This window comes from Pecten maximus, chromosome 11 (genome assembly GCF_902652985.1).
Source record: "Pecten maximus chromosome 11, xPecMax1.1, whole genome shotgun sequence".
Classification (NCBI taxonomy): domain Eukaryota; kingdom Metazoa; phylum Mollusca; class Bivalvia; order Pectinida; family Pectinidae; genus Pecten; species Pecten maximus.
Window position 1 is genome coordinate 18040760 of NC_047025.1, and position 262750 is coordinate 18303509.

At 37.9% G+C, this 262750-nt stretch overlaps 2 protein-coding genes across 2 annotated transcripts; both read left to right on the top strand.

Annotated features, from left to right (window-relative positions):
- Window positions 1–2433: 2433 nt before the first annotated feature.
- Window positions 2434–210351, top strand: LOC117337185. Its single transcript, XM_033898034.1, has 6 exons — window positions 2434–2507; window positions 33706–33770; window positions 108577–108656; window positions 156040–157794; window positions 169094–169129; window positions 209691–210351. Exons 4-5 carry the CDS (start codon window positions 156117–156119, stop codon window positions 169120–169122), a joined length of 1707 nt encoding a protein of 568 aa, XP_033753925.1. The 5' UTR covers window positions 2434–2507; window positions 33706–33770; window positions 108577–108656; window positions 156040–156116; the 3' UTR covers window positions 169123–169129; window positions 209691–210351.
- Window positions 210352–220741: 10390 nt separating this feature from the next.
- On the top strand, window positions 220742–223735 carry LOC117338385. Its single transcript, XM_033899726.1, has 2 exons — window positions 220742–221238; window positions 221323–223735. Exons 1-2 carry the CDS (start codon window positions 220785–220787, stop codon window positions 222477–222479), a joined length of 1611 nt encoding a protein of 536 aa, XP_033755617.1. The 5' UTR covers window positions 220742–220784; the 3' UTR covers window positions 222480–223735.
- The last annotated feature ends 39015 nt before the right edge of the window (window positions 223736–262750 follow it).

Below are 262750 nucleotides of genomic sequence, written 5' to 3' on the forward strand. Positions count from 1 at the left end.
ACTCTTGTTCTTTGTAAAACTGTATATATGATCGTGTCCATAATTATGTGTTTTAGCACTCATATGCCACCTGCACACACCCATTTGTACCAAATGATTTACACTGTGGTGTGAAAAACGACTGCGTCATGTATACCACAATAATTAATGCACCGTATTATCACCTACAAGGTACATCCCATGATCCAGTAATTATGATCCATCATAATTATCTCATCAAAGTCACACAATTACCAGTACAGGTATTGTGTCCAGGTGTTCCAATTAACCTGTATGGCAATATTGATAGCTGTCTTTATGGTCAACTTATGACTGACCACTATTTATGACCATATAGATGCGTTTTGTTAAATACACGATACTCATGGTTTTATCGCATAATCACTATTTATATCACCATCAATATCAATCTTTATTTCATATAATAAAAAATCTTAAATTGTCATACTAAATCTATTTTCATTTCACTGTAGTGGTCATCAAAAGAAACTGATAGGCTACAGATATTGTGGGTGTGTAAAGTAATAACACAACATGGATTCACAGCAGTAACTACTTGTTATTTGTTGGGAAGACACTATAGTTACTCAAATTGTTTATCTTCTGATTATTTTAGAACATATTTTCAATTTTCAATAATTGAATTCTTTGGTTTTTTGGACTTTTTTGTTTGTTTTTGTATTAAAGTTTGTTTATGTTTGTTTTTTCTTTAGGGGTAGGGTGGGTATGGGGTGGTTGTGTTGCTTTTTTATTGCTTTTCTCTCACATATTTTAATTTTGAAAGGATCTGAAATCTGGTATCACCAGAATTAGCTCGATCTCCACCAAACAACTAAATATATAAACACAGTTTCACCATACACTGTACTTGAATATACATACACCAATTCATAAGAATTTTCTGATATCTTGTTAAATTGCTACCTTTTTTAAATTTTCAAAATCAAATTCATTGTCACCTTCCATTGTCTTAAATTGTTCCCTAATTATTTTCCCATCATTTGTAATACTTATCCCTATTCTTGATCAGTTTAAACATTTTAATCTAAATCTGTATCAACTATCTTGACATTATTACACTGTAATCATTATCACTGAACAATACATATGTGTTCTGCTGCAAATTTCATTGGATTAATAATAATAAGATAGTAATTAAAAAATAATGAATAAATAAATAAAAAAAAAAAAAAACAGAAAAAAAAATGTAAATAATAAAAACAAAAATACAAAACTATAATAATGATCAAACTGTTTGAGTAAATTCATAGCTTTATCAACCAAAGATTTATTTATAACTAGATTAAGTACAATATACTAGTGCTCATTAGGATTCGGGGACCAATTACAGACTTACCTAACACCAAGTACGTTGCAACATAAAGGCTTGTGAAATAAGCACTGTATTATGTTACAATTTTCACAGTCGACTGGCACATGTGATATTTCACACCTCTAGGTGTAATGCTACAAGTGGTGTACGAGCCTATTCACAGCTTCACAGATGATCTTGATAACCTCCACAAGCACATGCATTTTTTGCTCTCAAATGCACGTGCGTATCTGATCAAAAGACATCATCCGTGTTATTGTGCAGTGCTGCATATCTGATAGACCTGCTCACTGAACCTTGAAAGTAGCTATAGATCGATAATCTAAAACTGTGACATGTATCAGTGCATCCCTCTTGTACCCATAAAATGTACCTGTGACCAGTTTCATTACAAAATACAACTACAAAACATTTCGCGTGTGTGCGAACGTACGCGTACTTATGTACGCATCTACGAGTTGTCTAAATTATCAAAAATATCATATCGATACAAAAAATACAAAATTTTCAAAATATACTAGACTTTTTAGAGCGATTCAACATAATTTCATTCATACGTACCTGTGGAAACTGAGTCCTACATTGTGCAACTGAAATTGAGGTCAAAAGTCATCATAGCGCATCTGACAGCATTATTTTAGGAAACAAAAAGTAGCGCCGATATGGGAGATGGAGATATGTCAGCTGTTGTTTTCTAGCCCACTGCCGACCACTCAGACATCACGCCAGCCAGGCTTCAATCTACCAATGGCGACTAATTACAAACTGATAATTAGTTGCTGGTAAAGCAGCGATATAGACAGTGTGGCCTAGGCCTAGTTGAACTTGGCCCCAAATACCCGCTCCATCTCGATCTGCGCGTGCTACTCTATCGAAAAAAACTAATTTCAACTTTCTCACCTCAAAAGCGTTTGCCAGTTTAAGCTATATTCGATTGGTCATGGCTCCCTTCTTCATCCCACAGATGCAATGGAAAAGAATGACTAAAAATAACGCAAAATGAAAAGTGGATATTTTTATTGTGCTAATTAATTATTCAAAAATTAATTGGAATGAGGTGCGCATGCTTCAATTAACAAGTTTGGCGGGTAATGCATTGTGGGTAATGCGGAAGCCATCACAGGCAGATAGCGAGAGCAGTGATTCACTTCGATATTTTATTCTTGGCGTGAAGGTGAGAGAAGGTCATGATTTAATATCGGGTGTAGTTAAATAGTATTTATGAAGTATACAAACGAATTCATTTAAAACCACCCAACAAAACCCATGCAGTATTATTTTCCGTGGAAGCAAAAAAAGATACACAAATGTATGCAGACGAAATGTGAACCGGAAGAGGAAATACCTTCAACTTTCACTTTGACCGGCATAACAAAACAATACGAAACAGTCATGTTTGAGAGATTTTTGAGGCATTAATTATTAGCTGAGCTATAAAAGATATTCAAATCTTATTCACGCCAAGATTCTTATGTCGTTGCATGATAATAGAAGGCAGAAATTGTGTTTAAATTGCCGAGTAACTGTTACTACTACGTACATGTACACTGACTAGATAATGAACACAAAGAGAAAACTACAGTTACACGACTAGACAGCAAAGCTATCGGGAAACATAAACAATGAGTTATAATGACCTGCATTATTAAATATAAAAATTCTAAAACAGATGGTTAAGACATATTATTGACCTACAGTTGAGTGTAAGCTAACCTTTACATCTCATCAGGTCCTGATCTAGACTATACTGACCAGTGCTCGAACGGGACCAGTGCTCGAACACTTTGTTTATTTTTGCTTCTCATTTCCTAAATCGTACTTTCCATCCGTTCTTTCCACATGAGTATTATGGGGTGTAACAGCACTTTCTTACCTCCGGTAGCGATAGCTCTCTATCAAGGACGATAATCCAAATTTGAGCAGACGACAATGGTCATCATATAGTGTACAATCAAATATCATCAAACAAACATCGTTTCCGGAAAGGTTAGCATTCATGGAAAAATCTGTATTTTGAAAGAATTATAGCAAAATACATAATTTAAAAGAAAAGTAATGATTCAAATGTAGATCTGACACAGTTTTGAAAAAAATATCAAAATGACGGACGAAGACAGATTCTGGGTTGGGTGCGACAGGTGCGACAGCAGGTACCACTACGATTGTCTACCGTCACTTGTCCCAACAAAGGTTGACCTTATAGCTTGATTGTCGACAGGTACCAATGGTTGTATACCAGATGTAGACAAGAGGAATAAGTTTTGACATTTCTAGCAAAATATAATAGGTATGGGACATCTTTACTCGTCAATGCTACTATGATCTGAATCGGAAGATATGTGCGCTGGTCCAAAATGTCAGCTCCCGCTGTGTTCCCATCTATTTTTATCCCACGGGATGTTTGATAATCTGAACAATATTTTTTTAAGAAAGGATGTATGTACATTACAATATAACCGACTTTACCACACAAAAAAACTGAAAACAAAAGTTTTATAGGGGTGTTCGAGCACTGGTCTGTACTTACGTAAATACCCGTCATTGCACAGGTGTCATGTGACCTGCTGCCAAAAATAAACCAACGTACAAAAGTCACGGTGATAGGCTTGAAATTACTAACGGTAAGTCTGTCCTGTATAATCACAATTAAACTTTAACTTTTCAATAGGTATTAGAAATAAAACAACAAAAAACTATGTTTTGTGTTCGAGCACTGGTCGGATGAGTCTAGTGCACTAGTAGTGCACTACGTTTAAACTAGTAGTGCACTATGTTTAAACTAGTAGTGCACTACGTTTAAACTAGTAGTGCACTACATTTAAACTAGTAGTGCACTACATTTAAACTACAGGTAAACTAGTAGTGCACTACACCCTAAGAGGTGATGAACAGCAAAACCCCCATACAGGTAATGGGCAGTACCCAAGGCTACCTGTGATTTTTACCTGTACTTTATATATAAGACTATCAGTAATGTTATATTTCAACCTTTCTATTCTTGTTAATTATACACTGTAACTAAGTTAAGAAAAATTTACTTTATAAACCCTTTAACTAAGTTAAATTGTTCAAGCCAATTAAGTTTCATTTATCTTTTGGTACTTTATATTTTGTATTGATTGATCAGTTATATATTTCACATGTTTAATTCCAGTAATTTTGTTTTCATCACATGAACGTATATAATAAAACATTTGAAAACAATTATCGTTACTTGAACATTTTCAATTTGATACATTTAATTTATATTGTAGTTTAATTTCGGATTAAATTAAGCAGCATATTCATAATTTCATTTTTAGCTCACCTGGTCCGAAGGACCAAGGTGAGCTTATGCCATACCGTGTCGTCCGTCCGTCCGTCCGTCCGTCCGTCCGTCCGTCGTCCGTCCGTCGTCCGTCCATCCGTCAACAATTTACTTATTTGACTTCTTCTTCATAACCGCTGATCGGAATTTCACCAAATTTGGTCAGAAGCATCCCTATGGGTAGGGGACTCAAAATTGTACAAATGATGGGGCTGACCCCCTGGGCGCCTCTAGGGCGGGGCCAAAAGGGGTCAATTTAGCTATTTTGATATAAACGACTTCTTCTCTGAAACCGAGCAATGGATATCGCTCATATTTGCTTGGTAGCATCACTATGGGGTGGGGATTCAAGATTGTACAAATGATGGGGCTGACCCCCTGGGGGCCTCTGGGGCGGGGCCAAATGAGGTCAATCAGGCTATATTGATATAAACGACTTCTTCTCTGAAACCGAGCATTGGATATCGCTCATATTTTCCTGGTAGCATCACTATGTGGTGGGGATTCAAAATTGTACAAATGATGGGGCTGACCCCCCAGGGGCCTGAGGGGCGGGGCCAAATGTGGTCAATTGGGCTCTATTGATATAAACGACTTCTTCTCTGAAACCGAGCAATTGATATCGCTCATATTTGCCTGGTAGCATCACTACTGAGTGGGGACTCAAAATTGTACAAATGGTGGGGCTGACCCCCCGGGGCGCTGAGGGGCGGGGCCAAACAGGGTCAATTTGGCTAAATTGATATAAACAACTTCTCCTCTGAAACTAAGCAATGGATATCTCACGTATTTGCCTTGTACATAGCACCTACTTTGGGTAGGAATTCAAAATTGTACAAATGGTGAGGCTAACCCCCTGGTGTCTTAGGGGCGGGGCCAAAAAGGGCCAGTTTGGCTAGATTGATATAAACGACGTCTCCTCTGAAACTAAGCGATGGATATCTCACATATTTGACTGGTAATATCCCCTTGGGGTAGGGATTCAAAATTGTACAAACGATAGGGCTGACCCCCCTGAGGGCTGAGGGGTGGGCCAATCTTTTTTTTACCTGTACAGTCACCTGAGATTTACCTGTGTTTTACAAATCATACAGTAGAATTGTATTTATTTTTTTCCAATTTCTTAGAACACACATACATGCATTCAACAAAATGAACAATAAAGTAATATAGAACATAGTTTTAAAAAATAATAACAAATATGTTATACTATGTAATAACAGAATTTGTTCATAAATGTACTTATATGTGCCACTTACAGTTCCATCATATTACTAAATACTTTTTGTTAACTAATTACTTGAAAAGTTTATTTCAGCAATCTCGGCACTAAGAAATCTATATATTAATTGATGTTATACACATAAACATCTTATAAGTACTAATCTCGGAAATACATATCAATATGATAAATGAACAATGCCTGTTCATATTCAAATGGAAATCATTAAATGTCTATAATAAAAAAGTAAAAACTTACATTAAAAAAAATCAAAATATCTTAGATAAAAATGTGCATAGAGAAAGTTAAATACGAATGGACACACATGTACCTCTCAACAAAGGCAATATAGGAAGCACCTACGGAAAAATAATCGACGATATTTTTACAACAAAAAAAAAAAAAAAAAAAGAACAAACCCCATTCATCAACTTTTGAAGTTTCTTTCTAATCAGTTTAAGGGCTTAGCAACTAATCCTGACCCGTCTGAAAATGACCAGCAGCATACTGATTTACACGTTAATATAAACTCTAGATCTATATTTTTGGAGCTTGACCGTGATATCAATCTGTGGATGAAACTAAAAGTGCTACAAAGCTTCTGAAACTGAACAAGGAACACGGCATTGACAGTCTTCAATATAACAACGAAGCTAGTGAAATTTTAATTCAAGCCTTGCTTACTATTTTTAATAATCTATTTGACTCCGGTGGAAATGGAGGCCTTTTACAAAATGCATTTTTTGACGGAAAGAAAATGGAAGTTTCCTCCCAATTGTGTGTACCCAGTATTATAATGTAATTAAGTACTGGTACAAGCTATTAAGTACTTAGACCTGCATTGATATATTAAAATGTATTATTGACAATGCACGACAAGATATGTTTACATTATTAGATAATTCCTCAAAATGTAATTTGTGTAGACATTTAGTCGATGATATATCACTACGTTATTTATATAAATATATACCAAAACGTAACATAATATTACTGAGTAGAATACCTTTATCAGCGCATACTCTGAATATTGAAACTCGTCGATATAAGTGAACGTATGTGTGGAGTTTGCAACTCTGGTGACATAGGAGATGAATATCACTCTTTGTAATTTGTCAAATTTTCAAGTCCTGTATTGAGAGGTAGTCAATAACATGCGACCACAGTAGTAATTAGTAGTTATTAAATGTGTACCTGGTTGTACAATAAAACATTCAAGTTTTGTGAAATTATATTTACACGTACGGTATATTGCTTTTTGTGCAGACTTTATGTAGCTGCATATATCATCATCAATAGAACAAAACTTTCTAAGGCCAGAAGGGGTCAATTTGCCTAAATTGATATAAACAACTTCTTCTCTGAAACTAAGCAATGGATATATATATCGCTCATATTCGCTTGGTAGCATCCCCTTGGGGTAGGGATTCAAAATTGTACAATTGGTGGGGCTGACCCCCGGGGGGCAGAGGGGCGAGGTCAAAAGGGATCAATTTGGCTAAATTGACATTTTTAGAATTACAATAAAAACAATGTTCATGTAACCATATAAAATGCATATGATATATATTGACATAGCAATACCAGTGGCAAATATGCTTAAGCATAGTTCTTGTTTCATATCTCATGAAACCAGGTGAGCGATACAGGCCCTCTGGGCCTCTTGTTTATATTATGCTTATTAAAACCTAATTCAGCCCATAATATATGTTGTACATTCTATGTGTATACATCCAATGCTTAAAGTCAGAAACCTGAACACATAAAGAAATTAATTAAACATTGATTTAACATGTAAAGAAAGAGATGCTTTGAATGAACTGGTAATTAAGAGATCATAACAGTTCTACATTTCAAATTTTTTTTTATAAAAGGTATATGTTACTTGTAATACACCTTCCATCTTCCTTTAATGAAATAGTTGAAATTTCTGTACATGTTCCTGTGTGCAGGTATCTAATACTTTGAAGATCTAACATATTGGATCTGATTCCAGGTACATGTATCAGTTAATGGTAACATCATGTCATTTTTGTTATGAAATACATATACTGGCAAACTTGGGGACGGGGAGGGCAACAGTTTTAAGTTTATATAACACACATACATGTTCATGTATCTGGAGCTGTACTTGTCATACAACACTTGAATTATACAACACTTGTATTTGTAATTTCATGATTTTCTTCTATAAAGTTACCTGCTAACAAATATATACACATGTGGATCATGTGGACCTTAAGCCAAAGTTTTTTTTTACAGTTCATGCTAACATGTTTTTTGCAATATTGTTTAAAAACGAAATTTTGGGATACATTTTGATCAGCATTTAAGTGTTTCCCTATTGCATTAAGAAAATGATTAATTGTTCTTTACCTTAAAATGTATAACTGATGGGGATTTAAAGAAAATCAGCATTTAAACATTTATTGAATATCTTTATTGTGAAGAAAAATGTATATAAAAATTAATTATTTTTTTATGTATGCAAAAAAAAAACCTATAAATTATTGAAAAAACATCGACAGGTTGATATTATATATGGGTAGTGTTAGATGCTAATTACAGGTAGGTAAGGCAGAGGAGCCTAGCACAGCATGCCTGTAAATGGACCCCTGGGTGGAGGGAGGGGGGTGATAATTGGGGACTTGACAAATCTATAGCCAGGTGTTAAAACAGGCACACCTTAAGACTGATCCTCATCTGATACATATATATAGGTAAGGTGTTATGGAGGTCCATAAGGTGATGGTAAGGTGGGGTTTGGGCCCTGGGGCCCAGGTGGCCATGACAACAGGCATGTCCTGAGAGTACCAATTATACATACAGGTACATGTACATAACTTGTTGTGTAGATATTATATATGTCTCTTACAGAACATAAATGAGAATATATGAAACTTCTGATTCTTGATTCTTGTTCTTGATTATGTACTATGAAATGATTTCATGGTTGAATTAACAGATATAAATGAAGTACAATGAAAACAATACGTTGAATTCAAAAATTATTTTTGTCTGATAAAATAATAAATATTAAAATATATGTACATATACAGTGTACTTGAGGAAAAAAATCTACAAACAGTCATCAAGGCCTAAGGTAGAATTAATCATTAATATAAAATGTATAATAATTACATCTAAAGATAATAAATGAAAAGCACCAAAATTTTGAAATCAAGAAGGTAAACCTTAATTTTACACTATAATGAAATCTTTAAAAAAATATATTAATGATAAAAAAACCCACTACAAATCAAATTGATAGAGTTTTCATTCCTCTTGTGCAATATATCATATAAGAATCGCAGCCAATTTGAATATACCTCGTAAATTATGAGATATATAGTGGTCAATTTACACAGGTCTGTATATGTAACAACTACCAGTGTAGCATGGTATTTTGAATCATGGTGAAATGACCCCGGGGTCAAAATACCATTATGGTGAAATGACCCTCTCCATTGATGTTCTCCATCTTCAACTATTCACCTATATTTCACTCTATAGTCAACCTACCCATCGAAATTTGTACTGTTTATAATGATACAATATTGTTTTAAGCAAAATATGTTAAATAATATACTGGGGGGGGTCACATAGGGGGGGGGGGGGGGGGTCATTTTACCAAAATGTTTTTTTGACCCCGGTGTCATATAAGATAAGTATCCCCCATAGGATTTGTATCCGGATACTAAAACTGGCCATAGGATTTGTATCCCCCCCATAGGAAAAGTATCCCCCCTATTCATATGAAACCTTATCTGTATATGTGTGTTCAATACAATGAATTTATATACTAGAAAGTATTAATGAACTCTTTTTTTGATAATTGGAGGATTAAAGGAGTTTTTAAGGTATTGGGAGAATGGACTGCAGGGGTGTATATTTATACACAGACTTATCTATTTAATCATGACATGTCAATTCAAGTGACAGCAAATATGATATATACAGTTTGCAGTGGTTCCCTGTTCACTTTTATATATGTATTCCTCTCTGCATACCTGGTGACTCTTACACTTAGGTGTATAAATGATTGTCATCAAAGACAATTAGGGAGGGGTGGTGAGCAGTCATGCATGGGGTCAGGGTGTGATGTACACACAATCAGCAGGATGGCCATGGACTTGACAGGTGTGAATTTAATGTGGATGATGTGTGTTGTGACAAGCATTAATTAAAAAAGTCTTAAACTTATAAATATTAGGATTTGGTTTGGTTTAAAGAAAATACCTCATAAAGTTTTAGGCTTATTTTTTTTATTTAAACATTTATTACTATTATAATATTGTCCATATTTCTGTAGTATTAATTATTATTATATATAATCTATAAATATAAGTTATTACCTAGTATTGTGTGATATAAATGAATATTTAATAATAGCTTAGATTTATTAAAGGTTATATATCTACATACCATTTTTTCCAATTTCCAGAAAGACATGGATTTTTACATCAATAATTAAAAAAAAAAAAATTAAGTTTTTGCTGGTTCGTTTAAATATGGTTTTCTCCATTTACAACTTGACAAGATCAATTGGATACATACAATATTAACAAAACAAAAATAATCTATCTTTTAACATAACTTTCTTTAACATAAATATGCTGATTTCTATAGCCATAGGATTTGTATCCCCCCTATACTTTTTCATTTCAGTTGATTTCTATAGCCGTAGGAATTGTATCCGCCATACTTTGTCATATAAGTTGATTTCTATAGCCATAGGAATTGTATCCCCCTACTTTATGTCAGTTAAGCTTATTTCTATAGCCGTAGGAATTGTATCCCCCCTATACTTTGTCATTTCAGTTGGTTTCTATAGCTGTAGGGTTTGTATCCCCCCCTACTTTATGTCATTTAAGCTGATTTCTATAGCCGTAGGAATTGTATCCCCCCTACTTTATGTCATTTAATCTGATTTCTATAGCTGTAGGAATTGTATCCCCCCTACTTTATGTCATTTAAGCTGATTTCTATAGCCGTAGGAATTGTATCCCCCCTACTTTGTGTCAGTTAAGCTTATTTCTATAGCCGTAGGATTTGTATCCCCCCTACTTTGTCATTTAATCTGATTTCTATAGCCATAGGATTTGTATCCCCCCTACTTTATGTCATTTAAGTTGATTTCTATAGCCGTAGGAATTGTATCCCCCTACTTTATGTCATATAAGTTGATTTCTATAGCCATAGGATTTGTATCCCCCCTACTTTATGTCATTTAATCTGATTTCTATAGCCGTAGGATTTGTATCCCCCCTACTTTATGTCATTTAATCTGATTTCTATAGCCGTAGGAATTGTATCCGCCATACTTTGTCATATAAGTTGATTTCTATAGCCGTAGGATTTGTATCCCCCCTACTTTATGTCATATAAGTTGATTTCTATAGCCATAGGAATTGTATCCCCCCTACTTTATGTCAGTTAAGCTTATTTCTATGGCCATAGGATTTGTATCCCCCCTACTTTATGTCAGTTAAGCTTATTTCTATAGCCGTAGGAATTGTATCCCCCCTATACTTTGTCATTTCAGTTGATTTCTATAGCTGTAGGATTTGTATCCCCCCCTACTTTATGTCATTTAAGTTTATTTCTATGGCCGTAGGAATTGTATCCCCCCTATACTTTGTCATTTCAGTTGATTTCTATAGCCGTAGGAATTGTATCCGCCATACTTTGTCATATAAGTTGATTTCTATAGCCGTAGGATTTGTATCCCCCCTACTTGATGTCATATAAGTTGATATCTATAGCTGTAGGAATTGTATCCCCCCTACTTTATGTCATTTAAGTTTATTTCTATGGCCGTAGGAATTGTATCCCCCCTATACTTTGTCATTTCAGTTGATTTCTATAGCTGTAGGATTTGTATCCCCCCTACTTTATGTCAGTTAAGCTTATTTCTATAGCCGTAGGAATTGTATCCCCCCTATACTTTGTCATTTCAGTTGGTTTCTATAGCTGTAGGATTTGTATCCCCCCCTACTTTATGTCATTTAAGCTGATTTCTATAGCCGTAGGAATTGTATCCCCCCTACTTGATGTCATATAAGTTGATTTCTATAGCCGTAGGATTTGTATCCCCCCTACTTTATGTCATTTAATCTGATTTCTATAGCCGTAGGAATTGTATCCGCCATACTTTGTCATATAAGTTGATTTCTATAGCCATAGGAATTGTATCCCCCCTACTTTATGTCAGTTAAGCTTATTTCTATAGCCGTAGGAATTGTATCCCCCCTATACTTTGTCATTTCAGTTTATTTCTATAGCCGTAGGATTTGTATCCCCCCTACTTGATGTCATATAAGTTGATATCTACTAGCTGTAGGATTTGTATCCCCCCTACTTTATGTCATTTAAGCTGATTTCTATAGCCGTAGGAATTGTATCCCCCCTACTTTATGTCATTTAAGCTGATTTTTATAGCCGTAGGAATTGTATCCCCCCTACTTTGTCATTTAATCTGATTTCTATAGCCGTAGGAATTGTATCCCCCATACTTTGTGTCAGTTAAGCTTATTTCTATAGCCGTAGGATTTGTATCCCCCCTACTTCATGTCATTTAATCTGATTTCTATAGCCATAGGATTTGTGTCATCCCCTACTTTATGTTAGACAAGAGGCCCAATGGGCCTAAACGGTCACCTGATGACAATGATATTACCATCGAGCTGTCATCCCATGCTAAAAAATTTGAACAAAGTTAGAATGAATTCCAATAGAAAAGAATGAATTCCAATAGAAATCAAACAAATGAAAGTCAAAATTGTGATTTCCTGATACAAGAGGCCCAATGGGCCTGTATCACTGACCTGGCTCTACAGCAAGTTTGCAGTTGATTGAGGTCATTTCTACATGCAGATACTATGCTGATAACCAATTTATTAAAATATCAGAGTAAAGTAGGTTTATTCATTTCAATAAATTTCTAGTCATTCATTCTAGCATACTATTGGCCTATTATCGGGTCTTGGTGACTCTTGGCTATAGCAAGATTTACAAATATTTCACCCCTGTGACCTTGAATGTAGGTCAATGTCATGCGTTTGAACAAACTTTGGTAGCCCTTCACCCCAGCATGCTACAGACAGGCCCAACCTCAAGTACCTGAGCCTCTTGGTGTTTGAGAAGAAGTTTTTGAAGATAATAGCCTATTTGACCCATCTGAAAGTCAATGTAATTAAGTTGAATAAACTTGGTAGCTCTTCACCCCAGCATGCTACAGGCCCAATATCAAGTCCCTGGGCCTCTTGGTTATTGAGAAGAAGTTGTTTGAAGATTATAGCCTATTTGACCCATGTGACCTTGAATGGAACTGTTTATTAGAGGCTAACTAAGATAACCCAGTAATATAGTGACCAGTTGCCATAGCAGCCATAATTTTGAGGAAATGAAAGTGGCATGCACATCTACACATGGTCTTCTATATTTGTGTGAAGTTTCATTGGAATCGGCCCATCGGTTTAGGAGGAGTTGTCCGGACAACATGTGTCGACAGACAGACGGACGGACGGACAACCTGATTCCAGTATACCCCCCTAACTTCGTTGCGGGGGTGTAATGAAACATGGTCTAACAATAACGGGTGGGGTGGGCATACTCATCTTTTATCAAAGTAACAAGATAGGTACAAACATGGTCTAACAGTAACGGGTGGGCATACTCATGTTCTATCAAAGTAACAAGATAGGTACAAACATGGTCTAACAGTAACGGTTGGGCATACTTATTTTCTATCAAAGTAACAAGATAGGTACAAACAAGGTCTAACACTAACGGGTGGGTAAACTCATGTTCTATCAAAGTAACAAGATAGCTAGTTTACATGTTTTGATAGTATTAGTATAACAAAAGGCAATATAGATAATATTATAGATAAAGATAACAAAATGTTATTTTTTGCACAACAAAAGATGTGACCCTTAGGTGGTTTCAGTATAGAATTATACATAGAATATTAGCAATATGAGTACTGTAAATCACTTACATTTCGCGTGGGATTTATTTTCGCGTTAATTCGTGAGGAGAGTCAAACGCGAATTCAAATCCCTCGCGAATATTTATATAAGAATGACAAGAATAAGTGGCGTCCATTTTTAATCTACCAGTCTTTAGTTGGTGAACAGACATCGCCATTAAAGTATATATCTAGAGTGTATTTTTATATAAACACCAAAATTTCACACACAAAAAACCTGCTGAACACTAATATTGTAGTTGAACTCGGACTACAATACCTTCTAGACGACGATTTAGTTCATTTAAGCGCAGAAGGTCCCATCCCGAAGATCCCGGATGGTCACCCGGAAGACGTCGTACTTTATTACCCGCGCTGTTGTTTATGTAAGCTTACATACATGTATGTCGTACTTCACATCACTTGATTCTACATGTTTGTTCACTGTTTCTGTAATTGGGACTGGCAAATTATCTTTGGTTACTATTTTTAGCTTATGGCATGGCGCGGCGTCCGTCCGTCAACTTTTCCTTTAAATCGCTACTAGTCCTAAACTACTCAGTGGATTTTGACCAAATTTGGTCAGAAGCATCCTTGGGTGAAGGGGAACCAATTTTGTATAAACGGTGGGTCTGGCCCCCCAGGGGCCTTAGGGGTGGGGCCCAATATGGGAAATATAGCAAATTCTTTAAAATCCTTCTTCTTCTGCAGGAATAAAGGGATTTGATCCATGTTTGGTCTGAAGCATCCTTGGGTGAAGGGGAACCAATTTTGTATAAACGGTTGGTCTGGCCCGCCAGGGGTCTGAGGTGCGGGGCCCAATAGGGGAAATAGAGATTAGTCTTTAAATTGCTACTATTCATAAAATTTTTAATGGATTTTAACCAGATTCTGTCAGGAACATCCTTGGGGGAAGGGGAACAGAGTTTGTATAAATTTTTACTCTGAACCCCCAGGGGCATTAGGGGCGGGGCCCAATAGGGAAAATAGGGGTTTATCCTTTAAATCGCTATTTATCATAAAGTTATGAATGGATTTGAACCAAATTTGGTCCGGAATATCCTTGGGGGAAGGGGGAAAGAGAGTTTATATAAATATTGACTCTGACCCCCAAGGGGCTTGAAGGGTGGGGCCAAATAGGGGAAATAGAGATCTGTCTTTATATCGCTACTAGTCATTAAGTTTTTAATGGATTTGAACCCAATTTGGTCAGAAACATCCTTGGTGAAAGGGGAACAGATTTTGCATAAATGGTTACTGTAACCCATCATCCCATAACTATGTATAGCATCGCTGGACATTAAGGGATATACACAATTCTTATGTAAAAATAGGCCCAAGGGTCTTTCCCCACCCTAAGGGAATTAGTCTCTTTAAACACAATTATGTTGTAAAAATAATCTGTAGGGTCTTTCAGTCCCTTAGAGAGTATGTGTATTAACAAATTGAACATGAACATTATTTTGACGTTTGGTCAAATCCAACCAGGTGAGGGATACAAGCCCCATGGGCCTCTTCTTTAAATTGGAGATCTGTGGCGTGGTCATGTCAGTTAAATAATGCAGAAAAACTATATATGAACGGGCATGACACTTGTATATAGCCTTAGAGGCGTATACAGGTACGGTACATACAATTCAGTATAGACAGACATCGATATCACATGACTTTTCTTGTACCGTCACATGACTCTCATCAACAAAATGGCTACCAACATGGAAATATCGCCAACCTGTTAACGTCATTCGTAAATTTAAAGTCATTTTGAGGTCAGAATTCGCAAAATTATATATCCGCGAAATTATATATCCACAAAGTATATAAGTCGGATGATGTGAGTTCGCGAAATTTAGTACTCGCGAAATATACCTAAGTGATTTACAGTATACCGCCGCAATACTGTTAGACCATGCTCGTGCCTATCTTGTTACTTACATAATGTTGGGGGGATACAAATCCTATGGCTATAGAAATAAGCTTAACTGACATAAAGTAGGGGGGATACAAATCCTACGGCTATATATAGAAATCAGTTTAACTGACATAAAGTAGGGGGGATACAATTCCTATGGCTATAGAAATCAGCTTAACCGACATAAAGTAGGGGGGATACAAATCCTATGGCTATAGAAATCAGCCTAAATGACATATAGTAGGGGGGATACAATTCCTACAGCTATAGAAATCAGCTTAAATGACATAAAGTAGGGGGGATACAAATCCTATGGCTATACAAATCAGCTTAAATGACATAAAGTAGGGGGGATACAATTCCTACAGCTATAGAAATCAGCTTATATGACATAAAGTAGGGGGGGATACAATTCCTATGGCTATAGAAATCAGATTAAATGACATAAAGTAGGGGGGATACAAATCCTACGGCTATAGAAATCAGCTTAAATGACATAAAGTAGGGGGATACAATTCCTATGGCTATAGAAATCAACTTAAATGACATAAAGTAGGGGGGATACAATTCCTATGGCTATAGAAATCAACTTAAATGACATAAAGTAGGGGGGATACAAATCCTACGGCTATAGAAATCAGTTTAACTGACATAAAGTAGGGGGGATACAATTCCTATGGCTATAGAAATCAGCTTAACCGACATAAAGTAGGGGGGATACAAATCCTATGGCTATAGAAATCAGCCTAAATGACATATAGTAGTGGGGATACAATTCCTACAGCTATAGAAATCAGCTTAAATGACATAAAGTACGGGGGATACAATTCCTATGGCTATAGAAATCAGCTTAACTGACATAAAGTAGGGGGGATACAAATCCTATGGCTATACAAATCAGCTTAAATGACATAAAGTAGGGGGGATACAATTCCTACAGCTATAGAAATCAGCTTAAATGACATAAAGTAGGGGGGGGATACAATTCCTATGGCTATAGAAATCAGTTTTACTGACAAAAAGTAGGGGGGATACAAATCCTATGGCTATAGAAATCAGCTTAACCGACATAAAGTAGGGGGGATACAATTCCTATGGCTATAAAAATCAGCCAAAATGACAAAGTAGGGGGGATACAAATCCTACAGCTATAGAAATCAGCCTAAATGACATAAAGTAGGGGGATACAATTCCCATGCCTATAGAAATCAACTTAAATGACAAAGTAGGGGGGATACAATTCCTACAGCTATAGAAATCAGTTTAACTGACATAAAGTAGGGGGGATACAATTCCTACAGCTATAGAAATCAGTTTAACTGACATAAAGTAGGGGGGATACAAATCCTATGGCTATAGAAATCAGATTAAATGACATAAAGTAGGGGGGATACAAATCCTACGGCTATAGAAATAAGCTTAACTGACACAAAGTAGGGGGGATACAATTCCTACGGCTATAGAAATCAGCTTAAATGACATAAAGTAGGGGGGATACAATTCCTACAGCTATAGAAATCAGCTTAAATGACATAAAGTAGGGGGATACAATTCCTACAGCTATAGAAATCAGCTTAAATGACATAAAGTAGGGGGGATACAATTCCTATGGCTATAGAAATCAGCTTAAATGACAAAGTAGGGGGGATACAATTCCTACAGCTATAGAAATCAGCTTAAATGACATAAAGTTGGGGGAATACAATTCCTATGGCTATAGAAATCAGTTTAACTGACATAAAGTAGGGGGGATACAATTCCTACAGCTATAGAAATCAGTTTAACTGACATAAAGTAGGGGGGATACAAATCCTATGGCTATAGAAATCAGATTAAATGACATAAAGTAGGGGGGATACAAATCCTACGGCTATAGAAATAAGCTTAACTGACACAAAGTAGGGGGGATACAATTCCTACGGCTATAGAAATCAGCTTAAATGACATAAAGTAGGGGGGATACAATTCCTACAGCTATAGAAATCAGCTTAAATGACATAAAGTAGGGGGATACAATTCCTACAGCTATAGAAATCAGCTTAAATGACATAAAGTAGGGGGGATACAATTCCTATGGCTATAGAAATCAGCTTAAATGACAAAGTAGGGGGGATACAATTCCTACAGCTATAGAAATCAGCTTAAATGACATAAAGTTGGGGGAATACAATTCCTATGGCTATAGAAATCAGTTTAACTGACATAAAGTTGGGGTGATACAAATCCTTATAAAATATTGATTAGGTTGAATATTAACTGTATGTATTCAGACACACTTATTCATTCACATACATGTTTATAAAATCTTTGTTCTAACTGATGATTGTCTGATTGAAAACAATAAACTAGTCCAGTTGAAGAAGACAGAAATCAGCTGTTAATGCAGTTTTTGATGATTTCTGTTCCTATCACCGACTTTTCAAGTATTTTTTTCTAGATAAATTCAACAGTCAGCACAATTTAACAAATAAAGTGTGCAATGTATGTTTAACTTTGATTCATTATTACATATGATGAAATTGTTGAGTATGATCCTAACGAACGAAGTAATACTTAAAGAAAAACTTGATAACACGTCTTTATCACTTTCATTGCATCTACATGTACATGTATATGCAATTCTTCAGACCATGAACATTTTTAACAGTTTTGGAGAGAACATATATTTGTGTCATTTGAAAATGTCCTAAATACATAATAACAAGTCAATTCTTTAATTCACTAGAAATGAAACTCAAAATTTAAAGTAATGATCACTTTAGTGATTTAAAATCACACATCTTTATACAGCACATAGATCATGATTCATTTCCTCTTTTCAGTGGGACCCAGAAGAAAATCTGTGATTTGGTTGATGAATTCAAAGTTCATGTTGGTTGTTTCAGGTTCTTTTTAAGAATGACTTAATGATATATTCTTTTACCCCACTGCAACATCTTCATAGGTGAACAGGTGATAGGTAATAATGATTAAAACAACACTGTGTCAACTATGACAGATATTCCCTGGGGCCATCTAACAGGTTTACCTTTCCCCAGGTGACACAGGGCAGACTTTATATTAAGTTTTAATTATTACTGCTTCAGTGACTATATCAGGGTTGATCAACAATTCAAATGATTTTTAACAGTTTGAAATAATTCATCAATTTTATTGAATAGTTAAAGAGAAAAAAAAATATGAAATTATATGATAATACTTTATTTTCCAACCTTTTAAAGCAGTTAAACGGTCAAAAAAACATTTTCAAAATTCTTACATTGTTACTTTATGATAAATTTTAGGGGGGGATACAATTCCTATGGGGGGGATACTTATCCTATGGCCATTTATTGTATCCGGATACTTATCCTATGGCCAAATATTGTACCCGGATACTAATCCTATGGCCTGTTTTAGTATCCGGGTACTTATCCTATGGGGGATACAAATCCCACATGACACCGGGATCAATTTACCATGGGGGTCAAAATACCATACTACACCGGTATCTAACACAGGTGTCCATTGGCACTGTCCATTACCTGTATAGGGGGATTTATGGTCACACCTGACTGGACGTAGTGCACTACTAGTTTACCTTTAGCTTAAATGAAGTGCACTACTAGTTTAAATGTAGTGCACTAGCACTACGAGTGCACTAGGGTGTAAAGGTTAGCTTACACTCAACTGTATGTTTTATGGTTTATGCAGGTATACAATGTATTATTTGATGAAAGGTTTATTTATGATTAAGGTAAGTTGGAGTAGCCATATCTAAAACCAGATCATATTAGCTGAGCCTTGTCCAAAATACATTTTTCACGGACGTACATCTAATTGTATATGCCAATTCACTAGCTTCTTGGATTCATATATACTTGAAAGATGTCAATCAAAACAGTTGCCTTTTCTCCTTTAAGCTCCTGAATATCTTTCATGATTCCCACACTGTGTGGAATATTCAATGATAATTCTAAAAACTACAAAAGTTTTGTTTATATGAAATGAAGATTAAATGAGTTTACAGTAAGCTTGCAGAAAGCCTCCAGTGTATTTTATTAGGATTTGGATCCCACACCAAACCCCATGTACATGTATTTGCTTGTTCAAACTGATAGAATATGATGAAATACTCATTAAAATAAACACACAATAAACAATAAGAAATTTAGATATACATGTGACTTTCTATGTTTTGTTAGGCTACAGCCTGTTAAATCTGGTCTGTTAATAACTATATATAGCTATCACAAAAAATTAAACTAGAATAAACATCAATGTTGTTGTAATTTCCTTATTTTAATGTTGCTGACACACATTTTCTCTAATTTCCAAATCAGTGGAGTATTTGTTATCAATTTCAGAAGAAAATCAAATGCTCATTTGTTATGTGTCATGTTCATACATTTTTGAACAAATGTAAATGTACGTATCTTTTGAAGCCTTTAGTATACAGTTCCACACGAGTTTGTGTCAGTGTACAGTAGTACATCAGTCTCTACCAGTGAGTGACCTTGTTAATCATTGCCAGATTTAATCATTATTTCATTTTGTTGCCTGACTTAACTGTCATAAATAAAATAAAATGGTTTTGATTCCTACACTGTCCCTTGAAATCGGACTTGGAAACTATATTTCACACAAGAGATCCTAAGGTTTGAGATTGTTTTTGGTCCATTTAAGGACACATGTATTATGATTAGTGGAAATTAGGAGAAGCCTTTTCTATACCTTGTGCACATTCATAACAATTACATGATCCATTACATTTTTCAATACCTTGTAAGGGGAGTGAACCTAGGACCTCTGTCCTAGTAGTCTTACACTCGATCAACAAATCAAACTAAACAAATTCATTCATAAACTATGATTAAAGTGAAATGATGATGATTCACTGTGACATAACCAGGTCACATGTTGATGACTTATACTGACATAACCAGGTCACATGTTGATGATTTACCCTGACATAACCAGGTCACATGTTGATGACTTATACTGACATAACCAGGTCACATGTTGATGACTTCCACTGACATAACTAGGTCACATGTTGATGACTTACCCTGACATAACCAGGTCACATGTTGATGACTTATACTGACATAACCAGGTCACATGTTGATGATTGACTCTGACATAACCAGGTCACATGTTGATGACTTCAACTGACATAACCAGGTCACATGTTGATGACTTGACTCTGACATAACCAGGTCACATGTTGATGACTTATACTGACATAACCAGGTCACATGTTGATGACTTATACTGACATAACCAGGTCACATGTTGATGACTTATACTGACATAACCAGGTCACATGTTGATGACTTATACTGACATAACCAGGTCACATGTTGATGACTTACCCTGACATAACCAGGTCACATGTTGATGATTGACTCTGACATAACCAGGTCACATGTTGATGACTTCAACTGACATAACCAGGTCACATGTTGATGACTTCAACTGACATAACCAGGTCACATGTTGATGATTGTACTGACATAATCAGGTCACATGTTGATGACTTACTCTGACATAACCAGGTCACATGTTGATGACTTACCCTGACATAACCAGGTCACATGTTGATGATTGACTCTGACATAACCAGGTCACATGTTGATGACTTACCCTGACATAACCAGGTCACATGTTGATGACTTACCCTGACATAACCAGGTCACATGTTGATGACTTACCCTGACATAACCAGGTCACATGTTGATGACTTATACTGACATAACCAGGTCACATGTTGATGACTTACCCTGACATAACCAGGTCACATGTTGATGACTTATACTGACATAACCAGGTCACATGTTGTTGATTGACTCTGACATAACTAGGTCACATGTTGATGACTTATACTGACATAACTAGGTCACATGTTGATGATTGACGCTGACATAACCAGGTCACATGTTGATGACTTATACTGACATAACCAGGTCACATGTTGATGATTGACTCTGACATAACCAGGTCACATGTTGTTGATTGACTCTGACATAACCAGGTCACATGTTGATGACTTATACTGACATAACCAGGTCACATGTTGATGACTTATACTGACATAGCTAGGTCACATGTTGATGATTGACTCTGATATAACCAGGTCACGTGTTGATGACTTATACTGACATAACCAGGTCACATGTTGATGATTGACTCTGCCATAACTAGGTCACATGTTGATGACTTACCCTGACATAACCAGGTCACATGTTGATGATTGACTCTGACATAACTAGGTCACATGTTGATGACTTACCCTGACATAACCAGGTCACATGTTGATTGACTCTGACATAACTAGGTCACATGTTGATGACTTACCCTGACATAACCAGGTCACATGTTGATGACTTACCCTGACATAACCAGGTCACATGTTGATGACTTACCCTGACATAACCAGGTCACATGTTGATGACTTACCCTGACATAACCAGGTCACATGTTGATGACTTATACTGACATAACCAGGTCACATGTTGATGATTGACTCTGACATAACTAGGTCACATGTTGATGACTTACCCTGACATAACCAGGTCACATGTTGATGACTTACCCTGACATAACCAGGTCACATGTTGATGACTTAGTCTGAAATATTCAGGCCATATATGTTGATGACCCTGACATAACCAGGTCACATGTTGGTGATTGACTCTGTCATAACTAGGTCACATGTTGATGATTGACTCTGACATAACCAGGTCACATGTTGATGACTTAGTCTGACATAACCAGGTCACATGTTGATGACTTACCCTGACATAACCAGGTCACATGTTGATGACTTATACTGACATAACCAGGTCACATGTTGATGACTTACCCTGACATAACCAGGTCACATGTTGATGACTTACCCTGACATAACCAGGTCACATGTTGATGACTTAGTCTGAAATATTCAGGCCATATATGTTGATGACCCTGACATAACCAGGTCACATGTTGATAACACTGACATAGCTAGGTCACATGTTGATGAATTAGACTGACATAAAAGTTAGAAGGCCACATGTTGTTGAATAAGCCTGACACAACCAGGTCACATGTTGATGATCTAACCTTTGAATTGCTGCATTTGATACCTTGGTGTATTAGATGTTGGTAGTGTTTTGGTCAAGGTTGAAGGGTCAAAGGGTCAAAGGGGGTGCTGACTATAGTTTTGAAATGTCTAATTTGGTTGTACATGTATTTAAGCTAAACAAGAACACATATCTTCAATCATTCCCCTTTCAGTCTACTCTGTAATTTTTCAATAGACTGTGGTCTTTATAGTGAGGTACTGTCATGTGAATTACTCCAGCTCAGATACATACAAAGTATTTAATTTCAGCTCAATTTTATTGTCATTGTAGACGGTTCATCTGAGTTTACTGGTTTTGATTATCAAGTCATTAGAGGGTACATCATTCCAAGTAAATTTGGTATTACTTAAAAAAAAAACTACAGCTTATTATTAATGCTAGGTCCAATAGTTTGGAATCCTTAAGTCTTTTATAGCAATAACAATTCCCACAGGGGAGACAACTCTTTAAATTAAGACTTCATCATAGCCTGTGAGAGATTTGCATAATTATTTTCAGTTCATTAAACAGTTAATTTTGTGGAGATTATTCAAAGTTAATTTTTTATGAACTGTAAGATTTGTAGGCATCTGATTTTAAAGAGAAAGGGACATAAACATCAAATAAACATCAGTAGAAATCCTATGTTAGGATCAGGTGAAGAGCTTAAATTTAATGTTTTAGTCCTCATCAGTTTTTTTAATTCTCACAGTGCTTTAAAATTTTAAATTCAAGGGAGATCACTGATTATGTTTAAAATAACTGTTAGAGACATCAGTGAAAAAGGTAATGTTTGATTCGTAAGGAGATTAAAATTATTATGTTTAGGAATTAGACTCATTTTAATCTGATCCATCTCTCCAAAAACACACAGACACTAGTTCAGCAGGTTTACATCAGGCTGAAGTGGGATTAGAGAAAATGTCTAAATCAAGGGTGGGTAGCATACCAAAATACATAAGTATTTCACTGCCAGTCAGGAGGGCCGGCTTAACCAATTGATAATAATAATAGGCCCCAATTACACGGGTCTGTTCTGAAATGGTAGACTGGAGTTTCTTTCCCAGGATTATTTCTTTTGGCGGGTTTTCTCATTAATAGGTATTTAATTCGTAGACACTAGAGATGGGCCGAACTGTCTCCACTCCAACTTACATCTAATTAGTGAAATTAAGTTATAAGAAAATTCACAAAGTGTTCTCGGTTCAGGAAAGTTTGGTTAATTACTAGTATTAATTTAACATAGCTTCTTTTCCAAAGATGTCTGATCATTTGATTAAACTTTGCTGCCACTGAGTCGATAAAATGAATGTGATGAGATAAATCTAATTAACTTGTGATGTAAATTTGGATTGTTTATTTGACATGCACTGTTAAATTCCAAAAGAACTTAATGGGATTTGGCCGCACTGGACTCTTGTTGTACTTTTGTGCTATACACTCTCTTAGAGCTACATGTACTGCTGGCTTTACATGTAAATTGAGAGGCAGTCATGGAATTTATTGCATTCAAACTTACAACCTGGTATGCTTTGTTGTCTACCGGGAATTAATGGTAGAATCTAGGTATTGTGTATTAGGGATACCTGTAGGATGATATAACCTGATATAACATATTAAAACTTCAGGCCTCCTGCGTTGTCTCATGATAATTGGAAAGCATATGGTGTAAATAATTGTAAAGTCTAAACAGACAAGCAGTATATTTCTTTCATCTGTAAAACTCAGACTCATTAACACGATATTTTAAAAATAAAAAGGAAATGTAGATCACACATATTTCCCCCAGGATTTAGGTGAGAAATACACATATGCTACCTGTACTTTGAAGAATAATTATCACATATTAAATATCAAGTCAAACGAGAGATAGTTGTCTTCAAGAAATAGATGCAATTCATTAGGGAATAATTCAATTGAGAAAAAAAATTAAAGCATAGTAGTTGAATTGAAAATAACTGTAATTAATGTGTTTACAAATCTGTAATGCTGTGGTATTCTGGTACAATTAGTCACCACATATCAACCCTGTCTACAGCTAGTCACCCCACCACATATCAACCTTGTCTACAGCTAGTTACCCCACCACATATCAACCCTGTCTACAACTAGTTACCCCACCACATATCAACCCTGTCTATAGCTAGTTACCCCACCACATATCAACCCTGTCTATAGCTAGTTACCCCACCACATATCAACCCTGTCTACAGCTAGTTACCCCACCACATATTAACCCTGTCTACAGCTAGTTACCCCACCACTTATCAACCCTGTCTACAGCTAGTCACCCCACCACATATCAACCCTGTCTACAGCTAGTTACCCCACCAAATGTCAACCCTGTCAACAGCTAGTTACCCCACCCCATATCAACCCTGTCTATAGCTAGTTACCCCACCACATATCAACCCTGTCTACAGCTAGTTACCCAACCACATATCAACCCTGTCTATAGCTAGTTACCCCACCACATATCAACCCTGTCTATAGCTAGTTACCCCATCACATATCAACCCTGTCTATAGCTAGTTACCCCACCACATATCAACCCTGTCTACAATTAGTTACCCCACCCCATATCAACCCTGTCTACAGCTAGTCACCCCACCACATATCAACCCTGTCTACAGCTAGTTACCCCACCACATATTAACCCTGTCTACAGCTAATCACCCCACCACATATCAACCCTGTCTACAGCTAGTCACCCCACCACATATCAACCCTGTCTACAACTAGTTACCCCACCACATATCAACCCTGTCTACAGCTAGTTACCCCACCACATATTAACCCTGTCTACAGCTAGTTACCCCACCACTTATCAACCCTGTCTACAGCTAGTCACCCCACCACATATCAACCCTGTCTACAGCTAGTTACCCCACCAAATGTCAACCCTGTCAACAGCTAGTTACCCCACCCCATATCAACCCTGTCTATAGCTAGTTACCCCACCACATATCAACCCTGTCTACAATTAGTTACCCAACCCCATATCAACCCTGTCTATAGCTAGTTACCCCACCACATATCAACCCTGTCTACAGCTAGTCACCCCACCACATATCAACCCTGTCTACAGCTAGTTACCCTACCACATACCAACCCTGTCTACAGCTAGTTACCCCACCACATATCAACCCTGTCTACAGCTAGTTACCCCACCACATATCAACCCTGTCTACAGCTAGTTACCCCACCACATATCAACCCTGTCTACAGCTAGTTACCCCACCACATATCAACCCTGTCTACAACTAGTTACCCCACCACATATCAACCCTGTCTAAAGCTAGTTACCCAACCACATATCAACCCTGTCTACAACTAGTTACCCCACCACATATCAACCCTGTCTACAACTAGTTACCCCACCACATATCAACCCTGTCTAAAGCTAGTTACCCAACCACATATCAACCCTGTCTACAGCTAGTTACCCCACCACATATTAACCCTGTCTACAGCTAGTTACCCCACCACATATCAACCCTGTCTACAGCTAGTTACCCCACCGCATATCAACCCTGTCTATAGCTAGTTACCCCACCACATATCAACCCTGTCTACAGCTAGTTACCCCACCACATATCAACCCTGTCTACAGCTAGTTACCCAACCACATATCAACCCTGTCTATAGCTAGTTACCCCACCACATATCAACCCTGTCTACAGTTAGTTACCCAACCACATATCAACCCTGTCTACAGCTATAGTCACCCCACCACATATCAACCCTGTCTACAGCTAGTTACCCCACCACATATCAACCCTGTCTACAGCTAGTTACCCCACCACATGTCAACCCTTATACAGCTAGTTACCCCACCACACATCAACCCTGTCTACAGCTAGTTACCCCACCAGATATTAACCCTGTCTACAGCTAGTTACCCAACCACATATCAACCCTGTCTATAGCTAGTCACCCCACCACTTATCAACCCTGTCTACAGCTAGTCACCCCACCACATATCAACCCTGTCTACAGCTAGTTACCCCACCAAATGTCAACCCTGTCAACAGCTAGTTACCCCACCCCATATCAACCCTGTCTATAGCTAGTTACCCCACCACATATCAACCCTGTCTACAGTTAGTTACCCCACCACATATCAACCCTGTCTTTAGCTAGTTACCCCACCACATATCAACCCTGTTTATAGCTAGTTACCCCACCACATATCAACCCTGTCTATAGCTAGTCACCCCACCCCATATCAACCCTGTCTATAGCTAGTTACCCCACCCCATATCAACCCTGTCTACAGCTAGTTACCCCACCACATATCAACCCTGTCTACAGCTAGTTACCCCACCACATATCAACCCTGTCTACAGCTAGTTACCCCACCACATATCAACCCTGTCTACAGCTAGTCACCCCACCACATATCAACCCTGTCTACAGCTAGTCACCCCACCACATATCAACCCTGTCTACAGCTAGTTACCCCACCACATATCAACCCTGTCTACAGCTAGTCACCCCACCACATATCAACCCTGTCTACAGCTAGTTACCCCACCACATATCAACCCTGTCTACAGCTAGTCACCCCACCCCATATCAACCCTGTCTACAGCTAGTTACCCCACCACATATCAACCCTGTCTACAATTAGTTACCCCACCACATGCAAACCCTGTCTACAATTAGTTACCCCACCACATGCAAACCCTGTCTACAGCTAGTTACCCCACCACATATCAACCCTGTCTACAGCTAGTCACCCCACCACATATCAACCCTGTCTACAGCTAGTTACCCCACCACATATCAACCCTGTCTACAGCTAGTTACCCCACCACATATCAACCCTGTCTACAGCTAGTCACCCCACCACATATCAACCCTGTCTACAGCTAGTCACCCCACCACATATCAACCCTGTCTACAGCTAGTCACCCCACCACATATCAACCCTGTCAACAGCTAGTTACCCCACCACATATCAACCCTGTCTACAGCTAGTTACCCCGCCACATATTTACCCTGTCTACAGCTAGTCACCCCACCAGATATCAACCCTGTCTACAGCTAGTTACCCCACCACATATTAACCCTGTCTACAGCTAATCACCCCACCACATATCAACCCTGTCTACAGCTAGTCACCCCACCCCATATCAACCCTGTCTACAGCTAGTTACCCCACCACATATCAACCTTGTCTACAGCTAGTTACCCCACCAAATATCAACCTTGTCTACAGCTAGTCACCCCACCACATATCAACCCTGTCTACAGCTAGTCACCCCACCACATATCAACCCTGTCTACAGCTAGTTACCCCACCCCATATCAACCCTGTCTACAGCTAGTCACCCCACCACATATCAACCCTGTCTACAGCTAGTTACCCAACCACATATCAACCCTGTCTATAGCTAGTTACCCCACCACATATCAACCCTGTCTACAGCTAGTTACCCCACCACATATCAACCCTGTCTATAGCTAGTTACCCCACCACATATCAACACTGTCTATAGCTAGTTACCCCACCACATATCAACCCTGTCTACACTCTGCCACTAGTAACACCAATACAGTAACCAAAATATAAGAACTAAATGTAAAAGTCCTGTTACATTTGTGGTGTTAATTGACCATGATAAGTCAATTTCCTCTGTAATATCGTATTGCTACTTCTATCTTTCCGTATCAGTCATTGTTATTTCAAATTGGGCAAAAAAAAAAAAAAAAAACACAGAACATTTAGCTGGAACTCTTCTTCTCTGGAGATAGAAATGGACCTATGGCACTGTCAACTTGAACCTCCTACCATACTCGCTAACCTCACTCAGCAGTATGTATAGGTACCCGAAATAAATCAAGGCAATCACATCATATAATTTCTATATTTATCCACTGTATGTTGAATGACATTTTTTACCATATTGTAATAATGATAATTGAATGACATATAGGTACATCTGTTCTGGACAGGGAGTGGTTGCCACGGAGTGTGAGGATATTTTAAGACATTATTATGGTGGCTGCTGTAAGTGATCTAACAAAAAATCAATATCTATACATGTATTATATGAAACAATATTGTCAGAACTAATTTATTCAGAAAGGAATTCCTTTGATTGCATTCTTTGTATTAGATCTACATTTGTACATCTGTGACACGTCTGTAGAGGAAAACACTGCCGTGTTAATAACTGGCTTCCACAGCATTCATCTAGTTGTATAACAATCAAAACCTCGATTTCAATAGAAACGAAAGTTGTTTTCACAGAAAATAATTGTATGCCTTAATCCTAAAATCATTACTGATTGATATATGTGACTGGTGTGGAGGAGTTAATGTATTAAGTACTTGGTGTAGAGACGGACATGAAGCTTTGTATATATTACAAAATCCATGACAGCTGCCTACAATTAACAAGTTTAGAGGGGACAACATATGGGGATAATCATTTGATGGAATTAATGTTGTGTGTGTGTAAATCAATATCACACCAGTAATCAATGTTCGCACTATAATGAATACGTGAAGTAACAAATGTTACAAACATTTTAATAGAAAATTGTTTGATGCAATATATCTGTGAATTCTAATGCTAATATGAATAGCAAAATTTAATTTACATCTCTTGCAATAAATTGTAGAAATATTCGGCTGGGAGGTTTACTGTAGAGGTTTTCTTCTGGCTATACGTCAGTAGTATATTACTGAAGGTGAAAATAAGTAATTAAAATTTTGCGTTTGAAGTCTGAAGAAATTTATTTAGGTGTTAATACTGTTATGGATAATACACATCCGAGTGTAAATTTCAAATAACGGACACGGGCGTGAAAGTATTCTGAGATTGTAAATAGTTTGGCAGCCGGGCAAAATGTGTATAATTAGCCAGACATAGCCTCGTCATTAATTAGCTTGAGATATTATAGTAAAAATCAATAAAGCTATCCCCGGGAGTTTATTGTTTATTGTGGCTGATTTTTCAGACAAAACAAAAAGCTATGGTTACCAACATGTAGATATATGTATAAACCAAGTTTAAGCATGCTGAGATAATTAGTCACTGGCTATATGTAGCTTACCTTACTATAAACCCTAAATTAGTTTTATTGTCAAGTCAGTAATGTGAGACCATGATTTATAAATATCTCATGGACAATTAGCCAATTAATCTCATCATGCAGGGTGTAAAATCATTGTTGTGCAAAGCAATATCTGATTTTGTTGAAGCGAGTATGGAATCTTCTTCATTACCATATTTGGTCTTGCAGTAAACAGTGGGGGCTATTTACCAGTATAATGACTTATGGTGAAAACTGTAGGAATATAATCAAGTAGGTCGTCAGCTGTGAAAAACACTGGAAACCAAATCTGTTCATCAAGGTTGTAATTGTTGAGGCTGATGATGATAACATGGAATCGGATGATTAAAGGATTGAAATTTTGATTTTCTGCGATTTTCATTATCCTAACATTAATATACGTGATAACATATATCTCCTATATCTATATGTGCTTTTGAAACAATGACATTTTCCAAGATGTTGTTCCTCTGTTAAAAATACCAAAGATTTATTGTAATTCAGATCCAGACATTTTCATTTTAATAGTTATAATAATTTGTTTCATCACTAGGAATATGAAGGAAAGAGATTTATATACTAATCTGTACAGTTATACTCCTACGTGATCCTTTCATACTGACCTGATACATATCATTGCACCTATGTTTCTGTATGTAAAGTAACATAGATCCTTAATGTTTCTTTATGTAATGTACACGTAACATACACCCTTAATATTTCTGTATGTAATGTATATAACATACATCCTTAATGATTCTGTATATAAGATAGCATACACCCTTAATGTTTTTGGTATGTAAGATAGCATACACCCTTAATGTTTCTGTATTTAACATAGCATACACCCTTAATGTTTCTGTATGTAAGATAGCATACACTCTTAGTGATTCTGTATGTAATGTACATATAACATACACCCTTTAATGATTCTGTATGTAAGGGAGCAATTATATCCTTAATGGTTTTTTTTTTTTTGCAAAACAGCGTATATCCTTAATGTTTCTGTATGTAAGAAAGCATACACCCTTAATGTTTCTGTATTTTAACATAGCATATACACCCTTAATGTTTCTGTTTGTAAGGGAGCATACACACTTAATGTTTCTGTATGTAAGGCAGCATACACACTTAATGTTTCTGTATGTAAGATAGCATACACACTTAATGTTTCTGTATGTAACATAGCATATACACCCTTAATGTTTCTGTTTGTAAGGGAGCATACACCCTTAATGTTTCTGTATGTAAGGGAGCATACACACTTAATGTTTCTGTATGTAAGGCAGCATACACACTTAATGTTTCTGTATGTAAGATAGCATACACCCTTAATGTTTTGTATGTAAGATAGCATACACCCTTAATGTTTCTGTATGTAACATAGCATATACACCCTTAATGTTTCTGTTTGTAAGGGAGCATACACACTTAATGTTTCTGTTTGTAAGGGAGCATACACACTTAATGTTTCTGTATGTAAGGCAGCATACACACTTAATGTTTCTGTATGTAAGATAGCATACACCCTTAATGTTTTGTATGTAAGATAGCATACACCCTTAATGTTTCTGTATGTAACATAGCATATACACCCTTAATGTTTCTGTATGTAACATAGCATATACACCCTTAATGTTTCTGTATGTAAGATAGTATACACTCTTAATGATTCTGTATGTAATGTACATATAACATGCACCCTTTAATGATTCTGTATGTAAGGGAGAATATATCCTTAATGTTTTTTTTTTTTTTTTTTTTGCAAAACAGCGTATATCCTTAATGTTTCGATCTGTATGTAAGATAGCATACACCCTTAATGTTTCTGTTTGTAAGGGAGCATACACCCTTAATGTTTCTGTATTTTAACATAGCATACACCCTTAATGTTTCTGTTTGTAAGGGAGCATACACCCTTAATGTTTCTGTATGTAGGGCAGCATACACACTTAATGTTTCTGTATGTAAGATAGCATACACCCTTAATGTTTTGTATGTAAGATAGCATACACCCTTAATGTATCTGTATGTAACATAGCATATACACCCTTAATGTTTCTGTATGTAACATAGCATATACACCCTTAATGTTTCTGTATGTAACATAGTGTACACTCTTAATGATTCTGTATGTAATGTACATATAACATGCACCTTTAATGATTCTGTATGTAAGGGAGCATATATCCTTAATGTTTTTTTTTTTTTTTTTTTTTTGCAAAACAGCGTATATCCTTAATGTTTCGATCTGTATGTAAGAAAGCATACACCCTTAATGTTTCTGTATTTTAACATAGCATACACCCTTAATGTTTCTGTTTGTAAGGGAGCATACACCCTTAATGTTTCTGTATGTAAGGCAGCATACACACTTAATGTTTCTGTATGTAAGATAGCATACACCCTTAATGTTTCTGTATGTAAGAAAGCATACACCCTTAATGTTTCTGTATTTTAACATAGCATACACCCTTAATGTTTCTGTATGTAAGGCAGCATGTACACTTAATGTTTCTGTATGTAAGATAGCATACACAAGCACTTGATGTTTCTGTATGTAAGATAGCATACACCCTTAATGTTTCTGTTTGTAAGGGAGCATACACCCTTAATGTTTCTGTATGTAGCATAGCATACACCCTTAATGTTTCTGTATTTAACATAGCATACGCACTTAATGTTTCTGTATTTAACATAGCATACACCCTTAATGTTTCTGTATTTAACATAGCATACACCCTTAATGTTTCTGTATTTAACATAGCATACACCCTTAATGTTTCTGTATGTAAGGCAGCATACACACTTAATGTTTTTGTATGTAAGGCAGCATACACCCTTAATGTTTTTGTATGTAAGGCAGCATATATCTTTATTATTCTGTAGTTACATGTAGCATATACCCTTAATGTTTCTGTTTGTAAGGTAGCATACATCTTTAATATGGTTCTGTATTTAAAGCTGAAAAGATTTGAACTGAATGCAAAATGTGAAGTGTAACATCACATAGAAACTCTATGCTAAAATCCTTTTATTTGAATTATGTAAATGTCATTTCAGGCCTAAAGTATGTCCCCATAATGGTTTTTGAAGTACTTGAATATTCCAGTTTTGAAGTTACATTACAAAATAGCAGTAAAAATTACCATGTCAATTAATTTATGGAAAAAATTCTGAAACAAAGTTAACAACTAGGCAGAATTAATTATTTTGTTTTTAAAACTATCTCTAGATATTCTGAATTGGAAACTAATCAAATTTGTAAAAACACAATCAAGAAATCCAGAGGGTTTAATCAGTAATAGCCTATAGAGCTGGAGATTGCATGTCACTAACGAATGAAGGGTGAGGTCATCTGGCATGGCTAATGAAGGTCAAAGTCAACAGGTAATTTACGTAATTTTTATGTGCAATTCTTGAAAACCAAGTGGGGTATTTTACACAGAAAAAAAGGATTTAATTGTCCTATTAGAGATAACATTTCAAATTCATTAATTTTTTTAAGGATAAGAGATGGTAGAAGTTTGAAATATTTAAATGGCCAGCTTAATTTGAGTGTGGTGGGTAATTAGTAGGAGTTGGAGGTACATGTTGAGTGGATATACATGGGTGTAATTAGGACAGAGACAGGACCACATTGCATGTTCAACGTGACCCATAGCATGTTACCGTATATTTATTTTCATTCTCTCTCCAAAAAACATGTTTTAGACACTCAAGTAAACAATTAGATTCAAACTCCACTCATTATTTACACAATAACATCAATAAAAGTGCCTAATTGCCTTTTCTGTTTTTTACAGATTTTTCATCCGGAGTCCGTCTTGTTGCCAGGGTGATTTCCATGAGGATTTACATAAAGTTCAGAGTATGTCTGCATGCTGTTTCACTTCACTTACACTTTACTGTGACATTTCTCTGAGGCTTAATTCATGAATACTTCTCTGTAACATGTATCAGATGATTGGTGAAATCATTTGAATTAAACTGTCTCTCTTGTGTGTGTATGTGCTTGACAAGGGCTACCTGAACCTGGGTTGGAAATAGTATTGTCCTTATAGGGCAAAGATTTAGAAAAACAAAAACAACGATGGGTGACATAAATGGTCGGGGAGACATTTAATGGTAACCAGGTTACTCAAAGTATCCATGTAGACTGCAGTCAGGGAGACAAATGGTAACCAGGTTATTTATTGTATCCATGTAGACTGCAGTCAGGGAGACAAATGGTAACCCAGGTTACTTATTGTATCCATGTAGACAGTATTTCCATGAGACTGCAAGTCAGAGTATGGTCTGCATTACTATTTTCCATTAGACACAGTTACGGTGGACAATTTCCAGGCTTATTCATTATATCCTGTAACAGCAGATAGGTGAAATCCATTTGATTATATTCTTCTGTGAGCAGTCGGGACAATGGTACACCTGGTTACTATATTGTCCTTATAGGCAAGATTTAGAGACAAAAACCAGTATTTTGAATCCATGGTCGGGGAGACAAATGGTAACCAGGTTACTTAAATATCCATGTAGACATGCAGTCAGGGAGACAAATGGTAACCAGGTTATTTATTTATCCATGTAGACTGCAGTCAGGAGACAATGGTAACCGTATATGGTAACCATGTAACTGTAACAATTAGTTATTATATCCATGTAGACAGCAGTCAGGGAGACAAATGGTAACCAGGTTACTCATTGTATCCATGTAGACTGCAGTCAGGGAGACAAATGGTAACCAGGTTACTCATTGTATCCATGTAGACAGCAGTCAGGGAGACAAATGGTAACCAGGTTACTTATTGTATCCATGTAGACTGCAGTCAGGGAGACAAATGGTAACCAGGTTACTCAAAGTATCCATGTAGACTGCAGTCAGGGAGACAAATGGTAACCAGGTTACTCATTGTATCCATGTAGACAGCAGTCAGGGAGACAAATGGTAACCAGGTTACTCATTGTATCCATGTAGACAGCAGTCAGGGAGACAAATGGTAACCAGGTTACTCAAAGTATCCATGTAGACTGCAGTCAGGGAGACAAAATGGTAACCAGGTTACTCATTGTATCCATGTAGACTACAGTCAGGGAGACAAATGGTAACCAGGTTACTCATTGTATCCATGTAGACAGCAGTCAGGGAGACAAATGGTAACCAGGTTACTCATTGTATCCATGTAGACTGCAGTCAGGGAGACAAATGGTAACCAGGTTACTCAAAGTATCCATGTAGACTGCAGTCAGGGAGACAAATGGTAACCAGGTTACTCATTGTATCCATGTAGACTGCAGTCAGGGAGACAAATGGTAACCAGGTTACTCATTGTATCCATGTAGACAGCAGTCAGGGAGACAAATGGTAACCAGGTTACTCATTGTATCCATGTAGACTGCAGTCAGGGAGACAAATGGTAACCAGGTTACTCATTGTATCCATGTAGACAGCAGTCAGGGAGACAAATGGTAACCAGGTTACTCATTGTATCCATGTAGACTGCAGTCAGGGAGACAAATGGTAACCAGGTTACTCATTGTATCCATGTAGACAGCAGTCAGGGAGACAAATGGTAACCAGGTTACTCATTGTATCCATGTAGACTACAGTCATGGAGACAAATGGTAACCAGGTTACTCATTGTATCCATGTAGACAGTAGTCATGGAGACAAATGGTAACCAGGTTACTCATTGTATCCATGTAGACTGCAGTCAGGGAGACAAATGGTAACCAGGTTACTTATTGTATCCATGTAGACAGCAGTCAGGGAGACAAATGGTAACCAGGTTATTTATTGTATCCATGTAGACAGCAGTCAGGGAGACAAATGATAACCAGGTTACTCATTGTATCCATGTAGACAGCAGTCAGGGAGACAAATGCTGAACAGGTTACTCAAAGGGATAAGGATATATTTGGCCTGCAGTTTGCTGGAGGGCTATCAATTCTGTTAAAATCAGTTAATTGATCCATGTTCAAGTCACTAGGTTCATTCCCTCTATGAAATTTAGAGGTTTAGGTTAAAGTAATCTATAGCTATCTTGAACAGAGGGCTATAAAATGTTTTAACATGGCATAAACAGGAAACCATATGACCATCATTGACATCACCGTATTGTAGTAAAAGAAGGATGACATTTACTGTATCAGGACTTTTTTGTGTCATATGAATACATAAATCACAACCTGTATATATATATATCCATCGTATATATCTACTGTGGGGATATGAATACATAAATCACAACCTGTATATATCCAGCGTATATATCTACTGTGGGGATATGAATTATAAGACTCTATCATATGTGGTCATGTAGGATAGGGATATTCCACCCGAGGGGTCACAAAATGTGGTAAAACCCGAGGCTCCGCCGAGGGTTTTACCACATTTTGTGACCCAGAGGGTGAAATATCCCTATCCTACATGAACCACATATGATTGAGTATTTTTCTCTCATTCCTCAACCTAAAATATGCAAAAATAGGCACTATCTGTCGATAGCTTTCTCAGATAGACGCCATTTTTTCTCAATCCAAACTTTTTTTCTACTGCATATAATAAAAAAAGAACAGCGCCAATCGATTTACCATACCCCATATATGCAAACAACGTTTGCTGTTCTAAAAACGAAGGAAACCATTCATTTCCACAGTCTAACGTTGTTTCAGCAGCCCTGTCATTGCAAGCGAAGCCAAATCACTTGATGTCGGCCAAGCTAGTGTGTCCTTTCGCGTGAAAATATAGTTCCATGTTTTATTAATAAAAAACAATAAAAGAACGTGTTTTTTTACATAATTTATATCATAAATAAAAAAAATTATTAGATCTGGCCTAGCAGTCATGGAGCAGACGATGTGTTTACAAATCTATAGATAGATCTACTTTCGGTTCGGCGACCTACTTTTGTATCATTGCACGCGCGTGGCTATCCTACACCGGAAGCGAGGTAATACACACACAGCAAGCATGGGTGTATTTACCTGGACAGACCAGTATGATACCGGTAGGGATGAGAGAAACATAAATCACAACCTGTATATACCGTATATCGGGTTTTTTTGGCGTATGCCAAATTTCACGTTTTCTGTACAAAATGACACGTTTTATTTTTAGCGTATTTCATTTTTAGTGTTTTCACAACGTATAATTCAAATTTTAGCGTACATATGAAACATATTTTCATATACAACAAAAACGAAGAAGTACAGTAATAATAATTTATTTACACGTTTGTTTGCTTCAGCAAACTCAGGTCTGTCCCTGACCGGATTTTCTTTGTTCTTCCGTGTAACGGTTACAAATCGTAGCATGGCCATGTTTCACTTGGCAATGCCACTCTCGTTATGATATCAAAACGATCTACATTGTATACAAAGGACAAAACATAAGATCAACTGTGAGTACATTTTTATTGAATAAAACAGTTCAGTCGAGTCACAGCCAATTAAGCACACCTGTATACGGTATGTGTAAACAGGTGACCGGACAATGACAACACTCCTACAAGGGAGCTAACTCTTACTGTAAAATGTGACCAATTTTAGCGATAACTTATTTTTCGCGACCGAGTCTGGTCGTGGAAATAGCGAAAATTAGACAGTCGCTAAAAAAAACCCGATATACGGTATCCAGTGTATATATCTACTGTGGGGATATGAATACATAAATCACAACCTGTATATATCCAGCGTATATATCTACTGCGGGGATATGGATACATAAATCACAACCTGTATATATCCAGTGTATATATCTACTGTAGGGATATGAATACATAAATCACAACCTATATATATATATATATCCAGTGTATATATCTACTGTGGGGATATGAATACATAAATCACAACCTGTATATATCCAGCGTATATATCTACTCTGGGGATATGAATACATAAATCACAACCTGTATATATCCAGCGTATATATCTACTGTGGGGATATGAATACATAAATCACAACCTGTATATATCCAGCCTGTATCTACTGTGGGGATATGAATTCATAAATCACAACCTGTATATATCCAGTGTATATATCTACTGCGGGGATATGGATACATAAATCACAACCTGTATATATTCAGTGTATATATCTACTGTGAGGATATGGATACATAAATCACAACCTGTATATATCCAGTGTATATATCTACTGCGGGGATATGGATACATAAATCACAACCTGTATATATCCAGTGTATATATCTACTGTAGGGATATGAATACATAAATCACAACCTGTATATATCCAGCGTATATATCTACTGTGGGGATATGAATACATAAATCACAACCTGTATATATCCAGCGTATATATCTACTCTGGGGATATGAATACATAAATCACAACCTGTATATATCCAGTGTATATATCTACTGTGGGGATATGAATACATAAATCACAACCTGTATATATCCAGCGTATATATCTACTGTGGGGATATGGATACATAAATCACAACCTGTATATATCCAGTGTATATATCTACTGTGGGGATATGAATACATAAATCACAACCTATATGTATCCAGCGTATATATCTACTGTGGGAATATGAATACATAAATCACAACCTGTATATATATATATATCCAGCGTATATATTTACTGTGGGGATATGAATACATAAATCACAACCTGTATATATATCCAGCGTATATATCTACTGTGGGGATATGAATACATAAATCACAACCTGTATATATCCAGCCTGTATCTACTGTGGGGATATGAATACATAAATCACAACCTGTATATATCCAGCCTGTATCTACTGTGGGGATATGAATATACATAAATCACAACCTGTATATATCCAGTGTATATATCTACTGTGGGGATATGGATACATAAATCACAACCTGTATATATCCAGTGTATATATCTACTGTGGGGATATGAATACATCCATCACAACCTGTATATATCCAGTGTATATATCTACTGTGGGGATATGAATACATAAATCACAACCTGTATATATATATATATCCAGCGTATATATTTACTGTGGGGATATGAATACATAAATCACAACCTGTATATATCCAGCGTATATCTACTGTGGGGATATGAATACATAAATCACAACCTGTATATATCCAGCATATATATCTACTGTGGGGATATGAATACATAAATCACAACCTGTATATATCCAGTGTATATATATCTACTGTGGGGATATGAATACATAAATCACAACCTGTATATATATATATATCCAGCGTATATATTTACTGTGGGGATATGAATACATAAATCACAACCTGTATAATCCAGCGTGTATCTACTGTGGGGATATGAATACATAAATCACAACCTGTATATATCCAGTGTATATATCTACTGTGGGGATATGAATACATAAATCACAACCTGTATATATATATATATCCAGTGTATATATCTACTGTGGGGATATGAATACATAAATCACAACCTGTATATATCTACTGTGGGGTTATGAAATAAATAGAATAACAAAGTAGCTAAAGTTAATATAAATTATGAAAATAGAAAATTTGTCTTAGAAAACAAAAAAATGTAAACAGTCCGTCCTGAACTGAGTAAAGTAACCCGAACTTTCCTTGTTGAAAATTTAAGCTTTACTTGAACCTATTTCTGGATATTGTGATGAGAAATCTATCCAACCCAGAGAAAGAGAAAGCCACTGTTTAAAACATGCAGACAGATCTGATTCTGATGTTACACCTAGAGCCTTCCTTCAGTCCCCACACCCCCACAGTGACCAAACTGATGTTACACCTAGAACCTTCCTTCAGTCCCCACACCCCCACCATGACCAAACTGATATGTTACACCTAGAACCTTCCTTCAGTCCCCACACCCCCACAGTGACCAAACTGATATTACACCTAGAACCTTCCTTCAGTCCCCACACCCGCACAGTGACCAAACTGATGTTACACCTAGAACCTTCCTTCAGTCCCCACACCCCCACCGTGACCAAACTGATATGTTACACCTAGAACCTTCCTTCAGTCCCCACACCCCCACCGTGACCAAACTGATGTTACACCTAGAACCTTCCTTCAGTCCCCACACCCCCACAGTGACCAAACTGATGTTACACCTAGAACCTTCCTTCAGTCCCCACACCCCCACAGTGACCAAACTGATGTTACACCTAGAAACTTCCTTTAGTCCCCACACCCGCACCGTGACCAAACTGATGTTACACCTAGAACCTTCCTTCAGTCCCCCCACAGTGACCAAACTGATGTTACACCTAGAACCTTCCTTCAGTCCCCACACCCCTACAGTGACCAAACTGATGTTACACCTAGAACCTTCCTTCAGTCCCCACACCCCCACAGTGACCAAACTGATGTTACACCTAGAACCTTCCTTCAGTCCCCACACCCCCACAGTGACCAAACTGATGTTACACCTAGAACCTTCCTTCAGTCCCCACACCCCCACCGTGACCAAACTGATGTTACACCTAGAACCTTCCTTCAGTCCCCACACCCCCACAGTGACCAAACTGATGTTACACCTAGAACCTTCCTTCAGTCCCCACACCCCCACCGTGACCAAAATGATGTTACACCTAGAACCTTCCTTCAGTCCCCACACTCCCACAGTGACCAAACTGATGTTACACCTAGAACCTTCCTTCAGTCCCCACACCCCCACCGTGACCAAACTGATGTTACACCTAGAACCTTCCCTCAGTCCCCACACCCCCACAGTGACCAAACTGATGTTACACCTAGAACCTTCCTTCAGTCCCCACACCCCCACAGTGACCAAACTGATGTTACACCTAGAACCTTCCTTCAGTCCCCACACCCCCACAGTGACCAAACTGATGTTACACCTAGAACCTTCCTTGAGTCCCAACACCCGCACAGTGACCAAACTGATGTTACACCTAGAACCTTCCTTCAGTCCCCACACTCCCACAGTGACCAAACTGATGTTACACCTAGAACCTTCCTTCAGTCCCCACACCCCCACAGTGACCAAACTGATGTTACACCTAGAACCTTCCCTCAGTCCCCACACCCCTACAGTGACCAAACTGATGTTACACCTAGAACCTTCCTTCAGTCCCCACACCCCTACAGTGACCAAACTGATGTTACACCTAGAACCTTCCTTCAGTCCCCACACCCCCACAGTGACCAAACTGATGTTACACCTAGAACCTTCCTTCAGTCCCCACACCCCCACAGTGACCAAACTGATGTTACACCTAGAACCTTCCCTCAGTCCCCACACCCCCACAGTGACCAAACTGATGTTACACCTAGAACCTTCCTTCAGTCCCCACACCCCCACAGTGACCAAACTGATGTTACACCTAGAACCTTCCTTCAGTCCCCACACCCCTACAGTGACCAAACTGATGTTACACCTAGAACCTTCCTTCAGTCCCCACACCCCTACAGTGACCAAACTGATGTTACACCTAGAACCTTCCTTCAGTCCCCACACCCACACAGTGACCAAACTGATGTTACACCTAGAACCTTCCTTCAGTCCCCACATCCCCACAGTGACCAAACTGATGTTACACCTAGAACCTTCCCTCAGTCCCCACACCCCCACAGTGACCAAACTGATGTTACACCTAGAACCTTCCTTGAGTCCCCACACCCGCACAGTGACCAAACTGATGTTACACCTAGAACCTTCCTTCAGTCCCCACACTCCCACAGTGACCAAACTGATGTTACACCTAGAACCTTCCTTCAGTCCCCACACCCCCACAGTGACCAAACTGATGTTACACCTAGAACCTTCCTTCAGTCCCCACACCCCTACAGTGACCAAACTGATGTTACACCTAGAACCTTCCTTCAGTCCCCACACCCCTACAGTGACCAAACTGATGTTACACCTAGAACCTTCCTTCAGTTCCCACACCCCCACAGTGACCAAACTGATGTTACACCTAGAACCTTCCTTCAGTCCCCACATCCCCACAGTGACCAAACTGATGTTACACCTAGAACCTTCCCTCAGTCCCCACACCCCCAGTGACCAAACTGATGTTACACCTAGAACCTTCCTTGAGTCCCCACACCCGCACAGTGACCAAACTGATGTTACACCTAGAACCTTCCTTCAGTCCCCACACTCCCACAGTGACCAAACTGATGTTACACCTAGAACCTTCCTTCAGTCCCCACACCCCCACAGTGACCAAACTGATGTTACACCTAGAACCTTCCTTCAGTCCCCACACCCCTACAGTGACCAAACTGATGTTACACCTAGAACCTTCCTTCAGTCCCCACACCCCCACAGTGACCAAACTGATGTTACACCTAGAACCTTCCTTCAGTCCCCACACCCCTACAGTGACCAAACTGATGTTACACCTAGAACCTTCCTTCAGTCCCCACACCCCTACAGTGACCAAACTGATGTTACACCTAGAACCTTCCTTCAGTCCCCCCACAGTGACCAAACTGATGTTACACCTAGAACCTTCCTTCAGTCCCCACACCCCCACAGTGACCAAACTGATGTTACACCTAGAACCTTCCCTCAGTCCCCCACACCCCCACAGTGACCAAACTGATGTTACACCTAGAACCTTCCTTCAGTCCCCACACCCCCACAGTGACCAAACTGATGTTACACCTAGAACCTTCCCTCAGTCCCCACACCCCCACAGTGACCAAACTGATGTTACACCTAGAACCTTCCTTCAGTCCCCACACCCCCACCGTGACCAAACTGATGTTACACCTAGAACCTTCCTCAGTCCCCACACCCCTACAGTGACCAAACTGATGTTACACCTAGAACCTTCCTTCAGTCCCCACACCCCCACAGTGACCAAACTGATGTTACACCTAGAACCTTCCTTCAGTCCCCACACCCACCCAGTGACCAAACTGATGTTACACCTAGAACCTTCCTTCAGTCCCCACACCCCCACAGTGACCAAACTGATGTTACACCTAGAACCTTCCTTCAGTCCCAACACCCGCACAGTGACCAAACTGATGTTACACCTAGAACCTTCCTTCAGTCCCCACACCCCCACAGTGACCAAACTGATGTTACACCTACAACCTTCCTTCAGTCCCCACACCCCCACAGTGACCAAACTGATGTTACACCTAGAACCTTCCTTTAGTCCCCACATCCCCACAGTGACCAAAGTGATGTTACACCTAGAACCTTCCTTCAGTCCCCACACCCCTACAGTGACCAAACTGATGTTACACCTAGAACCTTCCTTCAGTCCCCACACCCCTACAGTGACCAAACTGATGTTACACCTAGAACCTTCCCTCAGTCCCTACACCCCCACCATGACCAAACTGATGTTACACCTAGAACCTTCCTTCAGTCCCCACACCCCCACCATGACCAAACTGATGTTACACCTAGAACCTTCCCTCAGTCCCCACACCCCCACAGTGACCAAACTGATGTTACACCTAGAACCTTCCCTCAGTCCCTACACCCCCACCATGACCAAACTGATGTTACACCTAGAACCTTCCTTCAGTCCCTACACCCCCACAGTGACCAAACTGATGTTACACCTAGAACCTTCCTTCAGTCCCCACACCCCCACAGTGACCAAACTGATGTTACACCTAGAACCTTCCCTCAGTCCCCACACCCCCACAGTGACCAAACTGATATTACACCTAGAACCTTCCCTCAGTCCCCACCCCCCCACCGTGACCAAACTGATGTTACACCTAGAACCTTCCCTCAGTCCCTACACCCCCACAGTGACCAAACTGATGTTACACCTAGAACCTTCCTTTAGTCCCCACACCCCCACCGTGACCAAACTGATGTTACACCTAGAACCTTCCTTCAGTCCCCACACCCCTACAGTGACCAAACTGATGTTACACCTAGAACCTTCCTTCAGTCCCCACACCCCCCACAGTGACCAAACTGATGTTACACCTAGAACCTTCCTTTAGTCCCCACACCCCCACAGTGACCAAACTGATGTTACACCTAGAGCCTTCCTTCAGTCCCCACACCCCTACAGTGACCAAACTGATGTTACACCTAGAACCTTCCTTCAGTCCCCACACCCCCACAGTGACCAAACTGATGTTACACCTAGAACCTTCCTTCAGTCCCCACACCCCCACAGTGACCAAACTGATGTTACACCTAGAACCTTCCTTCAGTCCCCACACCCACACAGTGACCAAACTGATGTTACACCTAGAACCTTCCTTCAGTCCCCACACCCCCACAGTGACCAAACTGATGTTACACCTAGAACCTTCCTTCAGTCCCCACACCCCCACCGTGACCAAACTGATGTTACACCTAGAACCTTCCTTCAGTCCCCACACCCCCACAGTGACCAAACTGATGTTACACCTAGAACCTTCCTTCAGTCCCCACACCCCCACAGTGACCAAACTGATGTTACACCTAGAACCTTCCCTCAGTCCCCACACCCCCACAGTGACCAAACTGATGTTACACCTAGAACCTTCCTTCAGTCCCCACACCCCCACAGTGACCAAACTGATGTTACACCTAGAACCTTCCTTCAGTCCCCACACCCCCACAGTGACCAAACTGATGTTATACCTAGAACCTTCCCTCAGTCCCCACACCCCCACAGTGACCAAACTGATGTTACACCTAGAACCTTCCCTCAGTCCCCACACCCCCACAGTGACCAAACTGATGTTACACCTAGAACCTTCCTTCAGTCCCCACACCCCCACAGTGACCAAACTGATGTTACACCTAGAACCTTCCTTCAGTCCCCACACCCCCACAGTGACCAAACTGATGTTACACCTAGAACCTTCCCTCAGTCCCCACACCCCCACAGTGACCAAACTGATGTTACACCTAGAACCTTCCTTCAGTCCCCACACCCCCACAGTGACCAAACTGATGTTACACCTAGAACCTTCCTTCAGTCCCCACACCCCCACAGTGACCAAACTGATGTTACACCTAGAACCTTCCCTCAGTCCCCACACCCCCACAGTGACCAAACTGATGTTACACCTAGAACCTTCCTTCAGTCCCCACACCCCCACCGTGACCAAACTGATGTTACACCTAGAACCTTCCTTCAGTCCCCACACCCCCACAGTGACCAAACTGATGTTACACCTAGAACCTTCCTTCAGTTCCCACACCCCCACAGTGACCAAACTGATGTTACACCTAGAACCTTCCCTCAGTCCCCACAGCCCCACAGTGACCAAACTGATGTTACACCTAGAACCTTCCTTCAGTCCCCACACCCCTACAGTGACCAAACTGATGTTACACCTAGAACCTTCCCTCAGTCCCCACACCCCCACAGTGACCAAACTGATGTTACACCTAGAACCTTCCTTCAGTCCCCACACCCCCACCATGAACAAACTGATGTTACACCTAGAACCTTCCTTCAGTCCCCACACCCCCACAGTGACCAAACTGATGTTACACCTAGAACCTTCCTTTAGTCCCCACACCCCCACCGTGACCAAACTGATGTTACACCTAGAACCTTCCTTCAGTCCCCACACCCCCACCGTGACCAAACTGATGTTACACCTAGAACCTTCCTTCAGTCCCCACACCACCACAGTGACCAAACTGATGTTACACCTAGAACCTTCCTTCAGTCCCCACACCCCTACAGTGACCAAACTGATGTTACACCTAGAACCTTCCTTCAGTCCCCACACCCCCACAGTGACCAAACTGATGTTACACCTAGAACCTTCCTTTAGTCCCCACACCCCCACCGTGACCAAACTGATGTTACACCTAGAACCTTCCCTCAGTCCCCACACCCCCACAGTGACCAAACTGATGTTACACCTAGAACCTTCCTTCAGTCCCCACACCCCCACAGTGACCAAACTGATGTTACACCTAGAACCTTCCTTCAGTCCCCACACCCCCACAGTGACCAAACTGATGTTACACCTAGAACCTTCCTTCAGTCCCCACACCCCCACAGTGACCAAACTGATGTTACACCTAGAACCTTCCTTCAGTCCCCACACCCCCACCGTGACCAAACTGATGTTACACCTAGAACCTTCCTTCAGTCCCCACACCCCCACAGTGACCAAACTGATGTTACACCTAGAACCTTCCTTCAGTCCCCACACCCCCACCGTGACCAAACTGATGTTACACCTAGAACCTTCCCTCAGTCCCCACACCCCCACAGTGACCAAACTGATGTTACACCTAGAACCTTCCTTCAGTCCCCACACCCCCACAGTGACCAAACTGATGTTACACCTAGAACCTTCCTTCAGTCCCCACACCCCCACAGTGACCAAACTGATGTTACACCTAGAGCCTTCCTTCAGTCCCCACACCCCCACAGTGACCAAACTGATGTTACACCTAGAACCTTCCTTCAGTCCCCACACCCCCACAGTGACCAAACTGATGTTACACCTAGAACCTTCCTTCAGTCCCCACACCCCTACAGTGACCAAACTGATGTTACACCTAGAACCTTCCTTGAGTCCCCACACCCCCACAGTGACCAAACTGATGTTACACCTAGAACCTTCCTTCAGTCCCCACACCCCCACAGTGACCAAACTGATGTTACACCTAGAACCTTCCTTTAGTCCCCACACCCCCACCGTGACCAAACTGATGTTACACCTAGAACCTTCCCTCAGTCCCCACACCCCCACAGTGACCAAACTGATGTTACACCTAGAACCTTCCTTCAGTCCCCACACCCCCACAGTGACCAAACTGATGTTACACCTAGAACCTTCCTTCAGTCCCCACACCCCCACAGTGACCAAACTGATGTTACACCTAGAACCTTCCTTCAGTCCCCACACCCCCACAGTGACCAAACTGATGTTACACCTAGAACCTTCCTTCAGTCCCCACACCCCCACCGTGACCAAACTGATGTTACACCTAGAACCTTCCTTCAGTCCCCACACCCCCACAGTGACCAAACTGATGTTACACCTAGAACCTTCCTTTAGTCCCCACACCCCCACCGTGACCAAACTGATGTTACACCTAGAACCTTCCCTCAGTCCCCACACCCCCACAGTGACCAAACTGATGTTACACCTAGAACCTTCCTTCAGTCCCCACACCCCCACAGTGACCAAACTGATGTTACACCTAGAACCTTCCTTCAGTCCCCACACCCCCACAGTGACCAAACTGATGTTACACCTAGAGCCTTCCTTCAGTCCCCACACCCCCACAGTGACCAAACTGATGTTACACCTAGAACCTTCCTTCAGTCCCCACACCCCCACAGTGACCAAACTGATGTTACACCTAGAACCTTCCTTCAGTCCCCACACCCCTACAGTGACCAAACTGATGTTACACCTAGAACCTTCCTTGAGTCCCCACACCCCCACAGTGACCAAACTGATGTTACACCTAGAACCTTCCTTCAGTCCCCACACCCCCACAGTGACCAAACTGATGTTACACCTAGAACCTTCCTTCAGTCCCCACACCCCCACAGTGACCAAACTGATGCTACACCTAGAACCTTCCTTCAGTCCCCACACCCCCACAGTGACCAAACTGATGTTACACCTAGAACCTTCTTCAATCCCCACACCCCCACAGTGACCAAACTGATGTTACACCTAGAACCTTCCCTCAGTCCCTACACTCCCAGTGACCAAAATCAGCTGACGTGCATTAAGATAAATAATCAACCAATGTTACCCAAGCTCTGAGTTGGCCTTGGGTGAGTTCCAGAAACCTTGACTGGCCTCTTCAGGTCAGTGAGACTGGTCAGTTGCCTAAGAAGGCCTTTTCAGTGGCAAAGGTGAAAGAGTTCAGTGGAAAAAAAAATTCAATTTTTCAAATTGTGTACTAAAACGTACCTAGAGTTTGTATTGGAACATGTAGAGTTCATTAATACTTATGTACTAACACCCTCGCTGTACACGATAGGTAAATGAGATTGCTAAAAAATAGAAACTTTTCTTAATACAATTTGGCTAATTGCTGTTCTTTTATTCAAGCTATTGTAGGCTTTAGGACTGTAATTTCAGTACAAAAGTCACATCAAGTACGGCCATCTTGTGCATTTAGAAGAAAAAAATACCTCAGAAACCTTTTGTCTGGTTTTCTTGCATTAAATTTATTTCTAATTCCAGCCAAGTCTAAATATACATTGGCTATCACATGGAACATTCACCTGAATAATGGAAACGATTTGAAAGTAACAATTTTTGTTCTTTAACTTTCTTTTGCGTAACTGGTAATTAGAAGAATGCTACAGACTGCCTTTCATGTATTATTAAATGTTTTTGTCTTTCAGTAGGTCTCGGTGACATATCTTCAGTGACAGTTAGAAGATGAGAAAGTCAAACTTTATTTTGCCTGAAGTTTTTTAAAATCCCCAGGTCACAGAATTAGCAAAATGGCAAACACGTTCCTGTAAAGTGTGACTGATTTGGGAGTACTGTAATTCAGACGAATGCTGAATTTATGCTTTATTTAACCTGACCTGTTGTTTCTAAGTGTAGAGGTCGAAGCCTATTCGTCTGGCATTAATTTTAGGACAATTCTAAGACCTATGCTTTCATTACTGGCCACTGGTATTAATCACCTACCGCTTTGACATTACCGCTTTAGTGTGTTGACTCCATCGGCAGAAAGAGGGAGGTTTTGGCACCTGAATCACAAGAGGGACAGATGCCGTCTTTACAGTGACATGCTTATGTTTATTTCCAATATAGCCTTCCAAATGAATTAAATCTGGAGACAGACATGCTAGATGAGGTCTGTACAGAGTTAAGCATTAACGGGCACTTTTATGGTAGTCTGCTTATCTTCGTCACCAAGTGATCGAGGGTCGTCACCAAGTGGAGGGTCGCATGTATAACAATAGACCAACACAGCTGTATTTCTTACTGTAATTGCCAAAGTGAAAGCGAAAGCTTCCTTTGCTTAGAACTAGTTTAGAGATAAAATTAAGTCTTCAGAAAAGTTTTTAAGGAAATTGATTATATAACATTTGCAAAAGACTAAAATTTACAGGTAGGTGAAAAAGAATTGGCCTTTTTTAGCCTTTAAATACATAGATGTTTGTCTTGTTTGTGGAAGAATGATGCTTTTGATGGACCAATATTTCTTTTAGGCCCAAAATCATCAGCAAGACATTTTTGTTGAGGAACACTTAGTGGACTTATTATCTAATATGTCTGAAGCTGTAACAAATATTTTCATAGTAACATAGTAATATATCCCAAAATAGGATCTAGTGATATGTAGTAACATATCTCAACATAGTATCAAATGATACATAGTAACATATCTCAACATAGTATCAAATGATACGGACAAAGTAACATATCTCAAAATAGGATCCAGTGATATGTAGTAACATATCTCAAAATAGGATCCAGTGATATGTAGTAACATATCTCAACATAGTATCAAATGATACATAGTAACATGTCTCAACATAGTATCAAATGATACATAGTAACATATATATTAACATAGTATCAAATGATACATAGTAACATATCTCAACATAGTATCAAATGATACATAGTAACATATCTCAACATAGTATCAAATGATACATAGTAACATGTCTCAACATTATACGGACATAGTAACATATCTCAACATAGTATCTAAAGATACATAGTAACATATCTCAACATAGTATCAAATGATACATAGTAACATATCTCAACATAGTATCAAATGATACATAGTAACATGTCTCAACATAGTATCTAAAGATACATAGTAACATGTCTCAACATTATACGGACATAGTAACATATCTCAACATAGTATCAAATGATACATAGTAACATATCTCAACATAGTATCAAATGATACATAGTAACATATCTTAACATAGTATCAAATGATACATAGTAACATATCTCAACATAGTATCAAATGATACGGACAATGTAACATATCTCAACATAGTATCAAATGATACATAGTAACATATCTCAACATAGTATCAAATTATACATAGTAACATATCTCAACATAGTATCAAATGATACATAGTAACATATCTCAACATAGTATCAAATGATACGGACAAAGTAACATATCTCAACATAGTATCAAATGATACATAGTAACATATCTCAACATAGTATCAAATGATCTATTGGTATTGCATTACAGAAATGAGTATGCAGTCTTTAAAACTGGGGTACCAGTAAAGATAAGCCCACTGGATACTAAAAGGTTAACATCTAATACATTGAGTCATTTTACCATGGCTGTTAACATTTCTCCTGTCTATGGGGAATGATAGGCCAGACATACAATGTAATGAGGCCTAATGACATTCTATATTATACTTACTTGTGTCATATTGACATAATTTTGCAGTCAACAGCAAGCTTCAAACTCAACCGATCTATTTGATCCTCCCTCCCAGTGTCTGTCTGTATCCAGGTAATCCTCCCTCCCAGTGTCTGTCTGTAGCCAGGTGATCATCCCTCCCAGTGTCTATCTGTAGTCAGGTGATCCTCCTTCCTGGTGTCTGTCTGTAGCCAGGTGATCATCCCTCCCAGTGTCTGTCTGTAGCCAGGTGATCCTCCCTCCCAGTGTCTGTCTGTAGCCAGGTGATCCTCCCTCCCAGTGTCTGTCTGTAGTCAGGTGATCCTCCTTCCTGGTGTCTGTCTGTAGCCAGGTGATCCTCCCTCCCAGTGTCTGTCTGTAGCCAGGTGATCCTCCCTCCCAGTGTCTGTCTGTAAGTCAGGTGATCCTCCTTCCTGGTGTCTGTCTGTAGCCAGGTGATCATCCCTCCCAGTGTCTGTCTGTAGCCAGGTAATCCTCCCTCCCAGTGTCTGTCTGTAGCCAGGTGATCCTCCCTCCCAGTGTCTGTCTGTAGCCAGGTGATCCTCCCTCCCAGTGTCTGTCTGTAGCCAGGTGATCCTCCCTCCCAGTGTCTGTTTGTAGCCAGGTGATCATCCCTCCCAGTGTCTGTCTGTAGCCAGGTGATCCTCCCTCCCAGTGTCTGTCTGTAGTCAGGTGATCCTCCTTCCTGGTGTCTGTCTGTAGTCAGGTGATCATCCCTCCCAGTGTCTGTCTGTAGCCAGGTGATCCTCCCTCCCAGTGTCTGTCTGTAGTCAGGTGATCCTCCTTCCTGGTGTCTGTCTGTAGCCAGGTGATCCTCCCTCCCAGTGTCTGTCTGTAGTCAGGTGATCCTCCCTCCTGGTGTCTGTCTGTAGCCAGGTGATCATCCCTCCCAGTGTCTGTCTGTAGCCAGGTGATCCTCCCTCCCAGTGTCTGTTTGTAGCCAGGTGATCCTCCCTCCCAGTGTCTGTCTGTAGCCAGGTGATCCTCCCTCCCAGTGTCTGTCTGTAGCCAGGTGATCCTCCCTCCCAGTGTCTGTCTGTAGCCAGGTGATCCTCCCTCCCAGTATCTGTTTGTAGCCAGGTGATCATCCCTCCCAGTGTCTGTCTGTAGCCAGGTGATCCTCCCTCCCAGTGTTTGTCTGTAGTCAGGTGATCCTCCTTCCTGGTGTCTGTCTGTAGCCAGGTGATCCTCCCTCCCAGTGTCTGTCTGTAGCCAGGTGATCCTCCTTCCCAGTGTCTGTCTGTAGCCAGGTGATCCTCCCTCCTGGCGTCTGTCTGTAGCCAGGTGATCCCCCCTCCTGGCGTCTGTCTGTAGTCAGGTGATCCTCCCTCCTGGCGTCTGTCTGTAGCCAGGTGATCCACCTTCCTGTTTTCTGTCTGTAGCCAGGTGATCCCCCCTCCTGGCGTCTGTCTGTAGCCAGGTGATCCTCCCTCCTGGCGTCTGTCTGTAGCCAGGTGATCCTCCTTCCCAGTGTCTGTCTGTAGCCAGGTGATCCCCCCTCCTGGCGTCTGTCTGTAGCCAGGTGATCCTCCCTCCTGGCGTCTGTCTGTAGCCAGGTGATCCTCCTTCCCAGTGTCTGTCTGTAGCCAGGTGATCCCCCCTCCTGGCGTCTGTCTGTAGCCAGGTGATCCTCCCTCCCAGTGTCTGTCTGTAGCCAGGTGATCCTCCCTCCCGGTGTCTGTCTGTAGTCAGGTGATCCTCCCTCCCAGTGTCTGTCTGTAGCCAGGTGATCCTCCCTCCCAGTGTCTGTCTGTAGCCAGGTGATCATCCCTCCCAGTGTCTGTCTGTAGCCAGGTGATCATCCCTCCCAGTGTCTGTCTGTAGTCAGGTGATCCTCCCTCCCAGTGTCTGTCTGTAGCCAGGTGATCCTCCCTCCCAGTGTCTGTCTGTAGCCAGGTGATCCTCCTTCCTGGTGTCTGTCTGTAGCCAGGTGATCCTCCCTCCTGGTGTCTGTCTGTAGCCAGGTGATCCTCCTTCCCAGTGTCTGTCTGTAGCCAGGTGATCCTCCCTCCTGGTGTCTGTCTTTAGCCAGGTGATCCTCCTTCCCAGTGTCTGTCTGTAGTCAGGTGATCATCCCTCCTTGTGTCTGTCTGTAGCCAGGTGATCCCTTTTTCTGGATTCACAACACTTAAATCACTCCTTTGTGAAGGCTTTTTGAAGCTGGATCATCAACATTCTTTAAATTATATAAACTTTAAGGAAATAATCGTATACAAATTTCTTTATAGTATCTTAAACGATTTTTTGGCATGTTTGTTGTCAGTTTTGTTGAAATTGTGTTTGGAGTATTATTATCACAAGGCCTTTAATTGTTTAGGTCCTTGATTGAAAGTGAATTGAAAAATTTGATATGACTGCCATAAAAATGTACAAGGTAGTACAGCTTATATATATTTGTATGCCATTCAGGTGAAGATTATTATTCCACACTTGTTATTAAAATATGCACATGGAAAGTAGGGTAATGTGCAGTCCATGTCCAGTTGCTGTTCAATGTCAGATCACTACAAGATGTCAGAGGTCCTATGATTTTTATTCTTAGGAAGTGAAAGTGAAACTTAGAGATGGTTGTTTAGAGGGTTTGTCTTAAAACCCTCTCCTAGTTTGTTGAGAAAATCTAATGGTCAGCAGAGCCCTGTGAACTGGCCTACAACCTTTTTGGCTCAAGGCCCAACTTTGTTCTTTAAGGTTATTGTTTTTTCTCGTAACATATTGCAAGCGAGACATATAATAGATAGCACTTGTTTTAAATTTTATTTGAGCATTATTTTAGATTTGATGAAGTATCAAGATCAGACCTGATGTATCAGGATAGACAATCTTAAGACACATTGTTTAAGTGTTTTAATCAGACCATATAAGATAAACTCAGGCCAGATATGTTTTATTTGAAAGGATTTATTGGAATTGGGAGTTGAATTTTTTTGGGGTGGTAATGTGTGGACTACATTTGTAACAGTAAAAAATGAGGCAAGGGAATGATAGAGATGGGAAATTTTACTGAAATTTCTTGGAATATATACAATATATCTACACAATTCATATATATATATGTATATGTTCACTGGTAAGAGCTTTTGCATCTGTTGTATTTGAAAGATCAGTATCAGTAAAAATCTTGCCACATGTTGTAAATGTTTTTCAGACAGTAGACTGAAGAAAAATAAGTTATGTAATAATCTAACTGATAAGTATAACTTACATGAATGATTGCTGGGTGCCTAACAAAACTACACAATCCAATTTCTAGAGTGTTCTGTCTGCCAGTTTGGCAAGTTTTTCCCAAGTGTACAATTTTAAGTAAGTAATCAAATTGAATGTTTGACAGTATTAGTATGTACATGGGCAGTAGGTTTTTACACACTGCTCCATGCCAGAGGTAACACTCTACCAATACTACACGGTATCACTGATTCAATAGATAGCATTCTCTGACAATTATAGTCCGGTTGAATAAATCATTATCTAGAGGGAAAAAATCTTTCAGATGAAAAATATTCCCTGCAATGAAAATTGTGAACCTATACAATAAGGTTTTAACACTATATATATATATTTAGTGGATTTTTTATTGGATGGATAAAAAATCTAAATGTCGTACATTTTGACCTCTACATCAAGGGCAGATAATTGAAAACAGATCTGGTATAATTTCCATAGATACTGGAGAGTCAGTTAGAAATTAGTGATAATAAAATAATGAAAATCCATATTGGATTTTAACATGTTACACATGTTACATAATTGGCAGAGTAAAGATAGTGTGTTGATTCAATATCTATAGATGGGCATTTGTTATATAAAACAGATGCCTATTAAAACTATATGGTCAACTTTTAACACGTTTTCGTGTAATTTCAATTTGCTTTGAAATTTTATTCCTGACCATGATCTGTTTCATGTTTATTTGTATTCAAGTAAAGTCGGTTTTGTCAACCAAAGAAAACATATTAAAGTAAAGGTTATTCTGTATTTGTTTAGGAAGACAGTCGGTTTTTTGTCCAGCTGTTGAAAAGATTATATAATTCCAAATAAATAATGAAAAAATTACTTAGTAATTCAATATTCTTTCTGTAAGTTTATTTCCGTTTGTTAGGATAATCCATAAATTGCATAATATGCTGTTGATAAACAGACAGTGTGCGATGTCGTTCTCAAATAGCATGCAGAATTGAAAAAAAGTCAGAATTGTTAATATAGAATGCCATTGTACAACTGGCATCATACGATTTTTCGAAGGGAACATTTTAAGGTTATTTCCTATGACCGTGTTGACGATTGCTTAGGTGATCATCTCATTTCCAGATTCACTCTATCTTTTGGATTTTGGAAAATTTATAAATTCATCAACAAATTTGTTGTTTTTTTTTACTCTGTGTTTCCCAAATATCGTAGACATGTTTGATTTTTAAATGATTGAGCTTATTCGAAGTTTTAGAAATCTTGAATCTTAAATCTTCTGCTGTTTTGAAGTTTTCAAAATTTGATTGGGCATGTACTCATGCTATCGAGCTCACAAACACATTTTACTAGGAAAGTTTTGATGGTGATTACTATTCACCTGTTATTTATACATGCATGGCCGATTATTCGGTTACCCTATTTGGTAACCAGTTGTCTTCTGACAGAGTGATAAGTTAACTGTTTAACCATTGACAACCCTACTCTATATTACATATGATGTCATTGTTGTTTATTGGAAAGATTATGTAAGGAATATCTGTTACTATGTAAAGATTGTATACTAAGGGAAATATGGTATAAGTACTGTGTAAAAAAAATTATTAGGAGAAATACTGTATAAGTACTTTGTAAAAATTGATTATTAGGAGAAATATTGTATAAGAACTTTGTAATAATCTGTTCATTGGGAGAAATATGGTATAGGTAATATGTAAAATTTGATTTTTAGGAGAAGTATTGTACAAGTACTTTGTTAAAATCTTTTTATTAGAAGAGACTACATGCCGTAGGTCTAGGTATAGATATACTGTATGTAAAGTTTCTCCATACATCAAAGTATGTATACTATTTATCACTTTGTGTAAGTAACTAGTAATTACGGTAATTAATACCTCCTGACAGGTGGTATAAACATGGTCATAAGTCTTCTGAATTCTAAAACAACCTAATACATCCTGCTTTCACTGGTCTTTTTCTGTAAAAAGAAAATTGTCTCCTTTTTCTCAGCCAATTACTCAGGCAGTGAATACCTTCATATAGATAATTACTATATAGACCAACATTACCTACGTGTGAACAGCCTACATTCGTAATTGAATTAAATTTTTCGAGAAGAAGTATGTAAGAAAATCAATAAATGTAACATTTGTCTCATGCTCGGTATGTGCCAGTCTTACATAGAAGATGAGATAGAATTTTTCCAGCATAATTACTGGTAGTCATTTACATGTAAGGTATAAAATATTATGTTATATGGATGAGTTCCTGTTACAGAGGAAGTGTTATCGACAACGATAATCACATATGATTTAAGGCTATTGTGTCAGCAGATTACAACAGCTACTTATGGACAGATGTAATTATGTCTGCATTCATGCACAAAGGAAGCAATAAATTGAGGATTAATCTTCATCACTGTAGGAAAATATGTAACATATCAGGGGCACTGCTTCCTAGCACCAGCTGACAGATAGGGTTCAGAGGCCTACCACACTCACAACCTAGGTTATCTACCTCTCTGGTTATATGATTGGGTACTTTCCTTAATGTCCTTTTTGACAATGTTAATAGGTAATGTAATTTGTTGATATTAAGATATACAATTTGGTAAATCACAAGGATCATGTAAGAAATATTTCAGTCATTGGTATTGTGCACATCATTGGTTTTAAACAAATAACTAGTACTCGGTGAAAGGGAAAGGACTCTCAAACAGACCACGGGTACACTGTGAAAGGTAGATAACTCTCAAACAGATCGCAGGTACACTGTGTTAGGGAGATAACTCTCAAACAGATCACAGCTAAACTGTGTTAGGGAGATAACTCTCAAACAGATCGCAGCTAAACTGTGTAAGGGAGATTACTCTCACAGATCACTGGTACACTGTATAAGGGAGATAACTCTCAAACAGATCACAGGTACACTGTATAAGGGAGATAACTCTCAAACAGATCACAGCTAAACTGTGTAAGGGAGATTACTCTCACAGATCACCGGTACACTGTATAAGGGAGATAACTCTCAAACAGATCACATGTACACTGTATAAGGGAGATAACTCTCAAACAGATCACAGCTAAACTGTGTTAGGGAGATAACTCTCAAACAGATCGCAGCTAAACTGTGTTGGCGAGATAACTCTCAAACAGATCACAGGTTCACTGTATAAGGGAGATAACTCTCAAACAGATCACATGTACACTGTATAAGGGAGATAACTCTCAAACAGATCACAGCTAAACTGTGTTAGGGAGATAACTCTCAAACAGATCGCAGGTACACTGTGTTAGGGAGATAACTCTCAAACAGATCACAACTAAACTGTGTAAGGGAGATAACTCTCAAACAGATCGCAGCTAAACTGTGTTAGGGAGATAACTCTCAAACAGATCGCAGCTAAACTGTGTAAGGGAGATAACTCTCACAGATCACAGGTACACTGTATAAGGGAGATAAATCTCAAACAGATCACATGTACACTGTATAAGGGAGATAACTCTCAAACAGATCGCAGGTACACTGTGTTAGGGAGATAACTCTCAAACAGATCACAACTAAACTGTGTAAGGGAGATAACTCTCAAACAGATCGCAGCTAAACTGTGTTAGAGAGATAACTCTCAAACAGATCGCAGCTAAACTGTGTAAGGGAGATAACTCTCACAGACCACAGGTACACTGTGTAAGGGAGATAACTCTCACAGATCACAGGTACACTGTATAAGGGAGATAACTTTCAAACAGATCCCAGGCACACTGCAAGTGAGTTAACTCTCAAACAGATCTCAGGTACTTTGTAAGAGAATTAACTTTCCAACAGATCACATGTACACTGTATAAGGGATTTAACTCTCAAAAAGATCACAGGTACTCTGTGTAAGGGAGATAACTTTCCAACAGTTCACAGGTACACTGTATAAGGGAGATAACTCTCACAGATCACAGGTACACTGTATAAGGGAGATGATTCACGCAGATCACAGGTACACTGTGTAAGGGAGATAACTCTCAAACAGATCACAGGTACACTGTATAAGGGAGATAACTCTCACAGATCACAGGTACACTGTGTAAGGGAGATGATTCACGCAGATCACAGATAATGTTGTGCTTCAAGCTTTTTGATTCAAATCTGGATTCTTGAATATCGGAAATTGGTTTGAATCAAGTCTAAATTGATAATCGCTGTCAGTTAACAAATTGACCTTAATTCAATTTGAGACATATCTTGATTCATCCAACCTCTCACATTGTGAAAGGGACATAACTCTCACAATATTATGAGTACACTTTGTAAGATAGACAACTTTGATAGGGATCACTGGTAAACTATGTTGATTAAGGAGATTAGGGAGATCACCGTGGGTACACTATGTAAGGGAGATCACCGTGGGTACACTATGTAAGGGAGATCACCGTGGGTACACTATGTAAGGGAGATCACCGTGGGTACACTATGTAAGGGAGATCACCGTGGGTACACTATGTAAGGGAGATCACCGTGGGTACACTATGTAAGGGAGATCACCGTGGGTACACTATGTAAGGGAGATCACCGTGGGTACACTATGTAAGGGAGATCACCGTGGGTACACTATGTAAGGGAGATCACCGTGGGTACACTATGTAAGGGAGATCACCGTGGGTACACTATGTAAGGGAGATCACCGTGGGTACACTATGTAAGGGAGATCACCGTGGGTACACTATGTAAGGGAGATCACCGTGGGTACACTATGTAAGGGAGATCACCGTGGGTACACTATGTAAGGGAGATCACCGTGGGTACACCATGTAAGGGAGATCACCGTGGGTACACTATGTAAGGGAGAAATCACACAAAAATCACTTTGTATAGGGGAGATAACTGTTGAAGGATGATTACTCGTGTACTGATCATGGGAACATTGTAAGGGAGATAACATCACATGTATAGAGGAGATAACTCTCACATGTATAGAGGAGATAACTCTCACATGTAACGGGTCACCATGTAAGGGAGATAACTCTCACATGTAACGGGTCACCATGTAAGGGAGATAACATCACATGTATAGGGGAGATAACTCTCACATGTGACAGGTCACCATGTAAGGGAGATAACATCACTGTATAGGGGAGATAACTCTCACTTGTAACAGGTCACCATGTAAGGGAGATAACTCTCACATGTATAGGGGAGATAACTCTCACATGTGACAGGTCACCATGTAAGGGAGATAACTCTCACATGTATAGGGGAGATAACTCTCACATGTAACAGGTCACCATGTAAGGGAGATAACTCTCACATGTATAGGGGAGATAACTCTCACATGTGACAGGTCACCATGTAAGGGAGATAACTCTCACATGTATAGGGGAGATAACTCTCACATGTGACAGGTCACCATGTAAGGGAGATAACTCTCACATGTATAGGGGAGATAACTCTCACATGTAACAGGTCACCATGTAAGGGAGATAACTCTCACATGTATAGGGGAGATAACTCTCACATGTGACAGGTCACCATGTAAGGGAGATAACTCTCACATGTATAGGGGAGATAACTCTCACATGTAACAGGTCACCATGTAAGGGAGATAACATCACATGTATAGGGGAGATAACTCTCACATGTGACAGGTCACCATGTAAGGGAGATAACTCTCACATGTATAGAGGAGATAACTCTCACATGTAACAGGTCACCATGTAAGGGAGATAACATCACATGTATAGACAAGTTATTTCCCTTGTGCAATGAGTAAGTCTACAGGAATCTCATGCTATAAAATAAAATTCTTAACTACCAAATGAATATGAAATCCTTAACTATCAAATGAATATGAAATCCTTAACTATCAAATGAATATGAAATCCTTAACTATCAAATGAATATGAAATCCTTAACTATCAAATGAATAAGTCTGCACGGATCTCATGCCATAAGTCTACAAGAATCTTATACTGTAAGATAAAACTCTTAACTATGAAAAGAAGAAGTCTACGGGAATCTCATGCTAAAAGAGAAGGGTCATAACAATTAAATCATGAAGTATATAGGAATATATCAATATTACACCAAAATCTTACTCTAAGACTGTAGGATCTGAGACTGTTAACTCCTTACTGGATATTGAATGTTAGCACATACAAATTTACTGGATATGGAATGTTAGCACATACAAATTTACTGGATATGGAATGTTAGCACATACAAATTTACTGGATATGGAATGTTAGCACATACAAATTTACTGGATATGGAATGTTAGCACATACAAATTTACTGGATATGGAATGTTAGCACATACAAATTTACTGGATATGGAATGTTAGCACATACAAATTTACTGGATATGGAATGTTAGCACATACAAATTTACTGGATATTGAATGTTAGCACATACAAATTTACTGGATATTGAATGTTAGCACATACAAATTTACTGGATATTGAATGTTAGCACATACAAATTTACTGGATATTGAATGTTAGCACATACAAATTTACTGAAATATCAAAGTCTGTCTCTTTTTGTAAGGTTTTCATTTAGAGATTTGTTTTAGGTAAAACAAGTTTGTATAGAACCAGCAGGTGTTGAGTGGAGAGAAGATAAACAGCGTTTAATCCTACATGGCTTACCTGAACAGAGGCGACAGGGTCAGATAGTATATGTTGTTATCCTCGACAGGTATTTAATTGAATGTTGAGGACAGGCTAACTAAGTGGCTAAGAGCTATAAATTTCATTCCAGTGTTTGAACATTTTGGCCTGTCATTAATACCGGCTAAAGGTATGACAGATCAGCAATCTGTCCTGATGAAATAGCAGTCAAGAACAACTTACTGATAACCTGATATCAAATACCATGTCTTATCTCCAGATACCCTACCCAAGTCCTGCCAAATCTTACACTCATTACTTATCAAATTCTTGTAGGTACATTTTAAATCAGATCCTTTTTTTAAAATCTCTCTGTTTGTATCTGCAAGCCAATAGGTTTTGAATATGTGAAGAACAATTTTCAAACTGTAAAATTTAATTACAAATATGCTTAAAGATTTTTTTTCTAAATTGATATAATTAAATAATGTTTACTTCAGATATTGATAAATTTTCACCATCAAAATTGATTTTTTGACATTAATTACATAGTTTGGCAATATGAAAGATAAGGTGTGTCATTACCTTGAGATATTAACAAGATTTATACAAGTACCTAGCTGGATGCCTGCCTCAGTCTCCCTATACAATGAAGGTCATTGAAGGAAGTGTTAATGTGATCATTTCCAACTGCCATGGTAAGCAATTAAGACTCCTGGAATGATCTAGATATGATATAAAATTTGTGTAATTAAGCAGCTGAAGTATGTGTATAAGAGTCCTTAGCAATCTTGATGTGACACGCACATTCTTTTTAAAAGCGATGTTATTTAAGTTTTATACCATGTTGAATACTGCATCCAACTGTATCATATGTCAACGGCCTGACTCCATACCACATCACCAAGTAGTCAGTCCCAACTTTGGTCAGTAGCATGCTGAGATGAAGGTGCTTAATTTTGTGCAACAGAATTATGTAACTCTTTCAAGATAAAAAAAATATCAGATATCTTTAAACCTTTCTTTTGTGATTTACCAGATCTTTATGGGAATGATATTTGCCCACTTAAAGATGCTGGGAAAGGGAGAGATCATGTTAGTGGTAATGGATAACCTTGACTCACTTTCAAGGTGACATTAGACAATATGACTCAATATATATCACAATGTTATCCATAGGATAGATAGCATGATACAATATATATCACAATGTTATCCATATGATAGATAGCATGATACAATACATATCACAATGTTATCCATAGGATAGATAGCATGATACAATATATATCACAATGTAAGGGTTGATAGTTTTAATTTAATTTTTCACTAAATATCCTTAATGAATTTTGTGAAAATATGATCCTTTAATATCTTGCTGAAAGCATGTTCATCACTGTTCCTGTGTCATATCAAAGATTTATGTTGAAGATGTTCAAATTTGAAGTCCAAAGAAACATATATGTTAGATATTAAACAATAAATCCACAATGAGGAAGAAAATATATGGAAACAACTGAATATACTTGAGACATGACTAACAACCAAATTATACTGCAACCTTGACTTACAACCAAACTATACTGCAAACTTGACTAACGACCAAATTATACTGCAAACTTGACTAACGACCGAAATATACTGGAGACATGACTAACGACCAGATTATACTGGAGACATGACTAACAACGGAAATATACTGGAGACATGACTAACGACTGAAATATACTGGAGATATGAATAATGACCAAAATATACTGGAGACATGACTAACGACCAAATTATACTGAAAACTTGACTAACAACCAAAATATACTGGAAACATGACTAACAACCAAAATATACTGGAAACATGACTAACAACCAAAATATACTGGAAACATGACTGACAACCAAAATAAACTGGAAACATGAGTAACGACCAAAATATACTGGAGATATGACTAACGACCAAAATATACTGGAAACATGACTATACAACAAAATATACTGGAGACATGACTATACGACCAAAATTTACTGGAGACATGACTAACAACCATAATATACTGGAGACATGACTAACAACCAAAATATACTGGAGACATGACTAACGACCAAAATATACTGGAGACATGACTAACGACCAAAATATACTGGAGACATGACTATACGACCAAAATATACTGGAGACATGACTAACGACCAAAATATACTGGAGACATGACTAACGACCAAATTATACTGAAAACTTGACTAACAACCAAAATATACTGGAGACATGACTAACAACCAAAATATACTGGAGACATGACTAACAACCAAATTATACTGGAGACATGACTAACAACCAAAATATACTGGAGACATGACTAACGACCAAAATATACTGGAGACATGACTAACAACCAAAATATACTGGAGACATGACTAACAACCAAATTATACTGGAGACATGACTAACGACCAAAATATACTGGAAACATGACTAACAACCAAAATATACTGGAGACATGACTAACAACCAAAATATACTGGAGACATGACTGACAACCAAAATATACTGGAGACATGACTAACAACCAAAATATACTGGAGACATGACTGACATCACCAGTTGGTGTTGACCTTTAATCAGCACAAGTGCCATGTCCTCTCCAACTGTTGTATTATACGACTGCTTCCATGGTGGATCAGCACTTACTCAAAGTTAAATGCAACATGATCTTGATAAAATACATTGCATTCTTAAGGTCAAATGCAGCTAGATTTCAAGGTTAAATGCTATATGTCTTTAATCCTTTCAGACACTGAAACTTATAATTTCACCTCCTGTAACGATAGCTTATACCATAAAAGGTCCATTGACTGTCTTTTTATCCAATTTTAAAAAGTTTTTAAACCAATAAATTTCAAACTGATAACATACCACAGGCAGCACCCTCTCTCTTTTTTTACAGTAAAGCTGTGAAAACTCATTACAGTTTTGTTATAAGTTAACACAGCTAATGGTACAGTGACAGTACTCTCTTATTTCTAATATTTCGGATAAAAACACATCAATTATTTCAAATTTACATCTGAAGATTTATTGCATTGTGTTCAATATCTTTCCAATTTTGTCTTCACAGAATCCAATCGTCTGGTTAGAAATAAAAAAAAAACTGACCAAAAATTCATTAAGTGTTTGTGTTGCTGGACTCTGTCGTACCCCTATAATTTCTGTTGGAGGATGGTACCCTCATTCTGTGGCTCTGTCATTACGGAGGTAATTAGACTCTATGCAAGCATTCTCAGGGGAAACAGCATCACCAGGCATGAAATACACACAGCTCAATTATATGTATGTACATCACTGAGAGACTTGCTGGCCTAATTAAATCACTTTACACATAAGAACATTCCTTAATTTCTTTTTGTCTTGTCTAGACTATTAGGGAATTAACAGAACCCTTATTTCTTATATAGCTGTCTCAAAATGACTTATTACAGGTAAGGAGTATCATTTGACCTTTTACATGAAAATGAATCTCGAAGAATCTACAGTAGGTTTTATCACCGATTCCAGTCCACCAAGAACAGGAAGTTTTGTACAATTAAATCAGAATATAAATCTCTAATCATCGTGACAGCTGCAGTGATGTTTTAGAACAATAAAGATTAAAGACCATGATTGTTAGATAGTCATGTGTGATATGGCAATATTTAAAAAAAAAAAAAAAACATACCACAAATGTTTTTTCCTGCAGTAATAGGGTTTATGACCATTCCTTACAATGACCTGTATACAAAGACTTGGGCTGATACCTGTTTTGGTTTGAATGATGCAAATATGTATCATAGAATAGAAAACAGAAAAAAGTTTAAGTATGAAAGATGCAAGGAGAGTTCATTTGTATTGTCAAAGGAAGTAACTCTAAGTTAGAAAATCTCATTCGTATTGTCAAAGGAAGTAACTCTTATGTCAGAAAATCTCATTTATATTGCCAAGGGGAGTAACTCTAAGTTCGAAAATCATGTTTAATATTGCCAAGGTAAATAATTCTAAGTCATAAAATCTCATTTATATTGCCAAGAGGAATAACTTTTAAGTTAGATTTTTTTTTATTGCAAAGGGAAGCAACTCTTAAGTAAAAGAAAACTTCCTTTAGATTGCCATGGGAAGTAATTATTATGTCAGAGAAAACTCCCTTTAGATTGACTGGATCACTCCCTTGGTTCTCTACTGTCCTCCTGGACTGTGCCTCACTCACATGAACTTGCAGTGGGTAACCATGTTGGTTTCTCTCATTGGTGAATTTTTATATCACATGTATTGCTAATTTAAGACTTGGAAAAGTGTCAGGAGTAAATGTTCCCTTTTGTCATTAAAGAAACAAAGAGGAGGTTTTTTTAATGACTTTGGGCAAAGAGTATTCAATGAGCTAATGACAGTGACACTATTGACACTTTTTGATCAGCGGAAGTAACCATCTCAATGATGACATAACATGCACCAACAAACGTAAATGCTGGAGTAGGAATTCCTATTCAAGATGGTTACTCGCTACCAGTGTCATCCATAAAATGTATCTCCGGCATAGAAAGTATCCAGATACTTCCACATAAGTAATCTAAGTCAGAGAAACCTTCCTTTGGATTGCCAAGGGGAAGTAATTCTAAGCCAGAGAAAACTCAATTAAGATATTCAAGGGGAAGTAACTCTAAGTACATCAAATCTCCTTAGGATTGCCTAGGTAAGTCACTATACGTTAAAAAAGAAAACAATCTTCTTTACATTGCTTTATCTTGATAGAAAACCAAACCTTCCAAGTGAAATATTAATCCTGAATAAAGTCTTTTTCCATATTTTCCCTCCGTCATATTTGAATTACCATTGCTATACCTTACTCGTGAGAGATTCTATTAATTCAAAATGCATGTTAGGAATTAAAGAAACGTATGCCTTTAATACAGATCTCAATGTTGATTATTTAGTTATATAATCAGCAAGCCCTCCACAAAAAAATGAATTGGTGGGATACTCACAGTTTATATCACATTTGCTTTTTACAGTGAAGATGTCTCGTCAACCTTTTGTAGGTAAAATAAATATATATGTTTTGTTGTCACAATAATAAAAAGTCATTAATGTTCTTTTTTAAAGATTTCATCAATTTCTATGTTATTTTATCACTTGGGACTAAATATCACAAACAAGGCCACTGGAAATTTATACAAAAATTACATGCATACAAATCTGGACCGAAGTTTTTAAACTTTAGGAAGTTTCCTAATGTTAATTTTTGATATACATATGTATTACTACTTTTTGAAATTGTAAATGCAAGCATTGATACAAATGAATATTGATAAGGAATGAATTAGCTGGGATGTAAGTGGCCTAGGGAATGTAGAGATATTTACAGTGTTGGTACTTGTACCAATAATCACATTTCAAAAATAAATCAAATTTAGTAAAAATAATCAAGACCTGACATTGAATTAGAGCTTTTTTATTTGGGTTGATCTGTTTAAATAGTTGTGCAGGAAATGAGTTGACTTATCATACACAGGTATTAAACAAGGTCTGAGGTGAAAATTCTGAATTGTAATTACAGGTAAAAATTACAGGTAACTAAATTTACAGTCACACCTTGGCCTAGATTTGTGTTGCTGAATTTAATTAATGATCATCCATGGTATAAAAGTGTTCAAGTTTTTCTGGTGCAAAGGTATTTAAAGGACTTAGACAAACCCAAACTTAATGATTTACAACCCTCAACAAACAGTCTTCCGTTTGGTTTGTTTACCAAGTGTTTAAATCTTAATGTAAATGTCCAGTTATTAAATTTTGAAAAAGAAGGTATTTGTCATTAAGAATCAGTCCAGGTAAGATGTTTGAATTATGGAAACACACCTCGCTGTGATATAGGAGTGGAGGTACTGTTGATAAATGTGGACACACCCAGGGTAATTATTGATAACATGATTTACAAGGGAGGATGCGTTCAGTCTTGTCATTAAGTTCAGTTGAGACCGCCACATGTAGGAATTAAAAAAAAAAGATGGTGTTTCACGTCTGAAACCTGTCCACAAGTTTTTACATGTCATGTATTTATAAGGTGAATATTTTCTGGTTTTGCCTGCGATGAAGTCACAACTAGGGTGTTACTTTTCCAGCAGTGATGCTGACGTCGACGTCAATATTTCAGTTTAAAAGTTTTGCATTAAGATCTGTTGGTCAAATCCTCCAGCTTTAACCAAACTCGGTATGTAGCTAGATCACATAGTGGACATCTTACCACACCCTTCATTTACAGAATATTGTCTGGAATTTACGCTCAGTGAAATATTAAAGTATGCTAGGAACCTGAGCTTTTTAAGTTTTGTGTTTAACTGAGTTTCTGAAAAAGCAGCCATGTTATTTCAACCAAACCTGCCTTTGATCTATTTCCCTGTGTATTACCTCCCTCTGATCTATACTCCTGTGTATTACCTCCCTTTGATATATTTCCCTGTGTATTACCTCCCTTTGATCTATTTCCCTGTGTATTACCCCCCCCCCCCCAATCTATTTCCCTGTGTATTACCCCCCCCCCCCTGATCTATTTCCCTATGTATTACCTCCCTTTGATCTATTTCCCTGTGTATTACATCCCTTTGATCTATTTCCCTGTGTATTACCTCCCTTTGATCTATTTCCCTGTGTATTACCCCCCCCCCCCCCCCCTCTGATCTATTTCCCTGTGTATTACCTCCCTTTGATCTATTTCCCTGTGTATTACCCCCCTTTGATCTATTTCCCTGTGTATTACTTCCCTTTGATCTATTTCCCTGTGTATTACCTCCCTTTGATCTATTTCCCTGTGTATTACCTCCCTCTGATCTATTTCCCTGTGTATTACCTCCCTTTGATCTATTTCCCTGTGTATTACCTCCCTTTGATCTATTTCCCTGTGTATTACCTCCCTTTGATCTTTTTCCCTGTGTATTACCTCCCTTTGATCTATTTCCCTGTGTATTACCTCCCTCTGATCTATTTCCCTGTGTGTTACCTCCCTTTGTTATAGGCTCCTATACTATTGCCTCCCTTTGATCTACCCTGACTAGCAACAAGTATTTTAATGTCCACATTTAAAAACCCACAAACAACAAATGTCCGCATACAAAAACCTACAATTTAAAACCAACAAACAACAAAAGCCAGAAACAGAACCCCACAGAAGCAATAAGTTTAGGAATTGGAAGCTATAAGTACATATGTTGTCAACTGAGAGTTGTCGGACCATTTATTTTACTGGTGTTTCCAATGACTTTTGATGGCTTTGTGAAGTGTTTCGGTTTTGGCGTGAAGGATCAGGTGACAGGGGATAGGTCCATTCACTCAGCTATGATCTGATCTCATCAATACTGACCAGATCGGCACTCATCTGTTCACAGTTTTTTGGTTTCAGATAAAATATTTTGAGTTTTTTAGTGTGTCAGCCTGATTACCACTGTAATGGTTGTATAATTGTGTAATGGAAAGTATGAGGGGGGATGACGCCAGGCACCATGAGTCCCACTTCTAACTCCCCTAATGGCCATCTGCCTGTACACATCATAATTCAGACCTTCAGACAAATTAACACAGGTTACCATAGATAAATGATAAGTGACTATATGTATGTTACTGTCCCAGGGAGAACTATAAGAGTAACGGCTGTCCAAGGCCGATACAGATATATGGACACCCGCAACGCGACACCATTTTTAATAGTAAATGAATAAACCAAAAAAAACTGAAATATATTGATACAATTTACCAGAATGTGTCTACCTCGTGCTTGTTGTATAGATGATAGAGAGGCTGGTCGGTGTTGTAGATCTCCAATATTGTGTAAATGGGACTATTAGTGTATCACTGGTAGACATTATCAGTACTCTCTTAAGATTAGTAACAGAAGGACTTGTGCTTGCTAAAAACTATCTGAAAAATATTTAAAATTCATTTCTTATTGAATTAACTTTAAATTTGATGTTGTGAAAAATCGGTATTGCATACTTGTCGAGGAATAAAACCAGAAAAAATTATTCTCCAATTCCAGTATAGGAAGCCTTAACAAATTTGAAATCAAGTTGCTTTAACATCTCATTACCACCTCATGCACTGTGTTCAACTCAGATTTATATATAAACACATAACTTGAGTAAAAATAACAGATTTCATTTTCAAAACTCTCCCTTTGAGACAACTTAAGCTTTCATAGCAGTGATTGCCAAAATGTAGAGGCACGAGTCCAAAACTGAAGACTTGACAAGAATAATTGCATAAGTTTAAAGATAATTTGTTCGACTCTTATTATTTGTTGTGACTTTTCAAACATAAAGTATAAAATGTTGAGAAAAAAACAACAAGAATTATACAACACTGATATTGATACTAGGTGATGTAGTGGTGTGACACTAGGTGATGTAGTGATGTGACACTAGGTGATGTAGTGTTGTGACACTAGGTGATGTAGTGGTGTGACACTAGGTGATGTAGTGGTGTGACACTAGGTGATGTAGCTCTGTGACACTAGGTGATGTAGTGGTGTGACACTAGGTGATGTAGTGATGTGACACTAGGTGATGTAGTGTTGTGACACTAGGTGATGTAGTGGTGTGACACTAGGTGATGTAGTGATGTGACACTAGGTGATGTAGCTGTGTGACACTAGGTGATGTAGCTGTGTGACACTAGGTGATGTAGTGATGTGACACTAGGTGATGTAGTGTGTGACACTAGGTGTTGTAGTGTTGTGACACTAGGTGATGTAGTGTGTGACACTAGGTGATGTAGTGTTGTGACACTAGGTGATGTAGTGGTGTGACACTAGGTGATGTAGCTGTGTGACACTAGGTGATGTAGCTGTGTGACACTAGGTGATGTAGCTGTGTGACACTAGGTGATGTAGTGTTGTGACACTAGGTGATGTAGTGGTGTGACACTAGGTGATGTAGCTGTGTGACACTAGGTGATGTAGCTGTGTGACACTAGGTGATGTATTGATGTGACACTAGGTGATGTAGTGGCGTGACACTAGGTGATGTAGTGGTGTGACACTAGGTGATGTAGTGATGTGACACTAGGTGATATAGCTGTGACACTAGGTGATGTAGCTGTGTGACACTAGGTGATGTAGCTGTGTGACACTAGGTGATATAGCTGTGACACTAGGTGATGTAGTGATGTGACACTAGGTGATGTAGTGATGTGACACTAGATGATATAGCTGTGACACTAGGTGATGTAGTGATGTGACACTAGGTGATATAGCTGTGACACTAGGTGATGTAGCTGTGTGACACTAGGTGATATAGCTGTGACACTAGGTGATGTAGCTGTGTGACACTAGGTGATGTAGTGATGTGACATTAGGTGATATAGCTGTGACACTAGGTGATGTAGTGATGTGACACTAGGTGATATAGCTGTGACACTAGGTGATGTAGCTGTGTGACACTAGGTGATATAGCTGTGACACTAGGTGATATAGCTGTGACACTAGGTGATGTAGTGATGTGACACTAGGTGATATAGCTGTGACACTAGGTGATGTAGTGATGTGACACTAGGTGATGTAGTGTTGTGACACTAGGTGATGTAGTGATGTGACACTAGGTGATATAGCTGTGACACTAGGTGATGTAGTGATGTGACACTAGGTGATATAGCTGTGACACTAGGTGATGTAGCTGTGTGACACTAGGTGATGTAGCTGTGACACTAGGTGATATAGCTGTGACACTAGGTGATGTAGTGATGTGACACTAGGTGATATAGCTGTGACACTAGGTTATGTAGCTGTGTGACACTAGGTGATATAGCTGTGACACTAGGTGATGTAGTGGTGTGACACTAGGTGATGTAGCTGTGTGACACTAGGTGATGTAGCTGTGTGACACTAGGTGTAGCTGTGACACTTGGTGATGTAGCTGTGTGACACTAGGTGATGTAGTGTTGTGACACTAGGTGATGTAGTGGTGTGACACTAGGTGATGTAGCTGTGTGACACTAGGTGTTGTAGCTGTGTGACACTAGGTGTAGCTGTGACACTTGGTGATGTAGCTGTGTGACACTAGGTGTTGTAGCTGTGTGACACTAGGTGATATAGCTGTGTCACTAGGTTACTAGGTGATGTTACCATGTGATGATGGACAGTATAGTTGATTTAGCTGAACACCTATTGAGTTAGGTATTTGAGCTGAGTGATCGTTGGCCCTATGAGGTATGTTGGGTACACTTTAACATGATAAACTGTAGATATAGAGAGAGAAATAAATGTTTAATTTCACTGATGGCATTGTTTAAACCAGTATAATTTAGGCTTCCATGTCTGACTATATAATCTAATTCAGTAAAACTACAAAAGTAATGTGTTGACTCATTTAAAATTCCGAAGGCCACCTGTGCTTTTTCACTCGGCTGCTAATTGTGTATGGAAAGTATTAGTCTTTTTTTTCCCACTTCAAAAATAGCTTTTATTACATTAAACTTTGCTGGAAATTCATTTCTGTGTGTTTTAGATGTATGGACAAAACAGTGTTTCAGTAATAGGGTATCTGATCAGTAGAGTTTTTACATAGCAATGTCCTAACAGGCATGACATCTGTCTGTACCTTACATTGAGACTTTCGATTTGTCAGATAAATGATCTCCATCATTTTGATCTCTAAGTCGAAAAGTTACGATGATTTCACCGTGTCTAAAGAAAGTGATATCCAATGTGTTGAAATAACCTTGACCCAATTACAAGGTCATAAGTACAGGATCTTACATGTCATATGGATTTAATCAATAAACAAGTCCAATTATTTAATATAACACAAGCCTTTAGGCGACTGACATATAAAATTATCTAACAAGTTTAATAATCTCCGTATTACATTGCTGCAAGTGTAAGATTCTGTTTATCATATTATTTGTGTTGTCATGGAGAATATATAAGATAGGCGGATTTCCACTTGGACGGTACATTTTTCTCTGCAAAGACAATCATTTGATGTCAGATTTGTTGTCACCTCATAAAGTATTTGTGAAGTGACGATCCTGTTTTTACAGTTGTGTCTTACGATATTGATGACATGGCCATATGATATGGTAGAAAAGGCGAGCTATGTCATAACATCAAATTATTCCAACAGACATAAAGAAGGCATATTCTCTTGATATCTTCACCACTAAAAACTGAAAGCTAGATTTAAATAAATGATCTTGGCCTGGCCATTCTCAAGGTCATAGTGTGGAGTATGTTCAAAGACAAGAGAAGCAAATTGAAGGTCTTCTTGCTACCATCTGGAAAGAGAATGTGAGAGAAGGTCAAAGGTCAAGGTCACAAGGCCATATGAATATGTGTCCAACAGATTTAAAGGTACTTATGAGTCTCAGATTTAAGCGTAGTTGGATAAGAGGTAAAGGCATTTCTAGTGGTACAGAGGCTTTGTGTGATTATAGAAGTAACCAAGCTGGTTGTGTTACTAGCAGCAGAGGTAATTGTGAATTAGCAACATGCCATTTAGCAGTAATTAAAACACGAAAAACAAAAAACTTCACTTTTTATCACACTTAATAATGGTTATCTGCAGCACAAGGGAGACTGGAGTAACAATGGGTTTTTTTGGTGCCACGTTAGATTCGAGTTATACCATGGCTGTGATGTAATTCTCCAGTTTGAACTACAAGCAGGGGAATAATTTGAAATGCAGACAAAACCCATTACCTAACAAAAAATTTGTTAACTCAACCACAAATTGCATTGAAAACCACAAATTCCAATATTTCTTTACTGCTGCATTTCATTACAGAACAGGATTGTTAGGTATAGGGCATAGCTGTGGCAGTGATGATGAGAGGGCTGCAATGTTGACTGTGTTTATTGTAGGTATCTGTACAGAGGTGTGAGCGAGAAATTTACATTTTTATCAGTAGACAAACAATAGATCGCTATCCCAAAACCTGACGTGTTAAAAGTTTAATGTACTTACTTACATCCTGTACCAGTAATTTGTACGCTAATAGTTTAATTCCAGTCGAGTCTGAATTTCTTACTTTTATGTACATAATGCAAGTAATATACAAAACCTGGTATACTTCAATTAAAAAGTGTAAAGATATAGCACTTATAAAGTGGTAACTAATTCTACTTTTATGAAAACACTTTTTGGACTGATGGTGTCAACTTAGAGTTGATGACTGGTGACAACTTAGAGTTGATGGCTGGTGACAACTTAGAGTTGATGACTGGTGACAACTTAGAGTTGATGACTGGTGACAACTTGGAGTTGATGACTGGTGTCAACTTAGAGTTGATGACTGGTGACAACTTAGAGTTGATGACTGGTGACAACTTAGAGTTGATGGCTGGTGACAACTTAGAGTTGATTGCTGGTGACAACTGAGAGTTGATGACTGGTGACAACTTAGAGTTGATTGCTGGTGACAACTTCAAGTTGATTGCTGGTGACAACTTAGAGTTGATTGCTGGTGACAACTTCAAGTTGATGGCTGGTGACAACTTAGAGTTGATTGCTGGTGACAACTTAGAGTTGATGGCTGGTGACAACTTCAAGTTGATGGCTGGTGACAACTTAGAGTTGATGATTGCATGGTGTCAACTTCGTGTTGATGACTTGTGTCAACTTGGAGTTGATGACTGCATGGTGTCAACTTGGAGTTGATGGGAATTTTGTAGAAACTTCCATGGTCGAAGATCAACCAAAATTTTGAATTATATGGTCCCCATCCCCCAGGGGACTGATGGACAGGGCCAAAATGAGTCAAATTGACTTATATTCTTTTAAGCAATTATTTCATTTTCATTCTGGTGCCAAAGAGTGAATGTTTTCTTGGCTTTGTGATTAGGTTGGTGTATGTGGGAAAGTCACAGTGATATAACCCAGTGTTTAGTCCAGTGTAATTAGACATCTCTCTATGTGTGGTTAAACTCATTAAGCTTTCTACACCTCCTCTACCATTACACTGCCCACACCAATAATTATCCTTGACCCTTTAATGAATAATTTGTGTTTGTCTCCAACATTGACGAAAAGGTACCAGGTTCAAGGTGGCCACCATTTATATCATGTCTTGCCCTTGAAAAAACAAATTCTCTTGTAGATGAAACCTACCAAGATGTACACGTTCATTCCTTGCTTCATAATGATCCTGTATCTAATCACCAACGGTGGATCTGGACTCCATATCTAAACTTTGATGTCAGCTGACATGTTTCACCTCTCTGAATGGTAGACCCAAACACTTTGATGTCAACATCACTTCATCTTTCCCTCCACAGTTTGGTGTCCAGGTAAACTGTATGGTGGAATGAGGTTCCATATATAGTAGATTTGATGTTTGTTGGCCTTTGCCTCTGTGAAAGATAGATTCAGGCTGAGTATGTAAGATTTGATGTTGAGCGACCCTTCACCTCTGTCAATGATGGCTCCAGGTACAATATTTAGGGTTTGATGTTGGGCGACCCTTCACCTCTGTCAATGATGGCTCCAGGTACAATATTTATGGTTTGATGTTGGGCGACCCTTCACCTCTGTCAATGATGGCTCCAGGTACAATATTGATGGTTTGATGTTGGGCGACCCTTCACCTCTGTAAATGATGGCTTCAGGTACAATATTTAGGGTTTGATGTTGGGCGACCCTTCACCTCTGTAAATGATGGCTTCAGGTACAATATTTAGGGTTTGATGTTGGGCGACCCTTCACCTCTGTAAATGATGGCTTCAGGTACAATATTTAGGGTTTGATGTTGGGTGACCCTTCACCTCTGTAAATGATGGCTTCAGGTACAATATTTAGGGTTTGATGTTGGGCGACCCTTCACCTCTGTCAATGATGGCTTCAGGTACAATATTTAGGGTTTGATGTTGGGCAACCCTTCACCTCTGTAAATGATGGCTTCAGGTACAATATTTAGGGTTTGATGTTGGGCGACCCTTCACCTCTGTAAATGATGGCTTCAGGTACAATATTTAGGGTTTGATGTTGGGCGACCCTTCACCTCTGTAAATGATGGCTTCAGGTACAATATTTAGGGTTTGATGTTGGGCAACCCTTCACCTCTGTAAATGATGGCTTCAGGTACAATATTTAGGGTTTGATGTTGGGTGACCCTTCACCTTTGTAAATGATGGCTTCAGGTACAATATTTAGGGTTTGATGTTGAGCAACCTTTTACTCTTAGTAATGATTAATCAATACTCCTTTTGAAGGGTTTTATGGCAGGAACCCTTTACCACTGTGAAAGATGGATGACAGTTAACACCCACCTCTCATAATAAGGGGTCAAGTCTCCTTACGAGTCTTTGAATATCAGTCGGAAGGAAATATATCTGCGGCATACAGATTAAAACCAGAGAAAATTTGACAAAGCTTCACTCAATATTTCATTTTAAATATTTGAACTGTTTTGATAATGACATTTTGGTGATATTTGAACTTGACAAGCAATCAAAGTGCTATCACTTTACTTAGTAGATAAGTTTTAGACTATATGTATCTATATTTTAGCATGTAGAAAGTAATTTGTTTTGGAATACTGGTCAGACAAGCCAGGCGACCATCTTTTATAATGACAGTTGAAGTTTGTCATCGCTATAGATCTAGGGAATTGTACAGAAGACACAGATGTATAGCAGCTTTATAGATATTAACTTAGTAATGGATACATGGTATGTCGAATGATGAATAGAAGTCGTCATAGGGACCTGTCTTAAATTTCTTGTCCTTCTTAATCTGTGGTGGTGTGTGATTATTATTGAGTCTAATCAGAAAAACAAGTCATATCTTCTGATACAGCTTGTTAAAGGAAGAATTGATAAAAAAAAGAAAGAAAAGTAGAGAAAAAGAAACTCTTTCATTAAATCAACAGGAAGTATACGTCTCCTGAAGTGTTTGCTAACAAAGAATTTTATACATTTTATATTTCTGTACAAAGCTGTTTTCGTTGGTGTGTGTATCAATGTAAGCGATACCATAGTAACTAAAACTAGTAATTATTTTACCTGTCCTCTTCCTGTAGCAACACATACAACTGTTACTTTACTGTGTTGTAAATGTAGCCATCTTAGATACTGTAATTTTGTAGATGTAGCTGACCTGTAGTTCTAGGATTCTAAGTGTATGTCTCCTGTCCTAGGTTACTTATAGTCATAACTGACCTGTAGTTCTAGGATTCTAAGTGTGTGTCTCCTGTCCTAGGTTACTTATAGACATAGCTGACCTGTAGTTCTAGGATTCTAAGTGTGTGTCTCCTGTCCTGAGGTTACTTATAGATATAGCTGACCTGTAGTTCTAGGATTCTAAGTGTATGTCTCCTGTCCTAGGTTACTTATAGACATAGCTGACCTGTAGTTCTAGGATTCTAAGTGTATGTCTCCTGTCCTAGGTCACTTATAGACATAGCTGACCTGTAGTTCTAGGATTCTAAGTGTATGTCTCCTGTCCTAGGTTACTTATAGACATAGCTGACCTGTAGTTCTAGGATTCTAAGTGTATGTCTCCTGTCCTAGGTTACTTATAGTCATAGCTGACCTATAGTTCTAGGATTCTAAGTGTATGTCTCCTGTCCTAGGTTACTTATAGACAGAGCTGACCTGTAGTTCTAGGATTCTAAGTGTGTGTCTCCTGTCCTAGGTTACTTATAGACATAGCTGACCTGTAGTTTGGATTTAAGGTTGTTCCGCCTGGGTTCTTATGAAAAGTGCTGAAGTTCTGGGATTCTAAGTGTTGTTCCTTCCTATTAAAGAAAGCAAGAGGTTTTAGATTTTTGCCTGGTTAAAGACTAGGCCCTTTGGGTTTGGATTTAAGTTTTTTCCCCTTCCAAGTTTATAGAATACCCCTTAGTTGGGGAAATTTTTTTTTTTATTTTCCTAATTGAAAGAACAATGCTAAAAAAAAGAGGTTTTTCAGATTTATTTCCATGGTAAAGTCAACTGAGGGCACCTTGTTTTTGATTTATTAGATTTTTTTCATCTCCTATACCCACATGTTAATTTGAAATAGAATTACAACATATACGTTAATAGAAATTCTCTATATTATTAGGTGATGTGTGGATGTGACCTGGCTGACTAGTAGCCTAATACGCCAATAAATAACTTACACAGACTAATGGGATTGTGTTAATTAATAAACCCATTTTCCTGGGTGCCATTGGTGCATGATGACAACCCTTTTTACTGTTTGTGTATTCTGTATATAATAATATCAAAAAGGTTTTTTCTGGAAGACCTAATCAGAGCTTACAAAAACCAGTGCTATATTGCAGTCACAGGTTCCATTTCATGGGTCTAGGACCTAATCGTTTTTCTTCTCCGTTCTAATTAACTATCCCACATTATCTGTAGATGTAGAATAGGATATTTTTGCATCAGAAAAACAAATTGTATTTTTTGCTGACAATGTGACAGGATTCCATAGATTTAGGCAACAATTACTTGAAAGTGTCTTAAGTCTGATATAAAACCACAGAAAACTTTCAGGTTGAAGGCATAAAAGGCAATTTGTTTTTATGTCTGCTTGGGTGAATTTCAAATTTATATAGAATGAGGTTTTCCTTACCATAATACTGGGTTTATGAGGGAGAAACTGACAAGTTTCTAATTACATTTGAGGAACAAAACCTTTCAAATTTAATGATGGCCATAATTGTCTATAATTCACTTCTCTGGTACGTTGATAATCAGTACCCTTGGGCTAGCCACTGGGGTTTTGGTGTTACCACGACAGGTATTGTAACAAGGATGGAATGTTACAATAATGGAGGTCATTCTACCCTCTGCACCTGTACTACTAATTGTATGTCGGTAATTAAACTTCAGACTTCATAGTCATATACCACTAGTGATGGAACTAATGACACAATTAAAATGCATTTAAAGCTGTGTAGCTGTGTCCCTGTACCCCATTAAAAACTCTGTGTGAATGTAAATTACCTAGATGTGTCGTTTTTATAAGTACAGTAACCAGTCTTGATATATCAGCTTAAAAATTCTGGTCCTTTAGGACATAAATGTGTAACATTGAGTATTTTATAAAGATGAACTGATGGTTTTGGACTCCTTACAAGTTATTTTTTTTTTGTATCAAATAAGAATTTTTTAAAGATAATTTTTTGAACTAAAATAAGTAAGATTTTGACTCTAAGTGGTGCATGAGACTATAACATAGTGAATCTCATCTGTATATGTATCAGTACATCTTTGGATATAAATCAAATGTTTTAATGATACATTAGAAAGGTCAAAGGTCAACACTAAATTGAGATTTCTTACCTGTATTACTCCATTTGTAAACCTCAAAGTTGTACCGGATGTCAAGCTACCCAGTTCATCGTGTTGTGTAGGCTCCCACAGATGTTTCTGATGACCTTTATTGTAATATCTAATTCCTCATGGTCCTTGGTAATTGTCCCCACTGTACATGTATTTGCTTTTTTCTCCAGACTTTATGTTTACACCTGTGTCTTTCTTTGATAAGCTGTACTTTTAATTAAATCGTAAACACAGGTGTGTTATAACACCTTTTCTCCAAAACCTGACATGCACCTTCTGTTCCAGAAAGGATTGAACTTTGTTTCAAGTACATTTAAAATGCTTTCATTAATTCATTTAAAAATCATGCATATTATTAAATAGAAAAAAAGCAACTTTCAAGAAGGCATTGCAATGATACAGATCACTTTCCACACAGAAAAAAAATTCAAGCTGCCAACATCCCTCAAACTAGGGAGAATTTCCAAGTGAACATACTCTCCACATAAAGAAATGAAAGGCTACCAAGTTTGTTCAAATGGATGACCTTGACCTTCATTCAAGGGGTCAAATATGCTAAAATCTTTTTAACGACTTCTTCTTGATAACCAAAAGGCCCTAAGACCCAATATTTGGTCTGTAGTATACTGGGATGAAGGGCGACCAAGTTTGTTCTAATGGATGACCTTGACCTTCATTCAAGGTCACAGTGGTCAAATATGCTAAAATCTTTTAATAAATTCTTCTTTATAACCAAAAGGCCCTTAGACCCAATACTAGGTCTGTAGCATGCTGGGCTGGAGGGCATCCAAGTTTGTCCAAAGGATAACCTTGACTTTCATGCAAGCTAGGTCACACTGGTCAAATATGCTAAACTATTTAAATGACCTCTTCTTGATAACCACAAGGCCAGAGACCTGTTATTAGGTATGTAACATGCTTGGATGAAGGGCTACCAAGTTTGTTCAAATGGATGACATATGACCTTCATGTGGCCAAATGTGCTAAAATATATCAAAACGTCAGGTGACCGTTAAGGCCCATGTGCCTCTTGTATTTCTGTGCAATAACTTGAGCTTCCTTTGGCCAATGAAACTCATACTTCATACGGTGCTTTTTTATTGAAAGTGCTTGCTTGGGATTGCTTTTCTGTGTGGAAGGTCAAAGGTCAAGGTCACTTGCTAAATATTTAAAATCAGTTTCCTTGCAATAACATGAGTTTCCTTTGGGTTGATCAAACTCAAACTTCATACAATGCTTTCTTATTGAAAGTGCTTGCTTGGAATTGCTTTTCTGTGTGTAAAAAGTCAAAGGTCCATGTCACTTTTGCTAAATATAGATATTCAGTTTCCATGCAACAACTTGAGTTTGCTTTGCCAATCAAACTGACACTTCATACAATGCTTCTATACAATGCTTGCTTAAAGTGCTTGCTTGCTTGCTCAAAATTGCTTTCAGCATTAAAATTCAAATGTCAAGGTCACTGTTACTAAATATGAATAGTCAAATCACCTTCCATGCAAAATCTAGAGATAATTGATTTAAAGTTTGAAAGGTCAAAGGTCAAGGTCACTATTACTATAAATAGAAAATCAGCTTCCTTGCAATAATATGAGTTTCCTTTGGGTCGATCGAACTCAAACTTAATTCATACAGTGCTTTCTTAATGAAAGTGCTTGCTTGTGTAGTAGTTATGCCAAATAAATATGATAAATTAGACTGGCTAGAAGTTAACGGCAGTCATATCAGAAATCCTTGTTTTATAAATGACAATCTCAATTTAAAAGGGCAAATTCAAACACAGGAATATCATCTGAGTGTATTATGTGAGCATATTTACTGTTGACATGGCTGTCAATACAACTGATGATTAACAGGAGAGAGCAAAAAAAGTCTGATGTGACTGAAAGAAAATTGGTACAGACTTGAACAAAATTGGTACAGACTTAAAACAAAATTGGTACAGACTTAAACAAAATTGGTACAGACTTAAAACAAAATTGGTACAGACTTAAAACAAAATTGGTACAGACTTAAAACAAAATTGGTACAGACTTAAACAAAAGTGGTACTGACTTAAAACAAAATTGGTACAGACTTAAACAAAATTGGTACAGACTTAAAACAAAATTGGTACAGACTTAAAACAAAATTGGTACAGACTTAAAACAAAATTGGTACAGACTTAAACAAAAGTGGTACTGACTTAAAACAAAATTGGTACAGACTTAAAACAAAATTGGTACAGACTTAAACCAAATTGGTACTGACTTAAAACAAAATTGGTACAGACTTAAACAAAATTGGTACAGACTTAAACCAAAATTGGTACAGACTTAAAACAAAATTGGTACAGACTTAAAACAAAATTGGTACAGACTTAAACCAAATTGGTACAGACTTAAAACAAAATTGGTACAGACTTAAAACAAAATTGGTACAGACTTAAACAAAATTGGTACTGACTTAAAACAAAATTGGTACAGACTTAAACCAAATTGGTACAGACTTAAACCAAATTGGTACTGACTTAAAACAAAATTGGTACAGACTTAAACAAAATTGGTACAGACTTAAACAAAATTGGTACTGACTTAAAACAAAATTGGTACAGACTTAAAACAAAATTGGTACAGACTTAAACAAAATTGGTACAGACTTAAACAAAATTGGTACAGACTTAAAACAAAATTGGTACAGACTTAAACAAAATTGGTACAGACTTAAACAAAATTGGTACAGACTTAAACAAAATTGGTACAGACTTAAAACAAAATTGGTACAGACTTAAACAAAATTGGTACAGACTTAAACAAAATTGGTACAGACTTAAAACAAAATTGGTACAGACTTAAAACAAAATTGGTACAGACTTAAACAAAATTGGTACAGACTTAAAACAAAATTGGTACAGACTTAAACAAAATTGGTACAGACTTAAAACAAAATTGGTACAGACTTAAAACAAAATTGGTACAGACTTAAACAAAATTGGTACAGACTTAAAACAAAATTGGTACAGACTTAAACAAAATTGGTACAGACTTGAAACAAAATTGGTACAGACTTAAACAAAATTGGTACAGACTTGAACAAAATTGGTACAGACTTAAAACAAAATTGGTACAGACTTAAAACAAAATTGGTACAGACGTAAACAAAATTGGTAGACTTAAACAAAATTGGTACAGACTTAAACAAAATTGGTACAGACTTGAAACAAAATTGGTACAGACTTAAACAAAATTGGTACAGACTTGAACAAAATTGGTACAGACTTAAAACAAAATTGGTACAGACTTAAAACAAAATTGGTACAGACGTAAACAAAATTGGTAGACTTAAACAAAATTGGTACAGACTTTAACAAAATTGGTACAGACTTAAACAAAATTGGTACAGACTTAAAACAAAATTGGTACAGACTTAAACAAAATTGGTACAGACTTAAACAAAATTGTCACTGTTTCATCAATATATGACTTCTTTATTGGAATATGTTTCCTCAATTAACCAATACACACTAACAGTTTTCTGGAATTAAGGCACACTAATCTTTTGGACAATATTTGACATTAGTGTGGAGACAGGTGTTTCTACCAATTATGTGTTTACACAAGATAAACAGCTGTGTGTCACAGACCTATGTTACATGCCAACAAGTCCGTTAAATCTCAGGCATTTAAATATCATATCATTGACCTTTAATTGTATAAATTAATACAAGGGTTGGACATGTTGAAAAAGAGTATGGGGTTGTTTTGAAACTGGAAAGGCTGATGTCAAGGTAGTATAAATTTAATTATTTGTATATAGTTATCCTGGGCCACTAACCTCTGTCAGTCCAATGTATGTTTGCAGGTGTTCTGTATATAGTGATTAGGTAAAAGGTTATATAATCTATTTAATAATATATCATTTTAATTAGTGCTCGTACAAAACAAATAATTCTCATCACTTTTAACACATTAGTTTAGATATATATACTGCGGTACTATAACTGTATTTTGTCTGTGAGTTATTGCCCTTTCAAACCATAGCTGCTTACTCGGTGGCTTGAGATCGCTCAAGCTAGGGATCTCTACTTTCTTTATTCAGTCATATCTATCTAAGCTTGTGATCGCTCAAGCTCGGGGGTTGCTTGCCCCACTATAGTATCATTAGTATTTTTAGCCCACCATCATCAGATGGTGGGCTGTTCAAATCGCCCTGCGTCCGTGGTCCGTGGTCCGTCCGTCCCTCCGTCCGTAAACAATTCTTGTTATCGCTATTTCTCAGAAAGTACTGAAGGGATCTTTCTCAAATTTCATATGTAGGTTGCCCTTGGTGCCTAGTTATGCATATTGCAATTTGAGACTAATCGGAAAACAACATGGCTGACAGGCAGCCATCTTGGATTTTGACAATTGAAGTTTGTTATCGCTATTTCTGAGAAAGCCCTGAAGGGATCTTTCTGAAATTTTATATGAAGGTTCCCCTTGGTGCCTAGTTATGCATATTGCGTTTTGAGACCAATTGGAAAACAAAATGGCCGACAGGCAGCCATCTTGGATTTTGACAATTGAAGATTGTTATCGCTATTTCTGAGAAAGAACTGAAGGGATCTTTCTCAAATTTCATATGAAGGTTCCCCTTGGTGCCTAGTTATGCATATTGCGATTTGAGACCAATCGGATAACAACATGGCCGACAGGCAGCCATCTTGGATTTTGACAATTGAAGTTTGTTATCGCTATTTCTGAGAAAGTATTGAATGGATCTTTCTCAAATTTCATATGTAGGTTCCCCTTGGTGCCTAGTTATGCATATTGCAATTTGAGACTAATCGGAAAACAACATGGCTGACAGGCAGCCATCTTGGATTTTGACAATTGAAGTTTGTTATCGCTATTTCTGAGAAAGCCCTGAAGGGATCTTTCTGAAATTTTATATGAAGGTTCCCCTTGGTGCCTAGTTATGCATATTGCGTTTTGAGACCAATCGGAAAACAAAATGGCCGACAGGCAGCCATCTTGGATTTTGACAATTGAAGTTTGTTATCGCTATTTCTGAGAAAGAACTGAAGGGATCTTTCTCAAATTTCATATGAAGGTTCCCCTTGGTGCCTAGTTGTGCATATTGCGATTTAAGACCAATCGGATAACAACATGGCCGACAGGCAGCCATCTTGGATTTTGACAATTGAAGTTTGTTATCGCTATTTCTGAGAAAGTATTGAATGGATCTTTCTCAAATTTCATATGTAGGTTCACCTTGGTGCCTAGTTATGCATATTGCGATTTGAGACCAATCGGAAAACAACATGGCCGACAGGCAGCCATCTTGGATTTTGACAATTGAAGTTTGTTATCACTATTTCTGAGAAAGTACTGAATGGATCTTTCTGAAATTTCATATATAGGTTTACCTTGGTGCCTAGTTATGCATATTGTGTTTTGAGACCAATCTGAAAACAACATGGCCGACAGGCAGCCATCTTGGATTTTGACAATTGAAGTTTGTTATCACTATTTCTGAGAAAGTACTGAATGGATCTTTCTGAAATTTCATATATAGGTTTCCTTTGGTGCCTAGTTATGCATATTATGTTTTGAGACCAATCGGAAAACAACATGGCCGACAGGCAGCCATCTTGGATTTTGACAATTGAAGTTTGTTATCACTATTTCTGAGAATGTACTGAATGGATCTTTCTGAAATTTCATATATAGGTTTCCTTTGGTGCCTAGTTATGCATATTATGTTTTGAGACCAATCTGAAAACAACATGGCCGACAGGCAGCCATCTTGGATTTTGACAATTGAAGTTTGTTATCACTATTTCTGAGAATGTTCTGAATGGATCTTTCTCAAATTGCATATGTAAGATTCCCTTGGTGCATAGTTATGTATATTGTGTTTTGAGACCAATCTGAAAACAACATGGCCGACAGGCAGCCATCTTGGATTTTGACAATTGAAGTTTGTTATCGCTATTTCTGAGAAAGTACTGAATGGATCTTTCTCAAATTTCATAAGTAGGTTCCCCTTGGTCCCTTGTATTGCATTTTTGGACCAGTCTGTCCTGAAAACAACCTGGCAAACAAACAGCCATTATCATTAAATCTCAAATTTCTTATATAGCTAGGATTCCCTTGTTTGAAAAGTACTGGAGGGATGTCTCAATTTGCACAGATTAGTAAAATGAAGGGAAAAGTAGAGAAAAGATCAATCTGACATGGAACCTATGAAGATCATTCAATGGTGGGCGCCAAGATCCCTCTGGGATCTCTTGTAATTATTTAGGTGTATCTTTTTAGTAGTGAGTCAAATTTAATTGTAATTTAGTTGTAAGAATGAGCAGCCCCTGAGAAAGCCAAACATTTTAGATCATGAATATGAGCCTGAACTATTTTTGGTTCCATTCAATAAATTTTGAACTTTCATACTGTTTGTTGTGTTGTGTATAAACTGTGAGTTATTGCCTTTCACATTATACCTGTATTTTGTCTGTGAGTTATTTCCCTTTAACACCATATCTGTATTTTGTCTGTGAGTTATTTCCCTGAAACACTATATCTGTATTTTGTCTGAGTTATTGCCCTTTAACACCATATCTGTATTTTGTCTGTGAGTTATTGCCCTTTAACACCATATCTGTATTTTGTCTGTGAGTTATTGCCCTTTAACACCATATCTGTATTTTGTCTGTGAGATATTTCCCTTTAACACCATATCTGTATTTTGTCGTTGAGTTACTGCCCTTTAACACCATATCTCTATTTTGTCTGTGAGTTATTGCCCTTTAACACCATATCTGTATTTTGTCTGTGAGTTATTGCCCTTTAACACCATATCTGTATTTTGTCTGTGAGTTATTGCCCTTTAACACCATATCTGTATTTTGTCTGTGAGTTATTGCCCTTTAACACCATATCTGTATTTTGTCTGTGAGTTATTGCCCTTTAACACCATATCTGTATTTTGTCTGTGAGTTATTGCCCTTTAACACCATATCTGTATTTTGTCGTTGAGTTATTGCCCTTTAACACCATGTCTGTATTTTGTCTGTGAGTTATTGCCCTTTAACACCATATCTGTGTTTTTCTGTGAGTTATCTCCCATGCAAATTGATTGCCACGTTTTCAGACTTTGACCGAGTCTGATGATGATGTCCCTTTGATTAACCAAAAAAGTCATTTCCAGCTGTTTCCCATGAAATAACTGCAATAAATATTAACAGATTTTCTTCAAACTTGGTAACTATAGGTTAAATGCCTTGAGGGCTCGGCCAAGTGTGATTGTTACTTTTGCTGGATGTTATATTTGGTAGAGTCATGGCCCTAGATTAACGTTTTCTGCTGCTTCCAGGCAATAACTCCCAGATATATAATCAGATTATCATTAACATTAGTAACAGAGTTATCATCCCTTCATTTATGAAAAACATTGTTATTTGTCATTAAATAGCTCCCCCAAATATTCTCTGAAAGTTTTCGAACTTAGGAACAGGATACAATGTATTACGAGCTTAGAAATTTTGTGATAGGGTTGGGTAATGGCAGATGAGGGGGGGGGGGGGGGGGGGGGGGGGGGGGGCTATCAATGCCATCATCAGCTCTGTAGACTGGAGTAATGGATTTGGGAAGTCACACTAACTAAATCTGTTTGGTCAGTATATAACCCTCAGTACTTTAGCATGTATCTTGATTTAATAAAGATGGTTTGGTCATCGATGAGACTGTGTTCAGTATGGTGTCGTAAGGTGGTTCAGTATAAGTATAAGATGATGGGATTGAATGAGGCTGTGTTCAGTATGGTGTGGTAAGGTGGTTCAGTATAAGATAAGTATAAGATGATTTAATGAGGCTGTGTTCAGTATGGTGTGGTAAGGTGGTTCAGTATAAGATATGTATAAGATGATGGGATTTAATGAGGCTGTGTTCAGTATGGTGTGGTAAGGTGGTTCAGTATAATATATGTATAAGATGATTTAATGAGGCTGTGTTCAGTATGGTGTGGTAAGGTGGTTCAGTATATGTATAAGATGATGGGATTGAATGAGGCTGTGTTCAGTATGGTGTGGTAAGGTGGTTCAGTATAAGATAAGTATAAGATGATTTAATGAGGCTGTGTTCAGTATGGTGTCGTAAGGTGGTTCAGTATAAGATAAGTATAAGATGATTTATTGAGACTGTGTTCAGTATGGTGTCGTAAGGTGGTTCAGTATAAGATAAGTATAAGATGATTTAATGAGGCTGCAAAAAGCCTTTCATTATGATTTATAGATGATCAGGAACCATCAGTGTATGTATTATAATCTGTATAATAGTCAGGTGACCGACACACCCAGCTACTATCGGCTAATCTGTTAAACAGCTAGACATGCTGTACCTGTAAAACTCAATTTTAGTGTTTATTTGGTTTCATTGGTAATAGATAATATTCTACACAGCCAAAATAGCTATAGATTAAAAAAATATATATCTAACTAAATTGTCTAGAAAATGTAATTATAGGCAAAAATTCCTCGATTACTTCTCTAATTTTGTTCTGTGAGATACGAGCTAAGTTCATGTGTTCTCTGTAAATAGCCTTATTACTGGGATGTAATAGGTAAATTACTAAAATTATAGCAATCATTCAGTGATGCATGGCAGGTAAAGAGCTGTACTACCATCACGCCATGCTGCTTAAACGTCAGATCTTAATACGGAACAATTAGTACCTTAAATTATGACTTTGCAAGTCTGAATTAATATCTCAAAATAATTTATTGCGTAAAATTTTGGTTAATTGCCATTACTAGTAGAGTATGTAAATTAAGGTGATCAGTATTGATTTTATAAATGTTTTGCCCTCCAGTATCGAGTATGACACAAGTCCTATAAGATATTCTTCTGCCTATCTCTGCAGTCTCTGCTTTTCTTATAAACATCTGCACTAGATAACTAATTTCAATTAAACATTTGATGAAGCATGAAAACATTTATATTCATAAGTTTATTAATATTTTTCTAAACTCTATATAGTATTTAAAGAAAAAAAATATAAATACCTGTGCAACATTCATCAAAAAAAAATCTAGGCTATGATACCTGTAATAACTTTACACAATCTAGACCCTGTCTGTGATACGTGTAGTAACTTTACACAATCTAGACCCTGTCTGTGATACGTGTAGTAACTTTACACAATCTAGACCTGTCTATGATACGTGTAGTAACTTTACACAATCTAGACCCTGTCTGTGATATCTGTAGTAACTTTACACAATCTAGACCCTGTCTGTGATATCTGTAGTAACTTTACACAATCTAGACCCTGTCTATGATACGTGTAGTAACTTTACACAATCTAGACCCTGTCTATGATACGTGTAGTAACTTTACACAATCTAGATCTGTCTGTGATACGTGTAGTAACTTTACACAATCTAGACCCTGTCTGTGATATGTGTAGTAACTTTACACAATCTAGACCTGTCTGTGATACGTGTAGTAACTTTACACAATCTAGACCCTGTCTGTGATACGTGTAGTAACTTTACACAATCTAGACCCTGTTTATGATACCTGTGATAAATTTACACAATCTACACCCTGTATTTGATAGGTGTAGTAACTTTACACAATCTAGACCCTGTCTGTGATATCTGTAGTAACTTTACACAATCTAGACCCTGTCTGTGATATCTGTAGTATTTTTACACAATCTAGACCCTGTCTATGATACGTGTAGTAACTTTACACAATCTAGATCTGTCTGTGATACGTGTAGTAACTTTACACAATCTACACCCTGTCTGTGATACCTGTAGTAACTTTACACAATCTAGATCTGTCTATGATACGTGTAGTAACTTTACACAATCTAGACCTGTCTATGATACGTGTAGTAACTTTACACAATCTAGACCCTGTCTGTGATACATGTAGTAACTTTACACAATCTAGACCCTGTCTGTGATACGTGTAGTAACTTTACACAATCTAGACCTTGATTATACTCGTTTGGTGATTGTTCATGGTGACATACAATGCCAGGTTGGGTATTCCAGCTTTCATTGTAGATAACAGGAAACCATCATTTTGTGGTAAGATTCATTTTCTTTTCCACTTAACTTTACAATAGAAATCTCATGTCTGAATGCTTCTCAACAATAAATTCCATTTCATTAACTTTTATCATCAGAATGCCATTTTGATGTTTGAAAAGCTAATTAAAAAAAGGAAATTGAATTTTTACAAAAAACTTAATAAACACATTTGTTTATTAATAGTCAGTTTTAAGATCGCTCAAGTTATATTACCTGCATGTTGGCTGATGACCTAATTATTAAAAGTACATGATGGTTCAAAATTACCTAAGCTTTTAACGTACAATATAGCTTATGTTTATGTTGTTTGACGTTATTAAATTACAAATTACAAGCAGAAATTGATTAACATACTGAAGTGTCCAATATTTTACATTGGAAAAAATAGTTAAATTTCCTTATTAATATTTAAACATGACAGCAGACTGGTTATAGGTTTTCTAGGAATATCTGTTTATTTCATAATTTGGACTTTATTTTGAGGGGAAACATCATTCTTGTTAGCTCACCTGGTCAGAAGGACCAAAGTGAGCTTATGCCATACCGTGGCGTCCGGTGTCCGTCGTCCGTTCGTCCGTCTGTCAGCAATTATCCAAACTTTCAAATTCCTGCAATGCCCCCTACATCACAAGTTTGTGATTATGAAATCACATGTCCTAGAGGCTGCATAACCAGACAAATCAGGTGTCTCCTGAATTCCTGAGTGGTTCAGATATAAGTCGTTCTACTCTACTTTAATCGTGGCCTCCATGGAGATCCTGGTGTCGTCTCCTGAGTGGTTCAGATATAAGTCGTTCTACTCTACTTTGTGGCCTCCATGGGGATCCTGGTGTCGTCTCCTGAGTGGTTCAGATATAAGTCCTTCTACTCTACTTTAATCGTGGCCTCTATGGGAATCCTGGTGACGTCTCCTGAGTGGTTCAGATATAAGTCCTTCTACTGTACTTTGTGGCCTCTATGGAGATCCTGGTGACCTCTCCTGAGTGGTTCAGATATAAGTCGTTCTACTGTACTTTGTGGCCTCCATGGGGATCCTGGTGACATCTCCTGAGTGGTTCAGATATAAGTCCTTCTACTGTACTTTGTGGCCTCTATGGAGATCCTGGTGACCTCTCCTGAGTGGTTCAGATATAAGTCGTTCTACTGTACTTTGTGGCCTCCATGGGGATCCTGGTGGAGTGGCCATTGTTAAAGGCCAATAAGAAGTCACATTGGATATCTCCTCCTGTCAAGTCTGTATACAGCTTTTATTACAATTAAAGAATTTGTCAGCTCATGAGGATAGGAATAGTTATAATACCAACATATTTTACTAATCAATTATTTTCATTTCTTGACTAAAACCTTAGGGTGCTATAGACAAAAAGGAATTCCATGTACTCCAAGTCTTAGACATGGCTAAGATTAGAGAGTTTTTATTGCATTTTGTCAATAGTTTTATCAGGAATCCCCTTTTTAGCCCAAATTCAAAGTCGGATAAAGTTTCTGAGATTTCAATGATGTCATTGGGTATTTACTCTGTGAGTGAGACTGTATGTTGACGTTCATATTGCTGCACTTGGGACATAGAATAAAGATGTTTGCCATATTAGCAATCCGCGCAGCATGTCAATGAATCAAGCTGTGCCTTGGATTCCAAGGGGACAGGATATGATTAAACTCTCATAACTTCCATTAGCAAAAGATAAATTAATGCTTCACATGGACTTTCATTAACACCGGCAACTTGTAAATGGAGCTCACATCAGGTTTCCAGCTGTAATGTATGGTTGTCAGGGAGATTTTTTATTGTTTTAATTTTCCCCGATTGTGGAATTATTTAAATGTTTATACGACTGTGCAGAATAAACAATAGTTCATTGGGCGGTGTGTTTTGACTATGGATCTGCTCATTATTGATAAATCTTTGGTATTAATTAATTAATGTCTTTCTGCAGTGATAATCAGGTGGAATGCTGCACAGCTCTATTGTGACCCACTAAGGTAGCACACCACAGTAAGACAGCCTGGCCATGGGCAATTTTTTTGTTAAGCAAATAACTCCTGTATTATGATATGTATAAAAAATGAAAAAATAAATGTACACTATAATTGGTATATCCAGTATGAAGTAGTACATACAGGCTTCACATTTATTAAAACAAAAGTCAATAAATTGGTTCCGGATTTTAAATATCCGGATTTTCCGAACGTGTGTTTACACAGGAAATTTAGTTTCGCCTACAGCGCAAAATGGAAGCCCACAGAAAAGGTAAGATAGCGGAAAAACTTAATTTACAACATATGTCCAAACAAGATTAATTCTGTCTTTGGGATAGAGATATTTAACTTTAAATAGGTTTCAGAAAAAAAATTGTGTAGAGAATTGTGCCATTTTGGGTCAAATATCATAATATTTTGCAATTTTTGAGAATTTTTTAAGCTGTTACCATGGTATTCACAGCTCTAAAAATCACAGAAAATATCAGTTTACTTATCCTTCAGAGCTCTATTAAAATTGCAAATGATGTACAGATTTCAAATATATATACTTTATTAGAGGTTATATGTAAGGTTAACTGGCAATGTTTACATATCTAAAGCGTGTGCCATATTTTTCAGAATTTGGCATTTTTACTGTACACTGCTACCTTATAAGGGCTGAAAAATGTTATTTTTTGGAAATTGTGCTTAATTATGCTTGATTAAGCTTCATTTTAGTTCATTATTGCTGAAAAATGCATAAAAACAATTTAAAACTTGTTTATTATCTGGCTTGTCATATTAGAGGAATCAAGGGAGGTAACTCGCATATTTACCCATTTTAAGGGTGGGTTAATTAAGCATAATGTTAATGAGTCAGTGTAAATTGAAAAGATATTCTATGTTTTATAACAAACCCAAAATAACTTATTGGGTATCTAACAAACCATATAGACTGAATTCTGGTTTGTTTTACCTGATTTATTACCCCGTATCCATGGAAACTATTACAGTAAGTGTTATTTTTTGAAATATTTGGTGAAACCATTATTTTCAATTTATTTATACATTGGTAAGCATGTAATTTCAATTGGTGGAGTGTACGGTTGATACAATATTGTCAATTATTGTCACTTCCTTCGGTAAAGCAGAAAAAATAGCATTTTCCGCATAAAATGGGATCAGCGGACACTTTCATATGATCATTGGTACATATCTGAATTACCGGGGTGGAAACAGATGACTGTAATGTCATAGGCATGACATTTTGAAATCTTGGATGTCATGTCATGATTTATCAGTTAGAATATTGTATGTGTTGCTAAGCTGAGGTTTGGAAAGGAATTTGGTTATTTATTATGACACCATTGAGTATTTATGACGTCATAGATACCATCTGATGACGTCATAGTTACTGATGACGTCATGATAACTATGACGTCATATTACAAGGCTAAATTTGATAGTTGTATAGTATTTTTTTGCTTGATTACATGCACAGAGACTCAAAGTACCACATTCAACTCAAAACACAACTTTATTCAAGAGATATACGGAATTATGGGAGTTTTCATCTTTAAAATTACCTCCCCTTATTACTGGATTGGGAGAAAAAGTTGTCAAAATACACCTCTCAGGGAAATCAGCAATACTCGGTGACTATTAAAGATACACACTAACCCGATATGTCATTTTGTTCGTCGGAACATATTCTAGACATTCATGGGTTTTTTAGTAAAATTAGAATTAACAAAAGTGATGTATAAGGTAGCACACCACAGTAAGACAGCCTGGCCATGGGCAATTTTTTTGTTAAGCAAATAACTCCTGTATTATGATATGTATAAAAAATGAAAAAATAAATGTACACTATAATTGGTATATCCAGTATGAAGTAGTACATACAGGCTTCACATTTATTAAAACAAAAGTCAATAAATTGGTTCCGGATTTTAAATATCCGGATTTTCCGAACGTGTGTTTACACAGGAAATTTAGTTTCGCCTACAGCGCAAAATGGAAGCCCACAGAAAAGGTAAGATAGCGGAAAAACTTAATTTACAACATATGTCCAAACAAGATTAATTCTGTCTTTGGGATAGAGATATTTAACTTTAAATAGGTTTCAGAAAAAAAATTGTGTAGAGAATTGTGCCATTTTGGGTCAAATATCATAATATTTTGCAATTTTTGAGAATTTTTTAAGCTGTTACCATGGTATTCACAGCTCTAAAAATCACAGAAAATATCAGTTTACTTATCCTTCAGAGCTCTATTAAAATTGCAAATGATGTACAGATTTCAAATATATATACTTTATTAGAGGTTATATGTAAGGTTAACTGGCAATGTTTACATATCTAAAGCGTGTGCCATATTTTTCAGAATTTGGCATTTTTACTGTACACTGCTACCTAACTCACATACATGGCTTATTCCATTAACAAACACATTTGCTAATGAATATGACCCATTTCTAAATGAGTAAAATTGTGGACAATGCTAACAGTTGTGGAATATTCACACTTTTATGATTTTTCAGGCTTTGATTGGAGGAGATGTATTTCATTACTGCTGGTAGAGGAGATTTTTTTTTTCAAGCCTGTGCTGTATTATATTTCTATAGCTCATATGACTATCAGTTTGATACTTTCATTTGCTGGAGATGATTAATTTGCATATAATGATGACATTTTAACAACCGAAGACTTCTAGCTCAGACTATCTATCACATTATGGTTTACATAATAAGGCATGTCACTTTGACCCGGAACAACTATCTGTTTATTCTATGTATGGTAAACATTACTAACCCTAGTCTACTGTCACATTACTATCCCTAGTCTACTGTCACATCACTATCCCTAGTCTACTGTCACATTACTATCCCTAGTCTACTGTCACATTACTATCCCTAGTCTACTGTCACATCACTATCCCTAGTCTACTGTCACATCACTATCCCTAGTCTACTGTCACATGACTATCCCTAGTCTACTGTCACATCACTATCCCTAGTCTACTGTCACATCACTAACCCTAGTCTACTGTCACATTACTATCCCTAGTCTACTGTCACATCACTATCCCTAGTCTACTGTCACATTACTGTCCCTAGTCTACTGTCACATCACTATCCCTAGTCTACTGTCGCATCACTATCCCTAGTCTACTATCCCTAGTCTACTGTCACATCACTATCCCTAGTCTACTGTCACATTACTAGTCTACTGTCACATTACTATCCCTAGTCTACTGTCACATGACTATCCCTACTCTACTGTCACATTACTATCCCTAGTCTACTGTCACATTACTATCCCTAGTCTACTGTCACATTACTATCCCTAGTCTACTATCCCTAGTCTACTGTCACATTACTATCCCTAGTCTACTATCCCTAGTCTACTGTCACATCACTATCCCTAGTCTACTGTCACATTACTAGTCTACTGTCACATTACTATCCCTAGTCTACTGTCACATGACTATCCCTACTCTACTGTCACATTACTATCACTAGTCTACTGTCACATTACTATCACTAGTCTACTGTCACATCACTATCACTAGTCTACTGTCACATCACTATCCCTAGTCTACTGTCACATCACTATACCTAGTCTACTGTCACATCACTATCCCTAGTCTACTGTCACATTACTAGTCTACTGTCACATGACTATCCCTACTCTACTGTCACATTACTATCCCTACTCTACTGTCACATTACTATCCCTAGTCTACTGTCACATTACTATCCCTAGTCTACTGTCACATTACTATCCCTAGTCTACTGTCACATCACTATCCCTAGTCTACTGCCACATTACTATCCCTAGTCTACTGTCACATTACTATCCCTAGTCTACTGTCACATTACTATCCCTAGTCTACTGTCACATTACTATCCCTAGTCTACTGTCACATCACTATCCCTAGTCTACTGTCACATTACTATCCCTAGTCTACTGTCACATTACTATCCCTAGTCTACTGTCACATCACTATCCCTAGTCTACTGTCACATTACTATCCCTAGTCTACTGTCACATTACTATCCCTAGTCTACTGTCACATTACTATCTCTAGTCTACTGTCACATTACTATCCCTAGTCTACTGTCATATCACTATCCCTAGTCTACTGTCACATTACTATCCCTAGTCTACTGTCACATTACTATCCCTAGTCTACTGTCACATTACTATCCCTAGTCTACTGTCATATTACTAGTCTACTGTCACATTACTAGTCTACTGTCACATTACTATCCCTAGTCTACTGTCACATTACTATCCCTAGTCTACTGTCACATTACTATCCCTAGTCTACTGTCACATTACTAGTCTACTGTCACATTACTATCCCTAGTCTACTGTCACATTACTATCCCTAGTCTACTGTCACATTACTATCCCTAGTCTACTGTCACATTACTATCCCTAGTCTACTGTCACATTACTATCCCTAGTCTACTGTCACATCACTATCCCTAGTCTACTGTCACATTACTATCCCTAGTCTACTGTCACATTACTATCCCTAGTCTACTGTCACATTACTATCTCTAGTCTACTGTCACATTACTATCCCTAGTCTACTGTCATATCACTATCCCTAGTCTACTGTCACATTACTATCCCTAGTCTACTGTCACATTACTATCCCTAGTCTACTGTCACATTACTATCCCTAGTCTACTGTCACATTACTAGTCTACTGTCACATTACTAGTCTACTGTCACATTACTATCCCTAGTCTACTGTCACATTACTATCCCTAGTCTACTGTCACATTACTATCCCTAGTCTACTGTCACATTACTATCCCTAGTCTACTGTCACATTACTAGTCTACTGTCACATTACTATCCCTAGTCTACTGTCACATTACTATCCCTAGTCTACTGTCACATTACTATCCCTAGTCTACTGTCACATTACTGTCCCTAGTCTACTATCCCTAGTCTACTGTCCCATTACTATCCCTAGTCTACTGTCACATTACTATCCCTAGTCTACTGTCACATTACTATCCCTAGTTTACTGTCAGGTTTAGAGAACCTCTGTGTGTATAGGTCTGATTCCTGGTCACAGAAAACTTGTCATCAGCCATCTAACAAGGTCTTATACAAAAAGCTGTGTTGATATCTAGATTGGGAATATTGAACAGAGATAACTTCATGTCATTGTTTTGAATTATGTTCTTGTCATCACTTTTGAAGTGAATCCTGACATACAGAATGAGTCTATAACTAGTCAATGATTTATGTCCACTGTATAACTAGTTAATGATTTTAGTCCACTTTATAACTAGTCAATGATTTTAGTCCACTTTATAACTAGTTAATGATAGGAGTCCACTTTATAACTAGTTAAGGATTTGAGTCCACTTTATAACTAGTTAATGATATGAGTCCACTTTATAACTATTTAATGATAGGAGTCCACTTTATAACTAGTTAAGGATATGAGTCCACTTTATAACTAGTTAATGATTTGAGTCCACTTTATAACTTGTTAATGATATGAGTCCACTTTATAACTAGTTAATGATTTGAGTCCACTTTATAACTAGTTAATGATATGAGTCCACTTTATAACTAGCTAATGATATGAGTCCACTTTATAACTAGTCAATGATTTGAGTCCACTTTATAACTAGTTAATGATATGAGTCCACTTTATAACTAGTCAATGATTTGAGTCCACTTTATAGGTAGTTAATGATATGAGTCCACTTTATAACTAGCTAATGATATGAGTCCACTTTATAACTAGTCAATGATTTGAGTCCACTTTATAACTAGTTAATGATATGAGTCCACTTTATAACTAGTCAATGATTTGAGTCCACTTTATAGGTAGTTAATGATATGAGTCCACTTGATAACTAGTTAATGATATGAGTCCACTTTATAACTAGTTAATGATATGAGTCCACTTTATAACTAGTTAATGATAGGAGTCCACTTTATAACTAGTTAAGGATATGAGTCCACTTTATAACTAGTTAATGATATGAGTCCACTTTATAACTAGTTAATGATATGAGTCCACTTTATAACTAGTTAATGAATTGAGTCCACTTTATAACTAGTTAATGAATTGAGTCCACTTTATAACTAGTTAATGAATTGAGTCCACTTTATAACTAGTTAATGAATTGAGTCCACTTTATAACTAGTCAATGATTTCAGTCCACTTTATAACTAGTTAATGATATGAGTCCACTTTATAACTAGTTAATGAATTGAGTCCACTTTATAACTAGTTAATGAATTGAGTCCACTTTATAACTAGTCAATGATTTCAGTCCACTTTATAACTAGTTAATGATATGAGTCCACTTTATAACTAGTTAATGATATGAGTCCACTTTATAACTAGTTAATGAATTGAGTCCACTTTATAACTAGTTAATGATTTGAGTCCACTTTACAACTAGTCAATGATTTGAGTCCACTTTATAACTAGTTAATGATATGAGTCCACTTTATAACTAGTTAAGGATTTGAGTCCACTTTATAACTAGTCAATGATTTGAGTCCACTTTATAACTAGTTAATGATATGAGTCCACTTTATAACTAGTCAATGATTTGAGTCCACTTTATAGGTAGTTAATGATATGAGTCCACTTGATAACTAGTTAATGATATGAGTCCACTTTATAACTAGTTAATGATATGAGTCCACTTTATAACTAGTTAATGATAGGAGTCCACTTTATAACTAGTTAAGGATATGAGTCCACTTTATAACTAGTTAATGATATGAGTCCACTTTATAACTAGTTAATGATATGAGTCCACTTTATAACTAGTTAATGAATTGAGTCCACTTTAAAACTAGTTAATGAATTGAGTCCACTTTATAACTAGTTAATGAATTGAGTCCACTTTATAACTAGTCAATGATTTCAGTCCACTTTATAACTAGTTAATGATATGAGTCCACTTTATAACTAGTTAATGAATTGAGTCCACTTTATAACTAGTTAATGAATTGAGTCCACTTTATAACTAGTCAATGATTTCAGTCCACTTTATAACTAGTTAATGATATGAGTCCACTTTATAACTAGTTAATGATATGAGTCCACTTTATAACTAGTTAATGAATTGAGTCCACTTTATAACTAGTTAATGATTTGAGTCCACTTTACAACTAGTCAATGATTTGAGTCCACTTTATAACTAGTTAATGATATGAGTCCACTTTATAACTAGTTAAGGATTTGAGTCCACTTTATAACTAGTCAATGATATGAGTCCACTTTATAACCAGTCAATGATTTGAGTCCACTTTATAACTAGTTAATGATTTGAGTCCACTTTATAACTAGTTAATGATATGAGTCTACTTTATAGGTAGTTAATGATATGAGTCCATTTTATAACAAGTTAATGATATGAGTCCACTTTATAACTAGTTAAGGATATGAGTCCACTTTATAACTAGTCAATGATATGAGTCCACTTTATAACTAGTTAATGATTTGAGTCCACTTTATAACTAGTTAATGATATGAGTCCACTTTATAACTAGTTAATGATTTGAGTCCACTTTATAACTAGTTAAGGATATGAGTCCACTTTATAACTAGTCAATGATTTGAGTCCACTTTATAACTAGTTAATGATTTGAGTCCACTTTATAACTAGTTAATGATATGAGTCCACTTTATAACAAGTTAATGATATGAGTCCACTTTATAACTAGTTAAGGATTTGAGTCCACTTTATAACTAGTCAATGATATGAGTCCACTTTATAACCAGTCAATGATTTGAGTCCACTTTATAACTAGTTAATGATTTGAGTCCACTTTATAACTAGTTAATGATATGAGTCTACTTTATAGGTAGTTAATGATATGAGTCCATTTTATAACTAGTCAATGATTTGAGTCCACTTTATAACTAGTTAATGATATGAGTCCACTTTATAGGTAGTTAATGATTTGAGTCCACTTTATAACTAGTTAATGATATGACACTTTATAACTAGTTAATGATATGAGTCCACTTTGTAACTAGTCAATGATTTGCCTCACTACTGGTTTAGGTAAAAGTTACAATCCAATGAATGTACAATGAAAAGGTACTGAGTTCTACACTGAAATGTTTATAGACAATCTAATTCCACTATTTAGATTTATGTGTAAGTTTGTGATGACCATTTACATATGAAGATTGACGGCTTAAATTCCTGCAACAAATCATGCTAACATCAAAACAATGTGTGCACCCATACATTTTTCTCAATATTTCCATTGGAGACAGTGTCAGTTTTGTCTAGGAGACTTAGATAAAAACCCATTTAGATTACTCATTCAGTTTTTGCTTGTTCAGTTAGTCATACAATACAACTATTTTATCATGCCAGAATTATCTATCATACTTTTCTTTTTGAAATGAGACAAAATTTTAGATACATCTAGGGCAGTCTGTCTTTGTCTTTAGTAAGATAATAAGTGGAAGCCTAATAAAGCCTGTGGCTGTACAGTTGGAGGAATACATATGATGTAGACAATGACGTTAGACTTTTAGGATTAAACACTCTCAGTTGTAAACATCCATCAAATTTGATTTGAAATGCCAGTTTACTGTGTGCCATTTCTGGATAAAAAAGTTTGCCTTGTGAAATTTGGTTATAGAAGATATTTTTTTGAACTTTTGTTTAGACCATGATAGTGATTGGATCCTCCCTATGATAATGAAAGTGTTTGGATACAGCTAGCTTTAAAGATATATTGTCAATATCAACTTGAATTACCTGGTGTAGACAAATTAATAATTTAATGTATCAACTCCAGATAGACTAATAAATTATTTACAGTCCACTTCAGGTAGACAAATTAAAAATATAACATAAATTTCAGGTAGAATGATTTAAAATATAACTGATATCAAATGCAGGTACACAAATCAAAAATAGAACATGAATTCCAGGTAGACTAATTAAGAAAATAATAACATAAACTTCAGGTAGAATAATTGAAAATATAACATAAACTGCAGGTAGACAAATCAAAAATAAAACATAAGCTTCAGGTAGACTAATTAATAAATATAGCATAAACTGCAGGTAGCCTAATTAGAAATACACATCTACTGCAGGTTGCCTAATTAAACATATGTCAACCACTGTAGGTAGTCTAATTAAAAATAGAACATAAACTTCAGGTAGACTAATTAAAAATATAAGATCCATTTTATGTATACTAACTAAAAATATAATATCAACTACCGGTAGCCTATTTAGAAATATATATAACATAAAATTCAGGTAGACGAATTAGAAATGAAATATCACATACATGTAGACTAATTAGAAATATAATATCACCTACCGGTAGCCTATTTAGAAATATATATAACATAAAATTCAGGTAGACTAATTAGAAATGAAATATCACATACAGGTAGACTAATTAGAAATATAATATCACCTACAGGTAGACTAATCAAAAATATGATATCAACTGCATGTAGACTAATTAGAAAATATAATATTAACTACAGGTAGACTAATTAGAAATAGAACACAAACTACAGGTAGACTAATTGAAAATATAACATCCATTTTATGTATACTAATTAAAAATATAATATCAACTGCAGGTAGACTAATTAGAAAATATAATATTAACTACAGGTAGACTAATTAGAAAATATAATATTAACTACAGGTAGCCTAATTAGAAATAGAACATAGGACCTCTCGTACACTTCCATCTGGGCCAACAAGCATGATTGATATAAGTTGATATAACTTGTTTCGCAATTGTTGTAAAATAATAAAGTTTACACTAACATAAGCTACAGGTAGACTAATTAGAAATAAAACATCCACTGCAAGTAGACTAATTCAAAATATAACACCAACTGCAGGTATGCTAATTAAAATATATGGTCAACTTCAGGTAGACTTACTGAAATCTAAGATAATCTTCAGTTAGACTTACTGAAATCTAGGATAATCTTCAGTTAGACTTACTGAAATCTAAGATAATCTTCAGATAGACTTACTGAGATCTAAAATAATCTTCAGGTAGACTTACTGAGATCTAAAATAATCTTCAGGTAGACTTACTGAAATCTAAGATAATCTTCAGTTAGACTTACTGAGATCTAAAATAATCTTCAGGTAGACTTACTGAGATCTAAGATAATCTTCAGTTAGACTTACTGAGATCTAAAATAATCTTCAGTTAGACTTACTGAGATCTAAAATAATCTTCAGTTAGACTTACTGAGATCTAAAATAATCTTCAGATAGACTTACTGAGATCTAAAATAATCTTCAGATAGACTTACTGAGATCTAAGATAATCTTCAGGTAGACTTACTGAGATCTAAAATAATCTTCAGGTAGATTATTTAAGATATAAGGTCATCTTTAGGTTACTAATCAAAACATTAGGTCAACATCTGGGGCTAATTAAATTCAGTTGAACTAATTAAAAATATATCACTAATTCCAGGTAATTTGGATTGATATTGATTAAGTATTAATGTTCTGTTTGAGTAGTCTCCTGCTAAATGGTATGTCAATGAAAAAAAAACTGTTGGCAATTCTTGAGATAAATGAAATGTTTCAAATGAATGATTCTGTATGAGCCAGCTATCCAAGAGGATTGCCAAAAGTATGATATTTTCAGATTACACTTACTTATATTTAGTTAAGAAACAGCAAAATAGGGATAAGAGTAGCATTAGATATTAGCTACAGATTGGCACGTTAAAGGTTTACTATAGGACATAAAATGTAGACAAGTGTTGGTTTTTATAGGAGGCGTTAGCTTGATACAGGTGTCAGCCTCCGCAACATCTGTACACCTCAAACATGCGTTTCCAAAAGTATTATGGCATGTAATAACATATACTGTGAAAATTAATTTTGTACAGAATTGAAAATTTTGACATAAAGCTTTATTTTAAGTCTCCTGGGATCAATGTTAGTCATTTCAAACATGTGCTGGCACATTCATGAAATTTTTAGTACTATTTTGGAATGCATATAGAAAAATATTACCCTTAATTATATATAACATATATCGAAATGTCAGGAGACCTGGATTAAAGTGATGAAATCACAAGCTTTACATTCAAAGTTTGGACACCAAAGGTTTTTACTTCTAACCTAATAATTTAGCTTGGAAAACTTGGTTTTGAAAGGTTAAAGCTTCAATGGATTTTTTTTCATGGCAAATGTTTAAATTATTACCAAATGAAATCATAGACGTACATATCAATGATATACAATTATTTTCTATTGAATGTTGATGTATTCAATGCAATACATATTTAATGCAATATTAATTGTCTGTGAAAAGATCAAGGGTATAAACAAGTTCAGACAAATGGAGTGATGAAACAGTATATAGTATGGAGTGGGGAAAGATTATGGAGTGGGAAAACAGTATGGAGTGGAGGAAACAGTATTGAGTTGGGAAACAGTATGCAGTGAAGAAAACGGTATGAGTGGGAAAACATGTATGGAGTGGGGAAACAGTATGGAGTGGGAAAACATGTATGGAGTGGAGAAACAGTATGGAGTTGGGAAACAGTATGGAGTGGAGGAAGCAGTATGGAGTTGGGAAACAGTATGGAGTGGAGGAAATAGTATGGAGTGGGAAAACAGTATGGAGTGGAGGAAACAGTATGGAGTGGAGGAAACAGTATGGAGTGGGGGAACAGTATGGAGTGGGGAAACAGTATGGAGTGGAAGAAACAGTATGGAGTGGGAAAACAGTATGGAGTGGGGAAACAGTATGGAGTGGAGGAAACAGTATGGAGTGAGGAAACAGTATGGAGTGGAAGAAACAGTATGGAGTGGGGGAAAATTATGAAGTGGAGGAAATAGTATGGAGTGGGAAAACAGTATGGAGTGGAGGAAACAGTATGGAGTGGAGGAAACAGTATGGAGTGGGGGAACAGTATGGAGTGGGGAAACAGTATGGAGTGGAAGAAACAGTATGGAGTGGGAAAACAGTACGGAGTGGGAAAACAAAATGCAGTGGTAAAACAGTATCGAGTGGGAAAACAGTATAGAGTGGAGGGAACAATATGGAGTGGGAAAACGGTATGGAGTGAGAAAACGGTATGGAGTGGGAAAACAGTATGGAGTGGAGGAAACAATATGGAGTGGGGAAACAGCATGGAGTGGAGGAAACAGTATGGAGTGGAGGAAACAGTCTGGATTTGGAAACAGTATGGAGTGGAGGAAACAGTATGGAGTGGAGGAAACAGTATGGAGTGGGGGAACAGTATGGAGTGGGGAAACAGTATGGAGTGGAAGAAACAGTATGGAGTGGGAAAACAGTATGGAGTGGGGAAACAGTATGGAGTGGAGGAAACAGTATGGAGTGAGGAAACAGTATGGAGTGGAAGAAACAGTCTGGATTTGGAAACAGTATGGAGTGGGGAAACAGTATGGAGTGGAGGAAACAGTATGGAGTGGGGAAACAGTATGGAGTGCAGGAAACAGTATGGAGTGGGGAAACAGTATGGAGTGCAGGAAACAGTATGGAGTGCAGGAAACAGTATGGAGTGCAGGAAACAGTATGGAGTGGAGGAAGCAGTATGGAGTGGGGAAACAGTATGGAGTGGAGGAAACAGTATGGAGTGGGGAAACAGTATGGAGTGCAGGATACAGTATGGAGTGGGGAAACAGTATGGAGTGCAGGAAACAGTATGGAGTGGGGAAACAGTATGGAGTGCAGGAAACAGTATGTAGTGGGGAAACAGTATGGAGTGCAGGAAACAGTATGGAGTGCAGGAAACAGTATGGAGTAGGGAAACAGTATGGAGTGAAAGAAACAGTATGGAGTGGGAAAACAGTATGCAGTGGAGGAAACTGTATGGAGTGGTGAAAGATTATTGAGTGGGGAAACAGTATGAAGTGGAAGGAACAGTATGGAGTGGGGGAAACAGTATGAAGTGGGAAAACAGTACGGAGTGGGAAAACAGTATGGAATGGGAAAACAGTATGGAGTGGGAAAACAGTATAGATCGGAGGAAACAGTATGGAGTGGGAAAACAGTATGGAGTGGAGGAAACAGTATGGAGTGGGGAAATAGTATGGAGTGGAGGAAACAGTATAGAGTGGGGAAACAGTATGGAGTGCAGGAAACAGTATGGATTTGGAAGCAGTATGGATTTGGAAACAGTATGGAGTGGAGGAAACAGTATGGAGTGGGGAAACAGTATGGATTTGGAAACAGTATGGAGTGGAGGAAGCAGTATGGAGTGGAGGAAACAGTCTGGATTTGGAAACAGTATGGAGTGGGGAAACAGTATGGAGTGGAGGAAACAGTATGGAGTGGGGAAAGAGTATGGAGTGCAGGAAACGGTATGGAGTGGGGAAACAGTATGGAGTGCAGGAAACAGTATGGAGTGCAGGAAACAGTATGGAGTGCAGGAAACAGTATGGAGTGGAGGAAGCAGTATGGAGTGGGGAAACAGTATGGAGTGGAGGAAACAGTATGGAGTGGGGAAACAGTATGGAGTGCAGGATACAGTATGGAGTGGGGAAACAGTATGGAGTGCAGGAAACAGTATGGAGTGGGGAAACAGTATGGAGTGCAGGAAACAGTATGTAGTGGGGAAACAGTATGGAGTGGAGGAAACAGTATGGAGTGGGGAAACAGTATGGAGTGAAAGAAACAGTATGGAGTGGGAAAACAGTATGCAGTGGAGGAAACTGTATGGAGTGGTGAAAGATTATTGAGTGGGGAAACAGTATGAAGTGGAAGGAACAGTATGGAGTGGGGAAAGATTATGGAGTGGGGGAAACAGTATGAAGTGGGAAAACAGTATGGAATGGGAAAACAGTATGGAGTGGGAAAACAGTATAGATCGGAGGAAACAGTATGGAATGGGAAAATAGTATGGAGTGGGAAAACAGTATAGATCGGAGGAAACAGTATGGAGTGGGAAAACAGTATGGAGTGGAGGAAACAGTATGGAGTGGGGAAATAGTATGGAGTGGAGGAAACAGTATAGAGTGGGGAAACAGTATGGAGTGCAGGAAACAGTATGGATTTGGAAGCAGTATGGATTTGGAAACAGTATGGAGTGCAGGAAACAGTGTGGAGTGGAAGAAATAGTATGAGAAACACTTGGAATGGGGAAATAATGTTTGACAGGGAAACCTCTTTAGTAGGAAAAACGTTGATAAAAAGAGATAACACAACTTGAGACAGCTAGAAGTTAAATTGACAATCTACCAACATTTGGTTATAACATACTTTGCAAATGATATGCATGCACCATAAAAAGTGTTATCATATATTCATCAGGAATGACGTGATAACTAAAGAACTCGGAATACACATTATCTTACTAGAACAAATCACACAAGTTTACAATTACAGAATGAGATTTTATGACAGAAGTTTATGGGTCTAAAGAGTTCAGATGGAAGTTTTATGTTAGGCCATAATTCATTGATTTGTATTTCATACTCCAGAAGTGTTTTTACTGCAATTATGCATTAAGAGAATTATTGAAATTGCATATTTTCAGACAGAACAGGTCTATAAATACATTTTAATGTTTACAATGTGCTGATGACAATGAAAAATGTTAAAATTGTTTGAAATGAGTTGATGAAAATTGTCTTAAACATATTTATACAGCTTCATTTGATCGTCAGTAAACCCTATGTAAGTTATAGCATTGACCTGTTCAATTTAATTATGTCAATTCTTAAATTTAAAGGCAGGAATTCAAACTCATCAAACCATATTATTGTGATAACCATGGCTACCCTTGGTAACTAGGACAACTGCCAAGGTCACCAAGCAGGGTACACACATACTGTAGGATAGGACATGTCAAGGTTATCAGATACACACAGAGTATAAAAAAGACACATGACAATGTCACAAAATATTAATAAGGTATACTCTGAGTGCTAGCTGGGACAACTGTCAATGTCATAATGTACACACTCAGTATTAGATCATACAACTGTCAAGGTCACAATGTACACACTGAGTATTAGATCAGACAATGTCAAGGTCACAAGGTACACACTGACCATTAGATCAGACAACTGTCAAGGTTATAAGGTACACACTGACCATAAGATCAGACAACTGTCAATGTCACAATGTACTCACTAAGTATTAGAATGGACAATTGACAAGGTCACAAGGTACACACACTGAGTATTAGATTGGACAATTGTCAAGGTCACAATGTACACACTGAGTATTACATTGGACAATTGTCAAGGTCACAATGTACACACTGAGTATTACATTGGACAATTGTCAAGGTCACAAGGTACATACATGGAGTATTAGATTGGACAATTGTCGAGGTCACAATGTACACACTGAGTATTAGATTGGACAATTGTCAAGATCACAAGGTACATACATGGAGTATTAGATTGGACAATTGACAAGGTCACAAGGTACACACTGAGTATTAGATCAAACAACTGTCAAGGTCACAATGTACATACACGGAGTATTAGATCAAACAACTGTCAAGGTCACAAGGTACACACTGAGTATTAAATCAAACAACTGTCAAGGTCACAATGTACATACACGGAGTATTAGATCAAACAACTGTCAAACTCACAAGGTACACACTGAGTATTAGATTGGACAATTGTCAAGGTCACAAGGTACACACTGAGTATTAGATCAGACAACTGTCAAGGTCACAATGTACACACTGAGTATTAGATTGGACAATTTTCAAGGTCACAAGGTACACACTGAGTATTAGATTGAACAATTATCAAGGTCACCAGCTGGTACACACAGAATGTTAGATATGACCTGTCATAATGTTGTTAATAATATGGGTGGAAAATGTCAAACCTACGTATACCAAGCTGACAAAACAAGGTGAATGTACCTAATTAAGACTGATTCATTTCATTTTCAAAATTTAATATAATTTAGAAATATTGGTGCAGTATATTGTCAGATAAAAACATAAATCAAAATCTCATGAAAATATCAAAAGTATGAATGTTGTTGAATTTGAATACTTTATTTAAATTCTGGTGACAGAACTGCAAGCAATTATATTTTTTTATGTTAACATATTTTGCCCCTGAAAATTAATATTAACACTTGAGAATATGCATTGGCATATGTCTAATGTCTTAAAATGTGTGTGCATATAAATTACCTTTACAAAGCTTGTCCCTTGATATTCTCTTCTGTCCATTCAAACGTTTTACTGCATAAATTAATCCAAGGTTATTCAAATGCTTTTGTTACATTTTATAAGTATGCAAATTTTCTGCTGTGTTTTTAAGCCTCGTTAAATATACAACTCTCTTGATTATCAGAAAATTGGAATTTTGATAGTTTTGTTGTAAATGATACGGTTTTGCACATGTTTTGCTGTAAATCCTTTTATGAGTTTGAACATGCTATCTTAAAATGTTAGGACTAATAAAATTGCTGTTTATTGTAACTACAAAGTAGTAAAGTGATCAGTTTTCAGTCCTACTTCATTTTGACCAAAGTCAGATGTACAAAGGTTTTGGGTCACCACAAACCACAAGGAGAAAGATGATATATTCTTTATAATAACAATAGCAATTTTGTTGTCATGGCAACCCTTGTATAGGCTGTCTGACAAAGCCGGGAATTATTGTCACTTTATTGTCACTCATTAACATAAGTATCAGTATGGAAATGAAATTTGAATTTCTACCGAGGGCCGATTTCAGACGTAGTTCCGTGACCTAGACTGCAGGCCGGTCACAATAAACTTGTCAGAAATACAGCTCCCGTCTTACACAAAATCATATCTTTTCACTCATCATGAAATTAATTTTCAGTGCTGTAAATATTTATTATCTCTGCTCGGATCAGACAAACAGGGGAGCTTTTAGAATAACCCCTCGAAAACTATCGATCCTGGTCTGCAAACTGTTTTGATGGCTTGTGACTATACCTACAGTTAAAAACTGTAGTCGCTATTACATTTGCACATCCATTATTATGTAAATCCGAACTTAAAAACGAGATAGAAATCAGTTATTCTACAAATACAATAAAAGAAATCGGTTATTTTTATTGTTAATCTTTTATTTCTGACACTTTTTTCTCACACGAGTATTGCCAGGGTCCGTAATGACTGTGTGATTTGACTGGCAGTGCTGGGATTAATGGTAATGTAGAGATGGCTACTATAGAAGGTGTTGGCTATAGTGATGGTATTTGGTGTAGTTGACAATAGGCTGTGGACTGACGCTGTAGGGTCAACGATACAATACAGATTCCATGACACGCTTCTGATTGGACTGGTGTTACTGCTCACTTATAAATGAATTTAATATTCCGGCTGTGATAATGAAGGTGCGCAGACTTTCTATAGCCGTTGTCGATACAATTATTCATCGTGGGTCTTGCTAATGACCGCCCTTGTCAAATTAGGTTATGGGAAACAGGTTTTAGGGGGCTAAATTTGGTAGGATTAATCAGATCAGTGCAATCAGCTTAATGGAAGCAGCCCGCTTGCACATAAGTTGCATAAAAACATTATGTGGGAAATGCGTTTTATCTCTCATATTTTTTTTCATCATTTTTATTCTTTTCAATCATGAGAAACTGGAAAAAACTCCTTTTAAAATACTTCATAATTTACATGAATAAAACATGATGCCACATAAAAACAAATCTAGAATTAGTTGTTGGAATATACATGATAAAGAATCAGGAATACAACCAGATTTTAGTATATTTCTGTCTTCTTTAATATTTTGTGTATTTCAAACATCATATACCACAAAAAGATATACAGTAATGTGTTGAATGGCATCACAGTTAGACGGAGTAGACAGATAAAACTAAATGTATTAAAGAGACCCAGGCCTGTTAGCGAGTGGCTGTGGAGGTTATTCTAGGTCACTGCCTCTAGATGATATTGACCAGGGCAAATTAATTTCATTAACAGGAGAACGATAACACAATAATTATGAACACTACTAAAATCAATATACAGTGTACACTTATTATCTTTTGTGTATATTTTTCTCCGAGATGAATTTTTCATGATTCCCTTGTTTCGTATGAGCTAATAACTCGGAGAAGACAGTGTATTTCCAGTACCGTCCACACCAGTGGGTAATATATTGTCTGCAGAATCTATTGCATCTAACATTAATTTGTCTATACACGGAGCGACTCACTCAACATGGTTCTCTGTTTAGGAAAATTATTTTTTTTTTTTTTTTTTCTTTTTAAATTCCACTTGATAAAATGTCAATATAAAAACGAATTGTGATAAATTAAAGTTTTATTCACTTGAAATAACATCAGTACAGAGATGCTATGTACTTGTTGATGGCTGTGGTAGGTGTGCTCTAGTGAAGGGGAGGTAACTCATACTCTGTCAACTGTACTCTGGCACTAGAAACATTCTCACATAGGAACAAGAAGAATTGTTTTGTTTATATGTATCTCATAAACCATGGTAATATTTTATCATCTTAAATAAGGTGTACATTTTTGTTGTGACACTTGAAAAACAGATAGTACAGATGAAATACATACCATCTGATTTTATAGATTATGTAGTTTGATAGGTTTTATTAGCAAATTAATTTTAGAAGCAATTTCTATAAGTCTTCCCATGAATTAGGTCTGTAGAACTTATCTATTGCTTACATTTTATTGGTTATCATAAAATACATTTTACATACAGTTAATAATTCACTTTTTTTTTTCACTAATAATTCAGTTGCAATGAAAATTTTTCCACATGGTAGACATAAATGGTTTTTAAATTGTCAATATAATAAATAATGGTGTTACCTTCAGATCTATTTATAGGCTTGTGGGGATTTAAAGTGAAATGTTCATAAAGACAGGTCATTGTTAGAAAAGTTTGATATATTAAGATAGGCGATCAAGGTGATGTGATTTCAGTTGGGACACGAAAATAAAAAACCGAAATAAAGCAGGAGGTATAATCCTGTATGTTCATACTTCCGTAATGCTAAGCTGGTTGGATGGGTGCTATTTCATTTAAATGCTAATTAATTTTGATCAAACATCAGGTAACTTGGAGCTGGTCGAGTTTAACAGAAGAATGTTGCCTTATCCTCAGCTGACCTGCCATAGATAAGGCCTGCCTTGTCCTACCTGGCAAAAATGTTTAATTATCTTCAGGGTATTAAAAGCTCCCCAACAAATAAAGGGTTTCTTCTTGAATTCAAAATTTAACATTGGTTTAAACCCAACTTGAATATTCTTGGATTTTTCATAAAGTTAATAAAATCTCTTTTTTTCTTTCATAGGTGTTGTTGTACCAGTAGTTATCTGAAGAGGACAAGCCAGGACACTCCTACACTTAGGAAATATTATCAGAGAGATTACGGTAAATACTCCACGCATAGGAAATATTATCAGATTGATTACGGTAAATACTCCACACATAGGAAATATTATCAGAGAGATTACGGTAAATACTCCACACTTAGGAAATATTATCAGAGAGATTACGGTAAATACTCCTACACTTAGGAAATATTATCAGATTGATTACGGTAAATACTCCACACATAGGAAATATTATCAGATTGATTACGGTAAATACTCCACACATAGGAAATATTATCAGAGAGATTACGGTAAATACTCCACACTTAGGAAATATTATCAGAGAGATTACGGTAAATACTCCTACACTTAGGAAATATTATAAGATTGATTACGGTAAATACTCCACACATAGGAAATATTATCAGATTGATTACGGTAAATACTCCACACATAGGAAATATTATCAGATTGATTACGGTAAATACTCCTACACTTAGGAAATATTATAAGATTGATTACGGTAAATACTCCACACATAGGAAATATTATCAGATTGATTATGGTAAATACTCCACACATAGGAAATATTATCAGATTGATTACGGTAAATACTCCACACATAGGAAATATTATCAGATTGATTACGGTAAATACTCCACACATAGGAAATATTATGAGAGAGATTACGGTAAATACTCCACACATAGGAAATATTATGAGAGAGATTACGGTAAATACTCCTGCACATAGGAAATATTATCAGATTGATTACGGTAAATACTCCACGCATAGGAAATATTATCAGATTGATTACGGTAAATGAAAATGCTTCCTATATGATTTCTTTTAAATTATAACACAAACATATTTTAATCATGTAAAGACAACTGATTCACTGGCACTACCCTCAGAAATATTTCCCCATCACCAGAAAGAGGGCATATCTTTTCCTATGTAAATTGAGCCCGCAGTTTGGAAACGTTTGGTATAATGAAGTTATTGTCAAACTTATATTCATCTTACTATGATGAACTCATCTCCATTACAATTACCTAAACAGGAGGATAAATACACTGTGGAAGTCATTGGCCATGAACTGGCAGTGTTCATGGTTAATAAGATGTTTACTTAGAAAGTCGGCAAGTTCATGCAATCATGATGAATACTGAACAGTAAGTTTAAGATGGATACAAATATTTGGTTTACCATAAAGAACATGCACACTCAAAGTTCATGGGAAACATTGAAATGTTATCCTTGCTTTATTTAAGAATTGTGTGGGGAGTTAATTTGACCTTGTTTGTTATATGTAGGAAATCGCTATTTCTTCCTTTAATTTGACAATAAAAGTTGCTTTTACTGAACTTTTAAATTTTCATTTCCATGATATGATACTGAAGTAGACTTAACTTTCTGACCTTGACTGATGTGAATCATTGGTTAGGGGTACATTTTGCCAGACCACCCCTACAGCCTGGATTCTGTCTAATTAATAGCCACATTCCTGATGGGGAGATAAGAAATTTTTACTGCGATCATGAGAATTGCAGTCTCTGTGTAGATAGCGCTCTGGCGTGTTGTAAATAACGTTAATTCCTGGCCTTTGTTATTATAATCATTGATGATTTTTGTGAAGCCTCCAACCCTTCAGCCTCTTTCTTCACATTTGGCGGAATTAAAACCTACAAGATGTTTATACATTTAGTCGAATGTTTGTTAACGAGAGTTTCTGACCTTCCAAGGGTTTACCATCACAATGATTTGTTCAGGAAGGCAATCTTATCATCTAACTTTCTCACTTCACCGATGTCAGGATGTACAGCTCACAGTTTCACCCATCTATCATTGATAAAGCTAAGAAACTTCAAACGATTCTGGCAAATTAGCATATGCATTGGTGTGTATCAGTTTCATAGACTTTGATATCTTCCTATCAGATAGGAAGTCTCATTAAAATGGTGATGATAGTTAATCATAATTTGGGAGTGTTTTATGCCCACAAATATTTGTATCATCTTAAATGACTTTTAAAAGTGTACTTGCACTTTTCTAGATCATTATGTACCCCTACAAGGGGCAATATAATCATTACGTATTTTCTGTTTTTAATATCTTGTATTATAATTGAAATGGAAAGTTTTCAATGTTTGATTTTTAAAAACTTTAAAAGGAGGTAATTACCTGGGCGCCAAAGTAGTTTACGTAACATAAATTTTACATGTGTCATTTCTTATTTTAACATTTTAAAACAGCGGATGAAGGTAAAGTAAGATAATAGCTCACACCTGAATCAAGCGAATCTTCGTCAGATATGGCCCCTTTTCCATTAGTACATAGGACGATCTTGTTCACCTTACAAACATATCAACGCATCCTGTTTAATCATGGGTTGTGCCCCACATAATTGCCATAGAGATTGGAATGCTCTATTATACACCCAATAAAACCGATGAATACAGTCTGAGAAAACACGTAAAGATATAAAGATAGGTACAGACAGGTAAACAATGGTGGCGTGAACAAACAATATCTGAATCAGGTATATCATCATCACCAGTTATACAGTTACCAAAAGATGACTTGTGAAGGTTAAATCATTAGATGTTATTGTTAATGTTCTGTACAACACATCCATATAAGTCTTTACGTGTGAGATATGAAGCATGTCACATGACCAAGACAGTGCACATGAAGGATGTCACATGACCATGTAAGAAAAGAGTTACATCATCTAGAGAGGAGACACATGATTAATGTCACATGACCCAGAAAAGTGAGACATTAATGATGTCACATGACCCAGATAAGTGAGGCATGAACATTGTCACATGATCCAGATAAGTGAGGCATGAACAATGTCACATGATCCAGATAAGTGAGGCATGAATGATGTCACATGATCCAGATAAGTGAGGCATGAACAATGTCACATGATCCAGATAAGTGAGGCATGAATGATGTCACATGATCCAGATAAGTGAGGCATGAACAATGTCACATGATCCAGATAAGTGAGGCATCAATGATGTCACATGATCCAGAAAAGTGAGGCATCAATGATGTCACATGATCCAGATAAGTGAGGTATTAAGGATGTCACATGATCCAGATAAGTGAGGCATGAACAATGTCACATGATCCAGATAAGTGAGGCATGAACAATGTCACATGATCCAGATAAGTGAGGCATGAACAATGTCACATGATCCACATAAGTGGTACATGAAGGATGTTACATATTACAGATTGAGAATAATTGGTAACATTGATGAGGATGACGGTGATATGGTGGGATTTGATGATATTGATGAGGATGACAGTGATATGGTGGGATTTGATGATATTGATGAGGATGACAGTGATATGGTGGGATTTGATGATATTGATGAGGATGACAGTGATATGGTGGGATTTGATGATATTGATGAGGATGACGGTGATATGGTGGGATTTGATGATATTGATGAGGCTGTACTCATTACACCAGCCGACTAGGCAGTACAGTCATATGACACCAATATCAAACTCTCTATTGTATTTATCAAGATGGTGAGTCGTAATTAGGGCCCGATGCTGATGCAGAGGTGACTCATCTAAAAGCATGCAAATGCTTCCAAAAAATTCTCATTTGATGGGGGCAATTATACAAAAAAAACAATCTACGAGGAAATTTTGAATGAGAAGACTGGCATAATACTGTGGATGAAATGTGAAAATGGTGGTTAGGACATCCCGGACAGCAATTCCTCTCGCGTATTAATGATTGGTGTTAAAGCTCATTAGAATCTGATTGTACCATCACAATGTAACTAAGGTAGCTCTACACGATTATACTTTCACAATGAATAATTGATAAATAAAAATTATTTTCTTTGCTGGTAACCCCATTGTTTGCGTGAGTGGCCAGCTGACACTGCTGGTGAACCACCACCACTGTCATACCCACAGTCTAACAGACCTGTTACTCCTTCTATTTGTCGCAAAGTCTTGTTTGCTTCACAATTTCTCCAACTTATTGTAATTTTAAATAATTCATAATTTCAATACAATTTTTCTTCATTTTTTTCCCTTAAGAATTTTAATGGCAAGTTCGTATTTATTTAATAGAAATATTTCATATCACTTTAAAATATCAAAATTCATGACTTCAAAAACTTAATTTAGTACATACATATTTTTATTATAATAAATGTCTTTCATTATCTTTTCCTTGGTAGCTTACATCTTGGTCTATTAAAATAATTTTTGATGGTCAAATAATAAGAGATTTTATTATGGTGATGAGTGGTTAAGCTGACAGAACCTAAAGTCACTGTCCACACAATTTTTGATAATGGCTGTCATCAAACAACATCCTTGATGTGACACATCATTAAAGCTTGGTCACACTTTCTTTTTTCCAATTTTAATTTTCCAACGGAAGCACAATCTTGTAACCTGTGTGTCGCCAAAGGGCTGGACCAATCGCACACCATATATGAAGAATTGCAGTTTGGTTTGTTTAATTCAATATCGCCAGCACAAATTTGCCACATTCAGTTGATTGAATTCAAATGGTGTTTTTTTTCTTTTTCGTTAAGTATCTGCTTCTAATGTAGGTGATGATAGCTAAAGTATCCGGCTGGATTTCCTGGGAACATCATAACACAGTTTGTATGTGTTGTTGTTTTTTAATTCCTAAATACAAACCATTTGATGGCGATAAATAGATTATATTTTAATCTTTAATTCAAAAATAGTTTTTAATCGTTTGCACGACTATTAAAGGGTGTTTGTGATGTAAATATTTGATTGGATGCGGGTATAACTGATAACTTCTCCTGGAGACAGTGAAAGAGCCAAGCAACAATTTACACAATTAGATGGGGTATTTACTTGTGGAAATGTCGTCCTTTTTCTAAGGTAATGATATATTTTGCTGATAAGTTTGAGAATCTCCATTTGTTAGCCTGTAAATTTCTCTAGTACAGGAATGTTCTATGGACTATGATACAGTCATCATTTTTTAGCTCATCATCTTAAGAAAAAGCACTATTCAAATTATTCTTCATCCTGCATCTCTCTGTCTGTTCGTCGGTTGGTCGGTTGGTTGGTCCATTCCTCCTATTCTTGTTATCGCTATATTTCAAACAGTCTTCATGGATTTCTTTCAAATTTCACCTGTAGGTTCCCCTTTGTCTCTTTAGCTGTGCATGTTGTATTTTGAGACTGATCGAAAAACAAGATGGCCAACAATTAAGTGGCCATTTTGAATTTTGACAGTTTTGTTTGTTATTAGCTCACCTGCCCGAAGGGCAAGTGAGCTTATGCCGTGGCGCGGCGTCCGTCGTCCGTCCGTCGTCCGTCCGTCCGTCCGTCCGGCGTCAACTTTTCCATTCAAGCAACTTCTTCTCAATAACCAAAAAGCCCAGAGACCTAATATTGGGCCTGTAGCATGCTGGGGTGAAGGGCTACCAAGTTTGTTCAAATGAATAAAGTTGACCTTCATTCAAGGTCACAGGGGTCAAAAAGGCTAAAATCTTTAAACGACTTCTTCTCAATAACCAAGAGTCCCAGGGAGTTGATATTGGGTCTGTAGCATGCTGGGGTGAAGGGCTACCAAGTTTGTTCAAATGAATGACCTTGACTATCATTCAAGGTCACGGGGGTCAAATATGCTTAAAAATCTTTAAATGACTTCTTCTCAATAACCAAGAGTCCCAGAGACCTAATATTTGGCCTGTAGCATGCTGGGGTAAAGGGCTACCAAGTTTGTTCAAATGAATGACCTTGACCTTCATTCAAGGTCACAGGAGTCAAAAAGGCTAAAATCTTTAAACGACTTCTTCTCAATAACCAAGAGTCCCAGGGAGTTGATATTGGGTCTGTAGCATGCTGGGGTGAAGGGCTACCAAGTTTGTTCAAATGAATAACCTTGACCTTCATTCAAGGTCACAGGAGTCAAAAAGGCTAAAATCTTTAAACAACTTCTTCTCAATAACCAAGAGTCCCAGGGAGTTGATATTGGGTCTGTAGCATGCTGGGGTGAAGGGCTACCAAGTTTGTTCAAATGAATGACCTTGACCTTCATTCAAGGTCACAGGAGTCAAAAAGGCTAAAATCTTTAAACGACTTCTTGTCAATAACCAAGAGTCCCAGAGACCTAATATTTGGCCTGTAGCATGCCGGGGTGAAGGGCTACCAAGTTTGTTCAAATGAATGACCTTGACCTTCATTCAAGGTCACAGGAGTCAAAAGGGCTAAAATCTTTAAATGGCTTCTTCTCAATAACCAAGAGTCCAAGAGACCTAATATTTGGCCTGTAGCATGCTGGGGTGAAGGGCTCCCAAGTTTGTTCAAATGAATGACCTTGACCTTCATTCAAGGCCACAGGAGTCAAAAAGGCTAAAATCTTTAAATGACTTCTTCTCAATAACCAAGAGTCCCAGGGAGTTGTTATTGGGTCTGTAGCATGCTGGGGTAAAGGGCTATCAAGTTTGTTCAAATGAATGACCTTGACCTTCATTCAAGGTCACAGGAGTCAAAAAGGCTAAAATCTTTAAATGACTTCTTCTCAATAACCAAGAGTCCCAGGGAGTTGTTATTGGGTCTGTAGCATGCTGGGGTAAAGGGCTATCAAGTTTGTTCAAATGAATGACCTTGACCTTCATTCAAGGTCACAGGAGTCAAAAAGGCTAAAATCTTTAAACGACTTCTTCTCAATAACCAAGAGTCCAAGGGAGTTGATATTTGGTCTGTAGCATGCTGGGGTAAAGCAGGGTTGCCAACTCACGCACGTGAGACGAAAAACTCACGTAAAAACGTCCCTAAAATGTCCCTTCTCACGTTGAAGCAATCCTCACGTAACGTGAGGTACAAATCTCACACATTGATTAAGTTTTCTCAAGTCGCCTCACGCGAAGCCATGAAATCGGCAACTTTAGCTTGGGACTGTTCAAAGGGGAATAACTCTTACAGTTTTTGTAAAGATTACACCAGGCGTCGCGCTTCACATCCGGTCGGTAGCGACGGAAGCACGTTCGGAAAGTTGACTTCTAAACGCGATAACTAAGCTTAGGCCTACAAAAATAGTGAGTAATATTCAAATTCTCAGTTTATAACTGAACAATCCCTTTGATATTTTGTGAAATATGCCGTCGCCTAAAAGGAAAAAGATCGATATCTTGTCCACTAAGGCTAAGGTCGCCAAGTTCAAAGAATCGCCATGAGGGAAAAAAATCACGATTGGTTTTCTAAACGTGTTTTCGTAAAGTAAAGTAGCATGCCTATTGCAAGTTGTTTAAAGCCAAGTTTTCGATCTGATCAAGCGCAGTATGTGATTTAAAACGCCACATTTTGTCAGTTGGCATTGAGTTTGTTTGACAGGTAAAGGTTTATATAATTACCACAGCTAAAAATTAAACTCTTGACAGATGATAATTCATAAGTAATCACATTTTATTTTTACTTTTGCAATACAGTCGGGGAATTCTATATGGCAATGACGGACAAAATGATTGCAAAGTTCCCCCTGCATAATCCTTCTTTGTCGAATTGACATGGATTTTTTGGTACCTAGCCATAGAGCTATATATACTTTATATTATCTACTAGAAATTAAATCCAAAAATCTCAAACGCCTACATGATATAAATAGAACAGTTATCCATTGCTTCGAAACATTTTATAATCTTAACCCTAAAACTATTGAATAAAACTATTAATAATCAACTTACAAAAACTATTGGAAACTTTAGTTCTTTAAGTTCTATAACTGGCAGCTAGATTACATATAATGTCACCAAGGATAGAAGGATTCACTTGAGGAGGAAATTATTGACTATCAGCTTGCTCCAAAGGAGGAGATTTCAAAGCAAGAAGATATATTAAATAAATGGCTTAAATATCTGTTAATGTCTGATATTTTTTCTACAATATTTAATCAAATAATAAAACGCCGTGACGCCGTGACGTCGTAAAAAAGTCTCACTCATTGCAAGAGCCCAATGTGGGAGATCTCCCACATTGGGCTACTTACAGGTTGGCAACCCTGGGTAAAGGGCTCTCAAGTTTGTTGAAATGAATGACCTTGCCCTTCATTCAAGGTCACAGCAGTCAAAAAGGCTAAAATCTTTAAGCGACTTCCTCTCAATAACCAAGCGTCCAAGGGAGTTGATATTTGGTCTGTAGCATGCTGGGGTGAAGGGCTACCAACTTTGTTCAAATGAATGACCCTGACTCACATTCAAGGTCACGTCGATCAAGTATGCTTAAATCTTTAAATGACTTTTAGTGAATAGCTTAAGTGCCGAGAGACATTATATTGGTCATGTAGCATGCTTTCAAATAACTGCAGGATCCATATATGAAAAGATCACTGCATTGCAGGTGAGCGATTTGGGCCCATTGGGCCCTTGTTGCTAATTCTAAGAGAGTTCTCGATGAATTTTTTTCAAATTTCACCTGTAGGTCCCTAATTGTTCCATTTTAAGTTCTTCATTGGTGTTACTTGAATTAGGACTCCTATTGTATTAGTTGAAGTTAATGTTAACCTTATTTCTCAGAGAGTTCTTGTTGGATCTTTCTCAGATTATTATGTAGGTTCCTCTTGTTTTGTCAAATAATTAAGAGGAAGAAGAGAAAATAATGGAAAAAATCAGTCTTACAGAGATTAATAAAGGTCATGCAATGGTGGATGCCAAGATCCCTCTGGGATCTGTTTAATCATTAATTTTATTACTGAGCTAAAATTGAAACAAATGATCGATAAAATATAATTTTGTAGACCATATTTCATTCCACCAATCTCCTTTTCTTTCAGTCGGGGTGGGGCATACCAGCCCCATGAACAGTTTAATGTCCTTACACAGGAGTACTAACATAGAAATAACTCAATTAAATCCATCTTATATACTCTAACAACAATGCTGATCAAACACTTCAATAAACCACCCAATAAGTTATCAATATATGTGGACTGTCTAGTTTCAGATAGACTAGTATTAAGATACTTCTAAAATTACACATGTTATAACACAGGTAAAAACCATAAGTCACACCTGTTATTACACAGGTAATCACTATTATTCACACCTGTTATAACACAGGTAATCACCAATAGATACACCTGTCATAACACAGGTAATCACCAATAGATACACCTGTCATAACACCGATAATCACCAATAGATAACCTGTTATAACACAGGTAATCACCAATAGATACACCTGTTATAACACAGGTAATCACCAATAGATACACCTGTCATAACACAGGTAATCACTATTATTCACACCTGTTATAACACAGGTAATCACCAATAGATACACCTGTCATAACACAGGTAATCACCAGTAGATACACCTGTCATAACACGGTTAATCACCAGTAGATACACCTGTCATAACACAGGTAATCACCAGTAGATACACCTGTCATAACACAGGTAATCACCAATAGATACACCTGTTATAACACAGGTAATAATGTTCAGTTGGTAAATCTATTTGTATGATATGTTGGGAAGACAGCTTAGATTTTGAAATGTCTTTAACTAAATATTTCCAAGTCAAGTTAAGAAATCAAAATCAGAATACAGTACATATCTGTCAGTCATTTGGTCATAATATCAGTAATTTATCAAGAAACATGACCAAAGGTTTTTAATTTCATTGCTTCTCGAGATCTATTTCCGCGACTTTCGAAACATTCAGTTCTCATGTGTAGAGTTGACTTCTTGTACAATGAAGGTTTACCTAATTATCTGTTTTAATTTTGAAAAAAAAAGAAAAGAAATTGCATTACCTGACTTCCTTTCTGTGTGTTATAGCTTTTTAATTATAACCTGTGAAAGTCATTTTCACCACAATTGAATTGGTTGGTCCCTAGTGGGTTGCTAGGTACACCTCAACACCCCTGACCTCACTACCTGCTCCAAATTATCGACAATAAAAAAAACCAGATGTATAGCTAATGTCTCCTGTGTTGTTTGGGTAATTAAGTATAAACCAATAACTCCACATTATTTCCTTTCAATTAAATTCCTAATTAATTTGACATGGAGAGACTATGGCTGTACCTAAGAAACAAGTGTATAGATTTTCATACACCATTGTAAGGGTACATCATTCAAAATTGTTTTAAAGAATAGTTTATTGTATGATCTAGTTTATAATGAATAAAATAAACAATTGAGAGATGTAAATATTGACAATAGACTAAAATGACAGGCCAGGTGTCTTTTTAACGCAAAATAGATTTTCTCAGTCATCAGAGTATTGGACTAACGTACCACAATATCTCAGTCATCAGAGTATTGGACTAACGTACCACAATATCTCAGTCATCAGAGTATTAGACTAACGTACCACGATATCTCAGTCATCAGAGTATTGTACTAACGTACGTACCACAATATCTCAGTCATCAGAGTATTGGACTAACGTACCACAATATCTCAGTCATCAGAGTATTGGACTAACGTACCACAATATCTCAGTCATCAGAGTATTTGACTAATGTACCACAATATCTCAGTCATCAGAGTATTGGACTAACGTACCACAATATCTCAGTCATCAGAGTATTTGACTAATGTACCACAATATCTCAGTCATCAGAGTATTGGACTAAGGTACCACAATATCTCAGTCATCAGAGTATTGGACTAACGTACCACAATATCTCTGTCATCAGAGTATTGGAATAACGTAACCTTAGATAAAAAACCTGAGTTTGACTTTCTGTCCCTGTCCAGGGTGTTTCACAGAAAAGTGCAGAAGTAATAGGCTGTTTTGTATGCTTGGTGATTGTCCTTGGGCAAAACACTTTACCCCTATTGCTCTGGATGTCACCTACATAAAGGTTAGTGGGGTAGCCACTGGCTACTACTAGGAGACATTAGCAGTGCCCATGACAACCCAAGCAAAAATGAAAACAAATAATAACCTTAATACACATCATTTCTTATTGTTTGTACAGGTCTTTAGGTACAGGTGAGATGTCTTTATGTTCAGATGGTATATCTATGTACAGGTATAGTGTCATTAGGTACAGGTGAGATGTCTTTATGTTCAGATGGTATATCTATGTACAGGTATAGTGTCATTAGGTGAAGGTTAGATGTCTTTATGTTCAGATGGTATATCTATGTACAGGTATAGTGTCATTAGGTACAGGTTAGATGTCTTTATGTTCAGATGGTATATCTATGTACAGGTATAGTGTCATTAGGTACTGGTGAGATTTTTAGCCCACCATCATCAGATGGTGGGCTATTCAAATCGCCCTGCGTCCGTGGTCCGTCGTCCGTCCGTCCGTCCGTAAACAATTCTTGTTATCGCTAATCCTCAGAAAGTACTGAAGGGATCTTTCTCAAATTTCATATGTTGGTTCCCCTTGGTGCTTAGTTATGCATATTGCATTTTGGGACTGATCGGAAAACAACATGGCCGACAGGCAGCCATCTTGGATTTTGACCATTGAAGTTTGTTATCGCTATTTCTGAGAAAGTACTGAAGGGATCTTTCTCAAATTTCATATGTAGGTTCCCCTTGGTGCCTAGTTATGCATATTGCATTTTGGGACCGATCGGAAAACAACATGGCCGACAGGCAGCCATCTTGGATTTTGACCATTGAAGTTTGTTATTGCTATTTCTGAGAAAGTACTGGAGGGATCTTTCTCAAATTTCATATGTAGGTTCCCCTTGGTGCCTAGTTATGCATATTGCGTTTTGGGACCGATCGGAAAGCAACATGGCCGACAGGCAGCCATCTTGGATTTTGACCATTGAAGTTTGTTATCGCTATTTCTGAGAAAGTACTGAAGGGATCTTTCTCAAATTTCATATGTGGGTTTCCCTTGGTGCTTAGTTATGCATATTGCATTTTGGGACCGATCGGAAAACAACACGGCCGACAGGCAGCCATCTTGGATTTTGACCATTGAAGTTTGTTATCAATATTTTTGAGAAAGTACTGAAGGGATCTTTCTCAAATTTCATATGTAGGTTCCCCTTGGTGCTTAGTTATGCATATTGCATTTTTGAGACTAATCAGAAAACAACATGGCCGACAGGCAGCCATCTTGGATTTTGACAATTGAAACTTGTTATCGCTATTTCTAAGAAACTAATGAAGGGATCTTCCTGAAATTTCATATCGAGGTTCCCCCAGGTGCCTATAGTTATGCATATTGCATTTTGAGACCAATCGGAAAACAACATGGCCGACAGGCAGCCATCTTGGATTTTGACAATTGAAGTTTGTTATCGCTATTTCTCAGAAAGTACTTAAGGAATCTTTCTCAAATTCCATATATAGGTTCCCCTTGGTGCCTAAATCTTAAATTTTATATATAGGTTTCCCTTGTTTGAAAAGTACTAGAGGTTTCATCTGAATTTACACAGATTATTAGTAAGACTTAGAAGAAGAGAAAAGTAGAGAAAAGATCAATCTGACATGGAACCTATGAAGAACATTCAATGGTGGGCGCCAAGATCCCTCTGGGATCTCTTGTTTTTTTAGATACAGGTGAGGTGTCTATTCAGTACTGGTGAGGTGTCTTTAGTGTTCAGATGGCATGTCTTTGTGTACAGGTGTGGTGTCTTTGTACAGGTGTGGTGTCTTTGTACAGGTGTGGTGTCTGTGTACAGGTGTGGTGTCTTTGTGTACAGGTGTGTTGTCTTTGTACAGGTGTGGTGTCTTTGTACAGGTGTGGTGTCTTTGTACAGGTGTGGTGTCTTTGTGTACAGGTGTGGTGTCTTTGTGTACAGGTGTGGTGTCTTTGTGTACAGGTATGGTGTCTTTGTACAGGTGTGGTGTCTTTGTGTACAGGTGTGGTGTCTTTGTACAGGTGTGGTGTCTGTGTACTGGTGTGGTGTCTTTGTGTACAGGTGTGGTGTCTTTGTGTACAGGTGTGGTGTCTTTGTACAGGTGCGATGTCTTTGTACAGGTGTGGTGTCTTTGTGTACAGGTGTGGTGTCTTTGCATACAGGTGTGGTGTCTTTGTACAGGTGTGGTGTCTTTGTGTACAGGTGTGGTGTCTGTGTACAGGTGTGGTGTCTTTGTGTACTGGTGTGGTATCTAAGTGTACGGGTGTGGTGTCTGTGTACAGGTGTGGTGTCTTTGTGTACAGGTGTGGTGTCTGTGTACAGGTGTGGTGTCTGTGTACTGGTGTGGTGTCTAAGTGTACAGGTGTGGTGTCTGTGTACTGGTGTGGTGTCTTTGTGTACTGGTGTGGTGTCTAAGTATACAGGTGTGGTGTCTGTGTACAGGTGTGGTGTCTTTGTGTACTGGTGTGGTGTCTAAGTGTACAGGTGTGGTGTCTGTGTACAGGTGTGGTGTCTGTGTACAGGTGTGGTGTCTTTGTGTACAGGTGTGGTGTCTTTGTGTACAGGTGTGGTGTCTTTGTGTACTGGTGTGGTGTCTAAGTGTACAGGTGTGGTGTCTAAGTGTACAGGTATGGTGTCTGTGTACAGGTGTGGTGTCTTTGTGTACAGGTATGGTGTCTTTGTACAGGTGTGGTGTCTAAGTGTACAGGTATGGTGTCTGTGTACAGGTGTGGTGTCTTTGTGTACTGGTGTGGTGTCTAATTGTACAGGTGTGGTGTCTAAGTGTACAGGTATGGTGTCTGTGTACAGGTGTGGTGTCTAAGTGTACAGGTGTGGTGTCTGTGTACAGGTGTGGTGTCTTTGTGTACTGGTGTGGTGTCTAGTGTACAGGTGTGGTGTCTGTGTACATATGTGGTGTCTTTGTGTACTGGTGTGGTGTCTAAGTGTACAGGTGTGGTGTCTGTGTACAGGTGTGGTGTCTGTGTACAGGTGTGGTGTCTGTGTACAGGTGTGGTGTCTTTGTGTACAGGTGTGGTGTCTTTGTGTACAGGTGTGGTGTCTTTGTGTACTGGTGTGGTGTCTAAGTGTACAGGTGTGGTGTATAAGTGTACAGGTATGGTGTCTGTGTACAGGTGTGGTGTCTGTGTACAGGTATGGTGTCTGTGTACAGGTGTGGTGTCTGTGTACAGGTGTGGTGTCTTTGTGTACAGGTATGGTGTCTTTGTACAGGTGTGGTGTCTAAGTGTACAGGTGTGGTGTCTAAGTGTACAGGTATGGTGTCTGTACAGGTGTGGTGTCTAAGTGTACAGGTGTGGTGTCTGTGTACAGGCGTGGTGTCTTTGTGTACTGGTGTGGTGTCTAAGTGTACAGGTGTGGTGTCTGTGTACAGGTGTGATGTCTTTGTGTACTGGTGTGGTGTCTAAGTGTACAGGTGTGGTGTCTGTGTACAGGTGTGGTGTCTGTGTACAGTTGTTGTGTCTTTGTGTACAGGTGTGGTGTCTTTGTGTACAGGTGTGGTGTCTTTGTTTACAGGTGTGGTGTCTTTTTGTACAGGTGTGGTGTCTGTGTACAGGCGTGGTGTCTGTGAACAGGTGTGGTGTCTGTGTACAGGTGTGGTGTCTAAGTGTACAGGTGTGGTGTCTAAGTGTACAGGTGTGGTGTCCTAATTTGTCTACAGGTGTAAATTTCTTTATTGATATTTCAGTTTTATCTGTTATTTTACCTTCTAGGTTTGACCTGTCTCCTTTTAGCTTTCAGTAAAAGAAAAATAAATGTGTGAAAGCAGTGATTAGGAAAGCTAAAATAGACTGAGTCCTCTTCACTAATACACCACACCGATATCTAATCACCAAAACCCTGTCGGTACATATCAATTTATCTTACTCCAGCACTTCATAACCATTTGTCCAGGGGTAAGGAATTAAAATTAATGTTTGTGTAATTCATACTTCAAAATATTTGTATCATCAATTAGTGAAATACAGTTTGCTTAAGGGTTTCGAGATTGTCATGTTTATGTCTACATAGTCTGAAAACTATTCAACTCAGCTAGGCACAGATTTCCACAATTAAGAAATTTCTAAATTAAGTACTTAAAAGATTTTTGTGTAAGATTTTATCAGCATGGGAACAATGGTTATAGTGTCTACATTTAAATTTGAAAAACTTGTACACTTGTCAGCGTCCAATCCTATACCCTGATGTTAAGGAGCTGATCAAGATTGATGATGATGATGACGTCTTTCAAAATTTGCTCCACAATATTTTTTTTTTAAATGCCTATACTCAAGGTTATAATAACACTTATAACACTTTTAGGTCTACCATATCACAATTATAAGTTATAAGACCGATGTAAATCGGGAGCTGTATTGTGATCCTACTGATTGAGTTTTCACATCTCTCTGAGGACCGGTATTGATAGCTGTGGAGAGTCTTACCATTTTGTGTGGGTAATTTACAAACATAGTTCAAGCTTCTGCTAAAGTACATGCTATCTGATGGGTTTCTCGAGATGCCCCCTCCTCCTACCTAGAATCATATGTAAACAGGCCTACACCTGTTGAGGACATTAAAACATATATGCCAGATAATTAAGAGGCACATAAAATATTGATGCTAGTTATAAGAAGTAGGTGGCATCTGATTAGGGAGATAATTAAACACATTAGTCGTTCACACAGACTTCTAGAAATTACGACAGTTCGGGATAAAAAAAATCATGATGTAGCTTAAATACATAACTTGATTGAATATTTCCTAATTATTCTACCATATCTCGTTGGTATAGAGGAACAGCTGGGGCTATCTAAAAAGTGGAAATCATTTCAAACATTCTTAAAAACAAATCAGCCGCTAGCACTATAATTACCCATAATTACAGCGGTATGATGGTACGAAGCTAGGGATCACATGTACTCCTCATTCCCAGGCAGATGAGATTTACATATAATAAGACATTTGGGTTCATACTTGACCCCTTAAAATATACCAAGAGGTAGGTTTGCTTTACTATGACAAAAAAAAACAACTTGTTCCTGCTTTTATATGATTGATATTCAGTTCAAAAATTTCTAACTTGTTCAACTAATATACAGATACTAACTTCTTGCTTGTCAAGGGGAGATTGTCTACTGGGTGTTATCTTACAGGGGACCTGTCTCAATATAGATTATCTACTGGGTGTAATATCTTACAGGGGACCTGTCTCAATGTAGATTATCTACTGGGTGTAATATCTTACAGAGGACCTGTCTCAATGTAGATTATCTACTGGGTGTAATATCTTACAGGGGACCTGTCTCAATGTAGATTATCTACTGGGTGTTATCTTACAGAGGACCCATCTCAATGTAGATTATCTACTGGGTGTTATCTTACAGAGGACCTGTCTCAATGTAGATTATCTACTGGGTGTAATATCTTACAGAGTACCTGTCTCAATGAAGATTATCTACTGGGTGTAATATCTTACAGGGGACCTGTCTCAATGTAGATTATCTACTGGGTGTAATATCTTACAGAGGACCTGTCTCAATGTAGATTATATACTGGGTGTAATATCTTACAGGGGACCTGTCTCAATGTAGATTATCTACTGGGTGTTATCTTACAGAGGACCTGTCTCAATGTAGATTATCTACTGGGTGTTATCTTAAAGAGGACCTGTCTCAATGTAGATTATCTACTGGGTGACATCTTACAGAGGACCTGTCTCAGTGTAGATTATCTACTGGGTGTAATATCTTACAGAGGACCTGTCTCAATGTAGATTATCTACTGGGTGTAATATCTTACAGGGGACCTGTCTCAATGTAGATTATCTACTGGGTGTTATCTTAAAGAGGACCTGTCTCAATGTAGATTATCTACTGGGTGTAATATCTTACAGAGTACCTGTCTCAATGTAGATTATCTACTGGGTGTAATATCTTACAGGGGACCTGTCTCAATGTAGATTATCTACTGGGTGTTATCTTACAGAGGACCTGTCTCAATGTAGATTATCTACTGGGTGACATCTTACAGAGGACCTGTCTCAGTGTAGATTATCTACTGGGTGTAATATCTTACAGGGGACCTGTCTCAATGTAGATTATCTACTGGGTGTAATATCTTACAGGGGACCTGTCTCAATGTAGATTATCTACTGGGTGTTATCTTAAAGAGGACCTGTCTCAATGTAGATTATCTACTGGGTGACATCTTACAGAGGACCTGTCTCAGTGTAGATTATCTACTGGGTGTAATATCTTACAGAGGACCTGTCTCAATGTAGATTATCTACTGGGTGTAATATCTTACAGGGGACCTGTCTCAATGTAGATTATCTACTGGGTGTTATCTTAAAGAGGACCTGTCTCAATGTAGATTATCTACTGGGTGTAATATCTTACAGAGTACCTGTCTCAATGTAGATTATCTACTGGGTGTAATATCTTACAGGAGACCTGTCTCAATGTAGATTATCTACTGGGTGTTATCTTACAGAGGACCTGTCTCAATGTAGATTATCTACTGGGTGACATCTTACAGAGGACCTGTCTCAGTGTAGATTATCTACTGGGTGTAATATCTTACAGGGGACCTGTCTCAATGTAGATTATCTACTGGGTGTAATATCTTACAGAGTACCTGTCTCAATGAAGATTATCTACTGGGTGTAATATCTTACAGGGGACCTGTCTCAATGTAGATTATCTACTGGGTGTAATATCTTACAGAGGACCTGTCGCAATGTAGATTATATACTGGGTGTAATATCTTACAGGGGACCTGTCTCAATGTAGATTATCTACTGGGTGTTATCTTACAGAGGACCTGTCTCAATGTAGATTATCTACTGGGTGTTATCTTAAAGAGGACCTGTCTCAATGTAGATTATCTACTGGGTGACATCTTACAGAGGACCTGTCTCAGTGTAGATTATCTACTGGGTGTAATATCTTACAGAGGACCTGTCTCAATGTAGATTATCTACTGGGTGTAATATCTTACAGGGGACCTGTCTCAATGTAGATTATCTACTGGGTGTTATCTTAAAGAGGACCTGTCTCAATGTAGATTATCTACTGGGTGTAATATCTTACAGAGTACCTGTCTCAATGTAGATTATCTACTGGGTGTAATATCTTACACGGGACCTGTCTCAATGTAGATTATCTACTGGGTGTTATCTTACAGAGGACCTGTCTCAATGTAGATTATCTACTGGGTGACATCTTACAGAGGACCTGTCTCAGTGTAGATTATCTACTGGGTGTAATATCTTACAGGGGACCTGTCTCAATGTAGATTATCTACTGGGTGTAATATCTTACAGGGGACCTGTCTCAATGTAGATTATCTACTGGGTGTTATCTTAAAGAGGACCTGTCTCAATGTAGATTATCTACTGGGTGACATCTTACAGAGGACCTGTCTCAGTGTAGATTATCTACTGGGTGTAATATCTTACAGAGGACCTGTCTCAATGTAGATTATCTACTGGGTGTAATATCTTACAGAGGACCTGTCTCAATGTAGATTATCTACTGGGTGACATCTTACAGAGGACCTGTCTCAGTGTAGATTATCTACTGGGTGTAATATCTTACAGGGGACCTGTCTCAATGTAGATTATCTACTGGGTGTAATATCTTACAGAGTACCTGTCTAAATGAAGATTATCTACTGGGTGTAATATCTTACAGGGGACCTGTCTCAATGTAGATTATCTACTGGGTGTAATATCTTACAGAGGACCTGTCTCAATGTAGATTATATACTGGGTGTAATATCTTACAGGGGACCTGTCTCAATGTAGATTATCTACTAGGTGTTATCTTACAGAGGACCTGTCTCAATGTAGATTATCTACTGGGTGTTATCTTAAAGAGGACCTGTCTTAATGTAGATTATCTACTGGGTGACATCTTACAGAGGACCTGTCTCAGTGTAGATTATCTACTGGGTGTAATATCTTACAGAGGACCTGTCTCAATGTAGATTATCTACTGGGTGTAATATCTTACAGGGGACCTGTCTCAATGTAGATTATCTACTGGGTGTTATCTTAAAGAGGACCTGTCTCAATGTAGATTATCTACTGGGTGTAATATCTTACAGAGTACCTGTCTCAATGTAGATTATCTACTGGGTGTAATATCTTACAGGGGACCTGTCTCAATGTAGATTATCTACTGGGTGTTATCTTACAGAGGACCTGTCTCAATGTAGATTATCTACTGGGTGACATCTTACAGAGGACCTGTCTCAGTGTAGATTATCTACTGGGTGTAATATCTTACAGGGGACCTGTCTCAATGTAGATTATCTACTGGGTGTAATATCTTACAGGGGACCTGTCTCAATGTAGATTATCTACTGGGTGTTATCTTAAAGAGGACCTGTCTCAATGTAGATTATCTACTGGGTGTAATATCTTACAGAGTACCTGTCTCAATGTAGATTATCTACTGGGTGTAATATCTTACAGGGGACCTGTCTCAATGTAGATTATCTACTGGGTGTTATCTTACAGAGGACCTGTCTCAATGTAGATTATCTACTGGGTGACATCTTACAGAGGACCTGTCTCAGTGTAGATTATCTACTGGGTGTTATCTTACAGATGACCTGTCTCAGTGTAGATTATCTACTGGGTGACATCTTACAGAGGACCTGTCTCAGTGTAGATTATCTACTGGGTGTAATATCTTGCAGAGGACCTGTCTCAATGTAGATTATCTACTAGGTGTAATCTTACAGGGCACCTGTCTCAATGTAGATTATCTACTGGGTGTAATATCTTACAGGGGACCTGTCTCAATTTAGATTATCTACTGGGTGTAATATCTTACAGGGGACCTGTCTCAATGTAGATTATCTACTGGGTGTAATATCTTACAGAGGACCTGTCTCAATTTAGATTATCTACTGGGTGTAATATCTTACAGAGGACCTGTCTCAATGTAGTTTATCTACTGGGTGTAATATCTTACAGAGGACCTGTCTCAATGTAGATTATCTACTGGGTGTTATCTTAAAGAGGACCTGTCTCAATGTAGATTATCTACTGGGTGACATCTTACAGAGGACCTGTCTCAATGTAGATTATGTACTGGGTGTTATCTTACAGAGGACCTTTCTCAATATAGATTATCTACTGGGTGTTATCTTACAGAGGACCTGTCTCAATGTAGATTATCTACTGGGTGGCATCTTACAGAGGACCTGTCTCAATGTAGATTATGTACTGGGTGTTATCTGACAGATGACCTGTCTCAGTGTAGATTATCTACTGGGTGACATCTTACAGAGGACCTGTCTCAGTGTAGATTATCTACTGGGTGTTATCTTACAGAGGACCTTTCTCAATGTAGATTATCTACTGAGTGTAATATCTTACAGAGGACCTGTCTCAGTGTAGATTATCTACTGGGTGTTATCTTACAGATGACCTGTCTCAGTGTAGATTATATACTGGGTGTAATATCTTACAGGGGACCTGTCTCAATGTAGATTATCTACTGGGTGTAATATCTTACAGAGGACCTGTCTCAGTGTAGATTATCTACTGGGTGTAATATCTTACAGGGGACCTGTCTCAATGTAGACTATATACTGGGTGTAATATCTTACAGGGGACCTGTCTCAATGTAGATTATCTACTGGGTGTTATCTTACAGGGGACCTGTCTCAATGTAGATTATCTACTGGGTGTTATCTTACAGAGGACCTGTCTCAATGTAGATTATCTACTGGGTGTAATATCTTACAGAGGACCTGTCTCAATGTAGATTATCTACTGGGTGTTATCTTACAGATGACCTGTCTCAATGTAGATTATCTACTGGGTGTTATCTTACAGATGACCTGTCTCAATGTAGATTATCTACTGAGTTTTATCTTACAGGGGACCTGTCTCAATGTAGATTATCTACTGGGTGTAATATCTTGCAGAGGACCTGTCTCAATGTAGATTATCTACTGGGTGTAATATCTTACAGAGGACCTGTCTCAATGTAGATTATCTACTGGGTGTAATATCTTACAGGGGACCTGTCTCAATGTAGATGATCTACTGGGTGTAATATCTTACAGAGGACCTGTCTCAATGTAGATTATCTACTGGGTGTAATATCTTACAGAGGACCTGTCTCAATGTAGATTATCTACTGGGTGTTATATCTTACAGGGGACCTAGTGACCCTAAAATTTCCCCAAGCTAACACTCAGTCTGTACATGATGACCTTGTCAGTTGTCCCAGCTAACAATCATTCTGTACATGATCACCTTGTCAGTTGTCCTAGCTAACACTCAGTCTGTACTTGATGACCTTGTCAGTTGTCCTAGCTAACAATCAGTCTGTACATGATGATCTTGTCAGTTGTCCCAGCTAACACTCAGTGTAAACATGATGACCTTATCAGTTGTCCTAGCTAACACTCTGTGTGTACTTGATGACCTTGTCAGTTGTCCTAGCTTACAATCAGTGTGTACATGATGACCTTGTCAGTTGTCCCAGCTAACAATCATTCTGTACATGATGACCTTGTCAGTTGTCCTAGCTATCAATCAGTATAAACATGATGACCTTGTCAGTTGTCCTAGCTATCAATCAGTATAAACATGATGACCTTGTCAGTTGTCCTAGCTAACACTCAGTGTAAACATGATGACCTTGTCAGTTGTCCTAGTTATCAATCAGTCTGTACCTAAGGACCTCTATGGTATGAACATATGACATACAACCATTTACATGTCTGTGTTTTATAAGTCTAGTATATGACCTCAAAACTATTTTGTATTTGATGATGTCGGATATGGTATGTTCTATATTTGTAACCAATTTAGTTGTTCCAGAATATCACCCAGAAGAGAATTCCCTGAAAGAAAATATATTTCAAACTGAATTGATTTTAAAGGTTATGACAAAGTGGTAATAAGTATGGGGAGTTGTTTACTGAGATGGGTATATAAATCTATAGTGTCAAGTTATGTAACCTTACCTGTAATTAAACAAAATATACTATTTCTGGAATTTTGATTAAGTGTTAGCATGAGACAGTCATCAATGTGTTTTATTGAAGCAGCCGTGTTACATGTCAGACCAGGACCAAAACATTTAGTAGTCCCTATGTACATTATCATTATACTACACACTGTGACATTCAGTGGGGACTCATTTCAGTATGTAAGACAGATAGTAAGTATATGGAATATCAAATTGTAAGAGTAATTAGTGAGACACAACTAGTCTGTGGTAAAGCATTTACTTAAAGGGAAAGTCACACTGTCATTCTCTCTTCTGTCAATCACTCCCCTTCACATATTCCCTCCCCTTTTACTGACATATCCCTATTCCCTCCCCTTTTACTGACATATTCCCTGCCCTTCTACTGACATATTCCCTCCCCTTCTACTGACATATTCCCTCCCCTTTTACTGACATATTCCCTCCCTTTCTACTGACATATTCCCTCCAGCTTCTACTGACATATTCCCTCCCCTTCTACTGACATATTCCCTCCCCTTCTACTGACATATTCCCTCCCCTTCTACTGACATATTCCCTCCCCTTCTACTGACATATTCCCTCCCTTTCTACTGACATATTCCCTCCAGCTTCTACTGACATATTCCCTCCCCTTCTACTGACATATTCCCTCCCTTTCTACTGACATATTCCCTCCAACTTCTACTGACATATCCCCTCCCCTTCTACTGACATGTTCCCTCCCCTTTTACTGACATATTCCCTGCCCTTCTACTGACATATTCCCTCCCCTTCTACTGACATATTCCCTCCCCTTCTACTGACATATTCCCTCCAACTTCTACTGACATATTCCTATTCCCTCCCCTTCTACTGACATATTCCCTGCCCTTCTACTGACATATTCCCTGCCCTTCTACTGACATATCCCCTCCCCTTCTACTGACATATTCCCTCCCCTTCTACTGACATATTCCCTGCCCTTCTACTGACATATTCCCTCCCCTTCTACTGACATATTCCCTCCCCTTCTACTGACATATCCCCTCCCCTTCTACTGACATATTCCCTCCCCTTCTACTGACATATTCCCTCCCCTTCTACTGACATATCCCCTCCCCTTCTGCTGACATATTCCCTCCCCTTCTACTGACATATCCCCTCCCCTTCTACTGACATATTCCCTCCCCTTCTACTGACATATCCCCTCCCCTTCTACCGACATATCCCTCCACTTCTACTGACATATTCCCTCCCCTTCTACTGACATATCCCCTCCCCTTCTACTGACATATTCCCTCCCCTTCTACTGACATATTCCCTCCAACTTCTACTGACATATTCCCTCCCCTTCTACTGACATATTCCCTCCACTTCTACTGACATATTCCCTCCACTTCTACTGACATATCCCCTCCCCTTCTACTGACATATTCCCTCCCCTTCTACTGACATATCCCCTCCCCTTCTACTGACATATTCCCTCCCCTTCTACTGACATATTCCCTCCCCTTCTACTGACATATTCCCTCCCCTTCTACTGACATATTCCCTCCAACTTCTACTGACATATTCCCTCCAACTTCTACTGACATATTCCCTCCCCTTCTACTGACATATCCCCTCCCCTTCTACTGACATATTCCCTCCCCTTCTACTGACATATTCCCTCCCCTTCTACTGACATATTCCCTCCCCTTCTACTGACATATTCCCTCCAACTTCTACTGACATATTCCCTCCAACTTCTACAGACATAGTCCCTCCCCTTATACTGACATATTCCCTCCCCTTATACTGACATAGTCCCTCCCCTTATACTGACATATTCCCTCCCCTTCTACTGACATATTCCCTCCCCTTCTACTGACATATTCCCTCCCCTTATACTGACATAGTCCCTCCCCTTATACTGACATATTCCCTCCCCTTCTACTGACATATTCTTACTTCCTTCTACTGACATATTCCCTCCAACTTCTACTGACATATTCCCTCCCCATCTACTGACATATTCCCTCCCCTTCTACTGACATATTCCCTCCAACTTCTACTGACACATTCCCTCCCCTTCTACTGACATATTCCCTCCCCTTTTACTGACATATTCCCTCCCCTTCTGCTGACATATTCCCTCCCCTTCTACTGACATATTCCCTCCCCTTCTACTGACATATTCCCTCCAACTTCTACTGACATATTCTCTCCCTTTCTACTGACATATTCCCTCCCCTTCTACTGACATATTCCCTCCCCTTCTACTGACATATTCCCTCCCCTTCTACTGACATATTCCCTCCAACTTCTACTGACATATTCCCTCCCCTTCTACTGACATATTCCCTCCCCTTCTACTGACATATTCCCTCCCCTTCTACTGACATATTCCCTCCAACTTCTACTGACATATTCCCTCCCCTTCTACTGACATATTCCCTCCCCCTTCTACTGACATATTCCCTCCCTTTCTACTGACATATTCCCTCCCCTTCTTCTGACATATTCCCTCCCCTTCTACTGACATATTCCCTGCCCTTCTACTGACATATTCCCTCCCCTTCTACTGACATATTCCCTCCCCTTCTACTGACATATTCCCTCCCCTTCTACTGACATATTCCCTCCCCTTCTACTGACATATTCCCTCCCCCTTCTACTGACATATTCCCTCCCTTTCTACTGACATATTCCCTCCCCTTCTACTGACATATTCCCTCCCCTTCTACTGACATATTCCCTCCCCCTTCTACTGACATATTCCCTCCCTTTCTACTGACATATTCCCTCCCCTTCTACTGACATATTCCCTCCAACTTCTACTGACATATTCCCTCCAACTTCTACTGACATATTCCCTCCCCTTCTACTGACATATTCCCTCCCCTTCTACTGACATATTCCCTCCCCTTCTACTGACATATTCCCTTCCCTTCTACTGACATATTCCCTCCCCTTCTACTGACATATCCCCTCCCCTTCTACTGACATATTCCCTCCCCTTCTACTGACATATTCCCTTCCCTTCTACTGACATATTCCCTCCCCCTCTACTGACATATTCCCTTCCCTTCTACTGACATATCCCCTCCCCTTCTACTGACATATTCCCTCCCCTTCTACTGACATATTCCCTCCAACTTCTACTGACATATTCCCTCCCCTTCTACTGACATATTCCCTCCAACTTCTACTGACATATTCCCTCCAACTTCTACGGACATATTCCCTCCCCTTCTACTGACATATTCCCTCCAACTTCTACTGACATATTCCCTCCAACTTCTACTGACATATTCCCTCCCCTTCTACTGACATATTCCCTCCAACTTCTACTGACATATTCCCTCCCCTTTTACTGACATATTCCCTTCCCTTCTACTGACATATTCCCTCCATCTTCTACTGACATATTCTCTCCCTTTCTACTGACATATTCCCTCCCCTTCTACTGACATATTCCCTCCCCTTCTACTGACATATTCCCTTCCCTTCTACTGACATATCCCCTCCCCTTCTACTGACATATTCCCTCCCCTTCTACTGACATATTCCCTCCCCTTCTACTGACATATTCCCTCCCCTTCTACTGACATATTCCCTCACCTTCTACTGACATATTCCCTCCCCTTCTACTGACATATTCCCTTCCCTTCTACTGACATATCCCCCCCTTCTACTGACATATTCCCTCACCTTCTACTGACATATTCCCTCCCCTTCTACTGACATATTCCCTCCCCTTCTACTGACATATCCCCTCCCCTTCTACTGACATATTCCCTCCCCTTCTACTGACATATTCCCTCCTCTTCTACTGACATATTCCCTCCCCTTCTACTGACATATTACCTCCAACTTCTACTGACATATTCCCTCCCCTTCTACTGACATATTCCCTCCCCTTCTACTGACATATTCCCTCCCCTTCTACTGACATATTCCCTCTCTTTCTACTGACATATTCCCTCCCCTTCTACTGACATATTCCCTCCAACTTCTACGGACATATTCCCTCCCCTTCTACTGACATATTCTCTCCCCTTCTACTGACATATTCCCTCCACTTCTACTGACATATTCCCTCCCCTTCTACTGACATATTCCCTCCAACTTCTACTGACATATTCCCTCCCCTTCTACTAACATATTCCCTCTCCTTCTACTGACATATTCCCTCTCCTTCTACTGACATATTCTCTCCCCTTCTACTGACATATTCCCTCCCCTTCTACTGACATATTCCCTGCCCTTCTACTGACATATTCCCTCCAACTTCTACTGACATATTCCCTCCCCTTCTACTGACATATCCCTCCCCATCTACTGACATATTCCCTCCCCTTCTACTGACATATTCCCTCCCCTTCTACTGACATATCCCCTCCCCTTCTACTGACATATTCTCTCCCCTTCTACTGACATATTCTCTCCCCTTCTACTGACATATTCCCTCCCCTTCTACTGACATATCCCCTCCCCTTCTACTGACATATTCCCTCCCCTTCTACTGACATATTCCCTCCAACTTCTACTGACATATTCCCTCCAACTTCTACTGACATATTCCCTCCCCTTTTACTGACATATCCCCTCCCCTTCTACTGACATATTCCCTCCCCTTCTACTGACATATTCCCTCCCCTTCTACTGACATATTCCCTCCCCTTCTACTGACACATTCCCTCCCCTTCTACTGACATATTCCTCTCCTTCTACTGACATATTCCCTCCAACTTCTACTGACATATTCCCTCCCCTTCTACTGGTATATTCCCTCCCCTTCTACTGACATATCCCCTCTCCTTCTACTGACATATTCTCTCCCCTTTTACTGACATATTCCCTCACCTTCTACTGACATATCTCCTCCCCTTTTACTGACATATTCCCTCCAACTTCTACTGACATATTCCCTCCCCTTCTACTGACATATTCTTACTTCCTTCTACTGACATATTCTTACTTCCTTCTACTGACATATTCCCTCCCCTTCTACTGACATATTCCCTCCCCATCTACTGACATATTCCCTCCAATTTCTACTGACATATTCCCTCCAATATCTACTGACATATTCCCTCACCCTTCTTCTGGCAAATTTCCTCCTCCTCTCACATACCCTCCTATTCCAATTCCTCAAATATTCAATTGTCCCGCTCCAATCACACATACACTTCCTTGAATCATGGTACCCTAGATGTTCACCCCCTACCATTACCTATCAACTTTCTATCTGACACAGAAGTAAATTCTAATCAGTAGTTTAAGTAAGAAAATCCATAATTCTAGAAATGCTTTTCCCAAGAAAGACACTATTAATTATTTCTATCTGAAAAATGCATTAAAAAGACCATCTATCTCTATATATTGAAGCTCAGAAACATACCTTGTTTAATGAGGAGGAAAGTAAAAGTGTTATTTTGACAGGCTGTTGGTGTGTGGAGAAGGGGGAGAGGGTTGATGTAATTGTGGGAGGCTGACACCTCTTTGTGTTAGGGCTCCCAGCTTAGGTAGGTGAGTAATTAGCATCCGCCCTAGGGTGGGTAACTAATTTAAACAGGTAATTAGCCTGAGATGGGATACTTATTAGCTTTGAAACCTAACCCCAGAGATCTTTACTGGCTTAACTATTGTAAATAACTTGTCTGAGAAGACCTTCAAAATAGACATGTTAAATTATCAGTAATTAGAGATGCTGGCTCTATTTACTATTATATATTCATGTTAGGGGGAAGAAATTTGGCAAGAACCTCTTTTCAAGAGTATAAAATAACGGTTTGGTAACGACCTGATAGGGTTTATGTAACAGTGCTTAAATTTTCCTGATAGAGCCTGTGTAAATCTTCTATATCACTTAATTGTACAGTCCTGTATTTTACTCATGACTTGGCTTGTCTGCATACTTCCAGTCATCAACTCTTCTCAACATTTGGCAATTAGCGGTTTGGGGTTTTATAAATGTAGCGGACTTGTTGGTAACTGTCTGGTAATTGTCGGCTCTCACAGGTAGACACTCCGCAGGGTCCTGGCATCTAGGTCCTTTCTCCAACACATCTATGTTCAGGTGTAAACAAGTGCGAAACTGTGATAACAAACATTTTAAACTTTAGAAATATGTGATTGATAGTAATATTAAGTTAGGAACTATTTAATTAATGTAAATAAGGTATATTATTTGATTTCCCTTCATTCATATTCATGGAACTATTTCATAGAACTAATACACATGTACATATATATACTACTGAAATAGCATGTTCTGTAATGAGATGTTTTCATGTTAATTAAAACCTATTAGATCTGTTTTCATCAGGATATTGTTTGGTGATATCTGTAAATTAAGTGATTTTTATTGATGGAAATTAGATCTACAAATATAGAATATATATACAAATTGAGTGACTTTTTATATACTACCATTAAAGTGAGTATCCTATAACTGTCATCAGTACCAGGGATGTTTATATGGCGTGGGATGAGAGAGTTAATTGGTGAGAGTGTGTCGGAGGGAGGTGTATATTGGTGGGTCGGGCAATAGGTTCTACACTTTACATCCTAAGGGAGGCAACCCATTTTTCTCACCTGTTTTTCCAACAGGTAAGACAACCAACTTACATGTTGAAATGTTATAACATTCTAAACCTAACCATATTTTTCACATATCAAGGTATACACAATATATTACCGTATTTGACCTAATAAGGGCGCCTGCCCTAATAAGGGCGCCCCTACATTTTTCAAGGATATAAATCTTTGACTGAGTGTCAAAATGGTGTTCAAAAGTAATAATTCATGTGAAATATTTTGCTACTTTATGTATTCAATTTTCTTCAGCAAATTAAGTAAGTGGAACACATGTTTTCGCCACATTTTGTGTATTCCTACAGGCTACAGATGACATGTCGGTGCAAAGAGCACCCAAAACTAAACACACATACAAATAATAACTTACCATCTTTATTTGAAGATAAAGTAAAGACTTATTCTTGTTGATAAATAACTTTTGTTCAGAACAGAAAGCTAGTAAAAGACATTGTAAATCAATTATTAGGTCAAAGAAAACGATGTCTGATATGATCTGGGAAATCACCTGTTTCTATAAATACAACACAAAAGAGTTCCATTTGAACATAAATGGTGGAACACACGTTCTCTGGTCTAAAGATCAGCTGGCATGGTTTACAAGTTTACAGGAGTATTCAAGTGATGTTTAAGCTTAATATATGATAATGAATATATATCTTCATCTGGAATATTTTTATGACTGAATATTTTACCGTTTCCACAACCTTGGGTATTCTGCTATAAGGTATAGTCTGTTTCATAAAACTTCAGAATAACTAATCTTAATAAGAGCGCCCCCACTGCCAATTACCCGCGCCCTGCGCCCTTATTAGGTCAAATACGGTACCTAGATTATATAGTTGGGTACTGATGGTGCTGACAGAGCTGTCCATTTCTATAGATGACTATCAATAAACTATAATGAGGACATTAAATAATTTAACATGACTATTATCCTGACTAGAGCACATCTTGGTTTTTTAAGAAAGAAAATATCTATAGTCTGTAGAAAGAAAATATTTAGTCTGTAGAAATAAAATATCTAGTCTGTAAAAATAAAATGTGTATTCTGTAGAAATAAAATATCTAGTCTGTAGAAATAAAATATCTAGTCTGTAGAAATAAAATATCTATAGTCTGTAGAAATAAAATGTCTATAGTCTGTAGAAAGAAAATGTCTATAGTCTGTAGAAATAAAATATCTAGTCTGTAGAAATAAAATGTCTAGTCTGTAGAAAGAAAATATCTAGTCTGTAGAAATAAAATGTCTATAGTCTGTAGAAATAAAATGTCTAGTCTGTAGAAATAAAATATCTAGTCTGTAGAAATAAAATGTCTAGTCTGTAGAAAGAAAATATCTAGTCTGTAGAAATAAAATGTCTAGTCTGTAGAAATAAAATGTCTAGTCTGTAGAAAGAAAATATCTAGTCTGTAGAAATAAAATGTCTAGTCTGTAGAAAGAAAATGTCTAGTCTGTAGAAATAAAATATCTAGTCTGTAGAAAGAAAATGTCTATAGTCTGTAGAAATAAAATATCTAGTCTGTAGAAAGAAAATGTCTGTAGTCTGTAGAAAGAAAATATCTAGAAATAAAATGTCTAGTCTGTAGAAATAAATTATCTAGTCTGTAGAAAGAAAATATCTAGAAATAAAATGTCTAGTCTGTAGAAATAAAATGTCTAGTCTGTAGAAAGAAAATATCTAGTCTGTAGAAATAAAATGTCTAGTCTGTAGAAAGAAAATGTCTAGTCTGTAGAAATAAAATATCTAGTCTGTAGAAAGAAAATGTCTATAGTCTGTAGAAATAAAATATCTAGTCTGTAGAAAGAAAATGTCTGTAGTCTGTAGAAAGAAAATATCTAGAAATAAAATGTCTAGTCTGTAGAAAGAAAATGTCTAGTCTGTAGAAATAAAATATCTAGTCTGTAGAAAGAAAATGTCTATAGTCTGTAGAAATAAAATATCTAGTCTGTAGAAAGAAAATGTCTGTAATCTGTAGAAAGAAAATATCTAGAAATAAAATGTCTAGTCTGTAGAAATAAAATATCTAGTCTGTAGAAATAAAATATCTAGTCTGTAGAAATAAAATGTCTAGTCTGTAGAAATAAAATATCTAGAAATAAAATGTCTAGTCTGTAGAAATAAAATATCTAGTCTGTAGAAATAAAATATCTATAGTCTGTAGAAATAAAATATCTATAGTCTGTAGAAATAAAATGTCTAGTCTGTAGAAATAAAATGTCTATAGTCTGTAGAAATAAAATATCTAGTCTGTAGAAATAAAATATCAAGTCTGTAGAAATAAAATGTCAAGTCTGTAGAAATAAAATGTCTATAGTCTGTAGAAATAAAATGTCTATAGTCTGTAGAAATAAAATATCAAGTCTGTAGAAATAAAATATCTATAGTCTGTAGAAATAAAATGTCTATAGTCTGTAGAAATAAAATATCTAGTCTGTAGAAAGAAAATGTTTATAGTCTGTAGAAATAAAATATCTAGTCTGTAGAAATAAAATATCTAGTCTGTAGAAAGTTAATATCTAGTCTGTAGAAAGAAAATATCTATAGTCTGTAGAAATAGAATATCTAGTCTGTAGAAATAAAATGTCTATAGTCTGTAGAAATAAAATGTCTATAGTCTGTAGAAATAAAATATCTAGTCTGTAGAAATAAAATGTCTAGTCTGTAGAAATAAAATGTCTAGTCTGTAGAAATAAAATATCTATAGTCTGTAGAAATAAAATGTCTAGTCTGTAGAAATAAAATGTCTAGTCTGTAGAAATAAAATGTCTATAGTCTGTAGAAATAAAATGTCTATAGTCTGTAGAAATAAAATATCAAGTCTGTAGAAATAAAATATCTAGTCTGTAGAAATAAAATGTCTAGTCTGTAGAAATAAAATGTCTATAGTCTGTAGAAATAAAATATCTAGTCTGTAGAAATAAAATATCTATAGTCTGTAGAAATAGAATATCTAGTCTGTAGAAATAGAATATTTAGTCTGTAGAAATAAAATATCTAGTCTGTAGAAAGTTAATGTCTAGTCTGTAGAAATAAAATATCTAGTCTGTAGAAATAAAATATCTAGTCTGTAGAAATAGAATATCTAGTCTGTAGAAATAAAATATCTAGTCTGTAGAAATAAAATATCTAGTCTGTAGAAAGAAAATGTTTATAGTCTGTAGAAATAGAATATCTAGTCTGTAGAAATAAAATATCTAGTCTGTAGAAATAAAATATCTAGTCTGTAGAAATAGAATATCTAGTCTGTAGAAATAGAATATTTAGTCTGTAGAAATAAAATATCTAGTCTGTAGAAAGAAAATGTTTATAGTCTGTAGAAATAGAATATCTAGTCTGTAGAAATAAAATATCTAGTCTGTAGAAAAAGAATATCTAGTCTGTAGAAATAGAATATCTAGTCTGTAGAAATAGAATATTTAGTCTGTAGAAATAAAATATCTAGTCTGTAGAAATAAAATATCTAGTCTGTAGAAATAGAATATCTAGTCTGTAGAAATAGAATATTTAGTCTGTAGAAATAAAATATCTAGTCTGTAGAAATAGAATATCTAGTCTGTAGAAATAGAATATTTAGTCTGTAGAAATAAAATATCTAGTCTGTAGAAAGTTAATGTCTAGTCTGTAGAAATAAAATATCTAGTCTGTAGAAATAAAATATCTAGTCTGTAGAAATAGAATATCTAGTCTGTAGAAAGAAAATGTGTAGTCTGTAGAAAGAAAATATCTAGTTTGTGAGATATTAATAGTTAGGGACATACTGTACTTATAAAACACCACAACCATGACATACAAGTGACATCATAATTCTAACACATAAGTTAATCAAAACAAAATATTAGTAAGATATATGGATACAGACCTGGGTATATGTACGCTTTCGGCATATTTAGTACGAAAATTGAGGTACTAAATACGCAATACACAATGACCTGACTTTCTGACGCATTTCTGATAAAAATAAAGACTTCAAAAATCGCTTACTGATGTTTTCAGTTCGTCTTTATTTACGTTACTCTCTGTCTGCTTCAATAAGCACGACATCGGAACACCTCATATGGCGCCAATGGAAAAATGGCAAGGAGTTCTTATTACTATGAAGTGTCTATTGAACGCTTGAATCTGATGATAATTTGTATTAAAAAATAAAGCGTCAGAGTGATGCAGATGTGATCTCAAAAATGTTTTGGCGGCAAGGAAAATTTCACCGAAACTGACAGGTGATCATCTTGATCCTTGTAGTATGTAAACAAATTCAACGGTATAAAGGTAAATACAGTGAATAGTAGCCTTTCTAACAGTCACAAAGAGAAACAAACTACTATTTTGTTCCGTACGTGACAGATACAACTGTCAAAGACATCGTGTGAGCTCAAATTATTATGACATGTCACCTGTTTAAAGTTTGAATATCCTAACTGCATGGATATAACAATATACTATGTTCCATACCTATTTGAAATTAAAAGAAGGTATTTGAATTTAATTGTTTAATTATTTTGATATACACTGTAGAGCGGCATATCTATTAAATAACAATGAAATTCTACACTGTAATTATAATCAAGTGCTGCATGTTGCTTCGAACAGTAACTTGGTCGATCATGTAAAATACACATTTGCTGTTCAAAATACGCATTGAGACAATTGAAAATACACACTAGCTTCCAAATGTATACCCAGGTCTGTGGATATGCATGGAGTCATTGCCAGGGAATCATTTTGGAAATATGGTAAGACAAGGTTATCTTCCCCTGGAAAAATAAAAATAGCCTGTCCAGGGTAAGACAAAGTTCTCTCCTCCTGGGAAAGTAGAAATAACCTGTCCATGGAAAGACAAAGTTATCTCCCCTTGGGAAAATAGAAATAGCCTGTCCAGGGTAAGACAAAGTTCTCTCCTCCTGGGAAAGTAGAAATAACCTGTCCAGGATAAGACAAGGTTATCTCCCCTTGGGAAAATAGAAATAACCTGTCCAGGGTAAGACAAAGTTCTCTCCTCCTGGGAAAGTAGAAATAACCTGTCCAGGATAAGACAAGGTTATCTCCCCCTGTGAAAATAGAAATAACCTGTGTCCAGGGTAAGACAAAGTTATCTCCCCTTGGGAAAATAGAAATAACCTGTGTCCAGGGTAAGACAAAGTTATCTCCCCTTGGGAAAATAGAAATAACCTGTCCAGGGTAAGACAAGGTTATCTCCCCCTGGGAAAATAGAAATAACCTGTGTCCAGGGTAAGATAATGTTATCTCCGCTCGGGAAAATAGAAATAACCTGTGTCCAGGGTAAGACAAGGTTATCTCCCCCTGGGAAAATAGAAATCACCTGTGTCCAGGGTAAGACAAAGTTATCTCCCCTTGGGAAAATAGAAATAACCTGTGTCCAGGGTAAGACAAAGTTATCTCCCCTTGGGAAAATAAAAATAACCTGTGTCCAGGGTAAGACAGGGTTTTTTCCCCTTGGGAAAATAGAAATAACCTGTGTCCTGGGTAAGACAAAGTTATCTCCCCTTGCGAAAATAGAAAAAACCTGTCCAGGTTAAGACAAAGTTATCTCCCCTTGGGAAAATAGAAATCACCTGTGTCCAGGGTAAGACAAAGTTATCTCCCCTGGGAAAATAGAAATAACCTGTGTCCAGGGTAAGACAAAGTTATCTCCTGCTTGGGAAAATAGAAATAACCTGTGTCCAGGGTAAGACAAAGTTATCTCCCCTTGGGAAAATAGAAATAACCTGTCCAGGGTAAGACAAAGTTATCTCCCCTTAGGAAATAGAAATAACCTGTCCAGAGTAAGACAAAGTTATCTCCCCTTGGGAAAATAGAAATAACCTGTGTCCAGGGTAAGACAAAGTTATCTCCCCCTGAGAAAATAGAAATAACCTGTGTCCAGGGTAAGACAAAGTTATCTCCCCCTGGGAAAATAGAAATAACCTGTCAAGTACACACCTGGTCAGGGGTAAAGAGAGGAGGTAACACATCTAGTCAGTGGTAAAGACAGGAGGTAACACACCTGGTCAGGGGTAAAGACAAGAGATAACACACCTGGTCAGGGGTAAAGACAGGAGGTAACACACCTGGTCAGGGGTAAAGACAGGAGGTAACACACCTGGTCAGGGGTAAAGAGAGGAGGTAACACACCTAGTCAGTGGTAAAGACAGGAGGTAACACACCTGGTCAGGGGTAAAGACAAGAGATAACACACCTGGTCAGGGGTAAAGACAGGAGGTAACACACCTGGTCAGGGGTAAAGACAGGAGGTAACACACCTGGTCAGTGGTAAAGACAGGAGGTAACACACCTGGTCAGGGGTAAAGACAGGAGGTATCACACCTGGTCAGGGGTAAAGACAGAAGGTAACACACCTGGTCAGGGGTAAAGACAGGAGGTAACACACCTGGTCAGGGGTAAAGACAGGAGGTAACACACCTGGTCAGGGGTAAAGACAGGAGGTAACACACCTGGTCAGTGGTAAAGACAGGAGGTAACACACCTGGTCAGGGGTAAAGACAGGAGGTAACACACCTGGTCAGGGGTAAAGACAGGAGGTAGATGAGTATCATCTGTAGGCACCAATAATTGGGGCTATGGTACCCAAACTATTTAAGAGCGGTGGTATGCGTTAGGCTTTGTGATTTACACAATTCTATTAAGTCAATTTAAGCACATAATGGCCAGTCATAAAGTATATCTACACCACCTAATATAGGTTTTACTTTCAAATTCAAGTTATTCTGGGGGAGAATGACAGCAGGTGGGATACATGTAACACTACTTGTTTATCGACAGATGTTACTGACCTTGAACGTTGACCTTTAAGCTCAATATATCCCAAGTTTGTGAAGAAGCATTATGTAATTAGCCTACATGTAATGTGTCTCCTCAGGTGTGGCCTGTAGATATAATCTGATTTATTCCTCGTTAGTTACCTAACCTCATCCAATATCCATGGACCAATTAAGGTAGCCCTATGATACACAAGTACTTTGCTGCTTACCATTCGTTTGTTTAGTGTGTCTGGGTGACCAACAGAGAGCTATTACATGTTTCTGATTTTATTAGAACACCTGGTCAGTTCTGACATGTTGATGTTATCTATAAGTGTAAATCAGGGCCTAGCTGGTCAAAAGATGATTAGGCTAACTCCAGTTTGACAACAATTTTAAAATCCTAATAAAGTAATTTCTTTTTGTTAGAACTAACTTTACAAACTGTTATGAAACTAACAACACTCTTCAGTGTCTTCTACCTGCCTAACTCAAGGAATATACATTATACACACACAGGTTTTGAAGTAAAGGAAAAATGAAGTTTTCTTTAATCAAGGGATTAAGCTAATCACGTTTCGAGCAAATGGGCCCAGTATGTTATGACCACCAATGCTTTACAATCCAATTTGAAATCGTTCTCCATTGATATCTGATTGGTTCAGACCTTTTCAACTTGAGATCATTTTTGTTAGCCATTGTTATGTTCTGATATGAATAGTGTTGTCATATGATCCTCAACAGATGATGTTATTTGTGTGTTGATGTGAAATACAAGCTTAAGGATATTGTCCTTTTTCATAATAAATAATAATATACATGTGTATATATAGTCCACTATTTAATTTGAAAAATTACTCTAATGCGCTTCACATTACATATAATTTAATGTATTTTAACTCTGATGCGCTTCACATTACATAATTTAATGTATTTTAACTCTAATGCGCTTCACATTACATCATTTATTGTATTTTAACTCTAATGCGCTTCACATTACATAATTTAATGTATTTTAATTTTTGAAAATGTTTCAGTACATATCATGCAAATATTCTTGTCATTGTCCTTATCAGAGGTGTTGATGATTATCCTACAGAAGTTGGTGGCGATATACAAATGTTTTCTGTCCGTTGTCCACCTACATAGTGTATAAGCTATATCTATTAGTACCTTTTGGTATGTTAGAGATTTTGCTTTATAGGTATTTTGCTGCTACCATGGAAACCTATATACCATAAAATACTAATTTAGGTCTACAGTTTCCAGACCATTCATCAGGAACTGTTAAAAACTATGAAACCTTACATGTATATCAGTCTTTGGTGCAGTAGTGCCTTTTGCAATTGCAGATTTTGATTTTCTACAATTCTCCAAAATGAAACTGTTCCCTTAGAATTAAGGTTTAATTTGCTTCTTCTCGGACACCTCTTGTCAATGTCCGGTGATTGGAATGGCCTTGTTTTTGTCTTTGTTATGTTAATTCCTTTGGTCAATCAGAAATCTTAGATTTTACTACAAAAAATTAAATATCTATAAACCTCATGGTTAATTATGGGGAGTAGGACTGAAATATTCTTTCCTCATGCCAGAGTATTAGTATGAATTATATGACTTTTAAATATACTTGTCTCAAAATCCAGACAACTCATATTTCCTTGACTGACCTATTTTCCTTGAATGAAAGTAATATATAACTTAGTAATCATGGAAACAGGAAATGGATGTGAATATTGAAATACTGGGTATAGTACATAGATTGGACACTTAGGAAGAATTTCCTTTGGATTAATGATGAGAACACGTGTGTTAGTATAATAAGTGATAGAAGGTACAGTGTCAGATTTATATATACCGCCTTGCCCTGATGAATTGGTTTTTACCATCAAACCTGAAAACAAAGACATAAAAACTGGTGATATATACACGACAGAATACATTCTTGTCAATTTGTTTACCAGCAGTGGCAATGAACACCTCCTTCTGGTGTATTTTAACTGACGACAATTGTCACAAATACATCAAAGGGTACATGTTAAGAGTTGGAAGGCCACTACCACCAACCAATTAGCAGGCTTCTTTATAGCGGTATCATTAAACACAGGAAACGTCATTGTCATGTATTTCTCAACTAAATTAAAGTTTTTAGGTCAGAAGTCCAAGGCTGTAGGGTTAATTTTTATACCTCCTATACTTTCCTGGTGTGTGAAAAAGGTCATTAAGTACACTTAGCATGTCGGTGCATTAATTAAAATGCAATACTTAAAAACCATAGTTTTTACTTTCAAATAAACTTTTAAGGCTTTAAATAATTTATAGCAGGAATTTTTTATGCTTTATTTTTGGAAGAAAATGACAGAGTTTTTTATGTTGCTGTGAATATGACCTTTGAGTGTCTCTCTGTGGGAATGTCATGTTTTGTATATTAGGCTTAGCATTGCAATCTCTTTCTCCACGTTTTAATCCTCTTTGTTGGAAGTATGTCTGTGTCTGCTAATTGGCAAGATGGTCTGACATCACCAGGCCACAGGAGTAAGTGACAAGTTGGCCATTACTGAGGAAATTACCATGCCCTCATGTTACTTATTTAACACAGGGAGTGTACTCCTCAGTACCATAATCAGGTTAATCCAGCGTTTTTATTGGCTGGATGTTACACAGGTTATGAAGCGATCAGTATGTTGTCAAGAGACAGAAATCTCCCACTGGTTGATGTACCTGTACACTGTTATAGTTCATGCTAACCAGTGGTGTTTTTTCATAGGTTTATTGTTTCCATGGTTATAGGATGTTGACATGGTAACCATGAATTTAGACTCATAAAAAAAAGAAAAACTTGTGAGTAATTATTTTTCCATTTAAGGTGTTGCATGACTGATAGATATAAAGTCTATAATCTTCCCTATCCAGAAGTATATGTTTTAAGAGATCGTGAGCAGATTCTTGTGAAGGTCGCAGCTGATTCAGTTCCATGTCACATCCCATCAAGATTGGTCATATCTTCTATCCTTTCTATAATGACCGTGTACATAACCATTAGAAAAAAAGGCATACATACGATGTAGATTTTTCCATTAGAAATAACACAAATACCAGTTGCAAATTTCTTCCATCATCTTCCATCTTTTTCCATCTTCTAATAATTAACAATTATTGATAAAAAAAAAAAACTGTGCATGTCGCAGTGCTAAAGCACTTTTAATGACGGTGAGACGAGCATTACCGTATGATATGCGAAGAAGGTTTCCAGTAATATTGATACTGTCTGTACATGCAATATAGGCTATTATTGCTTAACTCTCTCCACAGATATACATATATACATAAAAAAATCCTTCTCTTTACATCTGCAATGCAAGTGACAAAGGAAAACTGATTCTTTATGTAGAAGTGTTGAGAAATCATTGGAATACATCATGAATCTTTGAAATGTGAAATGGAGAAATGATGCAATTTCCCTGAGTGTATAATTTGTTGATGATGGATACACAGGAAATTGTTATAGATATATAAACTATTTATTGTCTTACAAATCAAAAAGGGCAAAGTCAATAACACATTTATACTTATTTATGAATGACATTTGCTATACAAAGAAGATATTATTGTTGTCTGTAACCTTTACCATACTAACAGGAAGTCCTTGTTGTCTGTAACCTTTACCATACTAACAGGAAGTCTTTGTTGTCTGTAACATTTACCATACTAACAGGAAGTCCTTGTTGTCTGTAACATTTACCATACTAACAGGAAGTCCTTGTTGTCTGTAACATTTACCATACAAACAGGAAGTCCTTGTTGTCTGTAACATTTATCATACTAACAGGAAGTCCTTGTTGTCTGTAACATTTACCATACAAACAGGAAGTCCTTGTTGTCTGTAACATTTATCATACTAACAGGAAGTCCTTGTTGTCTTTAACATTTACCATACTAACAGGAAGTCCTTGTTGTCTGTAACATTTACCATACAAACAGGAAGTCCTTGTTGTCTGTAACATTTACCATACTAACAGGAAGTCCTTGTTGTCTGTAACATTTACCATACTAACAGGAAGTCCTTGTTGTCTGTAACATTTACCATACTAACAGGAAGTCCTTGTTGTCTGTAACATTTACCATACAAACAGGAAGTCCTTGTTGTCTGTAACATTTACCATAACAGGAAGTCCTTGTTGTCTGTAACATTTATCATACTAACAGGAAGTCCTTGTTGTCTGTAACATTTATCATACAAACAGGAAGTCCTTGTTGTCTGTAACATTTATCATACTAACAGGAAGTCCTTGTTGTCTGTAACATTTACCATACTAACAGAAATTCCTTGTTGTCTGTAACATTTATCATACAAACAGGAAGTCCTTGTTGTCTGTAACATTTACCATAACAGGAAGTCCTTGTTGTCTGTAACATTTATCATACAAACAGGAAGTCCTTGTTTCTGTAACATTTACCATACTAACAGGAAGTCCTTGTTGTCTGTAACATTTATCATACAAACAGGAAGTCCTTGTTGTCTGTAACATTTATCATACAAACAGGAAGTCCTTGTTGTCTGTAATATTTACCATACTAACAGGAAGTCCTTGTTTCTGTAACATTTATCATACAAACAGGAAGTCCTTGTTGTCTGTAACATTTACCATACAAACAGGAAGTCCTTGTTGTCTGTAACATTTACCATACTAACAGGAAGTCCTTGTTGTCTGTAACATTTACCATACAAACAGGAAGTCCTTGTTGTCTGTAACATTTATCATACAAACAGGAAGTCCTTGTTGTCTGTAACATTTATCATACTAACAGGAAGTCCTTGTTGTCTGTAACATTTATCATACAAACAGGAAGTCCTTGTTGTCTGTAAAATTTAACATACTAACAGGAAGTCCTTGTTTCTGTAACATTTATCATACAAACAGGAAGTCCTTGTTGTCTGTAACATTTACCATACTAACAGGAAGTCCTTGTTGTCTAACATTTGCCATACAAACAGGAAATCCTTGTTGTCTGTAACATTTACCATACTAACAGGAAGTCCTTGTTGTCTGTAACATTTACCATACAAACAGGAAGTCCTTGTTGTCTGTAACATTTATCATACAAACAGGAAGTCCTTGTTGTCTATAACATTTACCATACAAACAGGAAGTCCTTGTTGTCTGTAACATTTATCATACAAACAGGAAGTCCTTGTTGTCTGTAATATTTACCATACTAACAGGAAGTCCTTGTTTCTGTAACATTTATCATACAAACAGGAAGTCCTTGTTGTCTGTAACATTTACCATACAAACAGGAAGTCCTTGTTGTCTGTAACATTTACCATACTAACAGGAAGTCCTTGTTGTCTGTAACATTTACCATACAAACAGAAAGTCCTTGTTGTCTGTAACATTTATCATACAAACAGGAAGTCCTTGTTGTCTGTAACATTTATCATACTAACAGGAAGTCCTTGTTGCCTGTAACATTTATCATACAAACAGGAAGTCCTTGTTGTCTGTAAAATTTAACATACTAACAGGAAGTCCTTGTTTCTGTAACATTTATCATACAAACAGGAAGTCCTTGTTGTCTGTAACATTTACCATACTAACAGGAAGTCCTTGTTGTCTGTAACATTTGCCATACAAACAGGAAATCCTTGTTGTCTGTAACATTTACCATACAAACAGGAAGTCCTTGTTGTCTGTAACATTTACCATACTAACAGGAAGTCCTTGTTATCTGTAACATTTACCATACAAACAGGAAGTCCTTGTTGTCTGTAACATTTATCATACAAACAGGAAGTCCTTGTTGTCTATAACATTTACCATACAAACAGGAAGTCCTTGTTGTCTATAACATTTACCATACAAACAGGAAGTCCTTGTTTCTGTAACATTTACCATACAAACAGGAAGTCCTTGTTTCTGTAACATTTACCATACAAACAGGAAGTCCTTGTTGTCTGTAACATTTATCATACAAACAGGAAGTCCTTGTTGTCTGTAACATTTATCATACTAACAGGAAGTCCTTGTTGTCTGTAACATTTACTATACAAACAGGAAGTCCTTGTTGTCTGTAACATTTACTATACTAACAGGAAGTCCTTGTTGTCTGTAACATTTATCATACAAACAGGAAGTCCTTGTTGTCTGTAACATTTATCATACAAACAGGAAGTCATATACATCCTTTCCTGAGGAAGTCGTGAAGAGCACATAGCATTCAGTTCCTACGTAGGTACGTGTTTACATGTGTTCATATTCATATGTTCACCTTTTGTCAAATCACATGTCTGTCATATACCCAGTTTAAGTTTTCCATGTCAAGGTCATGCAAGGTCACTGCATGTTGCTGAATTTGGTTTATTTTGTTTAACGTCCTATTACAGTCCAGGGTCATTTAAGGACGTGCCTGGTTTTGGAGGTGGAGGAAAGCCGGAGTTTCCAGACAAAAATCACTGACCTACGGTCAGTACCAGGCGACTTCCCCACGTGGGTTTCGAACTCGTAACCCAGACATTTGGAGGGCTAGTGATAAAGTGTTGGGACACCTTTACCACAGTGGCCGAAGATAGAAAATCAACTATTTCTGTTTAAACACCTAGCAACTACATTCTTTAATAGATTATTATCAAACTTTATACTAAAAGTCGATCATGCAATAGTTGCCTCTTACATTGATGTGTTTCAGGGTTTCAAGGGCAAGGTCACTGTGCTAAATATAGAAAAAAATCGTTTATTGATAAATTTTGATGGAAGTTATAATTACACAAAATAAAGTTATATATATAGACAAAAATACCGCTTTTACACATATAAATACCCAGAACATTAGTTTTTGTGCTTCAGGGTTCCAAGTCAAAGTCACTTCATAAAACACCGTCCCATCCCTTCCTGTCGCCTTCCGTCGCTTCCTAATTCAATTTTCCTCAAACTTTACACAAATGTCAAATATGAGAATATTTCTGACATCACTGTGTTCGAGGGTTCGAAGGTCTAGGCCAAACTTACTGTTTCTAAATATAGAAAATCATCAATTGATTCAATTTAAATACTTCATTCTTTCATATATTTTGGTCAAACTTTATGCAAAGGTCACATGGCAGCAGAGGCATTTATATCTTACAGACATTTTCTTGTTAAACAAATATTGATCAAACTTCATATATTGGTCAAGTTTGAGAATACAGATGTTCCTAGAATGAGTTTGTGTTTCAGGGTTCCAAGGTCAAGGTCAAGGTCACTTACTATTTTAAGAAAATCTTTGTTAGCACTCTAGCCAGCTCCTTTCTTTTTAATCAAACAATTATTTGTCAAGCATGAGAAAACCTCAAACAAGATGGCGTCATGACATATTGCAGGTTATTTCAGTGAGTAAAGTTAGCATGAAAGGGAATTGATTTCCTGTGTTTTCTAAGTTGAAAACATTTGAAATTTTTGCTTCCTTTTGTCTTTATCATAACCAAATACTTATACAATACTTATACAAAGGAGAGAAAATGACTGATGGGCATTAATTGTACAATTTAAACTTAACTTAAGATATCTTTAATCAATATTATCTGATATATAAACTATGAATACAATTACATAATGGGTCAAGTAGATTTTCTTTCATATTTCTATGATATTACATATGTAGTTGAATGTCTTTTTGAAGATGACACTGCCTTATATACATATTCTTATCTACTTGAATGTGATGGTTTTTCCATTGTGTGTATTGTGATGTCTACCGGTGATATGAGACAGGTGTCGCTGGAACAGGCCACACAGACTGCCACAACCCACATAATGAACAGTGGATATAAAATCAAATTCATTTAGACATAATCTTGTTTAAAACCTGTGCCATTCATTTCAAACACATGCTGTATATACATGATATATTTGGAACAATTTCCAAGAAAAAAACAACAGGTTTTATTTTTTATGATGACATAACATGCAATAGTATCATTAACACCTTCTATTGTTAATAGGAACACAGTCAAAACCTATTACAAGGTAGCCGTTATATCACGGAGGGACACATCTCTTACAAGGCCAGTTATAACAAACACACACCCAAATAACACCATCACAAGGCTTCCTTGGATGTACCCCTTTGTAACAAAAAAATCCTCACAAGGTCAGCTCCATAGAAGAGAGCATTCCTCATAATGTCACATCATAGAACTGAGCATTCCTCACAAGGTCACATCACAGAGCATTCCTTATAAGGTCACATCACAGAGCATTCCTCACAAGGTCACATCACGGAGCATTCCTCACAAGGTCACATCACAGAGCATTCCTCATAAGGTCACATCACAGAGCACTCCTCACAAGGTCACATCACAGAGCATTCCTCATAAGGTCACATCACAGAGCATTCCTCACAAGGTCACATCACAGAGCATTCCTCATAAGGTCACATCACAAAGCATTCCTCACAAGGTCACATCACAGAGCATTCCTTATAAGGTCACATCACAGAGCATTCCTCACAAGGTCACATCACAGAGCATTCCTCACAAGGTCACATCACATCACATTTCCTTACAAGGTCACATCATAAAGCAGAAAATTCCTCACTTGCAATTGGTCCCTATAGTTTTGCATATTGCATTTTGGGACCGATCGGAAAATAACATGGCTAACAGGCAACCATCTTTGAATTTGACAATTGAAGTTTGTTATCACTATTTCTAAGAAAGTACTGAAAGGAGCGTTCTCAAACTTCATATGAAAGTTTACCTTGGTCCCTAGTTGTGTATATTGCATTTTGTAATAAATTGGAAAACAACATGGCTGACAGTCAGCTGTCTTGGATTTTGACAATTGAAATTTGTAATCATTATTTATCCGAAAGTGCTATAGGGATCTTTCTCAAATTTCATACGTGAGTTCCCCTTGGTCATTAGTTGCGCATATTACATTTTGGGACCAATCTGAGAACAACATGGTCAACAGGCAGTCATCTTGGATTTTGACAATTGAAGTTTGTTACTGCAGAGGTTCCTGTTGATCCCTATAGTAATGCATTTTCCTGTATAGGGCCAACCTGACAACAACATGACCAACAGGCAGTCATTTTGGATTTTAACAATTGAAACTTCATTAACAAGTTTTTAAAGTACTAAATGGCTTAGTCATTCCCAAATTTAAATGTTACCCTTGGTCTCCAGTTGTGTATGCAAGTCTGATTGAAAGAACTTAATGGATGACAAAGTGTATAGCCATCTTGGATTTTGATAATTGCATGTTGCTTCTGCTATATAGTGTTATGTAAAAATATTAAATGTTTTGAAGGAAGAGTGAAAAAAGGGAAAAGAAGAGAAAATATCAGCCTTTCATTTGACTGATATGGATCATTCAATGGTGGGTGCCAAGATCCCTCTGGGAGCTCTTGTCAATGTCCTCATTAAAAGTCAATGACACAAGCAGGGATTTCCATTATAAAAATCATAAATTCAAAAAGTATGTTATCTTTAAAAATTAGATAAGTAATTTTGTGTTTTCTATGTGGATGAGTAGGTCAGACAATGAGTAGGTATATGATGATAGAGTTGTAGCCATGTTCCTTACAATCAATCAGGGCTGCTACTGCAGCTCTACAAAAGCTGCTTAAGATAGGCTTATACTGCCATAAACACGGCTTCAAACAGACAGCAAAAACCAGCTCCAATATATAGACATATCAATAATATTCATTGATTTTTAAAACTTTTTCTCAGCCTTGTTATGTTTGTCATGATTTTAATGGCCATTAGGGTATAAACAAAAGCATAATTCTCAAAAAACTAATATACAGACATTATCAATAATACTTATTGATTAAAACAAATGTCCCATGTCACATCATCAAAAATTACACAGCACATGGGGGAAGTCTTATTACCATGATGAACGCGACGCATGGGATCATGACGTAAGCTTAATGGTCAAGACATCATTCCTCTCAGCCACTGTCCAGTTTCATTCAGCATGTTATTTTTAAAACAATTACATATTTAGATGTATTATAGATAATCATTTATTTCAATTCAGAATGCTTTAAATTTCAAGAGACCGACATGTTCATATCATGTATTGATTTTTTTCGAAAACACATTTTTTATTTCGGGAGTCTGACATGTAGGTACAATTATACATTTACATGACAACCATTATAATGTAAGCAAAAAGTGAACCTATTGATCCAGCTCTCTCTAGACAACAATCCCCGGTATTGATCAGCTGTATGTTCCCCTTCCACGAGCAAGCTTAATTTCAGTTGGGGGAAAATTACAACAAAAGGTGTAAGCTGCTGATAAAAAAAGCTTTCAGCAAAACTTTGGATGAATTCCAATTCTTAACATCGTTTGAGGGCGGAGTTTAGTTACATACTAATCTATCTAAACCCTACCGAAGCGACAGCTAGGTGGAGAATGAGAAAAAAAATTGTCTTCAATTTAATCCAACGATATTACAAAAATTCTCCCGTCACAACGACGTCAATTAAATGGCGCATAGAGCTGAAAGAGAGGCTACATTACATGGAGTACAAAATGTATGTCAAACTAACAAGATGGTAGACGGCTCGGGCGTAATGGTTTTAAAGGACATGTTTTATGCCATCATATTAAAACGCACACTGTCTGTTGTCATGGTAATGTAAGGTTACCTGAAAAACAAGGCTTCATTTAATTTTCCTTTAATCTCAACTGTCACTTTTCCATCTCCTTGTGAAAATTTGATACCAACAGACACACAGGGTAGTTTTTTGCTTCACCATCATTTTGCATATAGAAGACGGAGGGGGAACAATTAAATTAAAGAATTTCCAAATTTATGAAATTGGATTCTTTTCCCTGAGGAAGAAAGTGATTATTAATCTAGTCTACTTTGAGGTTGACGATTATACCAATTGAATTAGTCGCGCTTCACATGCTAATTTTGCCAACATGTCTTGGTGCTCATGCCTAGAATTTTTGCGGCACATTATGTCACCCCAACACTGTAGTTGTTATAACACCGAAAACAAAAAAGTGCTTCCAGTCAGAGACAAGTTTTTTTCTCAAAATAATTTGAACATTTCTTCTGCGTCTGTTTAATGTGACGGGTTCCAGACAGTATTAGACGATGTTTTTTGCTTGTGTTACTTGTAAACATGAGACTTGCTCAGCAGGTTGGTGCCAGCCAGTGGGCACTCATTAAGGGTGTAGGCTAGCAACAAGTCACCTCTAAAACCAATAACATTGATTTAACGTTTTAAATTAATTAGTCTCGATCAATACATTGAAACCTGTCTAGACCAGATCTTGTGACCTTTGAACTTTTCAGTAAATTGTCTTCTCTGTCACATACTTGGATAAATTGATAAAATACAAAAAAGACAAAGCACATGGATGATATGTGTGCACAGTTATAGAGAAGTGTGGTCAATAAGGTGGATATAGGTGGTGGTGTAATGTGTTTTCTAAGGTGGAGTGTAGCTACATTGAAGTATCCAATCCCTCTAAGACAGATGGATTGTCACTTGGTTTCAAACACTCAAATGAAAAAACATTATAAGGAATGAATTTGTGGTAAAGAAATCTGACCAGGGCTGAATTAAACCTGAGGTAGTCCACGCTCTTAGATTTGGTTGTACACTTTGAAATTTGTTCCTAATTCCCTTGCTATTTTGTCCCAATCCCTGCTCTATTAAATCTGTTATTGCCTTTCAGTAGTACAAAAGTATTTAGAAACAGACTCATTTTCTGTATAACTCCTTACTTCACAGCTTCATCATTCTGCTATTAATCCCATCAGATATATTTTATGTTCAATAAACATTCAAATTTTATGTAGCCTTTAAAGTTATAACCAGACTGGAGAGCATCTCCTTCTGTCTATCCATCAATCTGTCCATCGTCTGTCTGTACAGTTTTTTTCTGTGTATTAATGCCCTTTTTTGTAAATACTTGGGTCAATATTTTCAAGCATGAAACAAACTCTAAATACAGTAGTGTAAAGAGTTTTGCCCCTTTTAGAGTATTGCCCCTTTTAGAGTATTGCCCCTTTTAGAGTATTGCCCCTTTTAGAGTATTGCCCCTTTTAGAGTATTGCCCTTTTAGAGTATTGCCCCTTTTAGAGTATTGCCCCTTTTAGAGTATTGCCCCTTTTAGAGTATTGCCCTTTTAGAGTATTGCCCCTTTTAGAGTATTGCCTCTTTTAGAGTATTGCCCTTTTAGGATATTGACCCTTTCTTAATATTTAGTCGAATTTTGTAGAGCATAGTTCTTGTAGCCATTGGTTCACAATTCTAGTTTATCCGTTAATGATTGGTGTTTTGTGTTTTCAGTTGCTGTCCCATTGTAAGCCCGAATCTTCAGCCCTAAGGAGTTATAACAGCAGTATTTACTCCAGAAAAATTCAAGGATGAATTCAAAAGAAAGGAACATGAACCTGACATTTATTGACAGGAAAGAAAGAAAAATCCAAAGTCCCTTGAGGGAGGTAGTTAGTCCCACAGGTCATCTGTATTTTCCAATAGGATCTTCAGGTCAGAGTTCAGCAGAAACTTTCCAAGGTCAAAGGTCACCACAATCGGAGAATCGAGACCTCACTCAAAGATTAAGTGACAGTCAAGAAGATGCAAGTAATAATAATGGATTAAGTTTGACTGACAGCACTTATTTTGGCAATCCTTTTCCTGGGAGTCTTACATCAGAACAGGAAGCAGAATTATTACGCGAACTTGAACAGGATTCTGTAACAGAATCTTCTGGCCAGTTACAGTTTGACATGCGATATATTGACAGGAAAGAAACAAATATGCAAGACTTTTCACAGCACGGGACAGAAGATTCACTGAAAAAATTGTCAGGTTCTCACCAAAATGAACAGCTGGACAAAACTGCCATGACAGGAAATCAAGAAAACCATGTGAGGACATTTTCAAATTCTATTTCCATGGAGATAAGTAGTCCCATGAATTCACCCTACATAAGTGTGCTGTCAAACCCCCTGAGTTTTAAAGATGAAGATGAGGAAGAGAAATGTGATTCCCTAGATAGAGCTTACGAAATTCGTAGTACCACTTCTGTAATGTTATTCCAAGAGAGAAATCTGTTTGCGGATGATAAGGAGGAAGCTGATGCTGCAGAAACAAGCAGTGAGGAAATAGGGGAGGGCTCAGTCCAACTGGAGTGTTCTGATAGTTGGAGGTCAGAGTCCATGGCTGCCAAGCTTTGGAGACAGGCTGATTCACAGTCGTCATCAGCATCTGAAGACCTGCCAGATGTGGAAGTCTTCCCTGCGGTAGCATCGATGGAAGACATCAAAGGAACCTCAGAGGAACAGAAATCTTTGACAGTTCAGGAAAGTTACATTGCTACATCTGTTGAGCCTTCACATTCCAGGATAGCTATATCCAATTCGGTGTCTTGTACAGGAGATGTCGGTATGGATCAGGATCACACATCATCGCCTTCCTATCATGAGGACGTGAGTCAAGAAGTTAAAGAAGAATTTGTATCAAACACAAGTATGCCTCAGATGGCAGAACAAATGTCTGCAACGACCACACAAACAAAACCAGCACCAGTAAAGATGATCGAGGTGGAAAGAAAATTTGTCATCACCACCAAAAGTGTGGACAAACTGAAGGAGCTGGGGGCATTGTTGAATGTGGAGAAAACATTTACAGACAGGTATTACGATGATCCAAAATATTCCCTGACCTTACAAAACTGTTGGCTTAGGAAGAGAAACGAGGACTGGGAACTTAAGGTGACCAGGCACGTGTCATGTAAACTATCAACACATAATGAGGAAATCACAAAGGAAAGGGAAATTGTCAAGTATCTCATACAACATTATAACATGGAAGGATTCTCCGAGGAACTTAGTGCGACAGAACTCGTGAAAATCATTGGCCTGGAAGAATTTGCAACTTTCACAACTCATCGTCAGAGCTACAGTCTTCCCGAGTGTACTGTCGACCTTGATATTACAGATTTTGGTTTCCAGGTGGGAGAAATAGAAGTAATGGTTGCTCATGAGAGCAGAATTCCATCGGCATTAAACACAATCGAGGATATGGCAAAGAAGTTAGGTAAGTTGAATCTTACGTTTCTTTACGGCTTTTGAAATGTTTAAGTACTTTTCCTTATTGTGTTAAATGAATTAAATTAATCTTTTTGTATTATCCTTGATATGTGATGGAGGTGTAAAGTAAGTGGACTGGTGTGGTTCGTACCAAAGTGTTAGATATGGTTTCTCTCACTTTCTCGGTTAAGTTAGAGCGGCAGATTGTCATAGGCTAGGACTAGAGCTATTATCATGGTCCGTAGTTTGTTCTGAAATGTGGACATATAAGACATGACCACCAACATAAAGTACTTCTACTCAACCATGATGTCTCAATGACTTTCTCTAATGAGGTGTGTATAATTGTACCAGTAACTGGTGAATGATCCAGGCCCATGGGGCCTCTTGATCATGCATTTTGTGAAGTAGACAGAATTGTTGAAAAAGAAAAAAACAAAAAATTTGTTTAAAACATGCTAAATTTCTTTTTTAAATCGCAAAATTTCTATATGATGTTTCTTGGGTCATCAAAATGCTTATATACAGAATACTTATCAAGCTGGTAGCTAATTCAGAGACTTACATCAGAGACACACATCGGCCTATATATAAGCGTCACATAGCCTTTGTGCTATCTCATTAAATCAATTTCACAACAAATTACAATTATTACTATTCCCAAGATGTTATGTTTATTACTTGGAAGAAAGACGAGTTCTTTTTAAACATATGTTTCATATTGAGATTTTAAAAGTATAAGCAGAATTATGGATATTTTGAATTCTAGTTCACACACTCCAATGTAAGATATTTTTTGATGTTGAAATATTTAATGTGGTTTTGTTGATAAGAAAACATTTAATTTAAGTGATAAATCTGTAATCTTCAGATCTTCACCAGCTCACTGTCAGGTGTGTCTATCAGGACTACCAGCCTCATCAATCATCATAAAAGTCATTTTCCATGTGTTTCTTAAACATGCTTACAAACCTGATTATTGTTGAAATTCCTTGCAAATTCTATCAAGATTATCTGAAGAGTAGAAAAGTATTCTCAACTGAGATGTAATTTCATGTTTAATGATTTTTATAGAAAAAGAAAAAAAAATAAACTTTATTAAAATACAAGTACATAGCTATTCTGCCAAACATTACAGTTGTTATTATTATAACCCCTGGTTTGTGAATCATAACCACTGGTTTGTGAATCATAGCCCCTGGTTTGTGAATCATAACCCCTGGATTGAGAATCGTAACCCCTGGTTTGAGAATCGTAACCCCTGGTTTGAGAATCGTAACCCCTGGTTTGAGAATCGTAACCCCTGGTTTGAGAATTGTAACCCCTGGTTTGAGAATCATAACCCCTGGATTGAGAATCGTAACCCCTAGTTTGAGAATCTTAACCCCTGGTTTGAGAATCGTAACCCCTGGTTTGAGAATCGTAACCCCTGGTTTCAGAATCGTAACCGCTGGTTTGAGTATCATAACCCATGGTTTGAGAATCGTAACCCCTGGTTTATGAAGCGGGATCCTGTCTTCCTATCATTTGTGTACAGTACTACACTCATGGTCATCCCATTATAGTTACTGATTATTGACAAAGTTTGACAAAACCTCACTTGTACATTTTCATCAGACATATCTTGTTTGAATATTGGCATGAGTAGTCAAAGGACCTGTTAAAGGTTACATTGATTTTTGCCCACGAGCCAATTTAATAATTACCGGGTGATATTTGTAGTACTATATGAGACAACCCATGAAATATGTTTAAAAAATCAAAAGGTCCTAGGGGCCTGTTCCATGACCATTTTAATATCACCCTACATGGGAGTGTGACAGGGTTCCATTTTTAGGTCATCTGACCCGAAGGGTCAGGATGACCTATAGTCATCATGCTTCGTCTGTCGTTGTGCGCCGTCCCCCGTCTGCCCTGCGCAGTGTGTCGTGCGTAAACTTTTCACATTTCAAACTTCACCATGGCAGCCATCTTGAAAAACACATTTTAAACTTCTTTCACCAGTTCCACTGGTGCCATTGAGCTGAAAATTGGTGAGGATGTTAAGGAAGGAGAGCCAACAAAGTGTTGTTATTTTTCAGGTCGATCAGAAATCCAAATTGGCCGCCATGGCAGCCGTCTTGAAAAACACATTTTAAACTTCTTCTCCAGTTCCACTGGTGCCATTGAGCTGGAAATTGTTGAGGATGTTAAGGAAGGAGAGCCAACAAAGTGTTGCTATTTTTCGGCCTCGTAAAAAAATTGACATGGGAGCCATGGCAGCCATTTTGTAACATGATTGCGCAATCATGGTTTTCCTGAACAACACCTATATATTTCAAACTTCTTCTCAAATTCCACCAGTGGGATTCAGCTCTAACTTACCAGGAATGATCCTGAGATAGTCTTGATCAAGTGTTGTTATTTTTCGGGTTGGTCTAAATTCCAAGATGGGCACCATGGCAAACATTGCCACTATACTCGCTACAGAGAATGCATACTACAATAGTATAAGGGTCTTTAATTTAGAGTCAGATGACCGTTAAGGCCCTTGGGCCTCTTGTTAGTCAAAATAACACACATTTAACTTTTTTTGCTTCAAAAAGTTACCATTTTCTTTAGAGTGATATTTACTGAAAATCATAGATGCATTTATGCTACAAAAAAATATCTATTAAAAAAATTACACAGTCTTAAACCCCAAAAATACCTAATTTTTTAAGCCAATTTTAAGCCATGTTCACTTTTTACGGAATTGGTACAACTACTTCCGGTTCTTGTACACCCAAAATATTTGGCAATTATTTGGACCATCATGTTAAATATCTATGGTGAAAATTTTAGAAAAATTGAAACCCGGTAAAGTTGTCATATACAACAACCTGCATGGAGGTACTTTTCAAAATAGCCCTGCAGGTTGGGCGTAAGAATTGTATCTGTTGCCCCCATTGCATGATCGTAAGAGGCGACTAAATTTCGGATCTTATCTTTTCTCTTCTTTCTTAGCAACTTTCTTCTTCCGAATATCTCCCTTGACAATGCCTCACTTTTGGCCTTTAGTTAAGCGTTCGCCCCTGTGAGGAAGGCTTTGGGTTCTGTCCCCTGGAAGAGACATACCAAAGTCTTTAAAATGGTAGTTGCTACTCCTGCTTAGCGCTCAGCATTTTAGGAGTGGGACAACTGGTTCACCCATTGTCAGTATAATGTGACCGGGTGGGGTGTCCTGCTGGGTGTCTTCGACAGTTGCTTAGTGAGGTAGCACTATAAATCGGCAAAAGTTCCTGCCTATCACAAGGAGACATAACACAGACATACCGCAGTCTCCTAAAACACAGTACCTGGCAACTGCCCCACGTAGGTTTCGAACTCGCAACCCAGAGGTGGAGGGCTAGTGATAAAGTGTCGGGTGAAGGGTCTTATGGTGCTTTACCAAAATTGTGAATTTCATGACCCTGGGGTCTCACATTTGCCCCTGGGGAGGGGGTAAACTTTACAATAGTTTATATAGGGAAAACACATTTTTGACAATCATTTGTTTGATTTCTATTGGAATTCATTCTAACTTTCTTAACATTATCAGCATGGGATGACAGCTTAATGCTATGCACATGTTAGCCCTCGCAGATCCCTTGGACTGATGGGTGGGGCTAAAAAGGGTCAATTAGATTAACTGAAATATTTCAAATCTCAGGTGACCGTTAAGGCCCATGGGCATCTTGTTTTAGTAGATTTTTGTTGTTGCATAAATGCATCGATGATTTTCAGTAAATATCACTCTAAAGAAAATAACTTTTTGTAGCAAAAAAAGTTAAATGTTCGTTATTTTGACTAAAAATGGAACCCTGTCACATTCCCATGTAGGGTGATATTAAAATGGTCATGGAACAGGCCCCTGGGACCTTTTGAATATTTTAAACATATTTCATGGGTTGTCTCATATAGTACTACAATTATCACCTGGTAATTATTAAATTGGCTCGTGGGCAAAAATCAATGTAACCTTTAACAGGTCCTTTGAAGGTCACTGTTACTTAAAATAGAATTATGCTTTGTCCTACAGACTTATTTTGATAAAACTTCGAAGACAACTTCCTAGATAAGGTAACATCGGACAAACTTGTAACACATTTGAGTATCGGTGTTAACAGTTAAAAATGTGGTCAGGTGGAATATCGGTAATGCACTTACCTTTCACCTAGGCAGCCTCGGTTAAAAAAGTACGAGGTCACCTGCTCAATCACATTGGTTTCCTCTGAGTACCCTGGTTTCTTCCAACATGAAGACTCCCCTCATGGGCTTCCATCCCAGCCAACAAGAGTGCTTAATAAAAGTTGGTATAACTTGTTTCACAGTTGTAGAATAGATACAGTTTATGGTTAGGGTACCAGTGTACAGTAAAAATGCCCAATTCTGAAAAATAATGTTTTAGAAATGTAAACATAGCCAGTTAACACTACATATTACCTATAATAAAGTATATATATATTTGTAATCTATACAACATTTGCAATATTAATACATCTCTGAAGTATAAGTAAACATATTTTTTCTGTTTTTCAGAACTGTGAATACCATGATAACGACTTCAAAAAACCTAAAAAATTGCAAAATATCATGATATTTGACCCAAAATGACACAATTCTCTACACATTTTTTTTTTCTGAAACCCATTTGAAATCAAATATCTCTATCTCAAAGACAGAATTAATCTTGTTTTGACATATATATATGTTGCATATTAAGTTTTCCTGCAATCTTACCTTCACTATAATAATGCACCATTTTTCGCTGTAGGAAAAACTAAATTTGCAGTGTAAATTTTATATCCTTAACCAATTTATTTATTTAAGTTTAAAAAATGTGAAGCCTGTACGAACTTCTTCATAATGAATATAACAAATATAGTGTACATTTATTTTTTTCATTCTTTATGCATATAATAATAATAATAGTTCTATTTTGATGAAGATTTCAGTGACTGGTTGAGGTCAAGGTCACTGTTGTCTCTAATATAATTTCATCCTAGCACTCTCTATTATCAGTCTAGCAGCTATGTTAGGAGGTGAATCATGCAAACATTTACCAGATGGAGGGCTATTCAAATCACCCTGCATCATTGGTCCGTCTTCAACAATCCTTGTAAAAAAAATAAAATGGTCATCAGGCAGCCATCTTGGATTTTGATAATTTAGGTTTGTTATCGCTTTTTCTTGGAAAACTTATCGAGGGATATTTCTCAAACTTCAAGTGTATGTTCCCCATGGGCCCTAGTTGTGCCAATTCAGTTTTTATTTTTGATCAGAAAAACAAAATGCCCGACAGGCAGCCATCTTGGATTTTGAGAATTGAAGTTTGTTATGGCTATTTATTGAAAAGAACTGAAGGGATGTTTCTCAAACTTCACATGTAGGTTTCACTTGTTCTTGTTATGTGATTATAAAGAAAGAAGGGAAAAGTAGAGAGAAGATCAGTCTGACATAGAACAAATATAGATCATTCAATGGCGGGATGCCAATATCCCTCTTAGATCTTTTGTAAAGGGTTCCTGTGGGGTTAGCTGTAGGTGAAAGATTATAATCTGTTGATTGATTGTGCATTGCTTGTCACTAATTGACAGGTCTGACCTAAGAATATGTAGCAGGGGACTTTAAAGAAGCATTTGATTGCTATTAATTGGCAGAGATTTTGTCACTAAGCCCTTAGTCAGGCTAGTTGAGATGGGGGGGGGGGGGGGGAGCTGCCCCTGGTCATTGGATAGTGATATTTCATAATATACAGGACCTGATGGAGCTACAAGAGTAGATTCACCTTTCCCCTGGAAGCTGTCCGAGGTGGGGCAGCTACTATGTGTGCCGATTTATGTATGATGTTTCTCTGGAAGGAAATTAAATTGGAAACTAACATCACCCACAATTATCTCCTCTCTAGTCCATTATTCCCCTACACAAATGAAGCAAGCCCTTGGGGGTTCTCCTCAAAAATTACTCATGATGTTCAGAGACACCTAACACAGACTTGTCCTAGTACAGGCCTCCCCCAGAGTCCCCCTTAATTACCTATGTATATCACTACTTAGTGATCTGTATTCATGGGTGTATGAACAGTTAGGCTAATGTTGTAGTCATACACAAATTACTGCACTGTTGAATATACATCACATACAACTAGTCATACGTCCCATACAACTAGTCATACATCACATACAGCTAGTCATATGTCACATACAACTAGTCATACATCACATACAACTCGTCATATGTCACATACAACAAGTCATACATCACATACAACTAGTCATACATCACATACAACTAGTCATACATCACATACAACTAGTCATACATCACATACAGCTAGTCATACATCACATACAACTAGTCATACATCACATACAACTAGTCATACATCACATACAACTAGTCATACATCACATACAACTAGTCATGTCACATACAACTAGTCATACATCACACACAACTAGTCATACATCACATACAACTAGTCATACATCACATACAACTAGTCATACATCACATACAGCTAGTCATACATCACATACAACTAGTCATACATCACATACAACTAGTCATACATCACATACAACAAGTCATACATCACATACAACTAGTCATACATCACATACAACAAGTCATACATCACACACAACAAGTCATACATCACATACAACTAGTCATATGTCACATACAACTAGTCATACATCACATACAACTAGTCATACACCACATACAACAAGTCATACATCGCATACAACTAGTCATACATCACATACAACTAGTCATACATCACATACAACTAGTCATACGTCATATACCACTAGTCATACGTCACATACAACTAGTCATACGTCACATACAACTAATCATACATCACAGACAACTAGTCATATGTCACATACAACTAGTCATACATCACATACAACAAGTCATACGTCACATACAACTAGTCATGCGTCACATATAACTAGTCATACATCACATACAACTAGTCATACATCACAAACAACTAGTCATACATCACAGACAACTAGTCATACGTCACATACAACTAGTCATACATCACACACCACTAGTCATACATCACACACCACTAGTCATACATCACACACCACTAGTCATACATCACACACCACTAGTCATATGTCACACACCACTAGTCATATGTCACACACCACTAGTCATATGTCACACACCACAAGTCATACGTCACACACCACTAGTCATACACCACATACAACTAGTCATACATCACACACCACTAGTCATACATCACACACCACTAGTCATATGTCACACCACTAGTCATATGTCACACACCACTAGTCATATGTCACACACCACTAGTCATATGTCACACACCACTAGTCATATATCACACACCACTAGTCATATGTCACATACCACTAGTCATACATCACATACAACTAGTCATATGTCACATACAACTAGTCATACACCACATACAACTAGTCATATGTCACACACCACTAGTCATACATCACATACAACTAGTCATATGTCACATACAACTAGTCATACGTCACATACAACTAGTCATACATCACATACAACTAGTCATGTCACATACAACTAGTCATACATCACATACAACTAGTCATACATCACATACAACTAGTCATACATCACATACAACTAGTCATACACCTCATACAACTAGTCATATGTCACACACCACTAGTCATACATCACATACAACTAGTCATACATCACACACCACTAGTCATATGTCACATACCACTAGTCATATGTCACACACCACTAGTCATATGTCACACACCACTAGTCATATGTCACACACCACTAGTCATATGTCACACACCACTTGTCATATGTCAAATACAATTAGTAAAAACAAAAATAAATAATTCTGAGGCTCATTACAAGTCCATTGTTTAATTATTTCAATCATCCTCACTAGGTCAAGATAATGTGTGATACTGGTAATATGAAATAAGCAGCTCTATACAAGATGTACAAGTGTTTGTTTTCAGCATTCCTAAACAGGGTTTTATATTTGGGGTCACCGCAATAGCAACAAGGTCAAGGTTGTCTTCTGAAATCTTCACCCAATTTCTTATTTCCTTCATGTGTAGCAAAACAGTGATTCAAGGGTTTTACAGTCTCAGATTAATATATAAATTATACTCTTTAAGACCATGTATGAAAATCTGTAGAAATGTCAGAAATTGAGTCAAAATGATTCAATAAGTAATCAATAGTAGAAATAATAGGATTTATATATTTGCTATTTCCAGAGTCGTAGACATTAAAATATTCCTTCTTAAATTTCCGCTAAACCAAATTGTCATATTTATTGTAGATCTACAGTTAGTTTAATTCCGTTGCCGAGCAACCGTTATATTACCAGGGTGATTTGGGGCTGGTGATGATTTATGCATGCTGTTGTCTGGGGATGGGATGAAGTAACTCTTGTTTATTACATTAGTATGATATCTACAGAAATCAAAATTGCATTGTGGGCAAGGCAGAAAACATATCATAAAGTATGCTTTGATAGTGATGTAATCTGCCATTGTATTGATGAGTTGGGAAGATTGCCCTGAAAATATCAGAGCGTCAAAAGTGATTATTCCTCAAAGACCCTGCATATGAACAGAGATTAATCTTAATCGGTATCCGATTTCTGGGCCCTCTGCATACACAGCAAACAAACTTTCATAGAAAACCATAGCTATCTGGTCCACTAATTGCAAATTAGTTATCAGTGTCAGTTTCCGTTTGCGCCAGTGATGGACCCCAGACCCATTCTCCAGTGGGCAGAACACAGGACACGATTGCCAACTCAAGACATCTGAAAAAATTCAACCCATTGATTGTATGTAATTTTCTCAGACAGAACATTAATAGCAATTTATGTGTAACGTTGGGACAGAGTTCCCTAAGTGGATATTAAAGCTAAAATAATGAGTGGAGAGGTCTAATACATCCTGGATTCCTATGTTTTTTTCAATCTTGTCTAAATGTTATAGAACTTTGACTAGACCTGGCCCGCTGACAATTAATGTGTAATTACGTCTCGGATCAACTACAGCCTCTGACTCTCGCCTACTTGTCTCATTTTTTTACCATTGTCCGTTGGCATTTATTATCGTTGATCATCGGTGGGTTATGTACGGTGGTTTGCTGATTGCTACAAAAATCAAGATAGATTTATAGGTTATTTCTCTGTGACGCACTACTTAACATCATCAAAATTGTGCATCAGCGACTCGTAGTAATTTTCATAACATTTCATTTGCACTAATACTTTAAGTCAAACAAGACGGGACCAAATACAGACCTGTTACTCTCGTTTATCTTGGCGGGCCGGAGACTGTCAGATTTCCAATTCCAGCTCGCATCAAAACCCAGTTGATGTAATTAAAACACATGATCGAGTGCCAATCCTGAGATGTGTTTGCTAAATATAAGAAATATTAGATATAGGGAAGAGTCATTACACTTAATTCCACTGATTCATTGTATTTATAAGGCACGGTTATTTCTCTTATTTGCGTATGAATAAATGATATTGTTGATAAAATGAATCAGAACGCGACTACATTGGGGGGGAAATGACTTCCCTTCACAAAAACACATATACCCCAATCGTGGCGGAATTAATGTTATTGTACCATGATGGGCAGTACCAATCAGCGACGCGCCATTGCCGTCACGTTATCGCCAAGATACCAATTATAGATGGTAAAATTGTCTAAGTATCGCGGTACAAAGGGTTTGAAAATTTCTGTGGTAAATCTGTTTTGAATAATGATACCATAGTGTAATACATGATTTTTGAATTAAGATAAAGAAATATTAGCATTTTGGCAAATGTCATTATACATCCTGCATTTTTAACAGATTTTGATAAGAGTGTCAGTTGTCTGAGAAATCTCAGCATATTCAGTCTCCCTTCTTTATGCTTAATTGTCCTGGATCAAAAGGGGGCGCCAGTAGTTTAAAGGGGGCGCCAGTAGTTTAAAGGGGGCGCCAGTAGTTTATGGCGATGACAATGGTACAACTAATGCCTAATTATTTTTAGAATATAAACTTTATCTATTTTAAAACAATCGTTATACCAACTTCTATTAATTACTCTCGTAAGCCCGGATTGAAAAGACGTGAGGGGTCTTATTGTGGGAGGAAACTGGAGCATTTTGAGGATGATCAGAAAACAATATGGCCACCAGAATGCTGTTTCCTTTGGATCCTAGTTATCCATGTTTTATTTTGAGACTGATTGAAAAAACTAGATAGCTGACAGGCAACCATTTTGAATTGTGATTGTTGATTTTATTGTTATCGCTATTTCTCAGAAAAATCTTCATGGATCTTATAGGCATTGTATTGTAGTATGAGGTGTAGAGATATGCTTGCAGATAAAGATTATGTAGTTTGAGGAATACTGTCAGATGTTAATTTCCTTATCTCACTTACATAGTATTAATTCTGTTTTGAGTTTGAGATAACGGGTTTCCCCTGAGTTTGAGATCTGGGGATCTCCCATGAGTTTGAGATGAGGGGATTTCCCCTGAGTTTGAGATCTGGGGATCTCCCCTGAGTTTGAGATGAGGGGATTTCCCCTGAGTTTGAGATCTGGGGATCTCCCCTGAGTTTGAGATGAGGGGACTTCCCTGAGTTTGAGATGAGGGAATCTCCCCTGAGTTTGAGATGAGGGGACTTCCCCTGAGTTTGAGATGAGGGGATTTCCCCTGAGTTTGAGATCTGGGGATCTCCCCTGAGTTTGAGATGAGGGGACTTCCCTGAGTTTGAGATGAGGAAATCTCCCCTGAGTTTGAGATGAGGGGACTTCCCCTTGTGTTTGAGATGAGGGAATCTCCCCTGAGTTTGAGATGAGGGGACTTCCCTGAGTTTGAGATGAGGGGATTTCCCCTGAGTTTGAGATCTGGGGATCTCCCCTGAGTTTGAGATGAGGGGACTTCCCTGAGTTTGAGATGAGGGAATCTCCCCTGAGTTTGAGATGAGAGGACTTCCCCTGAGTTTGAGATGAGGGGACTTCCCCTGAGTTTGAGATGAGGGAATCTCCCCTGAGTTTGAGATCAGGGGATCTTCCAGTCACACCAGTGAAATGATGTCACACCAACAATGCATGGATATCACATCACCAACCTATAGTTATATGTCTTGACAAAACTGCCATGTCTCTCAGGGAAGAAATCTCTAACGTGATGTTGAGATCCACTATCTCTCCTAAAGGGAAGGATTCTAGATATTACTCTGTATTTGAGAAAATACATATGAACAAAATTACTGATTTTTTGTAGGTTTTCAATGTCTGTCAAAGCTGCAGTAGTCCACAGGTAAAAATTAAATGTTGTCTTTCTACTTTTCACAAACAACTTTCATCTTATATGTTTGGCTTGTAGCTTTCTGCATAGAAACTTTAGTGTGTGTTATATACTTCTTTTTATTTTCTTCCCCAGCTTTGAGTATTAACTAACCTGTCTGATCATTCCTAACTAGAATCCTGTACGGGACGGGTACATGTGAACAGACAGGCACAGCGTGTATTTGCATGTAACAAAAAATGTGTATTATTAGTAGGAATATCCTACTGAATTAATTCATTTCTTTTTTTTTTTGCATGCAAAGAGTGAATTTAATCTTTTCAAGCTGTGTGTGCATATATGTCTGTTTTTGTGTTTATGTATATAAGATAATGTCTTTTCCTGCATGTATATATATGTAACATCATGTGAAATTCACCCTGTGCACGTCCTATAAGTATTTACATAATTGGAAGTCGCGACAAGAATTTTTCATCCTCTTGCTTGGAAATGAGATTGAAATGTGTTACATAAAATTGACAGATTATCATCATGTGTCAATAGGAGCGTACTAGTCAGTGTTAACGGGTCTGGATGGCAGATACGGCCTTGGCTTGTCAGCTTATACAGCATACAACTGGCATACAATGTCTTCTTGCTTAAAATACTAGTCCCTGTGTTGCAAGAGCTGCCACAGAGCCAAGAACTCAACACCTGCTGTCTTGAAAGTCCTACCTAACTTGAGAGAACACTGTACTTTTGTATTGTACTTTGAAGATGAGCACCTATTTTAAATAATTAACATTGTTAAGTTATCTCCCTTTCCTTATACATGGAGGGTGTAACAGGTGTCTGCCTTTAATATCTGTCTGCCAAGCTGATGTCAATACACTATCTCAGTATGACTTTGTAATTAGCTTTGCTGTCTTAGTATGACTTTGTAGTTAGCCTCGCTATCTTAGTATGACTTTGTAGTTCGCCTCGTTATCTAACTAAGTTTGACTGTAGTTAGCCTCATTATCTTAATATGACTTTGTAGTTAGCCTCGTTATCTCAGTATGACTTTGTAGTTAGTCTCGTTATCTTAGTATGACTTTGTAGTTAGTCTCGTTATCTCAGTATGAATTTGTAGTTCGCCTCGTTATCTCAGTATGACTTTGTAGTTAGCCTCGTTATCTTAGTATGACTTTGTAGTTAGTCTCGTTATCTTATTATATGACTTTGTAGTTAGCCTCGTTATCTTATTATGACTTTGTAGTTCGCCTCGCTATCTTAGTATGACTTTGTAGTTAGCCTCGTTATCTTAGTATGACTTTGTAGTTAGCCTCGTTATCTTATTATGACTTTGTAGTTAGCCTCGTTATCTTAGTATGACTTTGTAGTCAGCCTCATTATCTTATTATGACTTTGTAGTTAGCCTCGTTATCTCAGTATGAATTTGTAGTTCGCCTCGTTATCTCAGTATGACTGTAGTTAGCCTCGTTATCTTAATATGACTTTGTAGTTAGCCTCGTTATCTTAGTATGACTTTGTAGTTAGCCTCGTTATCTTAGTATGACTTTGTAGTTAGCCTCGTTATCTTAGTATGACTTTGTAGTTTGTCTCTTTATCTTAGTATGACTTTGTAGTTAGCCTCGTTATCTTATTATGACTTTGTAGTTAGCCTCGTTATCTCAGTATGACTTTGTAGTTAGCCTCGTTATCTTAGTATGACTTTGTAGTTAGCCTCGTTATCTTAGTATGACTTTGTAGTTAGCCTCGCTATCTTAGTATGACTTTGTAGTTAGTCTCGTTATCTTATTATGACTTTGTAGTTAGCCTCGTTATCTTAGTATGACTTTGTAGTTAGTCTGGCTATCTTAGTATGACTTTGTAGTTAGCCTCGTTATCTTAGTAGGACTTTGTAGTTAGCCTCGTTATCTTATTATGACTTTGTAGTTAGCCTCGTTATCTCAGTATGACTTTGTAGTTAGCCTCGTTATCTTAGTATGACTTTGTAGTTAGCCTCGTTATCTTAGTATGACTTTGTAGTTAGCCTCGTTATCTTAGTATGACTTTGTAGTTAGTCTCGTTATCTTATTATGACTTTGTAGTTAGCCTCGTTATCTTAGTATGACTTTGTATTTAGTCTGGCTATCTTAGTATGACTTTGTAGTTAGCCTCGTTATCTTAGTATGACTTTGTAGTTAGCCTCATTATCTTAATATGACTTTGTAGTTAGCCTCGTTATCTTATTATGACTTTGTAGTTAGCCTCGTTATCTTATTATGACTTTGTAGTTAGCCTCGTTATCTTATTATGACTTTGTAGTTAGCCTCGTTATCTTATTATGACTTTGTAGTTAGCCTCGTTATCTTAGTATGACTTTGTAGTTAGCCTCGTTATCTTAGTATGACTTTGTAGTTAGTCTCGTTATCTTATTATGACTTTGTAGTTAGCCTCGTTATCTTAGTATGACTTTGTATTTAGTCTGGCTATCTTAGTATGACTTTGTAGTTAGCCTCGTTATCTTAGTATGACTTTGTAGTTAGCCTCATTATCTTAATATGACTTTGTAGTTAGCCTCGTTATCTTATTATGACTTTGTAGTTAGCCTCGTTATCTTATTATGACTTTGTAGTTAGTCTCGTTATCTTATTATGACTTTGTAGTTAGCCTAGTTATCTCAGTATGACTTTGTAGTTAGCCTCGCTATCTTAGTATGACTTTGTAGTTAGCCTCGCTATCTTAGTATGACTTTGTAGTTAGCCTCGTTATCTTATTATGACTTTGTAGTTAGTCTCGTTATCTTAGTATGACTTTGTAGTTCGCCTCGCTATCTTATTATGACTTTGTAGTTAGCCTCGTTATCTTAATATGACTTTGTAGTTAGTCTGGCTATCTTAATATGACTTTGTAGTTAGCCTCGCTATCTTAGTATGACTTTGTAGTTAGCCTCGTTATCTTAGTATGACTTTGTAGTCAGTCTCGTTATCTTAGTATGACTTTGTAGTCAGTCTCGTTATCTCAGTATGACTTTGTAGTTAGCCTCGTTATCTTAGTATGACTTTGTAGTTAGTCTCGTTATCTCAGTATGACTTTGTAGTTAGTCTCGTTATCTTAGTATGACTTTGTAGTTCGCCTCGTTGTCTAACTAAGTTTGACTGTAGTTAGCCTCGTTATCTTATTATGACTTTGTAGTTAGTCTCGTTATCTCAGTATGACTTTGTAGTCAGCCTCGTTATCTTATTATGACTTTGTAGTTAGCCTCGTTATCTTAGTATGACTTTGTAGTTAGCCTCGTTATCTTAGTATGACTTTGTAGTTAGCCTCGTTATCTTATTATGACTTTGTAGTTAGTCTCGTTATCTCAGTATGACTTTGTAGTTCGCCTCGTTATCTCAGTATGACTGTAGTCAGCCTCGTTATCTTAGTATGACTTTGTAGTTAGTCTCGTTATCTCAGTATGACTTTGTAGTCAGCCTCGTTATCTTATTATGACTTTGTAGTTAGTCTCATTATCTCAGTATGACTTTGTAGTTAGCCTCGTTATCTTAGTATGACTTTGTAGTCAGCCTCGTTATCTTAGTATGACTTTGTAGTTAGCCTCGTTATCTCAGTATGACTTTGTAGTTAGCCTTCTTATCTCAGTATGACTTTGTAGTTAGCCTCGTTATCTTAGTATGACTTTGTAGTTAGCCTCGCTATCTTAGTATGACTTTGTAGTTAGCCTCGTTATCTTATTATGACTTTGTAGTTAGCCTCGTTATCTTAGTATGACTTTGTAGTTAGCCTCGTTATCTTAGTATGACTTTGTAGTTAGCCTCGCTATCTTAGTATGACTTTGTAGTTAGCCTCGTTATCTTAGTATGACTTTGTAGTTAGCCTCGTTATCTCAGTATGACTTTGTAGTTAACCTCGTTATCTCAGTATGACTTTGTAGTTAACCTCGTTATCTTAGTATGACTTTGTAGTTAGCCTCGTTATCTTATTATGACTTTGTAGTTAGTCTCTTTATCTTAGTATGACTTTGTAGTTAGTCTCTTTATCTTAGTATGACTTTGTAGTTAACCTCGTTATCTCAGTATGACTTTGTAGTTAGCCTCGTTATCTCAGTATGACTTTGTAGTTAGCCTCGTTATCTAGCTAAGTTTGACTGTAGTTAGCCTTGTTATCTAGCTAAGTTTGACTGTAGTTAGCCTCGTTATGTCAGTATGACTTTGTAGTTAGCCTCGATATCTAACTAAGTTTGACTGTAGTTAGCCTTGTTATGTAGCTAAGTTTGACTGTAGTTAGCCTCGTTATCTAACTAAGTTTGACTGTAGTTAGCCTCGTTATCTAGCTAAGTTTGACTGTAGTTAGCCTCGTTCATCAAGGAGGAAGTAGGGAATTCCTCACGGTGTATAATTATATCATTACCATATATTGTTATGTACCAAGATGATCATAAACAATATTGTAGTCACCTGTTATGTAGATCCTCATTTCTTTACAGACCATTCATGAGAAACTAGATTTTCCAGATTGAACATGAGATATGTTGAATTTAATGTGCAGCAAAACAGTCAATAAAAGTTTTGCAAAAATGATCTGCCAAGACAACTTGTTTTAAATTCACTAATACTACAACCATAGGATTGTCATAACTCAGTATATGTATATGCTCAGTATATGTATATGTCTGATATCTGTCTGAGACTTTACAGCAAAATGGTTGCTGTATAAAATCCAAAATCACTAGTATTAGAAGTGCCATTGACTGACCATTCAGAAAAGACATTTTTGAAACTTGTCAGTATTAAATGTCATTTTGATTTTTAAATATATGCTAATACTATATACAGCAGGTAAGGGAGGCAGGTGAATCATACCAATTAAAGTGATTCAAATGTCCCTTCATGCAACTCAAAAGTTTATCAGTTTGTTGCCAAGCTTCAGTTGCATTGGTAATTCAATTATTCCCAGTAAATCTTCTGTGTAATTTTGTTTTCGAGGTAAGTGTTGAAAAGCTTAATGTTAAGTGTTATCACATAAAAAAAATATCAACAAAATAAATCAGGAATTTATTGGAATTTTTTCACATATCTTTATGTAAAAAAAATCTGCAGTATTTTTATTGTACTTAAGTGTAAGACTAGTACATGTTTATATATATAGAAATCTAGATAACATTGTTATAGGTACATATTGACTTGTGGCTATGAACTCCATCAGGACAAGGAGGTATTACAGTGCATGTTTACAAACCCGACTGGGATTAAAACCGAGATCACTGACCATAAAATCTAAAATTGTAGTCGATGGCTTGATACCCTGGAGAACAATATGACCACAGGTTTTATTTTTTTATAAAAAAAGGAGTATCTTTTAAGGGTCAAACAGAAATCCCTTAAGGGCATAAATTTAAACACTTAAATTTGGTATAGGGAGTAGATGTATGGTGTCAGAGGTGTTTTATGGCCGTGTAAAATATGTTGGCTTGTAGCTGCTAATAGCTTTTCAGGGAGTAGCCGGCATACTCCAAAGAAGCTGAAATTACAGTTTGTGTGAGATTTCTGCCATGTATTACATTGATTTGCTTGTGTGTGTTTTTTTCCTTTGGTGTCTGACCTCATTTTAAACACTTGTCTGTATCACAGTATACTTGTGTTTAAAGGGAGGTAACCGCTACACACAGCAGCTGCCATCAAAAGGAATTCTATATCTTTAATATTGAATTTTCACTTGGATTTTTTGATTCGGTGTACTTTCCTCAGAAGTCTTAAAGCTTACTTACCCTTGGTAGTGACTTAAAGTATGTTTTGTAGTTTGATTACTTTCTTAATAAATAATTTGAAAATAACAGAAAAATAATTGTAATTCATGTACATAGTCAACAGTTCTAGACAGGCAGGTATTTTTCTTCAGGAACAGGATTGATAGTAAGAAAACTACACCATATATAAATCTGCAATGCAGATAATGAAATTGACTAAAACCAATAAAAACACAAAGATTAATTTTCATATTACATAATCATAATCAATACAGAAAATTCATCATATCTGATTTTTAGAATGCTACATGCATTTGTAAACAGTATTTTTGAAAGTGAAAGTTAATCTTACTCATTAGTACGATTCAATGATAACATCAATATGGCCTGTTTTGTTTGTGACATGTTTTTACTGGTTGTCTAATTTCCTCAGCGAAGGTTTCACTCCAGATTCCATATCATCTTCGTACTGAGGTCGTGGCCACAAATGTCACAGAAGGACATCTTCGATCATCTGACAACATTTATCCCCTAATAAGGCTTTCTGTGATCTTACCAATTAATTATAAAACAGTAGGTATGCCATTAATGATCCAGATAGATATATAACGCCTGGCTGTGTGGAGTGATGGCACCTGTGATTCATGGGATAGGTGACATTCCCCCTCATTAACTCCCAGCTTTATTATCATAGAAGACAGGAATAAAGTCAGACCAGCTATCAATACCGTCTATATTCTTGTGGCAGCTGCTGAAAAGAATTTCAGTTTTTTTTAAATGTCATTTAACATACGTAGTAATCCTGTTATATAAAACAACTCAGTACATGTATGTCAATGGCTACAATGGTATCAGACTCCGCATCTTTATCTCAATGGTCCAAGTAACATTCAACCCAATTTGAATGGCTTTCAAAATTACCAGTTTGGTACAAGTAATATTTTGACACAAATTCAATGGCCCTCAATGTTAACATTTTGTTACAAGTAACATTTAAATTGGTACAAATTCAATGGCCCTCAAAATTAACATTTTGGTGCCAAATGAATGGCCCAAAAAATTGCCATTTAGGTACCAAATGAACGGCCCAAAATATTACTATTTTGGTTCACATTGCATGGCCCTCGGCACCTGGACCATTTTGTTCTGCAGGTAAAATTTGGCACAAATTTCACAGCTTATGCCCAAGCAATGTTTGGCACTAACTTAATTTATGGCCCTGACCTTAAAATACCACAGCCTCATCATCACTGTCTTGGTGAAGCTTGGGTTTAGTCACTTAAATATATCATACTTATAAGTTTGGGAAATATTGATGCATGACATTGATTCTTTTGAAATTAGCATTCCTGGAGACAGCTAGGATATTTATAACATAAAACTAGAGAATTCCTGGAGACAGGATATCTATATAACATAAAACTAGAGAATTCCTGGAGACAGCTAGGATATCTATAACATAAAACTAGAGAATTCCTGGAGACAGGATATCTATATAACATAAAACTAGAGAATTCCTGGAGACAGGATATCTATATAACATAAAACTAGAGAATTCCTGGAGACAGGATATCTATATAACATAAAACTAGAGAATTCCTGAAGACAGCTAGGATATATATAACATAAAACTAGAGAATTCCTGGAGACAGGATATCTATATAACATAAAACTAGAGAATTCCTGGAGACAGGATATCTATAACATAAAACTAGAAAATTCCTGGAGACAGGATATCTATAACATAAAACTAGAGAATTCCTGGAGACAGGATATCTATATAACATAAAACTAGAGAATTCCTGGAGACAGGATATCTATATAACATAAAACTAGAGAATTCCTGGAGACAGGATATCTATATAACATAAAACTAGAGAATTCCTGGAGACAGCTAGGATATCTATAACATAAAACTAGAGAATTCCTGGAGACAGGATATCTATAACATAAAACTAGAGAATTCCTGGAGACAGGATATCTATAACATAAAACTAGAGAATTCCTGGAGACAGGATATCTATAACATAAAACTAGAGAATTCCTGGAGACAGGATATCTATATAACATAAAACTAGAGAATTCCTGGAGACAGGATATCTATATAACATAAAACTAGAGAATTCCTGGAGACAGGATATCTATATAACATAAAACTAGAGAATTCCTGGAGACAGGATATCTATATAACATAAAACTAGAGAATTCCTGGAGACAGGATATCTATAACATAAAACTAGAGAATTCCTGGAGACAGGATATCTATATAACATAAAACTAGAGAATTCCTGGAGACAGGATATCTATAACATAAAACTAGAGAATTCCTGGAGACAGGATATCTATATAACATAAAACTAGAGAATTCCTGGAGACAGGATATCTATATAACATAAAACTAGAGAATTCCTGGAGACAGCTAGGATATATATAACATAAAACTAGAGAATTCCTGGAGACAGGATATCTATATAACACAAAACTAGAGAATTCCTGGAGACAGGATATCTATAACATAAAACTAGAAAATTCCTGGAGACAGGATATCTATAACATAAAACTAGAGAATTCCTGGAGACAGGATATCTATATAACATAAAACTAGAGAATTCCTGGAGACAGGATATCTATAACATAAAACTAGAGAATTCCTGGAGACAGGATATCTATATAACATAAAACTAGAGAATTCCTGGAGACAGCTAGGATATCTATAACATAAAACTGGAGAATTCCTGGAGACAGCTAGGACATCTATAACATAAAACTAGAGAATTCCTGGAGACAGGATATCTATAACATTAAACTAGAGAATTCCTGGAGACAGGATATCTATACAACATAAAACTGGAGAATTCCTGGAGACAGGATATCTATAACATAAAACTAGAGAATTCCTGGAGACAGGATATCTAGAGAATTCCTGGAGACAGGATATCTATAACATAAAACTAGAGAATTCCTGGAGACAGGATATCTATAACATAAAACTAGAGAATTCCTGGAGACAGAATATCTATATAACATAAAACTAGAGAATTCCTGGAGACAGGATATCTATAACATAAAACTAGAGAATTCCTGGAGACAGGATATCTATATAACATAAAACTAGAGAATTCCTGGAGACAGGATATCTATATAACATAAAACTAGAGAATTCCTGGAGACAGGATATCTATATAACATAAAACTAGAGAATTCCTGGAGACAGGATATCTATATAACATAAACGATATCTATATAACATAAAACTAGAGAATTCCTGGAGACAGGATATCTATATAACATAAAACTAGAGAATTCCTGGAGACAGAATATCTATATAACATAAAACTAGAGAATTCCTGGAGACAGGATATCTATAACATAAAGCTAGAGAATTCCTGGAGACAGGATATCTATATAACATAAACGATATCTATATAACATAAAACTAGAGAATTCCTGGAGACAGGATATCTATATAACATAAAACTAGAGAATTCCTGGAGATAGAATATCAGTAATATATAAAACTGGAGATAGAATATCAGTAATATATAAAACACGGAAGAACCCTCATGAAGACAGGCAGAAAATATTTGTTAAGATAGGGAAAACCACATTTCAGCTGAAAAAAGGGAGTTTTTTTTTATTGACCTACTATGGAAGAGCTGTCCCCCAAAACAATCTAACTAACCCTTCATGGCATGCAATATTCATAATAGCAGACCTAAGCAGCATGCCTTTTAATTAATCTTATTTGATTATAGTGTCTCTGTAATGGAGTCCCGATTCTATCTGACTGGTTTTAATGTTTAAATTGCCATCTTGATAACAGGAGAGCTATTTCCTTATTTGGTTATGCTTGCTAATTCATTATCTCTGACATACACTGATGGTCCCATTGATCATAATGTTAAACTATTACAGAGGCAACTTTCCCACAGGAATTTAAAAATGTTTGCTATCAGTTTTATATGACGAATGTCCTAAATATGGATTAATTACTTAACAAAAGAAAATTTAAAGTACACAGCAGAAATTATAGGCTAAGTCTCTTGATGATTATTCATGCACTTTAGAACGGAACATTAAATCTTGGATACTCTTGTCATCGGTACTGTTATGTTACAGAGATTAAAAGATTTAATAGAAATGTATAAACCTATTAAATTCATTGTCTTCTAAAATTATTAAGAAGAAATAATTCTTTCATACAAAGATTATATGGACATTAAGATTTGTAGAAATAAACACTGAACTGATTAATCTTCCCACAGATTGATGGGTTTGGGAAGTGTCCCTGAAACATTCCAAAATCATGCAAGGAAAATTTAGTTTAGCTTTTATCACTCAAAACCAATAACAGGAGGCAGATCTAGAACTTGTTGACCTTTGTTGACCTTTGTTGATTACTGGATTCAAACTCTGGAAGGAAGCATACAGATATGTGTAGTTGAGAATTGTGTATTCAAATATGTACATCAATATTTTTTGAGTTTTGATATCCTGCTGTAGGACCCTTGTGCCTTTTGTATTGTTAGATCAACTGTGTTTGCCCCAGTGTCAGTTTCCCAGGCAGAGAGTAGTCGGAGCAACCAACACAAGATTTCCAGGGAAGAATTCAAATGGAAAGGATGAAATAGGAGGGATCTGACAAATGGGGGTTAAAGGTCAAATGATAGTCTAGTGTCCTATTTATAATGAAGTTCTATTACTCATACCTTCCTTCACCCATTCACCTTATTGACCTTTAACCTCTGACCTCTTCTTGCTTGTAACCTATGGCCCTATCCACTTGTCATTTGTAAGCTTGGCAGCTAGCTGTGTACATGTTTGGTGATGTTGGGTGTGATGGGATTAGTTGTCTGAGGAACACTGATGGACGACACCCAGAACCTAGTCAGTGACAGGGTACAATATTTATGGCTCTTTCGGAAATGCTTTCAAAATTATCACAGTTGAAAGGTGACTGATGAAGCATGAAATATGCTGTAATATAACAAAAAAATGTTACTTAGATAAAAAAAATTATTGTAGAGTACATGCCACCCTAATAAGAATCGTTTCCAATTTTCTGACCATATTTCCTCATCTGGCTTTCTACTGCTATTGAAGAGGATAAGTGTTTCTGCCCCATCTGTTTGTCCTTCTATGTATCACCTTTCTAGGACAGGTGATATACTTGGTCTTTTACAACTGTCAATTTTTGCATGGAGTTGCTCTTGGAATGGCAGTGTTGCCTCTCTAAAACCAAAATTGTTGGTGTAATCAGTATATATATATGGAGGTCAGAAGGGTCAAATATGCTAAACATTTTAATGATCTTCTTCTCGCTAAGCAAAAAAGCCTAGAGACCTGATATTGGGCCTTAGCATGCTGGGGGGGGGGGGGGGGGGGGGGGGGCATTCTTCTATCTTTTTGTCAGCCTTTGCTCAATACTTGTCAGCTGAGCCAAATTACCTGGAACAACTTGTTACAACTGGATTAGCATACCATGTCAGGATCGAAGTCGAAGAGTAACTCCTGCATATATGTTGGTCAAAAAATATACAGTGCTGCATCAATAGATCATGACTTGAGATGTTCTGATAAAAATCATTGATGCATGGGTCAGTGATTATACCTGGATGGCCTTCCCGCTTTAAGGACTATACACACAAGGTCAAGGTCACAAAAATAAATCAATATCATTTTTTTTGTAATACTTGATTAGAAGACAGGTCAGGGTATACTGCTAGGATACATTAACCACCATATGTAACCACGGTTAGACAGGGTATACTGCTAGGATACATTAACCACCATATGTAACCATGGTTAGACAGGGTATACTGCTAGGATACATTAACCACCATATGTAACCATGGTTAGAGGACAGGGTATACTGTTAGGATACATTAACCACCATATGTAACCATGGTTAGAGGACAGTTTATACTGCTAGGATACATTAACCACTCTATGTAACCATGGTTAGAGGACAGGACAGGATATACTACTAGGATATATTAACCAACATATGTAACCATGGTTAGACAGGGTATACTGCTAGGATACATTAACCACCATATGTAACCATGGTTAGAGGACAGTTTATACTGCTAGGATACATTAACCACTGTATGTAACCATGGTTAGAGGACAGGACAGGGTATACTGCTAGGATACATTAACCACCATATGTAACCATGGTTAGAGGACAGGGCAGGGTATACTACTAGGATACATTAACCACCATATGTAACCATGGTTAGAAGACAGGTCAGGGTATACTGCTAGGATACATTAACCACCATATGTAACCATGGTTAGAAGACAGGACAGGGTATACTACTAGGATACATTAACCACTGTATGTAACCATGGTTAGAGGACAGGACATTGTATACTGCTAGGATTCATTAACCACCATATGTAACCATGGTTAGAGGACAGGGTATACTGCTAGGATACATTAACCACTGTATGTAACCATGGTTAGACAGGGTATACTACTAGGATACATTAACCACCATATGTAACCATGGTTAGAGGACAGGACAGGGTATACTGCTAGGATACATTAACCACCATATGTAACCATGGTTAGAGGACAGGACAGGGTATACTGCTAGGATACATTAACCACCATATGTAACCATGGTTAGAAGACAGGACAGCTATACTACTAGGATGCATTAACCAACATATGTAACCATGGTTAGAGGACAGGTCAGGGTATACTACTAGGATACATTAACCACCATATGTAACCATGGTTAGAGGACAGGACAGGGTATACTACTAGGATACATTAACCACCATATGTAACCATGGTTAGACAGGGTATACTGCTAGGATACATTAACCACCATATGTAACCATGGTTAGAGGACAGGGTATACTGTTAGGATACATTAACCACCATATGTAACCATGGTTAGAGGACAGTTTATACTGCTAGGATACATTAACCACTGTATGTAACCATGGTTAGAGGACAGGACAGGATATACTACTAGGATATATTAACCAACATATGTAACCATGGTTAGACAGGGTATACTGCTAGGATACATTAACCACCATATGTAACCATGGTTAGAGGACAGTTTATACTGCTAGGATACATTAACCACTGTATGTAACCATGGTTAGAGGACAGGACAGGGTATACTACTAGGATACATTAACCACCATATGTAACCATGGTTAGAGGACAGGACAGGGTATACTACTAGGATACATTAACCACCATATGTAACCATGGTTAGAAGACAGGTCAGGGTATACTGCTAGGATACATTAACCACCATATGTAACCATGGTTAGAAGACAGGACAGGGTATACTACTAGGATACATTAACCACTGTATGTAACCATGGTTAGAGGACAGGACATTGTATACTGCTAGGATTCATTAACCACCATATGTAACCATGGTTAGAGGACAGGGTATACTGCTAGGATACATTAACCACTGTATGTAACCATGGTTAGACAGGGTATACTACTAGGATACATTAACCACCATATGTAACCATGGTTAGAGGACAGGACAGGGTATACTGCTAGGATACATTAACCACCATATGTAACCATGGTTAGAGGACAGGACAGGGTATACTGCTAGGATACATTAACCACCATATGTAACCATGGTTAGAAGACAGGACAGCTATACTACTAGGATGCATTAACCAACATATGTAACCATGGTTAGAGGACAGGTCAGGGTATACTACTAGGATACATTAACCACCATATGTAACCATGATTAGAGGACAGGACAGGGTATACTACTAGGATACATTAACCACCATATGTAACCATGGTTAGAGGACAGGACAGGGTATATTGCTAGGATACATTAACCACCATATGTAACCATGGTTAGAGGACAGGGTATACTGCTAGGATACATTAACCACCATATGTAACCATGGTTAGAGGACAGGTCAGGGTATACTGCTAGGATACATTAACCACTGTATGTAACCATGGTTAGAGGACAGGGTATACTGCTAGGATACATTAACCACCATATGTAACCATGGTTAGAAGACAGGACAGGGTATACTACTAGGATACATTAACCACCATATGTAACCATGGTTAGAGGACAGGTTATACTACTAGGATACATTAACCACTGTATGTAACCATGGTTAGAGGACAGGACAGGGTATACTGCTAGGATACATTAACCACTGTATGTAACCATGGTTAGAGGACAGGTCAGGGTATACTACTAGGATACATTAACCACTATATGTAACCATGGTTAGAGGACAGGACAGGGTATACTACTAGGATACATTAACCACCATATGTAACCATGGTTAGACAGGGTATACTGCTAGGATACATTAACCACTATATGTAACCATGGTTAGAGGACAGGACAGGGTATACTACTAGGATACATTAACCACCATATGTAACCATGGTTAGAGGACAGGTTATACTACTAGGATACATTAACCACCATATGTAACCATGGTTAGAGGACAGGTCAGGGTATACTACTAGGATACATTAACCACCATATGTAACCATGGTTAGAGGACAGGTTATACTACTAGGATACATTAACCACCATATGTAACCATGGTTAGAGGACAGGTCAGGGTATACTGCTAGGATACATTAACCACCATATGTAACCATGGTTAGAGGACAGGACATTGTATACTACTAGGATACATTAACCACCATATGTAACCATGGTTAGACAGGGTATACTGCTAGGATACATTAACCACCATATGTAACCATGGTTAGAGGACAGGACATTGTATACTACTAGGATACATTAACCACCATATGTAACCATGGTTAGACAGGGTATACTGCTAGGATACATTAACCACCATATGTAACCATGGTTAGAGGACAGGACATTGTATACTGCTAGGATACATTAACCACTATATGTAACCATGGTTAGAGGACAGGACAGGGTATACTACTAGGATACATTAACCACCATATGTAACCATGGTTAGACAGGGTATACTGCTAGGATACATTAACCACTATATGTAACCATGGTTAGAGGACAGGTCAGGGTATACTACTAGGATACATTAACCACCATATGTAACCATGGTTAGAGGACAGGACAGGGTATACTACTAGGATACATTAACCACCATATGTAACCATGGTTAGAGGACAGGTTATACTACTAGGATACATTAACCACCATATGTAACCATGGTTAGAGGACAGGTCAGGGTATACTACTAGGATACATTAACCACCATATGTAACCATGGTTAGAGGACAGGTTATACTACTAGGATACATTAACCACCATATGTAACCATGGTTAGAGGACAGGTCAGGGTATACTGCTAGGATACATTAACCACCATATGTAACCATGGTTAGAGGACAGGACAGGTTATACTGCTAGGATACATTAACCACCATATGTAACCATGGTTAGAGGACAGGGTATACTACTAGGATACATTAACCACCATATGTAACCATGGTTAGAGGACAGGTTATACTACTAGGATACATTAACCACCATATGTAACCATGGTTAGAGGACAGGTTAGGGTATACTACTAGGATACATTAACCACTATATGTAACCATGGTTAGAGGACAGGTTATACTACTAGGATACATTAACCACCATATGTAACCATGGTTAGAGGACAGGACAGGGTATACTGCTAGGATACCTTAACCACCATATGTAACCATGGTTAGACAGGGTATACTACTAGGATACATTAACCACCATATGTAACCATGGTTAGAGGACAGGTCAGGGTATACTGCTAGGATACATTAACCACCATATGTAACCATGGTTAGAGGACAGGGTATACTGCTAGGATACATTAACCACCATATGTAACCATGATTAGACAGGGTATACAGCTAGGATACATTAACCACCATATGTAACCATGGTTAGAGGACAGGACAGTGTATACTGCTAGGATACATTAACCACCATATGTAACCATGGTTAGAGGACAGGTTATACTACTAGGATATATTAACCACCATATGTAACCATGGTTAGAGGACAGGGCAGGTTATACTACTAGGATATATTAACCACCATATGTAACCATGGTTAGAGGACAGGTTATACTACTAGGATACATTAACCACCATATGTAACCATGGTTAGAGGACAGGACAGGGTATACTACTAGGATACATTAACCACCATATGTTACCATGGTTAGAGGACAAGTTATACTACTAGGATACATTAACCACCATATGTAACCATGGTTAGAGGACAGGTCAGGGTATACTACTAGGATACACTAACCACCATATGTAACCATGGTTAGAGGACAGGTTATACTACTAGGATACATTAACCACCATATGTAACCATGGTTAGAGGACAGGACAGGTTATACTGCTAGGATACATTAACCACCATATGTAACCATGGTTAGAGGACAGGGTATACTACTAGGATACATTAACCACCATATGTAACCATGGTTAGAGGACAGGTTATACTACTAGGATACATTAACCACCATATGTAACCATGGTTAGAGGACAGGTCAGGGTATACTACTAGGATACATTAACCACCATATGTAACCATGGTTAGAGGACAGGTTATACTACTAGGATACATTAACCACCATATGTAACCATGGTTAGAGGACAGGTCAGGGTATACTGCTAGGATACATTAACCACCATATGTAACCATGGTTAGAGGACAGGACAGGTTATACTGCTAGGATACATTAACCACCATATGTAACCATGGTTAGAGGACAGGGTATACTACTAGGATACATTAACCACCATATGTAACCATGGTTAGAGGACAGGTTATACTACTAGGATACATTAACCACCATATGTAACCATGGTTAGAGGACAGGTTAGGGTATACTACTAGGATACATTAACCACCATATGTAACCATGGTTAGAGGACAGGGTATACTGCTAGGATACATTAACCACTATATGTAACCATGGTTAGAGGACAGGTCAGGGTATACTACTAGGATACATTAACCACCATATGTAACCATGGTTAGAGGACAGGTCAGGGTATACTGCTAGGATACATTAACCACCATATGTAACCATGGTTAGAGGACAGGACAGGGTATACTGCTAGGATACATTAACCACCATATGTAACCATGGTTAGACAGGGTATACTACTAGGATACATTAACCACCATATGTAACCATGGTTAGAGGACAGGACAGGGTATACTACTAGGATACATTAACCACCATATGTAACCATGGTTAGAGGACAGGACAGGGTATACTACTAGGATACATTAACCACCATATGTAACCATGGTTAGAGGACAGGACAGGGTATACTACTAGGATACATTAACCACCATATGTAACCATGGTTAGAGGACAGGGTATACTGCTAGGATACATTAACCACTGTATGTAACCATGGTTAGAGGACAGGACAGGGTATACTACTAGGATACATTAACCACCATATGTAACCATGGTTAGAGGACAGGGTATACTACTAGGATACATTAACCACCATATGTAACCCTCCTGGTTCCTGATACATCATGCAGTAAACATAGCAAAAATTAAATTGTATTCCTGATTTTGAGTAGGAAATTGAATGTGAAAACAACAAATCAAGATATCATGGATTTGAATCATAGAAAATATACTTAATGTAACCAATTTGCCCAGAAGATTTATGAAACACTTTTCACATCAAGTGTTAGGATGCTAATTTGGGAAATGTTCATGTGATCAGACAAGCCATTAACACTAGTATTGATGACAAGAGTACAATGTGGGAGAAAACTGTCGGACATTGGACACGAGATTGACCAGGGACTCCCTGCCGTTATGGGAATCAGGAAAAAAATCAGTGCGTTTGTTATTGGGCTGACCCAGGCATTACTAGCCGGTAATAATTGTACCAAATTATGGTAGCTTTCTGAGCTGGCTTTCTCACCATCCCTTTCTACACACCATCACATCAAGGCGAAGCTAATTGGGGTAAAATTTTCAATAACAGAGCTGAAGAAATCAATGCATCGCTAGTGTATTAATTGACAGGTCTTTACAAGGGTAGGTTACTGCTGGCCACTAATTAATGTGATAACTAGAAAGACCTTTCTTCAACCTTACTTAGCCTAATTAAAAGGAAATTGCAGGCAGGCGCTCTGATGGGAGTCAGTGAATTGTGTTTTAGAGATGTGCTGCCCCAGCCATTTATCTGTAGGTCGGTTCTCCCTGTCCATCATTACAGCCTGGAGAGAGATTGTTCCACCTAATCAATGCAGTCTATCACTCACTACTTATCACCATCATTTTTCTGTCATTTTCCACATCAAAACATATCCCTTGTGAAATTGCAAAAAAATATTATCCAAGGTCAAACAGCAAAATTTCAAGTATGGCTTATTAACAGATTTAATCAACTGTCATCAAGTATTTCATAAGGGCTGCGTACAAATGATTGATTATTAAAAAAAGGTTTTAAAAAACAGAGTTTTCTGAAGTTGAGTAATGCTTGTCATACTTTGGTATCTATCAGAATTTTTTCTCTTCTTGAAATTCTTTATATTTCTAACCATGTACTAAGATTGATCATTATTAAACATCAGGTTTCATTGACTTCCATCCAAATTCCTTATGTATTACACCAAACATCAGGTTGTTTCATTGACCTCCATCCAGATTCCCATTGTATTACACCAAACATCAGGTTGTTTCATTGACCTCCATCCAGATTCCCATTGTATTACACCAAACATCAGGTTGTTTCATTGACCTCCATCCAGATTCACTTTGTATTACACCAAACATCAGGTTGTTTTATTGACCTCCATCCAGATTCCCATTGTATTACACCAAACATCAGGTTGTTTCATTGACCTCCATCCAGATTCCCATTGTATTACACCAAACATCAGGTTGTTTTATTGACCTCCATCCTGATTCCCATTGTATTACACCAAACATCAGGTTGTTTTATTGACCTTCATCAATATTCCCATTGTATTACACCAACCATCAGGTTGTTTCATTGACCTCCATCCAGATTCCCATTGTATTACACCAAACATCAGGTTGTTTTATTGACCTCCATCCAGATTCCCATTGTATTACACCAAACATCAGGTTGTTTCATTGACCTCCATCCAGATTCCCATTGTATTACACCAAACATCAGGTTGTTTCATTGACCTCCATCAATATTCCCATTGTATTACACCAAACATCAGGTTGTTTTATTGACCTCCATCCTGATTCCCATTGTATTACACCAAACATCAGGTTGTTTTATTGACCTTCATCAATATTCCCATTGTATTACACCAACCATCAGTTTGTTTCATTGACCTCCATCCAGATTCCCATTGTATTACACCAAACATCAGGTTGTTTTATTGACCTCCATCCAGATTCCCATTGTATTACACCAAACATCAGGTTGTTTCATTGACCTCCATCCAGATTCACTTTGTATTACACCAAACATCAAGTTGTTTTATTGACCTCCATCAATATTCCCATTGTATTACACCAAACATCAAGTTGTTTTATTGACCTCCATCCAGATTCCCATTGTATTACACCAAACATCAGGTTGTTTTATTGACCTCCATCCAGATTCCCATTGTATTACACCAAACATAAGGTTATTTCATTGACCTCCATCCAGATTCCCATTGTATTACACCAAACATCAGGTTGTTTTATTGACCTCCATCTAGATTCCCATTGTATTACACCAAACATCAGGTTGTTTCATTGACCTCCATCCAGATTCCCATTGTATTACACCAAACATCAGGTTGTTTCATTGACCTCCATCCAGATTCCCATTGTATTACACCAAACATCAGGTTGTTTTATTGACCTCCATCCAGATTCCCATTGTATTACACCAAACATAAGGTTATTTCATTGACCTCCATCCAGATTCCCATTGTATTACACCAAACATCAGGTTGTTTTATTGACCTCCATCTAGATTCCCATTGTATTACACCAAACATCAGGTTGTTTCATTGACCTCCATCCAGATTCCCATTGTATTACACCAAACATCAGGTTGTTTCATTGACCTCCATCCAGATTCCCATTGTATTACACCAAACATCAGGTTGTTTCATTGACCTCCATCCAGATTCACTTTGTATTACACCAAACATCAGGTTGTTTCATTGACCTCCATCCAGATTCACTTTGTATTACACCAAACATCAGGTTGTTTTATTGACCTCCATCCAGATTCCCATTGTATTACACCAAACATCAGGTTGTTTCATTGACCTCCATCAATATTCCCATTGTATTACACCAAACATCAGGTTGTTTTATTGACCTCCATCCAGATTCCCATTGTATTACACCAAACATCAGGTTGTTTTATTGACCTCATCAATATTCCCATTGTATTACACCAAACATCAGGTTGTTTCATTGACCTCCATCCAGATTCCCATTGTATTACACCAAACATCAGGTTGTTTTATTGACCTCCATCCAGATTCCCATTGTATTACACCAAACATCAGGTTGTTTCATTGACCTCCATCCAGATTCCCATTGTATTACACCAAACATCAGGTTGTTTCATTGACCTCCATCAATATTCCCATTGTATTACACCAAACATCAGGTTGTTTTATTGACCTCCATCCTGATTCCCATTGTATTACACCAAACATCAGGTTGTTTTATTGACCTTCATCAATATTCCCATTGTATTACACCAACCATCAGGTTGTTTCATTGACCTCCATCCAGATTCCCATTGTATTACACCAAACATCAGGTTGTTTTATTGACCTCCATCCAGATTCCCATTGTATTACACCAAACATTAGGTTGTTTCATTGACCTCCATCCAGATTCACTTTGTATTACACCAAACATCAAGTTGTTTTATTGACCTCCATCAATATTCCCATTGTATTACACCAAACATCAAGTTGTTTTATTGACCTCCATCCAGATTCCCATTGTATTACACCAAACATCAGGTTGTTTTATTGACCTCCATCCAGATTCCCATTGTATTACACCAAACATAAGGTTATTTCATTGACCTCCATCCAGATTCCCATTGTATTACACCAAACATCAGGTTGTTTTATTGACCTCCATCTAGATTCCCATTGTATTACACCAAACATCAGGTTGTTTCATTGACCTCCATCCAGATTCACATTGTATTACACCAAACATCAGGTTGTTTTATTGACCTCCATCCAGATTCACTTTGTATTACACCAAACATCAGGTTGTTTCATTGACCTCCATCCAGATTCCCATTGTATTACACCAAACATCAGGTTGTTTAATTGACCTCCATCCAGATTCACATTGTATTACACCAAACATCAGGTTGTTTTATTGACCTTCATCAATATTCCCATTGTATTACACCAACCATCAGGTTGTTTCATTGACCTCCATCCAGATTCACTTTGTATTACACCAAACATCAAGTTGTTTTATTGACCTCCATCAATATTCCCATTGTATTACACCAAACATCAAGTTGTTTTATTGACCTCCATCCAGATTCCCATTGTATTACACCAAACATCAGGTTGTTTTATTGACCTTCATCAATATTCCCATTGTATTACACCAAACATTAGGTTGTTTCATTGACCTCCATCCAGATTCACTTTGTATTACACCAAACATCAAGTTGTTTTATTGACCTCCATCAATATTCCCATTGTATTACACCAAACATCAAGTTGTTTTATTGACCTCCATCCAGATTCCCATTGTATTACACCAAACATCAGGTTGTTTTATTGACCTCCATCCAGATTCCCATTGTATTACACCAAACATAAGGTTATTTCATTGACCTCCATCCAGATTCCCATTGTATTACACCAAACATCAGGTTGTTTTATTGACCTCCATCTAGATTCCCATTGTATTACACCAAACATCAGGTTGTTTCATTGACCTCCATCCAGATTCACATTGTATTACACCAAACATCAGGTTGTTTTATTGACCTCCATCCAGATTCACTTTGTATTACACCAAACATCAGGTTGTTTCATTGACCTCCATCCAGATTCCCATTGTATTACACCAAACATCAGGTTGTTTAATTGACCTCCATCCAGATTCACATTGTATTACACCAAACATCAGGTTGTTTTATTGACCTCCATCCAGATTCACATTGTATTACACCAAACATCAGGTTGTTTTATTGACCTCCATCCAGATTCACTTTGTATTACACCAAACATCAGGTTGTTTTATTGACCTCCATCCAGATTCCCATTGTATTACACCAAACATCAGGTTGTTTTATTGACCTCCATCCAGATTCCCGTTGTATTACACCAAACATCAGGTTGTTTTATTGACCTCCATCCAGATTCACTTTGTATTACACCAAACATCAGGTTGTTTTATTGACCTCCATCCAGATTCACTTTGTATTACACCAAACATCAGGTTGTTTTATTGACCTCCATCCAGATTCCCGTTGTATTACACCAAACATCAGGTTGTTTTATTGACCTCCATCCATATTCCCATTGTATTACACCAAACATCAGGTTGTTTTATTGACCTCCATCCAGATTCCCATTGTATTACACCAAACATCAGGTTGTTTTATTGACCTCCATCCATATTCCCTGATTAATTTACTCTAAACGTCAAGTTGTTCCTAATGGTATCTATAGATATTGTAAACATAGACTTCAGAATTCTGTTGACATTATAATGATTAGTTGGAAATACAAACATGATAGTAACAGCTGAACACAGATTTTAAGTTCAGGTTAAAATTGTTTTGTGTTAAAAGACCAAAGAAAAAGCAGTTATTTTTAATGAAAGCAAAAACAGTATGACCTTGAATGAAAGTTTAGAATAGAAAACAATGACATCCCAGAACAGAGAAAGCATTATGATCTTCAAATGAAAAAAATAGACATTTTGAATACAAAATGTATTATTTTAACGAAAGCAGCATGATCTGCAGAAACATCTTTCTGCGTCAATTCTCATTTTTACTGAAAGGATATTATTTGCCACTGATTTAAATGTGAGCATTACAGAACTATTTATTTATGATTCAAACACAATAAAATAGAAAATGATCTCATAAATAATTATTCTAACAATAAAACATAAAAAAAACCTCTAGTGTAAGACAGATGAAACTCACAGTGTAAAATTGTGTGGTTTATAATGTTCAACACTGCAGTGATGCTGTGTAGACATAAGCAAAGAAGGAGGAAGGAATTTAACTTAATCGAATCCAGTCTTGTCATATAAATGTAAATCTCTACCATATAATTGGGTCATTGTGACCTTGTCCCACATATCAAAAGACAATGTAGCCATCACTGTGATGGACCTGTCCTGGGGACAGACCTCAGCTTATTAGCAGACCCAATAACAGAGCTAAAAACAGCATTCCATGATTATCCAATAGTACCCTATCTGGGTCTGATTTACTGCTCAGGACTACCATTATGGCCGACTGTTGTACTAGTGTTCCTATGGCTGCTTGTAGGTCCTATTATAGCATGTATAAAGTGGTCATATTATCTCATCTGTATTTGTACATTGGTTCTTCTCCCTTGTTTATATTTCCCAATTACTTACCCTGGTGGTGCCCTGTACTGTTTCTGTCCCCTGGTGGTGTCCTGTACTGTTTCTGTCCCCTGGTGGTGTCCTGTACTGTTTCTGTCCCCTGGTGGTGTCCTGTACTGTTTCTGTCCCCTGGTGGTGCCCTGTACTGTTTCTGTCCCCTGGAGGTGTCCTGTACTGTTTCTGTCCCCTGGTGGTGTCCTGTACTGTTTCTGTCCCCTGGTGGTGTTCTGTACTGTTTCTGTCCCCTGGTGGTGTCCTGTACTGTTTCTGTCCCCTGATGGTGTCCTGTACTGTTGCTGTCCCCTGGTGGTGTCCTGTACTGTTTCTGTCCCCTGGTGGTGACCTGTACTGTTTCCGTCCCCTGGTGGTGCCCTGTACTGTTTCTGTCCCCTGGTGGTGTCCTGTACTGTTTCCGTCCCCTGGTGGTGCCCTGTACTGTTTCCGTCCCCTGGTGGTGCCCTGTACTGTTTCTGTCCCCTGGTGGTGCCCTGTACTGTTTCTGTCCCCTGGTGGTGCCCTGTACTGTTTCTGTCCCCTGGAGGTGCCCTGTACTGTTTCCGTCCCCTGGTGGTGCCCTGTACTGTTTCTGTCCCCTGGTGGTGCCCTGTACTGTTTCTGTCCCCTGATGGTGCCCTGTACTGTTTCTGTCCCCTGGTGGTGCCCTGTACTGTTTCTGTCCCCTGGCGGTGCCCTGTACTGTTTCCGTCCCCTGGTGGTGCCCTGTACTGTTTCTGTCCCCTGATGGTGTCCTGTACTGTTTCTGCCCCCTGGTGGTGCCCTGTACTGTTTCTGTCTCCTGGTGGTGCCCTGTATTGTTTCTGTCCCCTGGTGGTGCCCTGTATTGTTTCTGTCTCCTGGTGGTGCCCTGTACTGTTTCTGTCCCCTGGTGATGCCCTGTACTGTTTCTGTCCCCTGGTGGTGCCCTGTACTGTTTCAGTCCCCATGTGGTGCCCTGTACTGTTTCTGTCCCCTGGTGGTGTCCTGTACTGTTTCTGTCCCCTGGTGGTGACCTGTACTGTTTCCGTCCCCTGGTGGTGCCCTGTACTGTTTCTGTCCCCTGGTGGTGTCCTGTACTGTTTCCGTCCCCTGGTGGTGCCCTGTACTGTTTCCGTCCCCTGGTGGTGCCCTGTACTGTTTCTGTCCCCTGGTGGTGCCCTGTACTGTTTCTGTCCCCTGGTGGTGCCCTGTACTGTTTCTGTCCCCTGGCGGTGCCCTGTACTGTTTCCGTCCCCTGGTGGTGCCCTGTACTGTTTCTGTCCCCTGGCGGTGCCCTGTACTGTTTCCGTCCCCTGGTGGTGCCCTGTACTGTTTCTGTCCCCTGGTGGTGCCCTGTACTGTTTCTGTCCCCTGGCGGTGCCCTGTACTGTTTCCGTCCCCTGGTGGTGCCCTGTACTGTTTCTGTCCCCTGATGGTGTCCTGTACTGTTTCTGCCCCCTGGTGGTGCCCTGTACTGTTTCTGTCTCCTGGTGGTGCCCTGTATTGTTTCTGTCCCCTGGTGGTGCCCTGTATTGTTTCTGTCTCCTGGTGGTGCCCTGTACTGTTTCTGTCCCCTGGTGATGCCCTGTACTGTTTCTGTCCCCTGGTGGTGCCCTGTACTGTTTCAGTCCCCATGTGGTGCCCTGTACTGTTTCTGTCCCCTGGTGGTGCCCTGTACTGTTTCTGTCCCCTGATGGTGTCCTGTACTGTTCCTGTCCCCTGGTGATGTCCTGTACTGTTTCTGTCCCCTGGTGGTGACCTGTACTGTTTCTGTCCCCATGTGGTGCCCTGTACTGTTTCTGTCCCCTGATGGTGTCCTGTACTGTTGCTGTCCCCTGGAGGTGCCCTGTACTGTTTCTGTCCCCTGGTGGTGCCCTGTACTATTTCTGTCCTCAGGTGGTGCCCTGTACTGATTCTATCCACAGGTTGTGCCCTGTACTGTTTCTGTCCCCTGATGGTGTCCTGTACTATTTCTGTCCCCTGGTGTTGCCCTGTACTGTTTCTGTCCCCTGGTGGTGCCCTGTACTGTTTCTGTCCCCTGGTGGTGCCCTGTACTATTTCTGTCCTCAGGTGGTGCCCTGTACTGTTTCTGTCCCCTGGTGGTGTCCTGTACTGTTTCTGTCCCCTGGTGGTGCCCTGTACTGTTTCTGTCCCCTGGTGGTGTCCTGTACTGTTTCTGTCCCCTGGAGGTGTCCTGTACTGTTTCTGTCCCCTGGTGGTGTCCTGTACTGTTTCTGTCCCCTGGTGGTGTCCTGTACTGTTTCTGTCCCCTGGAGGTGTCCTGTACTGTTTCTGTCCCCTGGTGGTGTCCTGTACTGTTTCCGTCCCCTGGTGGTGTCCTGTACTGTTTCCGTTCCCTGGTGGTGTCCTGTACTGTTTCTGTCCCCTGGTGGTGTCCTGTACTGTTTCTGTCCTCAGGTGGTGACCTGTACTGTTTCTGTCCCCTGGTGGTGCCCTGTACTGTTTCTGTCCCCTGGTGGTGCCCTGTACTGTTTCTGTCCCCTGGTGGTGCCCTGTACTGTTTCTGTCCTCAGGTGGTGACCTGTACTGTTTCTGTCCCCTGGTGGTGCCCTGTACTGTTTCTGTCCCCTGGTGGTGCCCTGAACTGTTTCTGTCTCCTGGTGATGCCCTGTACTATTTTACTCCCCTGGTGGTGCCCTGTACTGTTTCTGTCCCCTGATGGTGTCCTGTACTATTTCAGTCCCCTGGTGGTGCCCTGTACTGTTTCTGTCCCCTGGTGGTGCCCTGTACTATTTCTGTCCCCTGGTGGTGCCCTGTACTGTTTCTGTCCCCTGCCCTGTACTGTTTCTGTCCCCTGGTGGTGCCCTGTACTGTTTCTGTCCCCTGATGGTGCCCTGTACTGTTTCTGTCCCCTGGTGGTGTCCTGTACTGTTTCAGTCCCCTGGTGGTGCCCTGTACTGTTTCTGTCCCCTGGTGGTGCCCTGTACTGTTTCTGTCCCCTGGTGGTGTCCTGTACTGTTTCTGTCCCCAGGTGGTGCCCTGTACTGTTTCCGTCCCCTGGTGGTGTCCTGTACTGTTTCTGTCCCCTAGTGGTGCCCTGTACTGTTTCTGTCCCCTGGTGGTGTCCTGTACTGTTTCTGTCCCCTGCCCTGTACTGTTTCTGTCCCCTGGTGGTGTCCTGTACTGTTTCTGTCCCCTGGTGATGTCCTGTACTGTTTCTGTCCCCTGGTGGTGTCCTGTACTGTTTCTGTCCCCAGGTGATGAAGTGTCAATCAACTGTCACCATCTTTAAAAGATGTGGAGCATATCATTGGTGTAATAAAAGAACAAAAAGGTTGCTGGTAATTTAAATGTCAAAGATAATCTGGTTCTGATCAATTCCATTTGTACTCTCGGTGTAAATGTGGAGTTTAATTAAACTGTGTCTGGTAATCAATGCATTCAAGGAGTAGCTCAGTGCTACAGACATTTCGTTTTTTATTCCCATCCTCACATATAACTGACATGTAATATCAATGATCTTATGATGACCTTTCCCTGTAACATTGGGTATATGTCAGTTTTAATCTCTTGGCGTGTGATGAACAAGAAAATAATAAAAAATAGAGTTTATATGGATACAAAGACCTAGAAATACTAATCGACCTTCAAAATTGAATATACAGGAATTATGGTATACATGTTTATCATGATGATACTGATGAGTGTGCTTAACTACAACAGGGAAGCACTCCATCACCTTTTAGTTTTAGTTATATAAAGTCTAGCCCTTGGTAGCCAGGGGTTCAATACTTCATTCCTGACGGAGATAGAAAAGGTTCAGTCATGATGGAAGTGGAAAAGTTTCAGTCATAATGGAGGTGGAAAAGGTTCACTCCTGACGAAGGTAGAAATGGTTCAGTCCTGACGGAGGTATAGAAATGGTTCACTCCTTATTGAAGTGGAACAGAATCAGCACTGATGGAGGTAGAAAAGGTTCAATCCTGATGAAAGTAGAAAAGGTTCAATCCTGATGGAGGTGGAAAAGGTTCAATCCTGATGGAGGTAGAAATGGTTCAATCCTGATGGAGGTGGAAAAGGTTCAGTCCTGATGGAGGTAGAAATGGTTCAATCCTGATGGAGATGGAAACGGTTCAGCCCTGATGGATGTGGGAAAGGTTCAATCCTGATGGAGGTATAAAAGTTTCAGTTCTGATGGAGGTATAAATGGTTCAATCCTGATGGAGGTAGAAATGGTTCAATCCTGATGGAGGTCGAAAATTACGGTTCAATCCTGATGGAAGTGGGAAAAGGTTCAATCCTGATGTAGGTGGAAATGGTTCATTCCTGATGGAGGTAGAAAAGGTTCAGCCCTGATGGAGGTGGAAAAGGTTCACTCCTGATGGAGGTGGAAAAGGTTCAATCCTGATGGAGGTATAAGTGGTTCAGTCCTGATGGAGGTATAAAAGGTTCAGTCCTGATGGAGGTATAAAAGGTTCAGCCCTGATGGAGATGGAAAAGGTTCAATCCTGATGGAGGTGGAAAAGGTTCAATCCTGATGGAGGTAGAAATGGTTCAGTCCTGATGGAGGTGGAAAAGGTTCAATCCTGATGGAGGTAGAAAAGGTTCAATCCTGATGGAGGTGGAAAAGGTTCAATCCTGATGGAGGTAGAAAAGGTTCAATCCTGATGGAGGTAGAAAAGGTTCAATCCTGATGGAGATGGAAATGGTTCAAATCCTGATGGAGGCAGAAAAGGTTCAATCCTGATGGAGGTAGAAAAGGTTCAATCCTGATGGAGGTAGAAAAGGTTCAGCCCTGATGAAGGTAGAAAAGGTTCAATCCTGAGGGAGGTATGAAAATTTCAGTCCTGATGGAGGTATAAATGGTTCAGTCCTGATGGAGGTATAAATGGTTCAGTCCTGATGGAGGTATAAATGGTTCAGTCCTGATGGAGGTATAAAAGGTTCAATCCTGATGGAGATGGAAATGTTTCAATCCTGATGAAGGTAGAAATGGTTCAGTCCTGATGGAGGTGGAAAAGGTTCAGCCCTGATGGAGATAGAAAAGGTTCAATCCTTATGGGGGCAGAAAAGGTTCAGCCCTGATGGAGGTATAAAAGGTTCAATCCTGATGGAGGTAGAAAAGATTCAGCCCTGATGGAGGTATAAAAGGTTCAATCCTGATGGAGGTGGAAAAGGTTCAGTCCTGATGGAGGTGGAAATATTAAATATCTACCATCTTTAGGTTGACATGCGTGACCTTTATAAACAAATGATGCCTGGGAAAGGGTTACAAACAGTAAAAAGGAATCGGTGCCTAATATAAATGCTACTTACCTGGTGTTGTTGTTCCAGTCACTGGAATGACCTACAGCATTCATTATTACTTTTTTCATTTTTTTTTTGCCAGGAATATTTTTATCCTAAGAAATCTATAAAAAAAAAAAAAAACCATGTTTAATGATTTGAAGAAAAAAGTCTGTGTTGTAACTTAACTTACAAGCCATGCATGCACTGGAAGTTTTTCACTAGGCCAACTTCCCATACTTGTCACTAGATAGCACTGACTGACTGCTGTTAGTGGGAGCGCTAAAGATTTAATTTGCAAGCTTAGTCTTAATTTGATTGTATTTCCAATGTAAGTGAGCTGGTTTAAGCTATATACCTATTGGAAAAGCCTTGAACTAAAGCTGTGGTACAATTGATTTAAAGAATGTACCTTTCACTCTACCACCATCGGAAACAATCATATATATTAAATGTAATACAATTCCTTTCTTCTACTGAAGGAAAATTATCCTCTTAAATACTTTTTTCTTGTCTCATTAAAGATAAAATGTATGTGACAATGATGCCAACTGGTGGAGAGGAATGCCTGTAGCTTGGTGCTTCAGTCTATAACCACACTTGGTTCTGTATAATTACTGTCTATAGCCACACTTGGTTCTGTATAATTACTGTCTATAGCCACACTTAGTCCTGTATAATTACTGTCTATAGCCACACTTGGTCCTGTATAATTACTGTCTATAGCCACACTTGGTTCTGTATAATTACTGTCTATAGCCACACTTGGTTCTGTATAATTACTGTCTATAGCCACACTTGGTTCTGTATAATTACTGTCTATAGCCACACTTGGTTCTGTATAATTACTGTCTGTATAATTACTGTCTATAGCCACACTTGGTTCTATATAATTACTGTCTATAACCACACTTGGTCCTGTATAATTACTGTCTATATATAGCCACACTTGGTCCTGTATAATTACTGTCTATAACCACACTTGGTTCTGTATAATTACTGTCTATAGCCACACTTGGTCCTGTATAATTACTGTCTATAGCCACACTTGGTTCTATCTATTACTGTCTATAACCACACTTGGTCCTGTATAATTACTGTCTATAACCACACTTGGTTCTGTATAATTACTGTCTATAACCACACTTGGTCCTGTATAATTACTGTCTATAGCCACACTTGGTCCTGTATAATTACTGTCTATAGCCACACTTGGTTCTGTATAATTACTGTCTATAACCACACTTGGTTCTGTATAATTACTGTCTATAACCACACTTGGTCCTGTATAATTACTGTCTATAGCCACACTTGGTTCTGTATAATTACTGTCTATAACCACACTTGGTTCTGTATAATTACTGTCTATAACCACACTTGGTTCTGTATAATTACTGTCTATAACCACACTTGGTCCTGTATAATTACTGTCTATAGCCACACTTGGTCCTGTATAATTACTGTCTATAACCACACTTGGTCCTGTATAATTACTGTCTATAGCCACACTTGGTCCTGTATAATTACTGTCTATAACCACACTTGGTTCTGTATAATTACTGTCTATAACCACACTTGGTCCTGTATAATTACTGTCTATAACCACACTTGGTCCTGTATAATTACTGTCTATAGCCACACTTGGTTCTGTATAATTACTGTCTATAACCACACTTGGTTCTATCTATTTACTGTCTATAACCACACTTGGTCCTGTATAATTACTGTCTATAACCACACTTGGTTCTGTATAATTACTGTCTATAACCACACTTGGTTCTGTATAATTACTGTCTATAACCACACTTGGTTCTGTATAATTACTGTCTATAACCACACTTGGTCCTGTATAATTACTGTCTATAGCCACACTTGGTTCTGTATAATTACTGTCTATAGCCACACTTGGTTCTGTATAATTACTGTCTATAACCACACTTGGTCTGTATAATTACTGTCTATAGCCACACTTGGTTCTGTATAATTACTGTCTATAACCACACTTGGTCCTGTATAATTACTGTCTATAACCACACTTGGTTCTGTATAATTACTGTCTATAGCCACACTTGGTTCTGTATAATTACTGTCTATAGCCACACTTGGTTCTGTATAATTACTGTCTATAGCCACACTTGGTCCTGTATAATTACTGTCTATAACCACACTTGGTCCTGTATAATTACTGTCTATAGCCACACTTGGTCCTGTATAATTACTGTCTATAACCACACTTGGTTCTATCTATTTACTGTCTATAACCACACTTGGTCCTGTATAATTACTGTCTATAACCACACTTGATTCTGTATAATTACTGTCTATAACCACACTTGGTTCTGTATAATTACTGTCTATAACCACACTTGGTTCTGTATAATTACTGTCTATAGCCACACTTGGTCCTAACTATTTACTGTCTATAGCCACACTTGGTTCTGTATAATTACTGTCTATAGCCACACTTGGTCCTGTATAATTACTGTCTATAGCCACACTTGGTTCTGTATAATTACTGTCTATAGCCACACTTGGTTCTATCTATTTACTGTCTATAGCCACACTTGGTCCTGTATAATTACTGTCTATAGCCACACTTGGTCCTGTATAATTACTGTCTATAGCCACACTTGGTTCTATCTATTTACTGTCTATAGCCACACTTGGTCCTGTATAATTACTGTCTATAGCCACACTTGGTTCTGTATAATTACTGTCTATAGCCACACTTGGTTCTGTATAATTACTGTCTATAGCCACACTTGGTTCTATCTATTTACTGTCTATAGCCACACTTGGTTCTGTATAATTACTGTCTATAACCACACTTGATTCTGTATAATTACTGTCTATAACCACACTTGGTTCTGTATAATTACTGTCTATAGCCACACTTGGTTCTGTATAATTACTGTCTATAGCCACACTTGGTTCTGTATAATTACTGTCTATAGCCACACTTGGTTCTGTATAATTACTGTCTATAGCCACACTTGGTCTGTATAATTACTGTCTATAGCCACACTTGGTTCTGTATAATTACTGTCTATAACCACACTTGGTTCTGTATAATTACTGTCTATAACCACACTTGGTTCTGTATAATTACTGTCTATAGCCACACTTGGTTCTGTATAATTACTGTCTATAGCCACACTTGGTTCTGTATAATTACTGTCTATAGCCACACTTGGTCCTGTATAATTACTGTCTATAACCACACTTGGTCCTGTATAATTACTGTCTATAGCCACACTTGGTCCTGTATAATTACTGTCTATAACCACACTTGGTTCTGTATAATTACTGTCTATAGCCACACTTGGTTCTGTATAATTACTGTCTATAGCCACACTTGGTTCTGTATAATTACTGTCTATAGCCACACTTGGTTCTGTATAATTACTGTCTATAGCCACACTTGGTTCTGTATAATTACTGTCTATAGCCACACTTGGTTCTGTATAATTACTGTCTATAGCCACACTTGGTCCTGTATAATTACTGTCTATAGCCACACTTGGTCCTGTATAATTACTGTCTATAGCAACACTTGGTTCTGTATAATTACTGTCTATAACCATGCACACTTGGTTCTGTATAGTTACTGTCTATAGCCACACCTGGTTCTGTATAATTACTGTCTATAGCCACACTTGGTTCTGTATAATTACTGTCTATAGCCACACTTGGTCCTGTATAATTACTGTCTATAGCCACACTTGGTCCTGTATAATTACTGTCTATAGCCACACTTGGTTCTGTATAATTACTGTCTATAACCACACTTGGTCCTGTATAATTACTGTCTATAACCACACTTGGTCCTGTATAATTACTGTCTATAACCACACTTGGTCCTGTATAATTACTGTCTATAACCACACTTGGTTCTGTATAATTACTGTCTATAACCACACTTGGTCCTGTATAATTACTCCCTATAACCACACTTGGTTCTGTATAATTACTGTCTATAACCACACTTGGTTCTGTATAATTACTGTCTATAACCACACTTGGTCCTGTATAATTACTGTCTATAGCCACACTTGGTCCTGTATAATTACTGTATATAGCCACACTTGGTTCTATATAATTACTGTCTATAGCCACACTTGGTTCTGTATAATTACTGTCTATAGCCACACTTGGTCCTGTATAATTACTGTCTATAGCCACACTTGGTTCTGTATAATTACTGTCTATAGCCACACTTGGTCCTGTATAATTACTGTCTATAGCCACACTTGGTCCTGTATAATTACTGTCTATAGCCACACTTGGTTCTATCTATTTACTGTCTATAGCCACACTTGGTTCTGTATAATTACTGTCTATAGCCACACTTGGTCCTGTATAATTACTGTCTATAGCCACACTTGGTTCTATCTATTTACTGTCTATAGCCACACTTGGTCCTGTATAATTACTGTCTATAACCACACTTGATTCTGTATAATTACTGTCTATAACCACACTTGGTTCTGTATAATTACTGTCTATAGCCACACTTGGTTCTGTATAATTACTGTCTATAGCCACACTTGGTTCTGTATAATTACTGTCTATAGCCACACTTGGTCCTGTATAATTACTGTCTATAGCCACACTTGGTTCTGTATAATTACTGTCTATAGCCACACTTGGTTCTGTATAATTACTGTCTATAGTCACACTTGGTTCTGTATAATTACTGTCTATAGCCACACTTGGTCCTGTATAATTACTGTCTATAACCACACTTGGTTCTGTATAATTACTGTCTATAGCCACACTTGGTTCTGTATAATTACTGTCTATAACCACACTTGGTTCTGTATAATTACTGTCTATAGCCACACTTGGTTCTGTATAATTACTGTCTATAGCCACACTTGGTCCTGTATAATTACTGTCTATAGCCACACTTGGTTCTATATATTACTGTCTATAGCCACACTTGGTCCTGTATAATTACTGTCTATAACCACACTTGATTCTGTATAATTACTGTCTATAACCACACTTGGTTCTGTATAATTACTGTCTATAGCCACACTTGGTTCTGTATAATTACTGTCTATAGCCACACTTGGTTCTGTATAATTACTGTCTATAGCCACACTTGGTCCTGTATAATTACTGTCTATAGCCACACTTGGTTCTGTATAATTACTGTCTATAGTCACACTTGGTTCTGTATAATTACTGTCTATAGCCACACTTGGTTCTGTATAATTACTGTCTATAGTCACACTTGGTTCTGTATAATTACTGTCTATAACCACACTTGGTCCTGTATAATTACTGTCTATAGCCACACTTGGTTCTGTATAATTACTGTCTATAGCCACACTTGGTTCTGTATAATTACTGTCTATAGCCACACTTGGTTCTGTATAATTACTGTCTATAGCCACACTTGGTTCTGTATAATTACTGTCTATAACCACACTTGGTCCTGTATAATTACTGTCTATAGCCACACTTGGTCCTGTATAATTACTGTCTATAGCCACACTTGGTTCTGTATAATTACTGTCTATAACCACACTTGGTCCTGTATAATTACTGTCTATAACCACACTTGGTTCTGTATAATTACTGTCTATAACCACACTTGGTCCTGTATAATTACTGTCTATAGCCACACTTGGTCCTGTATAATTACTGTCTATAGCCACACTTGGTTCTGTATAATTACTGTCTATAGCCACACTTGGTCCTGTATAATTACTGTCTATATCCACACTTGGTCCTGTATAATTACTGTCTATAGCCACACTTGGTTCTGTATAATTACTGTCTATAACCACACTTGGTCCTGTATAATTACTGTCTATAGCCACACTTGGTCCTGTATAATTACTGTCTATAGCCACACTTGGTCCTGTATAATTACTGTCTATAACCACACTTGGTTCTGTATAATTACTGTCTATAACCACACTTGGTTCTGTATAATTACTGTCTATAGCCACACTTGGTTCTGTATAATTACTGTCTATAGTCACACTTGGTCCTGTATAATTACTGTCTATAACCACACTTGGTTCTGTATAATTACTGTCTATAACCACACTTGGTCCTGTATAATTACTGTCTATAACCACACTTGGTCCTGTATAATTACTGTCTATAGCCACACTTGGTCCTGTATAATTACTGTCTATAACCACACTTGGTTCTATCTATTTACTGTCTATAGCCACACTTGGTTCTGTATAATTACTGTCTATAGCCACACTTGGTTCTGTATAATTACTGTCTATAACCACACTTGGTTCTGTATAATTACTGTCTATAACCACACTTGGTTCTGTATAATTACTGTCTATAACCACACTTGGTCCTGTATAATTACTGTCTATAACCACACTTGGTCCTGTATAATTACTGTCTATAACCACACTTGGTCCTGTATAATTACTGTCTATAACCACACTTGGTTCTATCTATTTACTGTCTATAGCCACACTTGGTTCTGTATAATTACTGTCTATAGCCACACTTGGTTCTGTATAATTACTGTCTATAGCCACACTTGGTCCTGTATAATTACTGTCTATAACCACACTTGGTTCTGTATAATTACTGTCTATAGCCACACTTGGTTCTGTATAATTACTGTCTATAGCCACACTTGGTTCTGTATAATTACTGTCTATAACCACACTTGGTCCTATATAATTACTGTCTATAACCACACTTGGTCCTGTATAATTACTGTCTATAGCCACACTTGGTTCTGTATAATTACTGTCTATAACCACACTTGGTCCTGTATAATTACTGTCTATAACCACACTTGGTTCTGTATAATTACTGTCTATAGCCACACTTGGTCCTGTATAATTACTGTCTATAGCCACACTTGGTCCTGTATAATTACTGTCTATAGCCACACTTGGTTCTGTATAATTACTGTCTATAGCCACACTTGGTTCTGTATAATTACTGTCTATAACCACACTTGGTTCTGTATAATTACTGTCTATAACCACACTTGGTCCTGTATAATTACTGTCTATAACCACACTTGGTCCTGTATAATTACTGTCTATAGCCACACTTGGTCCTGTATAATTACTGTCTATAACCACACTTGGTTCTGTATAATTACTGTCTATAACCACACTTGGTCCTGTATAATTACTGTCTATAGCCACACTTGGTCCTGTATAATTACTGTCTATAGCCACACTTGGTCCTGTATAATTACTGTCTATAGCCACACTTGGTTCTATATAATTACTGTCTATAGCCACACTTGGTTCTATATATTTACTGTCTATAACCACACTTGGTTCTGTATAATTACTGTCTATAACCACACTTGGTTCTGTATAATTACTGTCTATAGCCACACTTGGTTCTATCTATTTACTGTCTATAACCACACTTGGTTCTGTATAATTACTGTCTATAACCACACTTGGTTCTGTATAATTACTGTCTATAACCACACTTGGTTCTGTATAATTACTGTCTATAGCCACACTTGGTTCTGTATAATTACTGTCTATAGCCACACTTGGTTCTGTATAATTACTGTCTATAACCACACTTGGTTCTGTATAATTACTGTCTATAACCACACTTGGTCCTGTATAATTACTGTCTATAACCACACTTGGTTCTGTATAATTACTGTCTATAACCACACTTGGTCCTGTATAATTACTGTCTATAACCACACTTGGTCCTGTATAATTACTGTCTATAACCACACTTGGTTCTGTATAATTACTGTCTATAACCACACTTGGTCCTGTATAATTACTGTCTATAGCCACACTTGGTCCTGTATAATTACTGTCTATAGCCACACTTGGTCCTGTATAATTACTGTCTATAGCCACACTTGGTTCTATATAATTACTGTCTATAACCACACTTGGTCCTGTATAATTACTGTCTATAACCACACTTGGTCCTGTATAATTACTGTCTATAACCACACTTGGTCCTGTATAATTACTGTCTATAGCCACACTTGGTCCTGTATAATTACTGTCTATAGCCACACTTGGTTCTGTATAATTACTGTCTATAACCACACTTGGTTCTGTATAATTACTGTCTATAACCACACTTGGTTCTGTATAATTACTGTCTATAGCCACACTTGGTTCTGTATAATTACTGTCTATAGCCACACTTGGTCCTGTATAATTACTGTCTATAACCACACTTGGTTCTGTATAATTACTGTCTATAACCACACTTGGTTCTGTATAATTACTGTCTATAGCCACACTTGGTCCTGTATAATTACTGTCTATAGCCACACTTGGTTCTGTATAATTACTGTCTATAGCCACACTTGGTCCTGTATAATTACTGTCTATAGCCACACTTGGTTCTATATAATTACTGTCTATAGCCACACTTGGTCCTGTATAATTACTGTCTATAACCACACTTGGTTCTATCTATTTACTGTCTATAGCCACACTTGGTCCTGTATAATTACTGTCTATAGCCACACTAGGTCCTGTATAATTACTGTCTATAGCCACACTTGGTCCTGTATAATTACTGTCTATAGCCACACTTGGTTCTATATAATTACTGTCTATAACCACACTTGGTTCTGTATAATTACTGTCTATAACCACACTTGGATCTGTATAATTACTGTCTATAACCACACTTGGTTCTATATAATTACTGTCTATAACCACACTTGGTCCTGTATAATTACTGTCTATAACCACACTTGGTTCTGTATAATTACTGTCTATAGCCACACTTGGTCCTGTATAATTACTGTCTATAGCCACACTTGGTTCTGTATAATTACTGTCTATAGCCACACTTGGTCCTGTATAATTACTGTCTATAACCACACTTGGTTCTGTATAATTACTGTCTATAGCCACACTTGGTTCTGTATAATTACTGTCTATAGCCACACTTGGTTCTGTATAATTACTGTCTATAGCCACACTTGGTCCTGTATAATTACTGTCTATAACCACACTTGGTTCTGTATAATTACTGTCTATAACCACACTTGGTCCTGTATAATTACTGTCTATAACCACACTTGGTCCTGTATAATTACTGTCTATAGCCACACTTGGTTCTGTATAATTACTGTCTATAACCACACTTGGTCCTGTATAATTACTGTCTATAACCACACTTGGTTCTGTATAATTACTGTCTATAACCACACTTGGTTCTGTATAATTACTGTCTATAGCCACACTTGGTCCTGTATAATTACTGTCTATAACCACACTTGGTTCTAGTATAATTACTGTCTATAGCCACACTTGGTCCTGTATAATTACTGTCTATAACCACACTTGGTTCTGTATAATTACTGTCTATAACCACACTTGGTTCTGTATAATTACTGTCTATAACCACACTTGGTCCTGTATAATTACTGTCTATAACCACACTTGGTCCTGTATAATTACTGTCTATAACCACACTTGGTTCTGTATAATTACTGTCTATAACCACACTTGGTTCTGTATAATTACTGTCTATAGCCACACTTGGTTCTATCTATTTACTGTCTATAGCCACACTTGGTTCTATCTATTTACTGTCTATAGCCACACTTGGTCCTGTATAATTACTGTCTATATATATAGCCACACTTGGTCCTGTATAATTACTGTCTATAACCACACTTGGTCCTGTATAATTACTGTCTATAGCCACACTTGGTCCTGTATAATTACTGTCTATAGCCACACTTGGTCCTGTATAATTACTGTCTATAGCCACACTTGGTTCTGTATAATTACTGTCTATAGCCACACTTGGTCCTGTATAATTACTGTCTATAGCCACACTTGGTCCTGTATAATTACTGTCTATAGCCACACTTGGTCCTGTATAATTACTGTCTATAACCACACTTGGTTCTGTATAATTACTGTCTATAGCCACACTTGGTCCTGTATAATTACTGTCTATAACCACACTTTGTTCTATCTATTTACTGTCTATAACCACACTTGGTCCTGTATAATTACTGTCTATAGCCACACTTGGTCCTGTATAATTACTGTCTATAGCCACACTTGGTCCTGTATAATTACTGTCTATAGCCACACTTGGTCCTGTATAATTACTGTCTATAGCCACACTTGGTTCTGTATAATTACTGTCTATAGCCACACTTGGTCCTGTATAATTACTGTCTATAGCCACACTTGGTCCTGTATAATTACTGTCTATAGCCACACTTGGTCCTGTATAATTACTGTCTATAACCACACTTGGTTCTGTATAATTACTGTCTATAACCACACTTGGTCCTGTATAATTACTGTCTATAACCACACTTGGTTCTGTATAATTACTGTCTATAACCACACTTGATTCTGTATAATTACTGTCTATAGCCACACTTGGTTCTATCTATTTACTGTCTATAGCCACACTTGGTCCTGTATAATTACTGTCTATAACCACACTTGGTCCTGTATAATTACTGTCTATAACCACACTTGATTCTGTATAATTACTGTCTATAACCACACTTGGTCCTGTATAATTACTGTCTATAGCCACACTTGGTTCTGTATAATTACTGTCTATAGCCACACTTGGTCCTGTATAATTACTGTCTATAACCACACTTGGTCCTGTATAATTACTGTCTATAGCCACACTTGGTCCTGTATAATTACTGTCTATAGCCACACTTGGTCCTGTATAATTACTGTCTATAACCACACCTAGTTCTGTATAATTACTGTCTATAGCCACACCTGGTTCTGTATAATTACTGTAGATCATTGACGCCTGCAGGTGTCGAATTATTAATTAATAATGTTGTACAGTTAGATGTGATAGACTTGCATGAACAAAATACTTATATTGCTTGTTTCTATTGTTTTGTTTGATTTATAAAAATTATATCATCAATCAGTTTTATTAATGTCATCTTGTCATGTGTTTTATAACATATTAATTCTTTTGTTTGTTTTTCATGTTCTCTTTTCACTAAAAAAATTGTTAGCTGTCAATGTCAGAAAATAGTGGAGGGGGGGGGGGGGGGGGGGGCTTAAAAGTTCCCATAGTTATGAAACTGATCTCTTAATTCTTTTGGATATGCCCAATAACATGGCTATCAGATGGCCATCATGGATTTCAAGGTCAAGAGTGTTATTGCTATATCAAGATCAAAGTCAATGTCATAGAATCCAATTTCCCTACAATTTGATCATTGCATGCACAATCATATTATGAAGTCATATTAATGAGATTAAGAGATGATGCTCCATGTTATAATGTAAAGGTCACAAATTGAAAGGTCAAGGTTAAAAAGGGGAACATTGCTGCTAGGCATTATCAAGCACTAAATACATGTAGATGTAAGGTTTAAACTGTATGGTAAAGGCCAAGGTCATAAAAGCTCAAATTAGCTTCTTAATGATCAATAATTGCATATCATTTTATTACAATGTTATTGTAGTTGATACTGTTGGCTCATTGGTATGAGATTAGATTCAATCCTAATCAGTATAACTGAAGGTTCACTGGCTCGACGTGAAAAGTTAGGTAGCAATATTGTACAGATTTACACACCTTAAATTTCCAATTGTGCAAGTTGGAAACCAAAATCTATTCAAATTGTTGTCATAAAGTAAACTCTCACAATACCATATAATAGCAAATGATCCTTGTGCAGTGCTATTTTACTTGACCTCTGAGAGTGGTCGACCTGTGACCTCAGAGGGTGACCTGTGACATCTGAGCATGGGTGACTGGTAAACTCTGAGGGTGAGTGACTGTGACCTCTGAGGGTTGGACTGACCTCTGAGGGTGGGGCTGACCTCTGAAGATGAGTGACCTGTGACCTCTGAGGGTGGGACTGACCTCTGAAGATGAGTGACCTGTGAACTCCGAGGGTGGGTGGCATCATATCTTTCTGGGATTTAGCTCTTGTATAATGTTTTATACTATATATATGTATTCTCATGTATTTTGTTTTGCAGCAATATCTATTTGATATAATAAATTACTGGTACACATTGATTTTTCTTAAACCTGAATTACATAAGATAATTAACCACATGTCATTCTTTGTTTGTTTAGGTTTGAACGCAGAGTGGACTGATGGTAAGCTTCCAACTTATTTATACCAATATAACAACAGACTCTATCAAATACTTGTTAATGCTAGCGTCTTCTGATTCCAAAACCACTGCTTAGATGTAAAACCAACTTCAGAATCACTGGTGACTGGTGTCAAATCCTGGCAAGGTCAACTTCAGAATCACCGGTGACTGGTGTCAAATCCTGGCAAGGTCAACTTCAGAATCACCGGTGACTTGTGTCAAATCCTGGCAAGGTCAACTTCAGAATCACCGGCGACTGGTGTCAAATCCTGGCAAGTTCAACTTCGGAATCACCGGTAACTGGTGTCAAATCCTGGCAAGTTCAACTTCAGAATCACCGGTGACTGGTGTCAAATCCTGGCAAGGTCAACTTCAGAACACCGGTGACTGGTGTCAAATCCTGGCAAGTTCAACTTCAGAATCACCGGTGACTGGTGTCAAATCCTGGCAAGTTCAACTTCAGAATCACTGGTGACTGGTGTCAAATCCTGGCAAGTTCAACTTCAGAACACCGGTACCATGGTACCTGCTACCTGTATCTGAAATATTTAATGGTTTAATATAACAAATTTTATGGTTTCACAGGAAAATTAAGTATATATGTTGATCTTGCTGCTATTGTTATTGGACTTTAATTTTGTAATACATTTCCAAACTTTAGTTATATTTAAATTTTCTTCTTTTTGATAAGTTGTTAAAAATAGTTTCATTTATTTAAAATGATCTTAATTTATTTGTGTAATCACCAGTATAAGCATTTATTGTTAACAGGTATTATCATACTGTATATAGATATCAATTCTGTTTCACTACTTACATTCCCATTCTGCATATTTCATACCTAAATACTCTCCACGACCTTGTCCTCAGTCCCACATCATCAAAACTTTATCAAATTTCAAAACATTGTTTGTCTTTATATATCACTAGCCATGGTGAATTCTAACTTAATTTTCACCAGTATTTGTTCAGTAGCATGCATGCAATACTAATACCATATTCAACCTAGTAAGTGCACTGTGCTCTTACATAAAACAAAAGGGGTGCTCAAACCATGTACACAGAAAAAATTCTGTGTGAAATTTTGGTGGAAAAAATAACAAATAAATTTCTTCTTATTTTTCCTTTGTATACTCTTATATAATGAAAACAATCTAGAGCTTTTACTTAAAAGACAATATATTGGCAGGTCGGTGAGGTAAAGCAGTTTTATATGTTTCAAGTGGCTTTTCCTGAAAAAAGGTGGGGATGCCATAATAGTGGCAGGTTTAATACCATCCCCAGGTAAAATCTGGCTCCACCTCGTATGTTTAAAGCTTGTGACATTCCAGTCCTCTGGGAAATCGGGTAAAATAGATTATATTTAATAAAGATGGTTAATCTTTAGTGAGATAACATGGTTAACCTCTAGTACAATAACATGGTTAACCTCTAGTACAATAACATAGTTAACCTCTAGTACAATAACATAGTTAACCTCTAGTACAATAACATAGTTAACCTCTAGTACAATAACATGGTTAACCTCTATTACAATAACATGGTTAACCTCTAGCATATTAACATGCTTAATCTCTTGTAACATATAACATAGTTAACCTCTAGTACAATAACATGGTTAACCTCTAGTACAGTAACATGGTTAACCTCTAGTACAATAACATGGTTAACCTCTAGTACAATAACAGGTTATGGAATTTTGGAACCTAGTTCCATTTACATGCCAAACTTTGTATGGAGGTAGATGACTCGCTTGGAATAATTTGCCTTGATGAATTTCATTCCATAAATTTAGTTTACGAACGTAATTAAAACAAGTAAAGAAAACATGTGTAACTGCTGGTGGATTTGTAGTATAGTAAAGTTGGTTATAAAGCCATTCTATGTTGGCTATGTAGAGTTTGGGAATAACTATGTGGTACATTAGGAGACCTGTAAGAAAGTCACTGATTAGGCTTGGCTACTCCAGTGGATGTCTAGATCTGTTTGTCGGGAGCGGGTGCTTACTGCTATAATTGATAGGGGAAAGGAACATTAAAAACATGACATAAAAACACAATCGGCCCATTGCACCAAGTAAGGAATTGTCTAAGTTCTTATTACCATACTAGGGAAAAAATTAAAACTTTTAATTATCTCTAAATAGGTAATTAGAACAGAAATTGCTTCAGCCTTAATGAGAATTGGATCATCATAGCTCTTGTAAGCTTTGGCAGTTGTTAGGTAGTCTGTCAAGCTTGTATGTGATAAAGAGTATGTTGGAGATTTATAGATCCGCATTTAAAATCTCTCAGCAGTAAATCAGCCAATCAGGTGGTGTTTTGTGTCCTTATGCAGTGCTTGAACCTGCAGTAAATAACTAAACTAGTAAAGCAATTCTTTATTCTGACTATTTAAGTTGATTTTGATAGATTTATGTGTTTCTGCTGTCGATAGATGTAAGTCTAATTTGCAGCAGTTTTCTCTATTTAGACTCTAATGTGGAGTAATTGCTTGGAGGAATCTCCAATTTCAAAAATATATCTTAAACCAAATATGGTTAAAGATTAAAAAAAATCAAATATGTAATTGTAAACTGTATCTTTTTTTCAAAATATACATAATTGCATCCCATTCTTACAAATAATCTTTCTCTTTGTTTTGAAGAACAATTACAAATGTATATCTGGTCCCATTATTATGAAGATCCTTATTCATTATTGGTAGTGTTTATTGAAAAATTGATGTATCTACATCTTAGGACTACTTCTTAGTTTTTGTTTATACAGAGATCATTGTTTATACAGAGATCGTTTGTTTATACAGAGATCGTTTGTTTATACGGAGATCATTTGTTTATGCGGAGATCGTTTGTTTATACAGAGATCGTTTGTTTATACGGAGATCATTTGTTTATACAGAGATCGTTTGTTTATACGGAGATCATTTGTTTATACGGAGATCGTTTGTTTATACAGAGATCATTTGTTTATACAGAGATCATTGTTTATACGGAGATCGTTTGTTTATACAGAGATCGTTTGTTTATACAGAGATCGTTTGTTTATACAGAGATCGTTTGTTTATACAGAGATCATTTGTTTATACAGTGATCATTGTTTATACGGAGATCGTTTGTTTATACGGAGATCGTTTGTTTATACAGAGATCGTTTGTTTATACAGAGATCATTGTTTATACAGAGATCGTTTGTTTATACAGAGATCGTTTGTTTATACAGAGATCGTTTGTTTATACAGAGATCATTGTTTATACAGAGATCGTTTGTTTATACAGAGATCATTGTTTATACAGAGATCATTGTTTATACAGAGATCGTTTGTTTATACGGAGATCGTTTGTTTATACAGAGATCGTTTGTTTATACAGAGATCGTTTGTTTATACAGAGATCGTTTGTTTATACAATGATCATTGTTTATACAGAGATCGTTTGTTTATACAGAGATCGTTGTTTATACGGAGATCATTGTTTATACGGAGATCGTTTGTTTATACAGAGATCATTGTTTATACGGAGATCGTTTGTTTATACAGAGATCGTTTGTTTATACAGAGATCGTTTGTTTATACAGAGATCGTTTGTTTATACGGAGATTGTTTGTTTATACGGAGATCGTTTGTTTATACAGAGATCATTGTTTATACAGAGATCGTTTGTTTATACAGAGATCGTTTGTTTATATGGAGATCGTTTGTTTATACAGAGATCATTGTTTATACAGAGATCGTTTGTTTATACGGAGATCGTTTGTTTATACAGATATCTTTTTCCCATTATAGTTTCAATATTGCTTATCATGCAGGAAATCTAAGATAAAGTACAATATTCAGCAGTCAAGACTAAATTTCAGTGTCACTATAATTTTGAATTCCCACCAATATGCAGAGTCAAGACTGATAACCATAGCTTTTTACCTCAGGATCATTGAAAAAGGCTACCTTTTTTCAAAACAAATGCTTAAGATTCTTGACTTTATAAAGACTTCAAGGTCTTTTGAAATAAAAAAAAAAATCAAATTATATGGAAGCAATATTTTAGATAACACTTTTCAGCATTAAAACTCTATTAATGTTTGAGCCAATAGATCCATAGTCACAAGACATTTTGTCTAACTTTGGTGGTGGACTCTCATGTTGACTTTAATGCATGACCTTGACTCACTTTAAAGGTCATCAGAAATTTTCAATGGCTTACCAAAGTTTTAGGCCAAGAGGTATGGTGTTTAACATGCTGTCTACGTGGCTGATGAAGGCTGGCAACTTCAGATAAATGACCTTCAGGTCCAACTTAAATGGTCACAATTGTCAGATGTATTTATTTATTAGTAATAAGTAAGAATGCATTGTTATAGGTATAATGATGGTATAATCATGTAGTCAGGTTTACTTTACTCTTCGACTAATTGTTCTGAAAAAATTATACATTTTCGGTGATTTTTTTTTTTTTTTATATTTATATAATTTTTTTCTGTTTTTTTGCAGGTTTTAATTTTGTTTTTTATCACATCTACTTAGACTTTAATAAAATCCTCACCATGAATTTGTGTATTGATTATCATAAACTAATATTGATTATATATTAATGATTATATCCAATATTATCTAGAAAGTATCCAGATATTAAATATCATGATTTAAAAAAAATATACAATGTATTGTGTAATAAGTATAATTGATGTTAATTATTGTAATCTATGTTGTAAAGGCACACGTGTGACCATTGTCAATATGCTTTGTACTAAGGTGGAGACAACTCTGTAATAAAGAAAACTTAACAAGTAACCGAATGAGTTTGTATGTAGCATACTGAAAATTGTGGAATATTATAATGAGCAAGGCCTTAATTGATAAACTTGTATATTAATGAAATGAATATTTTTTCTTCTAAATGATTTTCTTGTGAATACGTATATTAATTTGTAGTATCATCTGAAGCATTCATTTTAATATGTTTCATCTTTTTAATGAAGAATTTAAATGTATTCATCTTCATTGTGAATATAAAGAATTAATGTATTCCCTCATCAAACTTTGAGTCGATATTTGTATTCAGCTATATTTGTATGTATGAACCATTTACATTGTGTTGACGTGTATAGAAACATGAACCCGATGAGTTGAACATTCATCTGATCATGAACCAAAAATTATGTCATGTAAATGTACAGTGTACCAGGATTGTCAGTGTCTCTCTTGGACATAAACAATTATTGTCTCACACTGCATATATTATTATGTGGTGGATTTGGTGATGAAAGAATTTAAGCAAAGCAAAAATAATTATGGTCTCATGACTAAATATAAATGAATGCTTGAATACTGTATATTATTATTATTATTTTTTGTAACTGTTTTATAGGAAATTAAGTTTATGAAATATTGTCTCACAAATATATATATATATGCTTTAGGTACTGTAATGATTGTTTTCAAGGCTATTTTCAGTCCCCTACCGGTGAAACCAAGGGTACTATATATGTTTCCTCTCCATCCATCTTGTACAAGGGGGGGGGGGGCATGTATTGCTTTTGCAATACCCATGCAGTATGCCTGTTTTCCAAGTTCAGATAAAATTGATAGAAAAGATACTTTGAAAATCAAAACTAAAAAAGGGAAAATTTCATGTCTGTTTCAAAATTTCTTCGAAAATGTGTTTTTAGCTTCAATATTTTGGTAAAACTTTGAAAATCTAAACCATAAGAAAAATCTTACCTTTAGAGGGGTTTTGTGAAATATTTCGGTTCATATGACTAAAAATCTTACCTTTAGAAGGGTTTTGTGAAATATTTCGGTTCATATGACTAAAAATCTTACCTTTAGCTTCAATATTTTGGTAAAACTTTGAAAATCTAAACCATAAGAAAAATCTTACCTTTAGAGGGGTTTTGTGAAATATTTCGGTTCATATGACTAAAAATCTTACCTTTAGAGGGGTTTTGTGAAATATTTCGGTTCATATGACTAAAAATCTTACCTTTAGAGGGGTTTTGTGAAATATTTGGTTCATATGAGTAAACAGTACTGGAGCATAAGATCATTAAAGACAAATGTGTTATGGTCAGTCTTAGCTTCTCTATGTGTTTACTGTGTAGAATTGTATGTTGTAGTGACCTTGTGGTATTTAATGTAAACACTTTATTAGAAGTGATTGTGTAATGGTGTTGGAAGCAGATGAAGACCCCTACTGGGGCACATATCATCCTATTTCATCCAATCAAATGTCCTATCATGAAAATGGCTGACAGGTTAATTGATCATAAGAATCTAGTGGGCTGACTTGAGGGAAATATTGGGGAGGCATGAAACCTGGTGGGGTGCATGATTTGGCATTAAATAATGCACCTGCTGCTAATCATAAATCGCCGACTATTAATGGGGGAATTCTAATGCTACCTTTATTTTACCTAATCACATTAATTGGAAATAACTCTGAATCCTAAAATGTTCTCACACTATCTGCATGAAATTCCATGGTTTTTTAACCAGGCTAAGTGATCCTAGATCAAATTTATATTGAATTAATCGTGACAGGGTACATAGAACTCAACCTGTATTACTATCATCAGTGAACTCAACCTGTATTACTATCATCAGTGATTAGTTTTTACTAATGAAAAGTTTTTATTTTTAATTGGTAAATAATTCAAGATTACAGCTGACATTTTCTACAAAGCTCTGTGTTTTTCTTTGACAATTGAGGATTAAATATGAAAAACATTTTCACTGAATGGCAATTTAATTGAAAATCCTGAGAAAGAGGGAGAAGAAAAATCTTATAAATGTAGCATATTCACAAAATAGAGATTGACTTTGTTCAATCAGATGACATTTAACGCTTGTAAAGTTCTTATGGCGAGCTACATCTGAGCTCTTCTATCAGCATGTCATTTCTTCAGATTTATAAGTCTTAGAATGATGATACTTAGTCTTCCGCTGTCTGCTTGTCTTCAAATTTCTTTACATTCAGAATTCCTGGAGTGATGATATTTGATTTGACGTCTGTTGTTAGCTTATATCTTCAAACTTCCCTAGATTCAGTCCTGGGTGTTGATATTTGGCCTGTAGCTAAAATCAATTTCCATTCTAAAGGAGTTAATATTTTGGTATGACATTATGAATCAAAGTTTATAGAACTCACAGATGTAGTTGGCCTGACTTCTGGTCACAAACACTGTTTTATTAAAGATCAAGGTGAAGGTCAAGAGAAAGTTTTATGAAACTGGTAAATATTTGTTCATTGCATTATGCAAAACAAAGCTGATTAAAGTTTTAAAAAAAAAGTCTTTGGTTTTAAGGTCAAGAACACAGTGTCAAAGGTCAAGATGAAGTTATTTGTCTTTTAATAGATAAATATTTCATAACGATGTAGAGAATGATCCAACATAAAGTATGTCACATGTTTGAAAGTCCAAGGTCACCAGGTCAAAGGTTACTTTTGTATCTTTTTCTTGATTGGTAAATATTTTTTGACATAAAGCAAAGTTTGTTGGAGTCAAATGAGGAGCTTTGTGACTAATGATCAAGATCTCGTAAAGTCAGAGTGTATTTACAGTAACGGGTACAAATTAAATGTGACCACTTATATAATTACTCTAGATACCAAAATCTGGTACAAATTAAATGTGACCACTTACTCTGGATACCAAAATCTGGAACAAATTAAATGTGACCAATTACTCTGGATACTAAAATCTGGTACAAATTAAATGTGACCACTTACTCTGGATACCCAAATCTGGTACTAATGATCAAGTGACTATCTATATATTGTTATTATCAATATATTGTTGTATGTTATTTTTATTTTAGATACTTCGAGTCTCATTGTTTTCCCTGTTGTCATGGTACCTGTTATATTTAGATGTCTACTGTCTCTCTGACTTGACTACTTTATGTACAAATATGTGCTAATTAAGATATATCCAAAAAGTGAAGAAAAAAACTTGGCTTTAGTATATTTACATCGTGTAAAAACAGTGTCTCAAATAGTCTAGTTTTAGACTAACTTACGTACAAATTGAGTTGGAAGCTTTTCAAAAACTGTTAATTGTTGAAAAAACTTATTCTCTGGTTTTTTTAAGTCTATGTAGATTTAAATTTGTATTTCAATAACATACCAAAGATTACCATGGAAACTGATGTCTCTTGGGCAGAGTTCGTGTTCCCTCGTGATTTCATTTTACATACCAATTGTTCTGTGTCGTGTTGAGTCATTTGAAATTTGACGTAGCATGCAAAGTTAGACTGTTAATAAGTAACGCAATTTATGTTTAAACAAGCTCATGCATAATCTAATAATGATCGATAATTCAGTCTAGAAAATATTCATGGAAAAATGTCTTCGATAATGACAACATACATATTTAAATGTCGTGGAAACCAGTTTTGTGTTTTATATGTGTAGAGTGTGAGGTATAAATGTTGTTACTCGATCTGGTCGGCAGTCAAGTCATACACAAACAGCAGTTTTTTGTCAAAAAATCTAAATTAAAGGTATAGTAATGAGTCAATAAATTAAATCTTAATTAAGTCATTGAAAATTGTTCTAAATAACATGGTTTATAACACAATGACTGCCATGTGGTGTACGTGTGATACAGGATAAATAATATTGTTTATGATACCATGACTGCCATGTGGTGTGAGATACCATGATAATGTCATTTATAATACCATGACTGCCATGTGGTACTTGTGTAATATGTCTTATATGTACTATTGTGTATGTCTGTTGTTAAATTAATTGTTTTGTATTCTTACATTTGTGTTTATTTTCACACACAAAAAAATTGTATTTATAATTTATTTACTGATATGATTAATTGTGATATATGTATCATTATAATTGTACGTTTTTATTATTTTGTAGTCATGTATATTTCAATGTTAACAATTAACAGATAACAAAAACAAATTTACTATAGTGTTACGGTTGCTATTAAAAAACATACTTATCTTATATATCCACTGAAAGCCCATGCCTGGTAGTAACAAAGCCACACTATGTCCAGTTCAGTGTGAAGCCCACAAAAGCTATATCACTGTCCTGAAATAAGCCCACCCTATACTTCAAGTTTAATGTTGGCCCCAGGGGTTGTTATATCTCCTGAAATAAGCCCACCCTATACTTGGAGTTTAATGTTGGCCCGAGGGCTGTTACAGGGTAAATACGGTACTCTGATGTCTTCAATGTGAACACTAATTTCTCTTTAAGGCTGCCATCTTTAATATGAGGTTAAAATAAGATGACATTTTGTCATTTTGTCCTCATTCTGAGATATTTTTACCACACCTAGTAAAGGGGTTTATTTGTTGTGTAACACATACATGTATTATGAGCTATGAAGTATAATTATATAAATATTGTTTTGTAATTCTAAATCACAAATTATTTACAAGATGTATCCATGGTAATTTGAGGTCATTTATGTATCAGTATATGATTGTTTTTGTTATTGATCTATGGTCATGTTTGTGATATTTACATTCTCAGTGTCCCCAGTAATATACAGTGTTTATCCTCAATAAAACCCTTTGCCATGAAATAAGACCACCAATGTACACTGCAGTTTAGTTACTTTGCAAACATGTTATTGCCTTGTTCACCAGTAACCCATGGCCTACTTCATGTTTAAATGTGTTGAACCTCTGGGTTTATCATGAAGCCATTCAGTACAGATTTGATCCTTTGGGTTTAGGATGAAAATGGTTCAAGCCATTATTCAATACAGATTTGACCTCCTTAGGTTTAGGATGAATATGGTACAGGGCGTTAAGTATAGATTTGACGCACTGGGTTTAGGATAAATACGGTAAAAGCCATTCATTACAGATTTGATCCTCTGGGTTTAGGATAAATACGGTAAAAGCTGTTCAGTATAGATTTGTTATCCCTCCTCCCTTATTTTGTTTCCCAATGTTTTTTTAATGTTAGTGATTTATTTTGTTTACTTGATATTGTACTACATTTTATTATATTATTTGTAATATTGCATATTTAAAAAAATTGTGATTATAATCTGTACGCCACATATACAATGTATTATATATGCTTCGATGTGTGTGAGACTGTGATTTATTTTCTATCATACCTACAAATGTATGTATTGTAACTTGTTCTACAGTTTATTTCTGTTATATTTAAAAAAGGGATATATTGTAATAACATTTATGTTTATCATATGTACAAAATGTACAATTATTTCTTCAGCTTATTTCTGTCAAAAATACAACTAAAACATATATGTCTTCACCCAAGCTAAGGTGACTATACTTTCTGAACCGTTTGTAAGTGAAAAGGTCAGGGGTCACCTGCCCAGGTATTGCATCACATGTCTGATGTCATGGTTTTCTCTGGGTACTCCAGATTGCTCCAACAATAAGACTCCTAGCAGTGCTTCCATCAAGGCCGCGCGGCGGTGGCCGAGTGGTTAAGGTGTCCCGACACTTTATCACTAGCCCTCCACCTCTGGGTTGCGAGTTCGAAACCTACGTGGGGCAGTTGCCCTGATACTGACTGTTGGTCGATGGTTTTACTCCAGGTACTCTGGCTTTCCTGCACCTCCAAAACCTGGCACGTCCTTAAATGACCCTGGCTGTTAATAGGACGTTAAACAAAATAAACCAAACCATCAAGGCCAACAAGAGTGATTTATACAAGTTGATATAACTTGTTTTGAAGTTGTTGTAAACTATTTGGAGACAGTGTATATGTGATGGTTTACCTGATCAGAAGGGCTATGTTTTTGTATTACAGATTCTTATCAGTTCATTTTGGTGCTTTGTTATCTGTTGCTGCTAAATAAAGTTATATATTCAAAACTTTTTTAAATGTTACTTTTTTTTTCGAGACTGAGGGTAAACATGTACTGTTCTAATGATTCTCAACATGTTCAGACATGTGATAATAACAGGAAGTGTTAATAACAGGTAGTGATAATAACAGGTAGTGATAATAACAGGTAGTGATAATAACAGGTAGTGTTATGTGGGAGATATGTCAGGATTTCATTACAACATGTAGTGTTATGTAGGAGATATGTCAGGATTACATTACAACAGGTAGTGTTATGTGGGAGATATGTCAGGATTTCATTACAACAGGTAGTGTTATGTGGGAGATATGTCAGGATTTCATTACAACAGGTAGTGTTATGTGGGAGATATGTCAGGATTTCATTACAACAGGAAGTGTTATGTGGGAGATATGTCAGGATTTCATTACAACAGGTAGTGTTATGTGGGAGATATGTCAGGATTTCATTACAACAGGTAGTGTTTTGTGGGAGATATGTCAGGATTTCATTACAACAGGTAGTGTTTTGTGGGAGATATGTCAGGATTTCATTACAACAGGTAGTGTTATGTGGGAGATATGTCAGGATTTCATTACAACAGGTAGTGTTATGTGGGAGATATGTCAGGATTTCATTACAACAGGTAGTGTTATGTGGGAGATATGTCAGGATTTCATTACAACAGGTAGTGTTATGTGGGAGATATGTCAGGATTTCATTACAACAGGTAGTGTTATGTGGGGGACACGTCAGGATTTCATTACAACAGGTAGTGTTATGTGGGGGATATGTCAGGATTTCATTACAACAGGTAGTGTTATGTGGGAGATATGTCAGGATTTCATTACAACAGGTAGTGTTATGTGGGAGATATGTCAGGATTTCATTACAACAGGTAGTGTTATGTGGGAGATATGTCAGGATTTCATTACAACAGGTAGTGTTATGTGGGAGATATGTCAGGATTTCATTACAACAGGTAGTGTTATGTGGGAGATATGTCAGGATTTCATTACAACAGGTAGTGTTATGTGGGAGATATGTCAGGATTTCATTACAACAGGTAGTGTTATGTGGGAGATATGTCAGGATTTCATTACAACAGGTAGTGCTATGTGGGAGATATGTCAGGATTTCATTACAACAGGTAGTGTTATGTGGGAGATATGTCAGGATTTCATTACAACAGGTAGTGTTATGTGGGAGATATGTCAGGATTTCATTACAACAGGTAGTGTTATGTGGGAGATATGTCAGGATTTCATTACAACAGGTAGTGTTATGTGGGAGATATGTCAGGATTTCATTACAACAGGTAGTGTTATGTGGGAGATATGTCAGGATTTCATTACAACAGGTAGTGCTATGTGGGAGATATGTCAGGATTTCATTACAACAGGTAGTGCTATGTGGGAGATATGTCAGGATTTCATTACAACAGGTAGTGTTATGTGGGAGATATGTCAGGATTTCATTACAACAGGTAGTGTTATGTGGGAGATATGTCAGGATTTCATTACAACAGGTAGTGTTATGTGGGAGATATGTCAGGATTTCATTACAACAGGTAGTGCTATGTGGGAGATATGTCAGGATTTCATTACAACAGGTAGTGTTATGAGGGAGATATGTCAGGATTTCATTACAACAGGTAGTGTTATGTGGGAGATATGTCAGGATTTCATTACAACAGGTAGTGCTATGTGGGAGATATGTCAGGATTTCATTACAACATGTAGTGTTATGTGGGAGATATGTCAGGATTTCATTACAACATGTAGTGTTATGTGGGGGACATGTCAGGATTTCATTATAACAGGTAGTGTTATGTGGGGGACATGTCAGGATTTCATTACAACAGGTAGTGTTATGTGGGAGATATGTCAGGATTTCATTACAACAGGTAGTGCTATGTGGGGGACACGTCAGGATTTCATTACAACATGTAAAAAGTATCATTCACTTTGATCCATTTTTGCCATTCTTTAAAATCCTTGTTATCCTCATTTCCTGAGGAAAACAGGAAGGATTTTATACAACATTGGGATGTATCAAGTACAACATAGTGGAGTTGGTCCCCAATTGACATGACAAGATGTCCTCAAGTAATGGCTCGGAGCAGGACGGCATTCAAGGCCGTGAACATTTTAATGGGAATCAAAGACATCAACAATAGATCGCTCCTCTCTACCCCGCGTTTTAATGGGCTTACTAAATTCCTCTGGTATTTTTATAGTGTTAATAAAATCGTTTTTTATTGTTTTACATGTTGAGAATTTCCACATTTGGCTGGAAGCCTTTAACTTGACAATTTTAAATTATGTTGTATTTCCCAAGTCGTTCTGGATTGGATTGAATTATTGCTTCTATGTCATAATTGTTTATCTGTCGGAGAATCAGTGTTGACCTGATCAGTACATAACAGTTTGAGTTACTGATTCTGAGCTCTGTACCTAGGCCCACAGTAGCATTAGTAGACGTATTACCGACAGCTTTGTTTCCACTTAATCGTGATACTAGTGGCTAAATCAACAGATTAAATTTAAAGATTACAGAAGTTTTGTTAAACCATCATTCTTCTCCATTTCATTGAATGATGGGAGATATTTTATTGACTTTCATTTGTATAATTTTATCGGTTTTTATTTAGATATTTGAATTAGAATACATCCGAGATCCTAAAATATAAGTGGAAGGCAAAACCAACCTTAGAACCAGATAGGACCATGCTGTGTGTGTTACATACATGTACCAATGTAGGGCGACACATCTACAGATGATAATTGTTTTTGTCATATTTATCACGAGATGATGTTAAGTAAATTTTTAGTTTCATTTGCGTTTTGGTGAGAGTTTATCATACTGTAACTCAAAAATATTTTCGTGGCAACTAAATTTCACATTTTCATGCTGAAAGATTTGTTCATGGTGATTTTATTTCGTGATTTAGTGATAAAACACCTACTGTACCTGTGATTGGAACTATTTTATTTCGTGATTTAGTGATAAAACACCTACTGTACCTGTGATTGGAACTATTTTATTCCGTGATTTAGTGATAAAACACCTACTGTACCTCTGATTGGAACTATTTTATAGAGATTAATTATCATGAATTGTTAATTGTCCTCAAAATAAAATGAAAATTAATTGCACACGTAAATAAGTGGGTTTACCTTGTGAATGCACCAAAATGAAGTACAAAATTGATACAACTCTAGGGAAATAATTAAATATGAAATGTGACAATAAGATCACAAACAAGCTGTCTGTTTTGCCATTTTATGAGTATTATATCAAGTGGCTGGTCAAAGCTCAAAAATAAAATAAAGAATAATATAACTATGGTCCTCCATTATGTGAGCTCACTAGTAGACACATGTGTCAGCATATGCCTCAGGGCCAGGTGAAATGGGAAAAGTCTCATGATAGATAAATGTATGTCCATTTTTAGATCACCTGCAGGAAGGGTAAGTGAGCTTATGCCATAGTGTAGAGCCCATCGTCCATCAATCATCTATCAGCCACCTGGCATCAATTTTTCTCATTAAACAGCTTCTTCTCAATACCTAATAAGCCCAGATACCTGAAATCAGGCCTACAGCATGCTGGGAGGACTACAAAATTTCTTCTAATGAATGACCTTGTTCTACTCTCAAGGTCACAGGCGTCAAACTTGTTAAAAGTCTTCTCAATAAGAAAGAGGTCCAGGGTCATGATATTGAAACAGTGGCATTGTGGATAAGATGCTACAGAGTTTGTTGAAATGAATGACCTTGACTTTCTTCCATGCTCACAGGGTCAAATGTACCAAAAATCCTTAAATATCTCCCCAATAACAAAAAGGCCCAGTGTTATAATATGGGATCAGTAGAATGCTGGGAAAAAAGAGCTACCGATTTAGTTCAATGACCATGACCTGGTTTTAAGGTCACAGGGGTCATATTTGTTAAAAGGTTCATGGTCATGATATTGAGACAATAGCATTCTGGGATGAATTAATTAAGGGCTACAAAATGTGTTAAAATTGCTGACTTTGACTAATATTTAAGGTTGCAGGAGTCTGATATGTTTAAAACACTTAAATTGACGTAAACCCAAAATGCTAAGAGTGATGACATTTGGCCAGCGATATACTGGGATGAAGGGCTACATAGTTTGTTAAATTGAATGACCTTTACTTTTTCTCAATGTTACTGGGTTCAAATATGATTTGATTTCGGTTTTTTTTTAATATACTACAATGTATCTCAACAGCTACAGTCATTTAATAGCCTCCCATTAGCCCTGCATACGTGTATACGTAGTGTGTACATTTTTATTAATTTTTTTAAGAGGCTTCATGTTTGTCTCCTTGTGATAGTTGGGAAGTGATTTTAACTTTTTAATGTTACCTCAATGAAGCATATACTGCTGAAGACACCCAGGACACCCCACCCGGTTACATTATACTGACAACACCCCACCCGGTTACATTATACTGACAACACCCCACCCGGTTACATTATACTGACAACACCCCACACGGTTACATTATACTGACAACAGGTGAACCCGTCACCAAACTCCAAAAATGCTGAGCATTAAGCAGGAGGGTCAATAGGTTAATATCTTTTAACCTAGGGTGTTGATATTTCTGCCAGTAATATTCAAATGCACACAGATCAAATAAGTTAAAATCTCTTAGCAACTTCTGAATAAGCCACAGGCCGAAGGTGATGTTTGGTCAGTAACATGCTTGGAACTTACTTCTTGGATTAATGCCAGGTAAGTGATTCAGGCCCATTTGGTCTCTTGTTGTTTCATACTTCAACTTCTAAGAAATTGTCTACACATGGTTGCATAATTTGTACTGTAGACTTGGTTTATCCATCAATCACGACTATTTTATAAAGGTTGTTTGCTCTAGAGTGCAACTTGGCCGTCTCTCTCATATGATAGCTGTGGGATAAGTTAAACCTAATCCTCAAATGAAAGCTGTTGGACAACAGTTATGGTTTGTTAGGACAGATATACAACGAGAGAGAGACGGTAGTTACAGGTAGTTAGGGAAATACACAGCTATTATTCACAGAATTAAACGTAATAATCCAATATAAAGACCGCTGGGAACAGTGTTCGACACAAATATGTCATTGAATGTTGCCTGTAATCTTCTTATTTAATTTGGTCAGAAAATATATGTTTAGGTATTTTTAGGGTACATAAGAACCACAACTGACAGACACACAAATGACACTGACCTCTTAGTCTAAGGACAACTTCTAAAATGAGCTCATAAAAATGAAAACGCTATAAGACCAATGAGATTCAAACTCTTTCCAAGGAGTATAATGGTAGAATGGTTGTACAACTCTTTCTACTAAAATACGTTCTTTAAATGAAAGATTTTCAGAATTTGAGAAAACACTAACTAACACTAAAAGATGACATAATAACAAAAGGCCAAAGGGGCCTTCATCACTCATTTGTTCTACAGTTTAAGAAGAGAAGACTTCTTGATTTTTTTGATTTTTTTTTAATCCCAAGTAAATACCCCTCCTATCATGAACAATCTTGTAAGCCCTTCACCCAAGCATGTCAACTGTGACCTTGAAAGAAGGTCAAGGTTATTCATTTGAACAAATGTTGTAGCCCTTTCTTAGCATGCTTCTGGCTCAATAACATGACCCTGAGCCTCTTGGTTATGAATAAGTTTTCAAATTATTACTCCTTTGACCTCTATTACATAGACAAACTTGGTTATTCTTTACCCCAGCATGCTATTTGTCAAAATCATAATGCTGGGAATTTTAGTTATTAATAAGTCACAGAAAGGAAAATGTTGACAGTGGATGGACTGACAAAGCAACACTAACATACATAAAATAACACTAATATATATTAAACAACACAATCATACATTAAACAACTGCAATGCATTGGACTTGAAAATGCCTGATCCTGAAGAAAGATAGCTTTGTCAAGTGAATTTGGAAGTGCTTGATCAGGGGACCCCCAGCTGTGTTAAGGACTTTCAGAAGTCAAGTCTTTGTTGAAGTAAGTGGTTTGTCTGGATTTGCCTACATAGAATCCTACCAAGACTGGCTGTTGTTGATCTAAAAGGTTTCACTGAGTGAGCCATATTGCAAATACTTACTACAGCAGCTACAAATATCAATGGAGGAAGAATTCAAGGTGGTGAAGCGCTAGCTCATCAGATCTGAGGAATTCAGGAGAGTCGGTCAGAGAGTCAGTCGGACGCTAACAGGTATTAGGCATCAACACCATATACAAGGTATGATTGGAAACCTGAGTACAAGTAATCGGCATTAACATCATATACAGGGTATGACTTGAAACCTCTGTACCAAAACTAATCGGCATCAACATCATATACAGGGTATGACTTGAAACCTCTGTACCAGAAGTAATCGGCATCAACATCATATAGAGGGTATGACTTGAAACCTCTGTACCAGAACTAATTGGCATTAACATCATATACAGGGTATGACTTGAAACCTCTGTACCAGACGTAATCGGCATCAACCTCATATACAGGGTATGACTTGAAACCTCTGTACCAGAACTAATTGGCATTAACATCATATACAGGGTATGACTTGAAACCTCTGTACCAGAACTAATCGGCATCAACCTCATATACAGGGTATGACTTGAAACCTCTGTACCAGAACTAATTGGCATTAACATCATATACAGGGTATGACTTGAAACCTCTGTACCAGAACTAATCGGCATCAACCTCATATACAGGGTATGACTTGGAACCTCTGTACCAGAACTAATTGGCATTAACATCATATACAGGGCATGATTGAAACCTCTGTACCAGAACTAATTGGCATCAACATCATATACAGGGCATGATTGAAACCTCTGTACCAGAACTAATCGGCATCAACATCATATACAGGGTATGACTTGAAACCTCTGTACCAGACGTAATCGGCATCAACATCATATACAGGGCATGACTTGGAACCTCTGTACCAGAACTAATCGGCATTAACACCATATACAGGGTATGACTTGAAACCTCTGTACCAGAACTAATTGGCATCAACATCATATACAGGGCATGACTTGGAACCTCTGTACCAGACGTAATCGGCATCAACATCATATACAGGGCATGACTTGGAACCTCTGTACCAGAACTAATCGGCATTAACACCATATACAGGGTATGACTTGAAACCTCTGTACCAGAACTAATTGGCATCAACATCATATACAGGGCATGACTTGGAACCTCTGTACCAGACGTAATCGGTATTAACATCATATACAGGGTATGACTTGAAACCTCTGTACCAGAACTAATCGGCATCAACATCATATACAGGGTATGACTTGAAACCTCTGTACCAGAACTAATTGGCATTAACATCATATACAGGGTATGACTTGGAACCTCTGTACCAGAACTAATCGGCATCAACATCATATACAGGGTATGACTTGGAACCTCTGTACCAGAACTAATCGGTATTAACATCATATACAGGGTATGACTTGGAACCTCTGTACCAAAACTAATCGGTATTAACATCATATACAGGGTATGACTTGAAACCTCTGTACCAGAACTAATCGGTATTAACATCATATACAGGGCATGACTTGGAACCTCTGTACCAGACGTAATCGGCATTAACATCATATACAGGGTATGACTTCAAACCTCTGTACCAGAACTAATCGGTATTAACATCATATACAGGGTATGACTTGAAACCTCTGTACCAGAACTAATCGGCATCAACATCATATACAGGGTATGACTTGAAACCTCTGTACCAAAACTAATCGGCATCAACATCATATACAGGGTATGACTTGAAACCTCTGTACCAGAAGTAATTGGCATCAACATCATATACAGGGTATGACTTGAAACCTCTGTACCAGACGTAATCGGCATCAACACCATATACAGGGTATGACTTGAAACCTCTGTACCAAAACTAATCGGCATCAACATCATATACAGGGTATGACTTGAAACCTCTGTACCAGAAGTAATTGGCATCAACATCATATACAGGGTATGACTTGAAACCTCTGTACCAGAACTAATCAGCATTAACATCATATAAAGGGCATGACTTGAAACCTCTGTACCAGAAGACAATGGGTAGGTATGAGGCACCAACAGAAAGGCAGGGAATGGGCGGGTGAAGTAAGATGTGGAGAAGACAATCATAGAATGAAAACAGTCAAACCTGCAAAACAAGGAACATGACCGAAGTGGGAACTACCAGAACAAACTGTCCTGATTTAAGATGTGGGGGAATGACTGATGCAGAATTTCATTTCTGGAAAGATCAATATACAATACATCACTATCTCCTCCAAATCTGCCAACAATGGAGGCTGACAGGGGCCCCAGTAATAAGCTGTGTGAGAGGTGAAGGACAATACTATACATTCTGCATGGATACATAGGATGGCTTTCATGAGGTATGAGTGGTGTAACAGGGTTTGTTGGTAGAACTAGTAGAGGCAGGGAAGGAAGACTGGTCCAACAAGGCCAAGAGTGAATGTACGGAAAGAGAAGCTGCTTGTGAGGTAAGACGAAAACCTTAGGATGAGAAGGTCTGTGAGACAAATGGAAGTTGCTAGTGGCTTTGGAGATAAAGCTGGTGTTCCCTGGTAATATATGGGTACAACATACTGAATAAACATGGTCATCATGTCATAGTAGCTGGAGTAAAACTGGCGGTACCATAGGAGGAGGGTTGTGAAAATCGTGAGGAGCCGCATGAACGGAAGAGCCGCAGAGTGTGTGGCTGCTACCAATATAGGTCATTTGCAGAGGTTTATGTTTTGAACAAGCTTTGGCAGAATCTGGCATTGTTTAGGAAGACGAGAATACCAGCCACGAGAAAAAAAAAATCATTGAAAGAACATCATAGATATATATTGTATTGTCAGAGGATTTTTGCTAAAAGTCGGAATCCAACGAGAAGTCATTTGGCCATCCCTTCTCACCAACTGAAGTATACCGTGGTTTAAAACAGGGTTCCAGAAGGTTGGCAACGGAAGGAACCAGTACCGAACGAGCACCGATAGGATGATGTATCATTTGAACTACATTGTATGCTTGCTCAGAGGATGCAGAATAATCACAAGACCATCGCTTTGCTAAAAGAATAATACACTTTTTGCAGATGCTCAGCGTTTATGAAAATACCTATTCAGGACATGTATTTAGCATTTATCCGAAAACAGACACATGTTCACTACCTTCAAAGAACGATATATGAGTTCTGTAACGATCATAACAAACTAGACAAACAATACGGCGAGATGTGAACGGCGTTATTGCCATTGACAACTACAGAGACAAAAACAGTTTGACAAATGTATTAGACGTTAGAGTACATGAAGATATGTGATCAGTCAAAAAACGTCCTCTGCCCGTGTGAGTGCAGTCATATTTTGTTGTCCTTGTAGTTAGATACCAGTTGTTGACGGACAATAGATCTACTTAAAAAGCAAAACAAAGATGCTTACGTTTATCACAAGTCATGAAACTGTGATCGAAATTATAACACGTATTAGCTATAGTCACATTCTATCAAAACAAAATGTAGACGAACCACTTACAAAGCGACATGTTATGTTTAATATATATCTATGTCTATTTTTTTGTGCATTATCTTTTGTTAAAAGAAATGTATCCTCAGGCGGAACTTACAAAACATCCAATTATTTGCTGAAATACATGAGACAACGGAATTCCTATTTCTGTTCACGGGACTCCAATTAAAAACTGAATATTTGACATCGATCTCGAAGTCTATAACATACTCCTTTATCAATACAGCCATTTGTATATGCTATAGCAATTACATTTCCACGGATATATATATATTAGATACAAGTCCGTGTTGTTACAAAAATTTAATCTCATTTAAATGTGCTGTTCACGTCTTCGCTTGCGGTCTAAGGGAGATGATTGTTCTGGAGCAGGTTATGATGTTCGATACAATGCTAGCAAAGCTACATTTTGTATATGAAACTATTTCTATTTCTAAAATGTATTGTATATCGTCCTCGTTGATGGTGTGTTTATAACAACTAGAGTAGATATAGTGGGTTGTTTGCGCTGGCCCTCTGCGGCAATATACACCAAACAGTCGATGGTAGATCATCTTCAATATATATGCTATAATCATATTTCCTTCTAGAGTACACGAGCAGACGATCGCCAGAGTTTTGGCGGGACTAAGTAGGTCGATTGTGATATGACTGAATAAATTGTCTAGAGGAATTTAAATACACACCAAAGAAAACGAAATTTGAAAAAGTGGCAAGTTGTTGAAGGTTAAGACCTGAAAGATTTCGCAATGATGTCGGTGGCCTCATGACAATTTTGTAATGATGGCGTCAATGCTATGATCTCTAGTGGGCAGGGGTTGGGAAATAACAAAGAAACAAATGGACTGCTAGACTTTATCCTCGTCATTAGAGGCAAGTTATTGATCGCGTGAAATAACATCTTAACGCAATCTTGGCTCCTTCTCATTAATGGCCGCGAGACAGAATTGGCTACAGGCCATATTAATTTAGGGAAATGGCCAAACAAAACAAGTTCTCACAGTCCGCTTTAATCAGACCCGACAAATGGCGAAATTCATTTCAATCTCCCTGCACTATCTAGAATATAATTTCTATACCATTCATCAAATGAAGACGTTTAATATAGTTAGTGCCGCTTCCATCTGATAATATGAGTCGAAGATGTGAAATTTTTCTTTATAATTTGTACAATTCATGGTGTAACTCGGTTATCGAAACCTAGTTGAGACCAACCAAGCATCCAATTTAGCATTAGGACGATAACTTCACAAACAATTTTGATGAATGCATACAATTTCTCTCTATTTCTTGACATGGACAAAACCGTGTTAGGGGAGTTTTCTATAGCCACGGCGGGCCCAGAGAATTTACATCATTAAGACAACTGTGGTTGTACTGCTAAGTAATTGCGAGAAAGGCTGTCACATCCAAACTCTCTTGCTCCCATTAATGAACAAAATGTATTTCAATTTAATTAAAAGGGGTCCTTTTTAACATGAATAGAAGAAGTAAATTTTATCAGCAGCCCGACAGACCGCCTCGCTGTGCTGAGGGAATGTAAAGGATTATATCTAAATCGCAAATCTTTTATTGATTATGTGCCAAAATCTCTACCTAGGTTTCATTAGTAGAGCCAAAGTTTAATCAACCACTCTCTGTTTCTCACAATCACACCGGTATTAAGCAGTGCCCGAAACTAGCGCCACTTCTAATCAAATATCCCCTCAGATGAATGTAAATTTGGAGAGCCAACAGTCATCACCAGCATTAGTCGTGCTTACTCCACACACGCCACCAAATGATCGCGGTCAGACGACCATCATTGTATAAAACAGCAATTGGTCGGGTTAACGAACTAGTTGTCAAATCGTACTGGACCCGGCTCTAAGGTCAGACAAAAATAGTTATACTGCTTGAGCCAATAAACAATTTATGATTTTTACAGGCTAAGACATCTAAACGACATTCAATGTCAAAGCCAAGGTCAAACATGTGAATGTATGTATGTCGCCCAGTACGATGTGGTCAAGCTGGTTCAGCTAAATGATACAACACCCGACAAAGGATGATAGGAGACTCCTCTCCATTATAAATCATTATAAAAGACAAGAACATTTTTTTTCATTACGCAAATACTGAACTTTGCTGATTTAAAATAATTCAAAGCGGCGGTATCCGATTTTACGTGTCGGTCTCTTTAGCAATGAAATCAAATCGCTACAAAACAGCAGACTATCGATTATTAACATTCATTTATAGTTATATCGAGGTCAAATATCAGCACCACAAAGGTAATACCACATGATGCATGCGGATGTCACGTGAATAAAGGGGGGATAAGAATTGATGTCGCCACTTAATAAAAACGCCTGTAAGAGGAAGTTGTCACCACACACTACCACGGTGTGTATAGGTATAACAGGAAGTTGTCACCATACACTACCACGGGGAGTATACAGGTGTAACAGGAAGTTGTCACCACACACTACCACGGTGTGTATAGGTATAACAGGAAGTTGTCACCATACACTACCACGGGGAGTATACAAGTATAACAGGAAGTTGTCACCACACACTACCACGGCGTGTATAGATATAACAGGAAGTTGTCACCACACACTACCACGGCGTGTATAGATATAACAGGAAGTTGTCACCACACACTACCACGGGAGTATACAGGTGTAACAGGAAGTTGTCACCACACACTACCACGGGGAGTATACAAGTGTAACAGGAAGTTGTCACCACACACTACCACGGGGAGTATACAAGTGTAACAAGAAGTTGTCACCACGCACTACCACGGGGAGTATACAAGTGTAACAGGAAGTTGTCACCACACACTACCACGGGGAGTATACAAGTGTAACAGGAAGTTGTCACCACACACTACCACGGGGAGTATACAAGTGTAACAGGAAGTTGTCACCACACACTACCACGGGGAGTATACAGGTGTAACAGGAAGTTGTCACCACACACTACCACGGGGAGTATACAGGTGTAACAGGAAGTTGTCACCACACACTACCACGGGGAGTATACAGGTGTAACAGGAAGTTGTCACCACACACTACCACGGGGAGTATACAAGTGTAACAGGAAGTTGTCACCACACACTACCACGGGGAGTATACAAGTGTAACAGGAAGTTGTCACCACACACTACCACGGGGAGTATACAAGTGTAACAGGAAGTTGTCACCACACACTACCACGGGGAGTATACAGTGTAACAGGAAGTTGTCACCACACACTACCACGGGGAGTATACAAGTGTAACAGGAAGTTGTCACCACACACTACCACGGGGAGTATACAAGTGTAACAGGAAGTTGTCACCACACACTACCACGGTGTGTATAGGTATAACAGGAAGTTGTCACCACACACTACCACGGGGAGTATACAAGTGTAACAGGAAGTTGTCACCACACACTACCACGGGGAGTATACAAGTGTAACAGGAAGTTGTCACCACACACAACCACGGGGAGTATACAAGTGTAACAGGAAGTTGTCACCACACACTACCACGGGGAGTATACAAGTGTAACAGGAAGTTGTCACCACACACTACCACGGGGAGTATACAAGTGTAACAGGAAGTTGTCACCACACACAACCACGGGGAGTATACAAGTGTAACAGGAAGTTGTCACCACACACTACCACGGGGAGTATACAAGTGTAACAGGAAGTTGTCACCACACACTACCACGGGGAGTATACAGGTGTAACAGGAAGTTGTCACCACACAACCACGGGGAGTATACAGGTGTAACAGGAAGTTGTCACCACACACTACCACGGGGAGTATACAAGTGTAACAGGAAGTTGTCACCACACACTACCACGGGGAGTATACAAGTGTAACAGGAAGTTGTCACCACACTACCACGGGGAGTATACAAGTGTAACAGGAAGTTGTCACCACACACTACCACGGGGAGTATACAAGTGTAACAGGAAGTTGTCACCACACTACCACGGGGAGTATACAGGTGTAACAGGAAGTTGTCACCACACACTACCACGGGGAGTATACAAGTGTAACAGGAAATTGTCACCACACACAACCACGGGGAGTATACAAGTGTAACAGGAAGTTGTCACCACACACAATTAACACTGTACCTATACTAAGTTCTAACAAATCGTTTCTTTGTACACATTGCACATGTCTGTGTTCTGTCATTTTAATGGGACTAAAAGGACTCTGTTTAGAAGCCCGATTAAGATCAGTTTTATAATAAACGTTGGGATATTTCTGCCATCAGTACGGTTATATTATCTGAACTGTTTTAATGGCTTAATAGGATGAATTAAAACTTTTTCACATACAGTAATTACAAAACATGAAACATATGTTTGAAATATGCTTGATATAAAAGGAAATTAACGGGAAAAATGAACAGTTGTAAAAATGGAGAAGTTTTAATGTCTAAATAATACAATTATCTAGTCTTGTTATGTCGTCAAGCAGCTCTGTTGTGAACACTAGTAAAGGGGGCCAATTAAACGCATATATTCATCATCTCACATTGCTTTTGTTTTGTGAAGTATAACAAAATACCAAATCTATCACAGGAATGATAATCTACATTAACGTCGGCGGTGTTACTAATTACAGTGACGATAATCTACATTTAAGTCGGCGATGTTACTGATTACATTGACGATAATCTACATTTAAGTCGGCGATGTTACTAATTACAGTGACGATAATCTACATTTAAGTCGGCGGTGTTACTGATTACATTGACGATAATCTACATTTAAGTCGGCGATGTTACTAATTACAGTGACGATAATCTACATTTAAGTCGGCGATGTCACTAATTACATTGACGATAATCTACATTTAAGTCGGCGATGTTACTAATTACAGTGACGATAATCTACATTTAAGTCGGCGGTGTTACTAATTACAGTGACGATAATCTACATTTAAGTCGGCGATGTCACTAATTACAGTGACGATAATCTACATTAACGTCGGCGGTGTTACTAATTACAGTGACGATAATCTACATTTAAGTCGGCGATGTGACTAATTACAGTGACGATAATCTACATTTAAGTCGGTTGTGTTACTAATTACAGTGACGATAATCTACATTTAAGTCGGCGATGTTACTGATTACAATGACGATAATCTACATTTAAGTCGGTTGTGTTACTGATTACATTGACGATAATCTACATTTAAGTCGGCGATGTGACTAATTACAGTGACGATAATCTACATTTAAGTCGGCGATGTTACTAATTACAGTGACGATAATCTACAGTTAAGTCGGCGATGTTACTGATTACATTGACGATAATCTACATTTAAGTCGGCGGTGTTACTAATTACAGTGACGATAATCTACATTTAAGTCGGCGATGTTACTAATTACAGTGACGATAATCTACATTTAAGTCGGTTGTGTTACTAATTACAGTGACGATAATCTACATTAACGTCGGCGGTGTTACTGATTACAGTGACGATAATCTACATTTAAGTCGGCGGTGTTACTAATTACATTGACGATAATCTACATTTAAGTCGGCGATGTCACTAATTACATTGACGATAATCTACATTTGAGTCGGCGATGTTACTGATTACAATGACGATAATTTACATTTAAGTCGGTTGTGTTACTGATTACAATGACGATAATCTACATTTAAGTCGGCGATGTTACTGATTACAGTGACGATAATCTACATTTAAGTCGGCGATGTTACTGATTACAGTGACGATAATCTACATTTAAGTCGGCGATATCACTAATTACAGTGACGATAATCTACATTTAAGTCGGCGGTGTTACTGATTACATTGACGATAATCTACATTTAAGTCGGCGGTAACTGTGACGATAATCTACATTTAAGTCGGCGGTGTTACAGATTACAGTGACGATAATCTACATTTAAGTCGGCGATGTTACTGATTACAGTGACGATAATCTACATTTAAGTCGGCGATGTTACTAATTACAGTGACGATAATCTACATTTAAGTCGGCGGTAACTGTGACGATAATCTACATTTAAGTCGGCGATGTTACTGATTACAGTGACGATAATCTACATTTAAGTCGGCGGTGTTACAGATTACAGTGACGATAATCTACATTTAAGTCGGCGGTGTTACTGATTACAGTGACGATAATGTACATTTAAGTCGGCGGTGTTACTGATTACAGTGACGACGATGTACATTTAAGTCGGCGGTAACTGTGACGATAATGTACATTTAAGTCGGCGGTAACTGTGACGATAATCTACATTTAAGTCGGCGGTAACTGTGACGATAATGTACATTTAAGTCGGCGGTAACTGTGACGATAATCTACATTTAAATAAAGTCTACTTTAAAAGGATGTTTAGCACACTCATAAGTTAAAGGCCGATCATGACATCCTATAATTGGTCTTTGAATATGGACGGTGTTTCAGGGACGATACCCTATATATGGCGAGGTATTTAATCACATACCACGGTGATTTATTTCGTGGACGTAAAACAAATATTTCATTACCTCGACCCAATTATCTCCCTCGCACAACGTAATCACGATCATATAAAAACACATTCGTATTGAGGCCAAGCTATCAGTCACACCGACAAGACATGGATGTATGCTTTTGTTAGAACTCTCTTTCATTTCATCTGAGTATGGTTCTAACCACAGTTTCACTCATATGTCATATGATATATCTATCTCATTGGATGTCATATCATCAATGTAATATACGGGTTCGTATGGAATTGAACGTAATATATCAAAAACATGGCCTATTCAGAGAAGTATACCCATTCTAAGACACATTAAAAGGTCATTGCACCCATTGAATTGTGCGAGTGTTGTAGTCATGTAAACAATTTGCGGTCTAGGGGACATAACCCCTTAACTCAAGCATGTAAAATAAAACAGATATTACACATTATAATTCATAGCTAAGAAATTACCAATTAAACCGACAGCGTTCAACGACACCGAACCCCCCAGACTAGTGGAGGTAATTTTGTGTACTAGTGTTATACTCCATTTATAGGAAAATGACCGCCGTTGTAAGGACTTTATGATGGAAATTTAGACATTTTAGATAATAACTTACTTTTTGTACATAATTGTATTTTCTGTTTATAGTAACAATGACCTATATGGGCAATTGCTCTTCGGACATAAAAAGCAATCACGTGCAGACACGATACCCAAGGTCACCTTTCCATCAATCTATTATAGCAACCCAAGGTCAAATCACCCTTCATTTTCCCTATTATAAAACTACATTAGGTCACCTCTCTCCTGTATGTACTGTGACCTCATCAGGTCATATCATCCCTCTATGTACTGTGACCACATCAGGTCACCTCTCCCCTCTATGTACGGTGACTACATCAGGTCACATCTCCCCTCTATGTACTGTGACTACATCAGGTCACCTCTCCCATCTATGTACTGTGACTACATCAGGTCACATCTCCCCTCTATGTACTGTGACTACATCAGGTCACCTCTCCCATCTATGTACTGTGACTACATCAGGTCACCTCTCTCCTCTATGTACTGTGACTACATCAGGTCACATCTCCCCTCTATGTACTGTGACTACGTCAGATCACCTCTCCCCTCTATGTACTGTGACTACATCAGGTCACCTCTCCCCTCTATGTACTGTGACTACATCAGGTCACCTCTCCTCTCTATATACTGTGACTACGTCAGATCACCTCTCCCCTCTATGTACTGTGACTACATCAGGTCACCTCTCCTCTCTATATACTGTGACTACGTCAGATCACCTCTCCCCTCTATGTACTGTGACTACATCAGGTCACCTCTCCCCTCTATGTACTGTGACTACGTCCGGTCACCTCTCCCCTCTATGTACTGTGACTACATCAGGTCACCTCTCCCCTCTATGTACTTTGCTACATCAGGTCACATCTCCCCTCTATGTACTGTGACTACATCAGGTCACCTCTCCCCTCTATGTACTGTGACTACATCAGGTCACATCTCCCCTCTATGTACTGTGACTACATCAGGTCACCTCTCCTCTCTATATACTGTGACTACATCAGGTCACCTCTCCCCTCTATGTACTGTGACTACGTCCGGTCACCTCTCCCCTCTATGTACTGTGACTACATCAGGTCACATCTCCCCTCTATGTACTGTGATCACATCAGGTCACCTCTCTCCTCTATGTACTGTGAACACATCAAGTCACATCTCTCCTCTATGTACTGTGACCACATCAAGTCACATCTCCCCTCTATGTACTGTGACCACATCAGGTCACCTCTCCCCTCTATGTACTGTGACCACATCAGGTCACTTCTTCCCTCTATGTACTGTGACTACATCAGGTCACCTCTCCCCTCTATGTACTGTGACTACATCAGGTCACCTCTCCTCTCTATATACTGTGACTACGTCAGATCACCTCTCCCCTCTATGTACTGTGACTACATCAGGTCACCTCTCCTCTCTATATACTGTGACTACGTCAGATCACCTCTCCCCTCTATGTACTGTGACTACATCAGGTCACCTCTCCCCTCTATGTACTGTGACTACGTCCGGTCACCTCTCCCCTCTATGTACTGTGACTACATCAGGTCACCTCTCCCCTCTATGTACTGTGACTACATCAGGTCACCTCTCCCCTCTATGTACTGTGACTACATCAGGTCACATCTCCCCTCTATGTACTGTGACTACATCAGGTCACCTCTCCTCTCTATATACTGTGACTACATCAGGTCACCTCTCCCCTCTATGTACTGTGACTACGTCCGGTCACCTCTCCCCTCTATGTACTGTGACTACATCAGGTCACATCTCCCCTCTATGTACTGTGATCACATCAGGTCACCTCTCTCCTCTATGTACTGTGAACACATCAAGTCACATCTCTCCTCTATGTACTGTGACCACATCAAGTCACATCTCCCCTCTATGTACTGTGACCACATCAGGTCACCTCTCCCCTCTATGTACTGTGACCACATCAGGTCACTTCTTCCCTCTATGTACTGTGGTTACCTTAGGTCGCCTCTCCCCTCTATGTACTGTGACCACATCAGGTCACCTCTCCCCTCTATGTACTGTGACCACATCAGGTCACCTCTCCCCTCTATGTACTGTGACTACCTCAGGTCACATCCCTCCTCTATGTACTGTGACCATATCAGGTCACCTCTCTCCTCTATGTACTATGACCACATCAGGTCACCTCTCTCCTCTATGTACTGTGACCACATCAGGTCACATCTCTCCCCTTTATGTAAAGCGACCACATCAGGTCATCTCACCCCTCTATGTACTGTGACCACATCAGGTCACATCTCTCCTCTATGTACTGTGACCATATCAGGTCACCTCTCTCCTCTATGTACTGTGACCACACCAGGTCACCTCTCCCCTCTATGTACTGTGACCACATCAGGTCACCTCTCTCCTCTATGTACTGTGACTACCTCAGGTCACATCTCCCCTCTATGTACTGTGACCACATCAGGTCACCTCTCTCCTCTATGTACTGTGACCACACCAGGTCACCTCTCTCCTCTATGTACTGTGACTACCTCAGGTCACATCTCCCCTCTATGTACTGTGACCATATCAGGTCACCTCTCTCCTCTATGTACTATGACTACACCAGGTCACATCTCTCCTCTATGTACTGTGACCACACCAGGTCACCTCTCCCCTCTATGTAGTGTGACCACATCAGGTCACCTCTCCCCTCTATGTAGTGTGACCACATCAGGCCACCTTCCCCTCTATGTACTGTGACCACACCAGGTCACCTCTCTCCTCTATGTACTGTGACCACACCAGGTCACCTCTCTCCTCTTTGTACTGTGACCACATCAGGTCACCTCTCCCCTCTATGTACTGTGACCACATCAGGTCACATCTCCCCTCTATGTACTGTGACCACACCAGGTCACCTCTCTCCTCTATGTACTGTGACCACACCAGGTCACCTCTCCACTTTATGTACTGTGACCACACCAGGTCACCTTTCCCCTCTATGTACTGTGACCACACCAGGTCACCTCTCTCCTCTATGTACTGTGACCACATCAGGTCACCTCTCCACTTTATGTAATGTGACCACACCAGGTCACCTCTCCCCTCTATGTACTGTGACCACATCAGGTCACCTCTCCCCTCTATGTACTGTGACCACACCAGGTCACATCTCCCCTCTATGTACTGTGACCACATCAGGTCACCTCTCCCCTCTATGTACTGTGACCGCACCAGGTCACCTATCTCCTCTATGTACTGTGACCACACCAGGTCACCTCTCCACTTTATGTACTGTGACCATGACAAGTCACATGTCCCGTCTATGCACTGTGACTTTACCAGGCGCCCTTGTCTTCCTGGTTGCTAACTGTATCGTATCCCTGTACCTTTTCTAACGTTTGCAGTTCTTTGTAGCATAATCACTATGCTGAAGTTCTAGTAATTTCAACCATGAAATGAACGCTGTTTTTGTAGTAGTCGTCTCGACAGTTGTCATTTGCTACAATAACAAGCAATTCTGTTTATCCTCTCTGGAGAATTTCTTTTAAACATTGTGTATGGCCTTATTTTTTCACGCACTTAGCAATCTTTGCAATGCATGTCGTTTCGATCACCACTGCAGGTTATGGTAGCCAGACACAATCATATCGTCTCTATACTTTCAGTGCTAAGTTTGAGACAATCAACACCGAACACGTGCAATATTTTAATAGAGAAATGCTAAATTTGTGGGTACAACTATAAATCACATTCAATGCAGACGTTAATTGCTATAAGATCCAAGATAAAAATCTGGGGGACTGAAGTACAAGATGTACCACCAACTGTGCCTGCAATCGCATAGGATCGAACAAAAGATACAGGATATCAGCACCGGTCCAAATAAATTGAGTGTTGGATACAGCAGAGCCAAACCAAAGTTTATTGTTGGCAGATGAGAGCTTAACATTCAAGATATTTACTTTTTATGAAAAGAAAGCGCATTACAAACTTGACTCGTTAAGAAGAACATAGAACATTTATTGGTGTATAGGAGACTGCTGTTGGCTACAGTGAGGTTTGTTATTGGAGCAGAGCAATCTGCGATACGGCCAAACAAGTCCAACCGCAAATAAACTATCATTCCCCCTGTCTCCAGTAACCGACTATTTAGCCCTCAGCGTGTCAGGCTTAAGTGACTACAAATCCTCACGTGAGGAACATGATGACGCCGCGATCCGCTTGTGGTTAGATGATCGTTTGGAGGAGGAAACATTCCCTGTAATCTGTAAATGGTTTCCCCTGCTAGTTAGCAAGGATTGGTGACGGGCGCAACAAGGGAAGTGTGCATGGTACGGAGCATTCGAGAGCAAGAACGGAGTATGTCAGTATAGACTATTTAATGAGAGAGAGAAAGAAAGGGAAAGGGAGAGGGAGGGTCACACCTTAATGACATAGGTCCTTACTTACATAAAACTGGAATTTGGTTTGACTAGGTTCCAAATATTTCAAATGCTTCACTGAAGCGCGCGGTAGATTATTGGTAACGACCATGACCACAGGTAACGGAGGCAAAAGCAACTCCCCGGATATATACCTACCCACATTAGTAGCCTCCTCCGACCATGAAATGAGTACCAACATATATATTATATTCCCCGAGGGGCACAGTCATGACATGATCAACTGAGATATTAACACAATATCATGCGTGGGTGTGATAACATGGCAGGTTACCTGCTAACTAGGGAAATAATTGACCTCTGTAACCATTTTGTTGATTAAGGAAGCCACAAGTACCTGTGCGTCGGGAAAATATTGTACCAACGGGACGTGTAATAGAACAGACACACGTCCATGTAAAAGCCCAGTAATGAGTGAATGAACGAGGAAGTACATGTCTGGACGAATCACAGATATGGAATGTAAATGTCTCGAACCTCGCCCAATCAGTCCGGTCTCTAATGGCGGTCTGACCACTAACACGATGACGGATCACAAACGCGAGAGTGCCAAACCTTTCTTCTTCATTGTATTCTACTTGGAAATTAAAAATGAATAATGGAAAGTCGACTAAGAAGTTTGAGACCGAATTAATTCACATGCGTGTGTCTTGTCGATTCATCAGACCTTGTTGCCCGAGGTGTCCCCATGCCTCCTGCTATTACGCAATCAACGGTCGTACCGTCATTCTGCCAGCCCCGGCGAACTCCAACACCACTGGGGCCAACGTCATGGCTATTTCCCAATAAAACACGAGGTACTTTGTGTGGCGAGGTCGGAATTTATTTTCAATCAATCATCATCATTGTAATTTTACCTCGAATCGCTTTTAACGACGGTGGCATTCACCTCCATAATTGGTAAAATTAGAGGAAATAGATGAATTTCGTTTCATTAATTGCCTTCGCTTTGGTAATGAGTATGGAATCTAGCAGGAACGACATTCCAACACTTTGCTAACGAAGGGCCGCCACATTACAGAACCCATGTGTGTGTCAGTCCTGAAAGGCGGTGGTAGAGAGTTTTAATGAGAAGTGACGCAATAGGCGCCCTCCCGAGGAAAAACAGTGGAAAGATTAAGTTTTGGCCATGGGACTTACCAGGCCATGCTTGAAACAAACAGTCATAAAACGGTGGAAATAGAGGGATTATAAAGGCAAGTTCGGATCGATGGCAAACGAAGGCACAGCAATTACAAAGACCGAGCGGTCCGATTAATTACACGAGTCTACTCAGGGGACAACAATCTCTACAATCCACAACGTTCCACGATGTGAAATTAAGCCCGCAATTGATGAGACAAAACATCAAAATGTAATTACGATTATTCCTGGGTCCCGAAATTATCTACATCAAATTCAATTTTGAAATGATTTCCGAGGCATTTTTAGATGAAGACTTATGCACTCATGGAAGCATTTCAGATTGGTTTGCATTCTGACTGATTTAGCGTAATCTACCATTGATAAGCGGTCTTAAACATGAGGAGTGTACCTATACGGAGGAGCTCCCGATTAGCGATGATAATACTCTCACCGTTTACAAATGGGTTTGGAATCCCAATGGTCCGCAACCCTTCTCTTTAGGTATTTGTTTAGGCGATAATTTACCATGAAAAAAGCACAGGATTTACATAGTCATAATGTTGTCGTAATAAATTTTGATTTTTACATCAAGAAATAACTATTATGTCAATTTTCATTAGACCAATCTCATATCCGATTCTATCCATAGAACACATATTATAATAAAATTGCGGAATAAATTGCATACCGGAATCAAATTGAAGAAATTTATGCGAGAGCTTGCAATGCACACGAGACGGATGTCTGTCCGAGAATAATGAGCGAGGATAAACGGAACAGCCAAGTAATACTCGTCTATTAATATAACTAAACCTCGAGCTATGTCTCATTATCATATAACAATGCTAACAAATTTGTAGATTCAAGTACTGCTTCACAGATATATACTACGTCCACGTATAGATTATAGTACAACGTCCACTATATATTATAGTACTACTTCCGGTATAGATTATAGTACAACGTCCACTATATATTATAGTACTACTTCCGGTTTAGATTGTAGTACAACGTCCACTATATATTATAGTACTACTTCCGGTATAGATTATAGTACAACGTCCACTATAGATTATTGTACTACTTCCGGTATAGATTATAATATTACGTTCGCTATAGAGTCTAGTATTACTTCCGGTTTAGATTATAGTACTACATCCACTATAAATTATAGTAAAACTTCCGGTATAGATTATAGTACAACGTCCACTATATATTATAGTACAACGTCCACTATAGATTATTGTACTACTTCCGGTATAGATTATTATATTACGTTCGCTATAGATTCTAGTATTACTTCCGGTTTAGATTATAGTACTACATCCACTATAAATTATAGTAAAACTTCCGGTATAGATTATAGTACAACGTCCACTATAGATTATAGTACAACGTCCACTATAGATTATTGTACTACTTCCGGTATAGATTATAATATTACGTTCGCTATAGAGTCTAGTATTACTTCCGGTTTAGATTATAGTACTACATCCACTATAAATTATAGTAAAACTTCCAGTATAGATTATAGTACAACGTCCACTTTATATTATAGTACAACGTCCACTATAGATTATTGTACTACTTCCGGTATAGATTATAATATTACGTTCGCTATAGATTCTAGTATTACTTCCGGTTTAGATTTTAGTACTACATCCACTATAAATTATAATAAAACTTCCGGTATAGAATATAGTACAACGTCCACTATATATTATAGTACAACGTCCACTATAGATTATTGTACTGCTTCCGGTATAGATTATAGTACAACGTCCACTATAGATTATAATACTACGTCCACTATAGATTATAGTACATAATGTACAACGTCCACTATAGAATATAGTACTACTTCCGGTATATATTAAAGTATTACGTCCGTAATAGATTATAGTAATACATCCAGAATATATTATATAACTACTTCCGGTGTAGATTCTGGTACTACGTCCGTAATAGATTTTAGTACTACTTCCGGTATAGATGCTGGTACTACGTCCGTAACAGAGTATAGTTCTACTTCTGGTTTAGATTCTGGTACTACGTCCGAAATAGATTATAGTACTACTTCAGATATAGATTATAGTCCTGCTTTCGGTATAGTACTATGTCTGTTATAAATTCTTATATTACGTCCGCTATAGATTATGTAATTACTTTTGCATAGATTCTAGTACTTCGTCCGCTAGAGATTTTAGTAATACGTCCGCGATAAAATCTTGTACTACATCCGGTATATTCTAGTATTACTTCCGGTATACATTCTAGTACTACACCTGCTATATATTCTAGTTCTACTTCCGCTATAGATTCTAGTTCTTATGTCAGTAAATTCTAGTGCTAATGTTAGTATAGATTCTAGTGCCAAGTTCAGTATAGATTCCAGTGCTAAGGTCGGTATAGATTCTAGTGCTAAGGTCAGTACAGATTCTAGTGCTAAGGTCAGTATTAATTCTAGTGCTAAGGTCGGTGTTAATTCTAGTGCTAAGGTCGGTATTAATTCTAGTGCTAAGGTCGGTATTAATTCTAGTGCTAAGGTCAGTATTAATTCTAGTGCTAAGGTCGGTGTTAATTCTAGTGCTAAGGTCGATATTAATTCTAGTGCTAAGGTCGGTATTAATTCTAGTGCTAAGGTCGATGTTAATTCTAGTGCTAAGGTCAGTATTAATTCTAGTACTAAGGTCGGTATTAATTCTAGTGCTAAGGTCAGTATTAATTCTAGTGCTAAGGTCGGTATTGATTGTAGTGCTGAGGTCAGTATAGATTCTAGTGCTGAGGTTAGTAGTAATTCTAGTGCTTAGGTCGGTATTAATTCTAGTGCTAAGGTCGATATTAATTCTAGTGCTAAGGTCAGTATTAATTCTAGTGCTAAGGTCGGTATTAATTCTAGTGCTAAGGTCAGTATAGATTCTAGTGCTAAGGTCGATATTAATTCTAGTGCTAAGGTCAGTATTAATTCTAGTGCTAAGGTCGGTATTAATTCTAGTGCTAAGGTCGGTATTGATTGTAGTGCTAAGGTTAGTATTAATTCTAGTGCTAAGGTCGGTGTTAATTCTAGTGCTAAGGTCGATATTAGTTCTAGTGCTAAAGTCGATATTAATTCTAGTGCTAAGGTCGGTATTAATTTTAGTGCTAAGGTCGATATTAATTCTAGTGCTAAGGTCGGTATTAATTCTAGTGCTAAGGTTGGTATTAATTCTAGTGCTAAGGTCGGTATTAATTCTAGTGCTAAGGTTAGTAGTAATTCTAGTGCTTAGGTCAGTACAGATTCTAGTGCTAAGGTCAGTATTAATTCTAGTGCTAAGGTCGGTGTTAATTCTAGTGCTAAGGTCGATATTAATTCTAGTGCTAAGGTCGATATTAATTCTAGTGCTAAGGTCGGTATTAATTCTAGTGCTAAGGTCGATATTAATTCTAGTGCTAAGGTCGGTATTAATTCTAGTGCTAAGGTCGGTATTAATTCTAGTGCTAAGGTCGGTATATATTCTAGTGCTGAGGTCGGTATTAATTCTAGTGCTAAGGTCGGTATTGATTATAGTGTTAAGGTCGATATTTATTCTTGTGCTTAGGTAATTATAGACTCTAGTGCTAAGGTCGATATTAATTCTAGTGCTAAGGTCGGTATTGATTATAGTGTTAAGGTCGTTATTTATTCTTGTGCTTAGGTCATTATAGATTCTAGTGCTAAGGTCGATATTAATTCTAGTGCTTAGGTCAGTATAGATTCTAGTGCTTAGGTCAGTATAGATTCTAGTGCTTAGGTCAGTATAGATCTTAGTGCTAAGGTCGATATTAATTCTAGTGCTTAGGTCAGTACAGATTCTAGTGCTAAGGTCGATATTAATTATTGTGCTTAGGTTAGTATATATTCTAGTGCTGAGGTTAGTAGTAATTCTAGTGCTTAGCTCAGTGTAGATTCTAGTGCTAAGATCGATATTAATTATAGTGCTAAGGTCAGTATAGATTTCAGTGTTGAGGTCAAATGTCAGTATATACACTAGTGCTATGTTAATATAGGTACCAGTGTTAAGGTTAAAATAGATACTAGTGCTAAGGTCAAACATCAGTATATATACTAGGGCTTAGGTCAGTTCTGATATTCATTTCGTCCGTATATAAGCGTACAATAGCGGTACATATCCTACCGTTTCAGTATCTCAATGTAATTGAGCCTTTTAGGATAATGTATCTTGGCATACTACTGCACGAAAAAAATATATAAAAGAAACAGTTCTATCCGAGTGTTGCAGCATATTTCTCATGTATAAATCTAGAGCTTGTTCATTCCCGGCCTCCACAATACGGAAACTAATGGTATCAGTTGAATATTTCATTTCTTTCTAATGTCAGAGAGAGTAAATCAAATTTATTTATAGATATCCCGCCCGAAAGCAATGGCTAGAGGTCCGAGTCCGATTAACACGGTAATTGAAATTATTATTAGCATGAATGCACGAGGTTGACTTCCCTCGGTGGAAAACGAGCACTAATTCGTCTGACATATTTTTAATGGTTAAAGTTCAATAAGTTCTCCGTCTGATAATTACTTTCTGTTCTGAATATTCTGAAGAAAGGCGGCCTTGAAAACGGCAAACGAATATGTCTGATAAGGTATAAGGTATTTTGTTTCTATCTAACTTATCTGTCATTCTGTTTTCCACGGTAGTGTGTGGATTCTTGATGCATATATCGTTTAGCCACTGAATAGATGCCTCAGTTTTACTGTGAAAAGTGAAAAATAATTTATTCTTTCTGCTATTCCAACTGCATGATTTGTAAGAGACGACTAAATTTACGATCTTTATCTCTTTTCCTTTTCAGCTTTTTTTTTTTTCCATTAATGGATCCCTATGTTCCGGGTTCTGTCTCCTGGTCATGACATCAACATGGTTATGATATAAGCATTATCATTACATAAACATGGTTATGGGTGCTCCCTCCTCGGTGCTCAGCAATGATTGATCATTTCTGACGTCATTATAATTGCTTACTGTGTTCATTGCCTCGTAAACAGCTAGGGTCTTCTTGTAGTAGTTGGTGACTACCTCACTGACCAACATACGGGAGACCCGTCGTATGTTATCCAGAGAAATACGTGCCCAAGGACGCAACCACGGCACAACCACAGACCGGCCCGTTTCTCAGCTGTCCGAGAAACTCCAACCGACACGGACAGGGAGCGTCGAACCACGCACCTAGGATCTAAAAATACATATATAGATCTATATATCATGTAGACCTGTAACAACAAATTACTATAATCATAGATGTATTCATTGATATATCGAATACAACATATATATAGTAATAAGATAATATAATGATAATTGTGTCTTACTGTTTCTGTATATATATATATATATATATATGGGTCAAAGAAGTAATATGAACAGTATAATCCAGATAACACTGGATCCTCACATAAATGTATGGAGGATACGAATTACTTGTAATGATTATATGAGGCAAAGAAGTAATTCAAACAGTGTGAACAATGAGGCTTGTTAAATTTTCGAGGCAATCCGCCCCTTTATCAAAACACAAAAAATACAAATACAATCACATAATATATATAAGAAGTACTGGAAATACAATAAAATACAATAAGAATAATGTTTTAGTAACTGGAGAAACAACAATGAACCCTTCGGCAAACGTGGGCCGAAGGCGGATACTAGCGTGACTGTATCATGTTCAACACTAGATACACATATATATATACTGGATGACTGGATGATAATGTCTGAAATGCCAAATTACTTAGAGAGTAGTGGTGTCAATTATATTGTATGACAATTATTGTAAATGTATGAACTCTTGTTGCGCACAAGACTGCGCCTGAGGTGAAACTTCATCTTCACCTGAGGTTACGTGGCCGGTGCTCTAGCCGACCGGCCGCTCTAACCAGGTAGACCGGGATAGATGCTATGCCGACGTGCCTTTAACATGCCATTTCAGTAAAACGGTGCTAAAAAGAAGCCCTTAACATGGCCCCATTCAAATAGGCACTGTGTTTTAAATGACCAAATAGTGGTGATATAATTCTACCCAATAAGAACCGATCCCACAATGCATTTGTTCGTCAGCACGACATGTACACGAGGGATTCTAAGCTTCCGTCCTCAAAATGTAACCATATCCAAAAAGTGTGCGATTTTAGTATGCTATTGATAAAATTGATACCGATATATTGTCAAATGGGATTCGTCCGTCACAAAACCGTGTCCGTCAATGGTCAAACTGATAGAGATCTATTGTCAAATGGGATTCGTCCGTCACATAGCCTGTCTATCAATGGTCAAACTGATAGAGATCTATTGTCAGATGGGATTCGTCCGTCACATAGCCGTGTCTATCAATGGTCAAACTGATAGAGATCTATTGTCAGATGGGATTCGTCCGTCACATAGCCGTGTCCGTCAATGGTCAAACTGATACAGATCTATTGTCAGATGGGATTCGTCCGTCACAGATACAGATCTATTGTCAAATGGGATTCGTCCGTCACATAGCCGTGTCTATCAATTAACATTCACTTCATTTTTGGCATGCACGAGAAAAACATCGCTTCTGTTTTTTATTCTAATTACTTTCAATTGCAATGATGGTCGTCGAATATCCGTTTTATTCCTTTAATTAATTAAGATAAATTAATCAAAAAATAATCCAAGGTCAGCTATTTTCCATAGCAATGAGGATTTCCTCAGGTAATGGTTGTCCCTGAACTATTTCATTATTCCCTTTAGATACTTAATTATCGTTTAAGTGCTCCATTTCAATCCAATCACATTTTCTGATAAGTTTAATTTTGAATTAAACTTCTGAAACAGTTGACAAAATTTCAGAATAAATCACTCCATCATTTTTCTCAGCATGACAATTTTGATTTAGAACATCAGAGATCAGAATCGGGCCACATTACATCAGTTGACTTCAGATTTTCTTGTGTGAGATACACGTAATCAGGCGCGCTGTAGACCGACGTTATACAGGGCTAAACTTGACAAACACGCCACACAATAGAGGATTTATTTTTAATTTGTCCTTGTGGATATGCTGGAGCGTTGGAATATTTTTATTGTTGAAAATATGATCTCGGTGGAAAACATTACGTGTTCAATATCAGGTTATATTTTAATATGCCGGTTGTCTCCCTTGTCACAACCACGTGTGACATTTTGATAACGTGATACCATCTGGATTTCGAATATTATCATTGTAGATTTTTGTTCATGTCAATCATCTTTTGTACGTATTTTCCTCTTGTTTTATTGGTTCTGATCTCGAATCACGAATGAGTTTCACGGCCGTGCTTTCGTAGTGGCACCACAGTGTGGAGGGTGGTATGATATCCGAGTGTCACTGTCACAGTGTAGAGGGTGGTATGATATCCGAGTGTCACTGTCACAGTGTAGAGGGTGGTATGATATCCAAGTGTCACTGTCACAGTGTAGAGGGTGGTATGATATACAAGTGTCACTGTCACAGTGTAGAGGGTGATATGATATCCAAGTGTCACTGTCACAGTGTAGAGGGTGGTATGATATCCGAGTGTCACTGTCACAGTGTAGAGGTTGGTATGATAGCCAAGTGTCACTGTCACAGTGTAGAGGGTGATATGATAGCCAAGTGTCAGTGTCACAGTGTAGAGGGTGGTATGATATCCAAGTGTCACTGTCACAGTGTAGAGGGTGATATGATATCCAAGTGTCACTGTCACAGTATAGAGGGTGATATGATATCCAAGTGTCACTGTCACAGTGTAGAGGGTGGTATGATATCCGAGTGTCACTGTCACAGTGTAGAGGGTGATTTGATATCCAAGTGTCACTGTCACAGTGTAGAGGGTGGTATGATATCCGAGTGTCACTGTCACAGTGTAGAGGGTGGTATGATATCCGAGTGTCACTGTTACAGTGTAGAGGGTGGTATGATATCCGAGTGTCACTGTCACAGTGTAGAGGGTGGTATGATATCCGAGTGTCACTGTCACAGTGTAGAGGGTGGTATGATATACAAGTGTCACTGTCACAGTGTAGAGGGTGGTATGATATCCGAGTGTCACTGTCACAGTGTAGAGGGTGGTATGATATCCTAGTGTCACTGTCACAGTGTAGAGGGTGGTATGATATCCGAGTGTCACTGTCACAGTGTAGAGGGTGATATGATATCCGAGTGTGACTGTCATAGTGTAGAGGGTGGTATGATATCCGAGTGTCACTGTCACAGTGTAGAGGGTGATATGATATACAAGTGTCACTGTCACAGTGTAGAGGGTGATATGATATACAAGTGTCACTGTCACAGTGTAGAGGGTGGTATGATATCTAAGTGTCACTGTCACAGTGTAGAGGGTGGTATGATATACAAGTGTCACTGTCACAGTGTAGAGGGTGGTATGATATCCGAGTGTCACTGTCACAGTGTAGAGGGTGGTATGATATCCGAATGTCACTGTCACAGTGTAGAGGGTGGTATGATATCCGAGTGTCACTGTCACAGTGTAGAGGGTGGTATGATATCCGAGTGTCACTGTCACAGTGTAGAGGGTGGTATGATATACGAGTGTCACTGTCACAGTGTAGAGGGTGATATGATATCCGAGTGTGACTGTCATAGTGTAGAGGGTGGTATGATATCCGAGTGTCACTGTCACAGTATAGAGGGTGATATGATATACAAGTGTCACTGTCACAGTGTAGAGGGTGATATGATATACAAGTGTCACTGTCACAGTGTAGAGGGTGGTATGATATCTAAGTGTCACTGTCACAGTGTAGAGGGTGGTATGATATACAAGTGTCACTGTCACAGTGTAGAGGGTGATATGATATCCGAGTGTCACTGTCACAGTGTAGAGGGTGATATGATATCCGAGTGTCACTGTCACAGTGTAGAGGGTGGTATGATATACAAGTGTCACTGTCACAGTGTAGAGGGTGATATGATATCCGAGTGTCACTGTCACAGTGTAGAGGGTGGTATGATATCCGAGTGTCACTGTCACAGTGTAGAGGGTGATATGATATCCGAGTGTCACTGTCACAGTGTAGAGGGTGGTATGATATCCGAGTGTCACTGTCACAGTGTAGAGGGTGGTATGATATCCGAGTGTCACTGTCACAGTGTAGAGGGTGGTATGATATCCAGTGTCACTGTCACAGTGTAGAGGGTGGTATGATATCCGAGTGTCACTGTCACAGTGTAGAGGGTGGTATGATATCCGAGTGTCACTGTCACAGTGTAGAGGGTGGTATGATATCCGAGTGTCACTGTCACAGTGTAGAGGGTGGTATGATATCCGAGTGTCACTGTCACAGTGTAGAGGGTGGTATGATATCCGAGTGTCACTGTCACAGTGTAGAGGGTGGTATGATATCCGAGTGTCACTGTCACAGTGTAGAGGGTGGTATGATATCCGAGTGTCACTGTCACAGTGTAGAGGGTGGTATGATATCCGAGTGTCACTGTCACAGTGTAGAGGGTGGTATGATATCCGAGTGTCACTGTCACAGTGTAGAGGGTGGTATGATATCCGAGTGTCACTGTCACAGTGTAGAGGGTGGTATGATATCCAAGTGTCACTGTCACAGTGTAGAGGGTGGTATGATATCCGAGTGTCACTGTCACAGTGTAGAGGGTGGTATGATATCCGAGTGTCACTGTCACAGTGTAGAGGGTGGTATGATATCCGAGTGTCACTGTCACAGTGTAGAGGGTGGTATGATATCCGAGTGTCACTGTCACAGTGTAGAGGGTGGTATGATATCCGAGTGTCACTGTCACAGTGTAGAGGGTGATATGATATCCAAGTGTCACTGTCACAGTGTAGAGGGTGGTATGATATCCAAGTGTCACTGTCACAGTGTAGAGGGTGGTATGATATCCAAGTGTCACTGTCACAGTGTAGAGGGTGGTATGATATCCAAGTGTCACTGTCACAGTGTAGAGGGTGGTATGATATCCAAGTGTCACTGTCACAGTGTAGAGGGTGGTATGATATCCAAGTGTCACTGTCACAGTGTAGAGGGTGGTATGATATCCAAGTGTCACTGTCACAGTGTAGAGGGGTGGTATGATATCCAAGTGTCACTGTCACAGTGTAGAGGGGTGGTATGATATCCAAGTGTCACTGTCACAGTGTAGAGGGTGGTATGATATCCAAGTGTCACTGTCACAGTGTAGAGGGTGATATGATATCCAAGTGTCACTGTCACAGTGTAGAGGGTGATATGATATCCAAGTGTCACTGTCACAGTGTAGAGGGTGGTATGATATCCAAGTGTCACTGTCACAGTGTAGAGGGTGGTATGATATCCAAGTGTCACTTTCACAGTGTCAGGGTCACAGTGTAGAGGGTGGTATGATATACAAGTATCACTGTCACAGTGTAGAGGGTGGTATGATATACAAGTATCACTGTCACAGTGTAGAGGGTGATATGATATCCAAGTGTCACTGTCACAGTGTAGAGGGTGATATGATATCCAAGTGTCACTGTCACAGTGTAGAGGGTGGTATGATATCCAAGTGTCACTGTCACAGTGTAGAGGGTGGTATGATATCCGAGTGTCACTGTCACAGTGTAGAGGGTGGTATGATATCCAAGTGTCAGGGTCACAGTGTAGAGGGTGGTATGATATCCGAGTGTCACTGTCACAGTGTAGAGGGTGGTATGATATCCAAGTGTCACTGTCACAGTGTAGAGGGTGGTATGATATCCAAGTGTCACTGTCACAGTGTAGAGGGTGGTATGATATCCGAGTGTCACTGTCACAGTGTAGAGGGTGGTATGATATCCGAGTGTCACTGTCACAGTGTAGAGGGTGGTATGATATCCGAGTGTCACTGTCACAGTGTAGAGGGTGGTATGATATCCAAGTGTCACTGTCACAGTGTAGAGGGTGGTATGATATCCGAGTGTCACTGTCACAGTGTAGAGGGTGGTATGATATCCAAGTGTCACTGTCACAGTGTAGAGGGTGGTATGATATCCAGTGTCACTGTCACAGTGTAGAGGGTGGATATGATATCCAAGTGTCACTGTCACAGTGTAGAGGGTGGTATGATATCCAAGTGTCACTGTCACAGTGTAGAGGGTGGTATGATATCCGAGTGTCACTGTCACAGTGTAGAGGGTGGTATGATATCCAAGTGTCACTGTCACAGTGTAGAGGGTGGTATGATATCCAAGTGTCACTGTCACAGTGTAGAGGGTGGTATGATATCCGAGTGTCACTGTCACAGTGTAGAGGGTGGTATGATATCCAAGTGTCACTGTCACAGTGTAGAGGGTGGTATGATAGCCAAGTGTCACTGTCACAGTGTAGAGGGTGGATATGATATCCAAGTGTCAGTGTCACAGTGTAGAGGGTGGTATGATATCCGAGTGTCACTGTCACAGTGGAGAGGGTGGTATGATATCCAAGTGTCACTGTCACAGTGTAGAGGGTGGTATGATATCCAAGTGTCACTGTCACAGTGTAGAGGGTGGTATGATATCCGAGTGTCACTGTCACAGTGTAGAGGGTGGTATGATATCCAAGTGTCACTGTCACAGTGTAGAGGGTGATATGATATCCGAGTGTCACTGTCACAGTGTAGAGGGTGGTATGATATCCAAGTGTCACTGTCACAGTGTAGAGGGTGGTATGATATCCGAGTGTCAGTGTCACAGTGTAGAGGGTGGTATGATATCCAAGTGTCACTGTCACAGTGTAGAGGGTGGTATGATATCCGAGTGTCACTGTCACAGTGTAGAGGGTGGTATGATATCCAAGTGTCACTGTCACAGTGTAGAGGGTGGTATGATATCCGAGTGTCACTGTCACAGTGTAGAGGGTGGTATGATATCCGAGTGTCATTGTCACAGTGTAGAGGGTGGTATGATATCCGAGTGTCACTGTCACAGTGTAGAGGGTGGTATGATATCCGAGTGTCACTGTCACAGTGTAGAGGGTGGTATGATATCCGAGTGTCACTGTCACAGTGTAGAGGGTGGTATGATATCCGAGTGTCACTGTCACAGTGTAGAGGGTGGTATGATATCCAAGTGTCATTGTCACAGTGTAGAGGGTGGTATGATATCCAAGTGTCACTGTCACAGTGTAGAGGGTGGTATGATATCCAAGTGTCACTGTCACAGTGTAGAGGGTGGTATGATATCCGAGTGTCACTGTCACAGTGTAGAGGGTGGTATGATATCCAAGTGTCAGTGTCACAGTGTAGAGGGTGATATGATATCCAAGTGTCACTGTCACAGTGTAGAGGGTGGTATGATATCCAAGTGTCACTGTCACAGTGTAGAGGGTGATATGATAGCCAAGTGTCACTGTCACAGTGTAGAGGGTGATATGATAGCCAAGTGTCACTGTCACAGTGTAGAGGGTGATATGATAGCCAAGTGTCACTGTCACAGTGGGAGAGGGTGGTATGATATCCAAGTGTCACTGTCACAGTGTAGAGGGTGGTATGGTTTCCGAGTGTCACTGTCACAGTGTAGAGGGTGGTATGATATCCAAGTGTCAGTGTCACAGTGTAGAGGGTGATATGATAGCCAAGTGTCAGTGTCACAGTGTAGAGGGTGATATGATAGCCAAGTGTCACTGTCACAGTGGAGAGGGTGGTATGATAGTCAAGTGTCACTGTCACAGTGTAGAGGGTGTAGAGACATGGTGTTCCTGAGGAGAATGCGTCGTCTTCTTATTCGATATGACTTTAATTAGTATTGAGGTACCATGGAGAAATGTTACAGTGCCCGCTGTCTAGGATTACGCAGGGCACAGATGAGATAAAAAAAACAACAAAAAACTCCTTATCAATCACGTGTTTTTCACGACTTACAAACAGTTACCGATAGACGACGTTTCCACGGATATACATTAGGAATGTGAGGCAATGGTACTCTGATACCCGCAAACGCGCTGTAATTTTACATGTCGATTAAAGAGAGAAAGATAATGGAAGCTAATTATGTTTTAAATCAAAAGTACACACAAAATAGCGTGAGACCGAAATATGGATGTGTTCACATACCAAGCATATATAATTCCGACGAGTGATGCTATTAATGATAATGACGGTGCTGCCGGTAATTTGCAAATTAGTTCTAGCAACGATCTCATTAGCCCCCCGGGCATTGTTTAATTGAGCGAGTAATGAGGGAAGGTAGCAGTTAAAATCGTACACCGATCAAACGATTCAATCAAACGTCTACACGGTTTATCGTTTCACGTATGCAATTTCAGAGAAATTAATGAACGCCATCAAGGATGTAATTTGCAAGCAATTAATATTTATCATACAAATCAAATATTATTTTCATACTTAACGGTACAACATATTAAATGTACCCAAAGAGCACGTTGGTCTACACGCGTCATGATACGTTTGCTGCCAAACAATATACAAGTAAAGACAAAATATCTACCGGCTTTTTACAATAAAAGGAGCGACAAATTCATTAAAAATATAAACGTATTCCAAGCCTCACATTTTATTGACTTGATATTAGTTGGTAGATTGTGTTGATTCGTTAACCCTAAGGGTAAGTTTTGTTACTCGTCCACGAGCATCATTAGACTTGACAAATATAATAACATGATATAAAACAGTCTCCAAACCTGATGTCCTACCAACCAGTGCAACTAATATCGGGAAATCTTACTCGGCTTCATGATAAACTGGTTTCGTATGCAAAGCTTGGCATATTGGTGATCGCGGCTCTTCCTTTGCCCCTTTCACTACTACGATTCTTGCTGATTGCAGTCGATTTTTTGTTTGTTTGTCCTTTACTCCATTGCTTGCTGATTATAGTCGAGTCTTCCTTTGTCCTTATCTTCTAAGAGCTTGTTGTGTGCTATTACTATTTTTTCTATCCTTTTCCAAAAGCTGCGATTTTAGAAACTACAATCGAGACTTTCCTTGTCCTTTCCATCATTGAGTTGATTGCTGTTTGCTGTCAACTCTTTCTTTGCCTTGCTCGTAGTCGACTCTTTCTGTTCCTTGCTTATAGTCGACTCTTTTTATGTTTCCTGCAAGCTTTTCTTTACCCTTGCTCGCACTCGACTCTTTCTCTCTTCCCTTTGTGGCAGTCGACTCTTTCTTTGTCTTCTCGCAGTCGACTCCTTTTCCTTTCCCTTTGCCGCAATGGACTCTTACTTTGCTCGTAGCCTTCTCTTCTTTGCCCTGGTCCATTCGATTATGTCTTTGGCCTGGTCGCAGTTGACCGTTTCTTAGCCCTGCATGCAGTCGACTCTTTCTCTTTGCCCTGCTTGCAGTCAACTCTTTCTTTGCCCTGCTCGCAGTCGACTCTTTCATTGCCCTGCTCACAAATAAATCTTTCTTTGTCCTGCTCGCAGTGTACCCTTCTTTGCCCTGGTCGAAATTGACCCTTTCTTTGTCCTGGTTGCAATCAACTTTCTTTGCCCTAGTCCCACTCTATTCTTTCTCTTTTCCTTTTGTCGCTGTCGACTCTTTCTTTGCTTTGCTCGTAGTCTTCTCATCTTTGCCCTGGTCGCAGTCGACTCTTTCTCAGCCCTGCTTGCAGTCGACTCTTTCTCTTTGCCCTTATTGCAGTTGAAACTTTCTTAGCTCTGCTTGCAGTCAACTCTTTATTTGCCCTGCTCGCAGTCGGCTCTTTATTTGCCCTTGTCCCACTCTTTTCTTTCCTTTTTCACTTTATCGCTGTCCGACTCTTTCTTTGCTTGGTTCGCAGTCGACCCTTTCTTTTCCCTGGTTACAATCGACCCTTCCTTAACCCTGCCTGCAGTCTACCCTTTCTCTTTTCCTTTCACACAGTCTACTCTTTCTCTTTTCCTTTCTCACAGTCGACTCTTTCTCTTTAACTTCACGAAGTCGACTCTTTATTTGCCCTGGCCGCAGTCGACTTTTTATTTTCCCTGCTCGCATTCAACTCTTTCTCTTTTCACTGGTCGTTGTCGACTTTTGCTTTGCTCTGCTCGCAGTCTACTCATTCTTTGTCCTTTCCAAGCCGTGTTGTTCTTTGTTTTCACTGTAAACCTTTATTTTTGTAATTTTATATTAAATTTCCTGTTCGATGTTTTGACAAACTAAACTGTCCACACCCTGTTTCCATATTAAACCTCCCGAGCCTTGTTTCAATATTAAACCTTCCGAGCCTTGTTTCCAGATTAATTTCCCCAGTTTCCGTATCCATAATTTAACGGTCGTGGTACACTTCCGACTCTTTATTTGTCTTGTGTCTTTGGTTTAATAATAAGTGTCTCATTAGTAATATTGTAGACATTAGTGACTGTAGTTTCATCATCATCAACAAGCATTATAAACTTGACTGAATCATATTACATCACCATAATTCAATTACTGTAAAGCAGCATTGTTTTGAGTAGTTCCAATTATATACCATTATTATATTCGGTCAATCAGTACAGACTCGTTTCATTAACATTGAGATAATTCGGTCATACGTTCTTCGTGTATTGGCCAGCGAGTGATTGAAAACGGACGTGGAGAAATGGACATTAACTGATTCACGTAAACTTGTTGATATAATTGTCAGCTTTTTTAAAGCCTGAATCGATATTCTGACATAATTGTCTGTTACAACACATTATCTGTGACGTAATATATTCTACAATTGTCACACGTGCGCGGTATTTACTCGCCAAGAAGACATAAAAAAAAAGTAATATCCCGGCATCATATTGATTATCTGAGACATTAGAAGCAACTGCTTTACATAATCTACTCCGCAATTAGGCAAAATTCCACGGAGAAACGTTGAGATTAGGTACAAATAGTGTATGGGTACCGTATAGTGTTAGATGTAATGAGTCATTCTGTGACATTGACTACGAAGCGTCGCGATAAATAGATTTCATCGCTGAGACCGTTATAGGGTTTGTCTTGATGGGGGTAGGGATTTATAGGTTCTTTAATAGATCAAACCCGGACCGACTAATCCGGATTCTTAATTAGAAATATACACTACTAGTAATTTGTAATTATCTGATTTTTTTTTTTTTTTTTTTAACTTTTCAATTTGAGATTTCCATGAATAAACAAAATTATATATTTATATGCATTGTTTCGATTTTACTTACTTACTTTGACACAAATATGCACTTTTCCTTGTATGGCATGTTAAAAGGTATTAAAAACTGTGAGAATTTCATGCTAGCATAAAAATAGAGCTGACACTATTTCCTTTAACTAATACCATTGTAGATGACATTTTAATGCTTTCTTCTTTTTCTATTGAAGCTTCATCAAAACAAATCTGATGGATGCATATTAAATGTGGCATCTCCATAAATGGAAATCACTGAATTAATAGAGTCGTTAGTATTGGAAATCGAATGAAAGCACTTTGATCATTTCTAGTTTTAATATCAGCGACGTGGCAGGAAACTTATTAAGCTTAATCATGTTCAATTAAGAACATTATGTTTGGTGAGACAAAAACGTTAGGATCCTCCTTCATTACACACCTGAGGGCGAATTAAGCCCTATTCCATGTCCAATATTCACACAGACGAATGTCATGCAAATAATCGCCAATTTCATAAAGAGTGGCACAGAGTCAGCTTTGATTCCAAGTGTAGATAATTATTGTCATGTATTGATCTGGCAGGCAACTTAATTAAAACATTAATGCGTATTCCGTTACCGTGTATGGTGAAATTGTTTTTCTAAGCCTGGTATCTCGCAAGTGTGACAATTACTCAGTATGTCAATAATATATTACATCATCACGACAGGGGGATATGGACAGGGGGGATACGGGGCATCGTCCCGACTATTGGGGGTGGGTAGGGGGATTCGGGGCATCGTCCCGACTATTGGGGGTGGGAGGGGGGATTCAGGCATCGTCCTGACTATTGGGGGTGGGTAGGGGGATACGGTGCATCGTCCCGACTATTGAGGGTGGGTAGGGGGATACAGGGCATCGTCCCGACTATTGGGGGTGGGTAGGGGGATACAGGGCATCGTCCTGATTATTGGGGGTGGGTAGGGGGAATACAGCGCATCGTTCCGATTATTGGGGGTGGGTAGGGGGGTACAGGGCATCGTCCCGACTATTGGGGGTGGGAGGGGGATTCGGGGCATCGTCCCGACTATTGAGGGTGGGAGGGGGATTCGGGGCATCGTCCCGACTATTGGGGGTGGGAGGGGGTATTCGGGGCATCGTCCCGACTATTGGGGGTGGGTAGGGGGATACAGGGCATCGTCCTGACTATTGGGGGTGGTAAGGGGGAAACAGGGCATCGTCCCGACTATTGGGGGTGGGTAGGGGGATTCGGGGCATCGTCCCGACTATTAGGGGTGGGTAGGGGGATACAGGGCATCGTCCTGACTATTGGGGGTGGGTAGGGGGATACAGGGCATCGTCCTGAATATTGGGGGTGGGTAGGGGGAATACAGCGCATCGTTCCGACTATTGGGGGTGGGTAGGGGGGTACAGGGCATCGTCTCGACTATTAGGGGTGGGAGGGGGATTCGGGGCATCGTCCCGACTATTGAGGGTGGGAAGGGGGATTCGGGGGCATCGTCCCGACTATTGGGGGTGGGAGGGGGGGGGGGGGGGGGTTCGGGGCATCGTCCCGACTATTGGGGGTGGGAGGGGGGATTCTGGGCATCGTCCTGACTATTGGGGGTGAGTAGGGGGATTCGGGGCATCGTCCCGACTATTGGGGGTGGGTAGGGGGATACAGGGCATCGTCCTGACTATTGAGGATGGGAGGGGGGTATAGGGCATCGTCCCGACTATTGGGGATGGGTAGGGGGATACAGGGCATCGTCCTGATTATTGGGGGTGGGAGGGGGATACAGGGCATCGTCCCGACCACATAAATTTGAAATTACTAAGCGAAGTATATTGCTTGATCAGCGCTTTATATTGGCTTTTCCAATCTGTGACACTTTTAATTGATCTTTCTTTTGTCAAACCAAACACTCAGTGATCTTTACGTTTGGTACCATAGAAGATACTAAAAGTTAAGTGTAATCTCTGATTTGGAATTAATTCATAATGACAGTATCAGATTGGAATTATCACGTGAACATTTTGATATACTAACAAGGCGGGATCGGTCCTTTCCTTGAACATGCAAGATTTAAATTGGCCTGGTGTCGATCGATATATATAACAGAGAGATCCGCGTCATTTGAACGATATAAAAAAATATTTACATCACGTCCACATAGACACATACGTTAGCACCAGGAGAGATGATCGAAGCTGTCATATTTGGCACAGTTGTGTTCTCCGAACCTTAAATATGACCAAAAGTATTAATTCTGGTTGGAATGTGTTGATCAGTATACTTACATAGAATAAAGTGACAAGGGATGTACCATGGGTACCGTCAGGGAAGTTATTATGTTCTTATAAACAACTACGATATAACACTAGTTCACGTATTTCTACTGTAAAACCGTAATACCTTCTCGTTTCATTCCCGACTAATTAAACCATGATTATCTGTGATAATTTGTACGGATTCCCCATGTTCTCCGCTCCAAGTAGTTCACATGTACTCCACAAAATATGGGTTATATAAGCCACTCCTATAATTACAAACTAATAAGTCATTTATCTCAAAGATTGCCGAGATAATGTTCATACTGCGTGTATCATTATCACGTCTTTGATGTCTTAATTGAATAATTATTCGACAAATGTATTAATCTTTATCATTTTTTGTTCACTAAGGTTCAATATTCATGAAACAATCTTCATTATGCTCATCAATGTTGGTTCATTACCAACGTAAAACTCTCTAATTATGAAGCAAATTGGGACGAGCCTAGATAAGCCTTATCACACAATTAAAACTAAATATGAATTTACTACTTGTCGAAAAAAATCCCTCCATGTAGGCGTGGCTGTATGATTGTGATACAAGTATAACACTGTGCAGATTTTGATATAGGTGGCGCTGTGTACCCTGTGATATAGGTGGGTTTTTGGATTGTGATGTAGGTGGCGCTGAGTTATTGTAATACAAATAACACTGTGCAGATTTTGATATAGGTGGCGCTGTGTGCCCTGTGATATAGGTGGGGTTTGTGGATTGTGATGTAGGTGGCGCTGTGTGATTGTGATATAAGTATAACACTGTGCAGATTTTGGTATAGGTGGCGCTATGTGCCCTGTGGTATAGGTGGGTTTTGTGGATTGTGATGTAGGTGGCGCTGCGTGATTGTGATACAAGTAACGCTTTGCAGATGTTGGTATAGGTGGCGCTATGTGCCCTGTGATATAGGTGGGTTTTGTGGATTTTGATATAGGTAGCGCTGAGTTATTGTAATACAAATAACATCGTGCAGATTTTGATAAAGGTGGCACTGTGTCCCCTGTGACGTTGGTGGCGCTGTGTGGATTTCGATATAGGTTGCGCTATGCGTGCTGTGATATAGGTAGGCTGAGTTGATATAGTTTGCGCTGTGCGGATTTTGATAATAGATGGCGCTATGTAGTTTTTCATACAGGTAGCGCTATGTCGATTTGGATGTAGGTGGTGTGTGGATTTGGATGTAGGTGGTGTGTGGATTTGGATGTAGGTGGTGTGTGGATTTGGATGTAGGTGGTGTGTGGATTTGGATGTAGGTGGTGTGTGGATTTGGATGTAGGTGGTATGTGGATTTGGATGTAGGTGGTATGTGGATTTGGATGTAGGTGGTATGTGGAATTGGATATTGATGGGATGTGTAGATTGTGGTGTAGGTGGCACTGTTTGAGTGATAATGTAGATGGCGCTGTGGGTTGTGATAAAGTTGGTAAATCTACGATTGGGGATGTGCAGTGTTGATCAGTGCTATTTATACAACTGATAAAGTGTTTCATTTCATTTTTTATAAAATATCATGATGACATTTATGTCACATGTCAATTGATAAAACACGTTTGAGTTGTCCCTATCATTGTCAACAGACATGAAATAAAATTATGACAATATGGTATAATGTAGATTCGTGTAAGATATTGAAGCACTTCGAAAAAATGTATAAAAAATGCTGTTTAAAAG

Coding starts and splice junctions, on each gene's coding strand:
- LOC117337185 (XM_033898034.1), top strand. CDS start 156,117: ATGAATTCAAAAGAAAGGAACATGAACCTGACATTTATTGACAGGAAA. Junction 157,795..169,093: donor GGATATGGCAAAGAAGTTAG/GTAAGTTGAATC, acceptor GATTTTTTGTAG/GTTTTCAATGTCTGTCAAAG.
- LOC117338385 (XM_033899726.1), top strand. CDS start 220,785: ATGTGGGAGATATGTCAGGATTTCATTACAACAGGTAGTGTTATGTGG. Junction 221,239..221,322: donor TCAGGATTTCATTACAACAG/GTAGTGTTATGT, acceptor TCATTACAACAG/GTAGTGTTATGTGGGAGATA.